The following is a 288,358-nucleotide window of genomic DNA, read 5'->3' as shown; positions in this document are numbered from 1 at the left end:
TGGAGGCCATGGTAGTTGTGGTCCATTAGTCCTTTGGACTAATCTTTCCCTCGTGTCTATAGTTTTCTTCATTCTTCCCTGCTCCCGAAGGGGTGAGACTGGTGAAGTATCTTAGATGGCAGCTCACAAGCTTTCAAGACCCCAGATGCTACTCACCGAAGTAGAATATAGAACATTTTCTTTATAAATTACGTTATGCTAATTGAGCTAGATATTCCTCAAGATGACGGTCCCCAGAGCCCCAGCCCAGTAATTCAATTCCTCAGGGAATTTGGATGTGTGTATGGAGCTTCCGTGACCTTGCCTTATACAAGTTGTGCTGGCTTCCCCAACTAAGAACTTTATAGTTTTATTTTTAACATTTAGGCTTTTGATCCATTTTGAGTTAGTTTTTGTTTATGGTGTGAGGTCAGGGTCCTGTTTCATTTTTCTGCATATGGACAAAACGCAGTTTTTTTTGTATGTTGAGCTTCTATCCTGTGGTCTTGCTGAACTCACGTATTAACTATAACAGCTTCTTTTTGTAGATACCTTCTGTCTTAGTGATCTAGTGTGCTATAACAGAAAAACTACAAGCGGATGCCTTTGACAAATAGAAATTTATTTTTCTCACCATTTAGGGGGCTAGAAGTCCAAATTCAGGGCAGTGGCTCTAGGGGAAGGCTTTTTCTGTCAGCTCTGGGGGAGGGTTCTTGTCTCTTCAGTTTCTGATTCCTGGTTCCTTGAAGATCTCTATGTGGCTTGGCATCAATCTTCCCCAATCTTTCCTTCCTAGGTTGCTTGTTTAATCTCCTTTATATCTCAAAAGAGATTAACTCAAGACACACCCTATACTAATCCTGGCTTCACATAACAAAGACAACCCATTCTCAAATGAGATTATGACCACAGGCGTAGAGGTTGGGATTTACAACACATATTTTGGGGAGATACAATTCAATCAGTAACACCCTGGGATTTTCTAAATAGACAATCATGTCATCTGCAAATAGGGAGAGTTGTACTTACTCCTTTCCATTTTGTATACTTTTCATTTCTTTTTTCTTGCCTATTGCAGTGGCTAGAAATTCCAGTACTGTGTTGAATAATGGTGTAGTGGACATTCTTGCTTTGTCCTGGTATTAGGAAGATAAGGGGGACACTATTAAGTATTATGTTTATTTTAGGTTTTTATAATAGATGTACTTTATCAACTAGCTGAGAATCTTTAACATGAATAGGTGTTGTATTTTGTCAAATGCTTTTTCTGAATAAAGTGGTATGACCATATGATTTTTCTTCTTTATTTTATTTTGATGGATTGCATTGATTAATTTTCTAAGGCTGAACCAGTCTTGGATACCTAGAATAAATCCCATGTGATTGTGGTGTACAATTCTTTTTATAAGGTGCTTGTCTTAGTCATCTAGTGCTGCCATAACAGAAATACCACAAGTGGATGGCTTTAACAAAGAGAAATTTATTCTCTCACAGTCTAGTAGGTTACAAGCTCAAATTCACGGTGTCAGCTACAAGGGAAGGCTTTCTCTCTTTGTCTGCTCTAGAGGAAAATTTTTGTCCTCAATCTTCCCCTGGTTGAGGAGTTTCTCAGATGCAGGGACCATGTGTCCAAAGGACATGCTCTGCTCCTGGTGCTGCTTTCTGGGTGGCATGAGGTCCCCAGCTCTCTACTTGCTTCCTTTTCCTTTTACCTCTTGAGAGAGAAAAGGTGGTGCAGGCCATAGTCCAGGGAAACTCCCTTTACCTTGGATCAGGGTGGTAACCTGAGTAAGGGCGATGTTACAATCCCACCCTAATCCTCTCAACATAAAATTATAATCACAAATGAAGGAAAACCACACATGGCCCAACCAAATTGAGACATACATTTTTGGGGGGACATAATTCAATCCATGACATTCCACCCTTTGGCCCCCCAAAAATCACATTCTTGCAACATGGGATACATATTCATCCTATCATATCATAGTAAAATTCTTAACCCAAGTCCAAAATCCAAAAATTCCTCTTCTTTCTGTGAAATCTAGAATACAAGTTATCTGCTTCCAATGGTACAATGGTAGAACAGGCACAAGCTAGAAATTTTCATTACAAATGGGAGAAACTGAAGGGAAAGAAGACATAACAGGAACCAAGCAAGTCACCAGAACACATTCCATTAGCCCTCAAAGCTTTGAAAATAATCCTCTGTTCTCTAAGACAATTTACACAATAACTGCTCTTCAGCCTCTAAGTATTGGCCGCACTCTCCAAATACTGAGTGAAGGCCCCTCGGCCCTGGGGCTCAGCTCCGCCTTCCAGGCCCATTGGGACAGCAACTCTACTTCCTTGGCTTTAGGTGCACAGTTCTCCTAGTCCATTTGTGTCGCAGCCCAACCCTTAGAAACACCAGAGGCCATGGCTGCACCCTTTGAAACCCCTGATGTCATGGCCATACCTTTTGAGACTTAGGCAGCTCAGCTTCTTGTGTTCCTCGTCTCCTCAGCTTCTGTTTCCTGGCCTCTCAACTCCTTGGGCCTCACACCTGCATCTGCTCTGCTGGGGCGAGTGTTCCAAAGTTCTGTGGATCCACCGATAAGTGCCCAGAGGCACCCCACTCCACCAGGAAGGCTCCTGCACACAGGCACTCAGGTCTCTCGCTCCGTGGGTCAGCTCCAGCGCCATCTCGCCCTGGTCTCCTGCTGCTGTTGGTTCTCTGCTGCTGCCACTTCTCTGCTGTGCTGGTCCTCTGCCACTATCCCAACACAGTTTCAAAACCACTTTCACATTTTTTAGAGCAGCACCCCACTCTCTCGGTACCAAATCCTGTCTTAGTCATCTAGTGCTGCCATAACAGAAATACTACAAGTGGATGGCTTTAACAAAGAGAAATTTATTTTTTCATAGTCCAGTATGTTATAAGTCCAAATTCAGGGCATCAGATCCAGGGGAAGGCTCTCTCTCTGCCAGCTCTGGAAGAAGGTCCTTGTCCTCAATCTTTCCTTAGTCAAGGAGATTCTCAGGCACAGGGTCTCGGGTCCAAAGAACACACTTTCCTCCTGGTGCTGCTTTCTTGGTGGTATGAGGACCCCAAGTCTCTGCTCGCTTCCCTTTCCTTTTATCTCTTGAGAGATAAAAGTGGTACAGGCCCCACCCCAGGGAAACTCCCTTTACCTTGAATCAGGGGGTGACCTGAGTAAGGGTGGTGTTACAATCCCACCCTAATCCTCTCAACATAAAATTACCATCACAAAATGGAGGACAACCACACAATGCTAGGAATCATGGCCTAACCAAGCTGATACACAGATTTTGGGGGGACATAATTCAATCCATGACAGTGCTGGATTCAGTTTCTTCTTATTTTGGGGGGGCGGATATTTTTGCATCTAAGTTCTTGACAGATATTGGTGTGCAGTTTTCTATTCTGGAACTGTCTTTTTTGGGTTTTGGTATCGAGATAATACAGACCTTATAAAAATGAGCTGGGAAGTATTCCTTTTTCTTGTATTTTTTGGAAAAGGTATAAAATTGATGTTAATTCTTTAAATCTCTGGAAAAATTCACCAAAGAAATAATCTAGGCCTGAAAATTTCGTTTTGGGAAGCTTTTAAATCACAAATTCTTTTTTTTTTTTTTTTTTTAATGGTTATGTGGATATTCAGAGTAGTTTTTATCTTGACTGAGTTTTGAGAGTCTATGGATTTTGAGGAATTGTTCCATTTCTTCTAAGTTGGCAACTTTATGAGCATAAAGTTGTTCATAATATTCCTTTATTGTCTTTTTAATGGCTGTAGGGTCACTATGAGTCTGAATCGACAGTGGTGGGTTTGGTTTTTGGCTTTGGTGCAATCTGTAGTTACACCTTCTATTTAGTTTCTATTATTCATAACTTATATCTTCTTTCCATTTATTTGTGTGGTCTTACTAGAAGTTTATTAATTTTATTATTTTTTTAAAGAACCAATCTTTTTGTTGATTTTCTCTATTATTTTCCTGTTTTCAGGTTTATTGATTTCTGCTCTTATATTTCCTTCTGTTTCATTGAGTTTATTCTACTCTCCTTTTTCTAGACTTCTGGGGTAGGAAGTTAGATTATTGATTTGGAATCTCTCCTTGTATTTTATGTAAGAATTTGGGGCTATAAATTTCCCTCTAAACACTGCTTTATCTGTATTGCACATACCTTGATTTTTTTTTAGTATTAATTCAGTTCTATGTATTTTTTAATTTCCTTTGAAACTTTCTTTTTGACCCATAGATTATTTCAAAATCAGTTGATTATTTTCCACATATTTAGAGGTTTTACTTTTGTCTTTCTATTGTTGATTCAAGCATGATCCCATTATGGTTAAATCATGTACTCTGTATGATTTCAATTCTTTCAAGTTTGTAGAGGTTTATTTTGTGGCTCAGGACATGGTCTATCTTTGTGAATGCTCAATGGGTACTTAAAAGAATATACATTCCACTGTTGTTGAGTGGAGTGTCCTGTTTATGTCATTAGGGACTGGCAATTAATTGTTGGCAGGGTTCCCAATAGACCCCCCTTGCTGTTGGTGTCAGGCTCACCTGATATTGTTAGAAGGACTCCCTTTTGATCCAGGAGACAAATGAGCCTTCCTGGGCTGCCTTCTGTTGCTAAGTTGGGGGTCAAGAAAGGCCAGCTCTGAGTCACCTTCTTCTGTCGGATGGGGAGATACAAGAAGTTTTGCTGCTGTGCTGTTCTCCAGTCTTAGAGGCCCAAACCAGTTGACCTTCTTAATACTTTTCAGAGTTCTCCTACAGTTGCATCTTGCATCGTTCCCAGGTCTCACAGTTGTGCTTAGGGAGAGGAGCAGGAAAAAATGGCTGTACACCGTCTTGTCCAGATTGAAAGTCAATACATATTTTTTAAAGTATACTCTAAATGTGTTTCTTTTACTTTATTACCATTTTTACTAATATTTGTTGACCAGAATGTCAATGTGTGACTCAAAAATATGAGTTTTCCTGAGAGAAATTATGCTGGATTGTCCAGTAGTGAGAGGGGATGGAAGAAAGTGCTAGGAATAAAGTGATATAGACCTCAAAGGTGAAGAAGATTTGGAAGCCTTCCCCCAGAACAAAAGAGGCAAGAGTTTTGCAGGTTTGGCAGTAGCAGATACCAGGGGTCTTCTACCCCACAGTAGAGGACCTCGGAGGAGACCAAGTGCTGTGCAATAACACCCAGGAAGCTGGAACTAAGTTCTGAGGTTCCCAAATAAGCAGAGATGTTCATCCTTAAGGAAATAGCTAAAGTATTGCCCCTTTTCAATGGACCCTGTAAGTTTGGAAATGGGTATATTAGTGAGGACTAGAAGGACTGAAAAATAGGCTGCCTTCATCTATAACCACAAGGACATGTGGACAGGGTGTTCATTGCATCATTCCCTGTGAGAGTACAAAAATGGAAACAACCTCCATGTCTACTGAGACAGGCATGAATAAATTATATATACATGCAGCAGTTAAACATGAATGACCTCATTTACCCTCTATTAATGAGTTAAAAAAAAAGGAAAGTTGTAGAAAAACATAAACTCTATGACCCCCTTCACATAAATTTTAAAAACATGTGAGATTAAACCAGAGGTTGTTTGTATAGTAAATATATAAAAACATAAGTAGGTTGGCCTCATTCCAACTCGATGATAGTGGTCTCCTCTAAGGAGAGAAGAAAAATAGCACAAGGAGGGATTGGGCTTCAACTGCAAGACTTTAATTGTTACAGAAAAATGACACAAAGCAAATACAGCAATATTTAATATTTTTAACATTATTCAGTGTGGGTGTTGGCTACATGTGTGCTTATAATTACTTTCCATAATTTTCTGGCTATTTAAAATATTTCTCAGCCAAAAACTTTTTTTTTAAGAAAAAGCAAATTGTACAGTAATATGGTTAGTGTCCCATTTATATAAAAATAAATAAAGGTAATAAAGAGTGGTTCCTATGAATATAACAGACCGAGTAAGAACTTTGATTCATTCCCATGATCTCAGGGTTGATGAATAGTGAGGAGCCCTGATGATGACAGATTGAATTGTCAACCAGCATGGAAGGATAGAGAATCTGAAGCATATTAAATTTAGGGACGTGTTTGCTACGCTAGTTTTGGGGAATAAAATTCATACTCATTACATGGTTTTTGTTTATCATTTTTATGGGGCATTTCAATCAGTGGGAGGGAGGATGAGTTAGCTACTTGGACAAATTGCCTTGCTACCTGTAGTCCTGGATTTAGGGGTTTTAGTTTCAAGCAAGAAAAACGAAGTCGGAGTGATTCATGCAGAAAAGAAATTTAATAAAGGATTTGGGGTAGTTCATAGAATCATAAGGGGGCCTGAAAAAAAAACAGGTTTGAAGCTAAAAAGCCATGAGCAATGCTTAAATCAAACTGTAGAAATAGTCCCAATGAGAAGTCCAGTGTTTCCAGTGCCAACACAGACACCACAGTTTGTACCATTGAACAGTTAAGCGCCAGACCCTGGAGGCTGCTGAGACTGTGTCCCCTGCTGCCACCACCTCTGACACAAATGTTTCTGTGCTGTTTTGGCATTATCATGATTAATTTGTAATTCAAAATGGGAGGGGTAGATAGGGAGTTAGTATGCTTGGCCAAACCTAGGTCATATGCCCACTTCCTAGCTGCAAGCAAGAATCTTCTGTGTAGGAAGAAAGCTTTATTTCATCAGGTGAAGGAATTTCCCAAACTCAGTCATTAGTGGACAATTATCTATCACAATAATGCCTTACTCTGGAATATGGAATTTGGGAACATACCACGTACTTTACCCCTATTCACTGCACCCACTGAATTTAACTTGTTAGAAGAGGCAATGTGTCTTTTTTCTCTAGCTTCTTCCATGAATTTCTCCTTTTCTTTGGTTTTCTGCAGTTTCTCTATAACATGTCCATTGTCTTGTTTGAGATTGGGCTTCTTCAATCTATAAATGGAAATCATTCATCGGTTGTGTAAAATCTCTTAAAATTTTTGCCTCTACCCTTGCTATCTTTTCTCCACTTACTGGACACCCATTAGAAATATGTAACACTTTCTCACTCTGTATTACGCCTCTTACTGTCTCTTCTGTAGTTTCCCTCTTCTTGTGTCTCCATGCTGCATGCTGGGTAATTTTTTCTGACCTGTATTCGATTTGATAATTCTATCTCCAGCTGTATAATCTGCTAGTAAAAAAAAAAATCTTTTTTTTTTTGAGTTATCCTTAAGCAATTTTGTTGAAGTAAATTTACACACAATCCAACGCACCCATTTTAAGTGTATGTTTTGACGAGATTTGACAAATGCATACACCGATTGTTACTAATATCAAAATCAAGAAATAGACTTTTTCATCACCTCAAATTTTTCCCTCATGTCCCTTCTCAGTCAACCCCCACCACTCCAAGAGAACATTTACCTGTTTTATGTCACTATTAAATTTGCCTTCTCCAAAATTTTCGTACATACAAAGTGTTGGCAAAAATATTAAAAATATATATATACAACAACTAAAATTCTGCAGTATTTCTGATGAAAAAGCAATGTGGCAAATCCACTTTGGAAAACAGTTTGGTAGTGTCTTATGAAGATAAACGTACACATGCTGTATAATCCAGCAATTCCATTCCTAGATCTTTTTCCCAAGAGAGATGAAAACATATGGTCACACAAAGACTTGATATATGAATATTCATAGCTTTATTTATAATTCTTCCCCAAATCTGAAATAACCCAATTGTCCAATAACAGGAGAATGACAAATTGTGATATATATATTCAATGGAATATTGCTTATCAAGAGAAAGTTTGTTGTTGTTGGGTGCCATCAAGTTGGTTCCCACTCATAGCAACGCTGTGCACAACAGAATGAAATATTGCCTGGTCCTGCGCCATCCTCACAATTGTTGTTATGCTTCAGCCCATTGTTGTAGCAACTGTGTCCATTCACCTTGTTGAGGGTCTTCCTCCTTTTCCCTGACCCTCTACTTTACAGAGCATGATATCCTTCTCCAGGGATTGATCCCTCCTGATAACATGTCTAAAGTATGTGAAAGGTAGTCTTGCTATCCTTGCTTTCAAGGAGCATCTGGCTGCTTCTTGCAAGACAGATTTGTTCGTTCTTCTGGCAGTCCATGGTATATTCAATATTCTTCACTAACACCATAATTCAAAGGGGCCAACTCTTCTTCGGTCTTACTCATTTCCCAGCTTTCACATGCGTCTGAGGCAGTTGAAAACACCATGGCTTGAGTAAGGCGCACTTAGTCCTTAGAATGACATCTTTGTTTTTTAACACTTTAAAGAGATCTTTTGCAGACAATTTGCCCACTGCAATGCATCTTTTGATTTCTTGACTGCTGCTTCTATGGGTGTTGATTTTGGATTCAAGTAACATGAAATTCTTGACAACCTCAGTCTTTTCTCTATTGATCATGATGTTGCTTATCGGTCCAGTTGTGAGGATTTTTCTTTTCTTTATGTTGAGGTGTAATCCATACTGCAGACTGTAGTCTTTGATCTTCATCAGTAGGTGCTTCAAGTCCTCTTCATTTTCAACAAGCAAGGTTACATCATCTGCATAACGCGGGTTGTTAATCAGACTTCCTCCAGTCCTGATGATCCGTTCTTCTTCATATAGTCCAGTTTCTCGATTATTTGATCTGATTATATGATAAGCATATAGATTGAATAAGTATGGGGAAAGGATTCAGCCCTGACACACACCTTTCTTGACTTTAAACCACACAGTATCCCCAATACATAGCTACATCAATGAATCTCAAAAAAAACATTGCACTGAATGAAAGAAGCCAGACCCAAAAAAATACATTTTGATTAGGACTGCATTGAATCTATGGATCTATTTGGTGAGAACTGGCGTCAAAGTACTGAGTCTTCTACTCCATAAACATAGTCTATCTTTCTGATTTTTAGCTTTTCTGTGATTTATCCTAGGAATATTTTGTTGTTTTCATTGTATAGATCTTGCACAAATTTTAAAAACACACTCGTATGTATCTCATCGTTTTTGATGCTACAGTCAATGATACCTTATTTCGTTTTCAATTACTTCTAGCAACCATATTGTAGTACAATTGATTTTTGTACATTAACCTTCGGTTTTGTGACTTTGCTAAATTTACTTATTAGTTTTTTTTTAACTTAGTAGCTATTATTTAGATTCCTAAAAATTTAGGATTTTCTACATATTTAATCATGTAATCTGTGAATAGACAGTTGTGCTTGTTCATTTTTAAGCTGTATGGCTTTTGTCTTATTTTCTAGCCTTACTGCCCTGGCTAGGACCTCCAGTATAATGTTTAATAGAAACAGTGATGGGAGACATCCTTGCTTTTTCCCAGGAGGGGGAGAGCATTTAGTCTTTCACCAATAAGTATGATATTTGTGCTAGGTTGTTTCATGATACCCTTTATCAGGTTGAAGGGATTCTCTTCAATAGCTAATTTGCTGAGAGTTTTGATAGTGAATGTTGTTGTCATTGTTGTTATGTGTCATTGAGTTGATTCCACCTTGAATAAGCATTGAATTTTGTCCAGAATATTTTGGCTTATATGGAAAGTACAGTCATCCCTCAGTATCCACAGGGGATTGGTTCTAGGAACCCCTGGGAATACCAAAACTCTCAGACATTCAGTACCTCATATAAAATGGCATAGTATTTGCATATAATCTATGCTCATCCTCCTATATACTTTAAATCATCTCTAGGTTACTTATAATACCTAAAACAATATATTTTCTTTTTTTCACTTAACATTGTAGCACCAGCATTTTTGCATGGCATAAAGAATTCTTCAAGATTACCTTTTTTAACACCTATCGGAAACCCTGGTGGCGTAGTGGTTAAGTTCTACAGCTGCTAACCAAAAGGTTGGCAGTTCGAATCCACCAGGCACTCCTTGGAAACTCTATGGGACAGTTCTACTCTGTCTATAGGGTCACTATGAGTCAGAATTGACTTGACAGCAGTAGGGTATTCAATATTCTATTATTGAAAGATACTGTATTTTAATTGGAGCCGTGGTGGCACAGTGGTTAAGAGCTATGTCTACTAACCAAAAGGTCAGCAGTTTGAATCCACCAGCTGCTCCTTGGAAACAGTATGAGGCAGTTCTACTCTGTCCTGTAGGGTCACTATGAGTTGGAATCAACTCAACAGCACCTAACAACAATAACATATTTTAATCACACTATATACTTTTATAACAGCGTATGGACACTTTTTTTTTTTTTTTTTTACATTTTTCTGATACTTGATGTGTCTTGGTGTGGCAATTAGATTCTATTTTTCAGTTACTCAGCAAATATTTAATGACTATCTGCTCCTTGTTCCTTTCTTGTTTCTTAATTTTTTTTTCCTTCTTTGCTTCTTTTATTCATCTACCAAATATTGTCGAGTACTGTGATAGGCAATATAATATAAAGATTAAGAGTAATGGTCTCTGGGGCCAGACTGCATGGGTTCAAAATCTAGCTCTGCCACGTACTAGCTGAGTTACTTTAAACAAGCTACTTAACCTCTCACGTATAAGATTTCTCAGTTATGAGATATAGATTATAGTTGTACTTACTTCCTATGTTGTTGTGAGCATTAAATAGGATACAATTAACTTTATCAACACACTTTCAACAGTACCTAGCACATTTTAAGCATAGGCATACCTTAGAGATATTGTGGGTTTAGTTCCAGACCACTGAAATAAAGTGAGTCACACAAATTTTTTGGTTTCCCATACATATAAAAGTTATGTTTATACTCAACTGCAGTCTATTAAGTGTACAATAGCATTATGTCTAAAAAAACAATGTACATACTTTAATTAAAAAAAACTTTATTGCTAAAAAGTGCTAACTATCATCTGAGCCTTCAGCGAGTCTTAATCTTTTTGCTAGTGGAGAGTCTTGGCCTCCATGTTGATGGCTGCTGACTGGTCAGGGCGGTGGTGGCTGAAGGCTGGGGTGGCTGTGGCAATTTCTTGAAATAAGACAACGGTGAAGAGTCATCAATTGACTCTCCCTTTCACAAAAGATTTCTCTGTATCGTGATGCTGTTTGATAGCCTTTAACCCACAAAAAAAAAAAAAATTTTTTTTTTTTTTGAAACCCACAGTAGAATTTCTTTCAAATTGGAATCAATCCTATCAAACCCTGCTGCTGCTTTATCAACTAACTTTATGTACTATTCTAAATCCTTTGTTGTCATTTCAACAATGTCCACAGCATCTTCACCAGGAGTAGATTCCATCTCAAGGAACCACTTTCTCTGCTCATCCGTAGGAAGCAGCTGCTTGTCCATTAAAGTTTTATCACGAGATTGCAGCAATTCAGTCACCTCTTCAGGCTCCACTTCTAGTTCAGGTTCCCTTGCTGTTTCTACCAGATCTGCAGTTACTTCCTCTGCTGAAGTCTTGGATCCCTAAAAGTTATCCATGAGGATTGGAATCAACTTCTTCCAAACTCCTGTTAATGTTGATATTTAGACCTCCTCCCATGAATCACACACGCTCTTAATGGCATCTAGGACGATAAAACCATTTCTAGAAGGTTTTCAATTCACTTTGCCCAGATCCGTCAGAGGAATCACTACCTATGACAGCTATAGCCTTACAAAATGTATTTCTTAAATAATAAGACTTGAAAGTCAAAATGACTCTTTGATCCATAGACTGCAGAAAGGATGTTGTGTTAGCAGGTATGAAAACAACATTAATCTCCTTGTACATCTCCATCAGAGCTCCTGGGTGACCAGGTACATTATCCATGAACAGTAATATTTTGAAAGGAATCTTTTTTTCTGAGCAGTAGGTCTCAACAGTGGCTTTAAAATATTCAGGAAACCATGTTGTAAACAGGCGTGCTGTCATCCAGGTTTGTTATTCCTTTTGTAGAGCACAGGCAGAGTAGACTTAGCATAATTCTTCAGGGCCTACGATTTTGGGGGGATGGTAAATGAACATTGACTTCAACTCAAAGTCACCAGCTGCATTAATTAGCCCCTAACAAGAGAGTCAGCCTGTCCGTTGAAGCTTTGAAACCAGGCACTGACTTCTACTCTGTAGCTATGAAAGTCCTAGGCGGCATTGAAAGTCTGTTGTTTGGTGTAGCCACCTTCATCCATTACCTTTGCTAGATTTTATGGATACCTTTCTGCAGCTTCTACGTCAGCACTTCCTGCTTCTCCTTGCACTTTTATGTTATGGAGATGGCTTCTTTCCTTAAGTCTCCTGAACCAACCTCTGCTAGCTTCAAACTTTTCTTCGGCAGCCTCATCACCTCTCTCAGCCTTCATAGAATTGAAGAGAGTTAGTGCCTTGCTCTGGATTAGGCTTTGGCTTAAGGGAATGTTGTGGCTGATTTGGTCTTCAATCCAGATCACTAAAACTTTTTCCATATAAGCAATAAGGCTGTTTTGCTTTCTTATCGTTTGTGTGTTCACTGGAGTAGCACTTTTAATTTCCTTCAAGAAGTTTTCCTTTGTGTTCACAACTTGGCTAACTGGCACAAGAGGCGTAGCTTTCTGCCTTTCTTGGTTTTCCATGCGCTTTCCTCACTAAGCTAAATTGTTTCTAGCTTTTGATTTTTTTTTTTTTTTTTAAAGCTAGAGATGAAGGGTGGCTCCTCCTTTCACTTCAACACTTAGAGGTCATTGTAGGGTTATTAACTGGCCTAATTTCAATACTGCCGTGTGTCAGAGAATAGGGAGACCTGAGGAGAGGGAGAGAGATGGAGGAGCAGCCGGTCAGTGCAGCAGTCAGAACAAATACAACATTTATCGATTAAGTTCACTGCCTTATATGGGCACCATTTGTGGCACCCCAAACAATTACAATAATAACATCAAAAGATCACTCACAGATCACTGTAACAGATATAACAATAATGAAAAAGTCTGAAATATTGTGGAAATTACCAAAATATGACACATACACACAAAGTGAGCATTTGCTGTTGGATAGCGCTGATAGACTTGCTCGATGCAAGGTTGCCATAAACCTTCAGTTTGTAAAACACGGAGCATCTACAAAGTGCAATAAAATGAGGTATGCCTGTGTCATGTCAGTGTATATGCGTGTGTAGAGTCATGCAAGACAGTAACGTCAGATAGCAAAATAAAATGCCTTACGTTTCCACAAGCATGTTAGCAGTTGATTTGGAAGAGTTGACTGCATTTTGGATAGAGAGCGTACCTGGTCAATATTTCCATATGCTGATACTTGGTATGGAGGCATAGGAGAGACTTCAGCAAAGGAAGGCTTGTCTTTCACAGTAGAACTGAACTGCTGATAGAATGCCAGTTCGTTTCAGGGATTATTCTTATTATTCTCTTCTACTGCAGATGTCTGATTACCAAGCAAAATACCAAATTAAAACAAACAAACAAACAAACACTGCCATCAGGTTGATGCAACTTATGGGGACCAATACCAAATACATTAGGAATAAAACAAGCCACAGTTTTGTCAAGTGAAGTACGAAGCCTTTCCCTGCCAATGAAAAAGAACTGAAGACTTAAATTGTGAATAGAAGAGAGCTGTCAGGAGTTTGAGAATAAATTTAAGTTGGAGAGAAGATATCTTTTAGAATGAGAAATAGCAGTGTAATGATTGAATTACAACTTACTCAGTTAGATCATCTAAGTACAATGTTGAGGCAACAGTGTATGTTTTTAACTCTTTTTTTCTAATGATAAGAACTATACTTAAAAAAATTTTTTTTTTTTTTTTATACTTAAGACAACCTTTATTCAAGCTTTGGAACTGCTAAACTAATAGTCAATTTACCTAGCAGAAACAATTTGACTAAATGTTTGTCTTTGTACTGAAGAAAATGTATCAGTGGATTGGAAAGCTTCCTTGAAGTTACTTGCCCATCTTTGTTCTCTCTGCATATGATGTCCCTCTCAGAAGTTAATTGGTAGTAGCCTACTCTTAAATAAATGCCTGGTAATGAGAGGTGTAAAGATTTTGATAGTAAGCTCGTGATATGCTGTCTCTTTAACATTACTTTGTCATTCGATTAGCGCTGATGGTGATTTCATTTATTTTTCTTCACCTTTTCATTGGAAAGTCAAGAAGTCTGTAAATCCAGATTAACGATGACAGCAGTAAACTATACCTATTCATAAACCCATTTGTTTGAGTATATTCTGACAGGTAGAATGTATTATACATCTAAGTCTTACTGTATGTATTTCTCTTTTTTCCCAACTTATAACAATCATAAAATAGGATGCATTAAGGGACACACTTGTTGAACAATGTTTTTGTGGTTTTGTTTATTTTGTAGACTCATTTCCAATTTAGTTATACTGCCAGCTTTGCCGTGATTTGTGGGATAATTTGTTTTGGTCAGAATATATGTTTCTGCCTGCAATAAGCAACATTATGATTAAATGGGGAAAATATTGATGTTGTCAAGGATTTCATTTTACTTGAAGCCACAGCCAATGCCCATGGAAGCAAAAGCCAAGAAATCAAACAATGTATTGCACTGGGCAAATCTGCTGCAAAAGGCCTCTTTAAAGAGCTGAAAAGGAAACATGTCACTTTGAGGACTAAGGTGCACCTGACCCAAGCCATGGTATTTTCAGTTGCCTCATAATGCATGTGAAAGTTGGACAACGTATAATGAAGACCAAAGAAGAATTGATGCCTTTGGATTATGGTGTTGGTGAAGAATATTAAATATGCAATGGATTGCTAGAATAATGAACATGTCTGTCTTGAAAGCAGTACAGCCAGAGTGTTCCTTGGAAGCAAAGATGGCAAGACTTCATCTCACATACTTTGGACCTGTTATCAGGAGGACTAAGTCCCTGGAGAAGGACATTATGTTTGGTAAGGTAGAGGGTCAGCAAAAAAGAGGAAGACCCTTGATGAGATGGATTGGCACAGTGGCTGCAACAATGGGCTCAAACATAGCAGTGATTGTGAGCGTAGTGCAGGACCAGGCAGTGTTTTATTCTGGTGTGCACAGGGTCGCCATGAGTTGGAACTGAATCGATGGCACCTAACAACAGCAACTACAATCTGCATAAAAATGCACTGATTAACGTGGGCTGATACATTTCAAAATTAAAATCCTGTGTTCTTTGTGAGTATTTAATACACTAAAGTAAATTTTAACAGAATCGCTGCTTGGGACAGACTTGTGAGACTTATAAGTAGATAAATTTCTTTGAAGGCAGCGCTTAGTCAAGGTAAATGCGTGTCAATTTTGAAGCTTTGTCAGCAAAGGATTCTGTGTCGATTTGATGTCTCGCTTAACCTCAGGCAGCAAAAAGAAAAAGGTTTGCCCAGTGGTTTGTAGCCAGGGCAATTTTGTCCCCAGGGGACATTTGACAGTGACTAGAGATATTTTTAATTGTCACAACTAGTGGGTGGGTGATACTGGCCTCTAGTGTGTAGAGACCAGGGATGCTGCTTAACATTCTACAATGCACGGGACAGCCCCACAAAATGTCAGTAGGACCAAGGTTGGGAAACCCTGGTCTAGCCTGACGAATTCCCTTCAGATTCCTTTTAAGTGTGGACATCTATATCCCTCCAGATATTAGCCTTTGTCAGAGCTACCAAAGTAGCTTCTCAGCTACTTAATTAATGAGTGGATACCTCTCTGGCTTGATCTAAATTAGTAAGAGTCCTGAGAAATTAGGTGGCTGAGTTGACCTCACCTGCATCTTCACAAGTAAGCACACGCACACACACAGGCAGGCACACATGCAGGGACACATACACACACTGCCTACCTCAACATAGAGGCTGTCTCTCTCACGTACATCTGGCAGCCCTAAAGTTGCGATAATTATTCTGACTTACTGGCAGCACTCCCTGCCATGTTGGTCCATTGTGACTTTTTAACGAGCCCAGTGAGAGGAGCCAAGGGAACAGGGAAAGTTAAATGGCACCGCTGCGAGTGGTCACTTGCTTTCCAAGTTAGTTGTGATTTTTGCCAAGCCTAAGCTCTTGTGTGCCCTGGCTTTGAACACCATTTTCAATGTGGTTCCTGCGGAGACGAGTGGGTGTGTGTTTCTTTTCAAGAGGTCTGCTTTTCCCGGACTGCCATTCCCAATGGCTTGTAGGACAGAGAAAATGCTACTGAGCTATAGCGGTTCAGTTGTTCTTCCTGACACGATTCTACAGGCTGTGGAGACACAACTTCTCTGATATGAGTAGGGTGTGTGTGAATATCTTCCTTTGAAAGGCACCGAGGGAATAGGTGAGGTTTCACATTCTGGATGCTCAAGAGCGACATTTCGAGAGGAAAGGAAGAGATATCACATGGCTGGCCTCTACTCACTTCAACACCTTAATTTCTGTTCCTGGATGTCAATCACTCAACATATAATTACCCAGTATTTACAGCATGCTAAGCATTCGTGTGGAACTGTTAACAGAAGGGGAAAACTATTATTCTCTGAAATCTTCAAAAGGTTTGTGGGATAGACGAAGTGAACTTATATGAGAGCAAACTCAAGGCAGGATGGGATTCGTAGCAAAGTAAAATAACAATGTAAATAAATGGTAAGAGGATCCCCAGTGGTACAATGGTAAAGCACTTGGCTGTTAACCAGAAAGTTGGCAGTTTGAACGCACCCAGCTGCTCTGTAGGAGGAAAGACCTGGCAATCTGCTTTCATAAAGATTACAGCCTAGAAAACCTTATGGGGCAGTTCTGCTCTGCCACATGGGGTCACTAGGAGTTGGAGTTGACTTCATGATGCCCAGTAAAAACAACATAGATGGTAAAGGTCACAAAAGAGACAGCAATACACGTACACTCACCTTCCCTCCCCTCTCCCATGCTCGAAGTAGGCGTAACATCAGTCATGCACTCTTCCCTGCCGAGCCCCAACAGGGTCTCAGAAATCTTGTCATTGCAGCATTGCAGGCAACCATAGCAATCAATGGGCAATGGTACCTGAAATGAACTTTCTGTACCATCTTTAGACCAAGGACCCTGAGAAGAAGTCACAGTGGTTTGGAGAAAACAGACAAAAGGATGGACAGGATTTTGATAATGTGGAGGATATTTCAGGTCTGGCAGTGACATAGTGAAAATCACAGTGATAGGAAAGTATAGGACTATTTGGAGAAGGCTTCAAAAATACATGAGCAGGAATCTGAGGTTGTATTAAAATAAGCAGGACAGTCAGAGAAGCTTCTGGGTTTGGGGAGAAAGGAAAGAAAGTAGTTTTAAAATTACCTCCATCTCCTTTCTTATTCCCTGCATTCTAGAATTTTCACTCCATTTCATCTTCTCACTTTTTCGCCGCCTTGTGGATTGAATCGTGTCCCTCAAAAATAGGTATTGCAGTCCTGGACCCTGTTTGGAAACAGGGGTTTTCTTTTCACATGTTAATGAGATCACACCAGAGTAGGGTGGCTCTTAAACATAACCATTTCTGAGTTATAAAAAGAGCAGAATAGACACAGAGACCCAAATACAGGATTGAAGATAGTCTCTGTTTGAGGATCTGTCTACAAGTAAAGGAATGTCAAGAATTACTGGCAGTCACCAAAAACTAGGAGATAGGCCCACAGAAGAAATCAACATGGCTGAGACCCTGATGTGGACTTCTACCCTACAGAACTGAGAGAAAGTACATCTGTTCTTTAAAGCCATCCCTTGTGGTATTTCTGTTACACAGCACTAGGCAGCTAAGACACACCTCTCTCACCTTTCCTTTTCTCCGTTTCTCTGACCTTCTCTTTTTGACATTGCCCATGGCTATTGGAAACAGGAGTATAAGAATAAAGACAGAGTTCTCCCCTTGTGTTCCTCAAGGAATTTGATCCCCTCGTGTTTTGTAATTTATTACCAACTTCAGCATTCTGCAAATAAATTTTTTTATTCGCTTTGTTGTCATTGTTGTTAGGTGCTGCTGAGTCAGTTCTGACTCATAGCAACCCTATGCACCACAGAAAGAAACACTGCCCAGTCCTGCGCCATGTTCACAATCGTTGTTATGCTTGAGCCCATTGTTGCAGCCACTGTGTCAGTCCATCTCATTGAGGGTCTTCCTCTTTTTTTATTTGCATGGGTGATTTCAAATCTCAGGTTATTGGTAATACTTATAACGATGATAAATATTCATAGCTAACATTTAGTGGGTGCACTTGAAACGCTGGACATATGTGAATAACTTCATTTCATCTTGAGAACTACTCTTTGAGAATAGATGCTATTATCATCCCCTTGTGCAAAAGAGACTTAGGCTCCTATTTCCAATAGTCTGAGAGATGGGCAATGTCAGAAAGAGGGGGACAGAAAAATAGGAGGAAAGGAAAGGTGAAGCATGTGAAGAAGCGAGAAGATGAAGTGGAGTGGAAATTCCAGGATATACTGAATATGAAAGAAGAGCTGCAGGTACATAATTCTAAAACTACCTTCTTAGATACATAACTTCCCCAAGATTGTCCCAGCTCTGAAGCCCATACTCTTAACAATGATGCTATTCTTCGTGATAGAGAAAAGTAGTAAGAATAAATGATTCATTGGGATGAGAAATACCGATGTGTTTAAAGAGCAGTGAGGGATTAAAGTGTGCATGTGAGAGAGAGAAGAGAAGGAGAAAGTGAAAGAACGAGTCTGTGTATGTGAGCGTGTGTGTTTTCTTGTTCACATTCTCCTCAGAGTTCTGAGGGAAACCAAGCGCTAAGTCTGCTGGAAGGAAACACGTAGGTGTCCCAGTGTGGATCAGTGCGGAGAAGACTTAATTGACAGGAGATGAGCCAACATCTAGGCTTGTTTAGCTGCAGAGCCTACTATTTGTCTGGGTACATCATTGATTCTGAGTAAGTCTTTTTTCCAGACGTGATCCACTTGGCATGAGTACCTGGTCATCCATCCTTTCTCTTCCAGAGGCTTTGAATAATGTTACTTGTCTGCTTCTGCACCATAGTTGTGGCTCATTAAATACCTCCTGCAAGAGACACACACAAGCCTTTGTTTCCCTCTGTGCAAGAATGAACATGCAGAAAAAAGTAAAGTTGTTAGGCACCTTCCCCAGCGATTGTGGAGTGGTGAATAGATCTCGGTCATATAGCTTTGCTTTAGTCGCCACTAAAGCACACACTGCCACGGTGTGAGTCGGTCTGTGAGCCCTTCTGATGTTGGCATGTCAGCCACTCATTCTGTTCAGAGGGTCTGCTCTGTAAATAGGACAGGAACATTACCAAAGCTAATGACACATAAGAAAGAAAATGTCCACATATCAAGCTGGAATTAGAAGTCAAGGTATAAGAGGAGAGAGGCGTCTAATTAAATAATGCCGGTTACTTTTTGCCATCAAGGTCAGAGTTTAATTCAAGTGCCTTTGTTGCGACAATACTGGGTCAAGAGCCTTTTCTTACTGGAGTCCGAGGGAATACATTCCTTCCTGCCCAGCTCCAGCCGGATTTCATTTGGAAGCCACGCCCATTGCTTTAATTAGGGGAAAAAATTGCATGTTGTAAATTCATAGCGTGTCACTCTTCATTTTGGTGCAATCCATCACACTCTGAGCACATGTGTGGTAGCTCTTTTTAATAAAGGATTTTGCAGAGCACCTGCTGCGGCTAAAACACTTTATCATCTTTGCTAGCTCCAGGAGTTCTAGCATTATGTCATATTTGACTCCAAAAAATATTATCATAAGCCCTGGAATTAGAAACTCAACAATGGAGCTTGCTGATTTCAATTGCCCATGAAGCTATCATATTTTGAGGAATAAAACTTGGTAAGCTTTTATTTTAATCAAAAGCTATAAGAGGACCAGGTTTGCTTGTCTGAAACGAATAATTTCCACATTTCTGGATGCTATCAGATAACGGCTCTCTTATCCATGATTTAATTATAAAACTAGAAATACTCGAAGAATATCAAATGATATCCCAACACTTCCTTTTAATGATAACTTTATGTTTCATCAACTTGGAGCTTAAAGAATGGAAATGAAGAGGATTCAAGAGCCAATTTTAAAAACATTTCATAAGCTGTATGTAGCCCCTGGGAAGATCAAGGGCTTACTCTGTCCCAAGCACCATCCTCATATAACCAGCTCATTGAACAGTCTTAAGCTATCGGGATATAAATAAGAAAAAAAAAATTTTCCTAATAATAATCCTCAAAGAAGATATGCCAAACCTTCTCTCCTCCTTCCTGGCTGAGCAGTGGTCCCCTTAATTTCTCAGTCCCATTCCATAAGCTTCAGGCGCCTCTATTTATTCCAGTGGTCTCTTTTGGATCCATAATGAGATTCAATTCTGTTTGCTTTTAAATGTCAGCCTTATCTTTTTTCCCCTTTGCCCCATTGGTGTTCAGTCCTGAATCTCACCAACATTAAGAGAGTGACTCTCCTGTCCCCAACCTGGGAGGCACGTGGGGGAGTAGTTCTGTCACTCACAAGCTTTAGAAGTGACTCTCCTAGAGCACTGTCTCTGGGCCTCAGGGAGAGAGAGCATCTCTCAGTACACCGCCCCCCTCCAACCCCAGGGAGAAATAGTGACAATAGCTCTGCCTGCTCTCCTTCTCTCATTAACACAGTGGCAAGGCCAAAGGTGGGAGGTGGGCTAGTTCTTCTGCAATGGCACCTTTCAGTAAGCCTTGCAAGGAGATGGCTGTCCCCTTCATCCTGACTTTATTATGTAGTTCCTGAGTGGTACAAACTGTTAACATGCTCAGCTGCTAACCAAAACGTTGGAGGTTCGAATTCACCTGGAGGCTCCTCAGAAGAAAGGCCTGATGATCTACTTTTGAAAAATCGGCCATCGAAAACCCTATGGAGCACAGTTCTACTCTGACACACATGGGGTCTCCATGAGTCACAGTTGACTTGACGTTATTGGGTAGTTCCAGATTCTGTCCTCAGCTGTGAGCCTTGGCCACAATACTAGGACAACAAGGATGGCCTTCTGGGTACTGAGCATCACCTAGTTCTTTATGTATGCTCTTCTCACCAAATTTATAATAACTCTGTGAAGTAAGTTTGTTATCCCATTTTTATAGATGTAGTAGTTGAGACCATTCATCGTAAAAAAAAAAAAAAAAACATTTTGAGATCTGTCCTGAACTACAACATCGAGAGTGATAGGATAATATCCATATGCCTACTAGGAAGGCCAGTTGATACTACTATTATTCAAATTTTCACACCAACCACTAAGGCCAAAGATGAAGAGACTGAAAATTTTTTACCAACTTCTGCAGTCTGAAATTGATCCAACACGCAATCAGGATGATTGGAATGCAAAAGTTGGAAACCAAGAAGAAGAATCAGTAGCTGGAAAATATGGCCTTGGTGATAGAAACAATGCTGGAGATCGCGTGATTGAATTTTGTAAAACCAATGACTTCTTCATTGCAAATACCTTTTTTCACCAACATAAATGGTGCCTGAACACATGGGCCTCACCAGGTGGAATACACAGGAATCAAATCGACTACACCTGTGGAAAGAAACAATGGAAAAGTTCAATATCAGAACAAGGCCAGGGGCCGACTGCAGATCAGACCATCAGTTACTCACAGGCAAGTTCAAGTTGAAACTGAAGAAAATTAGAACAAGTTGACAAGAGCCAAAGTACGACATTGAGTATATGCCACCTGAATTTAGAGACCATCTGAAGAATAGATTTGACGTGTTGAACACTAATGACCGAAGACCAGAAGAGTTGTAGAATGACATCAAGGACACCATCCATGAAGAAAGCAAAAGGTCATTGAAAAGACAGGAGAGAAAAAAAAAAAAAGACCTAAATGGATGTCAAAAGAGACTCTGAAACTAGCTCTCGAACATCAAGTAGCTAAAACAAAAGGAAAAAATGATGAAGTAAAAGAGCTACACAGAGGATTTCAAAGGGTGGCTCGAGAAGATAAAGTATTATGATGACATATGCAAAGACCTGGACATAGAAGACCAAAAGGGAAGAACATGCTCAGTGTTTCTCAAGCTGAAAGAACTAAAGAAAAAATTCAACCCTAGAGTTGCAATACTGAAGGATTCTATGGGGAAATATTAAATGATACAGGAAGCATTAGAAGACCATGGAAGGAATACATAGAGTCACTCTGCCAAAAAGGATTGGTTGACATTCAACCATTTCAGAGGTAACATATGACCAGGAACTGATGGTACTGAAGGAGGAAGTCCAAGCTGCACTGAAGGCATTGGTGAAAAAGAAGGCTCCAGGAACTGACGAACTAACAATTGAGATGTTTCAACAAACAGATGCAGTACTGGAAGTGCTCACTCGTCTATGCCAAGAAATTTAGAAGACAGCTACCTGGCCAACTGACTGGAGGAGATCCATATTCATGCCTATTCCCAAGAAAGGTGAGCCAACAGAATGTGGAAATTATGGAACAATATCATTAATATCACATGCCAGCAAAGTTTTGCTGAAGATCATTCAAAAGCGGCTGCAGCAGTATATGGAAAGGGAACTGACAGAAGTTCAATCCTGATTTAGAAGAGGACGTGGAACCAGGGATATCATTGCTGATGTCAGATGGATCCTGGTTGAAAGCAGAGAATACCAGAAGAATGTTTACCTGTGTTTTATTGACTATGCTAAGGCATCCAACTGTGTGGATCATAACAAATTATGGAAAACATTGCAAAGAATGGGAATTCCAGAACCCCTTATTGTGCTTGTGAGGAATCTGTGCATGGAACAACAGGCAGTTGTCTGGACAGAACAAGGGGATACTGCGTGGTTTAAAGTCAGGGAAGGTGTGCCTGAGGGTTGTATTCTTTAACCATACCTATTTAATCTGTATGCTGAGCAAATAATACTAGAAGCTGGACTACATGAAGAAGAACGGGACATCAGGATTGGAGGAGGACTCATTAACAACCTGCGTTATGCAGAGATGACACAACCTTGCTTGCTGAAAGTGAAGAGGACTTGAAGCACTTACTAATGAAGATCAAAGACCACAGCCTTTACTACGGATTGCACCTCAACATGAAGAAAACAAAAATCTTCACAACTGGACCAATGAACAACATCATGATAAACAGAGAAAAGACTGAAGTTGTCAAGGGTTTCATTTTACTTGGATCCACAATCAACAGCCATGGAAGCAGCAGTCAAGAAATCAAAAGACGCATTGCATTGGGTGAATCTGCTGCAAAGGACCTCTTTAAAGTGTTGAAGAGCAAAGATGTCACCTTGAAGACTAAGGTGCACCTGTCCCAAGCCATGGTATTTTCAATCACATAATACGCATGTGAAAGCTGGACAACGAATAAGGAAGACCAAAGAAGAATTGATGCCGTTGAATTGCGGTGTTGGTGAAGACTATGGAATATACCATGGACTGCCAAAAGAACGAACAAATCTGTCTCAGAAGAAGTCCAACCAGTATGCTCCTTAAAATCAAGGATGGCAAGACTATATCTCACATACTTTGGGTATGTTATCAGGAGGGCTCAGTCTCTGGTGACGGTCAGCGAAAAAGAGGAAGACCTTCAGTAATTTTGAAAGATCACTCTGGCTGCTCCTTGGACAATGTTTTGAAAGGGACAAGAGAGGGAAGAAGTGAGAAAGTCCTTCCTCCAGGAATTTATTGATCAATTTAGCTTTTTTTTATTACTGATCAAAAATTATGAAATTTTTAACAAATAAAAAATGTATTTATTTGTTACTGTGTAACAATTACCACATGCTTAGTGACTTAAAACAACATCCATTTATGATCTCACAGTTGCCCTGGGCAGGGGTGGATTAACCAGTAAGCAAGGTATGCAGGGGATTACTTGTGTTTACTTACAGTTGTGCACCACAGAGTAGTAAATAAACACAAGTAAACCTGTGTGTGCCTTGCTTATTGGGTAATCCATCCCTGTATGAGGGTCAGGAATCCACCATAACTTAGCTGGGTCAACTGCTCAGGGTTTCACAAAGCTTCAATCAATGTGTCGGCCAAGCTGCATTATTTTCTGGAGGTCAGGGTCGGCATCCCAGCTCACGTGGTTGTTGGCAGAGTTCAGTTCCTTGCATTTATAGGACTGAGATCCCTCTTTACTGAATAGGTGTCACTCACTGTCCACACTTCCTTGCTCTGTGACCCTCTCACAACATAGCGGTTTGCTTCTTCAAAGCCAGCAGGAGAATCAGTCTGTTCAAGAAGGGAGACAGTCCCTCTTTTTGTTTATTTATTTATTGTGCTTTAAGTGAAAGTTTACAAATCAGGTCAGTCTCTCATACAAAAACTTATACACATTTTGCTTTGCACCCCCAGCTGCTCACCTCTTAATGAGACAGCACATTCCTCCGCTCCAGCCTGTATTCCCTGTGTCCATTCAACCAGCTCCTGTCCTCCTCTTCCTTCTCATCTCACCACACCTGCCCACATAGCCTCATGTGTCTACTTGAACCAAGAAGCTCACTTCTCACCAGTTTCATTTTCTATTTTACAGACCAGTCCAATCCCTGTCTGTAGAGTTGGCTTCGAGAATGCTTCCAATCTTGGGCTAACAAAGGGTCCGGGGGCCATGACCATAAGGGTCCCTCCAGTCTCCAGTCCATTCCATTAAGCCTTGTCTTTTTACAAGAATTTGAGATCTGCATCCCATGGTTCTCCCGTTTCATCAGGGATTCTCTGTTGTGTTCCCTGTCAGGACAGTGATCAGTGGTAGCCAGGCACCATCTAGTCCTTCCGGTTTCAGGCTGATGGAATCTCTGGTTTGTGTGGCCCTTTCTGTCTCTTGGGCTCATCTTTGGTGTTCTTCATTTTCCTTTGTTCCTGGTAGATTGAGACCAATTGATGCATCTTAGATGTCCCCTTGCTAGGATTTAAGACCCCAGACGCCTCTCCGCAAAGTGGGATGCAGGTCATTTTCTTAATACATTTTGTTATGCCAGTTGACCTAGATGTCCCTTGAAATGATGGTCCCCAGACCCCTGTCCCTGCTACTCTGGCCTTCGAAGTGTTTGGCTGAATTCAGGAAACTTCTTAGCTTTAGGTTTAGTCCAGTTGTACTGAACTCCCCTGTGTGGTGTGTTGCCCTTCCCTTCACCTAAAATAATTTTTTGTCTACATGTATCTAGTTAATGAATACCCCTCTCACACCCTTATAACCATCAAAGAATATTTTCTTTTGTGTTTAAACTGTACTGTTCTTATAATAGTGGTCTCATACTATATTAGTCCTTTTGCAACTAACTAATTTCACTCAGCATAATGTCCAGATTCCTCCACGTTATGAGATGTTTTACAGATTCATCATTCTTAATCATTGTATAGTATTCGACTGTGTGAATATACCATCATTTATCCATTCTTCCATTGTTGGGCACCTTGGTTCCTTCCATCTTTTTGCTTTTGTAAACAGTGCTGCAATGAACATGTGTGTGCATATATCTGTTTGTGTGAAGGCTTATATTTCTTTAGGGTGTATTCCAAAGAGTAGAATTGCTGGGTCATATGGTACTCCTTGGAAACTTTTTAAGGAAGCCCCAAACCGATTTTCAAAGTGGTTGTACCATTTGACATTCCCACCAGCAGCGAATAAGTGTTACAGTCTCTCCAAAACCTCTCCAACATTTATTATTTTGTGTTTTTTGGATTAAAGCCAGCATTGTTGGAATGAGATGTAATCTCATTGTAATTTTGATTTGCTTTTCTCTAATGGCTAATAATTGTGAGCATTTCCTATGTATCTGTTAGCAGCCTGAATGTCTTCTTTGGTAAAGTGTCTGTTCATATCCTTTGCCCATTTTTTAATTGGGTTATTTGTCTTTTTGTTGTTCAGTTTTTGCAGTATCATATAGATTTTAGAGATCAGACACTGATCGGAAATGTCATAGCTAAAAACTTTTTCCCAGTCTGTAGGTAATCTTTTTACTCTGTTGGTGAAGTCTTTGGATGAGCATAGGTGTTTGACTTTTAAGAGCTCACAGTTATCTAATTTCTCTTCTGGTGTTTGTACAATGTTAGTAATGCTTTGTATACTGTTTATGCCATGTATTAGGGCTCCTAGCATTGTCCCTATTTTTTTATTCCACGATCTTTATCTTTTAGATTTTATATCTAGGTCTTTGATCCATTTGGAGTTGGTTTTTGTGCGTAGTGTGAGGTATGGGTCTTGTTTCATTTTTTTGCAGAAGGATATCCAGTTATGCCAGCACCATTTGCTAAAGAGACTGTCTTTTCCCCCATTTAACAGACTTTGGGCCTTTGTCAAATATCAGCTGCTCATATGTGGATGGATTTATGTCTGGATTCTCAATTCTGTTCCGTCGGTCTATGTATCTGTTGTTGTACCAGTACCAGGCTGTTTTCACTACTGTGGCGGAATAATATGTTCTAAAATCAGGTTGTGTGAGGCCTCCCACTTTGTTCTTCTTTTTCAATAATGCTTTACTTATCTGGGAACTCTTTCCATTCCATATGAAGTTGGTGATTTGTTTCTCCATCTCATTAAAAAGTGCCATTGGTGTTTGGATTGGGACTGCATTGTATCTATAGATTGCTTTGGGTAGAATAGACATTTTTACAATGTTGAGTCTTCCTATACATAAGCAAGGTATGTATTTCCACTTACGTAGATCTCTTTTGGTTTCTTGCAGTAGTTTTCTTTTTATAGGTCGTTTACCTCTCTGATTAGATTCATTACTAAGTATTTTCTCTCCTTGGAGGCTATTGTAAATGGCATTGATTTGGTGATTTCCTCTTCAACATTCTCTTTGCTGGTGTAGGGGAATCCAACTGACTTATCTGTGTTCCTCTTGAATCCTGATACTCTACTAAACTCTTCTATTAGTTTCAGTAGTTTTCTTGAGGATTCTTCAGGTTTTCCTGCATATAAGATCATGTCATCTGCAAACGGACATATCTTTACTTCTTCTTTGCCAATTTGGTTGCCTTTTATTTCTTTATCTAGCCTAATATCTCTGGCTAGGACCTCCAGCACAATGTTGAATAACAGTGGTGATAAAGGGCATCCTTGTCTGGTTTCCATTATCAAGGGGAATGCTTTCAGTCTCTCTCCATTTTGGATGATGTTGGCTGTTGGCTTTGTATAAATGCCCTTTATTATGTTGAGGAATTTTCCTTTCTATTCCTATTTTGCTGAGTTTTTATCATGAATGGGTGTTGGACTTTGCCAAATGTCTTTTCTGCATCAACTGATAAGAGCATGTGTTTCTTGTCTTTTGTTTTATTTATGTGATGGATTACATTGATTGTTTTTCTAATGTTGAACTGTCTGTGCATACCTGGTGTGAATCTCACTTGGTTGTGGTGAATTTTCTTTTTTTGATATGTTGTTGAATTCTACTGGCTAGAATTTTCTTGAGGATATTTGCCTCTATGTTCATGAGGGATATCGGTTTGTAATTTTTTTTTTTTTTTTTTTGTGGTGTCTTTACCTGGTTTTGGTATCAGGATTATGCTGGCTTCATGGAATGAGCTTGGGAGTATTCCATCCTTTTCTATGCTCTGAAATACCTTTAGTAGTAGAGGTGTTAACTCTTCTCTGAAAGTATGGTAGAATTCTTCAGTGAAGCCATCAGGCTCAGGGCTTTTTGTTGTTGTTGTTGTTGGGAGTTTTTTAATTACCTTTCTAATCTCTTCTTTTGTTATGGGTCTATTTAGTTGTTCTACCTCTGTTTGTGGTAGTTTAGGTAGGTAGTGTGTTTCTAGAAATTTTTTCATTTCCTCTAGGTTTTCAAATTTGTTAGAGTACAATTTTTCATAGTAATCTGATATGATTCTTCTAATTTCAGTTGGGTCTGTTGTGATATCACCCATCTCATTTCTTATTCGGGTTATTTGTTTCCTTTCCCGTTTTTTTTTTTTTTTTTTTTCTGTTAGTCTGGCCAATGGTTTATCAATTTTGTTAACCTTTTCAAAGAATCAGATTTTGGTCTTGTTAATACTTTCAATTGTTTTTCTGTTCTCTGTTGTGTTGTTGTTGTTAGGTGCCGTCGAGTCGGTTCCAACTCATAGTGACCCTATGCACAACAGAATGAAACACTGCCTGGTCCTGAGCCATTCTTACAATCGTCATTATGCTTGAGCTCATTGTTGCAGCCACTGTGTTAATCCACCTCGTTGAGGGTCTTCCTCTTTTCCGCTGACCCTGTACTCTGCCAAGCATGAGGTCCTTCTCCAGGGACTGATCCCTCCTGACAACACGTCCAAAATTTGTAAGACACAGTCTCGCCATCCTTGCTTCTAAGGAGCATTCTGGCTGTACTTCTTCTAAGACAGATTTGTTCATTCTTTTGGCAGTCCATGGTATGTTCAGTATTTTTCACCAACACCGCAATTCAAAGGCGTCAATTCTTCTTCGATCTTCCTTATTCATTGTCTACTTTCACATGCATATGATGTGATTGAAAATACTATGGCTTGGGTCAGGTACACCTTAGTCTTCAAGGGGACATCTTTGCTTTTCAACACTTTAAAGAGGTCCTTTGCAGCAGATTCACCCAGTGCAATGCGTCTTTTGATTTCTTGACTGCTGCTTCCATGGCTATTGATTGTGGATCCAAGTAAAATGAAATCCTTGACAACTTCGATCTTTTCTCCATTTACCATGATGTTGTTTATTGGTCCAGTTGTGAGGATTTTTGTTTTCTTTATGTTGAGGTGTAATCCCTATTGAAGGCTGTGGTCTTTGATCTTCATTAGTAAGTGCTTCAAGTCCTCTTCACTTTCAGCAAGCAAGGTTGTGTCATCTGCATGACGCAGGTTGTTAGTGAGTCTTCCTCCAATCCTGATGCCCCATTCTTCTTCATATAGTCCAGCTTCTCTATTATTTGCTCAGTATACAGATTAAATAGGTATGGTGAAAGAATACAACCCTGACGCATGCCTTTCCTGAATTTAAACCAATCAGTATCCCCTTTTTCTGTCTGGACAACTGCCTCTTGATCTATGGAAAGTTTCCTCATGAGCGCAATTAAGTGTTCTAGAATTCCCATTCTTTGCAATGTTATCCATAATTTGTTATGATCCACACAGTCGAATACCTTTGCATAGTCAATAAAACACAGGTAAACATCCTTCTGGTATTCTCTGCTTTCAGCCAGGATCCATCTGACATCAGCAATGATATCCCTGGTTCCACTTCCTCTTCTGAAACCAGCCTGAATTTCTGGCAGTTCCCTGTTGATATACTGCTGCAGCCGCTTTTGAATGATCTTCAGCAAAATTTTGTTTGCGTGTGATATTAATGATATTGTTCTATAATTTCCACATTCAGTTGGCTCACCTTTCTTGGGAATAGGCATAAATGTGGATCTCTTCCAGTCAGTTGGCCAGGAAGCTGTCTTCCATATTTTATTTAATTCTGCTCTAATTTTTATTATTTTTTTTCTTCTGGTGCCTGAGGGTTTCTTATGTTGCTTTCTTTCTATTTGTTCAAGTTGTAGGGATAATTCTTGTGATTTTGGTCCTTTCTTCTTTTTGGATATGTGCATTTATTGGCATAAATTGACCTCTGAGCACTGCTTTAGCTGTGTCCCAAGGGTTCTGATAGAGAATGTTTCCATTGTCATTGGATTCTATGAATATCTTTATTCTGTCCTTAATTTCTTCTATAATCCATTCGTTTTTGATCAAAGTGTTGTTCAGTTTCCATGTGTTTTATTTCTTTTCCCTGTTTTTTCTGTTATTGATTTCTAGTTTTATGGCTTTATGGTCAGAGAAGATGCTTTGTAATATTTTGATGGTTTGGATTCTGTTAAGGCTTGCTTTATGGCCTAATATGTGGTCTATTCTACAGAATGTTCTCTGTGCACTGGAAAAGAAAGTATGCTTGGCTGCTGTTGGACGGAGTGTTCTGTATATGTCTATGAGGTCAAGTTGGTTGATTGTGGCATATAGCTCTTCTGTGCCTTTACTGAAGTTCTTTCTGGATGTTCTATCCTTTACTGAAAGTGGTGCGTTGAAGTCTTCTAGTATTATTGTGGGGCTGTCTATCTCGCTTTTCAATGCTGTTAGAGTTTGTGTTATGTATCTTGAAGCCTTGTTACTGGGTGCATAAATATTTAATGTAGTAATTTCCTCCTGGCATATTGTCCCTTTAATCTTTATATAGTGTCCTTCCTCATCCTTTGTGGTAGATTTACGTTTCAAGTCTGTTTTGTCAGAAGCCTGTATTGCTCCTCTTGCTCTTTTTTGATTGTTGTTTGCTTGATATATTTTTTTCCGTCCTTTGAGTTTTAGTTTGTCTGTGTCTTTAAGTCTACGGTGTGTCTCTTGTAGGCAGCATATAGACAGATCATTTATTTTTAATCCATTCTGCCACTCTCTGTCTCTTTATTGGTGCATTTAGTCCATTTACATTCAGTGTGATTATGGATAGGTATGAGTTTAGTGCTGTCATTTTGATGTATTTTTTTGTCTGTTGTTGACAGTTTCTTTTTTCCCCTTAATTTTTTGTGATGAGTAGTTTTTCTTTGTAAATTGTATGTTCCTCTGTTTCATTATTGATTTTGTTTTTGCTGAGTCTTTGTTTTTCTTCTTTTTTATTTTGATGCGTAGGATTTTTGGTCTCCTTTGTGGTTTATTATTTACCCCTATTTTTCTAAGTTTAAACCTAACTTTTATGTCCTTATATCACCTTCATTTGCTCTCCATATGAAAGATCTATGACTGTTTAGTTCCTCTTTATTGATTTAAAGTTGCCATTTTACATAATGACATTGCTGTTTCCCTGTTTTGAGTGTTTTTTATCTTGGTTTATTTATGTGACTTCCCTATCTGGGTTGATATGTGGTTGCTCTGTCCTATGTTCTAGTGTTCGGTTGATATCTGGTATAATTGATTTTCCAACCAGAGAATTCCCTTTAGTATTTCTTGTCATTTTGGTTTAGTTTTTGCAAATTCCCTAAACTTCCATTTATCTGGAAATGTCCTAATTTCCCTTTCATATTTGAGAGACAGTTTTGTTGGATATATGATTGTTGGCTGGCAGTGTTCTGCCTTCAGTCTTTATATATGTCATCCCAGTGCCTTCTTGCCTGTCTGGTTTCTGCCAAGAAGTCCAAGCTTATTCTTATTGACTCTCCTTTTCAGGTGACTTTTCATTTATCCCTGGCCACTCTTAAAATTTTCTCTTTATCTTTGGTTTTGGCAAGTTTGATTATAATATGTCTTGGTGACTTTCTTTTGGGATCTACCTTGTATGGGGTTCAATGAGCATTTTGGATAGATGTCTTCTCATCTTTCATTATGTCAGAGAAGTTTTCTGCCAACAAATCTTCAACAATTTTCTATGTATATTTTCTGTTTTTTCCTTCCCTGTTCTGCTACTCCAGTCACTCATAGGTTATTTCTCTTGATAGAGTCCCACATGATTCTTTATTTTTTTTAATTCTTTTATCTGACTATATTGTTGTCAAGTGTTTTATCTTCAATCTTGTTAATTCTGACTTCCAGTTCCTCAATTCTGCTCTGCTGACTTTCTACAGAGTTGTCTAATTCTCTAATTTTATTGTTAATATTCCAGATTTCTGATTGCTGTCTCTCTATGGATTCTTGCAGCCTATTAAATTTTTCAAAATGTTCTTGAATAGCCTTCTTAATTTCCTCAACTGCTTTATCTGTGTGCTCCTTGGCTTGTTCTGCATTTTGCCTGATCTCCTTCCTGATGTCTTGAAGAGTTCTGTATATTAATCTTTTGTATTTTACCTCTGGTAATTCCAGGAATACAGCTTCATCCAGAAGATTCCTTGAATCTTTTTTGGGGAGTTTGTTACAGCAATCATGGTCTGCCTCTATGTGATTTGATATCGACTGTTGCCTCCGAGCTGTCTATAAGTTATTGTATTCATTTATTTTATGTTTGCTCACTGTGTCCTAGCTTCTTGCTTTGTTTTGTTTTGATATACCCAAATAGGCTACTAGAGTGCACTAACACTGCACAACTGAAACAGTTATAGTCAGACCTCAAGGACATTCACCCTTGCAAAAAAATAGCCAGATCCTATCTGCTATACTGGGGTCACCTGTGTCTATGCAGGGGTGAAAGGCATTCAGAGTCTGTGGACCACCTGTGCCCCTACAGAAGCTGCTTCTGCTCTAAGTTTCCAGATTAGGGGAGCTGGCAGATTGTTTTTCCCCGTTTGTTAATTTGTTTCTTCTCCAATGGCAGGAGAATGGCCTGAGAAGCACACCAGGACCTATCTCAGGCCCAGAGAAATCAACTGTCCCTGAAGCCAGCTGGGGCAGAGGGAGGAGGGATCAGATAGACGGGAGAGTTCTTTCAAAAGGAGGAATTTTTAGATTCATGCTGTAAATTAGACAAAATCACTTATCTTGTGCAGAAAGCACTGTTTTATCTCAGATTCCAGAGGTATGCACAGATTCTGTGAACTAGCTCGGCCCCGCCACAGTCACGCCAGAGGATTGGGGCTGTGCTGCCTCACTCGCCTTCTTTCACTGAAGCAGCCATGTCCCAAATGCCACCACCAGCCCTGCCATGGTTGCATGTGGGGCTAGAGCTGAGGCTGTCCCACAGAGTCAGGTCCAGCAACTCCTCGCTGCTTCTGCACCATCTCCTCCCACCTCCGTCACTCAGTCCAATTTCTAAACTTTCACTTTGATGTCCATGGCTCATCATATATATAATTGATTCACCTTTTGGGCGGGTCTTTGTTGTAAAATGGACCACTGGAAGCGTCTGACTACTCCACCATCTTGGCCCCACCTCTGACAGCCCCCCTCCTAAGGGCTTTCACCTGATTAAGTCAGACCCACCCAAGATAATCTCCATTTTGATTAGCTCAAAATCAACTGAATGGGGACCCTTGATTACACCTATAAAGTCCCATCGTTGCCATGTAACATACCCTAACCACAGTAGTGCTATCCCATGACATTCATAGATCCTGCCTACATTCGAGGGGAGAGGGTTATACAGGACCTGTACACCAAGGGGCAGGGGTCTTGGCAGCCATCTTAGAATTCTGTCTACCACAATTTCTTGGGCTTTCCCAGCTCACACAGCCTCCCAGGGTTCCCTTGACACTTACTATCCATACTCCAAGGAAAAGGGGGATAAGAAATAGGAAGTTGTTGCCACCAAGAACCAGTTTCATCATGTGGGTCATAAGCAGCCACAGTCTATCATTTTTTGGCATCTCTGCAGCTCTGAGGGCCTAATTTAGGCTACCCAGATTCACAAGAGATTGGTCAGTTAGCCAGAATGGCATCATTATTGTTTGGCCTAAAATACAGCAGCTAGGCAGACCAGAACAGTCATGTTTGCAGAAAGTGTGTAAAGAGAGTTAGGGGTCAGAGAAAGGAGGGTCAATAGGCTTAAGTCCCTTAACTGCTCCTAGCCTCAGTTTTCTCATCTTCAAAATGGCGATCTTTTTAATCACCCTCATGGCATTATTTGTTAAATGTAAATGAGACAATAAATATGTCAAATCTTGGCACCTGATAAGCTTGCAACAACTGGTAGCTGCTATTCTCCTCCTTATCCTCCTCACCAGGCATGGTTGAAGCCAGATAAACATTTGTTGCTGTAACACAGTTGAAGGTAGGCAGCTTGGGAAACTGTCCAGATTTTGTCCCAGGTGGGGCTCCAGACCTGAAGCAAACAAGCTCACCAGTGTGTCACTAAGCCACTCTGGGACATCATTTTCCAAGTCTGTTAAGCTGAGATAACCTGTTCCTCCACCTTCCCTCCCTGAGGAAGTTCGTGGCAGCAATTCAAGCCTCTTAGAAGAAATGTGCCACAGGATAATAATATAGTGATAAATACCTGCATCCATGTCTCTTTTCTTCCCAGAGCACAAAGGTATTCTTGCAGCTCCGGGTAACATGTCTTGGTAACAGAACCTTCCTGCACCATCTATCATCCCATTACTTCATAGCTGGGATTTGATAATTCACTCACTTGGACTCTGCTACAAACCGGCTCATACCGCTGAGCCGCAAGTAATCAATTACTGCTCCATCTTCCTGCTGTCACACCTGGATGTTGGAATGAGCACAGTTTCCCTGCCCTGCACCTCTGAAATCTCAGGAGTATTCTTGGAATCTTGAAGGCTCAATATTTGCCAAATATTTTCTAACACATAGTTTCACACATTTTCAACCAAATAGGATACATCTTTGGATGTTCTTTTATAATTGATTTGTAAGGATTTACTCTAAACACAGATGCAACTCATTTGAAACCACACTTCATGAGTTGGGGACTTCATACCACCAAGAAAGCAGTTTGGGGTGAGAATATTATGTTGTCTCAGATTCATTCTATGTCACTTGTCAATATTCAGGTTTGCAGTAATGTTGACATGGCCGGTGAAGAAAAAGGGGAATATATTTTCATTTATGTGTTTCAGAACTGAAGACATTAAAGAAGGATGAATTGTTTCTTGCAAATAAACTCATTACTAATTGGTAGATTAGAATCTCTGTAATATGAAGTTCATAAAATCAAATTACTCGCTAGAATTATGCAGAAGAGATAGCCCAAAAGAGCGCAGAGAATAATATTGACAAGAGAGCCCTGTTACTAAATCACACAGCCAAAGGATATTTACCCAGGCCAGAGGCTGGCAAAATAAGCTTCAGCCCATTGCCTGTTTTTGTAAAAAAGTTTCACTACAACATAGTCATACTCATTTGAGAGCTTCCAAAGCCTAAAACATTTACTATTTAGCCCTTTAGCAAACAACGTTTCTGGCCATTTGTCATAGATTGAATTGTGTCCCCCCAAAATCTGTGTCAACTTGGTTAGGCCTTGATTCCCAGTATTGTGTGGTTGTCCTCCATTTTGTGATTGTAATTTTCTGTTGAGAGGTTTAGGATGGGATTGTAACACCCTTACTAAGGTCACGTCTCTGATCCAATGTAAAGGGAGTTTCCTTGGGGTATGGCCTACACTACCTTTCTCTTTTTTAACTATTTATTTTTATTGTACTTTAGATGAGGGTTTACAGAACAAACTAGTTTCTCAACAGTTAGTACACACATTGTTCTGTGACATTGGTTAACAACCCCGTGACATGTCAACACTCCATCCTCAACCCTGGGTTCCCTATTACCAGCTTTCCTGTTCCCTCCTGCTTTCCAGTCCCTGCCCCAGGGCTGGTGTGCCCCTTTAGTCTTATTTTGTTCCATGGATATGCTCAACCTTTGGCTGAAGAGTGAACCTCAGGAGTGACCTATTACTGAGCTGAAGGGGTGTCCAGGGGCTATACTGTCAGGGTTTCTCCAGTCTCTATCTATCCGGCCAGCAAGCCTGCTCTTTCTTTTTGAGTTATAGCTTTGTCTACATTTTTCTCCAGCTCTGTTTAGGACCTGCTATTGTGATCCTTATCAGAGCAGTCAGTGGTGGTAGCCGGGCACCATCTAGCTGTACTGGACTCAGTATCACAGTGGAGGCTATGACAGATGTTGTCCATTAGTCCCTCGGACTGATCTCTCCCTTGTATCTTTAGTTTTGTTCATTCTTCCTTGCTCCTGACAGGGTGAGACCCGTGGAGTATCCTAGATGGCCACTCACAGGCTTTTAAGACCCCAGACGCTACTCACCACAGTAGAATGTAGAACATAGTCTTTATAAACTATGTTATGCCACTTGAGCTAGATGTTCCCCAAGACTATGGTCCCCACAGCCCTCAGCCCAGCAGTTCAGTCCCTCAGGGAGTTTGGATGTGTATATGGAGGTGCCATGACCTTGCCTTGTACAGGTTGTGCTGGTTTCCCCAGTATTGTGTACTGTCTTACCCTTCACCGAAGTTTCCACTTATCTATTGTATGTTAAGACTGCACTACCTTTTACCTTACAAGATATGAAAGGAAAGGGAAGCAAGCAGAGAGTTGGGGACTTCATACCACCAAGAAAACAGTGCTGGGAGCAGAGAACATCCTTTGGACCCAGGGTCCCTGTGTGTGGAGAAGCTCCTAGCCCAGGGGAAGATGGATGAGAAGGACCTTCCTCCATAGCTAAAAGAGAGAGAAAGCCTTCACCTGGAACTGATGCCCTGAATTTGAACTTTTAGCCTACTTTACTGTGAAGAAACAAAATTTCTCTTTGTTAAAGCCATCCACTTGTGGTATTTCTGTTATAGCAGCACTAGATAACTAAGACACCACTGATCTAGAATATTAGTTATTAAACTACCTTTTAAAGACAATTACATATAAAATTATAAAATTGGGTGGCATAGTAGTTAAGAGCTACAGCTGCTAACCAAAAGGTCAGCAGTTCTGTCTACTAGCTACAACTTGGAAACCCTATGGGTCAGTTCTGCTCCGCTCTATAGGGTCACTATGAGTCAAAATCAACTCAACAGCATCTGTTTTTTGTTTGTTTGTTTGTTTTGTATCTATTGTAAGTCACAACAGAATAAATTAAGATAGAAAGTGTACCAAAGGGGGACAGGTGCATCTAACAACCAAAAACCCAAAACCAAACCCACTGCCGCCAAGTTGACTCCAACTCATAGCAACCCCGTAGGACGTAGTAGAACTGCCCTGGAGGGTTTCCAAAGCTGTAAATCTTCATGGAAGCGCGCTGCACCATCTTTCTCCTGGAGCACCTGGTGGCTCGAAACCATCAGCCTTTCGGTTAGCAGCTGAGTGGTTAAACACTGAGCCACCAAGTTTCCTTCATCAAACAACAGAGCCCTAAAATACATGAAGCAAAATCTGACAAAACTGAAGGGCGAAATAGACAATCCAACAAGAACAGTTGTAGACTTCAGTGCCCTCCTTTCAATAATGGATAGAACAACTAGAAAGAGGACACACAAGAAAACAGAAGACACGAACAACACTATGAACCAACTAACCTAACTGACATCTATAGAACACTCCACCCAACAGCAGCATAGTACGCATCCCCCAAGGTTGGTTCAACATATGAAAATTAATCAATGCACTACACACCCTGTTAATAGAATGAAGAACAAAAATACCATGATCATCTCAGTAGACATAGAAAAAGCATTTGACAAACTCCCAATGTCTGTTTATAACAAAAACACTCAACAAACTAGAAGGGAACTTTCTCAAGCTGATAAAACAAAACAAAACAAAATCATAGCTTTCGATTTGATTCCATCTCATTGCGACCCTATACAACACAGTAGAATTGCCAGAGAGAGTTTCCAAGGAGCACCTGGTGGATTCAAGCAGCCAACATTTTGGTTAGCAGCCGTAACACTTAACCACTAGGCCACCAGGGTTTCCAAGCTGATAAAAGGCAGTTACGAAAAAAAAAAAAAAAAAACCCACAGATGATAGACTAAATGATGAAAGATCAAAAGCTTTCCCCCTATGATCAGCAGTAAGACAAGGATGTCTAATTTAGCCGCTTGTGTTCAACATTGTAGTGGAGGTCCTAGCCAGGGAAATTATGCAAAAAAATTTACAAAGGCATCCAGATTGGAAAGGATGAAGTAAAACAGCCTGTATTTGCAGGTAACATGATCTTGAATACAGAAAAGCCTAAGGAATCCATAAAAAAACTATTAGAGCTGACAAGTTCAGCATGGTTGCAGGATATAAGATCAGCATTCAGAAAAAAATTGTTTTTCTGTATATAAGCAGTGAGCAACCTGAAAATGAAATTAAGAAAACAATTCCATTTACAATAGTATCAAAAAGAATAAAATACTTAGGAATAAGTTTAACAGAAGAAGAGCAAAACTTGTATATTGAAAACTACAAAACATCATAGAAAAAAATTAAGAAGTCTTAAATACATACCCTGTGTTCATGGATTAGACAACTTTATTTCGCTAAGATGGCAATGCTCCCCAAATTGATTTACTGAATGCAATCCCTATCAAAATTCCAGTAGCCTTTTTTTTTTTGGTGGAAATTTATGAACTTATCCTAAAATTCATGTGGAATTTCAAAGGGCCTCAAATAGCCAAAACAATCTTGAAAAGGAAGGACAAAGTAGGAGGACTTACAATTTCTGATTTTAAAATTTACTACAAAGCTACAGTAATCAAAGTGTAGTACCTACAGAAGGAGGAACACATAGACCAATGGGACTGAATTGAAAGACCAGAAAAAAAAAAAAAACTCATACATTTATGATAAATTGATTTTCACCAAAGGTGCCAAGACAACCCAATGGAGGAAAGAGAAGCCTTTTCAAAAAATAGTGCTGACTCAACAGGATATCCACAATCGAAAAGAATGGAGTTGAACCCCAGATACGACCCCAAAGATATCAGGTCCTATTCTCTGGATGTTAATTTATTTGGAAAAGAGGTGTTTTGCTGATGTGATTAAATTAGGATGTAAACAACTCCCAAAATGGAAGAAAATATTTGTGAGTCATATAACAGATAAGGGTCTAAGATCCAAAATATGTAAAGAACTGTTAAATCTCAACTCTCCAATTAAAAAATGGGCAAAGAATTTGAATAGAGTTTTCTCCAAAGAAGATATACAGATGGCCAATACACGTATGAAAAGAGGCTCAGCATCATTAGTCATTAGATAATTGTGAATAAAGCCATGATGAGATACAACTTCATATCCACAAGGGTGGCTATAATGATAATAAAAACAAAACAAAAAAGAGAAAACAATGAGAATGTCATACATAAGTTGGAATCATCAAAATTAAAAGTTTTTGTGCTATAAAAAAATTATGTTTAAAGGAAGAAAAAACTACAGAGTGGGAGAAATACTTGCTAACCACATATCTGATAAAGGGCTCATATCTAGACTGTATAAAGAACTCTCAAAATTTAACATTAAAAAAAGGCGATATAATTAGAAAATGGGCAAATGACATGCACAGACATTTCACCAGAGAGTTTATAGGGATGACAAATAAGCACAAGAAAACATAATCAACATCACTAGCTGTTAAAAAAAAAAAAATCAAACCCATTGCCAAGGATTAGGGATGATGGGCAGGGTAGGGGATAGGTGTGACTATAAAATGGGTGTCTTTGTTACCTAGTGCTGTCATAACAAAAATAGCACAAATGGGTGACTTTGCAGAAGATAAATGTATTGTCTCACAGTTTGGGAGGCTACATCAGGACATCGACTTAAGAGGAAGGTTGTTCCTTGTTGGCATTCCTTGGCTTGTGGACAGTTTCTCACATGTTCTCTTCCCCTTGTGTGTGTTTCTATCTTGCTCTTTTTATAAGACACCACTGAGAAGAGATAGTTTAGGACCCACCCTATGGTATGCCCTCATTAACATAACAAAAGAAACCCCCTTTTTTCAACAGGTTCAGGAATTAGGACATCAACATAACTTTTGGGGAGACAATCCTTAATGATAGATAACAGGAAGTGATCCTAGTGGTTATGAAATAGTCCTATATCTTGATTGCTGTGGTGGTTACATGTGATTAAATGACATGACATGGAACTGAACACACACTTTGAACCAATGTCAAATTCCTGGTTTTGATATTGTACTATAATTATGTAAATTGTAACCAGTGAGCCCTCTGGGTAAAATATACAAGGGGTCTCCCCGTACTATCTTTGAAACTTCCTGTGAAACTGTAATTATTTCCAAATAAAAAGTTTTTTAAAAATCCCAGGGGAAACCACTCATTTTATTAACAACTCTCACAATTATTCAAAGAATCAGGCTGTCTGAGAGTCATTGCCTACCCTTCAAATCATCTCAGCTTCTAAAGGACAAATCAACTACCTATCTCCTTCAGTATCTCGGGGCTGTCTGGCCAAACAATTTCCTGATATGATTAGAAGATGAAGACTGCAGGACAGTTTACGTTGATGTGCTGTAGTATCTTAAACTCCCATTAGATGAGCACAGGATTGTTCTGAATGACTGAATCAATGTACATGTTGAATATATTTGATTTATAAAGCCATCTCTAGCAATTGATCTGTATGACACCACAGACAATCCGAAGATCAGAAGAAGAAAACAAAAAGGTAGAGGAAAAAGGGAACTTTTTTTGTTTCCTGGCCTTTCTTAATTTTAACTGTGAACCAATGGGTAGATGTTCCTTTACACGTTCATTGAAAGACTGAAAACAAGGCTCAAACATTGCCTATGATCAACTGTTTAACTCTGTCATTAGACACTTTTACCAACAAAGACTTTACTTTGATTCAATAAATCAACATGAATTAGGATACTCCATGGGATGCCATAAAACAGAGCTTGGTTTTATACTTTTCCCTTTTTCGGTCTACCTTTTATTCCAAACACAGTTGTTAGGACTGATATTGCTCATGATAACACAATACTATCTTTCTGACAGGGAGACTCTTTCAGGTGGCAACTTAGAAGCAAAATTCTTTTTTTTTTTAGAGACAGTTTCTCACATCGTCTCTTCCCCTGTGTGTGTGAAATGAGAATAGTTTTTAGAAATGCATGTGGATTCCAGTCTCCACTGGAGATCAAATGGAAGATAGACCTAGATCTTGTCATTGTTTCTCTGGACCATTGCATGGAGCAGTGGCCCAGCTCCCAGGGATACCTTTGTCTGACCCGAAAAAACCTTGGACCAACCAAGGAAATCCAGGGTCTGGCAGTCAGATCAGAAGGCAGGCAATCATCTCTCGCATAGCCACAAAGCAGGAAGCAATTATTCCCCAGGCCCTCCTGAACCCTCCTTCCTAGGCATGAAAAACAACCTCCCTTTATCTGATAGCATCTTATTGACTCCTGTTTTCTGCTGAGACTGCATCTTGGCAATCGGAACCATGTCCCATTAAACTCCAAGGCACATACATCCTCATTTTAGCAGTCTTGCTGACTGTACTTCACATAATGTGTCATTGCTAAAATCAATTAGTGTCTTGTCAAATTTTTACTTAAGTAATTCTCATTTAAATCTACCTACTTTCTAAGAACTTGAGTTCCCAATTCTGGACAGTCTTATATAATTACAGAATTTATTACAGCATTAGGCCCCAAATCTTTTGACTCCCTCTATCACCACCCTAAAAGGAGCCCAGGTGATGCAGTGGTTAAGTGCTCAGCTGCTAACTGGAAGGTGGGCAGTCTGAACCCACCACTGCTCCTCAGGAGAAAGATGTGGCAGTCTGCTTCTGTAAAGATTACAGCCTTGGAAACCCTACAAGTCAGTTCTACTCTGTCCTATAGGGTTGCTGTGAGTTGAAATCAACTTGAGGGCAATGGGTTTGCTTTTTTGTTGTTCTTAATCGCCACCCTGATGTGACTTCATTTTTACAGAGCTATCTCTGGGGTTTTTTGCTCAAGCTTTAAGACCTTAAGAATGACTTGCGGTTCCTAACGTTGTTGTTTCCTAACACATACTCTCAAATTGCAAACCTCTGAGAGAGACAAGATAGGAACATGATAAGAGGTTTGAATTCCAGCTCCATTTTCTTCTGGAAAATGAAACTTTCCTAAAGTTGTAAAGATTAGGTGAAATACTAAGTCGTGCCTCACACATAACGGGTACTCGGCAAATGTTAGTTTCCTTTCTGTCTCTAATTCTGCATAGTGAAGCCAAAGGTGTCTCTGGTTCACATTAAAACCTCAAAGATGTTTTGTTTTGTTTTTCCAGAGAGGAAAGTAAGAGATGAATTCTGTTGTCTACACAAATATCTTTCCAAATGTTGTGACACATGAACTCTCTGGGTTGGCGAGACTTGCGTTTGAGAGATCAAGTTGAAAGAGGGAAGATCTTGGAGAGTTTGGACAGTCAAAGTGTCATTTCTAGCTATCTGGGTGGTTCTCCCTCTTCTAGGATAATACCTCCGTTTAAGTTAAAATGACCAGATAAGCCAAAGGAGTACACAAAGGGAGCAAAGTTGGAGAGTAAATATACTAGCGAACCTGTCTCAAACTCAAAATTGAGTCAGGTATAATGAAGATAGTTAAAACCACGTATACTCGTCTCTACAGCTAACATATTATACATGAAATCTCCCACTTTTTCCTATCCATATTCTTTAACAAAATGGGATTGTAGTAGATAGTTTCAATAATAATACCATTTTTAATGGCTGTATAATAATCTACCATTCGGAAATAACGTACTTAGCCACCACCACCCTTTTGAATAACTTTCATTTTGAAATAGTTGACTCACAAGTTGTAAAAATAGTACAGAGAGTTCAAAAGTATCTTTTACCCAGATCTCCCCAATGATTATATCTTACATGACCATAGTACATTGTCAAGGTCAGAACACTCATCTTGGTTCAGTGACGGTGAGGATTCAGGGCGCCTGGATCTCTCATACGTTGTTGGTGGAATATAGAATGGCAGCTCTGGGAAAGTTTGGAAACTTTTCTCACAAATTTAAATATATGTTGTATGTATTTATCATGCAAACCAGTAATAATACTCCTGGATATTTATCCCAGAGAAATGAAAACTTATTTTCACACATGTACTCTTTTAAGTTTGTTTTTCACCAAATTTGGAAAGGTTTTAGTCATTTTTTCAAATATTTTTTAAACTTCATATTCTTATTTCTCTCTTTGGGGGAATCCAACGACATAATGTGAGTTTGTTATGGTCTCTGATGCTTAGTTCAGTTCACTGCAAGGTGATCCAACTGAATGCGGAAATTATTTAATAGTATCATTAATATCAGATGCAAGCAAATTTTCTGAAGATCATTCAAAAGCAGCTGCAGCAGTATATCGAAAGGGATCTGCCAGAAATTCAGGCTGGATTCAGGAGGGGACTTGGAACTAGGGTTATATTGTTGCTGATGTCAGATGGATCCTGGCTGAAACCAGAGAATGCCAGAAGGATGTTTACCTGTGTTTTATTGACTACGCGGAGGCATTCAACTGTGCGGATCGTAACAAATTATGGATAACGTTGCAAAGAATGGGAATTCCAGAACACTTAACTGAGCTTGCAAGGAACCTATACATAGATCAAGAGATGGTTGTTTGGACAGAACAAAGGGATACTGCGTGGTTTAAAGTCAGGAAAGGTGTTCATCATGGTTGTATCCTTTCACCATACCTATGCAGTCTGTATGCTGAACAAATAATCCGAGAAGCTGGACTATATGAAAAAGAACAGGGCATCAGGATTGGAGAAGACTCATTAACAACCTACATTATGCAGATGACACAACCTTGCTTGCTGAAAGGGAAGAGGGCCTAAAGCACTTACTGATAAAGATCAAAGACCAAAGCCTTCAGTATGGATTCCACCTCAACATAAAGAAAACAAAAATCCTCACAACTGGACCAATAAGCAACATCATGATAAACAGAAAAAAGATTGAAGTTGTCAAGGATTTCATTTTACTTGGACCCACAATCAACAGCCGTGGAAGCAGCAGTCAAGAAATCAAAAGACGCATTGCATTGGGCAAATCTGCTGCAAGAGAGCTCTTTGAAGTGTTGAAAAGTAAAGATGTCACCTTGAAGACTAAGTTGCACCTGACCCAAGCCATGGTAGTTTCAGTTGTATCATACAAATGTGAAAGCTGAACAATGAAAAAGGAAGACCGAAGAAGAATTGACACCTTTGAATTATGGTGTTGGCAATGAATATTGAATATACCATGGACTGCCAAAAGAAAGAACAAATATATCTTGGGAGAAGTACAGCCAGAATGCTCCTTAGAAGCAAGGATGGCGAGACTATGTCTTACGTACTGTGGACATGTTGTCAGGAGGGATCAGTCCCTGGAGAAGGACATCATGCTTGGTAGAGTACAGGGTCATCAGAGAAGAGGAAGACTCTCAATGAGATGGATTGACACAGTGACTGCAACGATGAACTCAAGCATAACAATGATTGTGAGCATGGTGCAGGACTGAGCATTGTTTCATTCTGTAGTACTTAGGGTGGCTATGAGTCAGGACCCACTTGATGGCACCTAACAACAACATTTTTTCTGTATTGTTCAGATTGGATAATTTCTATTAATCTATCTTCAAGTTCACTGATTCTTTCCTATCTCATCTCAATTTTGATATTAAAATGATCCAGTGAGGTGTTTGTAACTTTTTTTATTTCAGCTTTTGTATTCTTCCGTTCTGAAATTCCAATTTAGTTCTTCCTTATATAGCCTATTTCTTTGCCAAGATACTCTGTTTTTTATGTTTCAAAACTGTTTTTATGACAGCTGCTTTAAAATCCTTGTCCAAGAATTCCAACATGTGTGTCGTCTCAGTGTTAGCATCTGTTAATCGTCTTTTTTTCATGTGAGTTGAAATTTTCCTGTTTGTTAGTATGATGTGTAATTTTGGATTGTATTCTGGGAGATTTTGATTATTATGTTACCAGAGTCTGATTCCTATTGAAAACTTTCTATTTTAGCAGCTTGTCAATGTGTTTAGGTTCAAAATGCACATCGTGGGTTGTGGTTCAAATGTCAATTTCATTTATAAGCCTCTGCAGTGTTATTCTGGTCTCCCCCACTTGTGTGTTACCTTGATGACAGGACTCCACCCACAGTCTCCTCAGAGATGGTTGGGGAGGGACAGAGGCATGCCTCATGGATAGAGTGGGGGCAGAAGACAGGATTTTACCCACTGACTCAGCTGGGTGGGGGTGTCACCTTGTCACTGCAAAGAGGATGGAGTCGCATTCTGCCCAAAGCCTTCCTCCCTACTGGGGTAGTAGTGGTGGGGTTGGAAATCAGAATTCTACACAGAAGCTCTCTAGGGGAGGGGCATGACTCTACTGGAGGAGATGTCGGAAGTCAGAGTTCTGACCACGTTCTGTGAAGGGGAGGTTATGGTTGGGCGCCCTCAAGTTATTCCAACTCACAGCAACCCCATGTGACAGCATAGAATTGCCTCACAGTGTTTTCTTGGCTGTAATCTTTACAGAATCACATTGCCAGGTCTTTCTCCCATGGTGCCCCTATGTAGAATTGAACTGCCAACTTTTCAGTTAGAAGCCAAGCACTTAACCATTGTGTCTCCAGGGTTCCTTGTATGAAAGAGTGCTCCCTAATTACTGTACAGAGTATGGATGACAGGGCTCTGCCCATGGGATACACTGAGGAGAGGCACACCTCCTCCTTATTATGGGAGGATGGTAGAAGTTGGCATTTCTGCCCACAGGCTCCACAGGGGAGGGACACAGCCTTGGTATTCTGGGGGAGGGAGATGGAAGACAAGAATCGGCCCAAGATTCTGCTGCTGCAGTGGCATTAGAGTGGGGGATGGGGGTAGATTTTTTCCATGATGTTCATCTCAAGACTAGACAGGTATTGTTAAAGGTTTCTGTACTATTTCATTGCCATTTCCCTTGTCCTTCAGGCTAGGGAAAGCATTTTTTTCTTGGACTGTTTTTTTTTTTTTTTTTGGCAGGGGGCGGTTTGCCTATACCTGGTGACACAGTGGTTAAGTTCTGGGCTGTTAACTGAAAGGTTGAGAGGTTGGTGGTTTGAACCCATCCAGCAGTTCTGCAGAAGAAAGTTTTGGCAATCTGCTCCCATAAAGATTACAGCCTCGGAAACCCTATGGGGCAGTTCTCCTCTGTCACTTGGGGTCACTATGAGTCAAAATTGACTAGGTGACACCTAACAACAACAACAATAACGTCGGCATTTCTAAGTTATAGGTTTTTCTAGCTCATAGGCTAGGCTACATAAGAGACAACAACAAAGAGCTAGGACCTCACCATTGGGTTGTTCTTGAGTCTCAAGGTCCTTAGCTGGTCTGCCTTTTCTCCACTGTTAGAGTTCTCTGCTAGGTGAACTATGTGTTTTTTCCAAGTTGTGTGTGTGTGTGTGTGTGTGTGTGTGTGTGATTAGTAGAATGCATAAAATAGACAGCATCTTGCCCAGGACCAGAAGTCTAGGCAATCCTCTTTTAATGGTTATGTAGTATTTCTGATACTATGATTCTTAATTACTTAAGATAAATTCCTACAAGTAGAAATCTTGAGTCAGGAGGTATTATACTGCTAAGGCTCTTGGTATGCGATATGTACAGCATAACATGCCACTCTTGCAACCCTTTAATATTATCTCTCTTTTGAATATTGGCCGAACTGATTAATGAAAGAATGTTCAACCTCACTACTCATCGAAAACTGTAAATTTTTTTGTATTTCTTCTTTTGTAAATTATTAATATCCTTTTTGCTTTTCTTTGAAGGTGTTCATTTTTTTTAATTCTTATGGTGGTAAAATAAATATAACAAAACACTTGTCAATTTTCATCATTTTTAAGTGTACGGTTCAGTGACATTAATTACATTCACTGTGTTGTACAGCCATCATTAATATCGATTTCCAAATGTTTTCATCTCTTTAAACAGAAACTCAGTACCCCTTAAGCAATAACTTTCCAATTCCTCACCAGCCCCTGGTAACCACTAATAAACTTGTGTCTTTATGCATGTGCCTGATATTTCATATAAGTGAGATCACATAATAATTGTGCTTTTGTGTCTGACTGGCACAGTGGTTAAGAGCTCGGCTGCTAACCACAAAAGGTCAGCAGTTCGAATCCACCAGCCACTCCCTGGAAACCCCATAGGGAAGTTCTACTCTGTCCTATAGGGTCACTATGAGTCGGAATCGACTCAACAGTGACTGGTTTGGCTATTGTGAATAGTGCTGCAGTGAACGTTGGTGTACAAGTATCTGTTTGAGTATCTGCCTTCAAGTCTTTTGGGTACATAACTAGGAGGGGAATTGCTGAGTCATATGTTAAATCTGTGTTTAAGTTTTTGAGGAACCGTCAAACTGTTTTCTACAGTGGCTGCACCATTTTACAGTCCCACCAGCAACGGATGTTGTTGTTGTTGCTGTTGTTGGGTGCTGTTGAGTCGGTTCCAACATAGTGACCCTGTGTACCACAGAACGAAACATTCCCAGTCCTGCACCGTGCTCACAACTGTCGTTAAGCTTGAGCCCATTGTTGCAGCCACTGTGTCAGTCCAACTCGTTGAGGGTCTTCCTCTTTTTCTTTGACCCTGTACTTTACCGAGCATGATGTCTTTCTCCAGGGACTCATCTTCCTGACATGTCCAAAGTGTGTAAGACATAGTCTCACCATCCTTGCTTCTAAGGACTGTTCTGGTTGTACTTCTTCCAAGACAGATTCGTTTCATTCTTTTGGCAGTCCACGGTGTATTCAATACTCTTCACCTGTCAGTTTGTCTTACTGTGGGGGCTTGTGTGTTGCTGTGATGCTGGAAGTTACGCCAACAGAATTAAGATACCAGCAGGACCGCCTGTGGCAGATGGTTTTCAGCTGAGCTTGCAGAATAAGACAGGCTAGGAAGACCTGGCAATCTACTTCTGAAGAGATTAGCCAGTGAAAACCTTAGGAATAGCAGCAGAACACTGTCTGCCAGAAAATGAGCCCCCCAGGTTGGAAGGCACTCAAAAGACGACTGGAGAAGAGCTGCTTCCTCAAAGTAGAGTCAATCTTAATGACATGGAGGAAGTCAAGCTTTCAGGACCTTCATTTGCTGATGTGGCACGACTCAAAATGAGAAGAAACAGCTGCAAACATCCATTAATAATTGGAACATGGAATGTAAGAAGTATGAATCTAGGAAAATTGGGAAGCATCAAAAATGAAATGGGACACATAAACATCCATATCCTAGGCATTAGTGTGCTCAAATGGACTGGTACCGGCCATTTCGAATTGGACAATCATATGGTCTACTATGCCAGAAATGACACCTTGAAGAGGAATGGCATTGCATTCATCATCCAAAAGAACATTTCAAGATCTATTCTGAAGTACGACACTGTCAGTGATAGGATGATACCCATACACCTGCAAGGAAGACCAGTTAATATGACTATTGCTTAAATTTACACACCAACCACTAATGCCAAAGATGAAGAAATTGAAGATTTTTACCAACTTCAGCAGTCCGAAAATTGATCAGCAACAGATGAGGATTCCAATTTCTCCACATCCTCGACAGCAACTGTTGATTTTTATTTTTTTAATCATATAGTGGGTGTGAAATGATATCTCATTGTGGTTTCGGTTTGCATTTCTCTAGTGACTGAAGGAGGCCCCTGGGTAACTCAAAGGGTTTGGTCTAGGCTACTAACCTAAAGGTTGGTGGTTCGAACCCACCCAGCATTACTGCAGAAGAAAGTACTGGAAATCTGCTTCTGTAAAGATTACAGCCAAGAAAATCCTATGGAGCAGTTCTACTCTATAACACATAGGGTTGCCATGAGTTGGAATCAATTTGATAGTAGCAAGTTTGATTTCGTTTAACGACTAATGACATTGAGCATCATATGCTAATGTCACGTGCTTGCTGGCCATTTGTATTTCTTTGGTGAAATGTCTATTCAAGTCCTTTGCTCAATATTTGATTGGGTTGTTTGTCTTTGTTAATTGTAGGAGTTCTTTATATATATATATATATATATTAAATATTAAACCCTTACCAGGTACATGGTTCCCAAGGTTTTTCTCCCCACTTTTTGCATTTGAGATTTCAGGAAGGAACAGACACAGCTCTCTTTAAACCCAGGAAGATGAGTGGAGTAAGAAAGAGGGAAGGCCTTCTAGAATAGTCTTTTGTCTAATCAAAAATGAAACAAGAGCCCTCCAAAAGCACCACTCCAATCCCTTTCTACTTCACTCTCTCTGGCCTCAGCCCAAATGCCTACGTCACCCAATCAGAGCTCTCTGCACTGATTGTCTGCAGGCAAAGTTCCTTTCCCGTGGGAATATCAGACGCAGCATCTTTAAATATACCCTCCTCCATTCCCACTCTCAGTTCACGCTCTAGTGGTGAATCAGGAAAGACAGTGACTCAAATAGCACATGGCACCATCAGATACCAATTTTTCTGTCTCTGACAGCTCCAAGAGTTGTCACTAACTTTTGCTCAAGCTGAGACCTAGTGGTTTTACTCCAGTTTCTTTACGATGGCATTAAGAATCAGTTTCAGTCCTCTATCAGATATATAGCACTTACAAATATTTAAATATTCCAAGTATTGTCCTGATTCTTCTTTCAACCCGTGCCCCACTGAGCTGACTTTAGCATTCCATTCTATTGGTTTGTGTGTGTGAGCGTGAGCGAATGAGAAACTATGGGTTCTTTTTTATGTTTTCTTTTCAGTTACTGCAATGGTACAATAGCAAGGACATGATTTTATTTTCTATGATGTCTGCGAATGCTCCATAAAACACCGAATGTCACAATTGAAACACGTAACAAAGCAATGGTGAAGATGAAATTCAAAAAGAGGGCAGGGAAGTTCAGAGACTAAAACTGAGCTACCGAGGGTAGGATTTCAGATTGGGAAGTAGGGGCTCAAAGTTCATTTGCTCGCTTCCATTCCTCGATCATTAATTACAGTGATTCAATTAATAATTCTGTGTCCTGAACTATTTTGATAACTCCTCATTAAGAGAATCAAGGCTGCTAGTTAAGGGGTGGGTGAGAGGCCTTCTCCACAGAGAGCAAAGGGGTAAATGAACAATGAGAAACATGCTTCATTGTATGTTCCTAGCATGCAAGTGGCCTCTGAATATTGAGAGCACCAAATAGTACTGGGAGAGGCTGGCATGTGAGCTTAGAGATCGTGGCTCTGTTTCGTGCCAAAAATCAATATTACCAAGATCTGCCCAAAGTGCTTCAGTAACTGTTCATCAATTATTCACTGGGCTCTTTTGTTCAAAGTTTCTGTTTACAAGATTACTTTATAACTTGAAATGATTGTTTCCTCTCACGTGGCTGTGGGATGGGCGTGGATTTTTGTACAAGATGCACTTGAAGAACCGTGTCTGTGTGTGTGTGTCGTATCTATCATCTCAGGGTTTCAGATTCAAATCAGGATACCTGTGTACTATCTTTCTTTCTGGAGGTGCTCAGACTCTGACCAGATAGGTATTGTTAGGCCCAAGGCATTTAAGTGTACATGAAGAAAGCACAAGTGTTTTCAGCATTCTGCCCAACTGAAAGACCAGGTCTGTGGGAAGCCATGCTTTCTTGAGTTGTTTTCTGTGCTGGTCCTGCTTTACTTTCTCAAAGTTCTAAGTAACTTGGAAACAAGGAGAAAATGTTCGAAGGTCTTTTCTTATCTGTTCCCAAATTTCTGTCACTGCATCCACTTAAATTTAAGCCACAGTTTGGAGGTGGAGGGCTGTTTAGTTCTTTCTGTCTAAGGTGACCTCCTGGATTATAAATTACTCCTGTACAAGAGGCACCAATTTATCAAAAGCTTATTATTTGCTAATGACCATGCTGTGTTTTATGACAGAAAATTATTGTAAAACCCCTTATGAGGTGTGTAGCCCCATTTTCCCCATTTTATAGATTAAAAAACTCAAAATTTATAGAGGTTAAAAGCTTTGGAAAGCAAGTAGCAGGTCTAAGATTCAAAGTCAGGTTTGTTTGCTTCCAGCCCCTGCCAATATCTTACAGTGCGCTAATAAACTGACGAGAAGTATCATGTTTTTCCCATTGTGTAGAATGGGTCATCAAACATTTTCTGTAAAGGGCAAAAGAGTACACCTATTTATCACTTATTGGCTGACTCATTAACTGACATTTTGCATTTATGACAATAGTAAAAAAAATCTACTACCCAAATATTTTGTGCATTAACAAGATGGTGGATATGGCGGCAACAGCTGTAGAGTGTTACCTCCCTCGAGAAGGGTCTCTGGCAGTCTCTGAGAAGCTGGACCATGCTGCTCTTCACCCTCTGCTCCCTCCTGCTGGCAGGGACGCCATGGCCAACTACGGCACAGGCCAGCCTCCTCCAGGGGCATGTCCTATTGTTGCAGGGCAAGGCGTCCCAGCTTGGACCAAGTCCTGCCTAGGTTCTTGCCTTCTACTGACCAAGAATCACCAGAAGAGGCTCAGAGGTTCCACATGAACAAAGGTTTGTGAGATGGAGAGGGGCTTCTGCCTACGCTAGCCTCCAATCTCTCCCCGGAGGTTTTCCTGGAGTTTATAAGGGATTTTAGGTGAGAAAGATCTTATGTTTTATTCATCGCTTTTGGGGGGAAAAGGTGGAGCATTCTGGGAAATGGCGGGGTTAAAGAAATTAGGTATGTGCACATCTGGAATTCAGGGTGGAGTCAGTTTGGACAATGTCACATCACGACTGCGCAGTCTCAGTGGCCAGTTGATAGGACTGTAAGGTTGAACTTGTTTTCACTGCATGTTCCCTGGGGATCAGCTAATTCTGTTCACCTTTGGGAAACAGCTTGTAAGGAAGATATGTAGAACTCCACAGGTCAGGGTCCAGGATGTGGGTTATCTTTTGATACCACTCCCTATGGTGGAGGCCTGAAAAACAACATACAAGAGAGATACGCAAAACTTTGAGTCTCCCGGGCTGCATGTGTGGGTTATCTTGTGACATCACCCCTGGGATAGAGTCCCAGGTCAACTGGCCAGTTATTCCGGCCTTGAGGCTGTCCAGCCTTCTGTCCCTGCCTCGCTCTAGGAAGACTCACAGGCGGCACTGAGCAAATTGACTCCTGTTCTGTGTTCCCAACAACTTTTTGGCCTGAGGCCCTGCAGCTCAAATTGCTGTGGACTGGGGAAGGAGGAAAGAAAGAGGTATCGGAGAGGGTGTTTGGAAGAAATCCATGTGAGTTTAATGACATCCCAAAGTGGGCTGAACTGGGCCTGGAGCCTCCGACGTGGTGGGGCCGGATGCTCGGGCTAAGCTCCCAGCACCATTGCAGGAAGCCCTGAGCCTCAGTGGCTTGTTAGGCCTGGAGGGCAGTACAGGCTCTGAGATCATGAACACAGGGCTTGCAGGGGTGGGAGTGGAGCCCTGGAAGCAGCTCTGTGAGGGAAGCTCTGACCCAGCTCAGGAGGAAGGTAAAGTGGTTAAGCCATGGGCCCTCCAGTCATGCAGCTGGCCTTATCCAGCCTTTTCTTTGCTAAGCCTCCTTCTCTGCAGAGAGAATTCGTAAATGGACTTGTCACAGTGATGAGTACATCAGTAAATCTTAGCTGTTTGTATTCTGTAAATTAAAAAAATTGGCCAAATGGATGGTCTGAAAACAAAAAAATCCTCCATTTTCACAGAACGCCAATTTTTGCATAACAACCTGGTATTTGGAACCTAACCCTGTCAGTAAGTGAGGAGTGGGTGTAAATATTTTTGGCTTTATGCACCGTGCAGTCTCGGTCACAACTACTCAACTTTGCTGTCTTCATCCAAAAGTAGCCACAGATGATAAATAAACCCATGAGCATTCTCTGTTCCAATAAAGTTTTAATTGTAAAAACAGGCAGGCTGGATTCGAGGTTTGGCTGCGATTTTCCAATCACTAATGTAGAAGAATCCGTATATTTTAGGTACAACTCTTACTAATGTTTTAAGTATTTCGGAGAGACTGTATGGTTAAGTTGGTCATCAGATTCATCCTTGGTTACTGGGTCCCTAAAAGCCCTTCACAAAGAATTCGTACAGAGCATCTGCCAATCTTGGAAAATCTCTATATGAAATAGGTATCTTGATGAGATTATTTTCGTTGTTGCTTTCAAGAGTCCACTTATAACCTTGTACACCAACAAGTCCTTTCAAAATAATTCTATATTATGGGCAAATATTGAAAAGAGGGAAGTTGGCCAAACAGTGATGGTGGTAAATAGGGAGTACATACGCTTATCTAGGGGCTGCTATCTGCTTTCCTTACAGTAGCGTTGATGTGGAAGAATATGGGCTCAGTGTTACCGATCTTATTCCAGAAACCTTGGAATCCAGATATAACATGTGACAGGTGCATCTGTCCTTGTTCGGCCTCTGACCAAAGATTACATGGAGAAGGGTTGATGTACACAGTGGTGTATGTAACCTCACTGGCTGCTTATCATCCGATCCAGCAACTGAGCAGTTGGTCCTATTTTCAGCAGAGGAAGTGGTGAGAGAAAAGGATAAGCTCAAAGCTTCAGGGTCATAGCTCAAGCACTGCATACAAGATCCAAAAGTTGCCAGCAGTGTCCTAAAAGAAAGCCTTATTTCATGCAGTAACAGCTGATATTGCTGAAAACCAAACCCAGAGTCTTATCATGAGAATGACTGAATTACACCAATTGAATTCCCAACCTCGAATTATCAACAGATGGATCTTGGAGAATGACAGTGGATTATCATAAACTTAATTGCAGCTGCTGTTCCAGATGTGGTTTCAATGCTTGAACAAATTAACACATCCTCTGGTACTTGGTGTACAGCTATTGATCTGGCCAGTGCCTTTTTCTCAATTCTAGTTTTAAAAGAACACAAAAAGCACTTTGCCTTCAGCTGACAAGGCCAGCAATACACCTTCATTGTCCTACCTCAGAGGTATATCAGTTTTCCAGCCCTGAGTCCGAATCTACTCAACAGCAGAGCGTTTTTTTTTTTTTTTGGGGGGGGTCATAATTTAATCTGCAGGGACTTTGATCACTTTTCCCTTACAGAAGACATCACACTGGTCTATTACATTCATGATATTATGCTGATTGGACCTAGTAAGGAAGAAGTATCAATGACTTTAGACTTGTTGATAAGACACTTGTGTGCTAGGGGGCAGGAAATTAATCCAAGAAAATTCAGGCACCCTCTACCTCAGGGAAATTTCTAGAGGTCCAGTACGGTGGGGAATGTTGAGATATTCCTTCTAAAGTAAAGGATAAATTGTTACATGCCCCTCTTACAACAGAAAAGGAGGCACAACACCGAATAGGCCTTTTTGGATTTTGGAGCAATATATCCCTCATTTGGGTATGTTATTCTGGCCTGTTCATCAAGTGACTCAAAAAGCTACTAGTTTCGAATGTGGTCCAGTGCAAGAGAGGGCTCTGCAACAGCTTCAGACTGCAGTGCAAGCTTTTGGCTTGGTATTGGGTTCAGTCTCTACTAAGGCCCAGCACCAAGCCAAAAGCTGTTTCTCAAAAGGAGAGTACTTATCTGCAGAGGATGGCAGGGCTTTGCTCCAAAATCCTGAGTCTACACTGTGGTTTACCAATAGGGGTCTGCCAAGTCTCCAAACAGCGTCTCTACCTGCCACTGACATTTTAAGAACCATTGGGTCAGCTGGATCATGAGCCCAAAGCAGCAGAGCAGGTTGCACCACTTTATCTAGCGAAAGTAGGACCAACCAACCAACTTCCCTATGCTTCTCGTTCTGATAAAATTGTAGAAAAGTATCAAATATAAAAGCACTCAGGGCCTTGTGCCTCGCAAATATTTGATCCACTGGTGGTGATGTTTTATGTATTTCTATTGCCACCTCACGCCGTGGATTAGCAGTGCCCTCTTTACTGCTGGAGGCAGAGTCATCAGGTAGCATGGTGACTTAGTAGCCCACGGTTAAGCTGAGGTGCCCACCATGAACTGGGTGTCATCTGACCCACAAAGTCATGAAGTCAGACATACACAGCAGCTATCCATTATTAAATGGAAGTGGTGTATACAAGGTCAGGCTTAAGTACAACCTGAAGGCACAAGTTAGTTACATGAGGAAGTGGCCCAAATGCCCATGGCCCCTACTCCTGTTACATTACCATCCTTCTCCCAGTCTGCACCTATGCCCTCGTGGGGAGTTCCTTAATGATCAGTTGACTGAGGAAGAGAAAACTCATGCCAGGCTTACAGATGGTTTTGTTCAATATGCAGGCACCACTTGAAGTGGGCAACAGCTGCACTGTAGCCTCTTTCTGGTACCTCCCTGAAGCACAGCGGTGAAGGGAAATCAATCCAATGGTCCAGCCTCTACCACTACATGAGCCGTTTCCTTGATATAAATCTCTCTCAATATATATATTTATATGGTTTACTGGTTTTGCTTCTCTAGAGAACTCAGCCTAACACAGGGAGGAATGCTTCCACCTGGAGACACAACACTGATTCCACTGAACTGGAAGTTCAGAATGCCACCCAGCCACTTTGGGCTCCTTATGCCTCTGGATCAATAGGCAAAGAAGGGAATTACTGTATTGGCTGGTGTGGCTGATCCTGGTTACCATGGAGAAATCAGATTGATATTACGTAACAGGTAGAGAAGCATATGTCTGGAATACAGGAGATTCCTTAGGATGGCTCTTAGTACTATCATGCCCTGCGATTAGTCAATGGAAAACTACAGCAACCCAATTCTGACATGACTACTAATAGCTCAAACCCTTCAGGAATGAAGGTTTGGGTCACCCTGCCAGGCAAAGAACCCTGACCAGCTGTTTGCTGAGAAGAAAGAGAATACAGAAGGGGTGGTGGAAGAAGGTGATTCTAAATACCAGCTACAACTACATGACCAATTGCAGAAATGAGGACTGTAATTGTTTTTACTATTTTTTCCTTGTTTTGTTATATGTTTACATGTGTGTGTATACATACATATATAGCAAATAACTTTATTTTCTTCCCCTCCTTATTCCATTACTTATTATAAAATACAAAATGTAAATAGGGCTGATGCATTTCCGGTTGTATGCATGTTAAGTTATATCCTATTAGGTGCAAGTATGACTTTATAATTGTCTTTATTTAGAGATTATGTATGGTTTAAGGAGATGTATATAGGTTCCAAGTTGACAAGGGGTGAACTGTGACGGTTAATGTTATGTGTCAACTTGACTAGGCCATGATTCTCAGTGGTTTGGCAGATACTATGTAATTATCCTCCATTTTGTGATCTGTTGTGAGCAGCCAGTCAGTTGAAAGATGAGTTTCTTTGGGGGTGTGGCCTGCACCCAATATATATGGATGTTTTGGCAAAGCTCACCCTCTCAAGGTCCTGCATCCAACTCGTCATTCTCTGCCCTCTAGTTCTTGGGATGTGAGCCAGCAGACTGTCGTCTGACTTGCCAATTTTGTGTCCCTCAGCCCCTGCAACCATGTGAGTCAGGAGAGGCCTCCATCCTGATGCTTGACCCACAGGTTTGAGACTTGCCAGCTGCCACAACTGTGTGAAATAAATCTCTCTCTCTCTAAATATACATATATGTACACATCACTGGTTTTGCTCCTCTAGGGAACCCAGCCTAATGGTATTTTTCATTCATTCACTAGCACATTATAAGTTAGTGGCAAGAAGTACAGGTGATGGATGGAAAGAAATATATTCCTGATAACCCAGTAGGTCAAATACTAGCCAGATTCAAGGCTAGCTCAGCTCCCTAATACCTAGAATACAGAATAAACAAAAAAAAAAATTTTTTTTTTTTAATAGTGCATGTTATTTTAAAAGCACTAAAAGTCAAATCATCAACCTACAATTTCCTGTTTTATCATGACCGCTCATGGTATAATTTACAATGATAACCAGCTATGTGAGTTTGAGCAAGTTTAATTTTACTAAGTCCTAAATTCCTATCTATACAATGGGGACATCAATAAAGACCTCCCAGGTTGAGTAGAAAAACGGATTTATGTGTATAATGATAGAGAATTTCCACCAGCAACACACGAATGTCTTGGTGGTTTGTTAAGTGTCTGTTCAATTTAACATATAAACAGACGCTTACTTTTCCAAGGGCAGGGGGTGAAAAGGTGTTTATGCCTTGGAGCAGCACCCTATAGCAACCCTATAAGACAGAAGAACTACCAATAGGGTTTCCAAAACTGTAGTCTTTACAGGAGCCCAGTGTCAGGTCTTTTCTCCTGAGAAGCAGCTGGTGGGTTTGCACTGCTGACCTTATGGTTAGCAGCCAAGTGCTTAACCACTGTGTCACCAGGGCTCCTTTCTGGACCTATGGAGGAGTATAAACATCTATGAGGTTGCTGGTTCCCTTAGAGAGACCTAGGCTGAGTCCACAGTCCCGGGTGGGCAGCTATATGTTTTTAGATATAAGAATGGAAGGTTTTGAAGTGTTGAGACCACATGTGCCACAGTCAGCAGACCTAACGCTGACAAGAGCTATATGCTCACGGCTCCCTTGGTGTCTTTGTTTCAAATTCTGTAAAATTACAGGAAAGTGTCCTACCTACTTCCCTACAGGAAAAGAATAGGAATGATAACATTAAAACGCTTCTGAAAGACGGCCCCATTTCAGGGCTAACTTTTGAACTAGGTAAAAAAGTACACTTTGATGCAATAATGGATGAAATGGCAGCTTAGAGGCCTGCCATTTTCCCAAATGGACCATTTATTCCCTGGAAGTAGTTTACTTCCTGGAATTGTACCTCAAGGTGAAGTGTGACACTTTTACTCGATCTTATTTGGAAGAACAAGATCAGATGTATAGACTAAAAAGCTAAGACATTGTTTCATGTACCATAAAATCTGTTTTTTAACACTCTCTTCTTAAAATGTAATGTCTGATACAAAAGGCAGTTCGAATCCACCATCTGCTTCTTGGAAACCATATGGGGCAGTTTTACTCTGTCCCACAGGGTCACTATGAGTCAGGCTCGAGAGCAACAGATTTGGTTTGTTGTTGTTTTGGCATGTTTCAATTTCTCCTTAATGGGTATGAGTTTCGGAGAAGAAACAAAGCAGCTGAGTAAATACAGGGGCCAGCTTTGCCATAGAGTTCACAATCTCAAAGTTCAATGTGGGTCACAAAATGAGTGAATTTTCATATACATTTAAAATTTGCAATTCTGGGATGTTGACACAAAGTCTTAAGGTATAAAATAATCACAAAACTTAGACGCCATCAGCAGAAAGATTGTTTTACTTATTAGTAAGACAGTAACAATACTGGTAAGCAGCTAATCCATCAAATTCAAACACAAAATTTAGCAAAGAGATGGGCTCCTCCTGCAAGACCAAACTCAAACAGATGTAACCGTTACTGTTGTGAACAACATTGTCGCATGATTGGCATTCCCCATAATTGCGACAGGACAGGGACAATTGAGTGCAGAGAGTATGTTTTGGGCATTTCTTTTATACATAAAATCCACCCCAGACTATTACCGTAGTGTATGTTCTAAGAGCATTATGCATTTCAGTCTGGGCCAGTAGCTTTTCATCTGTAATACGTTTCTGCAGACAGCACCTAGGCTATGTGGAGACACGGCTGGGCCAATATCATTACACCAAGAAAAAAAAGGGACTCAGATTTTATTTACCTTAAAGAAGTGAGATGACTAGCGAATAAGTAAGGGAAGAGCTTAGTTAAGAAGAAATCATTTATGTCCTGAAAACTCCAGCATTTAAAGTCTCCATCTAAAATATTTTATAATTATCAGTGGCATAAACTGGGTCTAAGAAAACACCCTTGATCTAAACATAGACTGTTTTATATTTTAAATAATTGACCTATATGACTATTCATAAACCATAAAAATCCCAAGAGGTTTTATTCCCTCTGAAATATGTCAGGATAGGGCTTTGGTTATAAAATATCGGAACTAATACGCTTCCTTCATTCTCAGTAAGATAGTCCTGCTGAAGTTAAAATGTTCCCATTGTATTTCTGCTACCCTAACAATGAAATGTAAAATAAAGTTTAAATTATCAAAATCAATATTACAATTGCACACACAGTAACCCAATAAGTCCTTCTATGCTTTGAGATTTATAACATCTTCACTGGTTAATTGGAGTTCATTAATCCATAACTACAAACATATTTTGCTAACATCTTTCCTCATTTAGACCCCCTCAAACTACTTGAATACCGTGGCTAAAGGAAAAGTTTAGACGAGGAACAGAATGAGAGGACCTGTCAAACATATGTCCACCACATTCCTTTGAAATGGCAGCAAGAAATTAAAGACCAAACATCTTGATGGTAATTCATTTTTTAAGTCTCCAGTTTGTTCCTTCCCCTTTTCTTAGAGGGGCATGTTGCTTTGGAATCCACATAAGACGTCAGTTGGGTGGCAGCCTGTGGTTATAATTCAGCATCAGGAAACTGCGACGCAGAACGTGCTGGAACAGTTACGAATGCCACTTCTCACAGCACGCACTTGCAAATGCGACGTTGCTGAAACCCAAGACAATTTCTTGAGACGTGGCCAGGAGGATAATCCAAGCAAGAAAGCCCTGCATCCCAGCTGCCCTCCAGAGATGAAATGCTCCTTGCTCTTTGCTACCGTGTTACCTAAAACAAATTGAATAAGTGAGCATTCATTACTTCACACCAGCAAGGGTAACATTTCCTCCTAGTAAACAAAAAAAACCCAACACTGCCATTGAGTCAATTCTGACTCATGGAGACCCTCTGTGAGAGTAGAACTGTGCTCGTAAGGTTTACAACGGCTGGGTTTTGGGAAGTAGAGTCGCTGGGTGGTATAAGCAGATATAGCACTCAGCTAACTGAAAAGTTGGTGGTTGGAGTTCACTGAGAGGCACCTCAGAAGAGAGGCCTGCAAATCACCTGGTTTTCTTGCTACTATAGGGTCCCTGTGAGTCAGAAGCAAGTCGACCGCAACAGGTTTGGTTTAGGGCCCATACATCCCTGAGTCATTTGTGTATAGTACAGGTTTGGTTTAGGGCCCATACATCCCTGAGTCATTTGTGTATAGTACAGGTTTGGTTTAGGGCCCATACATTCCTGAGTCATTTGTGTATAGTGATAGTTTGCACGTTACCTGTAACCAACCTCACCAAACCAAGTATTCAGATCAAATTCATCTTTACATTTCTTCATCTTTATATTTCTTGCTTTTAGGTTGCAAAAAAGACAAGCACAAAGGCTTCTATATCATGGTGTTCTATGCCCTAGCTTTGTATTTTGTGGGTTATAAAAATCCCATCAGATTAGATATACTCATCAGCCATCTAGTTAATTCATGCAAACTGACTGAGCATGCTCTGTTAATGTCATTACAAATTTTTCCCATAAATGCTGATTAAAATCTGGGTAAGTTGCCTTTGCTACTTTTTCAGTGTGGTTAACTTTCCTTTTAATATAGGTTATTTTATAAAACTGCGGTATTTTCTGGTAACACACAACCCTCATGAAGCTTTTTTGCTTTTTAACATCCAAGTCCGCTATTTTTTGCCTAAGAAAATAGAACAGCTTCTTCTATATTTTGATTTTTGCATGTTAGTTCACCAGCTCAGTTAGAAAAAAACATTAAAATGTCTATACCATGAAAATATTTCAAAATATATAATTTGATAGCATAATACTTGAGATTATGGCTCATGTTTAGACCCAGTCCTATGTTTATTCAAACCTGAGCTTTGCTATTAACTGACATATGACTTTTATGTATGGATTCAACAACATAATTGCTATTCTGCTTTTACTGGGTATATGACAGTAAGCAAAACAAAGAACCTGTCTTCATGGAGCTACATTCTAGAGCAAGGTGTGGCAAACTTGTTCTGTAGAGGGACAGATAATAAACTTTTTTTAGCTTTGCGGGCCATACGGTCTCTGTTGGAACTATTCAACTCCACCGTTTCAGTATGAAAGCAGCCACAGACCATGTGTAACCAAACTGGTATGGCCGTGTTCCGATAAAACTTTATTTCGGGACACTGAAATTTGAATTTCATATAGTTTTCATGTATCAAGGAAAATTATTCTCCTTTTTTTTTCCACCCATTTAAAAATCTAAAACCCATTCTTAGCTCACAGGTCATACAAAAACAGGCCACAGGTAGGATGTGGCCCTCATGCCTTAGTTTGCTGACCTCTGTTCTAGAGGAAATAGCTGGACAAACAAACACTATGTCAGAAGGTGATACGTGCTGTGAGAAAAGTGAAGCAGTGTAATGAAGAACAAAAATAACTGGAATAAACAAAGAAAAATCCACTTCCATTGAGTTGATTCTTACTTATAGCAACCCTAGAGAACAGAGCAGAACTTGCCCGTGGGTTTCCAAGGCTCTAAGTCTCTATGGAAACAGACTGCCACATCTTTTCTTCTGCAGAGGAGCTGATGGAGTCAAACTGCAGGCCTTTTGGTTGGCAGTCGAGTGCTTTAGCCACTGCTCCATCAGGGTTCCTCAATACTGGAGTAGGGAGGTTGTTATATTGTTGTTACTTGCCCTCAAGTTGGTTTCAACTCATGGCAACCTTATGTCCCGCTCCATCTTCGTTATTTGAGGAGAGAACTGAAGGAAGTGAGGGAGCCCTGACTGGCGGAAGAACTTTGCAGGCAGAAGGAAAGGTGGAATGCAAGGAGTCTGGCCTTTCTCTGAGTAAGGGGCAGAGATGAGGAAGGCCTGGCCAGACTTCAAGTTAGAGGGATCACTTTGGATACAGTGATGAAAGGTAAAGCCAGCAGGGCCTGCTGACAAAGAGGATGAAGGATGTGAGAGAACTCCTTGGTCTTTGGCTTGAACAACTGAACCAATGATGGAGCTGGCTGTTTTCTGAGATGGGGATGGTTTTCTCTCTTTGCTTTACCTTCATCATCTGCAAAACAGAAGCTAATAGTACCTGCGCCTTCATCTGTAGTGAAGAGTGAGTGAAATATATGAATTGAAGTGCATGACCCGGCACCTCTCATGTGGTATGCACTCAGGAAACACTGGTTATTCTCACGTTGGCCCTTTCTGGATTGTGCATCTATATAACACCCTAGAAGTACAGTAAAACCTACAAAAAGCTGGAACCTGTGCAAGGTGGAAACCTGTCAGAGAAGAGAAACTCAAATATTTTCCACTAAAATGAGCAATAGAAAAGTGGTTAGACTGCACCCTGTTAGAGGCAGAAAATTGCAAGACCCGTAAAAACAACGCAGTCCTGTTGAGTTCTGGCTCTCACAGGTTTCACTGCATAAAGTATTTACAGCTAAGTATCAATCTTTTTTTTTTTTTTGGTATCAATCTACATTGTACGATGTAATTTCCAAAACCACTTTGTTTGGAGTGGCTCATTTTGGAGTGTCTCTATACTGAATGCTGGACATTAAGATATTTTCAGATCTGTTTTCCTTTAGAATTGTTATACTTGTTGTATATGAAAGGTTCATTGCTATTTTGATTTTTTAAGAATACAAAGTTGCTAACATACCAATAATAGCTCTACTCCCATGCAACAAGATACCCTGAATATTTCAAGCTCTGGTTACCAGGTAAGAGAAGACAAAACTTCAGGGTGGAGGGGCCATCTCAGCTATACCCTGAAAGATGGCTGTGATTTTATAAGGGGAAGTAGAGGAATAAGGCAATGGGGTGTGGAAGCACATGACTTATTTGGCGATTGCACTGAAGGCCCATCCCATGATGTCTGTGCTCTTTATTTTACATCACTTACTAAAGGACCAGGATGCTATATATTCGGTTTTAATTTACCCACAGACTTTCATGGTGCTTTGGGACATGGAAGAAGTAAGGTGGTCTGGGGTAACAGAGAGGGAGGGGACAGCAACCTCAAGAGCAGAGGATGATGCCCTGGGGCAGGTGACAGTGGGGATAAAGGCTGCAGCCCCCACTGACTGGGAGAAGGAATATCTCTCTGGAAATCTGTTGAACTTTTGTGGGAGATTTGTTAAAGTGCTATGATGTTGTTGATTGTTGCCATGGAGTCAGCTCTGACTCACGGTGACCCCGTGTACAACAAAACAAAATGCTGCCTGGTCCTCCACCATCCTCCAGCATGATCACTGGCATGCTTGAGTCCATTGTTACCTTCTAACCTAAGGGGCTCATCTCCCAGCACTGTATCAGACAATATTCTGTTGTGATTTATAGGGTTTTCATTGGATAATTTTCAGAAGTAGATCACCAGGTCATTCTTCCTAATCTAAGTCTGGAAACTTCACTGAAATCTGCCTACCACGAGTGACCCTGCTGGTATTTGAAATACTGGTGGCACAGCTTCCAACATCATAGCAATAAGCAAGGCACCACAGTATGACTGACAGATGGGTAGTGCTAACTACTGATGACACTGTGAGCAAAAAAGGATGGAGATGATCTCTAGCCGTTGCCTAAGAGCCAAAGAGAAAGGTATCAATTAGAGAGCCATTTGAGAAACACAGTCACCAGAACTTGGTCATCTTAGAGGGTGAGAGAGAGGAAGAGAAAGCCTGTTGTTCAAAGTCTTAACTCCTTCCTGTAGTTTTCTCTGATATGAAATACTGCAAATGTTTAGACATTTAATAGAACCTTGACGAAAAGAAACATCATAAAGTAAGAGAATCCAGTAGGAAGCTTGCAAAGAGATACTGAGAAAGAAATATTTTTCTCTAAAAGAGTTTCTTGATCTCAGCACAACTGACATGTGGGGCTGTCCTGTGCATCGCAGGATGTTTAGAAGCACTCCTGGCCTCTACCCACTAAAAAAACACTAGTTGGCAATAATACCCTCTCAGATGTGATGGCCGAACTTATCTCCAGACACTGTCCCCTGGGAGAAAAATTGCCTCTGGTTGAGACCACTGCTCTAAAACTAGAGCTCTTCACCCTAGGTAGAGGCTTAAAAAATAATAAGAACATTAAAAAAATCTAAAACTAAACTGGTTAAGATTTAATGGGATTTACCTTTATATTACTCTCAAAGCTCCGACAAATGCTTGGCTTTGGTGCTAAAATGACATTGTGCACTTGTTAGGAGTCCTCATACTAATGACTCCAAGTAGCAAAGAACTATTTAGCACAGAGAATGCAGCAAAACTCAGAATTAAGGCAACTTGAGGCAGGACAAGAGTTATATTTTCCTATCTTCATCTAAGGCTATTAATATCTCAAGCTGACTGCTAACTCTTTTCATATTTGCATTTAAATGGAAAATAAAATTCAGACATCGGCAGCTTACTGCGGACAACCTTCCTTTTTTAGCCTTTCTGTGTTTTGCTGTGCGTGAACTAGGAAACCCTGGTGGCGTAGTGGTTAAGTGCTATGGCTGCTAACCAAAGGGTCGGCAGTTCGAATCTGCCAGGCACTCCTTGGAAACTCTATGGGGCAACTCTACTCCGTCCTATAGGGTCGCTATGAGTTGGAATCGACTTGAAGGCACTGGGTTGGGTGCATGAACTGTTTAAGGAAAAATGAAACTGCTTTGTTAGATAGTTAACACCCCCTCGAGTGAGGCAACTGGGTTCTCTATATAGGACCACTGCCTCACCTGTGGTGGCAGGTCAGTGCTGATTTTAAGGAAAAAATAGAGCGCCCATGGACACCAAGCTCTTCACGGAAGCTACTCACAGCTCCACAAGTGAATTGCTCTATGTGCCAAAGATCCATAAAAAGACATAAAATGGATTATGCAGTTCGAGTCACAATGACTTGGGTTAATAAAGGAAACAAAGTTTTATGACTTTGAGATTATTCTCAAGTGGCAGATCACTAAAAAACAAACAAAAAAGCAGCCCAAGTATCATCATGGCTTAGGAACTGTATTGTTTCTACAACTTCTTGAAGTGCTAAATGAAATGTCACTACTGTCGAGGATTTGGCTAGAGCACACTTATATTCCCAGCACACAGAGCCAAAATACCCCTCAAGGTTTGCTTCCTGCAGATGCCCCAACCGCACATAAACAGAGAGCTGTTGTACCAAGAGAGCCACTTAGACACACTGTTCTCCAGAACACAGTTGGCTTGTTGCTCATGAGTTTGTTTCATGTTTATATGTAAAAATCAATATAAATATGATAAAAAAAATCAATAAATATAATCTTCCAAAATGTTCTTTTTTAGTCTACAAGAAATATGGTGGAAGAAAAAAAAATTTTTTTAATCACTGATACATGTAAGACCCTAGCTCACTGGCAGCTCTATGATTTTTATTTACTATGATTTTTATTTACTATGATTTTTATTTAAGAAGGACTTAAGGAAAAATAGGTGAAAGAGGCTTAGGGAGGGATGGAGTGAGATCATAAAAGTATTTTTAGGCAGAGTTAGCTTAGCAAGTACACGGGGTTTACTGAGACTTGAAGTTTATTGGGAATGGCTTACCAAGGGAGCTGGCAGAAATGATGGAAATGCTAACCTCCCTTTTCACCACCAAGCCATTCCATGAAATTCTACTGCCCTGGATATAAAAGCATATACCAAGTCATTTATCCTACTCATCTCAATTATATCACTAGGACAAGTTAGTTGGTAATCAAAATTAAGTTTGAAAATGAGTCTTGATTTTGAGATTGTGATTTTAGCTAGCTAATTAAGGAACTGATCAAGTAACTAATTACTGATCAAGTAACTAATAACATAGTATTGACAATTTCGGGTATGATAATGTTAATTTTCATTTAATTTTATTTTAAATTATAAAATCTTGTTATAATAGCTCATGCATATGCTTAGGAAGAGAACTAGCCTGCTTTTGAAGATGAATGAGATTGCTAAGTGTTCAGTAATCCAAGATTTTTATAAAGGAGAAAATGTAGGCAAGAAGCTATTCACTCTGTATTGTATTTCCTAAGGATCCAAAGCACAGAGAGCAACCAAAGAGTCAATCCGTTTCAGTGTGTCCAATTCTAATAATCCCAGAATGACTTCTGTCATACTAATTTTTATTCAAGAAATAGTTACAGAGGCATTCGGGTGCCACTGGGACTGCCAGGTAAGAAAAAAATAGGCACAAACCCTGACCTCATAGCTCTCCTACTGGACAGAAAGCTCTAGTGTTAAGCAAATAGGTATACCAACCCGTGTAAAACGGAACTACAGTAATTGCTCAGAGGTGCAGGACTCATGACGCCAGTCAGGGGACAATTCCCTGCAGAAATGATGATTAACTAGAAAAGAAGGGAGGGACGCACTTTCCATGCAGTGTGAACAGCAAAGACACTGTGGCAAGAAGAACAAGAGAAGGCTGTGGTGGTTGGTGCAGAGAGAGTGGAGAGGAGGTGGCTAGCCAGGTGACACAGGCCAGACTGTGGAGGGGCTAGTGGACCAAGAGTGGGAAGCCATTGAAAGATTTCTGGGAGAACTAGCTCGGAAAGTTTGCATTTCACAAGGGTTATTGTACCCATAGTGTGGAGAACAGACTAGAAACTAGAAGGGAGCAGGAGCCCAGGGGAGACATGATAGCACATGATAGCCGGCTGGACAAGGTTTTATGTATGGTGACACAGAGTCATCTAAAGACTTGGGACGCAGATCCCAAGGATGAAGTAATAGTTGGACATGAGGAGATGAGGAAGAAGCTAGGTTTCTTAGCTTGAAAGAGTAGACAGAACTGGAAGAAGGATCATTTGAGGAGGAGACTGTTGGCTTAAAAGATTTGAATTAGAGTCTTCCACCATTCGCCATTAAATTTCCTTTAAGGCAGTAGATATTTCTACTTTAGTATATCATCTGTATGTGGATTCTTGCCTTGGTGGTGTTCTGCTACACTGCCTGTCAGCCCTTAAACCTGAACTCTAAATCGGGCTCATGAAGGAACTGAAATGAATTTAGTGGTCCTGCTGAAAATAACGAGTTCACCCACCAAATCACTAATCTATAAAATCTGACACAAAGGGTGACTCTGGGAAATGAGCTTTGCGAAAAGGGTGGCACTACTCCTGTCAAAAGCCTCGAGAAAGCCAGGTTTATCAATGTGAAATAATGTTGTTTTCTCAGTGGCAGGGTTAAATCAAGGCGGGAAACCCCACAGTTAACACTGTGCTGAAGTTATAAATGACAGCTGTGTTTTTGTCTATACTTGCCTTTGTTGTTTTGACTTTATTGCCACTGCTACAGGACCAACCTGAGTAATCAGGCAGCACTTTACAGTCCTCTCCTTCCAAACAGGGATCCATGTGACACCACCATTTCTGGATCACGATGGAAGCTGGAAAAGGAAGGCCAGATGATATGTATGACACTTTTCTTCCTCCAAATGCAGACAAAATAAAGCTCGAAATGGACTGTTGTTAGGTGCCATTGAGTCAATTTTGACTACAGTGACCCATGTGACAGAGTACTACTGCCCCATAGAGTTTTCTTGGCTGTAATCTTTATGGAAGCAGATCGCCAGGTCTTTCTCCAGCAGAGCTTCAGGGTGAGTTCAAACCGCCAGCCTTTTGGTTAGCAGCCAAGCGCTTACCTGTCGCGCCACCAGAGCTCCTTCGACATGGGTTAGTACGCTGAATTCAAAGATTACTGATCACGTTTGTTTGACCCTAAGTACACAGGGTTGCTATGAGTCGGAGCTGACTCGAGGGCACCTAACAATAACAAGTAAATGTAAATAACCCACTGAGCATTATACTGTACAAAATAAAACATCTGTTCTTTGCAGTTGGCTATCCTAGTTTAACATAGATAGTGAGAGATCTGAAGCTTGGGTGTAGGGCTTTCTGCGTCTGAATCTAGCTGTGCTACTTTGATTTCTAACTGATGTTGGACTAGTTATTTAACTTCTCAAACCTCAGTTTCTTCATCTGTAAAATGGGAACAAAAACAGAACCTTTTTCCTGAAATGTCTTAGAGATAAAGCTAATCCTTTGTGGGAAACTCTTCTTACTTAGGCCTGTCACTGTGTTCTCAGAAAATATTATTATGGTCGTCACCTTTGGGCACAGGCTACAATGGTGGGCATTAATACTGCAGATTTGTGAAGTCTAATGCGGTTTGCCACCAAAAGCAAAGACTGAAAGCAATAAAAATGGCCTTCACGCATGAAGCTTGGAAACCCCTGGGTGGGACAAATGTTAATGCGCTGGGCATTTTGATGCACTGCAACAAAAAGGCTGGAGGTTCGAGCCCACCCAGAGATGCCTCAGAAGAAAGGCCTGGCAATCTACTTCTGAAAAATCAGTCATTGAAAACCCTATGGAGCAACTGATTACATGGAGCTCATCTCTTCACGCCCTTCCGGTAAGTGCTGAGTGACCAAATAAAGTCAATCTCTAGAAGCCAACTGACAGTGAGTGGGGCTGGCAGTCCCTCACATTCCTACATTCCAGACTGATTAGCTCACCTGTGGAATTCACCTTCTCCTTACCTGTTTCCACAACAGTCTGCCAGCAAAATGATTTCTGTTTTAAGCCCACGAAGCACAAGCTAGTACCCTGGGTTTAGACCCAGGCTGAGAAGTAGAGGGAAACTCCATCAGCTTTGGTTGGCTATTCACACAGAGTCAGAGGGCAAAAAGGCTGTGATTGACTTTAAGGGTGAGCCCAGCCAACGGGCTGGTACAGGACACAGTTTAGGGTGAAGGGGCATGAACCCTGTTTTTCTAATTGAAGCAGCAACTCAGCTTCAAGCAAAGCTGTAGAAATTCTGATACCCACTGCCAAAGTCAATTCCGACTTACAGCGACTGAAGTCGAACTGTCCCATAGGGTTGCCAAGGCTATAATCTTTACGGAAGATGACAAGATCACCTTTTTGAGGGCTAGATATCCTGCTAATTGCCTTCACTGGTTTTTTTTTTTTAATTGAAATTTTACTATAACAGCAAAAACGGTTATTTCCCTGCATTTTATAGAGATGAGATCTTGAGGTATTAAGCGACTTGTCCAAGGCCATGGAGTCTGAAAGCAGTCATGTCAGCGTTTGGATGGAGGCAGTCAAACACTAGAGCTCACCAAACCCGTTGCTGTGAGTAGATTCCAACTCATAGTTGACTCATAGCGACCCTACAGGACAGAGCAGAACTGCCCCATAGGGTTTCCAAGGAGCACCTGGTGGATTCGAACTGCCGAACTTTTGGTTAGCAGCCGTAGCTCTTAATCGCTACACTACCAGGGTTTCCGGCTAGAGCCCACAGCTTACCTTAAATACACCCCGGCCCTCACACCATGGATCTCTAGCAGAAACAACTCCTTATACAGAGGCTGCAACAAAAGTAAGTAACTTAACACTAAGGCACTGCATTTAAAGCCAGGGACGGATTATCCAGTAATCAAGGTATGCACGGGCTTAACTGTGTTTCCTTACTCGACTATATAAGGTAGCTTGCTTACTCTAAGTCAGTGCATACCAGGCTTACTGGTTAACCTGCCCCTGTTCAAACTCTTCCCAGTTGAGCAAACGCTATGTGGCAGGATGAGGGCACAGGCTGATTTTATTATTGGCTGAAGTGACCAGACACGGTGTCCTCCATACACATGGCCACCGCTCCCAATTCTGGGGTAATCTATGCAATAATTCCGCCAAAACCAATAGCACCTAAGTAAGGTAGATTCATGATCTGGGAGAACCATTTGCTGTTTAAATCAGGAGGTGCCAGCCCTGAGGAAGAAATATAGCGAAATGGGTTATCTGTCGGAGTCTGTCACTAAAGTTGACTGGATGGACGCACTGGGTCAAAGCCTGAGAATGTTATATTCTTTTCTGCACCAAACATCTTAACAATCTCACCTTAAAACTTTATGAAGCTTTGTTACTTTCTCACTTTCCAAAGCACTTTTACCTACCGTTCTTCTTTAGACTGTCCCAACAACTTTGAAAAGCAAAAGGAGTAGGCAGATGGTTCCAGAAATAAAAACAAGAGCTACCTACAACATTAAGCAGCATGAGGAGGAGGTATTAGAATCGAGATTTTCTTCCTCTCTGTTACGCAGTCTTTGTACTATATCACATTTTAAAATAACATTTTAGGTTAATAAGTGCTACCGAGAGTCTCACCACAGTATTAGTAATCAAGTCAGAATTTCTGAATATTTGGGGTTGGTCCCGAGCGGGCATAAAAATAAATAAGAGATGATTTGGTTCCAAACCCTCAATTTAAAGTCCCATCTGCAGGACTTGAAAAGTTATATAAATGTTGACAGAGTTTAGTTATATTTACAGAGTTACACTGAAATTAAAAATTTTTTATCTCAAACTGTCCCTTAAACAAACTTACTCAGCACTGGGAAATGAAGACCTCGCAATATTTGAAAAATGGAAGACGCAAAAGAAGTCTTGAGAGGTAGCTGTCCAAGCGCAGGCAGGAGTGGCACTGGGTGATGAATGACCTGGCTGAAGTGAGAGGTCAGGGAAGCCGGGACGCTCAGCTGAGGAGAGATCTGGGAAGCAAGCCCTAGGGACCAATGCAAGATTAGACTTGATTGTCTAAGCAGAAGGGAGCCATGGAAGGTTTCTGAGGAAAGCAGTACAGTGAGGCAGAGAAACCTGAGTGCTGGCACAGTAGTTTCGCAGGGAAAGATGCAAGAATTTGGGCCAGAGAAGAGGCTAAAAGAGAAGGCTGGTTGATGTGTGAGTGAGATGAGAAACTAGAAGTAAATTCACTGCTGAGGAAATGGAATGAATCAGATTGCCTCAACTCTACAGCAGAGAAATGTCAGCACTTCTTACTAGACGCATGGGCAAGGAAGATGAGGCCAACAACTGGATAGGAAGCTCGAGGAGGGGAAAAAATTTTAAGAAATTATTTGCCTAGGATTTTGTTTAAAGATTTAAATACACAGAAAAGCAGCAGCACCAAAGAACAAAAACAAAAAACCAAACCAGTTGCCACTGAGTCAACTCCAACTCAAGGCGACACCCACGTGTGTCAGAGTAGAACTGGACTCCACAGGGTTTTCAATAGCTGATTTTTCAGAGGTAGACTGTCAGGCCTTTCTTCCAAGGTGCATCTGGGGGACTGGAATCTCCAACGTTTCAGTTGGCAGCCAAGCACATTAGCTGTCTGCACCACCCAGGGACTCCTATATAAGAGCAGACTCTCATTAAATTATTTCTTTACCAGTTTTCCTTCACTTAAGCAGAAAATATGGTGTGATTCCTTGAAAGACAGATTTGAAAATGCTCCCTTAAAATAGCAAGCTGCCCCAGGATTTAAAATATTTCTATTTGCAAAATAAAATCACATCCATATCTTTCAGAATAATGCGCTGGGTTAGGTGCCCCTATAAGTAGATCCCCATGCATCTGTCAGTTTGTCCTACTGTGGTGGCTTGTGTGTTGTGTGATACTTGAAGCTATGCTAACGGTATTTCAAATATCAGTAGGGTCACCCATGGTGAACAGGTTTCAGTGGAGCTTCCAGACTAAGACAGACTTGGAAGAAAGACCTGGCAGTCTACTTCTGAAAATTTAGGCCAGTGAAAACCTTAGGAACAACAGCAGAACATTGTTTGGTATAGTGCTGGAAGATGAGCCCCTCAATCAGAAGGCACACAAAATAGGACTTGGAAAGAGCTGCCTCCTCAAAGTTACTGAAGCTGTTTGCCGTCCAGTCAATTCCAACTCTTAGCAACTCTACAGGACAGAGTAAAACTGCCCCACAGGGTTTCCAAAGAGTGGCTAGTGGATTCAAACTGCTGACTTTTGGTAAGCAGCCGAGCTCTTAAACACTGCTACCAGGGCTCCCCTCCAAGTAGAGTCAACCTTAACGACATGGATGGAGCAAAGCTTTCAGGGTCTTCATTTGCTGAGGTGGCACGGCTCAAAGTGAGAAGAGCTGCAAACATCTATATTAATAATCAGAATGTGGAGAGTATGAATCTAGGAAAGCTGGAGTGGCCAAAAATGAAATGGACCCCATAAAGATTGACAGCCTAGGCATTAGTGAGCTGAAATGGACAGGTACTGGCCATTTCCAATTGGACAATTATATGGTCTGCTGTGCCTGGAATGACCAATTGAAGAGGAATGGTGTCGCGTTCATCATCGAAAAGAATATTTCAAGATCTATCCTCATCTATCCAGAAGTACAATGCTATCTGTGATAGGATAATATCCATACGCCTACAAGGACAACCAGTTAATATGACTATTATTCAAATTTACCCACCTACCACTATTGCCAAAGATGAAGAAATTGAAGACTCTTGCCAACTTCCACAGTCTGAAATTTATCAAACATGCAATCAAGATGCACTGATAATTCCTGGTGGTTGGAATGCAACAGCTGGAAATAAAGAAGGATCGGTAGTTGGAGAATATGGCCTTCATGATAGAAATGACGTTGGAGATTGTATGATTGAATTTTGCAAGACCAACAATTTCTTCATTGCAAATAACTTTTTCCAACAACATAAATGGTGACTATACAAGTGAACCTCACCAGATGGAATACACAGGAATCAAATTGACTCCATCTGTGGAAAGAGACAATGGAAAGGCTCAGTTATCATCAGTCAGAACAAGACCAGAGGCCAACAGAGGAACAGACCGTCAACTGCCCATATGCAAGTTCAGGCTGAAGCTGAAGAAAAGAAGAGCAAGTTCAGGAGAACCAAAATACAATCTTAAGTATATCCCACCTGAATTTAGAAGCCATCTCAAGAACAGATTTGACACATTAATAACCGAAGACAAAACGAGCTGTGAAATGACAGCAAGGGCATTAGACATGAAGAAAGCAAAAGATCACCAAAAGGACAGGAAAGAAAGAAAAGACCAAAAGGGATGTCAGAAGAGACTTGGAAACTTGCTCTTGAACGTAGAGCAGATAAAACAAAGGGAAGAAATGATGAACAGAAGATTTCAAAGGGCATCTCAAGGAGACAAAGTATTATAATGACCTGTGCAAAGAGCTGGAGACAGAAAACCAAAAGGGAAGAACACGCTCGGCATTTCTCAAGCTGAAAGAACTGAAGAAAAAATTCAAGCCTCGAGTTGCAATAGCAAAGGCTTCTACGGAGAAAATGTTAAATGATACAGGAAGCATCAAAAGAAGATGGAAGGAATACACAGAGTCATTATACCAAAAAGAATTAGTTAATATTCAACCATTTCAAGACGAAGCATATGATCAAGAGCCGAAGGTACTGAAGGAGGGAGTCCAAGCTGCTCTGAAGGCACCGGCAAAAAACAAGGTTCCAGGAATTCACAAAATACCAACTGAGATGTTTCAACAAGCAGATATAGTGCTGTAAGTGCTCATTCAACTATGTCAAGAAATATGGAAGATGGCTTCCTGGTTAACCAACTGGAAGAGATCTATATTTGTGCCCATTCCAAAGAAAGGTGATACAACAGGATGTGGAAATTATCAAACAATATCGTTAATATCACACCCAAGTAAAACTTTGCTGAAGATCATTCAAAAGCGGTTGTAGCAGTACATGGGCAGGCAACTGCCAGAAGTTCAAGCTGGATTCAGAAGAGGATGTGGTTTAAAACCAGGAAGGGTGTGCCTCAGGGTTGGATCCTCTCACCATACTTATTCAATCTGTATGCCAAGCATATAATCCGAAAAGCTGGACTATATAAAGAAGAATGTGACACAAGTTTGCTTGCAGAAAGTGAAGAGAACATGAAGCACTTACTGATGAAAATCAAAGACTAACAGCCTTCAATATGGATTGACTGCATTTCAACATAAAGAAAACGAAAATCCTCACAACCAGACCAATAAGCAGCTTCATGACAAACAGAGAAAAGGTTGAAGTTGTCAAGGATTTCATTTTAGTTGGCTCCACAATCAACACCCATGGAAGCAGCAGTCAAGAAAGGACACATTGCATTCAGCAAACCTGCTGCCAAAGACCTCTTTCAAGTGCTAAAAAGCAAAGACGTCACTTTGAGGACTAAGGTGTGCTGACCCAAGCCATATTTTCAATCGCCTCATAAGCATGCAAAAGCTGGAGAATGAAAAGGAAGACCAAAGAAGAATTAACATCTTTGAATTAAGGTGTTAGCGAGAATATTGAAGATACCCTGGACTGCCAGAAAAATGAACAAATCTCTCTTGGAAGAAGTCCAGCCACAATGCTCCTTCAAAGCAAGGATGGCAAAACTTCATCTCATATACTTCAGACATGTGTTCAAGAGGGATCAGTCCCCGGAGAAGGACATGGTGCTTGGTAAAAATAGAGGGTCAGGGAAAAAGAGGAAGACCCTCAAAGAGGTGGATTGACACAGTGGCTACAACAATGGGCTCAAATATAACAACTACTGTGAGGATGGCACAGGACTGGGCAGTGTTTCCTTCTGTTGTACCTGCGGTCGCTATGAATCAGAACTGAATTGGTGGTTCCTAACAACAATATAAGTAGATCCTTGAAAGATTTAATAGCAAATGTTCTTGCAGAAAATGAGCTGAGACAAAGGACCCAGAAGTAGGATTCTATTAAAGTAACTTGAGAAAATCTGCCCACTTAACTGAAACTTGTCTCCACAGGAAAATAAGTTTGTAGGAGGCATATATTTTTTTCTTGTTACAAAATAGCATAATACACTTTAAATGAGAAAGTGTCTTGTCACTTCTATTTTTAAGATAAAATTCTTATTCTTTAAAAAGCTCCAAGCCTTTCTGGCTTATGAAAACACATAATATCCCTATCTTCAAGCTGCCAACCTGTAAGGAATAAAAAAAAAAAAGAAAAAAAGACACTGAAGCCCTGGTTTTATGGGAGCAACTAAGTACATTCTACAATGTTGTCTTCTAGGTGAGATTTTAACATGACTAATTGGCTATTCTGCTTCTGGCTCACGTTCCTTTTTCTCAATTGTATAACATCGATTAGGTTTTATTTTTTTTTATGTCTTTCCCAAATAAGTACTGCTAGGTTAAATAAAACATGGTACGTATTTATATAGCTATTTAGATAAGTCCACCTTAAAATGAGACTATCAAAAAACTGGTTCACTTCTCCAGAGTTGGTCTCCCATATGTTGACTTAGTTTATTTAGTCGTACTTACAGAGTTAAGGTTTTTCTAAAAAGTGTATTTTTACACTGAAAGTATGGACAGGAAGATTAAGGAAGCTGTTCTGTGGTCTAGGTCTGTCTTCTCAGCTCAGCGTGGTCTTGCACAAGCATGTCCACATAGAGTGGGTGCATCTATGGAAGGGTTTCTCAACTTTGACATTATTGACATTTGGGGACTTGCTCAAATGCCAAATAATTAAGTCTTTATCACAGATCCTAAGAAACCCTGGTGGTGCAACAGTTAAGCGCTCGGGTGCTAACTGAAAGGTTGACAGTTCAAACCCACGCAGAAGCTTCATGGGAGAAGACCTAGCAACCTCCTCCCGTAAAGATTACAGCCTAGAAAACCCTATGGGGCGGTTCTACTGTGTCATATGAGGCTGCTATGAGTCAAAAATTGACTGATGGCACCTAACAACCACTAATCCTATCATAAAAAATCATAAAAAAAAAAAGTAATTCAGTCAGTCACTGAGAATGTTTTCTTTGTCATAAATACAACTTTTTTTTTTTAGTCTTTGTTGTGGGGAAGTGTCCTGATCATTATAGGATGTTTACCAATATCCCTGGCCTTGACCTACTAGGTACTAGAAGCATCTCCCCCCTCAGTGTGACAACCAAAAATATCTCCAGACATGGCCAAGTGTCCTCCAAATTGCCCTTGGTTGAGAAATATTAGCCTATGGTTATAGAAATTTACTCAGCTCAAAATGAGAGAATTAAGTTCCTACTCCCCAGAAAGGAAGTTTGAAACCTTTTTAAACCTTTTTAATAACAGAAAGTTAGGTGGACTGACTAGTGGGATAAGTCCACATGGATCCTAAGAGACCCAAGGGGAGATAAAGAAAGGAAATGCCTATTCTAAAGGCACACAAAAGAGTGAGGGATTTTCTTCAACAAGGAGCTCCAGTAAAACTCAACTTTGTCACTGGTGTGTCATAGCTACAAGGGAGAGGAGGGAAGGATAGGATAATAATTAGACTGAGGTAGACAAACTCTGATAAACGAAGGCCTCCACAGGAGAAGAGATGGGGTCAAGAATTGCGCCCGTGAGAAGCCAGGGGCATGTGTTTACCAGGTTAGAGAAGGTGAGGAAGGGCAAACTTGAGGACTGGAAGTAGTCAGGTCTAGCTCGGAAATGGTGGAAGACGAGAGAGGATGAAGTCAACAGAACCCTTAATGCTAGAGGCCTTAGATTCAGTTAAATTTTAGGACTTAATTCCTGCCTTCTGGGAATTTACATTCTAAGTAAGTGGGTGAAACAGAATATGCTAATAAAAAAGGATATGCAGTATTATGATAAAAGTTCATCTAAAGCATCCTAGGAATTTTAGGATCTCTGAATTCAACAGGTCACCTTATCAGCACAGATTTCCGTGGCGTGTGTGTGCGCACATGCGTGCACGAACGAGTGCGCTCATGCGTGGAACTGCCCAGGCAGAAAGCAGGAAGGAACACATGGAATAGAGGTGGCATGGTGGTTTACCATGGATTAGGATTATTTTCACAAACCAAAACTTTGTTCCGGTGTGATGAACTACCACAGCCTCTCATTAGAGTAGGAACTTTAAGACTTAATTCTGGTCTCCTTCCCTCCCACTAGGATGGTTCTCTCTCCCTTTTGCCTTGCAGTTCTGTGCTGCTGAAGTGATTGCAACTCCTAGTGACCTAATGTGACAGAGCAGAGCTGCCCCATAGTGTTTTCTTGGCTGTAATCTTCACAGAAGCAAATCACCCGGTCTTTCTCCTGCCGAGCTGCTGGGTGGGCTCAAACCACCAGCCTTTCAGTTAGCAGCCAAGAGCTTAACTGTTGTGCCACCAAGGCTCCTCCCCATAATGCTTTCTGAGTAAAAGTCATCCTTGCCTGTTTTAACATTGTCCAATGCAATTTTTCTTCCACACCAGACACAAAGGTGCTAAATTAAAATGTGATGAATGAACATATTGTCCTCCCATCTTCCGAAGAGCTTTTGTAAAGTAATCCTTGCTGTCACTTACGTGACTGCCACGGACAAAAACTACTTCTTTTTTTTGGTGGCATGGATATTTAAAGAAAGGCCCTGTGCTCCTCACATAGTCCATAAAGCCATGAAAGTTGTTGGCATTACAAACAGTAACTCTCATCCTTAACTAAGCAAATTCTGACATCTCAGAAAAGTAGAAGAAATTCAGGCATTGTCCAAAAAAAAGCTTTAAGAAGTAACTGCCACCTATTCCTAAACTTCTGTGTTATTAATCTTTTTTACACCCAATGTTTAGAAAGCATTCACTTTGACAAAATAAATTAAGCTTCATTGTACTACACATTTATCTCATTTTATCATAAATCCACGGCCTGCTATCTGTTGAGCTGTATTTTGATAAACGCATAGAATAGAGTTCCCATCACAAAAACAGCCCCGTATACACCACCAGACAACTTAAAGAAAAAGAACGAGAACACCTAACAGCTAAGCAGTTATCTGTTTTAGGACCCAAGTAACCATACCAAACCAACCAATCAAAAAAACCAAACCCACTGCTGTTGAGTGAACTCCAACTCATGGCGATGCCACACGGTTTCCAAGGCTGTAAATACCAACTAAAATAGGCTGCCACGGGGACACTGGTGGCTTCCACTGCCAACCTTTCAGTTAGCAGTCAATTGCTTTAACCACTGTGCCACCAGGGCTCCTTCAAGTAACCATAGGCTCACTGAAATAATTCTCTATTCCTACTCCCAAGCTCTAAAAGAATACCAAAGATATATTTCAATAATTCAGGGGGTTTTCATGAGTTAACTATAACAAAAGTTTTGTTGGGAGAAGAAAAAGAAAAACAGGGAATTTTTCTCTTTGTTTGACTAATAAAAGCCATGGTTTTATGGAAAAGCAATAAAAACACTAGATAAGTATCTGTGGTGTGGATTAACCAAATGCATAAGGATATTCCAATGTCTATGTCAACATTAATTAGTGCTCCGCTCCAACATCTTTTACCTTTGTTTTAATTTAAATGTAAATTCAAGTGAATTTTACATGTTAGATCCTCTCTATTCTTATTGACAAATAAGATAAGAAGAACGTATCAGGAGAGGGGCTAGATCTTCCCACATGCCAATTAACAGCATGATACCACATAATTATTACAGGATAAAGACTAAGCAAGTAAACCTAATAATCCCTAATGGAAACATATTCGGGTGAGGTACAGACGTTCAGGAGAATATGAAAACAGACTCTCATCCCATCTAAAGCCTAAACTACAACTTGCTATACCTCCTCAGTGACTTTGACTTAATAGACACTTTTTTTTAATTTAGTACTGACTGTTTGCCAGGCAATGCTAATTGGAGAGGACAAAAAGATGAAGCCATAATCACAACCTCATCTTTGGATGGGTGGTTTTCTCTGGTCACAACTGGTACAAAAAAAATCAAATATTTATATAAAACTTACCCTGCACTGTCTAATATTGAAGCTTCTACCCAAATGTGCCCATTTAAATGTTAATTGCAAAAAATTAAAAATTCACTTCCTCAGTCTCATCAGACACTTTTCAAGGACTCAATAAAATAGTTATACCTGGTTATTGGATAGTTTTATGGATTGAATTGTGTCCTCCAAAAAAGTGTGTTGTAAATCCTAACCTCTATAACTGCAGAAAATTAAAACAAGTTCATGAGAGCCAAAGTACAACCTTGAGTATATCCCACCTGAATTTAGAGATCATCTCAAGAATAGATTTGATGCACTGAACACTAACCACTGAAGGCCAGACCAGTTGTGGGATGATATCAAGAAGGACATCATACATAAAGAAAGCAAAAGGTCATTAAAAAGACAGGAGAGAAAGAAAAGACCAAAATGGATGTCAGAAGAGACTCTGAAACTGAAAGAACTGAAGAAAAAATTCAAGCCTCGAGTTGCAATAGTGAAGGATTCTATGGGGAAAATATTAAACGATACAGGAAGCTTCAAAAGAAGATGGAAGGAATACACAGAGTCATTATACCAAAAAGAATTAGTCGATATTCAACCATTTCAAGAGGTGGCATATGATCAGGAACTGATGGTACTGAAGGAAGAAGTCTAAGCTGTTCTGAAGGCATTGGCAAAAAACAAGGCTCCAGGAATTGACAGAATATCAATTGAGATGTTTCAACAAACAGATGCAGTGACAGAGGCGCTCACTCGTCTATGCCAAGAAATATGGATGGAAGAGATCCATATTTATGCCTAGTCCCAAGAAAGGTGATCCAACTGAATGCGGAAGTTATAGAACAATATCATTAATATCACACGCAAGTGAAATTTTGCTGAAGGTCATTCAAAAATGGCTGCAGCACATCAGAAAGTAAGGACGAATGGGGAAAGACAGATGCCACATGGAGATCTCCAAAGAACACCTAGAACTGTAGAGAAGCTGAGATAAGGATTGTCCCCCCAGAACTAGCAGTCTAGAAAGCTTCCCCCTAGAGTGAGTGGCTTGAATTTGAACCTTGAGCCTCCTGAACAGTGAGAAAATAAACTTCTGTTCTTTCAGGCCTCTCGCCTGTGGCATTTGTTACGGCAGCATTGGCAAACCAAGCCAGCTACAATACTAAGCAGTGCAGCACATAGAGATTACGTCCATCATCACAGAACGTTCTATTGCATAGTGCTGCATAGACTCTGTTCAGATGCCAAAGTGTTGGTCCCTCACTTACTGATCCTATAACATTAGGGAAGCAGGTGAGTCTGTTTTATTTGCCATAAACACAAATTAAATGTCCATCAAAAGAAGACTAAACAAATCATGATATATTCATGCAACAGAATACCACGAAACAGTTAAAACACTGAGTTACATCTGTGTGTACTGGCACGCAAAGATCTCCACAACCTGACATTGATAGGAATAAAACAAGATGGATGAAGAAATGTCCGGCATGTTACCATTTATGTAAAATACATATTCATGTATGAATTCTATCATGTATTTTCTGAAGACACATCTCTAAATATACAAACATAGAGCAAAATGTATAAACAGATAAATGTAGTGACCCCCTAGGGTGGTGGCCAAAAGGTATTTTGTCATTTATGAAATTTAAAACAAGCCAGTTTAGCATAAGATATTACTATTTTCTTAACAAAGACAAAGATGCTGATAGCAATCACTATCCCATCAGTACCTTCCAGATACCAATAAAAGTGCTTTGAGTATTCAAAAACACTATTTAAATATAAGACTTTTTATATCCAAGGACTCTAGACTTGATAGAGTATAAAAATAGTATGTTATGATTCATAAATTCCTTTAGAAAAAATTTCAAACCTACAGAGGCAAACATACACAGTTGTTACCTTTTGAGACCAAACTCCAATTAGTGATGAGTCCGCTCTCCACTGTACTAAAATTCACTTACGTGCCTTTGTCCCCCAATCATGTACTTAGCCTTGGCTATAGCAGTCTAATTCTGAATAATCAGCCACTGAAAATTCTACAGAGCACAGTTCTGCTCTGATACACATAGGGTTGCCATGAGTCAGAATCAATTCAAAGGCAAATGGTTTCCTTTTGGCTTTTTTTATGGACCAGGAAATTGGGAGGGAGATGTGAACAGGAGAGACCTAGTCCCTGCCCTCAACATGCTGATAGTCTACAGAGAAAGGAACACATTCTACAAGTTTATACAACAAAATGGGATAAATGTCATTCACTGGAAGTTTGGGGAGATACAGATTTGAAAAAAGAGTGGGAAGTAGACAAATTGTGCGCTGAGAGGAGGTAGACAATGATTCTGGCAAAGAAACAGAAATGTAAAGCCCGGAGATGAAAGAGAATGGGAAGCCTCCAGTTTGACTGGCTACAGTAACAGAAAAGGGGAGAAATGAGATGGCGCAGGATCATGTAGGGCTGTGTCAGCCATGGTACGGAATTCGGATTTTATCTTAAAGGAAGCCACAGAGGTGTGGTTTTATGTATGGGAGTGCCATGATCAGTTCTGTTTTTATAAAGGACTCATTCTGGCTACAGGGTGGAGACTGGAAGAACAGGAGTGATAAATGTGGCAAGATGTTGGCCCCCAGACTGTGGAAGTAGCAGCTGGGATAGAGAAAAGTGGACTGATTTGAGAGAGGGGAAAGAAAGAATGGGCATGATTTGATCTTCTTTCAACTGACGGAGAAGGTAAATATACTAAACGGTCTCATCTGGGTTAAGGGTTAGGAACTTAGCAAAATTCTCTTAAATCCCTTTTTTTTTATGCTAAAGATCTTCATCTCTTTTTATAGGTCCACAATTTTATCTACAATTCCCAAATTCAAAAAACACTCAAAAATGGAAAGGTTGATGGCAGCAACCCCAACTTGAGTTAACATGAGGTTCTTCATTTTGCCTTATCTCATTCTACATGAATATTCATATATTCCACTGCAGAAATATTAATATCTGTGATTACGGATGCTGCCAGCGAACGCACTAGGTTTCTTACATAATAGACCATGTAATGCACTATATTACCCTTCTAAAACAGCTTAAGTTGGCTACGCATTTGGCCCCTCTGGTTTCGGATAAGAAATCGTGACCTGGAAATTTCCACTTTGGTTTTCCTGCTTTCAAAGGCAGCTGAGATCTTGCTGATACATACCGCTGTTGACCACACAGTGTGCACGTGTGCGTGGTAAGGGAGATGGGGTGTAGGACAGTCAGCTATTACTGTTGACTGTGCATAAGATCTGGAGTTCAGAATGTCTGCGTTTTAACTGCTGACCTTTGCATGCATTAGACACATGGAAATGTTCATTTTCAGAAAGGTTTTGCCGAGGTAGAGAAACCGCTAAAGGGCTAACCCTGTGCATCTGTCCCTCTGGGGACTGACACTTAATTCTAACAAGTATCTGCTGGAAGAAGCCAGGGGCAGCAAAAGGAATCAATCCCATGCCTTCACCTACAACCACCTGCCTTCATTCATTTAAACCACTGGCCCAGTGCTCCGCTAGGGGCTTTGGAGATTACCAGTGAATGACATAGAATCCCAAACCATTCTCAGGGAAGCTGTTCTACAGAGGAAGCTTTATAAGCATTTGGTAAAACAATAAACTAAAAAAAAAAAATACATGAGTGTTACATTAATGAATCTGTATATTTGGATGTTAACATATAAAATGTAAAATATAAGTGTTAACAAAAAATGTTAATTACATACCATTAAGAAATGAGAAAACTGGGCTGCTTTTTTTTTTTTTTTTGAGTACAGGGTTTGAGAGAGGGGATATGAGAGCACCTGGGGAAGCCACTCCTTTGGTAGGTGTATTGGAAGAGACAGGTGGATGAAGAATTTAATCACATCTTCCAATTGTCCTGTACTGTATCTTCTCACTGGCATCTCTCATTAAAGACTGACCATATTCATCAAGAAATTTTTGGAATTGAATTTATATCCATTTTTGGACTGACACTGACCTGGAAGTTAACCTTAGAGTCTTTGGGTTGCAAAAACAATAAAGTAGGGAGGTTCTTGGTAGTTTTAGGTCCTTTTGAATGCTGAAGAAAGTGGCCAGAAAGGTCTTACCTTCAACACAAGAAGGCTGTGCCCGAGTTGTGCCAGCAACCTGCCCCGGGAAGCAGGAACACTTGACCGTTTGGGACCGCTCTTCAATGCGGTTTTTGTTGCAGCACCTGTGCACGGCCACCACCTCACAGGTCCCTTGCTTGATCTGGTGGTGGCCTAGAAGGTAACGAGAAGGGAAAACAGACCCAACGCTGTTAGGAGGATATGACACCACCAAGAACATGGGCAATGCTATCATTACATTTTCCAACTTCCTGAGCTGTGCGTATCATCTTGTAACTTTTTACTTTGATATACTTTCAAATGTTTATAAAGGTCGCATTCAGAATAGTGCAAAAAACTCCTGTAAACCTGTGGTGGGCGAAATATCGGTTCCATCAACTTCACCCTCCTGGTATCACATCCATGATCATGTTGTATCACTTGGTACTGACCTGCACTAACCTAGCGAGAATTTTTTTGAAGATTATTAGGAATTTGCAGAAGCAAGAGTGAGCTTATCTAGCAATAGGTGGAATGATTCCCATGGCTGGACCTGAGTGAGTAATCCCACCTTCTGAATCTGTCATTCTACTCAAATGTCAGTTCTAGGAAGGGAGCATATCTGACTGGTTACACATTGTTACAGATCGAATTGTGGCCCCCCAGAAGATACACTGAAGTCCTAACCCCTGTCTGTACCTGTAAATCTGACCCTGTTTGGAAATATGGATTTTCTTTTGCTATGTTAATGAGATGTCATATGACAATTGGGGTGGGTTCTAAATCTAACCCCTTTGGAATGGCGTCTTATAAGAGAACACAACAGACACGCAGAGAAATACACACAGAGAGAAGACATATGACAATTTGTCAACAAACCAGGGCTACTGACAAGGAAGGACTCTCCCCTAGAGCTGATGCCCTGATTTGGACTTCCAGCCTCCAACACCGTGAGACAATAAATTTCTGTTCTTTAAAGCCACCCACTTTGTGGTGTGTTTGTTACAGTAGCGCTACGTAACTAAGACACATGACAACTATGGTAGCCAGCCTCTAAGACAGTCCCCTCCTACATTATACCAAGGTTACTCTGCATGTCCAACAGCATATGGCAGAAGTGAGGGTGTGTCACTTCTGAGATTTTTTTTATCTTGGGTGCTGCTCTCACTCCCTCGCAAATCACTGACTTTGGGGAAATCTTGCATGAGTAGCCTTGTGGTGAAGAAGGGAAGTCTCCTCCAACAGCCATATAAGTGACCTTGTAAGCAGACTCCTTATGCAGTCCCCTCCCATAGTGAGCCAGTGTTAGTCTGTGTGACAGTAGCAATACGGAGGCAGAAGGGATAGTACGTCACTTCCAAGATTACATCATAAAAGACAGTGATGCCTGTTCTCTTCCTCTCTCTCTGTTATCACTCACTGTGGGGAAAACCGTGTCAAGAGGAGCCCTGTGCAGAGGCCCGCAGGGTAAGGAACTAAAATAAAGTCTCCTGCTATCAGCCACATGAGTTGAATATGGAAACAGGTCCTCCAGCCCCAGTGAAATCTTCACAGACTACAGGCCCAGCCAAAAGCTTAACAGCAATCACTTGAGAGACCCTGAAACAGAACTACCCAGCTAAGCCACTTCCAGGTTCTTGACTCTCAGAACTTTATGAGAGAACATATGTTTATTGTTTTAAGTATCCAAGTTTTGGGATAATTTATTATGCAATTATAATATATAACTAATACACCAACTCTGGCTATTCCAGGCTGGAGAGATTACCTTGGCTCTGATAGAAATAATGTAAATAAGATTGTAGAGGCAATGTTTAGACATTATTAATGAAAGACAACATTTTTTGAATGCCCTCAAGCACCCTTGTGATTTTCAGATACGCCATTTACATATAAATCGTTATGTGAATTGTAAGCAATCTCATCTACTCGTTAAAACAGGTTTCTCCAAAGATTCCCACTGGTTAAGGCTTTGCCTGGTTTCTGTCACATGTGCTTCAAAGTAACAAAAGTAGCTTAAAAATATTCCGCAATTCAGACTTTTTATCAACGCAGACAGGCCTTCCTCAAAATCTCTATTATTCTGAATTTTACTCTTGCCCTTTCCCGTTATACTATCTTAAGTGCTGGAGGAAGCAAAATTCAACTACTGGAGGGAACAAACACTACGGCAAAGCTTTATTTGTAAAACACATAAAGGCAGACCCTGTGCCCAGAGAATCAAACTATCAGCGAGAGCATCTTCAATCTACTCCGAAGAAAGCATAAATATGAAAGTGATTAAAACCAAAAACCTAATTAAATCTTCACAACCAGTGTTGATTTCCCATAGGAAGTTGTATACAATTGTAAAAAAATAAAATGAAAAATAAAAAGTAATTACAATGTCAGTAAAGTAGCATGAGACTTCGGCACAGAGTCAGCAGAAAAGTGAGGCTTGGGAAGTGTTAACGGTGATCCTTGCTCTAGGTTTCTAATCACAAATAAGCACCTTCAGGTCAAATATTTCCCAACAGCTAATGACTAGCCGTGTAGAGGGCCAGGATGAATTCGTACACAGTCATCAATCAGTGACTGCCCTTCCTGTTGGCCATCAGGCCTTAATGAGATTATCAAATGACCCTGGAAAGTCCCTAATGGAGGCAGCTCTAAACCTGATTTTTTAAAAATGAGAGAAACATGCTTTAGTAACTTCTTGGAATGCTCAAGAAGTGATTCGGACGTTCGATAATTTCACAGTTTGCTTAGAACAGTGTTGCTAATTATATAATTTAGATAATTATGTGTCATGGATTGAATAATGCCTCCCAAAAATTTATGTCCACTCGGAACCTCAGGAGGTGACCTCATTTGGAGATAGGGTCTTTGCAGATGTAATTAATTTAGGATCTCAAGATGAAATCATCCTGGAATTATGGTGGGTCTTATATCCAATGACTGGTATCCCTTATAAGAAGAGGAGACACACACAGAGAGGGAGAGCCGCAGAGGAAAGAAGGCTATGTGAAGACAGAGACAGATGGGAGTGATGCACCTACAAGCCAAGGAAAGCCTGCACCACCAGAAGCTAGGAGAGAGGCATGGGATGGAATCTCCCACAAAAACTCCAGAAGGAACCAGCCCTGCCAATACCTTGATTTCAGACTTCTGGCCTCCAGAACTTTGAGAGAATGAATGTCTGTTGTTTTAAGTCACCAAGTTTGTAGCAGTTTGTTAGGGCAGTGCTAGGAAATGAATACACAACCCACAAACACAAGTACCTTCCCCCCCCCCCCCACTATTCCAGCAAGGACCTAGTTCATATTGCCTCTGAATATTCAATTTTCCTGGTCCAGGATTTTCTTTATTAATTTACCTACTACTGTGCTTCACGATTTTAAGATACATAGTTTTTCATCTTTTAAACAAATCAGGAGTTCTCCCAACTGGTAGCATTTACAATTATAAACAGCATTGCTTTACTAAACCAAAAACCAAACCAAACCCACTGCTGTCAAGTCGATTCCAACTCATGGTGACCTTTTACAATAGCGTGCAACTGCCCCCATTGGATTTCCAAGGAGTGGCTTGGTGGATCTGAACTGGCAACAAAAGAGTTGTATCGCTCACAATTCCACAGTGGATTTAATGCCAGGCTGCAGGCACTGTCCTGATTCCTTGCAAATATTAACCGTGTATAATCTTATAAAAATGCTATGGGATAAGTACTACTTTTATTTTACATGTGACAACACGTACAAAGATACCTAACCTGCCCAAAGCTGCACCACTAGAAATTGGAAAAGGTGGGATTCAAACCTAGGCAGTATAGATGCTTGCATAGGATATAGGGGAAGGTTCCCTTCTTGCTTTACTAGCTAAATATTTACCAGCCAAAATGGTGTCTCTACCACAGCAAGCCACCGGACACAGCTCAGTTTCCCACCGCAAACATCTCTTCTACCCGATGACACTGTCTGTAGAATTCCCATAGAGGCTGTCTTTCAGGAAATGTGTACCCTGGTGACACTGGATCTTTGAATAAGGGTATGCCTCATTTCTTTGTCATCTACAGCTCTGTGCACTGAGGAGATAAGTACCAGAAAGTCACTGACTATGCTTGCCTGAGCAGCCCATGTTGTAACAACATACAACAAGGTATGATGTATGATATTGCTGGATGGAAGAAAACAAAAGCTGATTACAAATAAGAAGCTAGTGGCTTTCATGGTAAACTTCCTTGTTCATTATGCCTGGTATCAAAGAGTGGCCACTTCAAATGACTTCACTTAAAACAGATGAATTTTCCCTCTTAAACAGCAGGAGAGTATTTTGGTTGGGTTCCATCTAGAAAAATGAAGCGAAACATATGTATGTAACATGAGGCCCATGCAATGAGCGAGAGGTTGTAGCTGCAAATTCTAATCCAAACCACTTGAGAGTTTAGATTCCATGGTATGAACTGGAGTACATGAAACTGAGGAAAGTAGAAGCAGGGCTGCTCTCTGGTAGGAAACTGGCCAAAGAGAAAATAAGCCACTCTCCTCTTTGTGCTATTAATCCTTGTCAGTTGCTGGGTCATTTCCATTCCAGTTGTGCCTGGGTTGGTAGGTGGGTGGGTATTTATTTCTATTTATTTAACCAACACTTGGGTATACCATACTATTTACCAGACACTGTTCCCTGTGTTTTACACCTGGGGAAACTTAAAACTGTTACTTGATTCCTTCCCATGCTTCTGAAATTGTGATCGAGTTGGATATTTTCTTTTTTTTAAAAGGAAGACTTAAAAATACCGGCATATAAGGTCCCTGGGCGATGCAAACAGTTTGCACTCAGCTGGTAACCAAAAGGTTGGCAGTTCAAATCCACCCAGAAGCACCATGGAAGAAACAAGCATGGCAATCTGCTTCCGTAAAGGTTACAGCCAAGCAACTCTATGGGACAGGTAGACTGTAACACGTGGGGTTTCCCAAGTCACTAAAACTACCACCACCACCAAGTACATCAAAAATATTGACACAGCCGTAAGATGCAGGGTGCCTAGTTTCCCACCCACCAGAAAAGATAATGTAGACACCATTATGCATTATGGTAATCCTTACTACAAAACCGACTGCTTTGGGGTTGCTTTAGAGGATGGTCTAACTGTGTCTAGACAGTAAACTGCTTAAATGCAGATCATTCTTTCCTTATTCAATACACTTTTGAGAAAATTTGCAAATAATGGGAAAAAGACCCATTTGTCCCAGTGGAGGCCGAGTCTTTCCACCATAAAAGGGATAACATATAAAACCCCATCTGCAATTGAAGTTATACAGTTAAAACTACTTGAAAGCTGATAGAGAGAAGGTATCTGATTAGGGTGACCTTCTTCATGCTATTATTTCCCTTGGATCCTTTTCCTTTTGTTCAAATCCTTTCTCCCTTTCCTCCTCCTACCCAGCACTAGAAAACACACCCTCAAAGGGATGCCTCACATCTCAGTGATCTTCTTAGAAGGCATTTATTTGATTCTAGTGTGGTTTTCTCTATGGCATTCTCTGTCTCTCTCTCTCTGTGGGAGCAGAGCAGAAGAAAGTGAAGGCTGGATTCACGATTTTATGATATGAAAGCAGGAAGAGGCCATGGCTAGTCACTGCCTTTGGCAAACATGCCCAGTATGTCCTGTGGTTTCCTTAGAATTCTCAAGTTTCCTCCCTTAAACGAAGCCTGGTTTGACTTTTAGTCAAAAAGGGAGATGTCACAGGATAGAAGTTAAGACTTGTAACCATGAGATCATCAGTTGGACAAACGTGGTGATTTCATCGTGGAAGACAAGTATTTACTGAGGCCCTTATACGTGCCAGGCTCTCTGCTGGGTGTTGAGGACATAGCAATAAAGAGACACTTTTTCTCCAGTCTCAGAAAGTAGAGAAACCAAGTGGAAATATTCGCCATTTCTCCTAAGATGTAATATAGAAAAAGCACTGGACTTGCCATTAAAACTGTTAAGCTGGGATGCCAGCTTCCAGACTTGGGTAGTTCAATTAAGCCTCTCAATCTCATTGTTCTTGAATATAAGTACTGAATTAGCTACTTCACATGATGGTTATGAGGTTTATATTCAAGTGCCTAATGAACATGGTGAGCTACTTGAAACACAGTGGGTGCTGAATAAATAACTTATTTGTTGACATATTTATTCAATAAATATGTATGGGACATCTACCCTGTGCCAGGCATTGAACAGGCCAAAAAAAAAAAAAAATCATTTTCCTTGTAGATCTTCTGTTTCAAGAATAAAAGAAAGAAAGAAAAGAAAAGGACAGAAGATACAATTTCAAATAGGGAAGCTCTAAGAAAGTAGGATTTGAGTTAAAAATTGAGGTAGGTGAGGAAACAAGTCACACAGAAATCTGAGGGAAGGAAGTGAGTGTGAGTGGAGCTGTGAGAGAAGGAAGATGAGGAGGAGGCCATACCAGAGATAAGGGAGGGCAAATCAGCAGGTAACGCAGGGCTTCAGAGGTCACTGTGAGAACTTGGGCTTGTATTCAAACTGGGCTGAGAAGCCACAGGAATTTTGATCCTAGAATGACCCAAACTGACATTAATTTTAAAAGGATGTGCTGTAATCAGAATAGAATAAAGAGGGGCAAGAATGGAACCAGGACACCGAGTCTGTCCCAATAACCCAGGGAGAGACAATAGTGGCCTGGAGCATGTGGTGGCAGTGAAGCGGGGAGAAGAGGTTAAATTTTGGATATAGTGATTAGGTACATGTGATAGTATTTGTTGATAGATTGAACGTGAGAAGTGAGAAGAGAGGAGTCAAAAATTTCTGTTTGGAACAACCAGAAGAAAGAAATCCCTTTACACAAATCCAGGATAGCCAGGAGTTTGGTTATCTAAGTGATTTATGCAGCAGGTGTTCAGGAGAAAGGTTTGGTTTGAAGATGGACACTGCTCATCACTGGCATGTGCCATGGTATTTAAAGCTACAGGACTGGATAAAATCCCCAAGGGAATAATTATAGCTACAGGATTTAAAAAAAAAAAAAGAAAGATCACTTCAATGTTAAGGGGTTGGAGAGGTAAGAAGGAATGGCCAGTGGCTTAAAAAAAGCAGGAGTGAAGGTGTGATGTTCCAAGCAAACAAAGGTATCAAATAGAAGGGAGTAATCAAGTTTAAATGTTGCTACAAAGTCAAGTAAGATGAGTACCTTCAGATATTGCAAGAAGGTCATTTGTGGCCTCAATAAGAAAAGTATCTGTAGAGCAATGGAGGTTAATCTTGACTGGAATGGGTATGAGAGAGTGTGGAAAGTGAGAAATTAGAGACAATAATTACAGCAACTTTTCAAAAAAATTTTGTTGTGAAGATAAGGAATGAAGTGGAAATGTAACTGGAAGCATATACCGTCATTAGCAATTTATTTTTAAGATGTGAAATGTTACAGCACGTTTGTATGCTAATAGGAAAAAATTGTAGAGTGGAAGCAATTGCTACAGATGTCTTTGAGTAGGTGGGAGAAAATGGGAATCTGAGCACAAGTGGAGAGGCAGGCTTTTGATAGAGGCACAGACAATTTATTTATAATTCTCCCAATTTTCTGCATATTATCCTTGCAGAGGATGATCAATATGGGGGCAATGAGGTTCTTACTATGTGAGAAGTCACAAAATCATCAAAATAAAAAAAATGTCTTGTCACACACAAAGCCAGTCCCCACACAATATTAGGAACTGTCCTGTCAATCAGTCTTTCAGTTATTGTCCAGAACATTCTACAGTCCAGATAACTCAGAAGATGCAGAATTTCATTAAGTCAATGAAAGTGACGTTGGAAAGATGCTTGAATACCACTTAAAGACACTGACTGTGCATACAGCAGAGTGGAGTCAACAGCTGAAGAGGAGGAAAGTTAACGGGATCGGCAAACAGCTAAAGAGGGGCCCTTGGGAAAATTGTTGAAGCTCTTGGAATATTTCTGTGCATATTTGTGATCATGTGGTAAAAGGCAGTTACAAAATGAAGGACAGTATATTATGCCATTGTCTAATTTTTCCCTGAAAACTTATGTGGCAAAATCCAGTCTAAAAATTATAACCCAGATATATCTTCCTTTTCCCCATAAAAGCTGGGTTAATTAATAATATAAAATTTTAAATATTAACTTGAGACACCATGTACCTTTTAGTGGACCAACTCTTCCTGTATTTCATAAGAATTTCCTCAAACTGTCACTTATTTATTATAACTTCACGGACTGAAAAGGTAAAATGCTTTTCATTAAGGAGTATCACTCCAGAAACATGACTGTGCAAAACACATCTTTTGGGGTTACTCGTGTTTCTTAAACAGTCTATATGCATGGAAGAGACCCATATTTATGCCTATTCCCAAGAAAGGCGATCCAACCGAATGTGGAAATTATAGAACATCACACACAAGCAAAATTTTGCTGAAGATCATTCAAAAACGGCTGCAGCAGTATATTGACAGGGAACTGCCAGAAATTCAGGCCAGTTTCAGAAGAGGACGTGGAACCAGGGATATCACTGCTGATGTCAGATGGATCCTGTCTGAAAGCAGAGAATACCAGAAGGATGTTTACCTGTGTTTTATTGACTATGCAAAGGCATTCGACTGTGTGGATCATAACAAATTATGGGTAACATTGCAAAGAATGGGAATTTCAGAACACTTAATTGTGCTCATGAGGAACTTTTACATAGATCAAGAGGCAGTTGTTCGGACAGAACAAGGAGATACTGATTGGTTTAAAGTCAGGAAATCTGGATTATATGAAGAAGAATGGGGCATCAGGATTGGAGGAAGACTCATTGACAACCTGTGTTATGCAGATGACACAACCTTGCTTGCTGAAAGTGAAGAGGTCTTGAAGCACTTACTAATGAAGATCAAAGATCAAAGACCACAGCCTTCAGTATGGATTACACCTCAACATAAAGAAAACAAAAATCCTCACAACTGGACCAAAAAGCAACATCATAATAAATGGAGAAAAGATCCAGCTTGTCAAGGATTTCATTTTACTTGGATCCACAATCAACAAACATGGAAGCAGCAGTCAAGAAATCAAAAGATGCATCGCACTGGGTAAATCTGCTGCAAAGATGTCACCTTGAAGACTAAGGTGCGCCTGACCCAAGCCATGGTATTTTCAATCGCCTCATATGCATGTGAAAGCTGGACAATGAATAAGGAAGACCGAAGAAGAATTGACGCCTTTGAATTGTGGTGCTGGCGAAGAATGTTGAATATACCATGGACTGCCAAAAGAACCAACAAATCTATCTTAGAAGAAGTACATCTAGAATGCTCCTTAGAAACAAGGATGGAGAGACTGCGTCTTACATACTTTGGACATGTTGTCAGGAGGGATCAGTCCCTGGAGAAGGACATCATGCTTGACAGACTACAGGGTCAGCGGAAAAGAGGAAGACCCTCAACGAGGTGGATTGACACAGTGGCTGCAACAATGGGCTCAAGCACAACAATTGTAAAGATGGCTCAGGACCGGGCAGTGTTTTGTTTTGTCATGCATAGGGTCGCTATGAGTCGGAACTGACTCGACGGCACCTAACAACGACATGCATGTGCATACAATACTTTGGCTTAAGTCCAACTCTTTGTAGAAAATTAAAAACAAAAAACCAAACCCACTGCTGTCTTACTGATTCCAACTAAGAGTGACCCTGTAGGACTGAGTAGAACTGCCCCACAGGGTTTCCATGGCTGTAACCTTTACAGAAGCAGACTGCCACATCTTTCTCCTGCAGAGTGGCTAGTGAGTTCCAACTGCTGACCTATCAATTAGCAGCTGAGTGCTTAAACACTGTGCCACCCAGGCTCCTTTTATAAAGCATTGGGAAACACAAATTATAAGACATGATCTTTGTCCTCAACTGCTGGTAGTTGGGAACCGGTCTTCCTTAGTTTATATCAACATAGATTATTTTATTACCGAATTGTATTGAAGAATGTTCCTGTCCTTAGGAAACATATTTTGTGATTTGCCATTTACTTTTCAAACAATTCAGAAAAAACAAAATCTAGATAGGCAGATATATATTTAGATTGATGTCTCCAATATGGTAGAAGGTTAACAGGTGGTTAGCCTAATGCAGGGTATACAGAAATATATTATACATTTCTTCCAACCTTTCTTTAGATTTGAAAAGTTCCCAAATAAAAAGTTGGGGAGTGGGGTAGTTAACATTATAAGAAAGAACTAGAAGACATTACAGGCTCCTCTGGTCAAATAGCTACTGTCATGTATATACTGCTGTCACATCTTTGCCTCGGTTTCCATTAACTACAAAATAATAAACCTTCAGAGGTCTGATTTAAGCGTTCAATGGCAATACAGTAAAATGCTGAGAATGGTTCCTGTCACATAGTAAGTGCTCAAATATTATTGGAAGTAACAACTAGTAGTAAAAATATGATCATAGCTATTAATACCCCCCATTACTATCATTACAATCTGACTTTTTAAACAACTACTCAACTGGGAAGATCTGTAAATAAATGCAATGAGAACTTGACACACTTAGGTTTTGTTGTTGTTGTTTGTTGTTAATTATCTTCAGAATAAAGAAAAAGCCAATAACTTCTAGGAATAATAATTTTTATTGCAACGGCCCCTTGCCCAACTGATAATTCATTGAATTTGAAATTTGAGACAGTCAAAAAACCTTAATTTTTTCTTACTTGGAGTATGAATACCAACTCTTCCTCAACAAGTATTCATCTAATTCCTCCTTAAACCCTAAGTTTTCCAATTAGAAGCCAGCCTGTCCCAAATCCTGGGCATCTCTAATGGTGTGAAGCATGACGCCATCCCTGGCGCATTTGACTGCACTGGGTTCTCCAGTTCTTGTTTTTCTGACACCAGGTTTCACTATTTCCTAATATTTACAAAGGTTTCAAACAACAGGGCCACTGGGGGACAGGAAATCAAATGAAGTGCCTCCCTATGCTGAGGCCAGAAGGCTTCCCTCCTCAGTCAGACTGAGTACCTTTCTTCTATTCTCAGAACATAATTGCAGAGGCATAGAAGAGATGGCATAAATCTCTCTACTGGGAGGCAACTGACGAGGCAGGAAATTGACATCACACTTCACTGGTCCCGCCCCCCCAGTCCCAGTCACCCCACCCCTTTTCCCACACTCCTGTAGATGCAGGGGACACCTAAGTGTAAGATTCGTCAAAAGAAAAACAAACAAAAAAATAGAATTGCCTGTGTTCAATTTCAAAGAACCTGTTACAAAGACGATAGACATTAAACCTAGAGTAAAAAGAGAAAAATAAACAAAAGGACTTGTTTTACTTGTTCCAAGTCCCTTTCAGTTTCTGTATTTGTGATTTCAACACTTCCCGCATAGCTGGATAAATTTTGTATTTGTTCTTCTACAAAATTTATATGCAGAATAATCTCAATAGAAAAAAATAAATCTATGTACCTTTTTTTTTATAATGTAGAAATTGGTGATAAGTTTCTATTTGTACATGTAAAATATAAAAATATATATACATATTTAACATTTTAAAATATATTTATATTCTAGGAAATTTTGTTCTATTTTACTTCTAAGTAAAATAATTTCCAGCAGTAAACTGTGTATTTTTTAATCATAGTCAGTAATATTTTATGTGATATTTAAAATTAGTCAAACATATTTTTACTGGCATGTTAAAAAAGCATGTTATACATGTCATTATCTATGCCCACAGTTAAAATATCAGAATGCTACCTGGACATGGCAACAGGGACCTCTCCTTAACAGTACTTAGCAGAGCCAGTCCTCAAGGGATTAAAAAAAAAATGTATTTCAGTTAAAGACGATGGAATAAACACCTATGTTTATCTCTTCTTCTTCCTAAGATCCCACTCAAACTACAGTGAAGGAATACAAAAGGTCCAAGCTCACAAGAGCAAAGAACATAAATGGAGGCATCAGCATTTGAGAGGCATTTAATGGATTTCTGGAGGATGGAAGGCAGGTGGATTAGGAGTGACTGGTCCAGACAGGCAGAAGTGCGCACCAAGGGGAAAAGATTGGTTCACTTCCAAGGACCTCAGCTAGGCTGGAGACTTTGAGGCATGGGCTTGAAAGCAGGAGAATTGGTTGACCATCAGTACACTCTAAAAATAAAGTCCACTAGTCACCAAGTCTTGTCCAGGGTCAGAGATTCCAATCTTCCAAGGAGGTACAACTTTTGGGGCAAGTCTCCAACGTGAAAGAGACCAAAATAAACAACCAGAAAAAGTAAAACTAGAGGAAAGAGAACTAATGAAAGGAACAGAAGAAGGCCTATGAGTAGTAATAGTAGTAAGAGTACTACAAAGGAGAAGATTAAGCACTTATTATACAGCTAGTATTCTAAGTGATGATACATAGATAATACATCTATGTATACCTAATTACATATATAATATATACATAATATTTATATGCACATACATATTTGTAGGCATTGCTAATTTCTCATAATTTTTTTCCATAATGCTAAGGTTTTTATTAGTAAAACAAATTTTATTTCTTTCATGTGTTGCATTTTTTTCAGATTTACTTAAACAGCCACAAACCCACATGCACACACAACTCCTTACAAGAACATTGGTGAATAACGCTTGCTAAAAGCTCCAAGACAAGTATAAAAATCCCACTGAGTGTTATTCAAATAATAACTAACAATCTTTTGTCCAATTCTTTCCTGAGCACCATTTCTTAAGTTATAAGATCCATGAGAGCAAAGACTAACTCTCTGATTCAGGGCTGGATCCTCGTAGTTCTTTTAGAACTAATAACTCTTTCTCTAAACGACTTTTTCAGTTAACCAGACAACTACTGCTCCCAATCAGGTATCTAAGAAGAGAGTGTCTACTAAATCAAAAAGCCTTTGTTAACATCAGCTCAGTCATTCTCACAAAAGGTACACAGTACCTCTTATACAGGGAAGAATCCCCCATAAGAACAAATAAACAAAGATTGTGGAATGGAAAAAGCTTAATTAAAAAAAATTTTTTTATTGTGCTTTACGTGAAAGTTTACAGCTCAAGTTAATTTGTCATACAAAAATTTATACACATATTGTTATGTGACATCAGTTACAATTCCTATGATGTGACAGCACACTCCCCCTTTCCACCCCAAGTTTCTTGTGTTCATTCAATCAGTTCCTGTCCCTTTCTGCCTTCTCATTCCACCTCCAGAGAGGAGTCACCCATTCGGTCTAGTGTATCTGCCTGGTGGAAGATTAAATGTTAAAGATGAAGGAGTGTATTGTAAGGCCTAAAACTTTATTTGCTGCTCTGACATGTTTGAGCCTCACAGAGTCTCAAAGGATTACCTGAGTTCCCTTGCTCTGGCCAGATATGTCCCCCATTCAGGGTGAAAGACTGCCTACCCAGCTAGCTCCTTTATCAGACACACAGTTGGACTTCATCTGGTTCTAAACCTAATGGGTTTCATTTCCCTGATATCCTGCAGAATTACTCAAACAAGCCAATCACATTCTCCTATGGTGCTGGGACACACCGACCTCTTGTTAGTACTACAAAGCTTGCCTCCCAACCACTAGGGAGTGGTTTACTATATTCCTAAGTGAAACCCCAGTGTGGTTCTGCATGGTATGTGGTATCCTCCTCCACCAGACTGTGGGTATATGTGACTAATAAACTGCTATCAACCTCAAATATATATATTTGTGTGTATACATATATATTTATACAGTATGGGAAACCCTGTTGGCGTAGTGGTTAAGTGCTATGGCTGCTAACCAAAGGGTTGGCAGTTTGAATCCACCAGGCGCTCCTTGGAAACTCTATGGGACAGTTCTACTCTGTCCTACAGGGTCGCTATGAGTTGGAATCGACTCGACAGCACTGGGTTTGGCTTTGGTTTTTATATGCACTATGAGTTTTTGTTTTTTTTTTTTTGTAAGGAAACCCTTTCTAATCGAAACATATAACTAACAGGCATTAGGAAGGACAATTACATATTTGACTATGTGAAAAGGAATTTTCTATGTGGCAAATACATAAAAATAAGAAAAATCTAAACACAGGAAGGGGTTCCACTTACACTTAGGATGTAGAAAGCTGCAAGAGAAAGTCACTCCGCCCTAACAAGAAAAAGATAATCTACAAAACTATAGCTTTTTTTGAGCCCTTAAGAGAGTCAAAGAAGCATTCAGGTGAACTAAATTCCAAATGATTACAAGCCCCTCTGAAGACTGTAAGAAGCCCAAAGCATTTGACCTTTGTCAGAACAAAGGAATAGGTAAAGGTGGCTGCCATAAAGTGAGTAACAAGAAAGCAACTGAAACTTTAGCCATTTCTTAAAGGCTAAATGTGATCTGGGAGTCCCAGACACAATGAGAATCCTACTTACTCTTTTCCAACATCCTCCATTGAGTGCTCATGAGAAAGATTGGAGGCAGGGCAGAAGAATAGAGAGAGACTCCCTTGGTGGGGGCAGGCATGCAGTTGGTGATCAGCTGCCATTAGGGAACAGGCACAGAATGCACATTCTGGAAGTTTCTTGCATGCTATGCAAAAGTCATCTGCACCCCCAGGCAAAGGTCAGTGACTACTATCAGAGGGTAGAAAACCTGACTCTCCCTGCCCATACTGACACCAGGCAAAATCCACCTGGCACTAAAAACAAAAGAACCTACTCATCCCCAGGATCCTGCAATGTTAACAAGCAGAGGTCTGCTGCCATTGGGGGAGGGGGTGAGGGGTGTAGTCATATTCCCCACCCCCATCCATCCACAGACACAAGGGACAATCCAGTTGTCACAGAGGGTGAAGTAGGAGAATCAGAAGCACTGATAAAGTCCCACCCCTGAAGTTCCAGTGTATAGAGGCAGCCTAAGGCTGATGCTGGAGTCAAAGAACCAAGAAATACCCTTTCCCCGAACTCAAGCCTTGCAATGAGTAATAAGCAACTCCAGTCTACCACTGGGAAGAGTACTAGAGCAAAGAGGGGACCACCTCCAGGACACAGGTATACAGGGTCTGCTCTAAGCTGAGGGTGAAGTAGGAACATTGAAAAAAAATGCTCTGGTCATCCAGGTCCCACACTAAAAACAAAATAGGAACAGTCCACTGCTGAAGGAATGCAAAACCTGTATAGGGCACTGAGGGTAATGATGGCAACAACATTAGCTCATCTAAACCGACTCAACTAGAAGAGATGGGCCTATTTCTGGTTATAAATACAATTTACCTCAGTCTCTGTCCTACATACACTGGGTGGCATTCAATAAAAAATTACAAGACACACACAAGAAAACAAGAAAAAATCACCCAGAAGACAATGGAGCAATATCTTTAAATACTGAAAGAAAGAGAAAGTCCTGTCAGCTCAGAATTTTATATTTCAAAAATGAAAGTGAAATATCACCAGAAAACTAAAGCAGAATTCAAAAAATTATTCAAAGAAAGTAGGAAAGGAAAAACAGAGGGACAAAAGAGAGAAAGAAGCTCTAAGTAGAAGGCAAAATGCACAAAAAATTATTCAAGTGGCCATATTAATAGTAGATTAAATATCTTTCAAAACAAAATGCATTCCCATAGACAAAGATGGCCACTTCATAATAATGAAAGGGGTGATTTAACAGAAAGACATAGCATTCATAAAGTGTATACAATACAGCTTAAAAGTACATGAAGCAAAAGTGATGGGATTAAAGGGAGAAGAGGCAATTCTACATAGTTCGCGTCTTCTCTCAGCAACTGATAAAATAACGACAAAATCAGCGAAGACACAGATCAGAATAAATTATCAACTAACTTGACATAATTAATATTTATTGAATACTATACCCAACAAGAGCAGAATATATATTTAGAGGCATATAGGGAAAGTCTACCAGAATAAACCATATTGTGGACCACATAAGAAGTCTCAATAAATTTAAAATGATTGAAATATAAAGAGAATCTATCTGAATACAAGGAAATTAAACTAGAAACCAATAATAAGAAGAAAACCAAAAAACACCAAATATTTGGAATTAACATTTAAATAATCATCAGGTCAAAGAAGAAATCACAGAAATTAGGATGTATTTTGAACTAAATGATAATGAAAATGAAGATAAAATAAAAACTTTTTCAGATGAAAAAAGCTAAAGGAAATTACTGCCAGCAGATCAGCATAACAAGGGATATTAAAGGAATTTCTTCAGATGGAAGGAAAATGACACTAGCTAGGAATTTGATCTACACAAGGAAGTGAAGAGTACTGGAAACAGGTGAAACGTTGGAACATATGACAAAATTTTTTCTTATTTTTAATCTCAAAGTTATAATTGTCTAAAGAAAAAATGACAGCTTTTTAAGGGTTCAAAACAACACAGAAGATAAGAGGAATGAAATGGAAGCACGCTGTTATAAGGCCCTTACATTACATGTAAAGTGGTATATTTGAAGGCAGACTGTGATAGATTAAATATGGTAGAGTTGGAAACCCTGGAGGCGTAGCGGTTAAGAGTTCAGCTGCTAACCAAAAGGTTAGCAGTTTGAATTCACCAGTCGCTCCTTGGAAACTCTATGGGGCAGTTCTACTCTGACCTATAGGGTCGCTATGAGTTGGAATCCTCTCAATGGCAACGGGTTTGGTTTTGGTTTTTATGGTAAAGTCTAGAGCAGCACCGTCCAAGAGAACCATCTGTAATGTGAAAATGTATATCTACACTGTCCAATATGGTAACCACTACCCACATATGGATACTGAGCACTTGAAATGTGGATTGTGCACCTAAGGATATGAATTTTTAATTGAATTGAACTGAATTAATTAAAAACTTAAATAACCACATATGGCTAGTCTTCACCATATTGGATAGTCCGATCCAAGAACAACTGCTAAAAACAAATGTAAATTTTTTAAATGAAGTAAAACAAAGAGCTATAGATAAAAGTAATAATGGAGAAAAATATGGAATCATACAAAATACTCAATTAGTTCAAAAGAAGACTGGAAAAGATAAAAAATAGAAATAACATATGAAGGAAGAAAACAAATAATAGTTTGATAGATTTCAACTCAATCATATTGATAATTATATTAAACCAGAAACCAGTAATAATAAGAAAAACCAGGAAAAAAACACCAAATCTTTGGAAATTAACATACTTTTAAACAATCATCAGGTCAAAGAAGAAATCACAGAGAACATATTTTACCTATAAATCATCTAATATACCAATTCAAAGACAGATTGTCAGAATGGATAAAAAACAAAACCCAACTATATGCTGTATACAAGAAACACACTATAAATATGAAGATATAGATTGGTTAAAAGTAAAAGAACTATATATATACACACACACACACATATATGGCATCCAAACACAAATCAAGTGAAAACTGAAGTGGCTATATTAATATCAGATACAGTAAACCAGAAAAAAGTATTATCAAAGGCAAAAAGGGAGCTTCATAACCATAAAGAGGTCAATACAGACCAAGATGACATAAAAATCCTAAATGTGTACACATCTTAATACCAGAATTTCAAAACACACAAAACAAAAACTCATTGAACTGAAGTAGAAAGACAAATACACGATTACATGTGGAGACTTAAAACTACTCAGTAATTAACCAAACAAGTAAACAAATAATCAGCAACTGATTGATATTTATGGAACAACTCTACCCAACAACATCAGAATACGCTTTTTTTTTTCTTTTTCTTTTTTTAGTACAAAAGGAACTTTCACTAAGATAGATCACAGTCTGTTGTTGGTGGGTGCTGTTGAGTCGATCCCAACTCACAGTGGCCCCATGTGACAGAGTAGAACTTCCCCATGAGTTTGCTTTTATCTTTATGAAAACAGAGCCATATCTTTCTCCTGCAGAGGCAACTGAATGGGTTTGAATTGCCAAACTTTCGGTTAGCGGCTGAGTGCTTAACTGCTGTACCATCAAGGCTCACTAGATCATATTCTAGGGCATAGAAAAACCTAAAAGGACTGAAATCATACAAAGCATCTTCTCTGACCACAAAAGAATTAAACTAAAAAGAAGTAACAGAAATATCTGGAAAACATCCACCATTAGAAATAAAGCAACACGATTAAAAAAAAAAAAAAAAACAAACCTGTGAATCAAGGAAGAAATCACAAGATAATCAGAAAATAGTTTGAATAAAATGAAAATGAAACATGACATAATAAAGTCTGTAGGACACTGGGAGGGGGAAATTTATATCATTAAATGCTTGTTTTCAGAAAGAAGAAAAGGTGTCACATCAAAAGGTTAAGCTTTCACATAAAGAAACTATAAGAAGAGGAAATTAAACCAGAAGCAAGCAAAAGGAATAAAACATCAATGGAAGAGAAATAAATTTTAAAAATAGAGAATAACTGAAACAAAAATAAGCTCTTTGAAAAGACCAACAAAATAGATAAATCTCACCAGACGAATCAAGAACAAAAGAGAAGAAGCAGAGCCAACATGGTGCCCTAGACAGACACATCATGCTGTCTCCCTGCAGCAAAGACCCGAAAAACTAGGTAAAACAGATACAAACTCCAATCTTGGAACCCTAAGCATCAAATGAAGGAATAAATATATCAAATACTGAATGGAAGAAGAAACTGAAGGAAAACAGAAAACAAAGAGAGGTATGGAGTAGAGGTCCCCTGTCAACTAGCAAGGCACAGCATCGTCATCTTGGAGCACAGCCATCAATGACCCCGGACAGGGAGTATGGGAAGGCAAGGAGCTCCCAACAGGTGACAGAGCACCTGGTAACCAGGGAAAAATGCTTTCCCATCCCTCATAATTCTGCCCCATACACCACCTCCTCCTTTGTTTTCCCTTTCCTCTTTTTCTCCCTCCCACCTAGCCTGTACCTCACTTCTACCCCTTCCCGCTGGGCCATGCCAAACCACACTGCCTAAAGAAGTACCAGCCTAGGTTCGCCCCACACTACCTGCTGGCTCCAGCCATGCCTTTTTTTCTTTTTTTCCAATCTCCTCTTTTTTTTCTCCCTCCCATCTAGCCCATATCTCACCTCTACCCCTTTCTTCCGGGGTAAGCCATGCCTCCTTGGCTAGAAAGACACTAGCCTACCGCCAGCCCGGGTCCACTCCGCTCCCCCTCCCCTCAACTGGTCAGTGCCTGCTGCGGCATTTTCTTTTCTTTCTCTTTCTTCCTTTACTTTCTCTCTTCCACCTGGCTCTGAAACTCACCTCCACCCATTCCCACTGAGCTATACTGTGCCACCTTGGCTAGAGATACATAAGCCCACCACCAGCCCAGGTCTGGCCTGCTCCTGTCATGACCTTTTTTTTTTTTTCTTTTTTTCCTTTCTTCCTTTTTTTTCTTCTTCCAACCTAGCCTCGTATACTACCTCTACCCCTTCCCTCCAGGCCTGCCATAAGTAGAGAACTACCAGCCCACGCAAGCCTGTATCACCCCACACCCCCACCTGCAAGCTCCCACCATACCACTTTTACTTTATTTATTTTTCCCTTTCCTGGTTTTCTTTATCCCTCCCCCCCTCCACCTAGCCCTGTACCCCATTACTACTCATTGCCACCAGCCCATGGTGTGCGACCTTGACTAGAGAGAGATGGGCCCAGTACCACAATGGGTGCACCATACCTTTTTTCTTTTTTCCCCCTTTCTACCTTTTCTTTAGCCTCCCACCTAGCACTGTACACCACCTCCACAGCTTCCTGTCGAGCCTCACTGTATCACCATGGGTAGAGAGCTACCAGCTCGCTGCCACCCCTGGTACCACTTACCCATCCCTACTGTGCCATTTTTTATTTTATTTACTTATTTTTCTTTCCCTCACACCTAGCCCCATAAGCCACCTCCCTACCTCCCCCCCAAGCCACACTGCACCATCACAACTAGACAGCCACTGGCCTACTGCTTTCTACTACCCACCTACCCTGTACATCATGTCTCCCCAATTCCAACCAGCTGCTTGGTCTGCCCTTCCCCCTTATATTTTTTTCTATCTCTTTTACTTTCTTTCTTCCCCCACCTAGCCCTGTACCCCACCACCCTTTCCACCAGCCCTCGCTGTTCCGCCATGGCTAAAGCATTTCTGGCTCAGGCAAGCCACCACATCAAGCCCGTACTGCCCCTCCACACCCGCCACTCAGTCAGCTGCTGAACAGAGACAAGCTTGTATCACCCCGTCTGATACCCCTGCCTATCTGGTGAGAGGCTGTGAACACTCCCATACCCAATGCACCAACGTCAGGAGGCCAAGAGCACTTGCTTGATCTGCCCTCAGCCACCTCGCCAAAATAGCGTACCCCAAAGCAGGCTCACCCTGTCTGCTGCTGCCCTGCCCACCTGGGCAAGGTGGTGAGAACTATCATGACCACAGACAAGAAAGCAGCAAAGCACACATGGCCTGCCCACCCTGACATATAAAAACAAAACAAAAAAACAGGAGAAAGCAAGCATACAATCAATAAAGGAAGAAAATAATACCTTAATGTCTTAGAGACAGCCAAACCAAACAAATCAAACCCACTGCCACTGAGTCAGTTTTGACTCATAGCAACCCTGCAGAACAGAGCAGAACTGCCCCATAGGGTTTCCAAGGAGTGGATGGTAGATTCAAACTGCTGACCTTTTGGATAGCAGCCAAACTTTTAACCACTGTGACACCAGGGCTCCTTGGAGACGGAAGACAATATCAAAACATATTTTTAAAAAAGCAGCACGAGATGGCTTCAGCAAGTGACCAAAATAATCAGGTGGCCGTCCAGTAGAAAAAAAGGCAGTGTAACTACATGACACGGAATTCAACTTTAAGACTAATATTTAGGGCTCTCCAAGAGATTAGGAAAGAGATCAAGGAAAACACAGACAAAACCAAGGAAAAAATAAACAAAATCACGGAAGACACACACACACAAAAACAACCAAAACATAGCCAAACTCAATGAAAACCCAGACAAAGCAAGAAAATAATACAAGGACAAAATGACAAAATAAATAATTAGAAGTCATATAAAAACAGCAACTAGAAATTCAAATAATAAACAACAAAATTTGAGAAATGGACAACTCAATAGAATGTTTTAACAGAGAATTTGAAACAATGGAAGACAGAATCAGCCATACTGAAGACAAATCCATGGATGCCACTTTGAGGAAAAATCAGAGAAAGGAATGAAGAAAACCTAAAAATTATGTTGAACACAATCAAGAGTAAAAATTTATGTATGATCACAGCTCCATAACGGGGAGCAAATGGAAAACAGACAATATAGTTGAAGATTTGCTGGCAGAATACTTTTGAAGTATCATGAAAGACAAAAAGCTGACCATCTGAGAAGCTCAATGAATCCAATGTAGGATAGACCCCAAAAGAAAAGTTATCAATACATATTATAATCATATTTGCCAACACCAAAGACAAAGAATACTGAGAGGTGCTCAAGAAAAGCAAAAACTCACTTACAAACAGGAAACAATAAGACTAAACTCTGATTACTCAGCAGAAACTACGCAGGCAAAAAGGCAATGGGATGAAACACATAAAACCTTAAAAGAAAAAAATGCTAGCCAAAGAAAACATATCCTGCAAAACTCTCTCTCAAATATGACAGCAAAATTAGCACATTTCTAGATTAACAGAAATCACAGGAATTTGTAAAAACCAAATCAAACTTACAAGAAATATTAAAAGGATTCCTTCGGTTAGGAACCAACAACATCAGACAACAACTGGTGTCTAGGACACGGGACAGCATTAACCAGATACCAATGTAGGTAAAGAGCTCTCAATAATGAAACAAAGCTAAAAGACTTAAAACAGGGAAACAGAGATGTCAATCTATAAATAACAACATCAAAACAATAAAAGAAGGAATAAATGATGTAGGTATAGAACTTTCAAATGGAGAAGAAATCAAGATGACATCAAGTAATTAAAGACTAGTTCAAACTTAGTAAGATAAGTTTGCTGCTTCTTCCCAAGTCAAACATACACTTATCATACAATCCAGCAATCCAATCTCTAGGTATTTACCCAAGAGAAACAGAAACACAATTCCACATAAAAACCCATAAAGAATGTTCTTAGCAACGTATTTCCTAATAGTCAAAAATTGGAAACATCCCAAATGCCCATCACCTGGTGAATAAATCAGCAAACTGCAGTATAGCCATACAATGAAATACCGCTCAGCAATAAAAATGAGTGAATTACTAATCTTCAGAACAGGGATAAGGAGCCCTTGTGGCTCAATGGTTAAACGCTCAGCTGCTAACTGAAAGGTTGGCAGTTCGAATCCACCAGCAGCTCCGTGGGAGAAAAGATCTGGCAATTTGTTCCCATAAAGATTACAGCCTTGGAAACCCTATAGGGCAGTCCTACTCTATCATACAGGGTTGCTTTGAGTTAGAATGGACTCAACAGCACACAACAACAGCAACACAACAGGGCTGAGTCTTAACTTCATCACGTTAAGTGAAGGAAGCCAGACAAAAGACTATAGGTATACTGTATGATTCCATTTACATGACAATCTAGGAACAGTAAAATTATAGGGAGAGAAATCAGATCAGTGGTTGCTGGAAGCTAGGTTTTTGGGCACAGGGAGGATTGCAAAGGTAACTGAGAAAGCATCTGGGGTGAAGAAAATTTTCTGTATCTTGATTATGATGATGGTGCTACATACATTCACCAAAATTCATCAAATTTTACACTTAAGAGGAGTGATTTTATTGTATATAAATTATGGCTCAGTACACCTGAGTTTTTAAAAGATGCAGGCTGAGAGGAAAGTCCGTAACTGATCCTCAAACCCCAGTAACTATTTCCCCCAAAACAAAGGCAGACAGTCTGAGACTCAGACAAGCACAGACGAAGGGGCGTCATCCAGCTTGGGAGCCTCAACATTATGACCAACCAAATGGGGAGAAAGGAGAGGTCTTTCTACAGCCTCCCAAGAGTGAAACTAGAGATAAAAGAAAAAGATACCTGTAAACACTGAGGATTTTTCTTCTCAAAGAAAATGGAAAGGAGAAAGTAACACAAACAAGTGGATGACTCTGTCTGTTTCGGAGCTCCCCACCATAGTTTTTTGTGATGCTCCGGGTGACTCCAGTTCTTTTAAGAGGGTGTCAAACTTTAAAAAAAGGGTTCAGGAGAAAGAAACCAAAGACTTAAAGAAGAAACTATAGGACAAGCAGTCTATATGAATAATGGCTTCATCTACTCTGAGACCAGAAGAACTAGATGGTGCCTGGCTACCACTATCAACTGTTTTATTCAGTCACAATAGAGGGACTCTGATAGGAGAAAAGTGTGGGACGGAATCTCAAATTCTCAAAAAATAAAACAAAAAACAGGCCTACTGGACTAGTTGAGACATGAGGACTCCCTGAGACTACTGTCCTGAGACACTCTTCGAAACTTCAACTGAACGAAACCCGAGGTCACCTTGTAGCTAAATAACAAACTAGCTCAAAAAAATATCACCCATAAGTAAAGTGCTCCTTTAAGAAAATCACTTATATGAGACCAAACAGTCAACGGTTATCTTAAAACAAAGATAAGAATGTAAGGGGTCAGGAAACTAGAATAATGGAAATGGAACAACTAGAACAGAAATAATGAGAATGTTCATGTACTGGGAAAAATGCAACCAATGTCGCTGAACAACTTGTGTACAAATTGTTGAATGCAAACCTAAACTGCTGTGTAAACCTTCACTGAAAACACAATAAAAGATTAAAAATTTTTTAAAAAAAGAGTTCACAATATAAAATGAAATTTTAAAAATAAGTATCACATACACACAAAGAGATGAGAAAAAAATATAATGAAATAATAAAAATTATTATCATGAAATAACAGAATTATGGAGGCTTAATTTTCTTCTTTTGATTTTATAGATTTACCTGATTTTTTATATGACCCTGTTTACGCCTGCAATAAAAATTTTGTTTTTTAAATGAAAAAAGTCAAAACACGGGTGACAAACTCAGAAAAAAACTGCAACCCAACAGATAGAGCTATGATCTTTAATATGTAAAGAGTTCTAAAAATCAATGAGAAAAAATCAATTGAATATGCGAAGTCACGAATACAGAGCTGAATATGAAATATAGATGGCTTATAACTTACAGTGAAAAGATGCTCAACCTCACTGATAATAAACGCAAATTAAAACAACTCACACTGGCAATAAAATAGCTTCATGACTCCAAGTATTAGGTTGCAGGGGGAAGCACAACCTTTGTGTAAATTGTGGAATAATTATAATGACGTGTAGGACGCTTTTAGAAATATGCATCAAAATTTTAAATGTGCAAATCTCACTCAGTAATTCCACTTCTAGGAATTTATACTACAGACATATTTGTAACATGTACACAAAGATCATGTACAAGGCTGTTCAAAGCAGTACTCTTTCACAATACAAAAAAAAAAGGAAATAACCTAAATGTCTATCAATAGAGGACTGGTTAAGTCAACTATGGTAAATCCACACAATGCAAGAGGGAGCTCTGCTGGTACAGTGGTTAAGGACTTACCTGACAACTCAAAGGTCAGCAATTAAACCCACCAACCACTCTGCAGGAGAAAGATGTGGCAGTCAGCTTCTGTAAAGATTACAGCCTTGAAACATCCATGGGGCAGTTCTACTCTGTCCTACAGGGTCACTATGAGTTGGAATCAACTCGATAGCAGTGGGTTCAGTTTTTCTGTTTAACCATTTGACTTCGACTAATAAGGATCTGTGCCTTGGTTTTGCTACTATGTAAAATGGTAATAATACTTGTCTGGCTCATCTCAGAAGGTAACTGTGAGAAAATACGGATGCCTGTGAGTGATCTATAAACTTTACGTGGACATGCATAAACTGCATACAAGTTAGGTATTGATGTTAATCGTGATTTTTTTTTTTTTAAATACAGTTCAAAATTTTGTGACTCAGGACCTATAATCAGTAGGTCTGAGGAAATTTTTAATTTAGAAGGAAAAGGTAGAGAAATAAAGGCTAAGAAAATTGCTATAAAATGTATTAGTGGAAGAAACCCTTCATCTCGTATTGCCTCTAAAGGTCAAAGTAGAAAAATAAAAAGGGTCAAGAAAAATATACAAAAGCTCGTGCAGAAAGTTATTTCTGTTCTAAATAACAATTTAGTCCTGTGTAACATTTTTGAGGTCCTTAGAAACCAAGCTATAAAGCCTTGCGTGAAGTTCCACAGAAAGCTCATAATTAAAGAAGAGTCAGTTGGGGCCAAGGTAATCGAAAGAGAAATATGTCCCCTCCATGCTGAGTGAATTTTAAGCAGGTGTTTGCAGATATCAATAAAGCTAATGTTAAGGGAAATAGAAAAACAACGAGACCTCAGAGTATTCACCAGAGACTGAAATTGCAACAAACCAACCCCCTACACTCACTATTAAAAGCTCATTAACTCCCAGCTGTTCACCCATTAGGCGAAGAAGAAGAAAACCCGATGCCCTCACTGTCACATATTTATAGCAGAGGTTTTCATCTCATAAAAGGGAGAGAGGGGAAAGATAAGGAGAAGATAACAATCATGATTATATCACCAGGCTGTGGAGAAAGCTGTACTAAATATAATAAACCTCTCAGGCAATAAAGTCAGATGAATGTCCGAAGTCCGCCGTGTAGGGAGCTGAGGAGAGAAGGGAAGAGGGTGACTCATCCTCCAGCCACTGACAAACGGGAGCCCAATGACTCACCTCACCAGGTCACAACTTGTCTACACTAGAAGCAGCAACACTTGCAAATACTGTACAATAATATTCACCAAACAAATCGCTGGTGGACAGTCAATGACTACACCATTAAGAAAAAAGAGAGAGGACACAAATCAGATTTAAAGCTATCTGTACAAACTACTGTCTTCCCTAAAGGGTGGCAATGAAATAGAGCTGCTTGTTGTGTGATAAACCTTCTAGATCGGTGCTTAAAAATTGGCAACTCGGAGACTTGATTTCAGCCCACAGATGCTTCATTTGGATCAGGGCTCCTAGGAAATTTTTACCAATTATCAATATTTAAAAATCAAGAGATGGAACTCAATGTTCTATCTCTAGCTCATCTGGCAAAATGGGAAGACTGAAGTGCTAAGCCCACATTTGCATGTTCCAGTAAGAGACAAGACCGGTCCCCTGTAAGTATCTGGTTTCTGACCGTTGTTACAGCCCCACAAGGGGTAACATTCAAAAATAAAACAAAATACAGCTTTCCCTACACAAATCTGCAAGTGTGGTTTGTAAGAGATGCCTACTCTTTCCCATCTCTTTTTCACAGCACCATCTCTAAGGCCCCACCCTTACCTTCTGGCCAAATTCCTTAACACCCTTCTCCCTCACCACCCCAGCCACACCAGCCTCCTTGCTGCTCCTCAACCGTGCCAGGCACCTTTTGCCTCAGGACGTCTGCACTCAGTATCACAAGGACTGGCTTTTTACCTTCCTCAATTCTTTGCTCAAACATTCCCTTCTCAGGGAGGCCATGCTTGATTACCTATTGAAATATGGATCTCTGACCCCTGCTTTATTTTTCTCCATACAGCTTGTAACCCCTGATACACTATGTTTTATTTGCTGATTTATTCCCCCTCCCCACCCCCCCACACAATGTTAGCTTCAAGAGGGCAAAGACTTTTCTATTTTGTTCACTGCTGTCTCAGTTGCCTAGAATGGTGCCTGGTACATAGGGGGCATCAAAGAAATACCCATTGGATAAATTAACTTTGTTTCTCATCAGGAAACAAAAGAAAAGAATACAACACGCACATATTAGGGAAACCATCGTGACCTCACACCTCTAAAATGAAAATACAATTCAGCAGCAGCAGACCTACCTATAAGAAATACTAAAAGATATTCTTCAGACTGAAGGGAAATGATAGAAGAGGCAAACTTGGAATTTTCTTAATGAAGGAAGCGAAACAGAAACTGTAAATATTGGGTAAATATATTTTCCTCCTCTTAAGTTCTTTAAAATATGTGTGATTGTTGAAAGCAAAGGGACCTATATGGTTGTAAGCATTCTACATTTAACTTCCAATGTCAAAACATTAACTCTAAAGTAGACTATGGAAGATTTGGTATGTATATGTTAAGCCTGAGAACAAACACTAAAAAAAAAATACAAAGATATAGTAGTCAAAAAGCCAACAGATATAACTGACTATTAAAAACTATTCAAATACCTCCAAAGAAGGCAGGCAAGGGAAACAAAGGAAGAAAAAACAGAAAGAATGAAGACAAAGCAAATTATAAAATGGTAAGACTTAAATGCAAATAGATCAGTAATTACATTAAGTGTAAACAGTCTAAACACAATAATTAAAAGACAGAGATTATTAGATTGGATAAAATGAGAATACTTATAACTTAACCGAATAAGTATACAGGGAAAGCAGCATGCTGAGTACAGTTAAGTGAATTGTGTTGTACAGTAAATTCTCAGGTGGAAGGCCAATCTCACATCTATCTGGAGACGGGAATCTCCCAAATTAACAGGGCAAGTAACCTCAAATCAGACATGAATGCAGAGGCATCAGAGCCAGAGAACAGTGTTACAATGGCAAAATGGCTGCGACCACTGGAGCAGCAAACATGGGTGTCTTAGTCATCTAGTGCTGCTATAACAGAAATATCACAAATGGATGGCCTTAACAAAGGGAAATTTATTTTCTCACAGTCTGACAGGCTACAAGTCCAAATTCAGGGCATCAGCTCCAGAGGAAGGTTTTGTCTCTCTGTTGGCTCTGGGAGAAGATCCTTGTCATCAGTCTTCCTCTGGTCAAAGAACTTCTCTACGCAGGGACCCCAGGTCCAAGGGATGGCTGTTCTCTTGGCACTGATGGTATGAGGCCTGCCATGTCTCTCTGCTTGCTTCTCTCCTTTGAGACTGAGGCAGTTCGGCTTTCTGTGTTCCTTTTCTCTTCAGCTTCTGCTTCCTGGTTCCTTGGCCTCTCAGGCCCCTGGGCTTCTCTGCCAGTGTCTGTCTTGCTGGGGGCAAGTGTTCCAAGCTCTGTAGCTCCACTGATAAGTGCCTGGTGACACCCCACTCCACCAGTAAACTTTGGCTGGAAGGCACTCAGCTCTCTTGCTCCATGGGTCAGCAAGCCTAGCTCCACCAGTAAGTGCCCTGAGGCACCCCACTCCACCAGGAAGCCTCCTGCACAAAGGCACTCAGCTCTCCCGCTCCGTGGGTCGGTTTCAGGGCTGTCTTGTGCTGGTCTTCTGATTCTGCCACTGCTGATTCTCTGCTGCTGCTTCTCGTTGTCTGCACTGTCTCCCGTGTAACAGCTTTTCTTGTTTCCTTCTGAGTCCTCTATCCAGTCATAGTTTCAAAACTGCTTCCACATTTTAAGTATCTGTTACAGCAGCCCCCCACTCCCAGTGCCAAACGTCTTAGGCTGGGTTTTCTAAAGAAGCAAAACCAGTAAAGCGTATAAATACATAGAGAGAGAGAGAGATTTATATCAAGGAAATGCCTCACATGGTTATAGAGGCTGGAACGTCCCAAGTCCGTGGGAATTAACCACTATGCAGCCAGACTCTTCAGTGGAGGAAAAGATATCTGTTTTCTGGTTGAGAACATTAGCTATGTTTACATATATGAACTCACCCCACTGATAGTCATTTTCTCCCTCAGAGTCAAGGATAGTTTTGGAAAGAAACAGCATTAAAATTTCAAACTTGGCTATACATATGCTGATTTCATGGTCTGGAATACTGCCTGAGTACCAGAATTTTTCAAAGTTTCCCTAACATGAAGCAAAGTTTGCAGACCTCTGCAGTAGACAACAGAATGAAGGACTTTTTCTACTACTGGAATAACATTCTCTATCTCACATTCAAAATATCATGCACTCCTACCCCAAAGATAATCCCCCCAAAGCTTTCAGAGTTTCAGAACTGATTGATTTATGCTGTCTCTTGCCGTGATTTTGGTTGATGAAAATCTTCTGGGTTCCTAAATTGGTCTAAAGTTGCCCACGTCATTTTGTAATTATTGTTCATCATGCAGCAATAATTTTCATCTGAGATGTTTTCAAATTAACTAGATTAAAAGAATGCCACTTACTACATAGTGTGTTCTGAAGACAGAAACGACTTTGTCTCCATTTCTAATGAAACTCAGGCCTTTCATCTTAAATTCAAGCAGGGTCTCAAGCACTAAAATGAAATGAGTTTGATACTTTCAAATTTCTATTAAATTGATGGCCATTGACACACAGGTAGCAAGCCTCCTCATTCTCTTCATTATTCTTCTACAGCTGCACTACTGCTTCCATGAGATCAAGGGGTGATATTGTCTCTTAATGCTGGGATTACATTTTCCCTATATTTCTGCTTTTATTATTCTTGACTTCGCAAAGCATCTCAACTTTGGCAGGCAAATACAGGCAGTAATTGCTCTCTGGTTTCAGAGAAGCAGAATCCGACTTACCGAAATCCCACACAGGGAGACAGATCTTTGAATGAGATCATCAGATTTAATTCAGGAAAAGAACATGGTCCACCGGCATGACCCCAACATTTATTAAACAGAAAAGGAGGATGGAATATGGTGTTTAAATTCCACCAAGCAGACTGCACAATTAAGGGACTATACTGCCAATAACTCCACTCAGACGTCCACTGCTCTACTGAAAACGCCCTCTTTTAATTGCTTGCTTGTAATTCGTTTCAGGGTTTGGTTTTGCAGCAAAATGTTTCAGGTAAGCAACCCTATTTGGTGGTTCGCAGCTTGGCAGCCCCATTCAGAATCCAATTGTCACTCATGCAATAATTAATCATAAAGCTAAATGGCAAAAATGGTTTTTAATTTTGAGCTTATATTTGAGCAAGAACCAAAAAATCAAATCCACTGCCATCGAGTCGATTCCGACTCATAGCGACCCTACAGGACAGAGTAGAGCTGCCCCATAGAGTTTCCAAGGAGCGCCTGGCGGATTCAAACTGTAAACCTCTTGGTTAACAGCCATAGCACTTAACCACTACGCCACCAGGGTTTCCATTTGAGCAAGAGAGCACTAAAAATGTTTAGCCTAAACCAACACTCCATCCTGTAACAAATGAACTTCATGGAAGGTAACAATTATGATGTTTTGTGAAAGAAATGAGTGGGATTTTCAGCCGGGTTTTCTAAAAAAGGAGCTGCCATTTCTTTTTGCTGTGCTTGAGTTATGGGTTTTAAAAATTGCATCACGCATAGGAGTTTAATTCACTCCGTAACAATGAATCAAATGCAGGCACATGAAGAGGTATTCCAAATCCGATAAAGTGAAATTCAGAAAATGCCGTTGCTTTACCTGCCAGTCTACATAATAACTCAGGATGTAGGCTTACCGTGTTTAATGATGTAATCAAAAATGTGTCAAGACACTGGAATTGTGAAGCTGCTCCACTTATCCCCTGGTCCCTGATAACTCATTTCAAAGTGGGCAGGTGGTTAGAATCAATGGGACATAAACACCTTTTACTCCCCAAGGAGTTGCTAGGATCCTGACCTGGGCAACCCCTTATTTTTCCAAATTTCTCTCTTTGGAATATAAGGTGTTCTTGAAAATTCAAGTATCTTTTACCAGGCTCCGGTAAAAGATTTATTTTTATGAGGATTCATCTTGCCATTGATGAGCACGTGGAATACATGTATAAGGAGGCACTGTCCATGAACACTAGCTAAGGAAAGATAACACCACTTTTATTTGTGTCATTGCTTTTCACTCGATCTACACCTCCCAGAGAACTAATAACACAGGAAGTTTGCTTTCTATCCCGGCTGTTTTCTTCTCTCTACATGTAATTTTTCAAGTACTATCACCCATCTGTCAGTTTGTCGTACTACGGTGACTTGCGTGTTGCTATTATGCTGGAAGTTATGCCACTGGCATTTCAAATACCAGCCTGATAACCCACAGTGGTCAGGTTTTAGTAGAGCTTCCAGGGACAGACTAGGAAGAAAGGCCTGGCAATCAAATGCAGGCACATTAGACAATGAAAACCCTATGGATCCCAACAGAATATTATCTGATACAGTGCTGGAAGATAAGGTCCCTAGGCTGGAAGGCATTCAAAATACCATGGCCACAACAATGGACTTGAGCAGACCAACCACTGTGAGGATGGCACAGGAGTGGGGTGGACCCAATGTAATCACAAGGGTTCTTGTAAGAGGGAAGCAAAAGGATCAGTCACGGAGAATGTGATGTGACAACAGATGCAGAGGGAGAAAAGATGACGTGCTGTGAGGCCATGAGCCACGGAATGCAGGTAGCCTCTAGCAACTTAAACAGTCAAGGAAATGGATTCTTCTCCAGTGTCTCCTGAAGAAGCCAGCCCTGCCTATACCTTGATTTTGGGATTTCTCACCTCCAGAACTATATGATAAAAATTCATGTTTTTTTGAATCACTAAGTTTGTGGCAAGTTGTTAGAGCAGCAATAGGAAACTATGATGGTTAAGGTTGTGTGTCAACTTGGCTGGGCCATGATTCTCAGTGGTTTGGCAGTTACGTAGTGATGTAGTTTGGCAGTTATGTAATGATGCAGTCATCCTCCATGTGGTGATGGGATCAGCCAATCAGCTGTAAGGGGAGGTTCCTCAGGGATGTGCCCTGCATCCAGTACATGTATGGACGTTCTAGCAACGCTTGCTTGCTTGCTCTGGATCTGCGTCAGGCCTGTCATCATCTGGGCTTCAGTTCTTGAGACCTGAGCCAGCAGCATGCCATCTTACCTGCTGATCTTGAATTCGTCAGCCTGTGAGCCTGCCAATCTTGGGTTCATCTGCCCCTGTAGCTCTTAGAGGCAGGACAAGCCGCCAGCTTGATGCCTGACCCACAGATTTGGGACTTGCCAGCCTCTACAACCATGGAAGCCATTTCCTTGAGATAAATCTCTCCATACATACGCTTCACTTGTTTTACTTCTCTAGAGAACCCAGCCTAAGATAGAAACTAATGCAGATAGCAATGCTTTCTAAACACCTGTGAGTAAAATGACACTGATTATACAGCCCATTTTCTTATTGGCACCCTAGCCTTGTGTCACTTGCAGATTCACACTTTGCACACCAGATGGGAAGATGGAGCGGATCTTTAGCAGCCCCTCAACTTTACTTATGAAAAAACTGAGACACCATGTAGAGGGGTAACCTGCCCAAACTCACAAGGTGTGAGTTCTCTGCCTCCCAGTTCCCACTCACCTTTCCGACAGGTTTGCTCATTTGCTTCTCAGCTCTCCAGGGCCTGGCACCAGAATGGGGAGGCTGCTTTTGAAGAATTTCATTAAGACTCGTCTGAAAGCTTGTCAAAAACTTAAAGGGAGAAAGAAGAGCAAGTTCTTCTGCCAGGTGCATATTCCACATATTTAATGAGAATCTAAAAATGTGAAGTAACGAGTTGGAATCGTCATTAAGGAGACACAGACTCGAAAATGAGGCTAAGGGCAAAGCTATGAGCTCAAAATGATGGGACATCAGCCGTGTCACCAAAGCTGTGGGTGTAAGGCAAGCATCCAGGGGGAAGAGAGTAGGCACCACCCCTATGACAGTGACAAAGCAGATCAGGCTTTTAAGTGTTGGATAGCCAGCAGCTGCCTGGTAAGAAAGAGCCCGCCATTAACTGGCACGACCTACTCCTTCAAGATCCCAGCGTTTCACAGCAGACTTTTTCTGGATTTAAGTTCCAGGAACAGTCACCCACCACACTAGGGTCATTTAAAAACAAAACAAAAAAAAACAGTTGTCGTCGAGTCAATTCCCACTCCGGGTGACCCCACGCCATAAGTCACAGTACAACTGCACTCCACAGGGTCTCCAACAGCTGTGACGTTCCAGAAGCAGATGACCAGGACTTTCTTCTGAGGCGCACCTCTGGGTGGATTTGAAACACCAACCTTTTGGTTAGTGGCCTGCATGACCCAGGGACTCATTAGTTTTATTTTTACAGAGCTAGGAGCTTTAATAAATGTTGTCTTTCTGTGCTGTCACTGTCATACAGATTGCCAACTGAAACTCACACCCATGTCCTCATTGTCTGAAATTTTCAGAGGAATTACTGTCTTGCTGATGGATCCTTATCTTACCCTGCCTTTGCCTAACTGACCATCATCTTGCAGGTATAAAGTGGGTCTGGAATTCCTGTAAATAGTGCCGCAGGCTTAGCAGGGAACACCCAGATCCAGCCTGGGAGCCACACAAAGCCCTTTTCTGAGGATGGCTATTCAGTGGCTTATGTGAAAAGCTGGAATTAAGATGCTTCTTAGCTCTTGAATCCTCCTCAATCACAACAAATTGTGGCGCTGCTTTTCTCCCTGCAAATATCTGCTGACCACACATGAATGTGGCCCAGAAAGTCACTTTTTTACCTACCACGTATCTATCAAGTCAACTCAACTGGGCAAAGTCTTATTGCCATAACCTAGATCAAAGGTTGGCCACTTTTTTCTTAAAGACCGAATTATTTTAGGCTTTGTGGGCCAAATAACAAAATCAAGGCTATTGTGTAGGTGCCTAAATAACCATTTAAAATGCAACCATTCTAAAACATAAAGACCATTTTTTGCTCATGGACCATACCAAAAACAGGCAGTGGGCCAGATATGGCATGAGGACTGTAATTTGCCAAACCCTGACCTAAATAATGAAGAGTCTATTTGCAGATGGGAGCCCTGGCGGCTCAGTGGTTAAGGGCTTGGCTGCTAACCGAAAGATGGGCAGTTTTAATCCACCAGCTGCTCCTTAGAAACCCTGTGAGGCAGCTCTACTCTGGCCTGTAGGGTCACTATGAGACAGAACTGACTCAACAGCAACGGGTTTGGTTATTTTTTTTTGGGGGGGGGGTAGTTATGCACAGATGGCAAGAGAAATCCATAATGTGATATTTGAACGAGTAGTCCCCTCATCATTCAAATCCCTTCCACAAAATTCCACGTCGTTCCCCACTCCCACCCCCCGCCCCAGAATCTAGAACTCTATAGTGCAGTATAAGATATAAAAAGCTCACTGGTATCCTCAGTTTGTTTTTTACAGGTAAATGAAATTTAAGGAATATTGATACATGTCTATGTTCACCAGGTTTTTTCAAAAAAACAGCATGGAGATTCCATTATATTTTTACTCTAGTGCAAAATGATAATGGTGGTATTAAGCGAGAGAGAGAACGATTGTAATTGCTATCACGAGTTCCCTAACTTTCATATGCAGGTTTGCCTTCTCTAATTGACATTTTATAAATGGTATCTGCTGCAAAGTGTTCCATTTTCATTCATACCAATCTGTTGGCATTACACATGAACTGGAAGAAAATATGGAGCCTTCTGCTTCAAGTATCCTAATTTACATACTAAATCAGAAACTCCAAATGAATCTTTGTCATGTTTAGGGCCCTGTACGTTGGCCCAGAAATAAAAGGCAGTATGTTGATTTTGTGTGTGTGTGTGTGTGTGTATATGTGTGTGTGTGTATCAAAAAGGCTAATTCTAAAAGAAGATATCAGCTAATAATTCCACGTGAGTTTAGAACCACACAAAATCAAGTGTGGTGGGAAGTGCTTTGGTGTGATAAGCGCTGCTTTGTTTAAGTTGAAAATTGTTCTTCATTTTCTTCATTCTCTGATAGCAGTCAAGCAGCAGATGGCCTGAAGTTATCATAAATATGTAAGCGCTGGAAGTTCTCTGCATTGACGAGCAGCCCAAACACAACAGTGTTGAACAACAGAGCACAGAGAGAACCGTCTGACACGTCAAGAAGGTGGATTCTGCTCCCGTCCAGCAAGACTGCTGAGCACACAGGAACATGGGAGACATTGCCTAACTTTCCCACGCAGCATTAACGCATATACGGCAACCTATTTTTTTAAAGATGACAAGGCACGAAAGATGGTTTTTTCTTTCAATTCAGTGAACACATTTTCACCATATACAATTTGAATTGGAACTTCCAGTGCTCTTCTCCTCTGCAAAGTTGCTGTCAAAATCTAAGCTCGTGATCAGGATGAAGAGCAGCGCCATGCAAGGGAGAACTCTAACGGGGTTATTTGCTTTAGCTGAAGTATAACTCCCATCCTTCTCTAGGTGCTGTGAGGTTTTTCCTTGCACCCCTCTAACTAACTGAGTCCCTGAAATGCCATCCAAAAAGGTCTTTATTGAAAATTCCCTTCATCTCTGAATTGCAAAAGGGAGCTCATTTTATGTCTACTGCAGCCACAGTCATAGTATTTTGCAGTTTATCAGGCTTCAATAAACAAATACATGTGAGATCCATCATCTATTTGCTAATGCCTACTATGTTCTATGCTAAATAACTAGAAAACCAGCGATGAATGATTTAGAGAGAACAGTCCTCTCCCTGTGGTTCTGCAGAACTGGTTTAAAACTGCTGCCTGCTTGCACTCACTCCTCCAAATGAGAGAAGGAGGAATTGATTAGATTGGCAAAATGATAGAGGCTGACATCCACTGCTCCGTATTTCTGTCCTGGGCATGGCTGATTTATTCACAATCACTCTGTTGATGGGGCCGTCCTGCATTCTACGGGTATAATGAAGGCCATAATTCGCCATGATGGTTCTTGTAGATGGCTGGGTGACTGTTCTCCATGTGCAAGCCCCAAGGAGTAGACTCAGAGTTGGGATGGAAGTATCAATAAGTCCGGACTGCAGGTCTGAGTCTCATTCTCAAATCCAGTTTTACTGGAGGCAAAGCTGATGTTTAGATTCCTCTCTGACTCCTGTGTTTGTTTCTTAGTAACTGGGAAGAAAGATGTATGATTCATCACCTCCCTTTATTCCCCCAAATTGAGATTCCTGCCTTCAAAAACCCAGAGCCTTCAAGGATCTTTATTTCTCATTTTTTTTTCCAAAAGTTATTTATATTAACCATGGATGGAAAATAAGGTCTAGCCCACTGCTCCAAGAAGTACCACTAATTTGATACAGCCCTTTAAGGAAGTCACCAATCTAAATTTTAAAAGCATTGAAGAACATGCTCTCTAGGAAAATTATTACAGAATAGGCTATTACTTGCATATAATATGCTACATAACTAAGAAAATAACTCAAAACCAAACAAAAATTACATACATGGTATCTTCAGTTTGGAAGATTTGAAGACACCCGACAACATTTTGAACACTGTATAGAAGCAATATGGCAATGATCTGGGCAGTATTTTATTTTATAGTCTATGTCCTGCTGCTTTTACTGAAGTCTATGACTGGGTTATGACATGGTATTTTCTCTCTAAGTAAGAAGAAAAATAGTTTTCTTCAAATTCACCAGTGGGTACAAGACACTTCTCTACTAGACTCCACATATTGTTTTAAAAATGGTTGAAATCAATGAACAAGAAACATGTTTTAATTCAAATGACATTTCCAAGAAAGTACAAATAAGCCCTAACCACTTAGCTTTTAAACCACATATTATTATATACTCTGTTGTTAGGCTTTTCATAACAAAAAGTAAGTTTTTACCATAACTATTTTATAACCAAGACCTGGCCAAAAGTACACAAGACGCCAACGATGTCACCAATATTCATTCAACAGATATTTGCGGAGTGTCAACATGTACCAGAGACTATTCTACCAAAACCAGTCGCGATCGAGGCGATTCCGACTCGTGGTGACCCCATGGGTTTCAGAGTAGAACTGGGCTCCGCAGGGCTTTCAATGGCTGATCTTTCAGAAGCAGATTCCCAAGCCTTTCTTCTGAGGTACCTGAGTGGATTGGAATGCCAACCTTTTGGTTGGCAGCTGAGGGCATTAACCGTTTGTACCACACCCTTGGACTCCGGAAGCTCTTCTAGGATTTGGGAACAGGAGCGTGGACAAACCTGAGTCTCTGCACTCAAAAAATGCTGGCGTACTCACTCTCTAGTTGTTCAGTTCTGCAGAATTTTGTCCCTCATTTGCTACAGCTGAGCTGATCCACAGGCTGGCCTACGAACCAAGACCTTTAGCCCTGCGTTTACCAGAAAAAAAAAGTAAGTTGGATTTATCTTATTCTAGGCCTTTCCTTATGCTAGATTGGAACTGGTGCCTACCAGGAGACAAAGGCTTTTAGCAATGAACTATTTAGTAATAGCTCATGATGTCTGTCTCTCTCTGGGAGAAGAGTGAGGCCTTGATAAGGCAGACGCAAGCTGATACTATGACATAGCAGAAACAGTGAACAAGCAGAAGCAATGATGGAGAGCAGTAATTCCCAACTCTGGGCCAGAATGCCCTCAGGTAGGCATTTTGGAAGCATATGGGGCATTTCAGGTTGTCATAGAATTGGGCGGGACAGCGACGCTCAGTACCTTGCAATGCTCCTGAAGTCCTGCACAGAGAAGAACTGTCCTGAGTCTGCCTAATTTTTTAATGCCCTGCAGGACACTCATGTAAGTGAAAACTCATTTGTAATTATCAGCGCTTAAAGCCTAACTCCAGTTTGCGTACAAAGTATGTTTATGTGGTTTTAAAGCACCAGTACCTATTAGAGGTTGGAGTGCAATTACCGCGTACATCAAGGGAGGACTGTTTTGCTTTGTTCAGAGCTTCACCCAGAGATGCTCGCCATTGCAGGAAAACAGGTCACCTACACGATATAGCTCAGTAGTGAGTGCACCGATCCAACAACCTCTGCCAATCTCCATGTGAAGCTCAAGCATCAGCAGAAATTCTACATGTAGTTGAAAGTATCCCATAACATCACTATGTCCTCTAGCGAGCACTTACACATTTAAATACTGATTATTTCATTAGTACTTCTGTTTGTTTGTTTCTCCTTAATAATAGAGTAGGACATTAATTGGAGTTTGGTTTTTTTTTTTAAGTTATGTGTATTAAAAAAAAAAAAAAAACCAAACCCGTGGCTATTGAGTCGATTCTGACTCATAGCAGCCCTACAGGACAGAGTAGAACTGTCTCACAGAGTTCCCAAGGAGCACCTGGTGGATTCGAACTGCCAACCTTTTGGTTAGCACCCATAGTGCTTAAACACTACACCACCAGAGTTTGCACAATTATGTATATAAGTAGGTTAAATTAACTGTGAATTTTCACTTAGGATAGTAAAGAAATCACCATAGAATATTTATTAGGAAAAGGGGGTTGGGTCTGATGGGGTTGAAAATCGCTGAGACAGAAAAGAACAGATGTCGGAAACCAGTCAGAATAGAGGAGAAACATCTGGGAGAAGCAGAGTTATCACGAGAGAACCATTCACATACACAAACAGGCCCCTAAAAATGGTCTTACTAGCTTCCACTGAATCACCCTAGTCCAGAGTCCTCAGCCCCCCCACAGGGGCCAGGCAGTTGGACACCCACCTCTAGCCCTTCGTCTCCTCCTCCCTCTATCTATCTTAAAATGCAGCATTACTAAGATCTTCGTGTAATTCAAGCCAGGACCAGTTGTCGTCGAGTTGATTCCAACTCATGGCAACCCCATGTGTGTCAGAGTGGAACTCTGCCCCATAGGGTTTTTAATGGCCGATTTTTCAGAAGTAGATCACCAAGCCTCTCTTCTGAGGTGGACTCAAACCTACAACCTTTCAGTTAGCAGCACGTTAACCATTTGCACCAGACAGGGTCTCCTATGCAATTCAAAAGCTTTCCAAAATCCCAAGTTGCCTTCAAGATTAAGTTCAAACACTCTTATCTCTTCACAATCTAAAGCCCACCTGCCTTCCCAAAATAACTTACTGCCTACCCAAACCCTTTGAATGAGCCATAGTCTCATTCATATAGGGTATACCCAAAAAAACCCAATGCTGTCGAGTCGATTCCAACTCATAGCAACCCTATATAAGCAGTCCCAAATCAAATCTCCGCCCCTAGACCTACTTGATTTCCTTATAACAAGGCCCAATCTCAACTCTAACCTTTACATTTCCCTTATTGTTCCATTCAAATCCCATGTAAACAAGCCTTAAGTGATCATTTCTTCCTCTTAAAACCTCGAAGGAACAGTCATGCCTGGTGCAATAGTCAGAATAATTTAAGTTATGCTTCTCACTTATGTCAAATGACCACTGCAGATCAACATGATTCTACTCCATGTCATATTCATTCCAGGACATAGGCTGAGGGAATGCTTTTTACTTGGAACGGTGTTGTTCAACATGACAGAGAGAGAAGACATGAGGAAATCCCCACCAACTCTTAAACTTTTGCTCAAGAGGGACACGTCAGATTTCCACTCAGACTTCATTGACCAATGCAGGCCACGTGACCAAGCCTAATGTAAATGAGGCAGGGTGGGGTGGGACAAATTTTTAATAATTACAAAATCTATAACAATTGCAAGGAGCCCTGGTGGCACAGTGGTTAAGTGCTCAGCTGTTAACTGGAAAGATTGGTGGTTCGAACCCACCAGCTGCTCCGTGGAAGAAAGGTGTGGCAGTCTGCTTCTGTAAGGATTGCAGTCTTGGAAACCCTATGGGAAAGATCTACTCTGTCCTGAAGGGTTGCTATCAGTCAGAATATTGACTCAACGGGACACAACAACAATATAACAAATGGACCAATTTGCAGAGTTAGTGATCCCTTCCCAGGAATACCCTCACACCTAAAGCTACCGCAAATTTCATGATGGAAGAGACCAGAGACCAAGTTCTATACTTGTCTACATGGTTAGCAACAAGACATGATAGCACTGGTTGTGCAATGGTTAAGTACTCCACTTCTAACCAAAAGGTCAGCGGTTCAAATCTAGCAGTTGCTCCATGGGAGAAATGACATGACGATCTTGAAAGCCTTGATCTTACAGCCTTGAAAACCCTATGGAGCAGTTCTACTCAGTCCTATAGGGTCACTGTGAGTTGGACTAGACTCGACTGCACACAACAACACTCTGATATGACAGTAGCAATGGATTTAAAATTTTTAAACTGCAAGTCCAAACACTGAAAGCAGACTTGATCAGTATGGATCAGAACAAATAATGTCTCTTTTGAACTGCCATTTTTAAAATTTAGTTTCCTAACGCAATGATGAGCTCCCTAGGCTGGAAGGCACTCGAAACACACAGTGGCCACCACCACAATGGATTCCCGGATACCAAGGACTGTGAAGATGGTGCAGGACCAGGCAATGTTTTATTCTGTTGTACACAGGGTCACAATGAGTCAGAGCCAACTCAATGGCAACTATCAACAGCAACGCAAAGAAATTCCAGTAGAATAAAATAATTTGGACAAGAGTTTGAAGTTCATTGTAAAAAAAAAAAAAAAAAAAAGGGAGTTTGAAATTTTCTGCCTAGCAGTATAATTTGTGACCATTATGAGGATGCATTTCTGCAGTTTTGAATTTGCAAATCTGAAATTGGGAGATACAAAATATTATCGAAGCCTCGGTTATAGACAGAATTGTGTCCCTTCCCCCAAACTATGTATTGGAATGCTAACCCCATACCTGTGGAAGGGGATAGGGCTTTCTGTGTTATGTTAATGGGGCTATATTAGGGTAGGACATGCCCTGAATCTAATCACATCTTTTTTTTTTAAGATAAATTGCATTTAATATAATTTTATTTAGGTACAATTAGAAGTAGAGGAACATTTTACTTTTTTTTTTTCCAAAAAGTTTGCTCTAAAAATAGGTTTCATATGTAATGATGCAAACATCAGACAAGGACAACTTAACTGGTTGAAGCTGAATCTGAGTTGCTATCCGCTCCAAGATAAACGAAATTCTGCCATGCTTCAGCTGGAAATGGTCAAATGTTGAATTCTATATGAAAGGGAAATTTTAATTTTCATTCCTGTGGGACAACATACGGTATTTCTTTACTACACGTATTTAAAAGAAAAAAAAAAAAAACCATTGCCGTTGAGTCAATTCCCACTCATAGCGACCGTATGAGACAGAGTAGAACTGCCCCACAGAGTTTCCAATGAGCGCCTGGGGATTTGAACTGAAGACCTTTTGTTTAGCAGCCAAGCTCCTAACCACTATTACAGAATACTGCCCTCTTAGATTTATTTTTTTAGATTTATTACGTTAGAATTTAAAATCAGACTGGATATCTAAGAAGCATCTCAAGTGTGTACAAACTGCGCTTTTCATCTGCCCCCAAAACGTGCTTTACCAGCAGCCTCCCTCCTGCCTGTCTTATGATTGCCAACATCCAGGTCAAAAACATGGGAGGCTTCCTTGACACCCTGCTTTACCTCACATCGCACATCAGCAAATCCCGTTGGCCTTTTCTTCAAACTAGATCTAGAATCTAACCACTTCCACCCTGGTTCAAGTCACCATCGTCTCGTGCCTGGATTGCTGCAAAAGCTTCTTAACTTTCTGCCTTGCCTCCCTTCAGTCAGTTCTCCACACTATTGGTCAGAGGGATCCTTTTAAAAATTTAAGTCAGATTGTATCCCTTCTCTGTCCAAACCTTTTAGTGGCTCCTGCCTCATGCAGAGTCAAAGCCAAAATGCTTCAAGGACCTACAAGGCTGTCTATGAACTGCCCCATCTCTGACCTCACTTCCTTCTCCTCTCTTCTTAGCTCCCTCTGCTGGAACAGGAGGCCTTCTTACTGTCCCTTAAAGATACCTGTTCTGCTCTGGGGCTCCCTCTGCCTGGAGTGCTCTCCCCCACATATCCCTCTAGCTCACTCCTTTACCTCCTTCAGGTTTTTGCTCAGATGTCACCTGTCTTAGTTATCTAGTGCTGCTTTAAGAGAAATATCACAGGTGGATGGATTTAACAAAGACAAATTTACCCTCTCTCAGTCTAGTAGGCTACAAGTCCAAATTCACGGTGTCAGCTCCAGGGGAAGGCTTTGCCTCTCTGTTGGCTCTGGGAGAAGATGCTGGAGCTTCTCGGTGCAGGTACCCTGGGTCCTGTTCCAAGCACTGCTTTCTTGCTGGTCTGAGGTCCTCCTGTCTCTCTGCTCACTTTTCTATTTTATATCTCAAAAGGGATTGGCTAACCTAATCTTGTAGACTGAATTTCATCAACATAACTGCCTCTAATCCCATCTCATTAGCATCACAGAGATAGGATTTACAACACACAGAAAAATCACCTCCAGATGGCAAAATGATGGACAATCACATAACACTGGGAATCATGGCCTAGCCAATTTGACAGATATTTTGGGGGACACAATTCAATCCATAACACCACCTCAGTGAAGCCTTCCCTACTATAATGAAAACTGACACACTTACAAAAAAATACTTTCACGTGTTTCTTAGGTGCTCGCTGCGTAGATCACCACCGGTCTGTCAGTTTGCCACACTGTGGTAGCTTGTGTGTTGCCATGATGCTGGAAGCTATGCCACTGGTATTTCAGGGTCACCCATAATGGACAGGTTTCAGGAGAACTTCCATACTAACACAGACTAGGATCTAATCGATTTTGAGTTATAAAAATAACAGATGAGACACAGAAGTGAGCATAAACAGGAAAGGATGGATGCCATGTGTAGATAGCGAAGGAATCCCAAAATGCTGGAAGAGACAAAGATCTCTCCCCAGAGGTGACAGAGAGAGAGAGAGAACCTTCCCCTAGAGCTGGTGCCTTGAATTTGGACATATAGCCACTTGAACTGTGACAAAATAAATTTCTCTTCATTTAAGCCACCCACCGGTGTTTTTGTTACAGCAGCACTACCAAACTAAGACAGCCTCACTTTATGTACACAACTAGAAACACTGAAAACCCTCTAGAATTATAAAATATGTGAAGAAATGCGTTTCAAAGTTGGTGAGCCAAGATGTTTCTGCTGTACCACGTGATGGCTCCAATTTGGCTGGTGTACAAATAGCCATGGACTTAGTTAATATTGTGGAAACCTGTTCTGTAAATAATTTTACTCACTATTGTGCTGCTGTTTTAACAGTCAATACTTACAAGTGAAAATCATTTTAAAATTTGGTAATAACGCCATCCATCCATTCACTGATGCTGAAAAACATGGCTGAAAATCAATGCCTTTAGAACCACTGCCAAAATGTACCACGCTGTTAATTTAGGTGCAAACTCGGAGCTATGAGAGATCACGCTGAGGAAATAACCACACCATCAAAGCAACTATACAATATGAGGAGTGTGGATTTACGAACCATGAAGATAATCCCCTGCCTTTTTTTTTCCCCCAGGAAAAACAACTTCTGAATGATATGTGCTGTGAATGAGGTGAGTTCTCCAGGAACTTTCCCGTGCAATCAACGCCACTGCCACCGTGGGTTTTAAACCTCGCTACAGAGCCCTGGTGCTGCAGTGGTTAAGCGTTTTGCTGCTAACAAAAGCTTGGCAGTTCAAATCCACCAGCCGCTCCTTGGAAACCCTGTGGAGCAGTTCTACTCTGTTCTATAGGGTTGCTATGAGTCGGAATCAACTCGATAGCAACAGGTTTGGCTTTATTTTTTTTTTGACAGAGAGTGAAGCCATGAAGGGTACATTCCCAATAATTACACTGTATTCAGGTGTTTCATCCATACGTAGCTTTTTATTCAAAAGAAAAATGGGAAAATATTGACATGTTTAAGCCACGGTAAGTATCTAACAGCTGTCTGTCTTCTGTTTAAAGACACTGCTGTCAAACCTATCACTTAAAAAGGTATTTGCGAGCTTCTCCAGTAACTCTGGGCCGGAAACTGCCTGTAGGAAACCTCTGCTGGCATTAATTCTGCAGTCTGCTGAGCCTCATGTTAACAAAATAAGAATGCATTATACTCACTTCTACATGGCAGGTGTGGACAGCTCGGAGAGGCTGCATCGATGTCTCTGTAAATTATCCAGTGAAAACAAATACTGACTTGTTTTACTGTGATCCAAACACAAAATAGGGGAAAAATATTACTGAGTGGAGAAAATTCAGCAAACATTTCCATGCCTACCATGGGCAAAGAAATCTGCCAGATTTAAGCTGAAAACTCTCACCAAATAAGCTACCGGATAATCTATCAAATAAACTGCTCTGTTGTGAACTCTGATTTAAGCAGTGATTAAGTGCTCAGCTGTTAACCAAAAGGTCGGTGGTTCGAACCCACCAGCTGCTCCATGGGACAATGATGTGGCAGTCTGCTGCATTAAAGATTTACAGTCTAGGAAACCTTATGGGGCAGTTCTACTCTGTCCTATAGGGTCATTTTGAGTTCCAATTGACTTGACGGCAGTGGGGTTGGATTTTTTTTGTTTCATGTGTCCTGCACGTAACAATGTGAGCACAATTTACTGGGCATTCATGGTCAAGAAAATCTTCCTAACTACTGTCATTTACCCAAACTTACCTGTTCACGGGGAATTTAGCTGGAATTCTTATAATATTATTCATTCCTTTGTGTTTTAATGTTTTGCTAATATGGAATTGGAGCCCTGGTAGAACAGTGATTCACAGTTCGGCTGCTAACCAAAAGGTTGGCAGTTCGAATCCACCAGCCGCTCCTTAGAAACCCTATGGGGCAGTTCTACTCTGTCCTGTAGGGTCACTGTGAGTCGGAATTGACTTGACGGCAACAGGTTTTTTGTTTTTCGTTGTTGTTGTTTACTCTAGTCTACGGGGAAGGAGTGGTCCAGTGGCAGAATTCTTGCATTCTATTAGGAGACCCGGGTTTCATTCCTGGTCAATGCACCTCAACGCAGCTTCCACCCATTTGACAGTGGAGGTTTTTGAGTTTTTTTTATGATGCTGAACAGGTTTCAGATCTTCCCAACTAAGACAGACTAGGAAGAAAGACCTGGCAACTGACTTCTGAAAATCAGCCAATAGGAACCCATGGATCGCAACAGTCCAGTCCACAACCAATCACGGGGATGGTACTGGACCGGGCAGTGTTCATTCCACTGTGCCTGGGGTCACCATGAATCAGGGGCCAACTCAACAGCGGCTAACAACAACAGCAACCCTACTCTACGATCATTTGTTTTGCTAGATCCTCTAGCAAGGAAAGTCAGCCTTACAATGTTCCAAATAAACTCGGCTGGGTTTACAAGCTTGGCTTTGGCCTTTCCCAAACGAACTGGAGCAGGCATTTCCTCATCGCAACACCCCAGGATTTATAAAACATGTATGTCGACTCTTCATAGGAGTATTAAGATTTTGAGGTTTCATCATATTTTACCATGGTCTTTTCACAATGCCTCCCTCTCCGAGGCATTCATACCCCCAGGTCCTTGGGCCCTGAGGCTCCATGCACAGGATCTGAGGAGGGCATGAACATGCATGGGGAAATTACATATTTATTCCACTAACCTCTAACCAAAATTTAGCATTTCCTTCAGTTATAAAAAACCAAAATTTAGCATTTCCTTCAGTTATAAATATAGGCAATGAAATACAATATGTTAGCAGTACCTGTAACTTAGTCACCAAAAGAAATCAAAGATATTTCCATCTCACATTCCAATAGCCGCACATCTGTTGAAACATCACTTATGCTCACCACTACTTCAAGGTTATGGTAGTTACTTGACCTGCCTGTGGGTCCTACTATAGGGTCGCTATGAGTTGGAATCTACTCGACAGCAACAGGTTTGGTTTGTTTGGTTTATAGATCCTACTTAATGTGTTAATAAAGAAGTGCAAACATTACTCTATGGCACACTTATTTTTTTTACATATGACAGATGCATTTCAGTATAATTGGTTTCCTTTGTTATACTACTGATTTTATTTTATGAATTAAAAACATTATTATGAGAAGGGTCCATTGGCTTTATCATCCTGCCAAAGGGGTCTATGGCTTAAAAAAGAACCCCTGGAGTGTGGTGCAGTGATCATGCCCAAGAAGGCTATGTGATTTCTCTAAGTCATTCCAATAACGATAACGGCAACAGCAATACAGATCAATTCTGAACACTGACAATATTGTCCCTGTTGTTGCAGTAACAAATCACCACAAACTTAGTGGATAAAAACAGCATAAATTAATTTTCATATTTAGAGGTCAGAAGTCCAAAATGGGTCTTGCTGGGCTAAAACCAAGGTGTCAGCAGGGCTGTGGTCCTCTCTGGAAATGCTAGAAGAGAATCCATTTCTTGCCATTTCTAGCTTCTCAGGGCTGCCCTCATTCCTTGGTCCACGGCCCCTGTTATGGACTGAACTGTGTCCCCAAAAATATATGTTGTAAATCCTGGCCCCTGGACTTGTGAATTTACAACCTAAGGGGGGTAAGAAGGAATCAGAAGAAATACACTGATAAGTATATGACTACCAGACAGGGAGGAACCCTGAAGGTGCTCCAAGCTGGAGGGCAACATCTGGAGAGGCTGTTCATAAGGGAAGAAATCAATTTAAGTGGAATCTTAGAAGAGTCAAAGAGCCCTGACCACAGCCTGGGAGGAAGAAGAGAGCTTTGAAGGTGCTGGAGAACTGTTAGGCATAAAGCACACTGGCTGGACCTCACGGCACAGTCCAGGGACGACTTTCATCTGGGCCGAAGAGAGGAAGCATGATAAGCAGGAAAGAATGCTGGACTTGGAATCAAAAGTCCTAATTTGAAGGCCAGCTCTGCCAGGACCTGTGTAACTGTGGACACTTGACTTTGAAAATAAAAAGGTTTCCTAAAATTAAGTCCAATAGGAATGAACAGCTGATAGTCTTTTCTGCTTATTTAAATAACACGTAATTAACTTGGCTGGAAGAACTATCTTCCTTAATTCTTGGGTGACCCTGAATAAGATTTTCCTTTAGTTGATGTATATGCTTAGCATCCTAGCAATGATAAACAAATGCTCTCATGCCTAGAGTTTAAAAAAATGAAATATTTCATGTCTACAGTTAAAAAAATAAAACGATCACCATTTCTCCATCCACTGCTTTATAAAACATAAAAGAGAAACATGAGGCCAGCATTAAATGCACTCCCGACCACTTCAACCTATATGACTTCAGGTAAATGGACATCGTTAAGCTTCAGTCACTTTGTCGTAAAATGGTGATAAAGATGTGAAACTAATTAAAGTATCTAACACTCAGTTAGATAGGTGGGGACACGTATCCTAGACTCCTCATGCTCCATTACCCAGAGTTAACACTCACTCTGGCTTCTGTCCCCACCCCTCAAGAGCCCCTCTCTAGGGCAGGAGGGATGACTTGTGGGATTGGGTGATATGATTTTTTTTTTTTATGTTTTTTATTGCACATTAGGTGAAAGTATACAGAGTAAATTAGTCTGCCATTCCATAGTTTGTACATTAAGTGTTGCATGACATTGATTTCATTCCCCACAATGTGCCAGCACTTGCCTCATTTTCATCCCAAGTTCTCCATTTTCTTTGGCCCTGAATTGCTACCCTTCCTGACTTCTCATCTTTGCTTTTGGGCAAATGCTGCCCTTTTGATATAGTATAACTGATTGTTCTAAGGAGGACATTCCTCTTGGGTGTTACTATTTATGGGCCTGAATATGGTTTAGCTAAAGGGTGGTCTCTGGCAATGGCTTCAGTTCTAGTTCTGAAGGGTATCTTAGGGCCATAGTCTCAAGGGTTCTTCCAGTCTATGTCAGACCAGTAAGTCTGGTCTCCTTCGTGAATTTGACTTTTTGTTCTGCAGTTTTTCTCCCACTCTGTCCAGGACCCTCTGTTGTGATCCCAGTCAGAGCAATCGGTAGTGGTAGCTGGGCACCATCTAGTTCTTCTGGTCCTGGGGTCCTGTAAGCTGTGGTTGGTGTGGTCCATTAGTCCTTTAGACTAACTGCTCCTTTGAGCCTTTGGATTACCTAGTTCTCTTTTGTTCCAGATGATAAGAGAACAATAGTTGTATCTTAGACGGCCACTCGCAAGCTTTGAAGACCCCAGACGCTACTCACCGAAGTAGGACATAGAACTTTGCTTTTTATGAACTATGTTGTACCAATTCACACAGATGTCCCCCAAGTCTATGGTCCTCCGCCTCTGAGCCTAGGAACCTCATGCCGTGAGTGTTTGGTTATATCTAAGAAGTTGCCCTGACTGTGGCCCTTGTGTGGTCTACTGTCTTTATTAATATATAAGCAGCTCTTACAGCTCAGTATGTAGAAATATCCACCACCAAACCTATATCTGCAGGTGGGTGTGCCCCCTTATACCATCCAACACCTCTTGGCGTATCTATCTACCTATGTATCCATTTGCAAATTATTGTTTGTTAATACAGATTAGTGATTTTAAGGGAGAAAGGACTGGACATTCTCAGGCTGCCTACAGCAGTGACAGGTCCCTGACCACATGCAACGGAGCAGATCAGAATGTTAACCTCTGCTCAAGCAGGCCCACTGTTGCAGCCACTGTGTCAATCCATCTTGTTAAGTGTCTTCCTCTTTTTCCCTAACCCTCTACTTTACCAAGCATGATGTCCTTCTCCAGGGACTGGTCCCTCCTGATAACATGCCCAAAGTATGTAAGATGAAGTCTCACCATCCTTGCTTCTAATGAGCATTCTGGCTGTCCTTCTCTCAAGACAGATGTGTTCGTTCTTCTGGCAGTCCATGATATGTATATTCAATATTCTTTACCAACACCATAATTAAAGGCATCAATTCCTCAGTCTTCCTTATTCATTGTCCAGCTTTCACACGCATGTGAAGGGACTGAAAACACCATCGCTTGTGTCAGGCACGTATTAGTCCTTAAAGTGACATCTTTGCTTTTTAATACTTTGAAGAGACCTTTTGCAGCAGATTTGCCTAATGCAATGCGTCGTTTGATTTACTGACTGCTGCTTCTATGGGCATTGATTGTGAATCCAAGTAAAATGAAATCCTTGATATCATCAATTTTTTCTCCATTTATCGTGATGTTGCTTATTGGTCCAGTAAGGAGGATTTTTGTTTTCTTCATATTGAAGCATAATCCATACTGAAGGCTGTATCTTTGATCGTCATCAGTAAATGTTTCAAGTCCTCTTCACTTTTAGCAAGCAAGGTTGTGTCACCTGCATATTGCAGGTTGCTTGTAAATGATTCTTCCTCCAATTCTGATGCCATGTTCTTCTTTATATAGTCCAGCAACTCAGATTATTTGCTTCCTTATATAGTCCAGCATCTCAGATAATTTACAGATTGAATAGGTATGGTGAAAGGATACAACCCTGACGCACACCTTTCTTAACTTTAAACCATGCAGTATGCCCTTGTTCTGCTCAAATGACTGCTTCTTAGTCTAAGTACAGGTTCCTCATCAGCATAACGAAGTGTTCTGGAATTCCTATTCTTCACAATGTTATCCATAATTTGTTATGATCCACACAGTCGAATGCCTTTGCATACTCAATGAAACACAGGTAAACATCTTTCTGGCATTCTCTGCTTTCAGCCACGATCCATCTGACATCAGCAATGATATCCCTTGTTCCACGTCCTCTTCTGAATCTGGCTTGAATTTCTGGCAGTTGTCTATCGATGTAGTGCTGCAACCACTTTTGAGCGATCTTCAGCAAAATGGTACTTGTGTGTGACATTAATGATATTGTTCGATAATTTTCACATTTTGCTGAACCACCTTTCTTTGGAATGGGCACAAATACGGATCTCTTCCAGTCAGTTGGCCAGGTACCTGTCTTCCAAATTGCTTGGCATAGACAAATGAGAACCTCCAGCACTGCATTCGTTTGTCAAGACATCTCAGTTGGTATTATGACGTTATGCTGAGCCAAATTTGCCAATCACAAAAGGATAAATATGGTATGACCTCACTTTTACAAAGACAGGAAAAGAAAAATGAACACAGACCAAAGTTTATTATGGTTACCAGTGGTGGGAGGGAGGGGGGAGAGGAGGGTTAACGGTGATAGAAAAATTACATAGATTAAGGATAGGGTTGCACAGCCGATTATTGTAATTGTTGTCAATAAATTGCACACCTGTAAAAATATGAACTGGCAAAAGTTTTCTGATATATATATTTACAATAAAGATTAAAAAAAAAAAAAAGAATAGCTGCTGAGGCTGCCTACGTACAACCAAACACCTCATGGGATTTTGTCCCATGGTTTGGAGGTTTAGGGTCATAGGTTTCATCAGACATTCCCGTTAACCAGCCTGATAATGTGTTCAGTGCTTCTGTTCCACCTCCTAGTTCATTGTGTAGTGCCTGGGGCCTTAAAAGCTTGCAAGCAGCCACCCAAGGCCCAGCAACTGGTCTCTACCTGGAGCAACAGAGGATGGAGAGTCAAGAACAGGAGAAGGATATGGAATGTGTGGCTAACTGCCTCCAGGAACAACTGCCTCCTTTGCCAGGACACCAGAAGAACTGGATGGTGCCCAGCTACCATTGCTGAACATTTTGATCAAAGATTCTACAGAAGAATCCTGATCAAAAGAGGGAAAATGTAGATGAGAATTTCAAATTCTCACAGACTCGAGACTTTCTGGAGCTGTGGGAGGTGGATGAACCCCTAAAACTACTGCCTTGAGATAATCTTTAAACCTTAAACCAAAAATATCCCCTGAAGTCTTCTTAGAACAAAACAACAGTTTAGCTTAAAAAATGTCTACCTTAAGCATTATGCTCTTTCATCGACTGTATATGTGGGATCAAAGTGGTAACAGCAACTCAAAAATTAGACAGGAACCTTAGCAGACAGTGAATTTATGTTAATGTGGGAGGAACAAGTCAAAAAAGGAGGGTGAGAATAGTTGCACAACTCAAAGAATGGAATCAATGTCACTAAATAGTGCACATAGAAACTGTTGAATTGGTGTATATTTTGCTATGTATATTCTATTTTGCTATGTATATTCTCAATGACAACAAAATAATTAAAAAAAAAAAAAGAAAAGTATGAGCAAGTCCACTTTGTCAGAGACCCAAAACTACATTTTCTAATCTTGTTAATATCAACAGTAAAGCTCAAATTTCAATTCTCTATTTGTATGTCTCTCATGTTAATTTATCAGTTGGTTCTAAATTCAGACTTGAAAAGGAATAGTTTTTTGTGTCCGGACAACCCAAATAATAGGTACAGAATGCTAATTGCTATCACTATCATCATCATCGTCATCTTGCTCATCCTTCTACCTGATCCACCATATATTCGAATACCTTCTTAACACCCATATCTTCAGCATCTAATCAGTTCTTAGGTCCTAGCTTGGCACAAAGAGTTTGCACTCAGCTACTAAACTAAAGGTTGGCAGTTTGAACTTACCAAGTGGCACCATGGAAGAAAGGCCTGGCAATCTACTTCCATAAAGATTACAACCAAGAAAGCCCTACGGGACAGTTCAGCTCTGTAACACACGGGCTTGACATAAGTTGGAAACAACTTGATGGCAATGGGTTTGGCTTCTGGTTTTTTGGCTTTTGTTTTTGGTAATCAGTTCTTACCACCTCCACTGTTACTAACCTCTTCCAAGCCACCATCATTTCTTGCCAGGATCATTCCAGTAGCCTCCCAGCTGGCCTCCCTGCCTCTGCTCTTCCCTCCTACGTATCAATACAACAACCAGTCTGATTTTTTAAAAATATAAATCAGATAACATCGTCCCCCTGCTCATTGTTGTTCAGTGCTATTGGTTCTGACTTATAATGACCCCATGTTACAGAGGAGAACTGCCCCATAGGGTTTCCTAGTCTGTAATCTTTACAGGAGCAGACTGCTAAGTTTTTCCTCCCATGGAGACACTGGGTGGGTTTGAACTGCCAACCTTTTGGTTACCAGCCAAGTACTTACCCATTGCACCGCTAGGACTCCTCTTCAAGGCCCTTTGATATCTGGCATTTCACGCAGGGTAAAGGTTTAAGTCTTCATAATGGCCTATGAAGCCCAATACTATCTACCCTATCACCTGGGGTGGGGAGTGAGGTAGTCAGTCCCTCCACCACCATCTCTCTAGATTCCTTTTCCGTCCTCCTTCATGGCCTTTGCACCTGCTGTGCCCCCCACCTGGAACGCTTTGACCCCGATTATCCTCAGGTCTTTATCCAAATAATCAATGCTGTCAAGTCAATTCTGACTCACAGGACAGAGTAGAACTGCCCCATACGGTTTCCAAGGAGCAGCTGCACCTCCCTTAATAAGTAAGGCCTTCCTTGTGACCCTGTTTAAAATACCTACCCCCACACCAACCTGCTCCCCAATCCCCTTGACGCCCGTTATTGTTCTCCTTAGAACTCATCATCATTGTATGTTTATGAGTTTTTCATTTGTTCATTGTCTGTCTCTACTCATTAGCATGAAAGCTCCTTGAGGACAATAATTTTGTTTGCCTGGAACGAAAACAGCATCTGACACACAGCATCCAAATATTTGTTGGAAGAATGTATGAATGAATGAGGTAGAAGCACAAAAGAGAAACAAACACATTTCACTCTTCCCAGCTGGCTTCTAGAAGGAATGATAAACAGGAAATATTGTGAATAAGTAAACTCCAAAAATTTCTTTTTTAAAATTTTTATTGCGCTTTAAGTGAAAGTTTACAAATCAAGTCAGTCTCTCACACAAAAACCCATATACACCTTGCTACACACTCCCAATTACTCTCCCCCTAATGAGACAGCCCGCTCTCTCCCTCCACTTTCTCTTTTCATGTCCATTTTGCCAGCTTCTAACCCCCTCCACCCTCTCATCTCCCCTCCAGGCAGGAGATGCCAACATAGTCTCAAGTGTCCACCTGGTCCAAGAAGCTCACTCCTCACTAGCATCCCTCTCCAACCCATTGTCCAGTCCAATCCATGTCTAAAGAGTTGGCTCCGGGAATGGTTCCCGTCCTGGGCCAACGGAAGGTCCGGAGGCCATTAAACTCCAAATCTTTTAATTTGCAATTTCTCCATCTGAGGTACACTAGACAGGTTAGCTGCTCAAGTGGAACAGATAAAGAAAATTCACTTCGTGAGAAATTTCACTACAAAGCCCAGATGCTGTGAGCCTGGCTTGCAGAGATACAAGGTTGCAAGGCTTGCAGGTGACATAATTAGGTCACTGGGGGCAAGAACACTTAGAAATGATGAAGATATCTATACGACACCTCGAGCGCGTCTCCTTGTGGTTCAGGAGCTGCGCCTTCCCTCTTGCTTTCTACAGATCAAAGCCGGACTCTCAGCCATTCGGCTGTGTCTTCACTTTAGCACGTTACCTTGTATGGCAGCCATTTTATTTGTCTTCTCCATGTGTCTCTCTTTAGAACTGTGATTCTTTAAACATACCTATAAAATCGCTCTTTATTTTGCATGAGAAGAGCTGCAGGCAAATTAGTGCATTTTCTAATAATATGTGATGTTATTACCAAGAAACTCGCTCCAGCAAGGTCTGTGGGCTTCATTTTTCAAATCTCATTACAGAAAAGAAAGAAGAAAGTGTCCTAGCCCCTTCTCTCCCCATCAGTCCCCTTATTTCATCTGGCGGGTGGCACGAGAACTGAACTATCGATTTGTTTTGGAGGAGCGTCCCATCACAGGACGACCAAGGTTTCATCTGTGGTCTCTTACCCCAGGATTAATCCTTGATTCCTCCAAACACGAGGATTTGCCAAATGCAGCTTTATTTCCAGTGTGACCCCATGTGAGAGGAGACTGAAGGCATAAAATTAAGAGGGAGCAAGACCTGTTTCCTCCACTGTCTGTTTGTCATACTGTAGTGGCTTGTGTTTTGCTAGGATGCTGGAAGCTTTTTCAGGGGTATTTCAAATACCAGCAGAGTCACCCATGGTGAACAGGTTTCAACAGAGCTTCCAGACTAAGACAGACTAGGACGATAGGCCTGGTGATATACTTCCTGAAATTAGCCAATGAAAACCCCCCGGATCACGAGAGAACATCGTCCAATATAATACTGTAAGATGAGCCCCCTGGTTGGAAGTCACTCAAAATACACAATGGCTGCAACAGTGGACTTGAGCATACCAATTTTTGTGAAGATGGTGCTAGACCAGCAACTTTTAGTTCTATAGTGCATGGGGTCTCCATGAGTCCGACGAACTTGGTGACAACTTACAAGAATATCTGTTTGACCATGAAGTAATTATTTTTTTTTTTTCTAGTGGTCCCTGTAAATGATATTTATCAAACAGTTTTATGCACTGCTAAGTACGAAGGATCCTGCCTGTAGAAAAATTTGACTTTTAGGACTTATTGACTCTAACGTTCATTAATTGTATGCTTGGTCACATTACTTTACGTCTGAAATTTATGCTTATAAAAGCATTACCACTGTAAGTTGGAAACTATGAAACAGCCATTCATTTAATAAATATTTATTGTGCCTTAGTGCCTCTAGGCATTGAGGATACAGATAGAACTAAATATAAAAATTCCTGTCCTCACGGAGCTTACATTCTAGTAGTCCTTCAAAAGAGAAGTTATTTCCAAAGCAAGAATTATTACTAACATTGAACAACTCTGTGTAGTAGAAAGGACACTCAGATTAAAGTCCGAGAGCAGGGTTCAAGTCTTGACTCTACCAACTGATAGCTGTGCATCCTTGAGAAAGTTCCTTAACTTCCCAGATCTTTAGTTCTCATATTCATACCTACACACACACACACACACACACACACACACACACACACAATGTACAAAGCTGTCATGTGTATTTTGCTGTCATGTGTATTATGGATGCCATCGAGTTGATTCTGATTCATAATGACGCCATTTGACAGAGAAGAACTGCTCCCATAGGGTTTTCTAGGCTATAATCTTTATGGAAGCAGATTGCCAGGTCTTTCTCCCATGGAACCACTGGGTGGGTTCAATCCACCAACCTTTCTATTAGCATCCAAGCACTTAACCGTTGAGCCACCAGGGGTCCTTCTGTGTGCATTATACTCAAACCCAAAACCATTATACTAAAACAAAAGGATGCAGTAAATCAAAGGAAGTATCTAGCAAACTGTCATATAGAAAGTGTTCAATAATTCTTAAACACAGTGATATGACTGGTATGATTCTCTGACGCAGGGGCTGGTATTATGGCTGCAGGCCAAATTCAACTGGCCATCTGTTTTGGTAAATAAAGAGTTACTGGATCACAACCATGCCCACTTGTTACATGCTGTCAATGGCTGCTTTTGTGCTACAGTGACTTAGCTGAGTAGTTGTGACAGAGTCCATATGGAATGCAAAGCTTAATATTTTTACTATCTGACCCTTTAAAGAAAAAGTTTGCCAGCTCCTGTTCTGATCTCTTGCTATTTTAAATGAGGTCAAAGAACAGTATCATCAGCTTCACCTGGCAGCCCATCAGAAACGCACAATCTGAAGTTCCACTCCTGAATCAGAACACACATTTATTTATCGTGATAAGTATCTATACAGCCATGTTGCCATTTCAACATTTTTAACACACACAATTCAGTAACATTAATTACATTCATCACACGCAACCATCACCACTATCCATTTCCAAATTTTTCATCACCCTTAACAGAAGCTTAGTGCTCCCTAAGCACTGAGTCCCTTTTTTCCCCTCCCTTCCATCCCCAGTAGCCACTAATAAACTTCGGTCTCTCCACACTTGCCTATTCTAGATATTTCATATAATATTTGTCCTTTTGCGACTGACGTATTTTACTCAGCATAACGTTTCCAAAGTTCATCTATGTCGTAGCATGTATCAGGACTTTCTCTTCAAGGTTGAATAACATTCCACTGTATGCATGTGCCACATTTTGTTTATCCATTCGCCTGTTGACGGACATTTAGGTTGTTTCTACCTTTTGGTTATTGTGAACACTGCTGCAGTGAACACTGTTATACATGTATCTGTGTTCCTGCTTTCAATTCTTTTAGGTAAATACCTAGGAGTGGAATTGCTGATTATATGGTGATTCTGTTTTTAATTTTTTGAGGAACTTCCATTTAACAATATCCCCAGGTGTGATTCGTATAACACAGAAGTCTAAGAAGCACCACCATAGAGTATACCTACAATGACGTAAGCTTTACTCTGATAAGGTAAATTCTAGCTTTCACTACCCTACCACTCCAGCCAAGAGCTGAATTCAGAATGAGGATTTTCAAACTTAGTGAACATCAGAATCACACACAGAGCTTATTAAAATATAAACTCTTCAAATGTACCTCCAGTGATTTCAATTCAACAATTTTGGGTTAAGGTCAAAAAACCTTTTGTAAACAAGTACCCCTGAAGAGCCTCCATGCATCTATCAGTTTGTTGTACTGTGGTGACTTGCATGCTGCTGTGATACTAGAAGCACTGCCATCAGTTATGTCAAATATCCACATGGTCGCCCTTAGTAGATAGGTTTCAGCGGAGGTTCCAGATTAAGACAGACTAGGAAGAACTGGGCAGTCTACTTCTTTAAAAATAATGGACCAATGAAAAAAACACTATGAATAGCAGTGGAACACTGTCTGATACAGTACCAGAAGATGAGCTCCTTAGGGTGGAAGGTGCTCAAAATATGACTGGGGAAGAACTGCCTCTTCAAATAGAGTCAACCTTAATGACATAGATGGAGTCAAGCTTTTGGGATCTTCATTTGCTGATGTGCCATGACTCAAAATGAGAAGAAACAGCTGCAAACATTCATTAATAATCAGAATATGGAATGTACAAAGTATAAAACTAGGAACATTGAAAGTTGTCAAAAATGAAATGGAACACAGAAAGATCAATATCCGAGGCGTTAGTGTGCTGAAATGGACTGGTATTGGCCATTTTGAATCAGACAATCACATGGTCTACTATGCAAGGAATGACAACTTGAAAAGGAATGGCGACACATTCACCATCAAAAAGAACATGTCAAGATCTATCCTGTACCACAACAGTGTCAGCGATAGGATAATATCTATACACCTATAAGAAAGACCAGTTAATACAGACATTATTCAAATTTACACACCAACCACTAATGCCAAAGCGGATGAAATTGAAGATTTTCACCAACTTCTGCAGTCTGAAATTGATCAAACATGCAATCAAGATGCATTGACAATTACTGGTGATTGGAATGTGAATGCTGGAAACAAGAAGGGTTGGTAGTTGCAAAATATGGCCTTCAGAAATGACAGTGGGGATCATATGATAAAACTTGGCAAGACTTCTTCACTGCAAGTACCTTTTTCAACAACATAAACTGTGACTATAGGGTCTCTATGAGTTGGAATCGAATCGATGGCAATGGGTTTGTTTTGGTTTATACACCTGGACCTCACCAGATGGAAAACACAGGAATCAAATCACTACATCTGTGGAAAGAGGCAATTTAAAAGCTCAATATCATCAGTCAGAAGAAGGCCAGGGGCCATTGTGGAGCAGACCATGAATTGCTCGTATGCCAGTTCAAGTTCAGGCAGAAAATTAGAGCAAGTCCACAAGAGCCAAAATATAACTTTGAGTACATCCCACCTCAATTTAGAGGCCATCTCAAGCACAGATTTGACACATTGAACACTAATGACCAAAGACCAGACGAGTTGTGGGAAGACATCAAGGACAGCATATGTGACGAAAGCAAATGGTCATTAAAAAGACAGAAACGAAAGAAAAGATCAAAATGGATGTCAGAAGAGACTCTGAAACTTGCTCTTGAACGTAGAGTAGCTAAAGCAAACGGAAGAAATTATGAAGTAAAAGAGCTGAACAGAAGATTTCAAAGGGCAGCTCGAGAAGACAAAGAAAATATTCTAACAAAATCTGCAAAGACCTGGAGTTAGAAAATCAAAAAGGAAGAACACCCTCGGCATTTCTCAAACTGAAAGAACTGAAGAAAAAATTCAAGCCTCAAGTTGTGATACTGAAGGATTCTATGGGCAAAATATTGAATGATGTAGAAAGCATCAAAAGTCGATGGAAGAAATACTGACAGTCACTGTACCAAAAAGAATTGGTCAACGTTCAACCATTTCAGGAGGTAGCATATGATCAAGAACCGATGGTACTGAAGGAAGAAGTCTAAGCTGCACCAAAGGCATTGGCAAAAACAAGACTCCAGGAATTAACAGAATACCAACTGAGAAGTTTCAACAGATGGCTGCAGCCCTGGAAATGCTCACACATCTATGCCAAGAAATTTGGAAGACAGCTACCTGGCCAACAGACTGGAAGAGATCCATATTTGTGCTCATTTCAAAGAAAGGTGATTCAGTGGAATGCACAAATTATGGAACAATATCATTAATATTACCCACAAGTAAAATTTTGTTGAAGATTATTCAAAAGCCAGTGCAGCAGTACATTGACAGGGAACTGCCAGAAATTCAAGCTGGATTCAGAAGAGAACATGGAATGAGGGATATCACTGCTGATATCAGGTGGATCTTGGGTGAAGGCAGAAAATACCAGAAAGATGTTTACCTGCGTTTCATTGAGTATGCAAAGGCATTCGACTGTGTGAATCATAGCAAATTAAGGATAACACTGTGAAGAATGGGAATTCCTGAGCACTTAATTGTCCTCATGCAGGATCTGTATATAGACCAAGAGGCAGTAGTTGGAACAGAGCAAGGGGATACTTCATGGTTTAAAATCAAGAAAGGTGTGCCTCATGGTTGTATCCTTTCACCATACTTACTCAATCTGCATGCTGAGCAAATAATCTGAGAAGCTGGACTATATAAAGAAGAATGTAGAATCAGGACTCACTAACAACCAATAATACGCAGATGACAGCCTTGCTTGCTGAAAGTGAAGAGGACTTGAAGCACTTACTGATGAAGATCAAAGACTACAGTCTTCCATATGGATTATACCTCAACATGAAACAAAAATCCTCACAACTGGACCAATATGCAACCTTATGATAAATGGAGAAAAGACTGACGTTAAGGATTTCATTTTACTTGGATCCAAAATCAGCACCCATGGAAGCAGAAGTCAGGAAACCGAATGACACACTACATTGGGCAAATCTGCTGCAAAAGACCTCTTTCAAGTGTTAAAAAGCAAAGATGTCACTGTGAGGACTAATGTGCACCTGACCTAAGCCATGATGTTTTCAATCGCCTCAAATGCATGCAAAAGCTGGACAATGAATAAGGAAGATCAGAGAAGAAGTGATGCCTTTGAATCACGGTGTTGGTGAAGAATATTGAATATACCATGGACTATCAGAAGAACAAATCCATCTGTCTCGGAAGAAGCACAGCCAGAAAGCTCATTAGAAGCAAAGATGGTGAGACTTCGTCTCACATACCTTGCACATTGCACATGTTATCAGGAGGAACAAGTCTCTGGAGAAGGACATCATGCTTGGTAAGGTAGAGGGACAGCAAATTAGAGGAAGACCCTCGGCAAAACGGATTGACACAGTGGCTGCAACAATGGGCTCAAACATAACAAAGATTGTGAGGATGGCACAGGACCAGGCAGTGTTTCAGTCTGTTGCACTTGGGGTCGCTACGAGTCAGAACCAACTCGATGGTACCTAACGAAAACAACCTCAGAAGAGATTCAGACACAAGTGACCTTTGGGTATCACTTTAGAAACATTATTGTAAAAGAATATTTTTTTACATCCTGCAGAACTGGGGCAAAAGTCAAGAAGCATTATTTATGTTTATCATTATTAATTTTTTTCTTTTGGATACTTAAAATACCACCAGCAGATCTGTCCACAATAGTTTATTGTAATCAGTGCTTTCATGGTTATATATGAGTGAAAAATGCTGTAACTCAGAGCGATAAAAAATGTCTTACCACAATTATCGTTTTCAGCGACAAGAAAGCATTTTTTGTTTTGATGGCCTTATTCAAGAAACTTTTACTGAACCCTAAATGTTTGTGAGGCATCATTCAAGGTAGAGCAAGGATCAAAAAAAATTTTTTTTTAAATCCTTGTCGAGTACAAAATTGAGTGATCTAAACAAAATTCGCTCTTTCTATACACATTTGTTGAGGACCTGCTATTTGCCAAACATTGTTCTAGGTCAGACGTCACAGCCATTTCCTATAAAAGGCCAGTGAATAGTTTTTTTGAGCCACATATAGTCCCTGTTGCATATTCTTGCTTGTTCTTTCTTTTTTTTTTCTTCTTTTTGACTCTTTGAAAATGTAAAAAAAAAAAAAAAAACAACTTAGTCCTTGAGTATACAAAATCAGGCCTTGGGCTGGATTTGGCCCATGAGTCACAGTTGGTCAATCCCAGGTCTAAGCGATGGGAACACAGCAATGAGTAGAACAGTCAAAAGTCCCTGCCCTCGGGGAGATTACATTCCAGCAGACAGACCCATATAAATAAACAAATAAATAAATACACTAAAATGTAGATAGCAACTATGGAAAAAAATAATACAAGGATAAGGAATGACAGGAGAGAAGTGCTTCTTTATTGAGGGGAGCCAAGGTAGGTGCCATTTAAGCAGGGACCATAACGAAGTGGGAAAATGAGCACTCCAGTATGGCAAGACATGCTCAAGTTTAACTGTCATCGTGGGCAATAACATTAACACCATTTGAGAACTTTGGAAACAATGTCCAGAAAGAAAGAAAAAGAGACAGAGAGAGAGGGAGGGAGGAAGAAAGTAAGCAAGAAAAACAGAAATCCATCATGAAATGGCTGCAGGCCACCAAATATGAATCATTAAAGCAGGTGGTGAAAGTTCTACTATACGACGTAAATGCCAATGCCTCAAACAGTTCCCAGAAATATCAGCACCAACTCAAGCTTCATTTGTACCCAGATGCGATTCACAGCGTTTTCATGTTGAGAAATGTTCCCTTGTCTCTTAAGAAATTATTCTAATTCCTCCTTTCCCTGACCTTTGGTCCCCAGCTCTGCTTTCCAACCTCTCCATAGACCAATAGAGGAGTTAGCTTTGAATCAGTTGATCCTTACTACAGATATTTGTTTCAAAGGAGGTGCTGGGTCTTTGCAGGTGCCAGGAGAGGGGGACATCTAAAAAGAGCAACTCCAAAAGCTGGCGAAAACTTCCAGAGGTTGGACAGGCTACTAAGTACAGTAGTTGCACACAGGCACTGGGCTGGGCTGGGGAACGGAAGAGACCCTTGTTGGACCCACCATGAAAACGAACCAGGGGCCACAGATAAGCCATTGCTGTCAAGTGGATTCCAACTCATAGTGACTCTACAGGACAGAGTACAGCTGTCCCAAAGGGTTTCCAAGGCTGTAATCTTTACAGGAGCAGACTGTCACATCTTTCTCCTGCAGAGCAGCTGGTGGGTTCAAACTGCTGACCTTTTGATTAGCAGTCAAGTGCTTAACCATTGTGTGGCCACAAACTTAGAATACACGCAGAAAGCTTTATGGAGAAGCACAGTTTTCTTAGACTCTCTTGTAACCTCCCTGGCTTTTGGGATGGTGGGGGCAGAGAGACTGTGATAGGATACTGTCTTTGTTCCAGTAAGCCTCTTTTGGCTCTTATTTGGAGACTAAAGACTCAGGAAAAGGTGAAGATGGCAAAACAGAAGGACCCACCCTGGTGAATGCATCAGTAAACTTTCCCTGGCTAGAAATACAAGTCTTGCCACGTACTGGCTTTAGAAAAGCCATTTTTAAGGTTAGGTCAATAGTCTCTTGAGGCAATACTCAAGAGGTACAACACATATTCTTTTAAAAAACAAATGAATAAAAACTCTTAAAATCTGTCTCCTCCAACACATAGAGCCAGAAGCTGAGAAGCTGGCTGATGGCCTTAGGAGGCGTTAACACAGGCCCTATTATGACAATGGAGAAGGGAAATAAAGGCCTATTCCTTCCCCATCTGGAAAGATCACAGGGCCATGGATGGTAGGCCCTTTCATGATTCGTCCCTGGGTGCCACCTGGGCTTATTGCCCTGACTGTGGCCAGACTGATCCACAATGGCCACTCTTGCTTCTGCAGCCCTTATGTCCTAAAAAGCTCAACTCAGTGGCCTTCCTTCCTAACCCAGGACTTGTCTTGCCTCACATTTCCCCACCTCTGCTATCAAGACAGTCACACTGTCATCAGGGCAAAAATCCAGTTCCACTCAAAGGCTTCCCTCCTTCCTTTAAAAGTCTAAGTAGAAGGTGATCTTAGAGAAGAAAACAAACACATGTGCACAAAAAATCTTTTAATTTGCATTAAGCCTCTGTCACTCTACAATTGTCTGGCATCGGTTCTTGCCTTTCTTTCCTGACAGCACAAGGCCACCAGCCCCAGAGCTAAATCACAAGGCGTGACTATCACCCTACACAATTCATGCACTGTCACCTCCAATTGATTTATGAGGGTTTTGAGAGAGACAGAGCTTCTCAAAGGCCACCAGTTCCAAATTAGTGGCACTGAGCACAGTAACGTATGAAATCACTTAGTCATTAAACCCACATCATTTTCCCAGGTGTACACCATGTTCTAGAAACATTCACCACTGTTGTGGGCAGTTCCTGCTTTGAACTTGTCCTCCAAAGGTTAAGTAAATTACATGCAGAATTCATTCATCAAACATTTTTAAGTCTTTGTGTTAAAAACTAATGCTAGAAATGGCTCTAGAAAAGACAAAAAATACCATTACTACTAATAGCAACCACTTTTATAGCACTTATTATGCCTGCTTTATATACAGTGACAGATTTAATACTCTTAGCTATACTAAAAGATGGACGATATTATTACCCTCATGTTATAGTTGAGGAAACTGAGTCACAGAGAGACTAAGTAACCTTAGTTTTCACAGATATTAAGTGGTAGAGCCAGGATTTGAACACAGAATCTAGAGGATACCACCAAGCTCTACCACCTGTGGAAATCTAGGGTCTCCTCTACATTTAAGTGGAACACACAAAATTCACCTGTTCAGGATTTTCTGGGACCCTACCCTACGTATGGTCCTAATGCCACATATCACAGTCTCCGCTCTCCGCTCTGACTCATGCATCGCCAAATAAAAAAAGGTCTCTGCTCTTATTTTTTCCATCCTTTAGCTATAAGATTTAACTGAAGTTTCCTGTGACCTTCCTGTACCTTCTCCCCTAGGAAGCTGGTATTTTAATCAGTAAGGTTGAAGCTTTCAGCAACCTTTTCATTCTAACGTTCAGCCTTTCCATCGACCATGGTTGGTCAACCTACCACGGCAGCAGTGGTACCATGAACTTGGATTCATGGTAAAAATGGACAGACATATTTAATTGCATTACTTGCCCCATCACTCTCCTTCAACTTTCCATGTGCCCTTTTAATCTTTCGCACATCCAGTGCCAGTGGCTCTGGCAATAATTTCTATGGCCATCCCCAAGGGAAACAAAGCTTGCACTGAAGCACTCCCCACCTGAAGACCAAAGCTCTTTGTCTCTCTGACGCTTTCTCAGGCATGACTATCTTGGGGTGGGAACACACAAAGCTCATGGTGCATGGTATGTGGCAGAATGTCTTCTTCCCAACAAAAATCAACTTGATTCATTGGAATGGTTTGTCAGGGAGCACGCCAGCTTAAAAAAAAAAAAAAAAAAATATATATATATATATATATATATATATATATATATGGAGGAAAATAAAAACACTCTTCTCAAAATCCTACCTTAAATAAATGTATTTCCTATCCTATCCAGGGAAACAGCAATAAAAACTCCTGTTGAGAGCAATGATAGTTTCACCATTATATATCTTTCTTCAGCTCTTCTGGTCGGAGCATTTCTAGCTTAAAAATCTGTATTAACTTCTCAGACCTCCTAAATTCTTTTTGACCAATGTGCTGATAGCTGCCATCAAGGTGGCCACGACCTCCATGGCGGCCCCACGCACAACAAAACAAAAAGCTGCCTGGTCCCCATGATTGGTTGTTGACTGGATCATTGTGATCCACAGGGTTTTCACTGGCTGATGTTTCGAAGTAGATGATCAGGCCTTTTTTCCTAGTCTGTCTTGGTCTGAAGCCTGTTCCGCACCACAGTAACATGCAAGCCTCCACTGGCAGAGCTGTGGTAGCGTGCAAGAGGTGTACTGACTGGGAATTAAACATGGAAGGTGAGATTCTACCACTGAACCAATAGATTGATCTAAAAGGTGGTAACGACTTGAGGCAGATTAAACATGGCACAAATTCTTTGACACTCCTCTGCTGGAGAGGTAGGGTCTGTGTCCCCTCCCTCTGAATGTGAACAGGCTCTATGACTGCTTTGATTAACAGAGTATGGCAGAAGTGACAATGTGTCTGTTTCCAGACCTGGGCCTCAAACAACAGGCAGCTTCCACTCCTTTGCTCTTTGCCATCTTTATATCTTCTTTGGTGAGGTGCCTATTTAGCTCTTTAGCCAATTTTTTTTTTTTAATTTGGTTGTTTATTTTCTTCTTGTTGAGTTTTAAGAGTTCTTTGTCTATTTCTGATAAGAATCCTTTTTCAGATACGTAATTTCAAATATTTTCTCCCAGTCTGTGGCTTGTCTTTTCACTCTAACACAGTCCTTCACAGAGCAGAAATTTTTAACTTTAATGAAGTCCAACTTACCAATTTTTGTTTTTCCTTTCATGAATCATGCTTTTGGTGCTTAATCTAAAAACTCATGTCAAATGCAAGGTCACCTAGATTTTCTCCTATGTTATCTTCTAGAACATTTATAGCTTTGTGTATCATATTTAAGGCTATAAATCCATTTTAAGTTAATTTTTGTAAAAGGCATGAGGTCTGTGTCTAGATTCATTTTTGTGCATGTGGGTGTCTAGTTGTTCCAGCACCATTTGTTGAAAAGATTATCCCTTTCTTGAATTGCCTTTTCTTCTCTGTCAAACTCCTTATCTCTTGGAACAATGCTTGTTCTTGAGCTCTGAGCTGCCATGTAAGATATTCAATCACCCTGCTGGAGGGATCATGTGGAGAGGCCCTGAGACAACACAGACAGGCAGAGGGACACTGCAAAGCCCAGACTTCCAGCCATCCCTGCCAAAGTGCCAGAAACTACTGTGAAGCCACCATGGACCCTTCAGATTAGCCCAGATGCCCACTGAATACCACCAGACAACCCCAGTCTATGTAGAGAACCATCACCAAGGCAAGTGTGCCTGAATTCCATACCTACAATCATGTGCTATAAAATAATGTTGGTTTAAGCCACTAAGTTTTAAAGTATTTTTCTTGGTTAGCAATAAAGAACCAGAAGACTAGTTCTTCCACAAATTCCCACTTTCATTCATGTTGTATCGCTTGCCTCCATCACTCCCAAAAGATCCGCTATTGATCAGTTCATTCAAGGACAACAGCCCTCAACAGTTGCATCCAATTCCATGCCCTGCTCATTCCTCAGTCTTACAAAGGGTTTTTGTTTTACTGGCTGTCATTTACCACTGGGTTTCAAAAATGCCTCTCTCACCATGCAACAACCATAACCAATACTCTCCCCTTCAAAGTCCATCGGACCTGCCAAGGGCTCTTAACCTGTCGAATGCATGCAATTAATTTATACTAAATCCCTAAGAATTGACTTTGTACAACTGGGACAGTGTACAAAATAAGAAATTGGGGGAATCTAGGTATGATATTCTTTGTCACTCATTCATCTTTTTCATTCATTCCACAATGCCTATTGAACATCCAAGCTACATCAATCGCTGTTCTTGGACCCCGTTACGCAGTGGTGAATAAAGCATAGCCCCTGCCTTCATGGAATATACGTTTTAGTGAGGCAATAAGTAAGCAAATTAAAAATTAACATGATACACTTAAGTTATGTTAAGTACTATGAGGGATAGAGCAAGTTGACCAGATAGAAAGTGGGCAGGAAACGACTTATTTCAGCTAGGAAAAACCTCCCAAAGAAAATGAACATTATATATATGTACACACACACATACATATATGTATACATGTGAGTATATGTGTTTATACACATATGTATGATATTTGTAGACACACACACCGTCTACATGCTGTTGTTGTTGTTGTTGTTGTTGTTAGGTGCCATCAAGTCAATCTCAACACACAGCGACCCCATGTGACAGAGCAGAACTGCCCCATTGGGTTTTCTAGGCTGTAATCTTTATGGGTGCGGATCACCAGGTCCTTCTCCTGAGGAGCTGCTGGGTGGGTCTGAACTACCAACCTTTCAGTTAGCAGCCAAGCGCTTAAGTGTTGCACCACCAAGGGTACTTACTTTTATATAATATACATATATATATAAAATCAGTTGCTGTCGAGTCAATTTCAACTCATGGACCATCATTTCCCATTTGTTTCACAGTAGAACTGTGATCCATAGGGTTTTCAAGGGTGTGAGCTTTCAAAAACAGATCACCAGGCCTTTTGTCTAAGGTGACTTTGGGTGAGTTCGAACAGCCAACCTTTCCATTAGTACTCAGGTGCTTAATCATTTGCACCACCCAAGGACTCCACGGTGTGGATAGGTAGGTAGGTAGGCACATAGGTAGGTAGGTAGGTCGGTGGGTAGAAGAGTAGGTGGGTGGGTAGGTAGGTAGACAGGTAGGTAGGTAGGTAGACAGGTAGGTAGACAGACATACACATGGACAGATAGACACACACACAGACACACAGATGGACAGACAGACAGGGGCTAGATCATGCAGGCCTTGTTTATCATACAGAGGAATTTAGACATTTTTTCTTAAGTGCATCAAGAAGCCACCAAAGGATAGTAAGCAGGAGAGTGACATGCTCTGACGTGCATTTTTAAAAGACCATCCAGCCCGCTGTGTAAAGTACTGTAGGTGCAAAGGAGCGCAAGCGGAGAGACCACTCACGTGCTGACAGGAGCGAGAACACAAGCACACGCCCACCACACAACACATGCACTGTCCTGCGGCTTTCTGAACTGTTACCTGGTGGCAGCAGCTCTTTGTGCAAGTATCATCCTTTCAAGTTTACAGCTGTGTAAACTCTCCCAGCCATGGTTTGCATGAGGTGATGACATCTGGTAGCCATCAGGATTGGAAATCAGGCTAGATGATTTCAAAGCTCACTGAGACGGTAATGGTAGGTGGGAAAGGTGGAAAGATGGCAGGTCTCAGGAGCTAAACAACCCAGAGGGGAGAGAAACCAGGCTGGGATGGTGGCAACAGAAATAGAGGGAAACATTCAAGTGAGAAAAGTGAGGTCAAATCCATGGGACAGGGGTGAGCACCAGGACAGCTTCTTTAAAACACCATTTCCTGGGCTCCCACCTAGACACTCTGCTTCACTATGTCTAGGTCAGAGCCAGGAGTGTACAATTTAAGGCTCCGCAAGCAAATGTGATGCCAGCAGCCACTGACCACTCTTTGAGAAGATCTGGTTGAGGCCTTAGCACCTGATAGATGGGAAGGTGAAAAGAAATGAGGAGTCGGTGCTGACTTAAGAGCCTCAAGGCTGAGTGAGGCCGATGCAGAAGTCGGGTGATCAGGAGGAGCTGGTTCGGACGGAGGTGCTGCTTCACCAGTGGCGTATCTAGGGTATTGGACTGGCCACGGGTACGTGGCATCACTGAGCTGTTTCTGTTAACCTGATACTGCCCAATGTCCTTCCTCAAACACAGTAATGCATTAATTAAAAGACTAGCGAGCTTGACTTGTATTTCTGAGCTGATACTATGGTAAAGTTATCTAAAAGAGGGGTGTCAGATGTTTGGACGGGGCGCAACTTCAGTGCTTGTCATAGGCGCCATCCTCCGTAGATACACCACTGGCTGTATCAGGTTACTAGAAACTGCTCAATGGTGGCACATACCCAGGGCCGGTGCAATACCTGCCACACCTGCCATACCCTGGTTACGCCTGTAAGTTTCATGCTAGGTAATGCATCTGAAGAGGAATGACTAATGAGATTACTGAGGTAAAGCTGATGTACTCATCCCCACGACTCCCTGGCTCTCCGTGGATTCGGACCTAGCATGTAGTTGTCATAATTGGCTATCACTGAGTTGGCCCTCAACCCATGGTGATCTCATGCAGGAGAAAACGAAATGCTGCCTGGTCCTGCAGCATCTCCATGACTGGCTGCAGACAGAAACACTGTGATCCATCAGCTTCTCACTGGCTGATGTTTGGAAGTAGATTACCAGCCCTTTCTTTCTACTGTTTACTCTGGAAGCTCCGCTGAAACCTGTTCAGCATTATAACGACACGCAAGCCTCCACGTGGAAGGCAAAAACTCTTCCACTGAGCCACCACTGCCCTCGTCAGACCTAAGATTCGAGCCAAGCCAGTTGCCATCCTGGTGACCCCATGTGTGTCAGTGTAGAACTATGTTCCATAGGGTTTTCAGTTACTGATTTTTGGAAGTAGGTTACCAGGCCTTTCTTCCAAGGTGCCTCTGGGTGGGTTTGAAACATCAACCCTTTGGTTGATAGCCAAGCGATTAACAATTTGTGCCACCTACAGACTTTCAGACCCAGGATAGGGGGTGTAATCTGCCAGGCCTCCCAAAACTCCAAATCAGATTTGAGTTGAACTGGCCAAGCTTCAGTCAATACACACTGGTGCTCAATTTCTTTTCAGATTTACTAACAATGAATTCTTATTCACTGAAATTCACTGACAAAGTTCCCAAACACCACCCTCACCTTTGCATTGTTACCTACTGAAAAGCAAGCAAACCAGGGAGATTGAGACCCTGGGCTCTTGTAAACCCTGCCAGGGGAAAAAGAAACCTCTCTCATCTCATATTCGAGACCTGACTAGATAATTCTTTTAGATCTAAAAACCCTGTGTGTTTCCCAATAGTGTTCTGAAATAATTCCTCCTTCATAAACTCTTCTCCCTTCTCAGAAAAACCGAAGGTTCTTAAATGAGACATGAAGGTTCAACTGTGACTCACTTGAATCTTTTGCAAGAACATGGTAATAATGTAGGAAGCAATGTGATTTCTGAATAAGTAAATTATACTTTAATTTACTATGTCAAATAGACAAAGTTGGAATGTCACAATGTTTATATACCTATTAAGCTTAATTATTATTATTATCTCCTACAGAGTTCTTTTTTCCAAAAGAAAAGACCAAAATAGATGTCACAAGAAACTCTGAAACTTGCTCGTGAATGTAGAGTTAGCTAAAGTGAACAGAAGAATTGATGAAATAAAAGCAGAATAGAAGATTTCAAAGGGCAGCTCGAGAAGACAAAGTAAAATATTATAATGAAATGTACAAAGATCTGGAGTTAGAAAACAAAAACGGAAGAACAAGCTCAGTATTTGTCAAGGTGAAAGAACTGAAAAGTCAAGCCTCGTGTTACAATGCTAAAGGAATCTATGGGCAAGATATTGAATAACATGGGAAACATCAAAAGAAGATGGGAGAGGCGGGGCCAAGATGGTAGACTAGGTAGACGCTACCTCGGATGCCTCTTGCAACAAAGACTCGGAAAAACAAGTGACTCAATCACGTACATAACAATCTACGAACCCTGAACAACAAACACAGATTTAGAGACGGAAAACGAACAAATACGGGAAAGCAGCAATTGTTTTCAGAGCCTGGAGCCAGCATCCCAGTCAGGTAACCTTTGGCGCCCAATTTAGGGCAGAGCCCAGGGGAGCTGACGGCGCAAACAAGGGGCCCAGCCCTACTCCCCTGAACTCACCCCGGGAGGGGGCCCAGCCGGTTCTCGGAGGCGGCACGGCGGCGCAGCCGGCAGTACGAGAAGTCCCCGGGAGGCAGCGACTGATTTTGGAGCCGGGAGTAAAGCGTCCTAGCAGGGGAACCTTGACGCTAGGATTTGGACTGGCAGCGGAGGATCTGACCATGGCTTCAGCGGGCCAGACCCCTGGGGGCAATCTCCACACAGCCAGGACACATAGGCAACACGCCCCAAGGGAATCTCAGATATAATAGTCATTCCAAGCAAGACAAGCAACTCTGGCTATATTCTGAGGTGCTACTCTCCTATCTCTCTGATCCCTCCCCCACCCTCCCCAGGCAGCTTCATTAACATTGGAATTGCCTGAGCCAGAGGGAGAATGGCTCCGGATCCGTGGCGGCTTTGCTTCCCCCCCGCCTTTTTTTTTTCTTTTGGTCTTTTCCTAACCCACTCTTTTGGCCTGAGAGAAGGAGCAACAACAAAAAAAAAAAACCCAGGGACCAAAAATCCACCCCTAATTGGACTAAAAACACAGAACCAGCTACAGCCAAGCATATATGATCCAAATCTCAGACTTTGATCCTTACAGGGAACAAGGTGGCGGTTATAATCCAAAGGCAATTCTGAAAGGGATCTGACTGCATTTTTTTTTAGCGGATTTTCTGGAAAAACTAGTTTCCCAGTGATGGCTCAGAGACAGCAGTCCATATCAAACCACATAAAGAAGCAGATCATGACAGCTTCTACAACCCCCCAAACAAAAGAATCAAAATCTTTCCCAAATGAAGATACAATCCTGGAATTATCAGATACAGAATATAAAAAACTAATTTACAGAATGCTTAAAGACATCAGAAACGAAATAAGGCAAACTGCAGAAAAAGCCAAGGAACACACTGATAAAACTGTTGAAGAACTCAAAAAGATTATTCAAGAACACAGTGGAAAAATTAATAAGTTGCAAGAATCCATAGAGAGACAGCATGTAGAAATCCAAAAGATTAACAATAAAATTACAGAATTAGACAACGCAATAGGAAGTCAGAGGAGCAGACTCGAGCAATTAGAATGCAGACTGGGACATCTGGAGGACCAGGGAATCAACACCAACATAGCTGAAAAAAAATCAGATAAAAGAATTAAAAAAAATGAAGAAACCCTAAGAATCATGTGGGACTCTATCAAGAAGGATAACTTGCGTGTGATTGGAGTCCCAGAACAGGGAGGAGGGACAGAAAACACAGAGAAAATAGTTGAAGAACTCCTGACACAAAACTTCCCTGACATCATGAAAGACGAAAGGATATCTATCCAAGATGCTCATCGAACCCCATTTAAGATTGATCCAAAAAGAAAAACACCAAGACACATTATCATCAAACTCGCCAAAACCAAAATAAAGAGAAAATTTTAAAAGCAGCCAGGGAGAAAAGAAAGGTTTCCTTCAAGGGAGAATCAATAAGAATAAGTTCAGACTACTCAGCAGAAACCATGCAGGCAAGAAGGGAATGGGACGACATATACAGAGCACTGAAGGAGAAAAACTGCCAGCCAAGGATCATATATCCAGCAAAACTCTCTCTGAAATATGAAGGTGAAATTAAGATATTTACAGATAAACACAAGTTTAGAGAATTTGCAAAAACCAAACCAAAGCTACGAGAAATACTAAAGGAAATTTTTTGGTCAGAAAACCAATAATATCAGATACCAGCACAACACAAGGTCACAAAACAGAACATCTTGATATCAACTCAAATAGGGAAATCACAAAAACAAATAAAGATTAATTAAAAAAATATATATAACAGGGAATCACGGAAGTCAATATGTAAAAGATCACAATAATCAAAAAGAGGGACTAAATACAGGAGGCATAGAACTGCCATATGAAGAGTGATACAAGGCGAAATAGAAGGATACAAGTTAGGTTTTTACTTAGAAAAATAGGGGTAAACAATAAGGTAACCACAAAGAGGTATAACAACTCCATAACTCAAGATAAAAGCCAAGAAAAACGTTAACGACTCAACAAACATAAAGTCAAACACTACGAAAATGAGGATCTCACAATTTACTACGAAAAACGTCTCAGCACAAAAAAGTATGTGGAAAAATGAAATTGTCAACAACACACATAAAAAGGCATCAAAATGACAACACTAAACACTTATTTATCTATAATTACGCTGAATGTAAATGGACTAAATGCACCAATAAAGAGACAGAGAGTCACGGACTGGATAAAGAAACACGATCCGTCTATACGCTGCCTACAAGAGACACACCTTAGACTTAGAGACACAAACAAACTAAAACTCAAAGGATGGGAAAAAAATATATCAAGCAAACAATAAGCAAAAAAGAAGAGGAGTAGCAATATTAATTTCTGACAAAATAGACTTTAGACTTAAATCCACCACAAAGGATAAAGAAGGACACTACATAATGATAAAAGGGACAACTGATCAGGAAGACATAACCATATTAAATATTTATGCACCCAATGACAGGGCTGCAAGATACATAAATCAAATTTTAACAGAATTGAAAAGTGAGATAGACACCTCCACAATTATAGTAGGAGACTTCAACACACCACTTTCGGAGAAGGACAGGACATCCAGTAAGAAGCTCAATAGAGACACGGAAGATCTAATTACAACAATCAACCAACTTGACCTCATTGACTTATACAGAACTCTCCACCCAACTGCTGCAAAGTATACTTTTTTTTCTAGCGCACATGGAACATTCTCTAGAATAGACCACATATTAGGTCATAAAACAAACCTTTGCAGAGTCCAAAACATCGAAATATTACAAAGCATCTTCTCAGACCACAAGGCAATAAAACTAGAAATCAATAACAGAAAAGCTAGGGAAAAGAAATCAAATACTTGGAAACTGAACAATACCCTCCTGAAAAAAGACTGGGCTATAGAAGACATCAAGGAGGGAATAAGGAAATTCATAGAATGCAACGAGAATGAAAATACTTCCTATCAAAACCTCTGGGACACACCAAAAGCAGTGCTCAGAGGCCAATTTATATCGATAAATGCACACATACAAAAAGAAGAAAGAGCCAAAAGCAGAGAACTGTCCCTACAACTTGAACAAATAGAAAGTGAGCAACAAAAGAATCCATCAGGCACCAGAAGAAAACAAATAATAAAAATTAGAGCTGAACTAAATGAATTAGAGAACAGAAAAACAATTGAAAGAATTAACAAAGCCAAAAGCTGGTTCTTTGAAAAAATTAACAAAATTGATAAATCATTGGCCAGACTGACTAAAGAAATACAGGAAAGGAAACAAATAACCTGAATAAGAAACGAGAAGGACCACATCACAAGAGAACCAAATGAAATTAAAAGAATCATATCAGATTATTACAAAAAATTGTACTCTAACAAATTTGAAAACCTAGAAGAAATGGATGAATTCCTGGAAAAACACTACCTAAACTAACACATTCAGAAGTAGAACAACTAAATAGACCCATAACAAAAAAAGAGATTGAAACGGTAGTCAAAAAACTCCCAACAAAAAAAAGCCCTGGCCCGGACGGCTTCACTGCAGAGTTCTACCAAACTTTCAGAGAAGAGTTAACACCACTACTACTGAAGGTATTTCAAAGCATAGAAAATGACGGAATACTACCCAACTCATTCTACGAAGCCACCATCTCCCTGATACCAAAACCAGGTAAAGACATTACAAAAAAAGAAAATTACAGACCTATATCCCTCATGAACATAGATGCAAAAATCCTCAACAAAATTCTAGCCAATAGAATTCAACAACATATCAAAAAAAAAATTCACCACGATCAAGTGGGATTTATACCAGGTATGTAAGGCTGGTTTAATGTCAGAAAAACCATTAATGTAATCCATCACACAAATAAAACAAAAGACAAAAACCACATGATCTTATCAATTGATGCAGAAAAGGCATTTGACAAAGTCCAACACCCATTTACGAACTCTCACCAAAATAGGAATTGAAGGAAAAGTCCTCAACATAATAAAGGGCATCTAAAATTTTTTATGCAAAGCCAACAGCCATTATCACTCTAAATGGAGAGAACCTGAAAGCATTTCCCTTGAGAATGGGAACCAGACAAGGATGCCCTTTATCACCGCTCTTATTCAACATCGTGCTAGAAGTCCTAGCAGGGGAATTAGGCTAGACAAAGAAATAAAAGACATCCGGATTGGCAAGGAGGAAGTAAAATTATCTCTATTTGCAGATGACATGATCTTATACACAGAAAACCCTAAGGAATCCTCCAGAAAACTACTGAAACTAATAGAAGAGTTTGGAAGAGTCTCAGGTTATAAAATAAACATACAAAAATCACTTGGATTCCTCTATATCAACAAAAAGAACATCGAAGAGGAAATAACCAAATCAATACCATTCACAGTAGCCCCCAAGAAGATAAAATACTTAGGAATAAATCTTACCAAGGATGTAAAAGACCTATACAAAGAAAACTACAAAGCTCTACTACAAGAAATTCAAAAGGATATACTTAAGTGGAAAAACATACCTTGCTCATGGATAGGAAGACTTAACATAGTAAAAATGTCTATTCTACCAAAAGCCATCTATACATATAACGCACTTCCGATCCAAATTCCAATGTCATTTTTTAAGGTGATAGAGAAACAAATCACCAATTTCAATATGGAAGGGAAAGAAGCCTCGGATAAGCAAAGCATTACTGAAAAAGAAGAACAAAGGGGGAGGCCTCACTCTACCTGATTTCAGAACCTATTATACAGCCACAATAGTCAAAACAGCCTGGTACTGGTACAACAACAGGCACATAGACCAATGGAACAGAATTGAGAACCCAGATATAAATCCATCCACGTATGAGCAGCTGATATTTGACAAAGGACCAGTGTCAGTTAATTGGGGAAAAGATAGTCTTTTTAACAAATGGTGCTAGCATAACTGGATATCCATTTGCAAAAAAATGAAACAGGACCCATACCTCACACCATGCACAAAAACGAACTCCAAGTGGATCAAAGACCTAAACATAAAGACTGAAACGATAAAGATCATGGAAGAAAAAATAGGGACAACCCTAGGAGCCCTAATACAAGGCATAAACAGAATTACAAAACATTACCAAAAATGACGAAAAGAAACGCGATAACTGGGAGCTCCTAAAAATCAAACACCTATGCTCATCTAAAGACTTCACCAAAAGAGTAAAAAGACCACCTACAGACTGGGAAAGAATTTTCAGCTATGACATCTCAGACCAGCGCCTGATCTCTAAAATCTACATGATTCTGTCAAAACTCAACCACAAAAAGACAAACAACCCAATCAAGAAGTGGGCAAAGAATATGAACACACACTTCACTAAAGAAGATATTCAGGCAGCTAACAGATACATGAGAAAATGCTCTCAATCATTAGCCATTAGAGAAATGCAAATTAAAACTACGATGAGATTCCATCTCACTCCAACAAGGCTGGCATTAATCCAAAAAACACAAAATAATAAATGTTGGAGAGGCTGCGGAGAGACTGGAACTCTTATACACTGCTGGTGGGAATGTAAAATGGTACAACCACTTCGGAAATCTATCTGGCGTTATCTTAAACAGTTAGAAATAGAACTACCATACAACCCAGAAATCCCACTCCTCGGAATATACCCTAGAGAAACAAGAGCCTTCACACAAACAGATATATGCACACCCATGTTTATTGCAGCTCTGTTTACAATAGCAAAAAGCTGGAAGCAACCATGATGTCCGTCAACGGATGAATGGATAAATAAATTGTGCTATATTCACACAACGGAATACTACGCATCGATAAAGAACAGTGACGAATCTCTGAAACATTTCATAACATGGAGGAACCTGGAAGGCATTATGCTGAGCGAAATGAGTCAGAGGCAAAAGGACAAATATTGTATAAGACCACTATTATAAGATCTTGAGAAATAGAAAAAACGGAGAAGAACACATACTTTTGTGGTTACGAGGGAGGGAGGGAGGGAGGGAGGGAGGGAGAGGGCTTTTTATTGATTAATTAGTAGATAAGAACTGCTTTAGGTGAAGGGAAGGACAACACTCAATACATGGAAGGTCAGCTCAACTGGACTGGACCAAAAGCAAAGAAGTTTCCGGGATAAAATGAATGCTTCAAAGGTCAGCGGAGCAAGGGCGGGGGTTTGGGGACCATGGTTTAAGGGGACTTCTAAGTCAATTGGCAAAATAATTCTATTATGAAAACATTCTGCATCCTACTTTGAAATGTGGCGTCTGGGGTCTTAAATGCTAACAAGCGGCCATCTAAGATGCATCAATTGGTCTCAACCCACCTGGAGCAAAGGAGAATGAAGAACACCAAGGTCACACGACAACTAAGAGCCCAAGAGACAGAAAGGGCCACATGAACCAGAGACCTACATCATCCTGAGACCAGAAGAACTAGTTGGTGCCCGGCCACAATCAATCACTGCCCTGACAGGGAGCACAACAGAGAACTCCTGAGGGAGCACGAGATCAGTGGGATGCAGACCCCAAATTCTCATAAAAAGACCAGACTTAATGGTCTGACTGAGACTAGAGGAATCCCGGCGGCCATGCTCCCCAGACCTTCTGTCGGCACAGGACAGGAACCATCCCCGAAGACAACTCATCAGACATGAAAGGGACTGGTCAGCGGGTGGGAGAGAGATGCTGATGAAGAGTGAGCTAATTATATCAGGTGGATACTTGAGAGTGTGTTGGCAACTCCTGTCTGGAGGGGGGATGGGAGGATAGAGACAGTGGGAAGCTGGCAAAATTGTCACGAAAGGAGAGACTGGAAGGGCTGACTCATTAGGGAGAGAGCAAGTGGGAGTACGGAGTAAGACGTATGTAAATTTATATGTGACAGACTGACTTGATTTGTAAACGTTCACTTGAAGCTCAATAAAAGTTAATAAAAAATAAAAAAGAAGAAGATGGAAGGAATACACAGTCACTGTATCAAAAAGAACTGGTTGACATTCAACCGTTTCAGGAGATAGCAAGTGATCAAGAACCAACGGTACTGAAGGAAGAAGTCCAAGCTGCAGTGAAGGCACTGGTGAGAAACAAGGCTGCGGGAATTGATGGAATACCAATTGAGATGTTTCAACAAATGGATGCAGCACTGGAAGCACTCACTTGTCTATGCCAAGAAATTGGGAAGACAGCTACCTAGACAACTGCCTGGAAGAGATCCATGCCACCCACATGCAAGAGATCCATATTTGTGCCCATTCCAAAGAAAGGTCATTCAACAAAATGCAGAAATTATCAAACAATATCATTAATATCACACACAAGTCAGTTTTTGCCGAAGATCATTCAAAAGAGGTTGCAGCAGTACATTGACACAGAACTGCCAGAAATTCAGGCTAGATTTGGAAGAGAATGTGGAACAAGGGACATCGTTGCTGATGTCTGATGGTTTGTGACTGAAAAGCAGAGAATACCAGAAATATGTTTACCTGTGTTTTACTATGTGAAGGCATTCCACTGTGTGGATCATAACAAATTATGGATAACACTGCAAAGAATGGGAATTCCAGAACACTTAATTGTCCTCGTGCGGAATCTGTACATAGACCAAGAGGCAGTCATTCGAACAGAACAAGGGGATTGTGCATGGTTTAAATTCAGGGAAGGTGTGCCTCAGAGTTGTATCCCTTCACCAGACTTATTCAATCTGTATGCTGAGCAAATAATACAAGAAGGTGGACTATACGGCATCAGGATTTGAGGAAGACCCATTAACAACCTTCAATATGCAGGTGACACAATCTTGCTTGCTAAAAACGAAGAGGACTTGAAGCGCTTTCTGATGAAGATCAAAAACTACAGCTTTCCGTATGGATTTCATCTCCACATAAAGAAAACAAAAATCCTCCTAACTGGACCAATAAGCAACATCACAATAAACAGAGAAAAGATTGAAGTTGTCAAGAATTTCATTTTACTTGGATCCACAATCAGCACACATGGAAGCAGCAGTCAAGAAATCAAACAACGTATTGCATTGGGCAAATGTGCTGCAAAAGACCTCTTTCAAATGTCAAAAAGCAAAGATGTCACCCTGAGAACTAACTAAGGTGCACCTGACTGAAGCCATGGTGTTTTCAATCACCTGATATGCATGTGAAAACTGGACAATGAATAAGGAAAACCGAAGAAGAACTGATGCCTTTGAATTATGGTGTTGGCAAAGAATGTTGAATATACCATGGACTGGTAAAAGAATGAACAAATTTGTCTTGAAAGCAATACAGCCAGAATGCTCCTTAGAAGGGAAGATGGTGAAATGTCATCTCATGTACTTTGGACATGTTATCAGGAGGGGGCCAGGCCCTGGAGAAGGACATCACGCTTGGTAGAGTAGAGGGTCAGCAAAAAAGAGGAAGATCCTCAATGAGGTGGATTGGCACAGTGGCTGCAACAATGGGCTCAAACACAGCAACAATACTGAGGATAGCACAGAACTGGGCAGCGTTTAGTTCTTTTGTACATAGGGTCACTGTGAGTCATAACTGACTAGACAGCACCTAACAATAGCAACAACCACAGAGTCAAGGAAAAAAAGAACTTTTCCCCCATTGGCATTCTAGATATAAATCTTCAAGTGTTAACAGATATGAGTCAGTGGTGGAAAAGTGTGACTACGTAATATCAATCTTCTTTTCATTACTTTCAAGTTTATTTTAAGTAATACTTTAAATGCAAAGTTTATTGTCTATTATTAATTTTCCCTGATATGCCCACCTTTTCTCCACTCTGCCTACTGCAATAGATTTGTTCTCATACCCCAGGTAAGCCCCATCTCTTCTTGGGGAGGAGGGAGAAGGCAGGGAGGGGGCAGAACATGCCCTCTGCCTTCTTCAGATCACTGCCTTTGCTAATTCCTATCATACTTCTAATTTATACGGCACAATTAGCACCCCTCTACATTTTATGCCAGTCTCTTACCATCTGTTTTCTATGACATGGCCTTTTATTAATTATTCATTTCAATGCAATAAATATTTATTGAATGTCTACCATAAGCAAAGACGGTGGCTAAGGACATGGAAAAATGCCCAGGTCTGAGGCATTCTTGATGCCCAGCATACTACCTGCATGACTTTGCACTAGCTGCTCAACCATTGTGTCTCAGTTTCCAAATAGAGATAATAGTAGGACCTACCTCAAAGGCTTTTTACATAAATTAATACTTTCTCAAATTTTAGAAGTCATTTGTTGATTTAACATAGATTTATTGAGCACATGTTATGTGTTGGGCACCATTTAGAGGATACAACTGTGAAAACAATGAAGTGCTTTTAATGAGAGAATAATAAACGACTTAAAAATTAAAATATATTATGAAGTTAGATAACTACAAGTTGCATGAAACATTATAAAGCAGGATAAGTAGAAAGAGAGTGATGTGGCCAGGACAAAGGACAGCTGCAGAGATGACGTTTAAGTGAAGTCCTCCATGAAAGGCATAGTGAACATGAAAGAGGGCTCTAGGTAAAGAGAACAACAAGCCTGATGTAAGAATGTTCTTTGAAGAACGGCAAGGAGGCCAATGTGGCCGAAACAACGGTAGCAAGGAGAGTGACAGGAGATGAAGTCAGGGATGTGAGCTAGGTTCCAGGTCAGACAGGGCTTGGAGCCATAGAAAAGACTATGGGCATTATTCAAAGGGTTATGGGACTTCATTAGAGGGTGAGGAGCAGGGGAGTGACATGATCTGCTATGTTAAGGATACACAAGTAAAGATGTCACTTTGATGACTAAGGTATGCCTGACCCAAGTCATGGTCTTTTCAATTGCCTCATGTGCTTCTGAAATCTGGACAATGAAAAAGGAAAAGAGAAGAACAATTGATACATTTGAAGTGTGGTGTCGGTGAAGACTATTGAATATTCTGTGGATGGCCAGAAGAATGAACAAATCAATGTTAGAAGAAGTACAACCAGAATGCTCCTTAGAAGCGAGGATGTGATACTTCATCTTGCTAACTTTGGACACGTCATCAGAAAAGACCAATCACTAGAAAAGAACATTCTTTTTGGTAAAGTAGAAGGTCACAAAAACAAGGGAAACCCTCAGTAAGATGGACTGACACAATGGCCACAATGGACCCAAACAGACCAACAATCAAGATGGCACAGGACAAGGCAATGTTTTATTCCACTATATATAACGTCATCATCAGTCAGAGCCAACGTGACAGCAACTAACAACACTTCTCAGAAGTATTCTTAAGAAATAGAACTACCATACGATCCAGCAATCCCACTCCCTGGAATATATCCTAGAGACATAAGAGCCTTTACACGAACAGATATATGCACATCCGTGTTTACTGCAGCACTATTTACAACAGCAAAAACATGGAAGCAACCAAGGTGCCCATCAACGGATGAATGGATGAACTATGGTATATTCACACAATGGAATACTACGCATCGATAAAGAACAGCGAGGAATCCGTGAAACATTTCATAACATGGAGGAACCTGGAAGGCATTATGCTGAGTGAAATTAGTCAGTTGCAAAAGGACAAATATTGTATAAGGCCACTATTATAAGAACTTGAGAAATAGTTTAAACTGAGAAGAAAACATTCTTTTGTGGTTACAAGAAGGGGGAGGGAGGGAGGGAGGGAGGGTGGGGGGTATTCACTAATTAGATAGTAGATAAGAACTACTTTAGGTGAAAGGAAAGACAACACGCAGTACAGGGGAGGTCAGCACAATTGGACTAAACCAAAAGCAAAGAAGTTTCCTGAATAAACTGAATGCTTCGAAGGCCTGTATAGCAGGGGCAGGGGTCTGGGGCGATGGTTTCAGGGGACATCTAAGTCAATTGGCATAACAAAATCTATTAACAAAACATTCTGCATCTCACTTTGAAGAGTGGCGTCTGGGGTCTTAAACGCTAGCAAGCAGCCATGTAAGATGCATCAATTGGTCTCAACCCACCTGGATCAAAGGAGAACGAAGAACACCAAGGACACAAGGCGATTATGAGCCCAAGAGACAGAAAGGGACACATGAACCAGTGACTACATCATCCTGAGACCAGAAGAACTAGATGGTGCCTGGCTACAACCGACGACTGCCCTGACAGGGAATACAACAGAGAACCCCTGAGGGAGCAGGAGAGCAGTGGGATGCAGACCCCAAATTCTCATAAGACCAGACTTAATGGTCTGACTGAGACTGGAAGGACCCCGGTGGTCATGGCCCCCAGGCCTTCTGTTGCCCCAGGACAGGAACCGCTCCCGAAGCCAGTTCTTCAGACATGGATTGGACTGGACAATGGGTTGGAGAGGGATGCTGGTGAGGAGTGAGCTTCTTGGATCAGGTGGACACTTGAGACTATACTGGCATCTACTGCCTGGAGGGGAGATGAGAGGGCAGAGGGGGTTAGAAGCTGGTGAAAAGGACATGAAAAGAGAGACTGGAGGGAGACAGCAGGCTGCCTCATTAGGGGAAGAGTAATTGGGAGTGTGTAGCAAGGTGTATATGGGTTTTTGTGTGAGAGGCTGACTTGATTTGTAAACTTCCACTTAAGCACAATAAAAATCATTTAAAAAAAAAAAAGTATTCTTTTGAGTTTTGTAAGCTCCTTGTGGGCAAGTATCAAGTCTTATGATCTCTGAAACCCCAGAGGATTAGCATGAGTAACGTGCCAAATAAATGATCAGAGTCTTACTGACTGACTGAACAATCTCTACCTCGCATTTAACTCAGTTAACAAATTTTACCAAGTATCTTCTAATATGTTCTTCTCTCTGTTTTTGTGGGTTTTTTCTTTCTTTTTCTTACCAACTGTCAAACAAACTTGAACCACAAATCCACCGTCACAGAAGTCTACTTTCCAACAACCTCAAGCTTTTGAAACACAGCCTTGAAAAATCAGGACAAGAAAGAGCCCACTGCGGTCTCCAAGAATCAAATATAACTTCCCAACACAAAGCCTCTATATTTTACTAGTAACTATCTGGATACACACCAGTTGACTTATAGACAACACACAATTCTGACACCCTTGGTCCTAAACCCACACCAAAATAAAAATCGTAATAGGGGCTAGTGGAGTTCTTAAGGGCCAGAACATTGACAACAATAACAACAGATCACTGTATGAAAGCTAACAATAAGAAACGGAAAACCTAACACACAACAGAACCATGGTGGGTGCTACAGCAATACCCCAAAACAGACTGTGATGCAGTCAACAGTCTAAGACACTCTAGACTGATTTCTGCACAAAATGGTTAAGTCAGTAAAAAGCTGGCATATGATAGAAAGAGTTTGATTTACTCTTATACTTTGTACATAATGGGAAGAAAATTTATTTATAGAATAAAGCCTAATAAATTGCTAACATGGAACACATCATACCCCTGAAAGTTAGATTTTCATTTGATTGCACAATTGTCACAAGTACGTACATTCATGCCCATGTGTCTGTCAGTTTGTTGTACTGTGGGGGCCTGGATGTTGCTGTGATGCTGGAAGCTATGCCACCAGTATTCAGATACCAGCAGGGTCACCCATGGAGTACAGGTTTCAGCTGAGCTTCCGGACTAAGACAGGCTAGGAAGAAGGACCCAGCAGTCCATTTCTGAAAAGCATTAGCCAGTGAAAACCTTATGAATAGCAGTGGAACATTGTCTGATATAGTGCTGGCAGATGAGCCCCCCACGTTGGAAGGCACTCAAAAGATGACTGGGGAAGAGCTGCCTCCTCAAACTAGAGTCAACCTTAATGACATGGATGGAGTAAAGTTTTCGGGGCCTTCATTTGCTGATGTGGCATGACTCAAAATGAAAAGAAACAGCTGCAAACATCCATTAATAATCAGAACCTGGAATGTAAGAAGTATGAATCTAGGACAATTGGAAATCGTCAAAAATGAAATGGAACACATAGACATCGATATCCTAGGCATTAGTGAGCTGAAATGGACTGGTATTGGCCATTTTGAATTGGACAGTCACATAGTCTACTATGCCGGGAATAACAACTCGAAGAGGAATGGTGTTGAATTCATCATCAAAAACAACGTTTCAAGATCTATCCTGAAGTATAACGCTGTCAGTGAAAGGATAATATCCAGAGACCTACAAGGAAGACCAGTTAATACGCCTATTATTCACATTTATGCACCAACCACTAGGGCCAAAGATGAAGAAATAGAAGACTTTTATCAGCTGCTGCAGTCTGAAACTGATCGAACATGCAATCAAGATGGATTGATAATTACTGGCAATTGGAATGCAAAAGTTGCAAACAAAGAAGAAGGATCAGTAGTTGGAAAATACAGCCTTGGTGACAGAAACAATACCGGAGATCGAATGATAGAATTTTGCAAAGCCAAGAACTTCGTTGCAAATACCTTCTTTCACCAACATAAACAGCGACTATACACATGGACCTCACCAGATGGAACACACGGAAAACAAACTGACTACATCTGTGGAAAGAGATGATGGAAAAACTCAGTATCATCAGTCAGAACAAGGCCAGTGGCCGACTGTGGAACCGATCAATTGCTCATATGCAAGTTCAAGCTGAAACTGAAGAAAATCAGAGGAAGTCCACGAGAACCAAAATATGACTTTGACTATATCCCCCCGAAATTTAGAGATCATCTGAAGAATAGGTTTGATGCATTGAACACTAGTGACACAAGACCAGACGAGTTATCAAGGACACCATCCAAGAAGAAAGCAAGAGGTCACTGAAAAGACAGGAAAGAAAGAAAAGACCAAGATGGATGTCAGAGTAGACTCTGAAACTTCCTCTTGAATGTCGAGCAGATAAAGCAAAAGGAAGAATTAATGAAGTAAAAGAATTAACAGAAGATTTCAAAAGACGTCTCAAGAAGACAAAGTAAAGTATTATAATGACATGTGCAAAGAGCTGGAGATGGAAAACCAAAAGGGAAGAACACGCTCGGTGTTTCTCAAGCTGAAAGAACTGAAAAAAAAATTCAAGCCTCGAGCTGCAGTAGCGAAGGATTCTATGGGGAAAATATTAAACAATGCAGAAAGCATCCAAAGAAGATGGAAGGAATACACAGAGTCATACCAAAAAGAATTAGTCGACATTCAACCATTTCAAGAGGTGGCATATGATCAGGAACCGATGGTACTGAAGGAAGCAGTCCAAGCTGCTCTGAAGGCATCCGTGAAAAATAAGGCTCCAGGAATTGATGGAATATCAACTGAGATGTTTCAACAAACGGATGCAGCGCTGAAGGTGCTCACTCGTCTATGCCAAGAAATATGGAAGACAGCTTCCTGGCCAACTGACTGGAAAAGATCCACATTTATGCCTATTCCCAAGAAAGATGATCCAACCGAATGTGGAAATTATAGAACAGTATCATTAACATCACACACAAGCAAAATTCTGCTGAAGATCATTCAAAAACAGCTGTAGCAGTAAATCAACAGGGAACTGCCAGAAATTCAGGCCAGTTTCAGAAGAGGATGGGGAACCAGGAATATCATTGCTGATGTCAGATGGATCCTGGCTGAAAGCAGAGAATACCAGAAGGATGTTTACCTGTGTTTTATTGACTACACAAAGGCATTCGATTGTGTGGATCATAACAAATTATGGATAACACTGCGAAGAATGGGAATTCCAGAACACTAAATTGTGCTCATGAGGAACCTTTACAAAGATCAAGAGGCAGTTGTTCGGACAGAACAAGGGGATACTGATTGGTTTAAAGTCAGGAAAGGTGTGCGTCAGGGTTGTATTCTTTCACCATACCTATTCAATCTGTATGCTGAGCAAATAATAGAGAAGCTGGACTATATGAAGAAGAACGGGGCATCAGGATTGAAGGAAGACTCATTAGCAACCTATGTTATGCAGATGACACAACCTGGCTTGCTGAAAGTGAAGAGGACTTGACGCACTTACTAATGAAGATCAAAGACCACAGTCTTCAGTATGCATTGCACCTCAACATAAAGAAAACAAAAATCCTCACAACTGGACCAATGAGCAATATCATGATAAACAGAGAAAAGACTGAAGTTGTTAAGGATTTCATTTTACTTGGATCCACAATCAACAGCCATGGAAGCAGCAGTCAAGAAATCAAAAGACGCGTTGCATTGGGTAAATCTGCTGCAAAGGACCTCTTTAAAGTGTTGAAGAGCAAAGATGTCACCTTGAAGACTAAGGTGTGCCTGACCCAAGCCATGGTATCTTCAATCGTATCATATGCATGTGAAAGCTGAACGATGAATAAGGAAGACTGAAGAAGTGACACCTTTGAGTTGTGGTGTTGGCGAAGAATATTGAACATACCATGGACTGCCAAAAGAATGAACAAATCTGTCCCGGAAGAAGTACAACCAGAATGCTCCTTAGAGGCAAGGATGGTGAGACTGTGCCTTACATACTTTGGACATGTTGTCAGGAGGGATCAGTCCCTGGAGAAGGACATCATGCTTGGCAGAGTACAGGGTCAGCGGAAAAGAGGAAGACCCTCAACGATGTGGATTGACACAGTGGCTGCAACGATGAGCTCAAGCATAACAACAATTGTAAGGATGGCTCAGGACCGGGCAGTGTTTCATTCTGTTGTGCATAAGGTCGCTATGAGTCGGAACGGACTCGACAGCACCTAACAACAACAACAACGTGTACATTCAAACCTCCTGTGTAACAGGGAAAGTTGAAGACCACTTAAATGTTCCTCAAGAGAAAAGAAGTTAACTCACTACAGCACATACATACTATGGAGTAATAAACAGCAGCCGAAAAAGGCTGAAATCAGTAAACACAGACTGACATAGAATGATTCCCAAGATAAACTGATAAAAAAAAAAAATAGGGAAAAATAAGTTACAGAATAATATCTAGAATAGATGTCATTTATGTTGAGAGAGAGAAAAATTTCTACATGTACATTTAAAAAAAAAAAAACCCAAACCAGGTGCTGTTGAATCGATTCCAACTGGTGGCGACCCCATGCGTGTCAAAGAACTGTGCTCACAGGGTTCTCAATGGCTATGACCTTCGGGAAGCAGATCACCAGGCCTTTCTTCTCAGGAGATTGTGGGTGAATTCAAACTCCCAAGCTTTTGATTAGTAGCTGAGCGCTGAACTGTTTATGCCACCCAAAGACTCCTTATAATATATACATATAAAAAAATATACATGTATGTAAATTAATCAAAAAAGGCTGAATGGACAGACACTGACTGATACATGCCTACCCAACATCCCTTTGCCCTATCTACCTTACTATTCAAACATGATCTTTTTCCAAAGCGGCCCTGTAACCCTGTCCTGACCAATGAATATAAGCAGATTTCACTGGGCGTGGCTTCCAGAAGAGCCATTACTCTCTTGATAAAAACGGCCAGCCTCGGCTGCCAGGCACCTGTTTCCTTTTGCCCTTTCCTGTTTTTTCTACCTAGAATATGGACATAATGTCTAGAACCGGAGCAGTCACCTTGCTACCTGGAGAACAAAAGTCACCAGCTAAAAATGGTGAGGCAGAAAGTGAGAAGTCTGAATCCTTGAACAGTTGTACCAGCCCTGGACTACCCACCCCCAGGCTCCTTGTTATGAGAAAAAGATACACTCAGGCTTGCTTAAGCCACTTAGTCAATTACATGTGGACAAAGGCATGCCTAACAGATCACACAGGAGAAAACCGGGCAGGGGTAGGGGTGGGAGAGCAGGGTTGGGAGGTCTAAGGTAGCTTTATCTGGTTGTTCGTTTTTTTTTTAATGTTTTACTATATGAGTGTTGAATTATTTGTCTCATATTTTAATGAAAAACTAGAGGGTCATTCTGAGAGTCCATGTCTACAACAGCACAAAAGAATAAAATAGCACCATACTTGTCTTACAAAACATCACTTCCCATAGAATAAGATGTTCGCAATCACCTCTAACTTGTCTATTCCCTCTTAGTAAAGACTCCCAGAATCTTACAGAAACTCCACTTGACCTCTATTTTCAACCCATTAGGCAGCCTCACAGGGTAACAGACTTTACAACTTCAGTAGGCACCATGTGAGCAGTAACGTTTACGTGATCTTTAACCCCATAAGCCTGGTGCTGAGACAGGAACCTCGAGTTGGAAAACAGAGATTACAGGTTCCATTTTCACTCCAGCACTCATCATTACTGGGTAAGCCACTCAACCCAAGTCCTAATTTCTGCATTTATATGGACGGAGTTGTTGTGGAAGCACTATATGGAGGGGAAGGATATGAGCTTGGGAGGGAAACAGGCACAATTCTAACCTTAGCTCCATCACTTGCTGGCTGTGTGACCTTGGGTGAGTCACTAGACAGGTCTGAGCCTCAGTGCAATGTGAGAGGACACTGCACAGACCTCCAGGATGGGTGAGGATGTCATATGGGCGAATGCATGGGGAAGAGGCTGGGGCCCGGTGCCTGGTAATGATACCATAGTAATACAGTATGGTACAACAATACTATAATAACACTATGATAAAATCATCATATAAGTCACATTCTTCTTGAATCAAATTCCCTTAAGCCTTCTTGCTATCATTATGTTTTCAATATGTGACAATCAGACTCCCTTTCACAATGGCAATCAGTGAGTTCTTCCAACTCATGCCAACTGTCAAAATGTCGCCACATAGTTGTTTCTGAAAGTACAAAGGTATACTCATTGCACAAACGTTAAATAAGCCTACATGTACAAAGGACAAAGACCCTCTTAATAAAGGAAGGTTACGGCCAGTTGATCTGCCAAGCACACTAAGTGTGCACAGGGCATTGCAAATGTGGAAAAACAACGGCGGTACCCTAAGGTATGGAGCTAATTTGAAAAGAGGGTAAACAGGAAATAACGTTAGACGTTAGCTAATGAGGACCCAGGGATGGCAACTTTTCATCACCCAGATAATGCTCTTTGTGGTCATCAACATGATTTCAAATCACTGAAATTAAAATTGACTTTTATAAACTATGATCACTTTACTAATTTATCCATTGCCTAAAATAAATAATATAGAAAAACATCCTGAAAGGTAAATATATATTCATGTATGTGTGAGCGTACGTGTGTAGCTAAATGTTATTAATTATCCTTGATTTCTGCAGCTCCTGAGATGAAGACCACTCAAACACAGCACTTAGTTTTAGCACTAAATAGCTTTGAAAGGCAGCATTATTAAAAAAAAATGGAGGGGGTGGTAAGAAACAGTATTAGCTGAAGAAATACAATATATTTAAGCTGATTCTAGTCAAGAGAATCACTAGGGCAAGCCAATTTATCTCCATCTCATTCCATCATCCAGTAATTTAAACCTGATTTCTGATTCTTCATCTGCTTATCAAACACCAAACACCAGCACAAGACGCTGTCTCCAACCAGAGTCATCCCATTTTTCTTCCCTTCAGTGGACTGTCAGAACCCACTCACTTTGTCAGTTGGGATGACATTATCTCCGTCTCCCCAGGCAGGCTGCTCGTCATCACTTTAAGTCACCGATCTATGCATAAGAAACAAGACTCGCTCATGTGCACGAAATGCTTCTTGGAAATGCTTGGCATCCTGTATAGATGCATGGTCCCCTCAAGTCTCACTGTTTTAAAGGATATTAAGGTAGGATGGTGTTTATCAGCTTTCATCACTGCCTTTATGCAATTATTAATGTTAGAATGAAGATTAATAACTCTATCAACCCAGCATACCTGCCATTTTAACCAAAACCTAGGTTTCATGTTGCTGTGATTCTGTACGGGTTTCAGTGGAGCTTCCAGACTAAGACAGACTAGAAAGAAAGGCCCGGCAATCTACTTCTCTAAATCAAAAATTGTGAAAAACCCATGGATCACAACAGTCCAATTCCGTTGTGCATGGGTTTGCCAGGAGTCAGAAGGTGACTTCACAGCAGCTCTCAACAACATCAATGTTATTCCCTGGTAGTAACTACTTTGGAAGATAAATTATCCTTTTATTTATTAATTGAATTTTCCTTTTCATCCAAATTGCATATAAAAACATTTCACTGACTACCATAAACTAGACACCATTCTAAGTGGTGTGTGTGTGATAGTGTGAGTGTGGTTGTGTTTGAACATATACACATCCACACACATGAAAATGGAATCCTCACAGCAACCACACAGGTATGTACAACTGCTGTCCCCACTGAACTGCGGAAACCGGTGTTCAGAGAGGCTGAGTAACCTGTCTGAGGTCACACAGCTAGTCTGGGCAGAACCAGGTCTTGATCTCAGATTCCAGACCCCAAGCTCTTAACCACTATGCTGTAAAGTAGCAAAAACACTTGAAATTTGAAATAAAATCTTCTACTTATTTTTGTCTTCATTCTGGAATATATGAGTCAAAGCTCCCAAACTCAACTGCTTATACTACAGGGTCAAAGGAGTTGACATAAATGAGGGAAGCAGGCCTGTCACACAGAGACTGAAGAGTACGCCATCTGCGGGGAGCAGACAGCAGTCAGCTGCAGAAATAAAATCTCAGTGTTGCCTGAAATCTAGATTTTTATGTTCAATCCTGTGATTTTCAAACAAAGCAACCAGCTTAAGGAACAACTTCTTAAACATAAACGGAGCCTAACAAAACATGTCTATGGACCTAAATTACTTGTGGCCCATCACTTCGAGACCTTTGCTTCAAACAATACCTTCATCAAGATTTTGGTAGGAAAAAGGGTATTAAATCACTGACAATAAATAATTGGTAATATTCACATTTCACTGCAAATATCTATTGGTAAAAAAAGTATATATAAATATGTATGGATATAGGTGTATATGTGGGTATTAAAAAAAAAAAAAACATTGCCGTTCAGTCAATTCCAACTCACAGTGGCCGTATAGGACAGAGGAGAACTGCCCTATAGGGTTTTCAAGGCTGTAATCTTTCCAGCAGGAAACGCTGGTGGCGTAGTGGTTAGGTGCTACGGCTGCTAATCAAAAGGTCGGCAGTTCAAGTACACCAGGCGCTCCTTGGAAACTCTATGGGGCAGTTCTACTCTGTTGTATAGGGTTGCTATGAGTCGGAATCGACTCAACGGCAGTGGGTTTTTTGGGTAATCTTTCCAGCAGCAGACTGCCACATTTTTCTCCCATGGAGTGGCTTGTGTTTTCAAACCACTGACCTTTCGGTTAGCAGCTGAGCACTTAACCACTGTGCCATCAGGGTTCGTGTGTATGTGTGTGTGTGTGTGTGTGAGAGAGAGAGAGAGAGAGATAAATTATATTTTAAAAAACTCCAACTCCGTCCCTCCTCCCAAGACACTTATCTCAACCTGTTTCTTAATTCATGCCTTTACACTGCAAAGTCTTCCTCTGGTCAGGTAGAAAATGACCTTGTGGATTCTATTTATTATTTAACAGAACTCGGTCTCAAAATCCCTGTCATAATCCATAATAAAATATAGAGAACAAAGTTAATCGGCCGTAAATGTACAGTAGTTAGCATTCACCACAAAACACTAATAATATAGCCAGAATGCCATTTCTCTTCCTGGCCTTCTGACCAAGTTGGTTAATGGACTGCGACTCGGGAAATAACAGAGATAATTTAGGCAGAGCACTTCCCAGCCATGTGGCAACCTTGAACGGAATTGCCCCGGGGCAGTTAAAGCGGCAGCAAGGCCGAGGCCCTTTGGCCAGGAGGGCTCACCCATCGCGTGGACCTTCATATGGCCGGCAAAGGGACAGCCTAGTTTTCAACTGCCAGTGGTAATATTCACCTTGTATGCATTCCTAGCGTCAGGTTCCTTAGGAGAATACTACAAAACAAAAACTGCCTGCCTGGTATGTACGTAGGACGCTTGAATCCTGTGGTTTTGAAGAATTCTCTAAAAAACAGTTCAATTCTACAAGAACGTATTTAACACTTAGGTCCCTGACCCAACAAATAATACATCACAGATGCTAATGACTGAATTGCGGCTCTTAAAACTGATCAAGTGAAGCATAAAGATTATTTTCCAAAATATTTGCCTTTAAATTCCTTGCTCTCAGAGAAGAAATCTGAGGCACAAATCCTAGGACTGTAAAGTGGAACACACATGTGGTTATTAGCCACCTGTTACTGTTTTGTGACATTAAGTGTGCACCTGTGACCTAGTAATCCCTCCTGTGGGTACAAAAAAAAACAAAAGAAACAAACCAAATCTGCTGCCTTCAAATTGATTACAACCTATAGCAACCCCACAGAACAGAGGAGAATTGCCCCATAGGGTTTCCAAGGCTGTAATCTTTACGGGAGCAGGCTGCCACATCTTTCTCCCTCGGTGTGCTATTGGGTTCGAACCACCAACCTTCCAGATGGCAGCTGAGTGCTTTAACCACTGCACCACCAGGGCTCCCTGCTGTGGGCGTATCCCAGGGAAATTTCTGAACAGGTCCATAAAGGACGTTCATCACAGCATTTTTCTTGTTTTTTGTTTTTGTTTTGCCTCCGGGAGCAGGAGGAACCTAAGCACCCACTACTGAGGAAACAGAGAGGCTACCTGTGGTGGATGTTCACCAAGGAATATTCCAGAACAACTGGAACCGTGATGCATTCTTCACTGACAAGGAACTAACTTGGGAAAATGTTTCTCACTTTTATCCTGAAAGGCTGAGATGACAGGGCCTAGGAAAATTCACTATAGAAGAAAAAACATCCTATTACATTCAACAGTCACTTATTCATTAAGTGGAAAAAAAAAAATCTTATTAAGCCAGACATCTTGTGAAACAAAAGTAAGATACCTAAACTGAGACACTTCAGAAAATCTCGCCTTGGAAGGGAAACCAAAATCAACCAAACACACTACTGTCAAGTCAGTTCCGGCTCATGGTGGCCCCGTGTGCATCAGAGTAGAACTGCACTCTGTACCCTTGAAAAGGCTGGTTTTTTGAAAAGAGATCGCCAGGCCTTTCTTTCGAGACACCTCTGGGTGGATTCAAACTAACAAACTTTTGGTAGCAGCCCAGCACTTAACCATCTGCACCACCCAGACAGACACAAATCACTCTCCTGCTCAATGATAAAGGCCACAGATATGTACAATCCAGGGCAACGAAGGCACAGGCATTACCTTTCACACTTGCTACGAAGGACAGTGAGCCAACCTCCCCTCAGTCCATCTCTACCCCGTCAGAAGAGAACCACACCCACTTGTTCCTCTCTCTAAAAATGGGGAGGGAAGGGCATTAGGATTCAGGAGAAAATCAACCCACCTGTGACTTATCATCTGATTCCCACTTCTGGAAATACAGATCAATAAAACAAATGTGAGTAATGGATGCTCAATCTACTGGACAACTTGCAGGGGCAGGTAGGGGGCACAGGGCTGCAACAAACACTTCCCTAACGTAACCCAAATTGGGCACACTCCACCTCCAAGTCTCAGTGGTATTACAAAGTTATGCCATCAGTTCCACATCTGCTGGCTGCTGACCAACTCTTCCTCTTCTCCATTTTCCCAGCTGCCCCACAGCTAAGCTTAGCTTCGTTGACACCTGAGTTCCTGGCAGAGCAGCTTCCTACCCAACCATCACATGATCTCCCTGAGGGGATGCCACACGATGCCTCCGCCACCAGCCAACTCTTACCAAGTCAAAGTACTTGCTAAGAGCAATGAGGCTAAGAAGTAGCTGCAAACACTCACAGCAATTCTTAGACTTTTTTATGCCGTGGACCCCTCTGGTAGACTGGTAAAGCCTATGAACGCCTTCTTAGATCGATATTGTAAATGCATAGGAATACGACGCAGAACAATTCCGCTGAAATACTCTAAGTTAAGAACTCTACCAATTGTAAATGTCATTCATGGACGGTGTGCGGGGGGGGGGTTGTTGTGAGCTGCTATTGAGTCAGCCCCTAACTCATGGCATCCCCATGCACAGTGAAATTTGACAGCTACAATCCATATAGGGTATTCAGTGGCTGACTTTTGGAAGCAGATCTCCAGGCCTTTCTACCAAGTCTTAGTCTGGAAACTCTTTTGAAACCTGCTCAACATCATGGCCACATGCAAGCCTCCACTGACAGACAGGTGGTGGCTGTGCGTGAGGTGTGCTGGCCTGGAATCAAATCCGTGTCTCCTGCGTGAAAGGTGAGAATTCCAGCACTGAACCACCACCGCCCCCACAGACATGTTGTCGTTAGGAAAAAAAATAGGCATTTAGCAGCACGTGGATCCAGGGACGGATTAGTCAGTAAACAAGGTGCACACAGGCTTATTTGTGCTTGCTTACTAATCTGTAGTACACAATTTCATGTGACACTGTAGTGCAATCTCACGTGAAATTGTGTACTACAGGTTGGTAAGGAAACACAAGTAAACCCGCACGTACCTGGTTTACCGTAACCCTGTGAGTACCTGGTTTACCATAATCCCATGAGTACCTGGTTTACTGTAAACCCATGAGAACCCAGCTTACCATAAACCCGTGAGTACCTGACTTACCGTCAACCTCTGAGTACCTGGATTACTGTAAATCCACACTTACCTGGTTTACTGGTTAATCAGGCCATGTGGGTCATGTGTCAGTCCTCACAGGATGTTTCTTTTTAGTCTCATTAACCTGCTTACTAACACAGTTCTGAGGGTTTCCAGGCTAGCACATATTATAGGATATTCATAGAGGGAAATTCTGACCCTACACCTTAAGGACCCAATGACATAATGACACAGTGGTTAAGTGCTCAGCTAACTGAAGGTTGCCAGTTCAAACCCACCCAGCAACTCCACAGAAGAAAGACCTGACGATCTGCTCCCATAAAGTTTACAACCTACAAAACTCTATGGCGCGGTTGTATACTGTCACAGAGGGTCACTGTGAGTCAAAATCAACTCGACAGCACCCAACACCACCACCACCTTAAGGGGGGCCTGAGCCACAAATACATTTCTAATGGCAATGGACCCCACGCCATCCACCGTCCAAGCCACATCCCGAGCCGTCAGCAGCACAGACTGAGCCAGGTAAGGATATTGTCAGTGGCCTGGGGACCACGCTGGACTTGAACTATCTGAGCAAAGTGACATCTCCATGCTACTAAAACTGTCACTAATCACAACTGCTGATCAGTTTGTCACATCGTGGCCTCATGAAACCTCAAAGCTTGGAAGAACCTTAACAAAAGATCATTTAGCTAGAGGTTCCCCAGCTAAAATAAGAATTCATTTTACTAGTAAGAATTAAATTCACAGTATATGCCCAGTCACAGAATGACTGCATTTTTGTACCCTTTGATTACGAAAATACATAACAACAAATACTAGTAAGAAGCCAAATGCCCTTTTAAGTAAATTTGTATTCTCTCCACAACATCCCAACAACACATGGTTGGAAATGAAATATACACAGGCGAGGACCATTTTTTTTTTTAAATAATTGTTATTGAGCTTTAAGTGAACGTTTACAAATCAAGTCTGTCTGTCACGTATAAGCTTATATACACCTTACTCCATACTCCTACTTACTCTCCCCCTAATGAGTCAGCCCTTTCGGTCTCTCCTTTCGTAACAATTTTGCCAGTTTCTAACCCTCTCTACCCTCCCATCTCCCCTGCAGACAGGAGATGCCAACACAGTCTTCAAGTGCCCACCTGGTACAAGTAGCTCACTCTTCATCAACATCCCTCTCCAACCCATTGTTCAGTCCCTTCCATATCTGATGAGTTGTCTTCAGGAATGGTTCCTGTCCTGGGCCAACAGAAGGTTTGGGGACCATGACCACCGGGATTCCTCTAGTCTCAGTCAGACCATTAAGTCCGGTCTTTTTATGAGAATTTGGGGTCTGCATCCCACTGATCTCCTGCTCCCTCAGGGGTTCTCTGTTGTGCTCCCTGTCAGGGCAGTCATCAGTTGTGGCCGGACACCATCTAGTTCTTCTGGTCTCAGGATGATGTAAGTCTCTGGTTCATGTGGCCCTTTCTGTCTCTTGGGCTCATAGTTGTCGTGTGACCTTGGTGTTCTTCATTCTCCTTTGATCCAGGTGGGTTGAGACCAATTGATGCATCTTAGATGGCCGCTTGTTAGCATTTAAGACCCCAGACGCCACATTTCAAAGTAGGATGCAGAATGTTTTCATAATAGTATTATTTTGCCAAATGGCGAGGACCATTTTATCTGATCTAGTCAATGCTTCGTACAAAGATGAAGCTGAGAGTCCCTGAGTCTTCCCCATCCCTAGTGGTCCAAGATCTACACGTTGTGAATCTAAAAATTCATCTCACTTCTGTGTTTTACACCTGTACAAACTGAGCCTGAGAGATCACGCAATCTGTTATGGTAATTTGTCACGGTCTATGCAACTAGTTATTGCCCAAGTCTAGAGGAAAAGCTGGTCTCCTGTTTCCAGGTTAGCGTTCTTTTCGTTGTTCAGGCTGCACAGATGTGGTCTGTTTTAAAATATTCTTCTCTGAAAAGCTATATCATTTAAACTACTGCATACCTTTATTTTAACTCACTAATTTAGGCTAATGAGTGCAGGAGTACCAGTCTGACTTGATAAAATGCCTAAGTTATTTTAAAATAAATCTTTGATTTTACAATTTTCAAGTACCCGCAGAGGCTTCAGCTAGGTAACAGGCAGAGAATTTATAATCAGCAATGTTTATTACCGACTAAAACTGCATTAAGTGTACGATATACAAAAACCAACTCCAAATGCCTAAAACTACAACACATTTAGAAGACAAACTGTGATCTTGGGTTAGGGGCAAAGATTTCTTAGATGAGACACCAAAAGCACAACACTGAAAAGAATAATTCGATAAACTATACTTCATCAAAAAAAAAAAAAAAAAGCCCAATCTTTGAAAGACCCTGTTAAGAGAATAAAAATACAAACTGGGACAAAATACTGGCAAATCATATATCTAATAAAGAGCTTGTATCCAGAATATATAAAGAACACCGAAAACTAGATTTTTAAAAAATGAGCAGATATGAACAGGCATCTCACCAAGATGATATACAAAAAATGGCAAATAAGCAAATGAAAAGATGCTCAACGTCATTAATCATGAAGGAAATGTAAAGTCAAATCACAAACACCACTATGTGCCTATTGCCAGAAAAGAAACTGCCGTCGAATCTGTTCCGACTCATGACGACTCCACGTGTTTGAGAGCAGCACTGTTCCACAGAGTTTTCAAGACCGTGACCTTTTGGAAACAGATCACCAGGCCTTGTTTCTAAGGTGCCTCTGGGTAGCTTCAAACCGCCAACCTTTTGGTTAGTAGCCAAGCACTTAGCCATGTGCGCCACGTAGGGACCCATACTAAAATGAAAAAGGCTGGCCAGACAGAGTGATGTTGAGAATATAGAGGACATGAGTGCTTCTGCACTGCTGATGGCATGTCAGTTGATAGAACCCTTTGGAAGACAGTTTTTTAACCAGCCATTCCATTCCTGGGTAGGCATCCAAGAGAAATGAGAGCATATAAACAGTAGCAGGAAATGTTCATAGCAGCTTTATTTGTAGTAACCCATTGCTGTCAAGTCAATTCCAACTCACAGTGACCCCACTGGGTTTCCAACGCTGTAATCTCTGAAGAAGCAGACTGCCACATCTTTCTCCCGCAAAGTGGCTGGTGGTTTCAAACCACCAACCTTTCAGTTAGCAGCCGATTGTTTTAACCACTACACTACCAGGGCTCCTTCTATTTGTACCAGCCAAAAAAAACCAAACCCACTGCCATTGAGTCAATTCCAACTCACGTGACCCTACTGGACAGAGTAGAGCTGCCCCATGGGGTTTCCAAGGCTGTAAATCTTTATGGAAGCAGGCTGCCACATCTTTCTTCTGCAGGGCAGCTGGTGAGTTCAAACCACTGACATTTCTGTTAGCAGCTGAACGCTTAACCACTGCACCACCAGGGCTCCTTGTGATAGTCCAACGTTGGGAAAAAAAATCCAAATGTCCATCAACAGGTGACTATATAAACAAATTGTGGCATATCGATACAATAGATAACTATTCACCAATAGAAAGAAATGAACTATCGGTACAAACAACCACACTGATGAATCATAAAATAATTACGCCGAATGAAAGAAACCAAACTAAAAAGAGCACATATTGTATGAGCTCATTTAGTTAAAATTGTAGAAAATGCAAACACAGTGATCAGTGGTTGCTTGGGAATGGTGGGGTGGGGCAAGAAGAATGGGTTACAAAGGGGCACAAGCAAATTTGGGGGGGCAATGAATATGTTCCTTATTTCATTGTAGGAATGGTTTCACAGGTACTCACATATGTCAAATACCAAACTGTACGGTTTATCTCTGTGCACTGTTACATGTCAATTACACCTCAATACAGTGATTAAAAAACAACAAAAATAAATGCATTAAGTGCCAGACACGATACCAACTCCTTTAGTGAGCTGTCTCATTTAAACCTCACAAAAACACCTTGAGACAGGGGATTTTGTTATAACCGAGGCTAAGGGAGGTCAGGTTACATAGCTAGGACTTCATGGAGCAAAGGTGCCAGCATTTTTATTTCATGTTAAATAGATGTTTCCAAAGCACCTGCCGATGTTTGAGGATAACTTAGATAGCTTCAAATATATTCACACTGTCTGCTCAGCAAATCTCTTTTCATAGACAGCATATAGGCAAATGCCAGCCCCATCATTTCATGATCATCACAAATTCTAACATGCATAGGGTTCAAATGAAGGTAACACAGAGAAGGAACCCCGTTCTGATGTGCTTACATACCCGAGAGCTGAAAGTCAGGCTCATCAGAGAATAAATTCAAGATCAGCAACACACAGGGTAAAAGAAAACACTTTCCTGTTCCCACTTGGAGAGATCAAGCAATGTGTTTTTTCAAGAGAATATACAACATACACATATGGCAACAAAAATGTTGATCCAGTCATCCTGTAGACTTTTTAAAATTTCTAGGTGTCCTAAAAGCACACTTCCTGGTAAAGTAATAAATGTTGGTTGTTGCTCTCTCTCTTTACACGAGAGCATTATTTCCCATCAGATATACGGGATCACTAGGCGTTAGAATCAACTTGATAGCAATGGGTTTTATGATTGGCCCAGGCAACACATTTACTACCACCAGTTAGAATTCACTGCCCTCCACTGAGCGACCCGTCCTTCGAAGCCGGTAAGACGAGTGCAGAGCACTTACAGGGTGGGAGGGAAAGAAGACAGGGACATGCTCACCCTTCCAACTCAGATCCAACCAGGCTTTAAAAGTGCCTCTTGAAAGAAATGCCTTCTGCCCTCTTGAAAATGCTTTCCAAATAACGAAGTCAGTAACTGTATTCGAGTTGGGGGATGAAGACCCACACATTGAGTTTGTAGTTCTTCCTCACTACCAAGTTCAAGTTGTTCTAGTCCCGCTCATCCCTGGGTTGCTGCTAATTGCTTCCAGCCCTTTAGGAGGCAGCTACCCCAAGACAGTGAGAAGCCACAGAAGAGTCACCTGCTGCTCACGACACTGTGGACATTCGTTTACCGTGCAAAAATTGTTTCATGCCTGTCTTTTTTATTTGTTTCCTTGAAACAAGATATCTTATTTTTTTTTTTTTTCTGGCTCCTGAATTGCATTATCTTATACACAACAGGGAAGAAACAGAAAAACAGAGCACAGTGGGAGATGCCCACCACCTACAGGTCCCAATAGATAGATGGATGGATAGATGGGTCGGTGGATGGGTGGATGGATGGATGGGTGGGTGGGTAGATGGGTGGGTGACTAGCTAACCGCCATTGAGTGGACTCCAACTCATGGTGACTTAATGTACAACAGAACAAAACATTGCCCTGTCCTGCATCATCCTCACAATTGCCAGCATGTTCAAGTCCATCATCGTGGCTTCTGTGCTAATCCATATCACCAAAGGTCTCCCTTGCCCTTGATGGCCTCCTGCTTCACCAAACATGATGTCTTTCTGCAGCAACTAATCCCTCCTGATGACGTGCCCAAAGCAAGTGAGTCGGACAATGTTCTGTCGTGACCCACGAGATTTTCATTGACTAATTTTTGGAACTAGATTGCCAGGCCTTTCTTCCTAGTCTATGTTACTGTGGAAACTCCATCAAAACCTGTCCACCACGGATGACCACACTGATATCTGAAATAGCAGCGGCATAGCTTCCAGCATCAAGGCAACACACATGCCACGACAATATGACAAACTGACAGGCGGGTGGTGATCAAGCCCTCCTGGCCCTGTTTAAATTGGCTATAGTTCTTATTTCAGACATTCCTCAAAACATAAGCATTGGAGGCACGTGGCATTAGGGTTAAAATGTGTTTAACTATTGATTGCGAGAAGACTACGTGCAATATGCAATCAATCTTTTTTAATGGGTTTTAAAACATCCCTTCTGTAATATTATTTCCAGCATGCTATTCTGAGACCACCATATGGACTCAAACATTTACAGCATCCCAGCAACCCCTAGGAAAATGCAAAGCCTCTCATTGTTCTTCCTGCCCCATCTCCACCCCTCCTGCTTCTTTTTACCAGTGACTTTACTGTCCTTCTATGGAAATAAAGACTCTGATTTCCTTGTTTAGCGCTGACATCCAGATGAAATATTGACCCGGAGCTTTTTAAACCCCAAATTGTAGTCTTTGTTTAGATGAGTTTAAGTACGTGGCTTGAAAGAAGAAAGAGGAACTTTCTCTCAAGGGTAAGGAGAATCTTTCTGTTAACTACCCAGAGAACTCTTCAAAGGGCGTTGCCTGCTCTGCCTCAATGACTCAAAAGGGGAGGGAAGAAAGGCCTGCTCTGCAACGTGGGATTGCTCACAAGCTCACCTTACCCCCGTCAGTGAAACAGCCCTTCCTTCCCACGAAAACGGACGTGAAGCACAATCATTTGTCAGGTATTTCACAAAGCTGACCTTGCCAGCGGCACTGGGACTTGAACTTGTAGCCGAGGAGATGAGAAGGTGCTGAATGTTAACACCTCATATAATCGGTTCCATTCCTTCTTATTACATGCTGAAATTATGATGAGCCCATCAAGATGGCACCAGAGGAAAATAATGTAGGGTACAAGTGAGGTCAATGGAATCCCGCACACAAGAGGTTTTTAGCATCAGGGAACGGCCTTGCCGGTGCAAAATGAGTAAGTATTCTCGCAGTGCTTTGGGAGAGGTAGAGATGGAGGTCACCCTGATAGGGGGAAATATACCTCTTCTCATCTTGACCGCGGCACAGTGAAGACTGAAATGGACATTCATCACTCTTGGGTTCAAACCGAAGCTTCACAAGAGCGAGAGTCAAACTGCAGTTTTATTTTTCGGTTTTCTTCTTCTGAATCAGTGGTGCCCAACTTTGGCTGCAGGTGTGAATAATCGCCCATCTGGATGCTAAATCACACACCTTGCCAGAGTCCAATGCGACATCCCTATGGGGGAGGAGAAGGGGGCTCTGTGTTTTTATGTAAAAGCTCCCCAGAGAGAGAATCAAGAAAGCTTCATAATACGGAGGCCTTTTGCAATCACTACCAAAACACAGGCTTCTAAGGCTACTCCACCATCCTTTCTTTTTCTCGCTCATGAAGCACAGCATCTTCCTGGGGAGCGGCCTACACATGGATCGATCTGCACAATTAGTGAAGTGACTGTTCACTGGGGTGGGTGGGGCAGGAGGGACAAAGACAGGGAAATCGTGGAAGGAACCATACTAAACTGTTATCATCAGATTTCACTCCAGGGTAAATGCCCACTGTTGTTGTTAGCCGTTGTCCACTCAGCCCCTGACTCACGGTGACCTTGTGTTACACAGAGCAGAACTGTGTTTCGTTGGGTTTTCTTGGCTGTAATCTTTATGGAAGCAGATTGCCAGGCCTTTCTCCCACAGAACCGCTGGTGAGTTTAGGCCACCAAACTTTTGGTTCAAACTTTCACCTAGGCTCTTCAATGCCCATTACTGGCCAAGTAAACTTTGAAACCCTGGTGGCGCAGTGGTTAAGTGCTACTGCTGCTAACCAAAAGGTTAGCAGTTCAAATCCACCAGGCACGCCTTGGAAACTCTATGCGGCAGTTCTACCCTGGACAGACTAGAACTGCCCCATAGGGTTTCCAAGGAGTGGCTGGTGGATTCGAACTGCTGACTTTCTGGTTAGCAGCCATAGCTCTTAACCACTGCGCCATCAGGGCTCCAAATAAAACATAAAAGGAACTAAATAGAATAAAGGGAGATAGAACATTGTACCCTACGGCTGACGCGTGAAGTTACTAATAACTCATAATGGCAATCTTTAGGAAAGCAACATAAGACCTGATACATTAGCTCCTGCTGTTTAATTTAATACAGCAGCCTCCAGCCATGTGTGGCTACTGAGAACCTGAAATGTGTCTAGGGCCGCATGTTAAAATGATAATATTTTGGATTTACTGGATCAAGTTAAATATATTATTAAAATAAATTTCACCCATTTCTTTTGTTTTTCCTAATGTGGCTACTAACCAAAAAAAAAAAAAATGTGGCTACTACAACATTTAAAATTACCTGCAGTTCACGTTGTATTTCTACTGAATTAAACTGAAGAGCCTGGTTCTTGCTCTCTAGGTCTTCTAAGCCTTGCATGCCCTCTAGTGTCAGAAATTAAGAACTACAGGAAAACCATTTTCCTCTTCCTTGGGAACAAAGTTGGCCCCAGTCAACCAGCAAAGATATTTGTCTAAAAAGTTTACATGCTGATCTGAACTGAAGCATCTGATGAAAGTTATGCCCTTTACCATCTGTGTGTAGAGTCCAGAAAAGCAGATCATTCATCTAAAATATCCACCTGCTAAGTAAAACTCAATTGAGTCTGCAAAACAGAGACAGCAGCAGACACGTGCTGCCTCATCGCTGAGAGTTTCCACAAACCCCACACAAACTCCTGTGGCAGAAGTTATGTTCCCCATGCAACTCTCATCTTTGAAAGAAACAAAAGGTTTCTTACGAAAAATGAGGGCTAAAAAGGGTCAATCAAGTCAAAATACCTGCAGGGTTCCTACAAAATTCCAACCATTATAGGTTCCTACAAAATTCCAGCCATTATAGGGGACAGAAACACAGGCACAATTTACGATGCAGCAGCTACCCCTCAAAGAATTAACCAAAAGTTAAAAACAACAAAAGGCATCAACACACACAATCACAACACACATATTTTACATTATTATTTACAGTGGAGAAAACTGAAAACCTAAAATTCCATAAATTTAAGCAGTACCAAATCTCTATAAAATGGAATACATGCAAAAGGAGAAGGCAGGTCACCATAAAGACTATCGTCTATTGAGCATTCACAAAGCAAACAGTTCTCGTAGTTACCAGACATTAACTAACTCCTTGTTACAACCCTATAAGGACTGCTTTCACTGTCTTTCATTGCACCCCTTTTACAGAAGAAGAGATTGAGAATCAAAAAGGTTTCATAATTTGCCCAAATTACATGGCCAAAAAAGTGGCAGAACTTGGATCTGAACCCAAGCCACCTGACTCCAAGGTCCATTTTCTCAGCTGCTTCGCCGCACCACCTTGCCCGTGGATGGCCATGAAGTGAGCAAAGCTGATTCCCAGATGCTGTGCATAGTGCAACCCCATTCACCCATTCAATCCCGAGTGTACTGATGTCTGCCATTGATTCTGAAATGCACTGAAAAAATAAGACGTATCGATAAACGGATGGACAGATAGACATATGATAAGGAAACATACAAAAATAATGAGTACAGACAATGTATATAAATTCTTTCTCACTATAAAATTGTTTCGCCTTTTCATTTTGAAATTTTTCATAGTAAAACTTTGGCAAAAAACATATTTTTATTTAAGAAAAAAAAGTCTAAAAAGATACTCAAAATTAACAACGGTATACCAACTGTCCAAGAGTGAACAAAGCATCTTTTTCTATCCATCATCCTATAACATCAGAAAAAAAAAAAAAAAAAACACTCAAGCCCATTGCCTCTGAGTCAGTTCTGACTCATAACAACCCTACACAACAGAGTAGAACTGCCCCAAAGGGTTTTCAAGGAGTGGCTGGTGGATTCAAACTGCCGACCTTTTGGTTAGCAGACAAGCTCTTAGCTGCTGTGCCACCAGGGCTCCAGAAAAACAAAAGGTATATAAAATATTTTCTATTAATTGAACCTGTTTAAAAAAAAAAAAAGGCTAGAGAAGTCATGAAGATGATTACAATACATACTATGTAACAAAAAAGAAAAAAAAATTCTGTCCTAAGGAAGCAAGAATTCAAAAAAGAAGTAAAACTTAAGTATACCGAAGGATGAAGAATACAGGCAGAGTTTATGGGAGAAATTAGAGATGACTGCCCCATTGATAGCAGAAACTTACACTCCAGGGATTTGTTTAAAGGCAGAGATAGTGCAAACAGATTCTGTGTTTATTTAACACAGCACTTGACTGTGATACCCTAAATAATCATTAGAAAGGTCCTTTCAGATGCATCAGTTTAATCAGACTCAGGAAAATTCCACCAACGGACACGAGCCAGTACAGCTCTGACAGCCAGAATTAGGTCACAATTAAACAATCACCAAATTAATGTGTACCTTTTCTGAAGTGAACAAAGAGTAACTGAGGAAACTGAATTAGAAGGATTTTTTTTTTCAGTTCCAATTAAGTGTTAAGTTTTCTGTAGCCTCAACTTTTCCACCTCATTTTACCTTCCTTGTAACGCTATTGAGATCCTAGGTTAAAAAATTATAACTACATCCAAAAAAAAAAAACAAACTCATTGCCATCGAGTCCATTCCAACTCCTAGTGACCCTACAGGGCAGTGTACGACTGCCCCATACGGTTTCCAAGGAGCGGCTGGTAGATTCAAACAGCCAACCTTTTGGTTAGCAGCTGAAGCTCTTAACCACTGTGCCACCAGGGCTCCAAAAACCACATAGATATATACAAAAGTAAAGAATGCCTGTCTAGAAAGCTTAATTAGAACCAACATTAAGGCAGTCGTTATTAAATTTTGAGGACATCAGAATTATATCTAACAGTAGAATATATTATTGTTTAAATATGTGCTGCATGAGTGTATATACTGTGTTGTTGTGTGTCATCGAGTCAATTTTTGACTCATAGTGACCCCATGTGCCAGAGTAGAACTGCCCCACATGGTTTTGTAGTTATAATATTTACAGGAACAGATCACCAGGTCTTTCTCCCACAGAGCTGCTGGGTGGGTTCAAACCGCCAGCCTTTCAGTTAGCAGCTAAGCACTTAACTGCTGTGCCACCAGGGCTTCTTGTACGTATATTACACTTGAATGAAAAGTTCATATACTCACACACGTGCATGCACACACACACACACACACACACACTTCCACGTCTACCAGTTCAGTCCCTGCAGGTACATTTACCTCCTTCACCTCTGCAGTCAGGTTTGGCCAGGTGACTTGTTCTGGACAAAGAAATAAGAAGTAGAACTGACATGACTGTTTTGAGCAGATTGAGGACTTAATGTGTTTTGAGCACAATGAGGACACCATTGCTCTTTTCTCTCTGCCACATGACCAGGGTGTCCTAGACATGTTGGTTACCGTGGGTCCTAAAATAATGAGGACATGCAGCAGAGCCACTGGGACCACTGTGAAAATGAGTGTCAACAAGAACCTTTATATTTTTGTCGTTAGCTGTCACCGAGTCAGTCCCCTACTCATGGCGGCCCCATGCACAGTTAAACAAAACACTGCCTGATTCTGCACTGTCCCCACGATCGGTTACAGATCTGATTGCTGTGATCCACAGGGTTTTCACTGGCTGATTTTTGGAAGTAGATTTCCAGGCCTTTCTTCCTAGTCCATCTGAAGTATGGAGGCTCTGCCGAAACTCGTTTAGCATCATAGCAACAAGAAAACCTCCACCAGCCAATGGGCAGTGGCTGCTCACGAGGTGTCTTGGCCAGGAAGAGAACCCAAGTCTCCCACATGGAAGGTACGAATTCTCCTACGGAACCACCACTGACCGCTCTGTAGTTCTAAATCATTCATATTTTTGAATCATTTGTTACTGCAGCATAACTTAGTAAAAACTGACTGATACAGGATAACTGCTGAAAGTACAGGTACGTGGGCTCTACACACCTGAGATTCTGATTCAACATCTTTATTATGGGGTCTGAATACCAGTTTATTTTAATGTGATCTGATGCATACTACTACATGAGGGGGTACCTAATGTTAGAAGACAATTCTCCCTGGGTCTTTTGTGCTTCTGCACATCTTGTGAGCAGAGGCACCAACTGGTATTTTGTTTCAGACTATCTTTTTAAGGATGTATGTAAGAGAACAAGCTTGGAAGATAGAGTGTTTCCCTTCACAGTAGAAAGGAGGTTTTGCTTGCAGCTCATCATAAAACATTCAGGTTCTCCAAGCTTGCAATTCCTCAGCTGTGACACCAGCCCACTGCATCCATCTGGACCATTCCATGTCACCCCAGTGGGACTTAAGGAGAGAAGAAGAACCAAAGCAAACGTTAAACTCATGCTGTATAATGTGCGTGAGTATTAACATCCATTGTCTCTGGCCCAGGAGTCTTATGTCTTCTGCCAGCATCTATAAAACTGTGATAGGTTAACCTGTTAGCTTACAAACAGAGTAAAATCTCAGACCCTTCACAGTTCTTAATAGCTACCTGACTCTCAGTCAGTGAGATGGCCCCTGTATACCAGATCCAGCTTAAGGCGTCAGCAACACCCCACTCATGACCTTTGTTAGAAATGCCTTCTTTCCTTCTTTCTTAAGGTTGAGCTGAAACCTTCATCTTCATAAAGCAAGTGATGCTCCTGGTTGAAATCAGCTTTTTAAAATGATGAAAAACAAGCCTTTTCCTCTTGTAAATAATAAACCTTCAGACCTTTCAGGTACAAATCACGTCTCTCTACACATGCCCATCACTCTCAATCATTCCTTGAATGTCAAAGTTTCCAGACTATCATGTAGATACCTTTAAATACGAAAATAGCTACAATTTATTATTTACTAGGTGTAATTCCTTTACCTACTTTTTCTTATTTAGTTACCCCATTAATTCCTGAAGATAGGCACGTGTATCATTTCATTTGTACAGGTAATGAAGTGGGTTCAGAGAGGTCACATGACCTGGACAAGGTCACACAGCCAGGACACGGCAAAACCAGGATTATATTTGACTCCACACCCTCAAAGCTCGATACCCCCTGCTCTCTCATTTGCAGGCATACTCCAGTTTTTCAGGACCCTCATGAAGATGTCACTATACCTGGACAGAATACATTAAAGAGTACCCAACCGCCACAGCCTTTGGTGGAGTTGAAACACCACCAAACAGGGTCCCTTTTAAAGCTCTCTAGTGAGAGGGAACAACTAAAATATATTTGTAAATTAGTAGTACCCAAGTTCCCAACTGTCTCAGCTCCATAAGAAAAGCAGCTATGATTCTCTCTTTAAAGGCTCATATTTAAGCTTTTTGAAGGGTCCAAATATTCCTGGGGTAAATCCCAAAGATGTAGGGTGCTGTATGTCCAAACCTCATGTCTACACTGGTGAAACTTTCACAAAGATTCCTGCATGATTAATTCCACCTGACTCCGGGTTCTTAAATTGCCATCGAGCCAGCTTCTTCACACTGCTATATGTCTGCTGCCCTCTTGTGGGAGAAACAATGCAGCTTCCAGACAAAAGGGGAAAAAAAGGATCAAAAGAACAAATTGCTAGTTGACAAAATAATAGAGTTAAACTCTGGCTTCCTGTTAGAAGGTTCTAATCTACCAATTGGCCTCTTCCCTTGTTCTACAGCTTGAGGCTTCAAAAGTCCTCTACGTGGTCTCTGCTGTATCATTATATCAAGTAGAATCTAACGAACAACAAAGGTAGTGTTTGTGTCTTATATTTCTTTTAAATACCGTATATTTTACGCAAATATTGTGCACCTTCTAAGTCTGTTTGTCCACCACGCCCTCTCCCTCTCCCTGCAAGGTATTTTCCTAAGTGCACTATGCTAATTTTTTTTCAGAAACATGAAAAAAAAAAAATTGGAATAGCAGCACTTCTGGAAATACCTCATGGTGGGAGGGATCGATTAGCAAACAATTATAAAAGGCACGTGTTATTTGTGTAAAAATATGGTAATACCTCTCAACTCTGATTCTTGTGGAAGTTTCTCAATGCCATTTACCTTAAAGAAAGATTTCCACAACCCATCCTGTGATCAGTATTGTTGTTAGCTGCCACCAAGTCAGCTTCAGCTCACGGAGGCCTTATGTGTAACAGAACGAAATGTTACCCAGTCCTGTGCCAACTTCACGATTATTGGTATATCTGAGTTCATTGTTGTGACTATTGGGTAGTGCCTTCCAACTTAGGGGGCTCGTCTTCTAGCACTACCTCAGACAATATTCTCTTCTGATCCATAAGGCTTTCATTGGCCAATTTTTGGAAACAGATCACCAAGCCTTTCTTCCTAGCATGTCTTAGTCTGAAAACCCTGCTGAAACCTGGCCACCATTGGTGACCTTGCTCATATTTAAAATACCGGTGGCATAGATTCCAACATAATAGCAGCATGCAAGCCACCACACTACAACAAACTGACAGACCGGAGGAGGCCTGTGATTGTTACGTGTTTTTATTTTGTTTTGTTTTACAACAACAGAACTAAAATCAAATCTTCAATCCACACCTACCACCCCATCTCCCACTGTCTTCCCTTCAAGCTCTATCTTAGCGGGGTTGGTGAAGACAGGGTTGTGAGATCTCTCCTTGTATATATACAACAATCAAAAAGCCACAGACTTCTCACAGGTTTCCTCTATCTAGGGGTTCCTAGCACCACAGTTCTTTCAGTTCACCAGCACTAACCACAAAGCCCTTGGGACAGTGTCAGAAGCCTGCCTGGACACTAACACACAGGCTCCTGCAGTTAATTCTGCAACTTACGCCCCCTGTAGGCAGTGGTACACTATTCAAGTGTTTTCACTTGCATCTCTTTCTGCACAAAGAATGCTCATGAAAACATGACTAGGGTGTCTCAGCATCTCATTGCCCAGCCCCCAACTTGTCTGACCCCTGACTTTTCCATCAGCTGAGAGCTACACGGGGAAGAAAGCTCACATGGTCACTGCAGGGCTCATGGACCTTCCTGTCCTCCCGGTTATTAGAGGAGATTTTCGGCCCATGCCCAACCCCACCACACACACGCACACACACGCACCCAGCCTGCTGGAATACGCCACTTCACTGACACGGCAGTGAGTGGGAGGAGGAGGAGAAGGAAGGACAAGGGAAAGGATGGTAAAAATGGCTGCTGTTGGTTCTGGGCCAGGTGCTGATCTGACCCTGAAGTCTTAGGCCCGGTTCCACCCAGGTTTCCCAGGACGTCAGTGGCCTCTGAATTGGACTGGCTGTCAGGCGAGACGGAAGTGAATCAAGAGACTATCCAGCAGCTGACTGGCTGCATCGTGGAGTATCAGCACAAGGGCCAGGCAAATGAGCACGTCCAATACCAGCCTGTGTTACACAGAAGCCCCATCTGTTTGGCTACCACTGCAGGTGCCAGCCCAAGCAGCACTCCAGGATCAATGGAATAATCTTCCAGTCGGTTACCGTCAGGAGTAATTGAATGTGACCCACCTCCTACGACCACAGACAGGATGATTGCCAACTGGGCTGCTTAAAACATGAATGAAACCTCTGTGCCTCCTTTAAAAATGGGAAGAAAGCTACTAAGTCAATGTTATTTTCCATGTACATATTTAATAACTTAGCAGACCCGTCAGTGTTGACCCAGGGTGTCCTCTTTCCTGAATTGGGAATATGTCTGGGTAGCAAACACATCGTGGGCACCTTCGAGCCAACCATTTTAGTTTGAACCTAAAAACCAAACTGTGTATGTAGGTGCTGGGAAGTTCGCAGGAACTGAGGAGACTCACTCTCAACTGGGGCCTTGTCAAATGGACACGTAACTGTGTGCCCCTCCTGCCAGTTCGCAGTCGTGGAGCCTCGGACTGCCGTGCTCAGGCTGCTGTGAGATAGAAGCATACCTTTCCATGAAAAAAAAGAAAACTGTGTCCAGAGTCCTCCACTGACACAGAGCTTTCACAAATCGATGAGCAAATGATCAATGAAACCAAGAGAAAATAGTTCAAAGAAAAACAAATACCAGTAGTCCATCAACATATTAACATAGTCTTTACGCAATAAGAGGCGCAAGCCAAAAGAACTGGACAGCAGCTTCCACCGGCAAACTTTTTTTTAAATGTGCTTTAAGTAAAAGTTTACAAATCAAGTCTGTCTCTCACACAAAAACTTACACATGCCTTGCTATGTATTCCTAGCTGCTCTCCCCCTAATGAGACAGCACACTCCTCCTCTCCACCTTGTATTCCCATGTCTATTCAGCCAGCTTCTGTCCCCCTCGGACTTCTCATCTCTCCTCCAGGCAGGAGCTGCCCACATCGTCTCACGTGTCTACTTGAGCCAAGATGCTCACTCCTCACCACTATCATTTTCTGTCTTATAGTCCAGTCCAATTCCTGCCTTAAGAGTTGGCTTCAGGAATGGTTCCAGTCTTGGGCTAACAGAGGGTCCGGGGACCACGAGCTCCGGGGTCCCTCTAGTCTCAGTCGGACCATTAAGTCTAGTCTTTTTACGAGAATTTCAGGTCTGCATCCCACTGTTCTCCTGCTCCCTCAGGGACTCTCTGTTGTGTTCCCAGCTAGCCCGTCGGCAAACATTTTTAAACTTGGTTAGAAAAATCAGCTGCTGTTGAGTAAGTGCCAACTCGTGACGACCCCATGCGTGTCAGGGTAGAACTATGCTCCACAGGGTCTCCAATGACTGATTCTTTAGAAATAGATGGCCAGGCCTTTCTTCTGAGGTGCCTCTGGGCAGGCACAACCCTCCAATCTTTCAGTTAGCAACCCAACACGTTAACTATTTGTACCACACAGGGACTTCCTTAAAATTGACAGTACCCAAAATTGACAAATGGATGAAAAATGGGCATTTTCACACTATTACTATTGGTAGAAGGAGCCCCTGGTGGTACAGTAGTTAAAGCACTTGGCTGCTAACTGAAAGGTGGGCAGTTCGAACCCATCGAATCCACAGGAAAAATACGTGGCAGTCTGCTTCCATAAAGATCACTGCCTTGGAAACCCTATAGGGCAGTTGTATTCTGTCCTATAGGGTCACAATGAGTCTGAATCGGCTCAGTGGAGACAGGTTGAGGAGCCTAGGTGGCACAAGTGGTTCGCAATCAGCTGCTAATCTAAAAATTTGTGGTTCAAACCTACTCAGAGGCTCTGCAGAAAAAGGCCTGGCAAACTGCTTCCATAAAGGTTATAGCCTAGAAAATCCTATAGCGTAGTTCCTACTCTGTTTAACACACAGGGTCGCCATGAGTCAGAGGTCAACTCAACAGCAGCTAACAACAACAATATTTCAGCGGGGTCCCTGAGTGGCACAAACAGTTAAGCACTCAACTACTAGCCAAAAGTTTCGCAGTTCAAACTCACCCAGGGGCATCTCAGAGGACAGGCCTGGCAACCTGCTTCTGAAAGGTCACGCACAGCCTTGAGAAATTTATGGAGCACAGTTCTACTCACATGGGGTCGCCCTGAGTCAGAAATGATTCAAGGCAACTAACAGCAACAATGTATTTCAGGCATCAGGGAACACAGCTTAGGAGGCCTACAGGGGAAAAACATCTCACAGTAGGATTCCAAGGCCCTCACTTCAAACACTCTACCGCAGAAGGCCAAAAAGGCCGATCGTGGAGGTCCTTGCTGTCAGGCAAGAGCACTTTTGTGATAAAGAGCCCTTATGGCGCAGTGGGTAAAGCACTCGGCTGCTAACCAAAAGGTCGGTGGTTCGAACCCACCAGCGACTCCATGGGAGAAAAGACCTGGCAACCTGTTCCCATAAAGGTTACAGCCTAGGAAACCCTATGCGACAGTTCTACTCTGTCCTATACGATTGCTACAAGTCAGAATTGACTAGACAGCATACAACAAGATTTGTGAATATCGTTCTCCAGGTGGCATGCAGCCTGCATTAGAGAACAGGGCCCCCTATAGGCAGGAAACAGTACTGAGATGTTTGGTGGCTATTAAAATACGGACAAGGACTAAAATCCAAAAAAAAAGGAAAGCACGCAGCCAAAGAGAAACCAGAAACCAGAGGGCTTGCGCAAAGAATCCAAATAAAGTCATCTAGAAATTCTAATAATTTAATCACATTAAGATGATTTGCCCTGACCTCTCACCATCCATGTAGCTGTCGAGTCTCTGCTTTATGGAAGATGTGGTCCTCATTTCTTATGTATGAAATTCTAGTCTTAAATTACATTTATCTCTCCAGTTGTATATTTTCCAGACTCAAAGGGTTAAGCTATGAAATGAGGAGTGCCACACAGGTAAAAACGGAAGGTCTGGTCACATCGTAGGTTTCCTTCAATTTTTAATCACTTTTCAACACAGTCCCTCCAGCCTAGTTCTTTGGGGTCTAGAAATCTGCTGTTGATAGCCCATCGCTCTGAAACTCTTTGCCTGTTTACTAGCCTGAATCTTAACCTCCACCCGAGGAAAGAGATGTGTATTAAACAGCTAAGACTAATGACTTCAGACTCTCTCTTGGCGGACGAACTCACCAGGAGATACACAGCACAATAACCAACTAGCTGTGAGCACTTCGCAGCAGCCAAAGGATATTGATTTTATGCTGATTTGTTAAATGTCAATCATTATTTTTCTCGTCTTCATCAAAATGTCGCTTGGGGAGGGAAAATTGAGTTGTGAGAGATTTAAAATGTTATCTTGAGCCTAAAATTATGCCTAACCTTAAAATATCAAAGTAATGGAGTAGAAAACACCACATACTATATATCTGAGGTTAAGGAGAGCTACACAAGCCTCTTTGGAGAGAAAATTTATAATTTTGACATGTACATGGCTCGGGGTTCAAGTCCACTCTTTCACCGAGGAGTCAAAGCATTTCTGGCACCGCCACACCTCAGATTACAGCAGCAGAGATGGTAAATTAATTGCTTGGCAGGGAGTCCAGTGACAAATATGAATTAGTCAGGAAAACACAATTCACTGGGGAGTCTTCAAGCTTGTGTCACTTTAAATGTAGATGTAACAAGGAAAGGAGGCGTGAAACACACACACAGACCGTGAGCTAACAATGGTTATCTTTCTTTAGAAAAAAGCAACTTATCGGATCTGCCTCTAAAGCTTTAGGCATACTCCATTTTAGGGCCCACGCAAAAGTTACCACTGCTTTTTCTTAGTTCTTTCCTTCCTTCTTCCCATACTGTCTTCTTTGCTTTCATTCTCTAGTTCTCTCTTCCTTTCTTTTAAATCGTTCAGCATCTTTTCTCCACACATTTCAAAAGGGTCTTAAATAACCTGGAAGTTCCCTTCACCATAGCCCTGTAAGTATTAAGCTTACCAATAAATATGTCCTACCTCCAAAGGAAGATACAAGAGTATATATACAAATAAAGTGTTGCTGGCTTTCCAGGATTCTTTGAGAAAAAGCATCACAAAAATAGGAGTGTACCCAGGAAAAGGCAAAAACAAAAAGCCTGGAGATCTTCAAAAGGTGTTCAGAGCAACCTTCTTTAAGCACCAATCCCTTAAACTGTCTCACTCTGCTGTTTTTCATCATGGCCTCTGGTTATTTACACACCGTCAAAAGCTCTTGTCAATTACCTGTGTCTAAAACGTGGACTCTGATCATTGAAAGGGTTGTATTAATAGATCTCAGCACCACTGAATGAGCTGAAAGGGCTTACCTGCGTGTCCCCGGAGGTGCTGGCTCGAGGCGGACAGCAGCTTGCAGCACACCATCAACACGTAGGCCAGGAAGAGCCCATGTGACAGCCACACTGACTTAGCACAGACTCTCATCCTGGGGAGAAAGCAGGACAGGTCAGTGAGGGCGCAGGGAGACCAGGCTCCTGCAGATGTGGCCCTGGGAAGGGGCAGAAAGCAGGGGAGAGGCTCGCCAGGGACTGCTTCTCCCCCAACAAAACTGAGGGCCAATCAAACCTTATTTGCACTGTGCATTAACTCAATTTTCAATAAACACCTTTTATAATTAAGAGTTTTCCAAGTTAGCACCATGCCTCTGTGAGAAGTCTATTTATGAATCCCCAAGGTGTGTTCAAGTTGCCCTCATAGGCCTGAGGCTTGTATTCTATTTTATATAATGATATTAAAAAGCTACACACTTCGAGCTGGAGTTAAATAAAATATGTATGGCTGCTGCATCTGAAAGGAGCTATGGAAATGTTATAACGCAGGCCCCAGAGCTTCCTCCTGGTTTCTTGGACTGTATATAAAGACCTTCCGGTCTGGAAAACTGGGCTCAGATTTTATGAAACAAATCTCAAAGTTCAGTGAGGCATTATGGGGAAGTACAGGTGAATATGGAGTCCGCAAGTAGTGCAAACAGATAATGCATTCGGCTGTTAACCAAGAAGTTGGAGATTCGAGTCAACGCAGCAGTGCCTTGGAAGAAAGGCCTAGAGATCGCCATTGAAAGCCCTATGGAGCACAGCTCCACTCTGACACACATGGAGTCGCCGTGAGTCAGAGCTGACGTGAGGACTGGTTTGGATGCTGTTTTTGTTACAGGTGAGTATAAAATAAATGTAACTTCACAGGGACGAACGGCACTAAAGCACTGCGCCAAGGAGAAACTCCATTTACAAACTTGGTTTTGTGGCCTATTTAAAACCAAAACCAGAAAACCTGCATCTTCTCCCTAATTTTCCGTATTTTTTGGCATTATAGGTAAATTCTATAACACTTGATTAACTTTTTCTTGTTTGCTCTTTTATTTTTAATTAACTTTTTCAACCAAAAACCAGGGCACTTGGGATCTCACTTATACGAAATAAGTGAATATATACAACCAAAGCTTATTAGTGATGACCAGGGGTGAGAGGGAGGGGGGAAAAAGGGAATTTCTGCTTAGGGGGTATTAAGTTCACGTTCACGGCAGTGGAATGATCTGGAGAAGGGTAAGACTGCTGGCACAACGTGAAGAACGTAATCAGTGTCACTGAACTGTGTATGCAGAAATTACTGCGGTGGAGTACGCCTTCTTACATATATTCTCAATAAAAAAAAAAAAATTAAACTCAGAGCACTTGGCATTTGAAACTCCCGTGATATTTAAGTTCTGCCTGGCACAGGCCTCATGGTATCAATGGCCACACTGGTTCAAAAGAGACCTCTTTTATATGTATATAAAATGTATAAACCCTCCTGGGAAGGCCACAAAGACACAGTATAAGGGGTTGGATTCTTGTTTGGGTAGCAATGGAGGTTTTGATCCTGAGGAAGTCTTCTAAGGAAACACCTCTAGCAGCCCATGGCTGCCAGCAGACCCCGCACCACCTCTATTAGAAAACCAATTACTCGCTTATGGAAAGCGCATTGCACCCCCAGGGGACCCAGGCACCCACATCACACCCCAGGTGCACACCCTGTCACCAGCCCTCTTTCTCGGCCTCTCACAATTTAGTCCAACAGATTTTGTTGAAAAGGTGTCATACTGTTCATTGATTTGAGACACATTCTGCCTTTCAGCAGAAGCCCTGGTGGTACAGTGGGTAAAGCGCTTGACTACTAACCGAATGGTTGGCGGTTCGAACCCACTAGCCACTCCACGGGAGGAAGATGTGGCAGTCCACTTCTGTAAAGATTACAGCCTTGGAAACCCTATGAGGCAATACTACTCTGTCCTATAAGGTCGCTATAGTCAGAATCGACTCGATGGCACACAGCAACAACTGCCTTTGCAGCAGCCAGGCCAAGACAAGGTTTTACCATCATCTTTAAAGGACTCGCTGTTCAAAGTAACACAAAGTGTTGATTTCTTTCGGCTGTTCACCTCAGGAGTTCTCAGCCTTCTAAACTGAGCCAGAAACTGCAGGTCTCTCTGCTTTGGAAGGAACTGTATGTATTTTAATTTCTCAGACTAAGCTTTCTATCTCCCCCACCTCAGCACACTCACATCCAGGAAATAGGAACCCTAAAAGCAGTCCAAACAACGACAAAGAAAATAGTACGTGGGCCTTACGTCAGTTTGAGGTGCTACTGTTTAATTTTATAATCAATTTTTCCCCTCTAATTTTTAGGAAAAGCACCAAACCAAACACCAGTTGCCATCAAGTCAATTCTTACTCCTGGTGACCTCATCTATGTCAGATTAGAGCTGTGCTCCCTAGGGTTTTCAAAGGCTGAGTTTTCGGAAGTAGACTGCCAGGTCTTTCTTCCAAGGTGTCTCTAGGTGGACTCGAATCTCCAACCTTTCAGTTAGTAGCTGAGCTTATTAACGGTGTGCACCACAAAATCCTGTTTTCTAAAAAAAAAAAAATGTTTTAAAATTTCAGTTACTAACCTTACTCTCAGTTATCAATCTATCTGATTGCTACAAAGGCTTACCATGCCTCTTACCCAAGAGTCAAAATCTCCAATGCCTACCAAGTGATTGAGTAGCCTGGCTACACTAAAGCACTGGCAAGTGGTGGAGACCATGGCGACCTGCCCAGGGGCAGCTGCGACCACTCAGCCAAATACTGTCCTGCAGAAATGAGAGCCAGGGATGCCAAGAATGATGGTTTTTCTAAAGGAGCTGAATTATGATAAGCAGTCTGTACATTTTATATGTTGGCAACTAATTTAATTTGCTTTAAAAACACAGTACAGACCAAACAAAACACATCCGCAAACTGGATTAGGTGCTCTGGCTTCTAGTTTGTAGCTATTAGTGCCCCTGAAAGGGAAAATTTCAATGCTATTTCAATTTCTATTGCTGCATAACCAATTGCCACAAATTTAGCAGCTTAAAACCACACATACATAATCTCACAGTTTCTGTAAGTCAGGGGTCTGGCACATTCTAGCTGGGTCCTCTGCTCCGGGAGTCACAAGGCTGAGACCTCATCTGCAAGTTGAGCTTGGGAAAGACCTGCTCCCACGTTCCCTCAGGATGCTGGCAATGTTCAGTTCCTTACTGCTGTAAGAGGGAGGTCCCTGCTTTCTTGCTAACTCTTGACCAGCTCCTACAGGCTGCTACCAGGTCTCTGCCATGTGGTCTCTCTACAGGCCCTCTCATGGTTCAGATCTCTTCCTCCAGGAAGGGCTCGTCCCTTCTAAGGGTTCAACTATTTATATCAGGTCCACCAAGGACAGTCTCCCTTTTGATTAACTCAAATTCAACTGATTTGGGGCCTTAATTATATCTGCAAAATCTCTTCGTATCTATCACATAATCATAACCTAATCATGAGGTGAACACCATCTTATTCACAATTCTGCCCACACTCAAAAGGAAGGAATTATACAGGGCTTTAAAAAAAAAAAAACATTTTTTTTTTTTTTATAACAGGGAGTGGAAATCTTGGGAGCCATTTTAGAATTCTGCCTACCACAAATGGGCAAATGATCCATTCACAAAAGTTTATTCACATATTTGGTTCACAAAGGTCCAACTGGATACTCAATCCGCATATTTATGTTTATAAAAACCAATCTCCATCGAGTTGACGCCAATTCATGGAGATCCCCTGTGTGTCAGAGTCTAACTGTACCCCACAGGGTTTTCAGTGGCTCATTATTCAGAAGTAGATTGCCGTGCCTGTCTTCTGAGGTGCTTCTGAGTAGGCTCGAACCTCCACACTTTCAGTTAGCAGCTGAATGCCTTAACCCTTTGTAACACCGAGACTTCAGGAATTTATGTCGTCACTGTTGTTAGGTACCCTCGAGTCAATTCCAACTCAGAGTGGCCCTACAGGACAGAGAAGAACTGCCCCATAGGGTTTCCTAGGCTGAAATCTTTAGGGAGTCAATTACCAGGTCTTTTCTCCCACAGAGCGGCTGGTGGATTCAAACCACTGACCTTTTGGTTAACAGCCAAGTGCTTAACCATTGTGCAACCAGGGCTCCTCCAACTGTTCACAGATGCTGGTTAATCTCGAGATTTACATCAGCACACTCTCCCTTGTTGCACTATTTCTTCAGCTCTTGTTGCTCAAGTTTTCAGAGAGACCTGAGCGCCAAGATCTCCCTGTTCAATCCATGTGTCCACAGTCTGCTCTTTCAGATGTAAACAACAGTTCTGAGAACCTCCAGTATAGGTTGCTCCCTTTCCTTATTGAAACCAACTGACTCAACCAGGTTCTAAAATCCATCTTCTTGCTTTTAATTAAATTTCAAGATGCCCAGGTCTTCTACTGGCTTAACTCTTCTACTCTACTGAATATCCTTAACGAACACTGTCTAATGCTTGGTGGATTGACTCCCCTCCAACCACAATGGCCCACACAATTTTCAGTCTCCTAAATCAGAACCTGCCCTTCAGGTGAGCTACAATCCTTCCACCTAACCTACGAATGAAATTCAGTTTCTGTTTACCAGTTCCCTGTATCACCCAAACTTGTTAGATGGGTGGAAACCCTGGTGGTGTAGTGGTTAAGTGCTACAGCTGCTAACCAAGAGGTTGGCGGTTCAAATCCGCCAGGCGCTCCTTGGAAACTCTATGGGGCAGTTTTACTCTGTCCTATAGGGTCGCTATGAGTTGGAATCAACTCGACAGCACTGGGTTTGGGTTAGATGGGTATCACCAAATTTGGAGAGCATGTTGGGGATGGTCTGTGTCACAACGATTGGGTTCCCTAAGAAGCAGACTCTGCCATCGAGATTGACAAGCAAGAGGTTTATTAGGGAGTGTTCTTGGGATCATCAACTGTGGGAGGGGAGGGCAAGAAGGAAAAGGAAAGGGGGGTAGAAGAGGCAATGGGGTGAGTGAGGGAAAGGAAAACGGCAAGGCAGAGGGAAGAGCAGAGCTGGAAAACAGTCTCATAAAAGGCATCAGACAATACTATGGAGGGTTCCAAAGCTGGATGACCCTTCTGAGTGGTCCCGAGTTGGGATGAGCGGCCAGGCCTTTATACTTCCATGCTTATCAGTCATTGGATGTGAGCTGCCCCTAGAAAGAGCAGTCATCTTGGGCAAGTTGGCTCTCTGAATTGCGGGCACTCCTGACAGCTGAAGGAATAAAACTTTCATCCCTGAATGAGAATACTGGGAGCGCATCACAGCATCCACTACTGTCCACCTTAAATTAGAGACTCCATGCCATGTTTATAATTTATTCTCTGGGCTGTGAGAGGGAAGGGAAGACCCATCCTCTGAGGTATAAGAAGACCATGCCATGTTTGTTAAAATGTCCTAGGAAGAGGTTTCAAATATGAACCCTATGCCAGTCTGGACCTGATTTGCCCTCAGATTCTTGTTCCCCATTCCCCCGCTCTGTTCTGTGTCACAAGGGGCAGGAGGTGACCCCTGCAGGCTGCATTTCCTAGGCTCCTGTGGTCAGCTGCCCCCTAGCTAGGTTTGGCCAATGGGAGGGACTGGCTAAAGACTAGCAGAGTGGGAAGGAGGGACAGGCCAAGGTACTTCTCCCCAGCCTTCTCTGTCTCGGGCAGGATCTATGGAGTGGCCATTTCTCCTCCATGACTCCAGTTCCTGCCAGGAGCGGCTGCTGTGGTTCCAGTCCCACCTGGTCCCTAGGCTATGGCAAACTACACTTCCTTTCTCTCACCATCCCAGATGGTGGTGGCTGCCTGCTGTTCCTCAGCCCTAGGTGGCCTCTGTACCTTCTGCTGGCTTCTCGGACTCTCCTATCACATATGTAACCAGCCCCCTGAATTCAGTTCCCTCTGTTTCAAACTGTCAGAATGGTTTCTGCTTTCCTGGATGGATCACAACAAACCTTAAATCGAAGTCTCAGGGGCGATAATCCCTGAGCCACCTTCTTACAAGGACAATCCTACATATCAGGTTCCTGGGTGAGGGGCAACAAGTTCGCAGACCCTGGAGCAAGGATTTACTTAACAGCTATGATTCCCTAGAGAAACGCCTGGGGGTGGGGGCACGTAGGGAGGCAGGGCAGTTATTCAGCAATAACGCTTTATTTCCTTCAATAATCCAGACCCCCAGTAATAGGATTTCTTACCTACTACATCTTCTATAAGGAGCTTTGGTGGCACAAATGGCTAAGCGCTCAGCTGCTAACTGAAAGGTTGGCGGTTTGAACCCACCCAGTGGTTCTGCATGAAAAAGACCTGGCAATCTGCTTCCATAGATGTTGTTGTTAGGTGCCGTCGAATAGGTTCCAACTCATAGCAACCCTATGTACCCTAGGGTCCTCCATAAAGAGGGCCTGTTTGCCATGGGTGACCCTGCTGGCATCTGAATACCGCTGGCATAGCTTCCAGCACCACAGCAACACGCAATCCCCCACAGTACAACAAACAGACAGACGTGTGGGGGGTCCATAAAGATCACAGCCAAGAAAACCCTACAGGGCAGTTCTAGTTTGTTACACGGGGTCACTACGATTCAGAATTGACTCAACGGCACCCGACAACAACATCTTCTGTGATACTTCAACTTCGATTTCTTCTGTACTGAACATTTTTGTACAAAAGTTAAACAAAATTGATTCAACTTAAAAACCTTGCCTTTAGGCCGTGGAAAGCTCCACTGACACATCCAAACTCCCTGAGGGACCGAATTGCTGGGCTGAGGGCTGTGGGGATCACGGTCCCAGGGAATAACTAGCTCATTTGGCATAACATAGTTTATAAAGAAAATGTTCTACATTCTACTTTGGTGAGTAGCGTCTGGGGTTTTAAAAGCCTGTGAGTAGCCATCTAGGATACTCCATTGGTCTCACCCCCTCAGGAGCAAGGGAGAATGAAGAAAACTAAAGATACAAGGGAAAGATTAGTCCAAAGGACTAAAAGACCACATCTACCACAGCCTCCACCAGACTGAGTCCAATACAACTAGATGGTGCCTGGCTACCACCGACTGCTCTGACAGGGATCACAATAGAGGGTCCCAGACAGAGCTGGAGAAAAATGTAGAACAAAATTCTAACCCACCAAAAAACACCAGACTTACTGGTCTGATAGAGACTGGAAAAACCCTGAGTATGGCCCCTGGATACCCTTTTGGCTCAATGAAGTCACTACCGAGGTTCACCCTTCAGCCAAAAATTAGACAGACCCATAAAACAAAACAAGACTAAAGTGGCCCACGAGCCGGGGGCAGGGACTGGAGGGCAGGAGACAAGACGAAAGATGGTAAAAGGGAACCCAAGGTCAAGAAGGGAGAGTGTTGTCATGCCATGGGGTTGTTAACCAATGTCATAGAACAGTGTGTGTACTGTTTAATGAGAAACTAATTTGTTCTGTAGACCTTCATCTAAAGTACAATAAAAAAAAATTTTTTTAAATCTTGCCTTCTCCCTCACGTTTTCCACTAGTGAGCAGCCAAAGCACTACTTTGCAAACAAATAATTTCAAAGATAGAAGCTAAAATTAAAAAACTTATGATCCCCAAATTCCAAAAAAAAAAAAAATCTATTTAAAAGAAGGTTTTTATAAAGGATCATCAACTCTAGAATATTCAGTTTAGCAAAATTATTTGTATTTTGTAAAGATATCGTATCTCTAAGTGTGCGTTAAAATCATCTTACCTTGGGGACTTCAGCAGATTTGGTTCCAGTCAAACACAATTATTCCAGGATATATTTCTGACTTACTCCAAACTCCCATTTGTAACCAGGACCGAACATTTCTGTGCTTCCAAAAAATTAGTTTGGAAGACCTATTTTAACAGCAAAGAAAGAGAGGCAGCAGTTAGCATTTTTAATGTTGAAATGAAACAGATCTGCAGTAGCAAAATAATGGTTTTACAACAACACCTGCCGTTTCAGGCAAGCGGTAGATAGCCAAACACATTCACATTAAACACGTCCTGAGAAAAAATGATACAGAATTCTGCACTCATTAACCCGCCCCATATTAGTTAACAAGGTGTAGCTGTGCAGTGGCAGAAGTTCTCTCAGCAGCAAGGACATTCAAAATTTTGATTCCGACTCATAGCGACCCCATGTGTTGCACTGTAGAACTGCACTCCATAAGGCTTTCATAGCTGTGATCTTTCAGACGCAGATCACCAGGCCTTTCTTCCAAGGCACCTCTGGGTGGGTTCAAACCACCAACCCTTCAGTTAATCAGCCAAGTACTTAACCATGTGCACAACCCAGGCACTCCTCAAAAATTGATCCAAACCAAACCAAACCCAGTACTGTCGAGTCAATTCTGACTTATAGCGACCCTATAGGACAGAGTAGAACTGCCCCACAGAGTTTCCAAGGAGCAGCTGGTGGATTTGAACTGCCAACCCTTTGGTTAGCAGCCGTAGCACTTAACCACTACACCACCAGCGTTTTCCAAAAATTGGTAGAGGGCCCCAAACCACTGAACGTGCATAAATTCACTCTCCCACTTATAATCAGGAATGAAAAAAAGGAAATTGGAGATGATTCATTCCCAGGAAGTTAAGCGACTTGTCCAAGCTCACAGAACAGCGGCAGAGCCAGTGTGAATCCCTGAAATCCTAGCCTTGAGTGGTATAAACCTGAAGATGATGGTACACAACCTGCAAGGTTGCTTTGTGGAAAATGTTAATGGCAAGCAGAACAGAAAAGTCTTTCCAACACAATACACCAAAATACCAAACCAGTCGCTGTAAAGTCAGTTCCAACTCATGCTGACCCCATGTGCGTCAGAGCAGAACTGTGCTTCACAGGGTTTTCAATGGCTGATTTTTCGGAAGTAGATTGCCAGGTCTTTCTTTCGAGGCATCTCTGGGTGGACTCGAATCTCCCTCCTTTCAGTTAGCAGCTGAGCACTGAACCATTTCTGCCCCTCAGGGACTTCTAATATAACACACGGTGCCAAAATATTAAAAAAAAAAAAAAAAAAAAACACTTGTTAATACTGTAGTTGGCATTGAATACTGTCCCTCAATGCACAGACCTCAAAGGACTTTTCTACTCAGGAGATCCATCAACGAGACAGATTGATAGAGTGGCTGCAACAATGGGCTCAAGCATAACAATGACTGTGAGGACGGCACAGGACCAGGCAGTGTTTCGTTCTGTTGTACAAAGTGTCGCTATGGGTCGGAACCGACTCGATGGCACCTAACAATGACGACACTTAGTGAAAACATTTTTAAAAGAAGGACTCAAGTACTCCCAAACCAAAGAAATCTTAAGAAAACTAGAAAGCAAAACTACATTATCTTAAATGTTGCTAAGTTAAATAAATGCTGTACTTTAAAAAAATACTGTACTTCCCTCCCGTGGTGGCAACCAGAAAGAAAAAATGACCTGCATTTAAAAACTTCAGGTTCCAAATATGATGCAAAAACAACCCTGGAAAGGCAGCCTAATTACTTTAGAATCCTCTTAAAGCCATTACAAATCCACCACCAAGCACTACGGAGATTTTTCTCTTTTTTTGGATGCCCCTGAAGGTCATCACACAAGTTTGCCCAGAGAACGCGTGGGGTGACGGACTGGATGACCCACCCCTTTGGGGATTCAGGAAAGAACATTCAGGAGTGACTGGCACCACAAGAGGGAAATGGTTTTGAATAACTTTGTAAATATAAGTGGCTTGAAAAAAATGACTTGAAAATGTTCATCTCCCAGATCCTCCAACTTTATTAAGTATGTTTGTCCTGACGTCCACCCAAGGGCACAACATGACCTTCTGCTACTGGAAAGAAATCCACAGTATAATTTATCAGAACCTATCATAACGAACACCCTGCATATCGGAAACCAGAATGACCTTTCCTGGCTAATATTTATCTTGTTTTCTTCACACAAAAGGAACCACCAGGGATTCTTTTCTCAATTCATTAAAAAAAAAATGGATCCGTCAGTAAAAAGAAATGCAATCTAATAGTCTGTGTGCGAGACAAGGAAAGCAGGAGTTTAATTTGAGGCTGAGTAGTAACTCATTCAGTCACATTCTCCCAGAGTGCACCTTAGGCGCTGGCTTATAAAAGGATTAACTCTTTCTTGTCACTTCTAAACTCCAGCCTGCTCATGGCTATAAATAATTTGTGCATAGCATCAAAAATGTTTCCTGGCAGTCATTTCATTTCTCTCTGTTGTTTCCCAACTATAAAAACAGTCCTCCTTTCTATGAGTCTGCTTCAAGTTATTTGTTTCTAAAGAGTCTCGATGTTTTCAATGATGAAGACACATTGCCTGCATCTAAACTAAAAAATCCTTTTTAAAAAATGGATTTAAAGAATTAAGTAAAACATCTTAGCATTTGGATGCAGGGCTATATTTCTTTTTTTGTCTTTCTCCTGATGTGTTGGTACTACAGGAGACAGTTATTCTTTTACCACAAAAGAGCAGAATGCCTGATTACATTTCCTGCTACGAAGAAACTCTGAGGCTCCCAGGCAGAGGAGACCATTCTTCAGATGTTTAATTTATACCCATGTTACACAAGAACGAATGCTGCCTACCCCTGATTTCTCATCAAGAGAGAGCAGTGATGCTCTTTTCTTTGCTCTTGATCTGCCTGCCTTCCTGACTAGTGGGGTGAATTCCCTAAGAGAATCAAGTCTTTCAGAATATAGGTTTTTTTTAAGTATTAATATTTTATTGTGGTTTGGGGGAAATTTACAGTGCAAATTAGTTTCTCATTCGAAAATGTACACACAAGTTGTTTTGTGACATTGGTTGCAATCCAGAAAATAGTTATTTACTTGGTGTAGATAAGCCCTCCCCCCCCCCAATTTTGCCCCATTTACCATCTTTGTCCTTCCAGAAAATCTGAAATGTTGGATATTACCATTCCTTTTAAAATCAGAAGACATCATGATTTTAAACCTAGACCTACGGTAATCGTGTGGGAAAAAAAAATCAAACGGCCCCAACTTTGAGGGGCATTCTGCAATGCAATGGCTCTGCACTCTTAAAAAGGGTCAAGGTCACCAGAGTCAAGGTCACCATGACAAAGGGAGTCTGAGGAATTGTTCCAAATGAAGGAGAGAGACATGGCAACTAAACGCAACTGTGAGCCTGGATCAGAAAAACGACACAAACAGACACACAGTCGTTCTCAAAATGAACTGAACACACACACACACACACACACACGTAGCTATTAAGGACTTTACTAGAACGATTTACAAAATCTGAATCTAGACTCCATAAAAAAAAAATAGTGTATTATAGTGTTGAATCAATGGGAAATTTCTTCAGTTCCATAATCATACTTAAGTTTTGAAGAGAATGACTCTGTTATTAAAAAATACAGCCTGAAATATTTAGGAGTGAAAAGGCAAATGTCTCCAACTTACTTTCATATGGTTGAAGGAAAAAAAAAATAGAAGACAGAAAGAGAGAGAGGAGGTAAATGATGAGTCAATGAGTAGATAAATGAATGAAAGAAACACAAATGGGGTAAAATGTAAGCAGTGGGTGAATCAGGGTAAAGGGTATACTGGAGTCCTTTGTACTCTCCTTTCAACCTTTCAGAAAGTTGGAAATTGTGTCATAATAAAATATTGAAGATTCACTTATAGGGCTTAAATACTAAAGTGATTTAGAATTTAAGTGACTTGCCAAAGACCACTGAACTAGTAAGTAGCCAAGGCCAAGATTCAAATCCAGGCTCTCTGGGCACCAAGGTACTTACTGCTTCAATCCTTGTAAAAAATATTTCTAAAGGAGCCCTCATTACACAATGGTTAGCAATCAGCTGCTAACCAAGAGGTCACCAGTTCAAACCCGCCAGCCACTCCCTCAGAGAAAAGATGTGACGGTCTGCTTCAGAGAAAAGACTGCGGCCTAGAAAACCTGATGGGGCAATTCTGCTGTCACACGGAGTTACTATGAGTCGGGACAGACTCAACTGCAACGGGTAAAAGAGTATTTGTTTCTTTTCATGTTTTAGTAAATAGGCTGACGATAAATCCATCTTTCTTCAGGGATTCAAGACATTGGGCATGGTTATGGATTGAATTGTGTCCCCCAAAAAGATAAGCTGAAGTTCTAACTCCTGGTCTGTGAATGGGACATCATCTGGAAACAGTCTTCGCAGATGTGACAAGTTAGTTACCATGAGATCATACTGGAGTCGGGTGGGTCGTAATCAAATCTTACCAAAGAGAAAGAGACACAGAGGCAAGATGGCCATGTGACGATGAAGGCAGAGATTGGAGTGACAAAGAACACCACCAAGGAAAGCCAGGAGTCACCACAAGCTGGGAGAGACACGTGTTAACAGATTCTCCCTCAGAGCCCTGAGAAGAAATCAGCCCAGCAGCTTCCTGATCTTGGACTCAACCTCCAGCACTTGTAAGACAATAAATTTTTGTTCTTATAAGACATCTCGTTTATGGTACTTGTTATGGCAGCTCTACTATGGTCATCAACGTGAAGATAAAAATTCACTCTCTGCCTGAATCTGTGTAGACAAGTGGACTGGATTTGTTAGTAGACCCTGGGATCGAGCCACGAGTGTTTTCTATTAATCCTTAAATAAACTCGGCTTCATCTCTGAAAAGTTGGTGGGAAACAGTGACTGGTTTGCTGTAGGTTTATTAAAGGCTAACGTCATCTTCCAAATTAGGGCCAAACATGCAAGAATTATAAAGACCTTGAGAGCTTAAGCTTCCATTTTTCAAAACAGAAGGAAAACAATCGCACTTTACATCAGAACTCTTCTAAAACGTTTCAGCGAAAATGTTACCAGGGCCAGGACATAACACATGAAATTAAACTACTTTCGCTGATCTCCATGAAGGAATTCAGAATCCAACCAAAACACACAAAAATGGATTTTTGTCTCTGCATCCACTTGGACTCATTTCCTGACAAACTCAGAAGCATTTTTGCCACAATACAACAGGGCGGATTCTGGCCAAACACCAAACAGTGAGCACCACTCACTAAGATCGCTTCCCTTTCCCGCCTGCCCACTCCTGGGTGGTTTCCAGGCGCCATCTTGCATCACCTCAGAGTGCGGCCATTTGGATAATGAGCTATTTCCAGACTCACCATCAGCTCATCTCTGACCTCCCTGGGCTGGGATCTACTGGGATGGCCAGGTGGCTTCTGTGATCAGTCCCCTGGGTACCAAGGCACAAGAAGTCATTCTTTCAGCTAATGATGTAAGAGCTTAAACACTGATGAAGAGTTTAAACACTGTGGCCCATCATTTATCCACACTAATTTCCACTCAAGACGAATAAGAGAAGCAGGAAATGTTTCATACATTAGCAACCCAGGTTTAAGGAGGAAAAGTGGGTTTTATGAGGGAGAGGGGATGAGAAGACAGTCTCACTCCGTGGGTCTTGTCTGATAACCAATGGAAATTTTGAAACAGAACTTGGCTACATAAAATAACTCATCATTCCTCCAGACAGAAATGAGGAAAGATGTCTCCATTTCCAATTGGTTTATAAAACGCAAGCACATTGAATGGTCTTCTAGAAATTTTTAAGCAGTTTTCCACAAAAGTGTACAAAACCATGTAAACCTCTCTCCTGACAAATTTACTCTGAAACAAGATAGGTATTAATAAGCTTCTTATATTTTAAGAGTGTGTTAATTAAAGCCAATGCAATGAGCCGATGAAAGTAAACGTATTTAATAGGCTGCTGATGCTGACGTGAGTTTATTTCATGCACCGATGTACAGCTGATACCCCCACTGAACTGTCATTCATAATTATCATGCGATGCGTAGAACTACTTAGTAATTTAGAACACGTTCACAGTCGTGTGTTGAAGCAGGCAGGTTTTTCCGCCAACGAGTGGTATACACACATCATAAATGGCTTTTTTATTGCTTACTTAAAAACATCTATGATGAATTTACTGCTGAACCATTTTACCACATGCTAAAGCATGTTGCAAATGAGCCATTAAAGATGATAACTGTCTCTATTAAATATTAAAGAATTTTATAAATGGCATTTTAATTTCAAGTGTTACCAATACCACCTCATCTAAATGAGCTGGTAGAGTTCTTTAAAAAGACTCTTTCTTTGAGTTGGAGATTTAAACAACTTAAATGGACATGCTATGTTTTCGTAAGGTCTGCTCTCTGTCATTTTCAGAACTGAGAAATTCCTTGAAACCACAGAGCATCCTTATTGAAGTGCAGGGACACATTCCTTTTCAAGGGACAGATGAGCAAACAGTACATTTTGTTAATGAACAAAAACTCTAGCCTTCAAGTGACCATGAAAAGTACGAAAGCAATCATCACTACATGGTCATGGTTAATTGAGAGCTGCTAAACGTAAAACTGAGAAAAAGACCCAGCGAGCAGCATAATACGAAACGCACTCACCAGACTCAATGGACTCCCTGCACGGCTCTACAGCTTGTTGTCCAAGAGAAAATGCCCAGGTCTGGGGCTGAACAAATGGGAACGGGAATGGCAATTTAGCCATAAATCTCTGAAGGCCCAATTATCCTGACTGCCAAGGGTTACGTTTTTTTTTTTTAATTGGAAATTTTCCTCTCGTTTCTCATTTTTCAAATAATCAAAACAGGGTGTCCAAGGGTTTTATTAAAAATGACTTCAACATTAATACTCTGGAGGCTGCCTACACATTGCCAAAAACTTGAACTTTTACCTCAAAAGTTTTTACTTGATTATGATTGAATTTCTACACATTGTTGTTAAGTGCCATCTAGTCAATCTGGACTCATAGTGACCCCATGTGACAGAGTAGAACCGCCCCATAGGGTTTCCCAGGCTGTAATCTTCATGGAAGCAGAGTGCCAGGACGTTCTCCTGCTGAGCAGCTGGTGGATTCGAACCATCAACCTCTTGGTTAGCAGCTGAGCAGTTAACCACTGCACTATCTTAACTTCTGTATAAAGACTACCCATAGAAGGTGAGGGAAGTTGTGCTTTAATTATCATTGTGAGTGGGGATCTTACAAGGGAAGTGTGGACCTCTTCTACCCCAACCTCCCGCATAGTATCCTGCACGTCACGGGCACGCAATATGTTTTGCTAAATAAATGAAGAAATTGAAGCCTCTACTTTCACTCGCAAAGGCACAGTCATTTAGCCTCTACGGACCCCAAATCCCTCACCTGTAAACTAACAGAGTTCAACTAGCCGATCTCGAAGGTGCCATCCAGTGATAACAACGACAGGACATCTCAGGAAAAATAGCATGATTCAGCTACTGATGACATGGACATGTACATGCAGGAAATTCAGCCACAGCAGGATTACAGCGCAGGACAACGCCCGTCCCAGGCAGGACTGGGCTTTTTAAAAGATTCATCTAAACCTTTACTAGATTTTCAACCTTAAAACCGCCTTTCGTTTGACAACAGTGCCCTCTTTTGGACAAAAAAGGAAGTTTTTTGACAGTAGGACAATTTTAACTGATTTATAACACATGTTGTGGAGCCCTGGTGGCGCAGTGAGTAAAGAGCTATGGTGCTAACCAAAAAAAAAAGGGTCAGCAATTTGAATCTACCAGCCACTCCTTGGAAAACCTGTGGGGCAGTTCTACTCTGTCTTATAGGGCCGCTGTGAGTCAGAATTCACTCGATGGCAATGGGTTTTTGTTATTATACATGTTTTCTCGTGAAACTTTCTCTCACATACTTGGGACATGTTATGAGGAGGGACCAGTCCTGGAGAAGGACATCCTGCTTGATAAAGTAAAGGGTCCGAAAAAAAGAGGAAGACCCTCAAAGAGACAGATTGACACAGTGGCTGCAACAATGGACTCAAACACAGCAAGGACTGTGAGGCTGGCACAGGACCGGGCAGTATTTCGTTGTGTTGTACAAAGGGTTGCTATGAGTCAGAGGCGACTCAACAGCACCTAACAACAACATTTATAATAATTATACACCCTAATTTTTAATAAAGCCGTATTTGTAAACATAATGCCAACTCTTCTTAAATAAGCTTAAGACACTACATAGATTAAATAACAATATCACACTAAATGGTATTACCCAAAAAAAAAGTTAAATAAAGAGACACAGCTTCTAAGTAAAATGGCAATTATTTACGTGGAATATTGCATATAATAAATGCAAGCTTAACGGCGATTCAGTATTTGTTGGCTCTCCTCGCTATTCTCTAACTGAAGTCCACGCTACAATCTATCAACACTCACAAGGTTATTACTGAAAGATACTCAAAACAATTGGCCTGTGTGTGCTAAAATCATTCCCAAAGTATTGTCCTGCTGGGGGACAGCAAGAATAAAACCAATCTCTGACTATTCAGAATTAAAAATCTAGTTGGAAAAGTTAAGACGAACACACATGGAGCAACCAAGCAAGCAGGTCATTAAATGATAATTTTCTGTGTCCTTTTGAATAGCGAAAATAAAAACTTTAACAGTGTGGAGAAGAGTAAGAGCAATGAAGACTGCTGTAGTCCAGGAAAACCTCCTGGAGGAGGTAACAGTACAGAGCAGTCAAGGAAAGATTTAAAGATGGCAAAAGCAGCAGCAAAGGTGTTTTTTCGTTGTTGCTCTGCTTTGGTTTTTGTTTTTTTGAGGGGTTGTTTGTTTGTTTTGAGGGAAAGGTATATAGAGTTAGAAATGAAGATATGTGTGAGTTGGGTTGTTCTGTTTTGATTTGATTTGGTGGGGGAGGTAGTTGTTGTTGGGTGCCATCAAGCTGATCCCGATACACAGCAACCCCACGTAACAGAGTAGGAGTGCCCCATAGGGTTTTCCTGGCTATAATCTTTAGGTAAGCAGATCACCAGGTCTTTATCCTGTGGAGCCGCTGGGTGGGTTCAAACTGCCAACCTTTCGGTTAGCAACTGAGCACTTACATTGTGCCACCAGGGCTCATTTTGGGACACACAGACAAGCCACTGAAAGAAACCACAGAGCCATGTGGAGAAAGTGGGAGGGGAGGTAAGGCGGGTAAGGGTGGCAGGCTACAAGGGAACTTGGAAGTCATACAGAGGAGCTGAACAGTCTTCCATGTCCTGTCTCGGGACCCAATGGGTCACCTGCATGACTCATTCAACAAGGATTTCTGGATCAGTTCTTCTGTACCAGGCCCTGTGCTGGGGGCTGGGCACAGGGATGGACAAGGTCTTGGCTGCCCTGGTGCTTGTATTCCAACGTGGGGAGACATACAGACAGGAAACCAAGCATGAATACGATCATTGTGGGACAGAGATAAGTGCTGCAGAGAAAAGAAGACACAGCAGTGTGCTGGGAAGTCCTGTGCATTTGAGATGATACTGAATGATGTAAGGATCCAACCATGGGAACTTCCAGGGAAGTGTATCCCAAGCAGAGAAACAGCCCACCACAGCACCTGATGCAAAATTCAGCTCGATATGTTCGGGAGCAGAAAGGCAGCTGGGGCTGAAGAGGAGTGAGCAAAGCAAAGAGAAGTAGGAAGGGCTGTCAGAGAGTCCTAGGGGCAGATCACTGTATGCGACAGGGATTTTATTCCAAATGTGAAGAGAGAATTTTAAGCAGGAGAGAAACAGGATATAGTCCTGGGTGGCACAAACATTTATGTGCTCAACTACTAGTCAAAAGGTTGGCGATTCAAACTGACCCAGAGGCATCTTAGAAGAACGGCCTGGTGATCTGTTTCTGAAAGGTCACAGCCTTGAAAACCCTACGGAGCCATTCTACTCTGCACACATGGGGTCACCAGGAGTCAGAATGCAGTCAACAGCCACTAACCACCAGCTGCTTGATGGAGGGTATACTCAAGGGACAGCAGTGGGAACTGAGAGACTACCACAGAGGTCCAGGCAAGAGATGGTGACAGCTCGGGGCAGGATGGTGGTATCAGAGATGAAGAAAGATTGGTGTTCTTAGCACACAACAGGTTCTGTGAATGAGTGAGTGCGCGTTTGGATAAGTGAGTGTGTGAGCAAATGCTCATCACCCCTTTTGCAATCTCCCACAATTCCTTTTATTCATTCTGTCTAGAACTGGTATCTGTCTTACAGATAACCACACCCACGCCCACTGCCATCAAGTCAATTTGAACTCATAGCACCCCCAGAGGGTTTCCAAGGCTGTAAATCTCTACGGAAGCAGACTGCCATATCTTTCTCTTGCAGGGCTGCTAGTGGTTTTGAACCACTGACCTTTTGGTTAGCAGTTCAGCACTTTAACCACTGCACCAGCAGGGCTCCTTATCTTGCAGGTAAGTACAACAAAAACACTAACTGTGGTAGGTTAAATATGTTCCCCCAAAGTTCCAGTCCACATGGAACCTCAGACGGTGACCTGATTCTGAAATAGGGTCTTTGGACATTTAATTAGTTAAGGATCTTAAGATGAAATCCTCCTGGCTTTAGTGTGGCCCCTAAGTCTAACGACTGATGTCCTTTTAAGAATGAGAAAGGACACAGAGAGACACGCAGAGAAGACGGCCACAAGAAGATGGAGCCAGACGTTGGAGGGATGCCGCCACAGCCAAGGAGCCACAGGAAGCAGGAGGAGGCAAGGAAGGATCCTCTTCTAGAGCCTTTGGAGAGAACATGGCCCTGACGACACCCTGAAGTCAGATTTCTGGTCTCCAGAACTATGAGAGAAGAAATTCTTGTTGTTTTAAGTCTCTGAGTCTGTGGTAGTTAATGTTATGGTAGCCCTTGAAATACACTGACCTATCCATGTCCTCGCGAGAAGAAAAACCAGCAAAATTCTTCAGTAACTGCTTGTTCGGCACAGGTCAAGGTCTTACTATCAAAGCACAAGAGAAAGGAACACAGTCAGCTGTCGGGAGAGTAAAGCACCAATGACCGGGGGTCTCCTGGAGCTCTCGGAAGCCTCTTTAAGATGGTGTCCGCTCAAATACCCTGCTGGGTGCCTCAGACACTCCATGTTGGGGAAAACTAAGGAACTAACCACAAGGTTTAAGTCTCGGTCTTGTGCTGGGAATACCAGTTTCTATTTCATAGACATTCTGCATCATGTAACTGATTGTTTTTTCTCTTCGCCTTGGTTGCTAGGGAGCTCAGAGGCAAATTTACAGTCTACCTTTTTCAGTAAGTGAACAGGCCCTTTCAACACACATTTTATATACTAACCTTACGGTCAGCATTATATTCTTCTTCCTATCCTTATTTCCCCTTTATCTCTCATGTCACTCAAGATTTGTGAAAGCTTTATCTGACTTGAACAGGCCAGATACAAACAGAGGAATGCACAAAACACCCAAAGCTTGGATAGTTTCCAAGGCTCAGCTGGTCCTAACTGGCTCTTCGTCGACTCTCCTTTCCTCTCCCCATTCCACTTGCCTTCCCCAAAACCCAAAATTTCTTCAATTTTTTGACACAGTTACCACAGGGGAAAATACTATCTCCAAATACATAACACGATGAAACATACCGACTAGACTACACAACCTAGTAGGTAACAGGCAAGCAACCACGTCAGGATTCACTGATCAACTTCCTGGTAGGCAGCAAGGCTGTGAGGGATGGGACGAAGGACTGGTAGGGTTGGATTTAAGGTAAATAAGAATGTGAGGAACACGAAATAGGGTGGTCAGCAGTCGTGGGATCTGGAGGAAGACAAGGTGAAAAGCAGACAGGACGGAAAAAGCCCTGAGGACGCAGGCTTTACAGCCTCAACAAAGATCAGGTCTGTGATTCACTGCCAATGGCTTCATCTCAAAGTAAGATCACTATGGCAGGTATGTGACGCGGGCACGCAGAAAAATGTCCATGTGCCCTAGAAAACACTGAAAAGCCATGTCTGCTTGTTTTGCATCTTGTTACAGTCGAGAGGGAGACTCAAAGAATCTGTTATCACTATAATAATATGGAGTCCCTCGGTGGTGGAGGCAGTTAAGCGCCTGGCTACTAAGCAAAAGGTGGTGATAATTTGTTGTTGTGTGCCCTGAATTTGATGCCTACTCATAGCGACCCTACAGGACAGAGTAGAACTACCCCATAGGGCTTCCTAGTCTGTGATCTTTATGGGAATAGATCACCAAGGTCTTTTCTCCCGAGGAGCACCTGGTGGGTTCAAACCACCAACCTTTCGGTTAGCCACTGAATGCTTAAATGCTGCACCACCGGGGCTCCTTTTCTTGGAAGACTGGGGAGTGTAGAACTGGACAAAGCCTGGGAAACCCTGACAGACAGCTGGAGGCAGTGAGTGGTCTGCCAAAATTGCTGGAAGACTGAAGTTTGGGCAATACATAAAGTCCAGCTCAGAACACCTCACGGTTCAAGGATGGAGTTGTTAAACAGATCAAGTCCTTCTGGCAACCAGCCATAATGAAGGCAGGAACACATCACAGCAATGTCAACCACCTGTCTACCCTTTCTAATGTAAACTTTATGAAATACACGTCAAGCATTTCCAATGAAAATGTGGCATCTGAATTGACGTGTACTCTGAGTGTCAATTACACAAGGGATTTTGAAGACTTAGAACAACAAAACAACAAACTACCACGTTCATATTTTTTATATCAGTTGCATGTTGAAAAAATAATATTTTGGAGACAGTGGGTGAAACAAAGTAGATTATGAAAATCAAAAACAAAACTGCAGTCACCTGGCTATAACTCAAAATTGTTATTTTTGGAAAAAGCTCTCGGCATTCGTAGCAGTTGTCTTAAGGCCCTCGTACGTGTTGACGTCATTAACTCAGATAAAGGCCTATGAGGCCATCCCTCTCGCTTGGAAACAAAAAATGAAATAGCTCACATTTACAATGCATTACAACCAGAACCTGAGTTCTAAGAAACTTCTATGTCGAATTCGCATTTTCACACACAAATTCACTAGTCACAGCTTCATTCAGGCATCAGAGAAACATTCTGGTAGCAAGCATGCCTCGGTAAGAGAATTTTAGGTCATGATCCCATATTTCCAACACATAGGAAGCGACACTACACACTTGAAGAGACTTCCTCTAAAGCAGAGAAAGCCACAAGGCTGGAGAAAAATGACCTTTCTTTCTAGTCATGAGTTTATTCTTTCAAGGTAATAAATGCACTTTTTTTTTTTGACTAATCACCCCCAAAGGGAAGAAATTGTGTGGAAAAACTAAGATCACCATAATCTGTTGTATAACATAAAAATTAACACTTGAAATGCACATTATCTTTGCAATTTATAGGGCATTTAACCTTTAAAATAAGTCACCTGAAAACCTATCAATTACAGTCATTGCTATCTTGGTTTAACTGGGGCCAGAGGAATTACAGCTAATGAGATCCCAATTTTTTTTTTCTTTCTTCTAGTTCTTTATAGCCTTCCTGCCACAGGACCTTTGCACGTGCTATTCCTTCTGTCCAGCCACATTCTTCCCTCCTTTTCCACTTAGTTGATTCTTACTTACCCTTCTTAGTTTAATCGTCACCTCCTTAGGGAAGCCCTCTCTAAGTAAAATCTCTGAATCTTAGTCTTTTTTTCCTTGGTACTCTTCATAATTACATTTTTATACTCACATGAGTCTTCCCTACAAGACTTTAAACTCTATAAGGGCAACAATCAGATTTCTTTGCTCACTGTTACATCTCCAGTCATTAATACTTAGCACAATGACTGGTATATAGCAAGCATTCAACAAATATCTGTTGAATCAATGAACTTAACCAGAATATCCAATCTCCTCTCCCTAACGAATTTAGTTTTGTAAATCACAGTTTACACCTAGTGCAAAATTTCTAACCGTAGGTACTTTTTGAGGTGCTGCCCAAACTCATAACTACGGCTTTTGCTGAGAACATCCCAGCCCCCACCAGACCCCATAGGTGGGAGCATGGCCGTAGGGGTTTGCTGCGTTGCTCAGCCAGCCACCCACAGCTAATTCACGCCAAGCCTAGCGAGATTTCCTCTTCCTGGAATTTAGAATTGAGACTGAGGGCTAGTCATTCTGGAATAAGCTGTTGAGGGAGGGAGATACAAAATCTGGGAGCTGCAGAGGGCCATCTTCCTCCCATCACACACACAGGGAATAAAGAAGGTCCGTCTGCAGAAACAAAAGATGGAAACAGATGCACAAAGAGCAGAAACAAGACACAAGAGCATGACCAGGCCCTGAAGGGTCTTCTGTTTTGGTTCTAGCCCTTCCCTGGCTTGGCTGCATTCCTTCCCTTGTATTCCACAAGGACGCCTATAATTTTTGAGAAAAAAAAAAAAACGATCCTCATTTTTGCTTGGCCTAACTTCACTGAGTTTTTAATTGAATCCAAATAGAATGATCTCATTTTACAGGTAGAGAAAAGGAGCCCTCAAAAATGACTTTCCCAAAGTTACAAAGCTAATTTCGTGGTAGAGCTGGGTCTCATATCCAAGCCATCTGACACACAAGCAGCTGTATGCACTGTCCAATATGGTAGCTGCTGGCCACATGCCTCTCTTTAGATTTAAATTAATGAATATTATGTAAAATTTAAAACAGAGCTCATCAGTTGCGCTAGCCACATTTCAAGTGCTCAATAGCTCCAGGTGGGTAGTGGCCGTCATATTGGACAATGCGGTTACAGAACCATCCTACCACTGCAGAAAGTTCTACTGGACAGTGATGGACCCTTCACAGGTTAGTCCTCTTCAGATGTCAAATCCGAAACCGACCGCCAAAGCCGACAGCAGCCTGCGTGCCAACCACAGTTGGCTTGGATTGGAAAGTAGCTGGTCTTGCCATCTGACGCTTGAGTTCTCGTCCTCGCTGCTTTGCATCCTTTCAGCGGGCAAAGCATTGGGCCCCTCTGAGCCTCAAGTTCTTCATCTGTAAAATGGATTTTAAAGTAACTAGTTGGAATCATCACCGCTGTGCGTTTCCAAATTTTTCCATCACCCTTAACAGAAGCTCAGTGATGGTTAACACATGATGAAAGTAATTAATGTCACTGAATTGTACATGTAACAAAATGTCAAAATGGCAAATTTGGTTATATATGCACACACCACAATAAAAATATATACATATTTTTCTAAAAGAGAGAAACATTTCCAATAATATTAAAAAAAACAAAAACTAGCTGGTATTTTTACCACAATTAATATAGATAGACAAACAAAAAACTACCTGGGTCACCGTAAAGTTGAAATGAGGCAAGGTACTGAGAAAGACTAAAAGGTACTGCAAAAGCTGGAAAATGAGTAAGAAGAACGAAAAAGAATTGATTCATTTGAATTATGGTGTTGGCGAAGAATACTGAATATACCATGGTCTACCCAGAAGTCTATCTTGGAAGAAGTACTGCCAGAGCGCTCCTTGGAAGTGAGGATGGTGAGACTTTGTCTCATGTACTTTGAACATGCTATCTGGAAGGATGAGCCCCTGAAGAACAAGCCCCTGGACATCATGCTTGGTAAAGTAGAAGGTCAGCGAGAAAAACGAAGACCTTTGATGAGATGAACTGACCCAGTGGTTGCAACAATGGTCCGAAACATAGCAACGATGGTGAGGATGACGCAGGACAGGACAGCTCTTCATTCTGTTGTACACAGGGTCACTATGAGTTGGAACCGACTTGACGGCACCTAACAACAACCTAACAACTGAGTGAGGCTCTGTATTCTGCAGCTGTACAGATATGAGTTGTATCATCAATAGCAACAGCAGCTAAGGACCACTCTGGAGCCTCAAAAATGCCAGGCTCCACTGAGGGCTCTCCACACGTTAGCTCAGATAACCCTCACCACATTGCTTTGAGGAGGGTGCTATCATTATCCCCACTTCACAGAGGAAGAAATTTGGACACAGTGGGTGATGTGACTTGCCCAAGGCGAGCAACCAAATACATGCATGTGTGTATATATATATATGCACATTTACTTATCTGAACTCAGGTTCCAGCATCTGTCTTCTGAGCCATGGGACTATATACACTGCCTTCCTCCTGGCCTCAAAGTGGGTGCTCCAGGGTCAATGCATTCACACCCTCTCTCTTTGACCCCAACCACCACTTTTTTCAGCCAACGCCTGGATCGTTCCTTTTTCTATGCACACTCTAGTTATAACCTTGTCTTTGGGCTTTCTGTTCTAATATGTTCCTGTGTGTGTACACATGTATGTGTGTGTACATGTGTGTTTTTTTCCTCGTGTGTCTGTGTATATGTGTGGAGTCCCTGGGTGGTGCGAACAGTTAAGCACTCTACTACTAGCTGAAAGGTTGGCAGTGCAAACTCACCCAGAGGAGCCTCGGAAGACAGGCCTGGCCATCTGCTTCCGAAAGGTCACAGCCCAGGAAACCCTATGGAGCAATCTACTCTGCACACATGGAGCAACCATGAGTCAGAAATGACTCAAGGGCAACTAACAATGACACATATGTAGACTCACACACACGCACAAGTATATATGTGCATGTGTGTATACATATATGCATATTTACTTATCGCATGTGGATATGAGAACCAACAGGAACCTTACTGGCCATGAAAACACTTGAATTTGATGTGAAAACAAAAAGCAAGCTTGTTCATTCTACAACAATACTCTACTGTGCAAAGTAGGCATCAGCAAGCAGATCCTGCTTGAGAAAACCTGACACACCAAGTTAGCAAAATCACTTTCCAAGGTATTTTCAATCTAATAAGTAATTTCAGACATCATTGGTTCTCCCAATCAATGTCCATTTCTATAACAGATGAAAGGAACAACAACAACAAAAAAAGGCAGAAACGGGCATCCTGAGCAATAATGTCCCGCTCTCGTCGTTAACATGTATTTCACCTGGACGGACGGCAGGCACAGGGCTAGGTGAAGCTCTGACTCACATTTCCTGAGCACCTCCTGGGAGTCAGAGCTGGGGCCAAGGTCACCCACCCCGCCAACAAACAAGAGCTTCAGCACGGGCTCTACAAGCAACCGTCCATTCTCAGAACGGGATTCTGAATCTGAGGCCTTTGGACAGAATTCAGGGGTCCGTGATCTTGGGCGAGAAAAAAAAATTCCATCTTTATTCTCACCAACCTCTGTGTGAAATCCATCATGTCCTTCCATCATAAATGTAGGCAACAAACCACAATGGTTTGTGGTTTGGTCATAAATAGATATTGTGGGTACTTCCAAATCACATTACAGTTGTCGCAGACACCTCAAAGTATGTGTCCATCACAACCCGATAATTAGGTAGCTAATGGGCCTGCCTCTAGACCATGTTATTTATTTAATGCATTAAATTAATGTCTTAAATTTACTAATGCATTAAATTAATGAATGTTATGCCATTCACTAATAAAGAAGCACACCAGCGTTTTCATGTTTTGATCATGACATTCCAGTATGTTTGGTTTATTCCTCTGAAATCCTACGGATGGTGTTTTATGTGTTTTAAAAGATTATTCTGATCCCTGATGGCCATTCCAAGATAAACTAGTTTAAAACACAACCCAGTAGTTTAAAACACACGGCTAATGTGGAATGTCAGCTCTTTTCTTCTATAGTAGGTTTCCCCGCATTGAATTGATAACTAAATAAAACAACTTACTGTACTTGATTGTTAGCTATAAAAAATTTTAAAATAAAAATAAAAGGTTTTTCTGTGACAGGACTCACTGGCTTTACCAAACCACCCAAGAGATCCATGGCACAAAAAGGGTTAAAAAGTCCCCACTCTAAGAGTTGGCAAAACCACATTGTCTTAGTCACCTAGTGCTGCTATAACAGAAACACCACAAGTAGATGGCTTTAACAAAGAGAAATTTCTTCTTTCACAGTCAAGTAGGCTACAAGCCCAAATTCAGGGCGTCTCTCTGTGGGCTCTGGAGGAAGGTCTTGTGATGCATCAGTCTTCCCGTGGTCCGGGAGCATCTCAGAGCAGGAACCTCTGCTCCACTGGACACGCTCTGCTCCCAGCACTGCTTTCTTGGTGGTATGAGGTCCCCAACTCTCTACTTGCTTCCCTTTCCTTTTATCTCTTGAGAGATAAAAGGCAGTGCAGGCCACGCCCCAGGGAAACTTCCTTTACGCTGGATCAGGGAGGTGACCTGAGTAAGGGTGGTGTTACATTCCCACCCTAATCCTCTTAACATGAAATTACAATCACAAAATGGAGGACAGCCCCAGATGGCCTGACCAAGTTGATACACACATTTTGAGGGGGGACATAATTCAATCCACGACATGCATCTTAGACGTGCAACATCACATCGCCTTCTCCCTCGTTGCCCCTCCCTCCCCAGGCACGCTGAACCTATCACCCCTCGATTCTGCCAGGACTGACACAGGACATTTGAAAGCAAACTGAGAGATGACGCAATGGCTTCTCTGTAAGACATAAACCAGTCACAAAAGCACCAGAGAACAGTTGCAGACTAATTTTTGGAAGATTAAAAAAAAAAAAAAAAAGCCAATTTGCCCTGTATAGAAAGTATCATCATTTCAAGTGGTTCTCACAACCTGTAATGTATTCCAACTTGCAAGTGAAGAAATGGCCTCATTATCCCCATAAAGGTCCTTCAGAAAGTCCATTTCAGAGCAAGCACCTCTGAAAGTTAGCCCGCAACCTAAAAACCAGGGCTATAAATACGCATGGCGTGGGAAAGCAGTATGAAGCTGGATTCGATGATTGTGGCTTCGAGAAGGAAACGAGGAGAGCTGGAGGCCAGCTGATTGCTCGGTGAACATCTCTAAGGAAAGGGGGATAAAGTTCCTAAGATCTTTAGGATAACAGGCGTCAGAAATACAAGGACAAAGGGACCCTAGGTCAACCTGAAAGAGACGAAAGACATAAGCAGGCAAACACGAGTAAAACCAAACAAGTAAGATCCAGTCAGTTTTAACTCACGGTGGCCTCATGTGTTCCGGAATAGAACTGCTCTGTAGGGTTTTCTTGGCTGTAATCTTTACAGGCACAGGTTGCCAGGCCTTTCTTAGATTCAACCCACCAATCTCTTGATTAGTAGCCGAGCACAAACCATTTGTGCCACCCAGGGACTTTAAACATTAATAAAGGGGTTCATAAAAGGTTTTCCTGATTTATATCGCAAGTGTCCGTGCAGGCTATGATAAAAGCTGGGCTTTGGATTGGTTCATTCTAGTTTGAACCTCTGCTGAGAATCTGCACTTCCAAGTTCCCAGGAAGTTATACATAAGAATCACCTAGGGATCTTGTTAAAATGTAGATTCTGATTCAGTATACCTGAGGAGGAAATGCAAATTCTCAGCCCTGCAGAAAAAACAAGCAACAATCAAGAGAAACTGTTAATATGGATGTGGTCTTAGGGTAGGTTCTCCCCAAAGCAGAGCCAGAAACAAGGACTGAGGACAGGGTACATGATCAAGGTTGGCAGTGACAGTCGGATTCCAGCACGGCCTCCCCCAAGAAGCACAGAGACCAGCTCCTAGAATCTTCCACTGAAGGACAAGAAGTAAGTGCATTTATCCATCAGCTCCTCACCCCCACTGGCTGAACCTGCCGTCAGGGACATTCACTACCCCAGTGCTCCCAGACTGCCTTTCCTTGTACATCATATGTCAGAGAAAGCCCTGGGAGGAAGGGGGAAAGATGCTTGGTGAATGCTGGGGACAGACTTGAGAGACATGAGATGCACCGGAACCTGCTCAGAGGTGTCCTTGGAAGCTCTGGCTGAATTCCTTGTGGGGGGGGGGGGTGCTGAAGGGACGCACTGGCAGAGTACCAAAGGGGTCGCCACCCATGGCTAATGTGGAATGTCAGCTCTTTTCTTCTACAGTAGGTTTCCCCACACTGAATTTTGAAATCCATTCATTCAGCAAATATTTTATGTGCTAAGGCACCCTGGTGGCACAGTAGTTAAGCACTCAGCTGCTAACTGAAAGTTCAAACCTACTGGCTGCTCTGTAGGAGATGTGGCAGTCTGCTTCCGTAAAGATTTACAGCCTTGGAAACCCTATACCAAAAATCCATTGCCATCAAGTTGACTCTGACTCATGGCGACCCTATAGGACAGAGCAGAACTGCCCCATAGAGTTTCCAAGAGGCGCCTGGTGGATTCCAGCTGCTGACCTTTTGGCTAGCAGCCTTAGCCACCAAGGTTTCCTGGAAACCCTATGGGGCAGTTCAACTCTCCTATAGGGTCACTATGAGTTAGAATCAACTCGACGGCAATGGATACCTATGCACTAGGCACTGTCCCCAGGTACGGGGGTTACAGTAATGAACAGGACAGGTAAGGTCCCTGCCCTCATACACCTAATAGCAGTGGACAAACATGAAAAGTTAGTATTTCAGATAATAAAAGAACTAAGTGACAAGGAGATCAGAGAGGGGAGAGGCTAATTTAGTGAGAGTTGTCCGTTTGTGTCACTGGGGTGGCTTGCGTGTTGCCATGATTCTGGAAGCTATGCCACTGTTATTTCAAATACCAGCAGGGTCACCCACTGGGGACAGGCTTCAGCAGTTTTCAGACTGACAGACTAGAAAGAAAGGTCTGGTAATCTACTTCAGAAAATCAGCCAGTGAAACCCCTATGGGTCATAACAGAATACTGTCTGGTGCAGTACTGGGAGACGAGCCCCCTAGGTTGGAAGGCACTCAAAGTATACGGTGGCCGCAACAATGGACTCAAGCATAACGGCAATCGTCGGGAGGATAACGCAGCACCAGGCAACAATTCGTTCTCTTGTACATGGGGTTGCCATGAGGAAGAGATGACAACTAACGACAGTCAGAGATTGTGGTTCTGAAAAGGTGTCTTTTGATTTGAAGCCTGAATGAAGACAATGAACCAGCTCTGGGGCTCATTGAGGAAGAGCAATGAAGCAGAAGGAACACCATGTCCAACATCCCAGAGGTATGAAGACGGTGGATCACAAGTCAGAGCAATCTCCCATTGGGCTGGGGGCAGGGGACACCTCACAGGTCAGGCAGTGAACATACTGTGGACATTTGCTTTCAGATGGTAGTGAGCTCTGTACAAGACACAGAATCCTCTTTTCAGGCAGGCTTCCAATGAAGCCTAGGTATTCTGTTTTCTTTTTTTCTTTCCTTGCCACTTGTCATCCACTGATCACTGCACTTGGAGTTTCACAGTGCTAACAGGGCCCAATACAAAGTGCAAATCCCAAACCACCTGCCACCCCAGGGCATTTGGGGGAGGGGAAAAACAAAGATGAACAATAGAGTAATTTCACACTTAAGAAGGAAGAGACAGTAAGCAGTAAGTGGGAATACGTTCCATGTACACGGCAGGAGAGATGGGAACACAGCCATGAGGAGTGAAATAATGTTCTGTGTACACAGCAGGACAGGTGGGAACACACCCATGAGGAGTGAAATAATGTTCGGTGTACATAGCAGGACAGGTGGGAATACCCACAAATGAAATGGAATAACATTCCGTGTACACAGCAGGGCAGATGCGAAAGCAGGGTACAGACTAGATACTAAGGGGAAGAAGTGTTTTTCCTCAAAATGGCAAAGCTGGCTCTTCATCTCTGTTCTTTCTCCCATCCTAGGTGATGATACATTGATCAGAGCAATAGAAAGTCAGGTATTGATTTCACATGTCCCTCCCTGGGCATTAGAACTGAAGGTCTTGCCAGCTGACTGCTCTTTAATTTCAATTATCTGGGGCCTTTTAACCTTGAGGGACTCAGTATGCAAATCATAATAGCTGCTATTAGAAGGCTTTTATTTAGCATTAACCATGTGCCAAATAATACGTGGAAAACTTGTTATATACGTTAACTCATTCCAGTCTTACAACAGCCTTCAGGGGTAGACACCTTTTAGGGGAAATTCAGACACAGGGAGGTTAATAATTTGCCCGGGGTCACAGAGCTGGTAAGTGGGGAAGCTGGGATTCAAAGCTGTGAGGGTCAGACCCCAGAAACCTACTCTTACCCACCAGCTTTAAGTCAGGGTTAACTACAGAGCTGACTTTCCACAGCGGTGGTGCTTTGAACTGGGGTACACCCATCATGAAACGGTCTCAATAAAGTGATTTTAGCCAAGAGGGAGGGGGAAACAAAGGTAAGGGAGAGAAGATTTAGAGAAACTGATCTTCCACTAACACCCAAAGAGGCCAAAGACATGAATGCTCGTTGTCTGAATAGAAGGTGAAGGGAGAGATATGCACCAACTTTCATTCTCAGTACAATAGCTTTCTACCCAGCTGGTCCTTTAAAGTCATCTTCTGTGGAGAATACTTCCATCCTCCAATGAAAAATCTTCCAAATTCTGATACAAGTTGTCAGGAAGGCAAAACGCTGGAATAAGCTGAGCCCTGCAGAAAACGTGAAAACTACAAAAGGGCTATTTTTGTTATGCTTGGGGCAAGGAGAACGACAATACAACACAGGTCTTTGGCTTGGAGAGGATAGTGTGATGCTAATTGGTGACAGAAAGTGGAATTACTCAACTTCTAGTCTGTGCCTGTGTTCCTTCAAGAAGGATGAGACACTTTCCTTAAAGGTGGGAGGGGACACCAGTTACAGGGAATTGAAGTCCAAAATAGGCACGGCAATTGTCAGAGTGCCTGCCCACTCTAAATGAGTCCAAGGCTCCTGGCCCCGATGAATTAAACCCCAGGCTACTGATGGGAGGAGGGTGAGGTAGCCAGACCATTGTTGGCAAACTCTGAAGAATCTCAGGGAATAGGAGATAGTCCAGGAAATGACAATGAAAGTTCTTCCAATTTTAAATCAGTAAGCAACCTGCCAATTCGCATTATTAACATGGGAGGGTGAGAACTCAAAGCAACAATGATCACTTGGAACCATATGGATTTACTAAGAATATTTCATACTAGCCAATGCTCATTTCCCTTCTTAATATTTACCAAAGCTAGTGATCAAGAGGCAGCTATGTTCACAAAATCTGTAATTCATCAAGACATTTTGGCTGTTTTTCATAAAACTCCAATGTAAAAAAAAACAAAGAAATATACACTAGACATAATGCAAATAAGTAGACTAAATAACTCACAAAATTTCCCTCTCAAAGTGTTGATTAACCACGTCTATGTCAATTTAAAGTGTGGTCTCTAGTGGTAAGCCACTGGGCTCTATCCTGAGCCTTGCCCCGTGCATCATCTTATCAATAACTTGGATGCTGATACTGCCATCATTCCGTTCAAATTTGGGGATGACCTGAAGCTAGGAAGGAAAACAATCATTCTGAAATATCAGAAGCGAAAATGAAAGAAATTCCAATGAGGCAACCCCTCTATTGGAAGTTAACAAAATGAAATTCTCTAGTGGTAAATGCAAAATATTAAGCCTGGGTCTAGAAACATAAGTGGACAAGTATAGGTGGAAGAAAGACGCACACACTACATTCCATAGTACATGAAGAAAGGCTGGTCATAATGTCTTCACTGAGTTCAAAATGAGTAAGAAAACATGGCTGCCAAGAATGCTACTCTGATCTTACGCTTCATTAACAGAAGTACACTACCTAAAACTAGGAAAGGGATTGTTTGGCTATACTCTAAATCAATTGGACCAGAATGCAAGTATGCTTCCAGTTCAGTTTAAGAAAGACACCAACAAACAGAGGTTCATTCAGCATTTGTTGTCAGGATGGCAAAAGAACTCTAAACTGGTGGTGTCCAACAGCACTTTCTGCAATGATGAAATGTCCTTCATCTGCTCTCTCCAAGGCACTATCTACAAGCCACGTCCGGCTATTGAGCCCTTGAAATGTGGCTAGTGCAGCTGAGAACTAAATTTTTCATTCACTTAATTCTAATTATTTTAAATTTATATAGCCACTGTGGTTCACGGCTACCATATTAGAACGTGAAGCTCTAGAGAAAGCCGTATGTCCAGCTGTGGAAGGACCTAGGAGGACAGCAAACCTGAAAAAGAGATGCAGGAGGACAAAATTACAATTGTCTTTATTTACTATCTGAAGTGTTTTCTTGTGGAAGAGGGATTCAAAATACCAGAGCCTACTGGGCAGAACTAGGATTTGGAGAGAAATTAGAATAAGATAAATTTCACAGCCATGCAGGAATAACTGTTTAACAAATACTACAATGTCAGTTCTGTGAGGGAAGGGAGTGCTTGTAGTCACACTCACCACCCACACCTAGCACGGTGCCTGGAACAGAGTAAAAAAAAAAAAACCCATTGCCATCAAGTTGATTCTGACTCATAGCAACCCCGTAGGACAGAGTAGAACTGCCCCACAGGGTTTCCAAGGAGCAGCTGGTAGATTCAAACTGCCGACCTTTTGGTTCACAGCCAAGCTCTTTAACTATTGCTCCACCAGGGCCCCAGAACAGATCAGGCCCTCAGTAAATACGACTAGATGAATGAATGCAAGAACGGAAGGAAGGAAGGTGTCTTAGTCATCTAGTGCTGCTGCAACAGAAATACCACAAGTGGATGGCTTTAACAAAGAGCAATTTATTCTCTCACAGTCTAGCAGGCTACAAGTCCAAATTCAGGGCTTCAGCTCCAGGGGAAGTCTCTCTCTGTCGGCTCTGGAGGAAGATCCATGTCATTAATCTTCCCTTGGTCTCGGAGCTTCTCTGCACAGGAACCTCGGGTCCAAAGGACGCACTTAGCTCCCACTGCTGCTTCCTTGGTGGTGTGAGGTCCCCATGTTTCTCTGCTCGCTTCTCTCAAAAGAGGCTGGCTTAAGACACTCTGTAATCTTGTAGACCTCATCAATACAACTGTGGCTAATCCATCTCATTACATCATAGTGACAGGCTTTACAACACATAGGGAAATCACATCGGATGATAAAATGGTAGACAGTCATACAATACTGGGAATCATGACCCAGCCAAGTTGACAGATACTTGGGGGGAAACAATTCAGTCCATGACAGAAGGAAACGAGGAAGGGGAGAGGGGGAAAGGAGAGGAGGAGCTATCTAAATGGAATACAAATGTCTCAAAAAATAATGAATTCCCCTAATCTGAAAAAATTCCACAAGAACTAGTTGATCACTCACTAAGAATACCGTGGGAAAATGAGGCATCCACCAAAAGACAGATGGGCCAGATAACCTTTAAGGTCCTTCCTGAGCTAAAAGCCTGGCCTCTAAAATCATATGGGGCTGGGTTCAAATTCTGAAACTACTTGTGTGGTTGTGTTAATTATTTATTGCTGTGTAAGCACCACAACAGATTATTACAAACTCAGTGACTTCAAGCAACACACGTTTATGATCTCACGGTTTCTGTGGGTCAGAAGTCCAGGCATGGCTTTTAAGTGCATCCTCTGCTCGGGGTCTCACAAAGCTGCAATCGAGGTACCTGCTGGGGGCTGGGTTTTCATCTGGAGGCTCGCCTGGGGAAAGGCCTGCTTCCGAACTCACATGGTTATTGGCAACCTTCAGCCCTTCATCTTTGTCGGCTGTAGTAGTACCAAGAGCTTCAGGAATTTTTGCTGGCTGGAAGCCAGAGGCTCCCCTCAGCTCCTAGAGGCCTCCTGCAGCCGGCTCCCAAAATGCCCACTTGCTCCATCAAGCCATCATGCAGCTTGTCAACACTGTATCTTCTCACAAGGCAGAGTCTTACGTAACGTATCATAATCACAAAAGTGATATCCCATCACTTCTGTCATGGTCAGAAGCAAGTCACAGGTTCCACCTCCACTCAAAGGGAGGGGGTTATACAAGGGCGTGAACACCAGGAGGTGGGGGGCACGGGGGCCACTGGAATGTCTATCTGCAACAGTGACATTTGGGAAGTCACTTAGCACACTTCAGCTTCTCACCCATAATAATGGGCACAGTGGAACCGTTACAGGCACATTTAACAAGCAAACTCTCTTTAGAAAGTAACCAGAGTCAGGTTTGTCCACAACAGCATTTAAGCCTCACTAGGACAAACCTAGTCAGGTACATTTTAGGTTAAAGAAGTTTAAGATGAAAAGAGAAAGGAGTCAACCCTTTAAGCCAGAGAAATATTTAAGAATACTCAACCCATCACCCGCTCTGTAGAACATGGATGGTTATAAACAGAATTCATTCAACATTCATTTATTCAACAAACGTGAATGCCCAGGCTTCTACATGTAGATACTCTTCCATTCTTTCCTATGAACTAGCTCAGGGAATCTGACTTTAGGGGTAAGAATTCATACACAGGATTGTACACACACACACAAAAAGAAATTTATAGGATTTTTCAGAGGGCAATTCTAACTATACATGATTTTTCTTTTACCTACTTAATGCAGAACCAAATCCCTGAGTGGGATCAGACTCTACTGTCCCCACCTTATAGCTCTGTCCTAAGAAAACACTTTGAAAAGCTGAGACAAGGCTTGCTTCTTAAGTGTTTAATTAAACATCACCTCTTAAAACCTCCTATTAAATTACTTATATACTTACTAAGCACATAAAAAAGGATTTTGATGAGAGATTTGGCTTGAAATATTTGCCCACTTTAATTCTGGAGTTCCCAAAAGGGGGTCAAACACCTCATCTTTCACTTCCTTCACTTTCACTATTTACATTCCAATAACTACAGCTCCCAACAGTGAAGGGTGATGTTCACATTCTGAGCAGCTCGCTGGGAAAAGCAGACACTGCTGATGCTGGAGAGGAGAGCAATTATGCCAGCCGATCGATAAAATGAACTGGAAAATTAATCCCCCATAATCCATTTTTTTTCCCTATAGAAGACTGCATTTGGAGATTTCTTAACTGCTTTCCCCCATGTCTCTATCATCTTCTCATGAGACAAAGCCAAACACCAGACACTAAGAAAGTGCTGTACAATGACAGCGAAATGCTCATTTCCAAAAGACTGACATTCCCTATGCATCTTGATTGAGACAGTAAAGGGAAAGAGGTCATTAACAAAGACGCTAGGTGTCAGGCACTGCGCTCATAAAGGTGCTCCTGCTAGCTCATCTAAACCTCATATCCCCCTAATCAGAAACCAGCTGCCATCATGTCAACTCCAACTCATGACAACCCCATGTGTGTCACAGTAGAAATGTGCTCAATAGGGTTTTCAGCTGTTGATTTTTTTTTGAAGGATAGGCAAGCCTGGTTTCTGAGGTGCCTCTGGGTAGACCTGAGCTCCAACCTTTTGGTTAGTAGCTAAGCGCATTAACTAATTGCACTACCCAGGGTATTATCAACTCTGTGTTACAGATGGAGGCTCAAAAGCTGTGAGAGGTTACATGGTTTACTCAAAGCCACATACCAACACACACTCACACTCCAAACCAAAGAAGAGCTGAAAGCTAGATCCTCAGAGGGGAATCTACTAATACAGAGCACGTCTCAGGCATAGCAAAATCTTCAAAACCAGTCCTTGTTGGACAAATATTTAAAAGCCTTCTACGTGCTGGAAACCCTGGTGGTGCAGTGGTTAAGAGCTCAGTGGCTAACCAAAAGGTTGGCAGTTCAAATCCACCAGACGGTCCTTGGAAATTCTATGGGGCGGTTTTACTTTAGTACAGGGTCACTATAAGTCTTAGCCAACTCGACAGCAATGGGTTTGTTTTTTAGGGTTCTACGTGCTGGCAGGGCTTCCAACCAGTTTGTTCCAGTTCAAACCCCTGCTGAAAATTTGCGTTTCTAACAAGTTCCCTACAAAAATTGGCATTTCTAGTAAGCTCTCAGGAAGTTATACCTAAGAATCACCTGGAGGTATTTTTAAAATGTAGATTCTGATTCAGTATATCCGGGGTGGAAGGCAAATTCTCAGCAGGATTTGAACTGGAGAAAGAATCTGGTTCGAAGCCCTCTGTGCTGGCTACCACCAGCCACTGCAAGGCTTATAAACCAACTAGAGAACCGATAAATGAGAAGAAGCAAAGATACAAGTCCACCTGTAATCAGGGAACACGATGGGAAGGCTGTTTAATTTATCTCGGTCACCAGAAACAGCCAGGTCCTCTTTGGCTTTCCAAGTAAAAACGCAGCACAGAAAAACAAAACATCACAAACCCCTCTAGACACTGGGATGTGAACCTTGGCAGGTGGAGCTGCCTGGGCCCAAAGCACTTAGTGAGAGTAATGCATTTCTCGCCCAGGCAGAGGGTAGGTGCTGGATCAGCACAAGCGCTGTGAAATCTTCTCAATTCTCTACCCCCGCCCCCCAGGGCATCAGTCCCCTCTGTGAGCCCTCTCAGATCAATGTTCACCCACCATGTCCAAGTGAATCACTGATCCTTCCACTTCATTTGCCGGGGCCAGGCTCCCTGAGCCTTTATCCATTTTTCACTGACACCATTCCCCATTCGCTGGGAGAAATCGGTGTACAACGCTCCCTTCCCAAGACAGTAAACAGGTTAGTAGCCAGTTTTCCTGCCTGCTGGGGCCTTTCCATCATTAGACATCAGGAGAGACCTGAGCCAAAACCTCTCGGCCACTTTCACCAGTCCCATCAAACCTGGGGCTCTTCATCTGCTTGTAGAATACTACATCAAAAGAAAGCAGGGAGGAAACCGCCATGATTAAAAGACCAATGCAACTCAAGGACACACCAAAATGTTAGATGCTTGACTTCGCTATCAGCCACTAATTAAATTCAAAACAGTAGATTAATGTAAAATGGGATGAGTGACGCTATATTGGGGCTTTTGTTTTGTTTCCTGCAAAATGAATACCTCTGGTCCCCATTCCACCATGTTTTTGAAGTTTTTTCAGACCAAATGAGCAGGCAGGCCCAATCCAAACCAAGCCCACTGCCATCAAGTGGATCCTGACTCAGAGAAACCCTACAGGACAGAGAAGAGCTGCCCATAGGGTTTCCAAGGCTGTAAATCTTCAGGGCAGCAGACTGTCACATCCTTCTCCCCAGCAGGCAGGCAGCATGCCGTTAATCAACCTTCTTCAGCTTTGTGTGCCGCTGCGTCCAAAGAGAATTAATAACGAGTTTAACGGGACACCTGGAGGACCGAGCTGCTGCTGGCTCCGGGACACACGCTCCCAGGTTCCTGGCTGTTCTTTTAAACCCCAGAAGAGCAAGCTCACTTTTCCTTCTGTTGTGGCCTGAGAATCGAAAAGATCTTAAGAATACTCTTTCTGGGGCTTCAGAAACACTCGAGAGTCACCAATCAAAGGAAGAGACTCTGAGTTTGGTGATTGTCTTCCACGTGGGTCTTAAACCACTTGTGGACTTCTCTCCTTGGAGGTCTGAGGTGTTTGCCCAGATTCCTGAATTCCCGAATGCAGGGTGGCTGCTGGGAGAGGTGTGATTAAAGGCCCAGGAGGGGATTCTTGCCCCCAAATATTTCTCCAGCCAGGTTACATTATTAGATCATATTATTTTATTAGATCTGCTTCTTGGAGGTTATTAAGGAATTGTCCCTCTTATAGGAATTAACAATGGGCTCAAGTATGCCAACAATTGTGAGGATGATGCAGGATCGGGCAGTACTATGTTCCATTATACACAAAGTCACCACAAATCGGAGCCAAATCAAGGGCAACTGGTAACAACCACACAGGAATTAATGTGTGAAGACTTTCAGCTGCTCATTCATGTATTCATGTAACTAGCCCTAATAATATTCACTTTGAAGCGACAACACCAAAATAAATAATAAAATCAATGGCTGCTTGTATGTAGCGAGAACCTCCTGTGTGCCAAGCACTGTGCTATGTGCTTTACAAGCATTTCCATCTAATTCTCACCTGATAATTTCTCCCTTCTACAGATGAGGACACCAAAAGGGTCTCTGTTACTCACTCAAGGTTTCCCAAATAGTTGGAATTTTAATTCAGGCGACTGATTCTAGACTTCGATATATTAAAGGTCACCCAGTTCTGCCTCCCATTCACACCTGGTGGCCAGGTCATTACAAAGTCAGGCTGGCCATCAGGGAAGCTGAAACAGAAAGGAAGGAAGGCAGGCAGCACCATCATGGAAAGACTGGCCACACTGGGCTTGAAGGGGCACAAGAAGAGTGGAAGAGAGGTGCCGGAGGGGTAGGGTAAGGCTGACAAAAAAAAAAAAGCTTGTTTTATTTAGCATAATGTTTGGCTTCAAATTGCACCTCAAACTATGAACTGCTGGCATTGAATTTAGGATTTGTCTATGGAGAAATTGTTACCAATCTGATAAACATTTGAAAGACATACATTCTCAATTAGAGAAAGACAGTGGCAGACAAAGAAATTCAAGCTTTGAAACTTAGTAGCTGTGTAATCCTAGCAAGACACTACATCACTCAGTTCTTCAACTTCCTCGTCTGTTGTTGTCATTGTCAGCTGCCATCCAGTCGATTCCAACTCACGGCGACCCCAAGTGTGCAGAGTAGAACTCCTCCATAGAGATTTCAAAGCTGTAACCTTTCAGAAGCAGATTGCCAGCCCTGACTCCCAACGTGCTTCTGGGTAGAGGAACTGCCAAACTTTTGGCTAGCAGTCTAGTGCTTAAACATTTGCACCACCCAGGGACTCCTTTCCTTATCTGTAAAACGGGAATAACAATCGTACTCACCCCACCTAAAGGGTTAATGTATCTAAAGTACTCAGACTGGTGCTTGTCACAGCCCTGATGATGCAGTGGTTAAGAGCTCAGCTGCTAACCAAAAGGTCGGCAGTTCGAATCCACCAGCCACTCCTTGGAAACCCCGTGGGGCAGTTCTACTCTGTCCTATAGGGTCACTATGAGTCAGAATTGACTCAACGGCATCGGGTATTAAAATAACCAAGCCACTGCCGTTGAGTCAATTCTAACTCATAGCGACCCCATATGGTTTCCAAGGCTGTAAATCTCTATGGAAGCAGACGGCCATATCTTTCTCCCAGGGAGCCACTGACAGTTTCAAACCACCGGCCTTTCAGTTAGTAGTTGAGCGCTTGAACCACTGCATCACAAGGGCTCCATATGTAAGTGATAACTATGTTTTATTTTATCATTATTTAACAATGCTAGCAATAACTAGCCTTGGATCAAACACTCAGTCTTAAAAAACACAAAGATATGCAACAGAAACAAGTGATAACATCTGCCAAAAGCATGTATGAGAATGTTTGTAGCTTTATGCACAGTAGCCAAAACATAGAAACAACCCAAATGTTCATCAACACTGGAACGGATAAGGTACGGTCTAGTCATACAGTGGAATACTACACAGCAAGGAAAAAGAACTACCGCCACACACGCAACGTCAGGCATAATGTTGCTCGAGGACATAATGTTAAGCAAAAACTCAGACATAAAAGAATCCACACTGCATGTTTCCATTTATGAAGCTGTAGAAGAGGAAAAACTAAACTCTGCTGGTGGCGGTAGACTACTAGTTACCTGAGAGGGATGAGTACTGACTAGAGAAGAGGGTACGGGAAACCCTTCTGGGTACTGGAAATTCTGCATCCGATCTGAGTAGTGGTTTCATGAATAAGTTAAAACAAAAAAAACAGCTGCCATCAATTCGATCCCAACTCATGGAGATTCACTGTGTCAGAGTAGAACTGTGCTCCACAGGTTTTCAACGGCTGGTTTTCCAGAAGCAGATCACCAGGCCTTTCTTCCAAGCTGCCTCTGGGTGAACTTGAACCTCCAACCTTTTCGATAGCAGCCAACCACGCTGTTTGCATCACCCAGGGTCTCCCTTATGTGAAAATTCACTGAATTCCAATGGTTACATTTTGGGCACTTTAAGTTGAACCTCAATTTTCAAAAATTAACAGAAGGTACTCAGCATAATACATGATACAATTTTACATGCAAAGTTAAATCTTTTTCCATTTTAATAATTAATAGTTTTAAAAGCTATTTAAGAAGTGATATATTTAACCTACATTTAATAACATCAGACTCATTATTTCAGATAATATTGTTTAATATGAGACCAAACATGAGTTTACTTAAATAAGTGTTCAGTAAGTAATGCGATAAAACCAGGAGGGCCACGTACAAACGGTTCGAGTTTGGAAATCACTAGGCTATGGGCGCGCACAACCCTTAGCTATGGCAGGTGCGCAAACAGGCCTTTACAACATTATGTTGTGTTAGGTGTCATCACCTGGATTTTCAACTCACAGCGACCCCATGTGACAGAGTAGAACTATCCCATAGGGTTTTTTCTAGGCTGTAATCTTTATGGGAGCAGATCACCAGGTCTTTCTCCCGTGGAGTCGTTGGGTAGGTCTGATCCGACGACCTTTCTGGTTTGCAGCCGAGCGCTTAACCATTGCACCACCAGGGCTTCCTACTACAGTACCGGGGTAGACAAACTACACCAGGGGCCCAAATCCAGCCTGCTGCCTGTTTTCATACAGCCTATAAGCTAAGAAAGGTTTTTTTTTTTTATAAACTTAGAAACGTTTTGGTTTTTTTTTTACATTTTTAAATGGTTAGAAAGTCAAAAGGACAGTATTTCTTGACATAGGAAAATTATATGAAATTCATATTTCAGTGTTCATAAATAAAGCTTTATTGGAACACGGCGATGCTCATTCATTTATGTGTTGTCTCTGGCTGCTTTCCCACTACAATAGCAGAGTTGGGTAGTTGTGACAGAGACAGTGTGGCCCACAAAGCCTAAAATATTTACTGTCTGGCCATTTACAGAAAGAAGCTTGCCAACCCCTGCTGTAATAGATAACTTGTGTCTTTGCCACTGATGCTGTACCCTCTGGTCCTCTCGCAGTTCTAGTCCTTTCTCACTGAGACTGTTCTCAAATGTCCGCTGTGATTAACTCCATGGAGACTGAGGCTCCAAGTTCTGACTTACAAAGCCCATGATATGTGGCTGAGCTCTGAGTTCTCCACATGTTATGGACTGAACTGTGTCCTCCAAAAACAGGTATGTTGACGTTCTAGCCCTTATACCTATGAAAGTGATGCTGTTTGGAAATAAGGTCTTTGAAGATGTTCTCAGCTAAGTTAGCATGAGGTCACATGAGGGTCAGCTGTGCCCTAATCCTATGTGGGAGCCCAGTGGTGCAGCGGTTAAAAGCTCAGCTGCTAACCAAAAGGCCAGCAGTTGGAATCTACCAGCTACTCCTTGGAAACCCTACGGGGAAGTTCTACTCTGTCCTCTCGGGTCGCTGTGAGTCGGAAGCGACTCGACGGCAATGGGTTTGGTTTTTTCATCCTGTATGACTGGCGTTCTTACAGACGAGGAGATACACAGTGGCAGGGAGACAGAGGAAGGACACCCTCAGATGCTGCAACTACACGCCAAGAAACACCTGCAGCTACCAGATCTAGGTAAGGGCCATGAACCAGTTTCTCTCTCAGAGCAGCTTGAAGGAATCCACACAGCCAGCACCCTGAGCTCAGGCTCCAGATCCGCGAGAATACATTTCTGTTGTTACAGCCACCCGGTTTGAGGTATGTTGTTATGGCAGCCATGGTAAACTGGGACAAGCAGCACGGTCTGACACGATGGTGACCAAAGAACTGTCCCAAGACCCTTGCTACAAAAGACAATACAATCACAAACTATGCCAAACAAACATTACGAGTTAATTTCTTGTATTATGATGTAAAATCACAATTATTTTTCTGGAATTCTTACTGTGTCCTCAGATTGTGGTTGTTCTTGTTAGCTGCCGTTGAGTTGGCCCCTGACTCCTGGTGATCCCATATACAACGGGATCAAACTTGTGATCCACTGAGTTTTCACTGGCAAATTTTTGGAAGTAGGTCACCAGGCCTTTCTTTCACCTAGTCTGTCCTAGTCTGGAAGCTCTGCTGAAACCTGTTCAGCATCACAGCCACACACAAGCTCCCACTGAAAGATGAGTGGTAGCTATGAACCTGGTCTCCTGCATGAAGGTAAGAACTTCTCCACGGAACCACCAATGCCTCCTGCCCTGAAATTAGTTCTTGCTTAAAAACCAACCAACTATAAAGTTCCCTTCCATATTTTCAACCATTAATGTATCTTTAAAGAACGAACACTTTGGGCAGTTGCTGGAAATGTACACATGGAGTATAACTGGAATGCTAACTGGCTGGTAAGAAAGCTAAACTAACAAAATGGCGATGGAAGAATTTTCCCACCTCTGAATTTCTGGTAACAAATCATGTAGGGTTCCTCCACAGGAGAAAATCTCTTTCCTCCTACATCCATTGTAGCTCAAAATCCCTTACTAGGCTTAAAATGCACTGAATATGAAATCCATATGAGAATTCAGAATCATACCCAGCCCACTGCCTTGTGTGAAACAGGAACTCAAGAAAGACATGGAGGAAGAAATTTATAAAACAAATTACTATCTCTATCCCATAAATATTAAACTGACCAAGATAGGCTGAATTTACCTGCTCATCTCCTTAGATTTCCAGTGACTATCTGCAGAAACAATAACTGTTTTTGACAGACAAGTTCAAAACCCACCAGGGTGAATGTGTACTTTTGAAAATAGGGTAAATACCTTGCAATTCTGAGAAATTCTTTCTTGTGGAATGTTGTTTAAGAAAAGGTGTGAGGTTCCTACTGGCTCCATCCAATGTTAATCGTTTATGAAATACTGTGGTTCAGAGCTCAGCAACTGAAGTCATTTCAGGCAGTAAATATACATTTCCTGTCAAAACACATCAAACGGAGAAGACTTCAATTTGTTTGAGAATGAGATGTAACTAACTTCAATATAAGGAATTTGGAAAAGCCTCTGGTAGCTTTTAACAGCCTTGACAGTTTTCTTTACTTCTTGCGCCCAAACCACTGAGTATTTCCATTTGACTTTCTCTAGAAATGACTTTCAGGGTCTATACAGTATTCAGGCCTCCAACTCCAAGTCTGTTGAGTAGTTTGCCTTCTCATCATTCAGGTCTTAGAGAACTCAAACCAAACCCAGTGCCGTCAAGTCGATTCCGACTCATAGTGACCCTGTAGGACAGAGTAGAACTGCCCTGTATAGAGAACTAAAGCTATGCCTAAATGTAACTTGAAAAAAGCATTCTGGATTTACAGATTATAAACCCCTCCATTGCAATGAGGATCCTAACCTCGTTGTCACTGCATTCCGCCCGTGCCATCTCATCCCACTGCACACAACAAAGACCTAGAAAATAAAGCCTTCAGCACTAAATGCTTTGTGCTCTCACAAAATGTTAAGTCCAGAGGGAGGCAGGCCAAGCATGGTCCTTTGGCTCCACCAAGTCATCAGGGCCCCAGGTTGCTTCCATCTCTCTGCTCTACTTTTCACCCTCAAGGTCACTTCATAGTTCAAAATGGCTGTTGGAGATGTATTATATATCACACTTCAAGCTTTGGGAAGGAGAAAGATCAAGAAGGGGCTCCATTCTTAATTTTAAGTTAGCTCCCCAGAGATAACCACTTGACACTTCTACATACATTTCACATGAGAAGCCCAGGTACCAGAGAGGCTGTAACACAGGCCTGATGCAGTACAGCACGTGCCTGGCTAGAAATCAGGGTTCCATTACTAGCAAAGAAGGAAGGATGGATATTATACAGGTAATTAGCATCTCTTCCACAAGCCTATATATATATATATATATATATATATATGCTATAGTATAGATGGATCATGAATGATTATTAAATAAATGAAGAAATGTTGATTCTCCAACATACTCCCTTTCATCACCTCAAGGAACCACCTCTCAGAAGATTCCACTCCACATCCTGGAAGGCAACATTCAGAGGTGTGTTTCTTCTCAGACTGGACACGGGGATGTCAGTGTTTCATTCAGTCTTCCACGTTAACACCATAGATTTCAGATGTAAACAGTACCTCAACTACACTTATTGTCTGACTTTGGTGTTCTGTGGTTTGAGTTTTCAGGGTTTTGCTTTCCATGAAATTTAATTATAAAGCCATGGGTATTTCAATCTCATCCAAGCCCAAGGGTAGAATCAGAACCCACCACCCCAGTGTGTCAATGCAGAAAAGGCTGAAAGCAGAGAAAAAAATAGGCTCCAACGAGAACAGAGGAGCTCTGAGTTCACCGCTTCCGAGTTTTTATTCCGAGGCCCAGCCTTGAGAAAAATGACTACAAGTTGGCAGAAGGCAATGTGGTTTCTGACAGACCTTCAAGAATTAAAATAATGTACATTTATACACGGAGCTGTGGTTTTCACAGTGTTTTCACATAGTCATCTCAACCGGAACCAAACAAATCCGTCGCCGCCTAGCAGACCTCAACTCATGGTGACTATGTGTGTGTCCGAACACAACTGTGCTCCGTAGTGCTTTCAGGGGTTGATTTTTCTGGGGCAGATCATCAGGCCTTTCTTCTGAGGTGCCTCTGGATGGACTCAAACCTCCGACTGAGAACATTAACTCTTTATACCACCCAGGCACTCCAACTGGAAACTTCCATCAAAACGTTATAGGGTACAGCCAAGAAAACCCAATGGGGCAGTTCTACGCTGGGACACATGGGGTCACATGAGTCAGAAGCAACTCGATGGCAACAGGTCTGTTTTTTTTTGGTACGTATGTGTATATATATATATATGTATATATTCCATATTCATATGATACCTATCATACTGTATATATCATTTTGTTACCTGTCTTTTTTTACTTAAAAGCATATGAAAATTTTTCCATGCCATTAAAAAGCCTTCAACATAATTTTTAATCGCATCAGAATAGTCCAACCATTACTTTTAGAAACAATCCCTTATCATTGGACACTTAGGTTGTTTCCATTTTTTCTGTGTTGTAACAATGCTTTCTTCTGACGAACATTCTTCAAATTTAAAAAATAGTAGTTATTTTATTCTACTTCCAGAAGTAATACGTGCTCATTGTATAAAAGTCAATCACCAGAGAAATTCAGAATCAGAAAAAGAAAGTTCTTGGTAATCTTACAACTCAAAGATAACAACTATTACAATTAGATTTTTTTTCCTGCATATAATTGTTGATATATTTTTATTTTTACCAAAACAGGATTATTCTAACAAACTGGCACACAAAATAAAGGATATTGCCCGTGAGTACAGCACTCCATTAAAAAACCATGCATATGGGACCAAAAGGTCAACAATTACTCTAAAGCGAAGACGAGAAGATAAGGGGGCAGGAAAACTAGAGTAATGAAAATGGAACCAGAAAGCAATTAAAGAGCATGTTGGCACACTGTGAAAAATGTAACTAATGTCACTGAACAATCTGTGTAGAAAATGTCAAATGGAAACCTAATTTGCTATGTAAACTTTCACTGAAAAAAATAAAATTACTTAAAATGAAAAAAATAATAAAACATATGAAGCATTTCAAAAAAACCTTTATGTGACACCAGATGACTGTTGCTCTGAGTAGGTAAGGGACTTAACGTACTCCAGGGATCGTGGCTTGAAGGAGACAAAGGCATTGAACGTAGATTTCCCTTCTTGTTAGTTGCCATCAAGTTGGCTCCGACTCATGGTGATCCCGAGTACAACAGAACAATACGATGCCTGTTCCTATGCCACCTTCATGATCACTGGATTGCTCGCGGTCATTGTTGCAGCCACTGTGCATTCTGAATGCCTTCCCTGGTGGCGCAGTGGTTAAGAGCTCGGCTGCTAACCAAAAGGTTGGCAGTTCAAATCCACCAGCTGTTCCTTGGAAAACCTATGGGGCAGTTATATTCTATCCTACAGGGTCGCTATGAGTCGCAATCAACTTGAAGACAACAGGATGGTTTTGGTTTCCATCCTAGATGGCTCATTTTCCAAGCACTATATTGGACAACATTCTGCTGTGATCTGTAGTTTTCACTGACTAATTTTCAGAAGTACATCGCCAAGCTTTCTTCCTAGTCTGTCTTAGTCTGCAAGCTGAGCTGAAATCTGGTCACCATAGGTCACCTTGCTGGTATTTGCAATACTGGTGGCATAGATTCCACCATCAAAGCAACATGCAAGCCACCACAGTACAACAAACTGAAAAGACAGGTGGTGTGCTCTTCTCTTAAAAGGTAACAATTGAGACTTAAAGAATAAGAAGGAGCCATCCAAGTAAAGAAAAGTGGGGAAAAAAAAGAGGAAGCACATTCCTAGAAAAGGGAGTATCAAGTACAAAGCCACTGAAGAAGGGATGAGCTTGATGAATTCTGGGAAACCAGAGATGGCCAGTACGGTTGTAGTAGAGTAAGCAAGGGGGGAGGAAATAAATGACATTGGTGACAAAATCAGGGCATTGGCAACTGTCAGCTCTCAAGCCTACCTGTAATACAACTTCTATTTTTCCTACACCCAGATTTTCAACATAGAAATCTTCTGTCTCTACCATCCCCAATCAATCTACCTCTAAAACTGTCTTTAAGGGGAAAAAAGCTATTCTTTTAACGGCAAGATATGCTTAATTTTAAAATAGATAAAAATTCCAGAATTTTAAAACTCCATTTGCTTTAAAACCAGGTTTTCCACAAGCTTTCTTTAACCAGTGTTTTCAAATTAGAACTCAATTTGTACATTTTTTAAAAGATGTACATATAAATATGTTGTTGTTGTGTGTCTATTTCAACTTATTGCAACCCTATATGACAGAGTAGAAATGCTCCACAGGGTTTGCCAGGCTGTAATCTTTACGGACCAGGCACTGTTTCATCCGGTTGTGCCTGGGCTCAGGTCACCAAAAGTTGGAACCGACTCAATGGTACCTAACAACAACAAACAACAATCTACAGGAGCAGATTGCCACGGAGCTGCTGGGTGGATTCACACCACCGACCTTCCGGTTAGCAGAGGAGCACTAAATCACTGCACCACCAGGGATCCTTACATATAAATATACAGGGCCCTGGTGGCGCAGTAGTTAAGTGTTCAGCTGCTAACCAAAAGGTCAGCAGTTAGACTTCACCAGCCATTCCCTGGAAACCCTATGGGGCAGTTCTAATCTGTTACAGGGTCATATGAGTGAGAATCGACTCCACGGCAACAGATTTGGGCTTATTATTATTACTATCTCTCACACACCAAGAATGAACCTTCAAAATATCTCTTTGCCAGAATGGAATTCCAAAGCTGTACCATAATATTTGAAGTCCCTTGGGTTTGGGGTGGTGTACATGTTAACATGCTTGGCTGCTAACCAAAAAGTTAAAGGTCTGAGTCTAACAAAGGTGCCTCAGAAGAAAGGCCTGATCTACTTCCAAAGAAATCGGCCGCTGGAATCCCTATGAGCACAGTTCTACTCTGACACACGGGGAATCACCATGAGTTGAAGGTGACTCAAGGACAACTCATCACCATCGTCTTGACACGCAGCAGGACCTTAGTTTCCCTGGTTCCTTTGGCCTTTAACTTCAGTGGTGCACTGTTTCAACCAGTTTAGAGGGAAAAAATTTTTTTAATATCATGGCATCCATCAAACAGCATTTTCAAGGGCGAGAAAACTGCAGCGCCCAAGGGGCTGTCTGAGGTGCTTAAGGTTAATGGCCGTATTTACATAGCCATCAATTCGCTCCACAAAGAACTACCTCAGTAGGACTGCAGCTCCCACCAGGCAGCCCCAGCCTCCAAGAGCAGAGCAAAGGAGAAAAGAGGCTCCAAAGGAGGGAGGGAAAATGCCTGAAACATCTTAATGATGCTGTCTTGTTTTCATTAGTATAGTCATCTATTTTTAGTTCACGAGTCCTGGGCATCTTATGTACAAAACAGACTACACCCCCATCTCTTCATGAGTCACTTTCTACAACATTTTGGGGCTGTCATAAAATAACAGTCTGCTTCACTTATAATTATAATTAGACCTGAGTAAGGAAGACGGAAAAGGAATTGACGCCTTTGAAGTATGGTGTTGGCGAAGAATATCGAATACACCTTGGGCTGCCAGAAGAATGAACAAATCTGTCTTGGAAGAAGTACAACCGGAATGCCCCTTAGAAGCAAGGATGGCGAGACTACTTCTTATATACTTTGGACATGTTGTTAGGAGGGACCAGGCCATGGAGAAAGACATCATGCTTGGTAAAGTAGAGGGTCAGTGAAAGAGAAGAATACTCTCAACAAGATGGACTGACATCGCGGCTGCAACAATGGGCTCAAACTTAGCAATGATTGTGAGGATGGCGCAGGACCCAGCAGTGTTTCAATTACATACGGTCGCTAGGAGTCAGAACCAACTGGAGAGCCCCTAACAACAACAACAGACCTACACTGTCTATATAGTAACCACTACACACACACATTGGAGTCCCTGGGTACTGCAAACAGTTAAGTGCTTGGCTACTAACAGGAAGATTGGTCATCAAACTCATCCACAGGAAGAAAGTCTTGGCAATCTACTTCCAAAAGGTCACAGGCTTGAAAATCCTGTGGAGCCCAGTTCTACTCTGAAACACGTGGGGCTGCCATGAGTGGAAATCATCTGAACGCCATAAAAAAAAAAAAAAAAAAAAAATTTTTTGAGCATCATACACATGGCTATTTAAATTGTAAGATAATTTAATTAAAATTTATATTTTTAAATCAGTTCCTTAGTTACCAAACCCGTTGCCATCAAGTCAATTCCAACTCACAGTGACCCTATACGACAGAGTAGAACTGCTCCGTAGGGGTTCAGAGAGTGGCTGGTGGATTCGAACTGCCAACCTTTTGGTTAGCAGCCAAGCTCTTAGCCCCTGAGCCACCAGTGTTCCTCCTTGGTCACAGCAGCCACATTTCAAGGGCTCAGTAGTCACACTGGCTTAGTGGCTGCCAGAGTGGACAGCACTGGCTATAGAACACCATCATCACAAAAGATTCTACCAGACACTGCTGTCTTACAAGATTGTTTACCTGTAATTCCCAGGGCCTGGCCTGTTCAGGAGCTTATTTACCTTAATTCCAAGGGAATAGATGATTAAAAAGACTTTCTACACATTCTCGACATTCTCAAGGAATCAGATCATCTAAAATACATTGTCCAACCTTGCAAATTCCCCTCCTACCCCAGAAAAACACTGACACGTGGGAACAAAGACACGCGCAATTATGAGAGGGCTTTAAACAGTAAGCACTGCATTTCCATGTCGATTACGACTTTGTACAGGAATGATCCCATAAGACTGTCTGGAAAAAAAGGGAAACAATCTGAGTGCCAACTGCAGAGGAACAGTTAGTAAAACGTACATTCAAAGCAGAATACTATATGCCTGCTAAAGAATTAGAACTATGTACGTATCAAGATGGATAGATCTTGAAGACGATGTGAAATGAAAAATACAAGCCGCAGAAACAGATGTGCAGGATGATAACTAAGCAAGAGAACTCACACACAATGCTGCATATTTGTTAAATCTACACATGTGTATATTAAATATTTTAAGTACATGCAAAAGGATATCAGCTAAACGTTTAATAGTATCTGGGGAGAGAGGGATAGAAAGGGGTTAGAATGATAGCTTGAAGTGATTTTCACTTTTTACCTTACTCTAATTTTACTTTTCCTTTTTCTTTTTACAACTTGCTTCACACAGTTACTTGATCCTGTATTATGACTGGCAGCATCACTGTCCATATGACACAGGGCTAGCTGCTGTAATTAACACTGACCAGCCATTCCCAATCCGCTAAGAACACCATCACACCTACCATGGTCTACAGTAAATCAAACAGCACAGTCTTTTAAAGTGGGTAGTTTTTCTTAAGAAGAAAGAAAGAAAAAAAATTAGGTCAGTTGTGTTATTTGGATGCGTCTGCTGTTTAGCCTTCCACATAAACTAGTGCGGTCCCCTAGTCTGCTTCTAACTTGGAAGTCTCATCTTCTAACTGTCAGGCATTGAGTACTGAGGGGGACAAAGGGCAAAATGGCAGGCAGCAAGGGAGGAGAACTGTAGCATCTTGACAGTTGGGTAGAAAAGACCAAAGTAAAAGCCTGCTGAAGGGACAACAATGACAGATGGGTCCCAAGAAAATGTTGGTGCAAACCGAGTCATACGCGACACACACCAGCCTGCAAGAGAGGACCACGGTTCCGCAAACTGGCTATGTAATTAAAACACAGCTCTGGGGACACAGAGGTGAAATGACTCTGACCTGGCCCATCAATTCTTCTTGGTAGTTGCCAATTCTAACCTTCCTACCAATACCCATACTTCTCCATTACTCAGACTATCTCTCAAAAATCTTAAAAGCTCCATTTTTTTTTTAAATATATAAGAATTTAAAAAAAAAAACCAAGCTTTTGACATCTGTTCCTTTTCTTGTTCAGAAGGGAGGCTTCAGTTTGCAAACTTGTAATTTTTCTTAATAGAGCAAGACAAAATGAAACCCACTCAAAGCTTTTCATGTAAGAAAACATAGAAGATAATTTATTCCTCCAAGTGGCCAGAGAAAGCAACAAGCCAGGCATCTGTGCAAAAACCTCCCATACTCCCTCAAGCCCTATAACTCTATCTACAACTCCATCTTCTGGTCCTGACTGAGTCTTCAATTATTCCCAGAACGGATGAAATCTTAAAGCCACATCAGCCTTTAACATCTGCTCAGTTTTAACTCTACAAGAACAAAAACGAAGCGTCTGTATGTCACCTGCCAATAGGATTACAGTTTAAGTCGTAGACAAAAGAATATGGAAACGGAAGCCACTTTTTTCCCAGGTCAATGTCGACATAAACCAGATGACAGAAGTGGGCAATATGCTGGTTGCGTGCTACATAAAGCAAAACTGCCTTGTTATTTATACAACTAGATCATTCTTATTTTAAAAGTCCTCGACGTCAGAAAACACATCTTATGCTCTAAAAGAAACTTGTTCTTGCTGTTTTGTTAGCTGCAACCCCGTGCACAACAGAATGAAACACTGCCCAGTCCTGCATCATTTCCAGGACTGGGGGAGGATCGAACCATTACGATCCACAGAGTATTCACTGGCTGATTTTCAGAAGTAGGTCACCAGGCCTTTCTTCCTAGTTTGTCTCAGTCTGGACGCTCTGCTGAAACTTGTTCAGCATCATATCCACAGACAAGCCTCCACTGATAGGCAGGCAATGGCTGCAGACGAGGTACACTGATTGGGAATCGAACCCAAGTCTCCAGCATGAGAGGTGAGAATTCTACCACTGAACCACCACCATCTCCCAAAAGAAACTTCGGGACATTATAAAAATCTCTTTCTCACACATAAAACTGATCCAACTAACAGCTGATTTGTACTTTTGGTTGACTAATTTAAATCAATCTTCAGAATTACAGTATTTACACATGCTTATCCATGTATTATAAAATGAAAAACTCCCAACCTAATCAAAACGCTCTCGTTTTACGAAGATCTCCATGGTAAAATTTTAAATCTCTGAAAAGCAAATTGTCCAAAAGAGTGCTGTGCAAGCTGTGGTCCAAGGCTCTATCCCAGACTTACTGAATGAGAAACTCTGCGGGTAAGGTCTCAGAAGCTGTGTTTTAACAAGCCTGCTAGGTGGTTTTTATGCACTGGTTTAAACAAAAAATATTAAGAATGACAATAATAGTGGGATTTAGGGGCAAGGATACCAAACAAGATTGATAACATGAAACAGAAGGGAAAAAAATTCTAACAAAATTTTAAATTTGCAGGGGACCAGAAACAACAAAAAACTTCAATCAACATAAACCCTATATTCATCTCTCCTCCTTACCTACATCTAAATAAATAAGGGCAATGATATTCAGACAGAGATGCAGTCAAATGTTTGAAAGTTCATGTCTGTTGATGCTCTGGTTCAGAAATATTTGCACATTAAACCGGAATCTGAGTCTACACTTGAGATGCCAAGTCTTTTATAAATGTGAAAAGAGTAAATTCTGCATCAAAATGTCTTGAAGAAACAGTTTTCTAGGAATCTTGCCAGTCCTCTTCTTCAGGGTGACCTTATCTTTCAGGCTAGAGGACTATTTCCTTTTTCTGATGAATACTTCCACAGGATGGTTAGTGTATTTTGTTCGTGTGTTTATCAGGACGAGCTGGCTTGTGACTTTTCCCCTGTCAGCAAGAATGCTAGAGCTTGCTGCCATCGTTGTAAAAAGGCTAACCGATATACTAGAGACCAGTATCAATGGCAGAGCTGATGTTTTGGTCTCTGTTCCCCTTCTCATCCATGAAGGTGGAATTCACATGCACTAGACATTGCCATTTTCCTTTTAAATAACAAAGAAACCTTGCAAATGAACCACACCAATTTGACTCAGGTTACCAGGAGGACCTCGTCAGCTACAGGCTTATCTCTGGGCCTTCAAAATCCAATTAGAACACCCCGTCAAACTTCCATTTGTGCAAACGTTAATTTGCAGAGTATTTTAACATCTTCGCATCTTGCTTCTGCTCATCACGTCCAGCAGAGCTGCTTCCGCTGTGTAATCACAATAATGAATAAACATGGGTGCTTATAAAGGACTCGGGCGCCACCAAACTGATCAATTGTTAATTCTATAAAGCGGCTGAACGTGCCTTCCTTTGCGATAACTCCATCAAGCTGTGTTTTGGGTGGGAAGGATGCCCGCGTCCCCTGCCCACTGCTCCTGTAAAGAAGAAAATGCAATCATCGCTCACATCCCGCCTAGGGCTTATCTTGATCTTGATTATTTCCTTGCACAAGCCCAACACCTCCCCCCCTCACACGTATACCCCCCACCGAGAAGCAAAAATCATCCTGGCATTTAAAAAACCATGAGCTGCACGATCATTAACTGCCAGCGAATCTGAGGCAGAACTAACTTGAACAGCCAAAACAGCCACAGCCGCTTATTATTTTTGATAAAATACCAATTTCACGACGAGCGTTTGACCCACAGGGACACCAAATCTCAATCCAATTCTTTCATGAGGCAGAATGAAGGCTTTCAGAGCTCCTCCTTGTGAAAAAAAACTCGTTTGTTACTTATCTCTTGTTCCCGACCGTGCCTGGGCCACAGGCATGAGGAGCTTGGTCAACTTTTCTTGAACTGAAAGCATGAATGATTTAGGAAGAGCTCTGGCTTCAGACCACACTGCCTGGGTTCCAATCGCGGCTCTGCCACAAGCCACCTGCGTGGCTTATTCCTTGGGTGTCTCACTTTCCTCAAGCACAAAAGGGAGATAACTGTGTCTATCTTGTAGGACATGGGGGGAGGATTAGATGAAACAGTGCGAAAAAATGCTTAGGACACTACCCAGAGACATTTTCACTCCACAAATGACAGCTACATGCTCGGCTACCATACCGGTGCCTCCTCAGAAGAAAGGCCTGATGATTGACTTCTCCAAGATCACAGCCATGGAAAACCCTGTGGAGCACAGCTTCACTCTGATACACACGGGGTCACCATGGGTTGGAAGGGACTCAACAGCAACTGGCTGGTTTTTTGTTGTTACTACTACAATTGTTTGAAAACTCAATGGGGCAAATATTTAGCAAACATCTCCTAATTTAAAAATGACATGTACTCAGAGCAAACTCTCACGTAAGACACTATTATCTAAGGTCCGAATCCACTTATATGTGTCCTTACTCCCTAACCCACCTTCTTGTTGGTACTACTCAGCCACATGGGGATGTTTCAACGTTAACCAGTGAGTTTCCCGACTCTCCTCAGCTGTGCACCAGTCCCTAGGCTAGGAGGTGGATGGAAACGCAGGACACAAGGAGGATGAGATTGGTACCAAGGGACAGACTCACACGCATCCTCCAGCTTGCTTAATGGAGCTCCGTGCTCCTGAGCAGACCCGAAGGTCTGCAAGGAGCAGGACAGAGTGTGAAGACGATGTGAGTTGTATTCTGGGAGGACCGGGCCCATGGTAACCAATTTTATGGCTCTTTTGATTTGCGCCTGTGGATGTGGATGCGTGTGTGTTGAGAAGGAATTAATCCAAAAATATAGATGAAGAAAGCTGTGTGTCTCCAATGTGAAGCCAGGTTGCATAATCAGTTCTGAAAGCACAGGAAAGGTAACAGATGTTTACATTACAATCTGGCTGCTTCTGGAAGAACTGCCAAATGATTTAAATAGTAAGGAAGATTACAGCCCTGGTTTGTTGCCCTCACCTATACATGCAGAGGGGAATTCACCCCGATAATTTTTCCTTTGGGTGGCTTTAATTAAACACTCAATAGCGCAAAGTATTTATGGCTTACAAGATACTTAAAACAGTCTTACAAATTGGACATAATAAAAAGGTAGAACATAATACTGACATTATGAAACCTACTGTTCTAGGTAAACAAGAATGCCTTAAGAAAAAAACCCAAATCCCTTTTCACTTTGCATGTTTTATGTCTAATATTAGAATTAATTTTTAAATGGAATAACAAAGAAGCCAAACCCATCACCATCCAATGGATTCCAACTCACAGTGACCCTACAGTACAGGGTAGAACTGCCCCAAAGGGTTTCCGAGGCTGTAATCTTTAGGAAGAAGACTGCCACATCCTTCTCCCAAAGAGCAGCTAGTGGGTTCCAAGCGCCGACCTTTCAGTTATCAGCCAAGCCCTCAGCCGCTTCGCCACCAGCTCACTGCGTGGATATCAATGAACCACGTGGCTATAAACTGACCAGTGTGTGTCAGCCTCCTCCCCTAGCCCTGAGCTCACCAAAGGCCCTCCACACTCCATCGCCGGCGAAACAAAGCAAGACACAGGTTAGATGATGCACGATCCCATTCATCTAAAATGATTAGGTATAAATGTCTACAAAGCAGCCCTGGTGGCACAATGGTTACGCGTTTGGCTGCTAACCCAAAGTTTGGTGGTTTGAACCTACCCAGTGGCTCTGCAGGAAAAAGACCTGGCGATCTGCTCCCATAAAGGTTACAGCTTAGGAAACTCTGTGGGGCAGATCTACTCTGTCACATGGGGTCACCGTGAGTTAAAAATGGACTCAATGGCACCAAAAAACAACAAATGTCTGTATGTGAATAAAACAGGAGGAGGCAATTGGAAATATGGTTACCAAGCTATGAAAAGGATTTGTTTCTACGTGGTGGAACTGGACGGGGATTTCACTTTCCTTCTTCTATTATTCCACTGTATTTGCATTTTCCATCCCAAGCATACATTGCAGCCCTAGTGGCGCAGTGGTTGAGAGCTTGGCTGCTAACCAAAGGGTCAGTAGTTTGAATCCACCAGCCGCTCCTTGGAAACCCTATACGGGCAGTTCTACTCTGTCCTATAAGGTGGCTATGAGTTAGAATTGACTCGACAGCAATGGGTTTGTTGTTTTTGTTTTTTCAAAAGCATATATATATATATATATACACACATATAATCTTCATAACACCCATGGAAGCAGCAGTCAAGAAATCATTGCATTGGGCAAATCTGCTGCAAAAGAGCTCTTTAAAATGTTAAAAAAAAAGATGTCACTTTGAGGACTAAACTGCACCTGACCCAAGCCATGGTATTTTCAATCCCCTCATATGCATGTGAAAGCTGGACAATAAATAAGGAACACCGAAGAGGAACTGATGCCCTTGAATTATGGTGTTGGCAAAGAATACTGAATATACCATGGACTTCCAGAAGAACCAAGAGATCTGTCCTGGAAGAAAACCAAACTAAATCCCTTGCCATCGAGTCAACTCTGACTCATGCAACCCTATAGAAGAGAGGAGAACTGCCCCATAGGATTTCCAAGGAGAGTCTAGTGGATTCAAACTGCCAACCTTTTGGTTAGCAGCAGTAGTTCTTAACTACTGTGCCACCAGGGTTTCCATCTTGGAAGACGTACAGCCAAAATGTTCATTAGAAGCCAGGATGGTATTGAAAAACCATTGGCAAGACTGACTAAAGAAATACAGGGAAGGAAACAAATAACCCCAATAAGAAATAAGATGGGCCATATCACAACAGACCCAACTGAAATTAAAAGAATCATATCAGATTATCACGAAAAATTGTACTCTAACAAATTTGCAAACCTAGAAGAAATGGATGAATTCCTACAAAAACACTACCTACCTAAACTAACACAATCAAGTAGAACAACTAAACAGACCCATAACAAAAAAAGAGATTGAAAAGGTAATGAAAAAACTCCCAACAAAAAAAAAAAAGCCCTGGACCAGACGGCTTCACCGCAGAGTTCTACCAAACTTTCAAAGAAGAGTTAACAGCACTACTACTAAAGGTATTTCAAAGCATAGAAAATGATGGAATACCACCTAACTCATTCTATGAAGCCAGGATGGCAAGACTTCGTCTCACATACTTTGGACATGTTATCAGGAGGGATCATTCCCTGGAGAAGGACATCATGCTTGCTAAAAAGTAGAGGGTCAGTGAAAAAGAGAAAGACCCTTAATGAGATGGACTGACACAGTGGCTGCAACAATGGCCTCAAACTTAACAACGATTGTGAGGATGGCACAGGACCAGGCAGTGTTTCATTCTGTTGTACGCAGGGTCGATGTGAGTCACAACCGACTCAACGGCACCTAACAACAACAATTGTTATAAATTAAAAAAAAAAAAAAAAAAGCTTCGAAACAGCAGCCTAGGGTGATGAAAAGAATCTTGGCATATGTGGTAGGAGACCTAGCTTCTCTGCCAGAAATAAACAGCTGGGCGAACATTAGTTAATGAAGTCACTTCACTACTCTGGCCCTAAAAGGTAGCACTATTATTGATGGAAGCTACCGTCGATTCCAACTCCTGGCGACCTCATGTATTACAGGGCAGAACTGCTCTGTAGGGTTTTCTTGGCTGTAATCTCAATGGAAGTAGATTGCCAGGCCTTTTATCCATGGCACTGCTGGCTGGGTTGAGCTGCCAACCTTTCGGTTAGGAGTTGGGCACAAACCACTTGTGCCACCCAGGGACCATAAAAAGTAGCACTGGCCCAGGATTTCTCAGCCTTGACACAACTGGCATTCTGGGTGATAACTCTTTGTTGTGGGGCTGTCCTGTGCACTGTCAGATGTTTAGCAGCATCCCTGGCCTCCACCCACTAGATGCCAGTAGCACCCCCTAGTTGTAACAACCAAAGTGTCTCCCAACACTGCTAAAAGTCCCATGTTGGTATGTGTGTGGCTGCGCAGAGGGGGGGTCCCCTGTTTGAGAACCACTGCACTAGATGGTCTCTAAGATTCTTCCCGGCTGGAAACATTCTTTGATTATTTTTAGAATTCTTATCTAAAATCTGAGGTTTCAGGCCCAGATATCCACAAAGAGGTAACTGTGGTTTACCAAGGATCCATCAAGATTCTCGTGATTCATTAGGCAAAGGATGATATGAAATGAATGAAATAAAGCCATGAACTGTCAGAGAAAACGCTAGGACACATGTAGAGCTGTGAAACTCAGACTCCAAGCAGACAGAGTGGTCATTAAAAAAAACATATAACAACTCTGGCTTTTGACAGTCTCACCTTTAGTTAAGACAACTGAAATGCTGTATCAAAGTCCAACTGCTTTCTAATGTGGAATGAACTTACAGTACTAACAAAGCCAACATATGGCGTTTTGTGTGCATCGTCGCTTTTATTTAAAAAAAAAAAAAAAAAGCCTAGCGTTTTCTTCTTTCCTTCATAAATACACAGATATCTTCCTATTTTTCTAAAAAGGACATCTTACTCTTCTGTACGAACAATACTATAAACAATCACATAAAAGGCAACAAATTATCCTCGACTTTATTACTGTTCGATATACAGCATCTTCTTTGCTATTTTATCAACAAGAACTTCTTAATATCTGACAGCACCATGCTCCTGACTTGAAATTATTTATGCTCATGCTAATGACCAGCTATTATAAGATTCTGACATCTTCTCAATCAAAAAAGGGCGACTAAAAAAGATTCGATGTGGTTTTAGATTCATGAAATCAGTTAATTTATTCAAAATGTTTCATTAACATCCACACCCTATGCCTGGCATATAGTAAGTGGTCAATAAACGTAGAATATCACTATTCATGACTATGTCAGAAAACAAGCTTTTACTCCAAATTATCCATATGGTTTTTATAGCAACTAAATAGCAAAGAGTAGTCCCAGTTCTCTTTCACAAGAAAACCTTACACCATCATCTAACTGCCTAACCATCATTTCAACATTCATGTCTTTTCATGTTTTCTGATGGGTCCAGATTGAGTCTCCCTATCCAATCCTTTTCCACCACCAGCTTCCCTTTAAAGTTCTTCTTTATAATTAAGGGTATTTCAGCAGCTACTAGGAAGTTACCCAAGCTAGCTGGTATATACAGTTGTCAAACTCGAGCTGGGTTCAACTAGCGTAAGGTTCTAACAGGCTGAGCTTTGGTAGTGAAAGAAGTCAACATGGTCCTCCTGGCAGAGAGCTTGAGATGAGGGTCCCTCCACCACCACCATCACCATATCACCGCAGCCATTCCTTGTGTACCTTTATTGGAAAGGGCACTGGGCTAGGAGTTAGGACCCCAGGAATCCAATCCCAGTCCTCCCTCTTGTGCCATAATGGACCCCGGCAAAATGACAGCTCCTACCTTTAATCTTCTAGAAATATGAACTCTAAGATACTTTCCAGATTTAAAATTCTACCGCCTTTGAGACTTGCCTTCGACTAGTGTTATGGATTGAACTGTGTCCCCAAAAAGGCTGTGTAATGATTTGGCTAGGCCATGATTCCCAGTACTGTGTGATTATCCACCATTTTGTCATCTGATGTGATTTTCCTGTGTTGTAAATCTGGTTTGGCTTTTTTTTTTTTTTTTTGGTGTATGATGTTAATGAGATGGGATTAGTAGCAGTTATGTTAATGAGGCAGGACTCAATCTATAAGATTAGATTGTGTCTTAAGCCCACCTCTTTTGAAACATAAAAGAGAGAAGCAAGCAGAGAGACATGGGGACCTCATATCACCAAGAAACAAGAGCCAGGAGTACAGCACGTCCTTTGGACCCAGGGTCCCTGCAGTGAGAATCTCCTCGACCAGGGAAGATTGATGCAAGAACATTTCCCCAGAGCTGGCATAGAGAGAAAGCCTACCCCTGGAGCTGGCACCCTGAATTTGGACTTGTAGCCTACTGAACTGTAAGAGAATAAATTTATCTTTGTTAAAGCCATCCACTTGTGGTATTTCTATTATAGCAGCACTGGATAACCAACTGACCGCCAGATTCTGCAATTCCATTTGTTATTGTCATTAGGTGCCGTCGAGTCCGTTCTGACTTACAGCAACCATATAGGAGGGAGTAGAACCGCCTCATAGGGTTTCCAAGGAGTGGCTGGTGGATTCGAACTGGCCACTCAGCAGCCAAGCTCTTAGCCACTGCACCACCTGGGCTACAGTAATTACATTTATGTTAAAAAAAAAAAAAAAGAGCCCTTTAACTGGCTTTATAGAAGAAATGGATTTAACTTGAATGAGGATTGTAAAACAGGAAGAAATGCTTTTTTTTCAACAAATACCAAATGGACGGAAAGCCATAGTAAATTTTATCTTCTAAGAAATGAGTTGCCGAAGAACTGAGTGGGCTATTACAACTCCATACCATGGCTGAAGACTGTGCAGGTTTCTGACCTGGGCATTTCTAACATTTTCAAAACAAATGATCAAGAGGTGATTACTGTAGCCAAGGGTACTTCACCAATCGCTTTGTCACCTTTGCCCTATTGCCTGTCCCCCACCCTCAATCGTGAATCTTCTTAACAGATGAGGGTAAATTACAATAGATGGCCTGCCAGTCATCTATGATTGGCTTCAGGCCTCAAAGTCATCTTGCTAATCTCGAAAGGTCTACAGTCCATATCTAAGAAAATACACACACAGGCACACTCAAACAAATCGGTGCATCACCTAGATGTTCCATCTATCACAGGGATCAAAAAAATGAAAGACTAGTCCATTTACCATGAAGTCTCTACATATTCATAAAGAAATAGAGCCAGAGTGCACAGTGCAAAGCTCCCAAAAGAAGAAAGCAAAAAGGGGAAAATGTACTTATGCAAATTCTAAAGAGATCTAGAAAACTGCAATCTGGGAATTTTATTATTAAGCTAAGCTGCTTAGTAGAGAAAGCCCCAAAACTCCCCACCCGGGCAGCTAATGGAGAGCTAGGAAGAACCAAGAAGACTTCCCCTGTTTTCTCATTCATCACAGGTAATATAGAATCCCTTCCCTGGTATGACAATGTGACTTTTGTCAATGCATGTCCAGATCAGATTGAGGCTTGGTGCTGATGATGTCATACCCATGGGTTAATCCCTCGTGAATGCAGTTTTAATAACATAAGCATCAATACATCATTTATATATCAAAGTATTATAGCAAGTGTTACAAGAAATGAGCATGCAGATAAAAGCAGCTATTAGGGAAAGGTTATGTGCCACTGAAAAGGAGGTGGGGGAACCAAGCAAAGAATCTTTTTTTTTTTTTTTCATTTTTTTTACTAAATGGAACTAGGTCATCAAACAATACACATGTCTAAAAGAGCAGAAAATGAACACTGAAATCCAAGTGATCTAGTGCATTCTATACTAGAAATGTGAGAAAGGTCGCCCCCAGAGAAAATTACTCAATAATCAAGAAAAAGTGTTCCTAGCTAGGTTTCCTTTTGCATGTGAGAAAGTGCTAAAGGCATTCACAAATAAGCAAATTGGCAGCGGCTGCTTTTCTGAGTAAGGCAACTTTAACAGGGAAGATTTCCGGAGTCCGATGGGACTTAAAACCTTATAACAAATGTTAACGTGTCAAAGGGTAGTTAAGATGGCACTGGAGGAAGACAGCAGAGTCACGCAAAGCTGAACAATGAGACAGAAGAACTTAAGAAGCCTCGAAATACTGCTTCCAGCTATGAGAATATTGATTAAGAAATGTCCACACATATGAAGAAAGTTTTTTGCAGAAAAGAGCGATGCCAACGCACACCATCAGTCTGGGAGAACTTAAGTCACCATTAGTCATAATGATTCTGAAAACTGCTCTCACACCGCCTTATTAAAACCTGTAGTTCCAATCCAAAGGACGTGCTGGGCTTGCACAATGATTGATGACTACAAACTTAACAGAAAGGCTTGTCACTGTAAATCCCACAGCGGGCTGTTGAAGAATTCTTCAAGTCATGCATCTGTTCTCAAATGACTGAGTCGAAAACACTAATTCTAGTGCAAAGTGGATGTTCCTAAATTACTGCAGCCTTCTTTTTTAATCCAGGCCTTGCCTGAACTGGGCTTAGACACACAAATTTTCCCCAATTTGTCCCCTCTCAGCAAATCATCTAAAAAAAAAAAAAATTCCCCAACTTGTCCCCTCTCAGCAAATCATCTGGAGGGGGCCAAACTGGGATTCTGTAATCAGAAAGCTAAGCCATCAGTGTGAGCAAGTTTGGGTGTCCGACTCTGCAGGTGGGGGTTTTGGGTGGTTGTGGACAACCCCTGAGCCCACGGTATTTGAGAAATAAGCAGACTAAGGCTCTCCACCAGCTCATCCGCACAGACCTGCTGGCCTGTCACATCGTATCAATCTTGCTCATTTTAGAGAGAGGACCACTGAAAAGTTAAAGGGGAAAAAAGCGCAGGAATACGGACGCTTCAAAAGGGTGGGGGAAGGGCATTAATAGGTTTCAGCGCGTCTATGAGCCTTCGCACACATGTGTACATCAACTCCAGAGTTTCAAATATATATTTATATTCCGAGGGAGTTGATTCATAGCCTAGCTAAGGTTCGCTGCTGGGTCCATGGGCCCTCAAACGTTAAATGATAATTGATCCAGGAGGCAAAGCACATTAGCTGCACCGTCTAGCACGTAACTGCCTCCCTAGGTGCGGAATATCAGGCTATCCACTCCCATCCTTTCTCCCCAAGGATGAGCTCCTTGTTTAGGGTTAAAGATGCCCTCCCATCCAGGAGCAGCTTGGCAAGGCAAATGAGGCAAGAAATGGGAAAAACAGGGACGAGATGTAGCGACGCCAGCCTGGAGAACAAATCCAGGATGCCTAACGCGGGGAGATGCAAGTGTCAGACCCGCTCGAGTTCTCCCGTCGCGCGAGAAGCTTGAGCTCCCAGCTGGGAGACGCATGCCGGGAGCAAGCGGCGCCCTTTCAGGAAGAGCTCCGCAACCGAGACTACAGGGTCTCTGGCTCCAGGGGTAAGGGAAGGCGGAGGCTGGCCTACGCCTATACGGATCTGGGCTCAGAACCAAGCAATGAAGCCCCATTGCCGGAGCTCATGGTGAGTTCGGCCCCCAATTCCACTCTGAATAAATTCATCAAGCGGCACCTCCTGGACCTACGGAGCACCCCCGGGGTCTCTGAAACGCAGGCACGAACCCCGAAGCTGGCAACAGCTGCTGCACCTCCTTAGCCACACATCACTTCTGGGTGCATACCGACCACGAAATTGGCGGTCACCCCCGCACCCCGGAGATCTAGGAGGAGGGAACTGCCCCGAGCTAGATGTTTAGCAGCTGCTACCCAGGAGACAGTGTCCGAGAGTTGGCTCCGAAGCAGCCACAAGTCTTCCCTCCTCTTTCTCTTCCCTTCCCCTACTTACTGGACTGCAGCTAGTAGCCAAGTCCGACCGCCGCGCTGGAGTCCGAGGACGCTCACTGCGCCGCCTCTCCGCGGGCGCCTCGGGAACGGCCCATCGTCTTGGCAGGGTCGCCAAAAGAAAGTTCCTCCGAAGACGAGTCCGAAGCTGCCGCGGGAGAAGCCGAGGCTGCGGAGGCGCCGGTTGTGGCCGGGGTCTCCGAGTGCTCCGACCGCCGTAGCACCCCCCGGGCCCGTGCCCCCCCGCCCCGCGTCCGTGCGCCCCCCGGGCCCCTGCGCCCCCCGCGTCCGTGCGCCCCCCCCCGCGTCCGTGCGCCCCCCCCCGCGTCCGTGCGCCCCCCCCCGCGTCCGTGCGCCCCCCCCCGCGTCCGTGCGCCCCCCCCCGCGTCCGTGCGCCCCCCCCCGCGTCCGTGCGCCCGCCGGGCCCCTGCGCCCCCCGCGTCCGTGCGCCCCCCGCGTCCGTGCGCCCCGTCCAGCGCCGCTCGCAGCGAGGAGTGGGGAGCAGACCCGGGCCGAGCGCGCCGGCAGGAGGGGCCGGGCCACCGCGGGGCGCTGCGATTGGCCGGCCCGCCGCTGCCCCTGCCCCCGCCCGGCCGGCGGTCCACGTGGGCCAGGCCTCCCCGCACCGCGCACCCCTGTGCGGCCGGCGCGCTCCCATCCCTCGGCTCCTGACGCCTCTCCCGAGCGCCTCGCTGTGGCCACCTCTCCGCAGGTGCTGGGAAAAGGTATTTCTTCTAAATACCTGAGAACCGCGTTGAGAGGAAATTAGGGTTCCTCTCCCAATCAAAAACAATCCCTAGGCATTGTGTCTGCATCCGAGGACCCAAAACAGTTTGCAAACAGGCTTCTTTAGCGCCTGGCGTGTAGCAATGCATAACTAATCGGGCTTCTTGTGTAACTTGCTTGCATGGCAGAGAAAGAAAATCCGAACGCTTGTCAATACCTAAATACATTTCTTGTTTGTGAAATCATAAAAATACAGTTAAGGCTAAACCCACCTCCGACTCCACCCCCTCACCAAATTCTCCTCCGTTCTCCTCTCCAAGTGAAGTTACACTAATAATCAGTGACATTTAAATAGTGGGTTCATTTTACATGGATTACTTCATTTTACATCCATTTTACGGTTGAAGAAACTGAGGCACTGAGGTTAAATATCTTAACTGAAGATTACACAGTCAGTGGTAAAGCTTATATTTGAACCCAGGAAGTCTGGTTGTAGAATCCATGCGCTTTGGTATTCAAAGCATGGTCCAGCAGAGGCATCCCCTGAAAAATGCAGACTCTCAGGCCCCACCCTGGAATCAGAATCTTCATTTTAACAAGATCTTCAGGTGGCTGGTATGTGCATAAAGCTTGAGTAGCATCGCTCTGTACCAGGTATGCTGTTCACTGCCATCGGTTTGGCTTATAATCTTCTGGTCCTTTTACTCTGCCCATAAAAGTATGCATCTTTCTGCTCCAGTTGCGCTAGAAGTGTGTTTTGCCCATCTCCAGGCCTACTGCTTGAACTAATGTATGGCAAACCTGCCCCTGACATCTGGCCTCTGTTCTACACACACACGCACACACACGCACACCATGCCATAATATATATATGTATATAATCCTTTAACATTTCAATTCTTTGTTCTTTTATTATCAAAATTGGGGCACTGGAGGCAAAGACCGTAGTGTTGTCAACCTGTCACCAGTCTAAGAAGAAATTATGAGGTTCCCTGAAAGACAAGGAAAACCTGAAATGAGAGGTCGGGGGGATCCCAGAGCTCCCTTTTGACACCATTCATTCATTTACTCCATGAAGTTGAGGACTACCTCTGTGCCAGATATTGTGACAGGTGCTGGTGTACACAGGTGTAAACAACACAGTGAAAACCCCTGCTTCAGCAGAGCTTACCTCTAGTGAGCGGAGGCAGGGTATTACATAATAAAGAGTGTGGTAGAAGGTGGAAAGTGTTACAAACAAATAAAATGAAGAAAGGGAGACGGGGGCTTGGGAGGTTGTGATTTTAAATATAAGTGGTCAGGGTAGTTCTGATGGAGAAGGTAACATTTGAACAAAGACTTGGAAGAAGGGAGGGAGCAAGTCATTTAGGAGAATTTCACATTCATTCATTTACCAAATATGTACTGATTCTATACTATGTGCCAAGCATGGTTGTGGCATGGGTCTGTGTGCTTACCCAAACCCTGCTTTTTTTCATATTCCTGGACTGGATATGACAAGGTTTTCCTGGACTGGAGTTTTCTTGTCCTGGTGTAAAACAAAACAAACAAAAATAAATAAGTAGATCAGCCGCCTATGTTGTCTAAGGTAAAAATATTAGTTGAAGCCTGTGAAATTGCCATTTAGTAGGTCAAAAATGATCAAATGTAAGCAATTTCACGTGGTTCATTCTAATACTATATTCTCCCATCCTGAATGTTCACATTTCTAAAGTAAGGTGGTAGAGTTAAATGACTCCAACTGCAAATTTCCATTGACCTGATATCTTTTGTGCAGTAGCAGAAAGCCAAAATGATCTCTTGAATTGAAATTTACTAACCAAATCAGCACCAAAAAAGGCAAGTTATTCCATGAACAACTGCCTCCTTTGCCATGAGACCAGAAGAACTGGATGGTGCCCAGCTACCCTTATAGACCATTCTGATCAAAGATTCTATAGCAGAATCCTGATCAAAAGGGGGAAATATGGAACAGAATTTCAAATTCTGATAGAATCCAGACTTTCTGGAGCCATTGAGGCTAGATAACCCCTCCCCAAACTATTACCCTGAGGTAATTTTTAAACCTTAAACAGAAACTATCCCCTGAAGTCATCTTTAAACCATAGTTTAGCTTGATTAGTAAAGAATGTCTGCCTTGAGCACTGTGCTCTCTTAAAGAATTATCTATATGGGATCAAAATGACAACAGCAACTTGAAACGTTAGGTGAGAAACTTAGGGGGCAGTGAGTTTATGTTAATGGTGGTGGAATAATTTGGAAAAGGATAGCAAGAATAGTTGCACAGCTTGAAGAATATAATCAATGCAACTGAATTGTACATGTAGAAATTGAATTGGTGTATGCTTGCCTGTGTATATTTTCACCAAAAAATTTTTTTCTATTAAAAAAACACCAGTTATGTTAAAAAAAAAAAAATTCATGTGAGTCGGGATCATTCAATTATTTCTTCATTCAACTATTTATCAAATGCCTTCTGTGTGCCAGGCTGTGGATATAGTGGTGAACAAAGCTCTTATGTGATTATCATGTATTCTTATGGGGAGAGTTAGACAATAAACAAATCAACAAATATATGAGCAAGATAATTTCAGAGTGGATAAATGCTTTAAAGAAAATTTTAGAAGTCTAGAGGATTAAAAAAAAAAAATAGAGATGGGTTTACTTTAGATTGGCTGCCGAGAGAAGGTCCCTATGAGGTGGTGAGATTTGAGCTGGAACCTAAATGACAAAAAGCCGTCCAAGCCAAAAAAATACACCACACAGGGCTAACAATTCCTTTTGTTAAAAAAAAAAAAAAAAAATTCTGCCATCCATTCCACAACACCCTCCGTTTCCCTTTTTGCCACCAATTTTACATCCGTTGAGGTTGTATGAAATCAATCAATTTCTGTTTCATAAAAATGGGGCCAAATCATTTATTTCCTTACGTAAGAACCTATGAAGGTCGTGCCAAGAGGGCTTTGTACACACACGCACACACACACACTCTCTCTCTCTCACAAAACGCCCCTGGACGTGGCTTCGTATTCGCAGATATTGACCCCACATGATTGTGTTTCTTTTCCTCATTTGTAGAATGTCTAGAACACTACTGGGCATGTCCTGGAACTTAATCAATACACTGATGGCTGACCATGCCTGCGAGGAACATTCCAGCTTCCTAGGTCTACTTACAAAATCCTTTTATTATCAAGTGAAGCTTCACTTCTAAAATTTTCTCATATACTTTGTAATTTTTACTTAGGAGGCTAAGAAGAATAATGTCGTTGTTGTTGTTGTTACTGTTATCTGCCCTCAAGTCGGCTTCCGACTCATGGCAACCCCATGCACAATGGAATAAAATACTGCCCAGTCCTGCATCATCCCCATGGTTGGCTGCAGATTTGAACCTTTGTGATTCATAGGGTTTTCACTGGCTTATTTTTGAAACCAGATCACCAGTCCTTTCTTCCTTGTCTGTCTTAATCTGAGAGTTTCACTGAAAACTGTTCAGCATCGTAGCAACACACAAGCCTCCATTGACAGACGGCTGGTAGCTGTGCATGAGGTACATTGACCAGGAATCGAACCCAGGTCTTCTTCATGGAAGGCAAGAATTCTACCACTGAGCCACTACTGCCCCCACAAGAATAATAACACTAATTGGGGGCTTGTGTGTGGCTCACTATGCTAACTAAGTGCTTCACGTGGATTATCATCCACAAAAACCTACAACGTAAATTCCCTTATTATATTCTCCATTGTACACACGAGAAAACTGAGGTTCCGAAGAGGTTCAGTAACATGCCCACGATCACAACCACTATTAAATGGTAGACCTACACCTTGAGCCATCTTTTTGCCTATGAAGCCTGTGCTAGCTTGGGCAAGTGGAAACAAAGGAAGAACCACTGAGAGAGAGCAAAAAGCATTTGTCTAGTTCTTTGCATTTGTCTTTGAAATTTTCAAAGCACTGTTTTCTAACTTTTTATTTACCCCAACCTTCTAGCTTTCAAGTTCACTTTTCTTGCCGAATATTTGCTTTGCTTTCTCTTACCACAAACTGGGAACTGTGAGGCTTTGATAAATGAGAAAACTGATGTATATTTTTTTGTTTTCAGCCTGTCTGTTCTTCAGTGTCCTCTGAGGAAATGTGAGTTGAGCTTCTTAGAGCTCAGCCTACTTTGACATATATCCGTATCTCATACATTGACAGCTCCCAAACACAAAGCAGTCCCTTCCCCTCTCTCAAATAGTAGAGAACATCACACCCCCTGCCTGACCAAACACTGTGCAGTCCCAGCTCTCGTCCTCTTTACAGATACTAATAGATCCTCCGGCCAGAGAGGGAACATCTAAAAATGGCTTCAGCTGGTCTTTGTGAATCACTTTCTATTCTCGGGGCTTCCCCACAGTCCTGGTCAGGGAGAAAGCCTAGGGAACTTGCAATGGTGAAAAGATGGAAGACCTCTCTCTCACTGGATCCCAGGTTCCCCAGCTTTGCCCAGGAAGTGGGCAGCCATTTTAGTGGTTAAATGACTTCCTGCCTGGAACGGCTTGGTCAGGCTTGTTTTAGACTTCTGGAACTCAGACAAGGTATCTGGCCATTCACTTTGGAAAGCTCAGGTAGGTTTTGCTATCTGACTCTTTGCTGACCACAGCTGCTTCAATAATTTACACCCTGGAAAGGAACAGCACTTCAAGGCAAATTAGCATGAGATGGATTTATGAAACCACAGTGGTAGGGCATTTTAGAAATCACACAAGAGCTGTTGCGTGGAGCAATCCAAGCTAGGTTCCAAGCAGGACCAGTCTGAAGTAGAAGCAACAAAGAAATAATGCTCCTTTGAGTGCCCTCACCTCTTTTTCCCACCACCCCCAACATCTCCCAAGGTTGTCACACAGCCCTCAGATACACCCAAGACTGTGGTTGTCATGCATTCATTAATTTATTCTTGGATTGATTCTTCTATTAATCCGTTTAACAAATTTGTGTGTGCTAGACTTTATCCTGGTGGCGAGTGGTTAAGACCTCAGCTACTAACCAAAAGATCTGCAGTTCAAATCTACCAGCTACTCTTGGAAACCCTATGGGGCAGTTCTGCTCTGTCCTATACAGCCACTATGAGTCAGAATCAACTTGAAGGCAATGAGTTTGACTTTTGACCCAAAACCAAACCCATTGCCTTCAAGTTGATTCTGACTCATAACCAACCTATAGGACAGAGTGGAACTGAACCATGGGCTTTCCAAGGCTATCTCTTTACAAAAGCAGACTGCCACATCTTTCTCCCACGGAGCTGCTGGTGAGTTCAAACAACCAACCTTTCATTTAGCTGGTGAGCACTTTAACCATTGCACCACCAAGGCTCACAGACTTTGTACTAGACACTTGATATGCAATTGTGAAAAAGACATTCGTATTTCCTGACCTGCAAGATCTTACAAAATTCTACCACTATAACCTGGATGACATCCTATATTCAGTTCATAACTTCTTCCTCCAACAAACTGAATGCCTGCTATGCACCAGGTTCTCCGCTAGGGCCCATTGGAGAACAAGATGAACACAGGCCCAGCCCTCATAGGGCTGCCAGTCTAGCAGGGGAGAGAGATAGCAAATGAGCAATTACTGTTTTTCTAACCCCTCTGCTCATCAACATTGACTTGATCTCTGTACCTTTGCACAGACTCTAGCAGATTGCCTGATCACATCTGCTAATGATACCCAGGTGTAAAAATACTAGCGTGAGCCCTAGTCTGTGATAACTCAAGATACTAATAGTACCTCAAACCTGTGAGTTTATGCATATTGTTATATATTATGCATATATATTGCTTAAGTTAAAAGACTATTCCAATTTTTTAAAACAATAAGTAAATAACCATTTAGACTCTTGGGGCTACTCATTAAAGTCACGGAGGGAATAAGACTACCAAGTGAAGGAACACAACTAGAAAATAACTGTTATAGTTCCTGTCTTAGTCACTCAGTGCTGCTATAATAGAAATACCACAAGTGGATAGCTTTAACAAACAGAAATTTATTTTCTCACTGTTTAGGAGGCTAGAAGTTCAAATCCAGGGGGCCGGCTCTAGGGGAAGGCTTTCTCTTTCTGTCAGCTCTGGGGGAAGGTCCTTGCGTCTTCAGAGCTTCTGCTCCTAGTGACCTTCAAGTGACTTGGCAGCTCTCTTCCCCATCTCTCCTTCTTTCGCTTGCTTATTTAATCTCCTTTATATGTCAAAAGAGATTGACTCAAGAGGCACCCTACACTAATCCGGACTCATTAACATAACAAAGACAACCCATCCCCAAGTGGGATTATAACCATAAGCATAGAGATTAGGGTTTCCGACACATATTTCGGAGGGGACACAATTCAATCCATAACAGTCCCCATCAATTGGGTACACACTGTGTACAAGTTTCTGCATTTTACAGGCTCTTTTTTTTTTTTTTTTTTATCAGCGACATAGAGATTGAGGCAGGATTTGTGGAGATAACAGCAATCACGCTTCAAGCTGCCATAAACTGGGAGGGACGTTGAATATTTTGAGTTGGCAATTTTCCTACTGCTGTGGATCAAATTGTGTCCCCTGCCACCAAATATGTGTTAAATTCCTAACCGTGCTTGGAAACAGGGGTTTTCTTTGTTATGTCAGTAAGGTCATACCAGAGTAGGGTGTGTCCTAAACATAATCACTCCTAAGTGGTCTTCTATTAAAAAAGAAGAGCAGACCCAGAGACACATAGAAGGTTAAGGCAGATGATATGTAAGGACCCGTCTACCAGCAAAGAACAGCAAGGATTGCCAGCAGTGACCAAAAACTAGGAGAGACTCACAGAAGGAATTGACAAGGCCATACCGGATTTGGACTTTTAGCCCCCAGACCTGTGAGAAAGTAAATTTCCATACTTTAAAGCCACCTACTTGTGGTATTTTTGGTTACAGCAGCACTAGAAGACTAAGACACCTGCCATGCTCGGGCTGTGTCACCCTCAAGGTTGCCCAATCTGAAATATTCAAGGGAATCTCCCTTTCACGTTTGAATCTCTGAACAAACCATCCAAATTAGCACAAGCCAATAGGTCCAGGCCAACAAGAGAGATGGGGCTTGGAGACTATCAGGGAATGGGTGTCAGGTTGAACATGGCAGCACTTCCTCCCCAGTCTTGATGAATAAGATTCTAGATTGAGTTGATTTTGCCCCTGGTGATTTCAGCATATTCTAACATTCCGGAAAGATTTTTAACAACAATAAAAAAAAAAAAAAAGATATAATTCATCGTGTCAGCACTTTATTTCATAAGGTATTAGTACACACTGACAAAAATTTTAAAGAACAAATACATGTGCTGAGGTGATTTTTTTTTTAGTTCTCACTTGTACTTCCTTTTACTCCATGACCCTTCTTTCCATCCCTGCCCCCAACAAATCTGAGCAGCTCACAGCCCTAGGGGAAAATATACCAAAGCAAAACTCCGAGAACAAAGAGACAAAGCCTTGGCTTATGAGTTTCAAAATAGGCTGCTGAAACCCATGCCAGAGATAATAGTTTTGAAAGGGTTTTTGAGCCGCAGAAGCCAGGTTTTTGAATATGAAAAAGCCAGAGCCTACCCTGAACAATAGATTAGGAAAAATAACCTCCTCTCTAGCTTTCAGAGGGTCCATGGACTAGGGGGAAGAGAGGACAGTTGAAAAAGAAAAAAGTAAGATGGGGTGAGCGTTACCTAGAGAGATCACCGTAAACAGCTTCCCCCCTACCCTTCTGGGGTCAGCACAGTCCCTGTTTGTGAGAAGACAACAAAGGTTTGATCTAGGATGCAGACGCACGGGGTTTCCCAACCTTGGAGCTACTAACATTTTGGACCAGATAATTCTTTGTTGTGGGGAGCTATCCTGTGCATTGTAGGCTGTTTAGCAGTATCCCTGGCCTCTATCCACTAGATGCCAGTTAATAACTCCCTCCCAGTTGTGACAACCAAAACTGTCTCCAGACATTGCCAGATGTCCACTGGGGAGGCGATGTAATATCACACACATACATATACATCTTTCCTTTAAAAGGTTATGTGTTCTTTATACAGAGAACTTCAGAATACAAAAAATCAACCCTCAAATGAAAAATCACCCATATTCCACCCACTCAGGAACAATTATTGTTAATGTATTAGGATATCTACTCCCAATATTTCTTATGTGTATGTATTTTATTTCCATAAAACCAAAAATTGGGGCCATATGGTTAGTACCGTCTTATAACCTGTAATTTTAACCTGCGATTCATGTCATGAATCTTTATTAAGATAGAGTATTCGTTAATATAGCCATAACATAATTTAATTAGTCAATCCCTGATTGTTGAACATTTAGGTTACTGCTAATATTTTACCATCATTGGTAATGCTATGATGAACATCTTCAAATATTCCTTTAATTATTCTCTTAGGATAAACTCTTAAGGAATATCCTTAACAGAAAAACTAACTGATGTTTTGGGGTTCCTATTTTTTTATATATATTTGCTATCACAGGAGTCCAAGTCATAGGTTGCTGACATAACATACGTCTGCTCTTTCTCTAGTGCTTTCTACTTTTACAGTCCTTTCCACTTTGCCAAGCATGCACAGTAGCTAGCGATTGTCCCATTTTACTGATGACGAAACTGGTATTCATGGAAGTTAAGTGGCTTGCATATGTCAACATAATTATTTAGCAACAGAGGATTAAAACCCATCTCACCTGAGTCCTGGACCTTCTGCCATCAGTGCTCACCTTGGTAGCATGCATACTGCCAAAACTGAGAAGATGCAGAGAAGATTAGCATGGTCCCTGCGCACCAATGACATGGAAAGGTGCCATAATTGGGAGGCTGGATAATCCTTGGCTCTGAGTTCTAGTCTCTGAGCATAAGCTTGTTTTAGATTCCAGAGGTCTCAAAACATAATCAAGGCTATGGGACCTCAAATGGGTGAATCTACTGCTTCCCAAGCAAAATTTCACAACGAATATCTAGTCTCCAAATGCTGACTTGGAGGGTTAATATTTAAAATACTAATTCCAGCATCTGCTTCTTTCTCTTCCCTGAAGTCAGATTTAAGTTGGTACAGTCTATTTTCTCTCCCAGTTACAGTCTAACACAGATTTATTACCAATTAATTTCTTATTGAGGAAACACAAGCTCATCTTAAGTATTTTCCATAATGACATCTAAGTGTTTTATATTGCTTTAAGTCCGAACCATTCGAACAGAGGGCACATCCAGTGTTCATTACCCTTAATGTTTGCATTCTTTTTCATGTTTTGATTCACATTAAAAAATAAAATAAAATGCTACCCGCTGCTTAGCCTTTTTTTTTTTTTTTTAGTTTAATGAGATTAAATAAATTCTGGGGGGAAAAAAGAGTACAGCTTAATAATGTTTTAAGTGGTTTGCAGAAACATGCCTCCTACCATGGGCACGATTTCAAACCAAAGCCAAATTCTGCAGAGCTATTGAGGGCTAATGAATGCCTTAATAATACGTGGAGGAAAAATGCGATGAGTTGATTAGATACAGAAATACCCTAGCCTCCTGAAATACAGTTAGGAACACAGCTCCATTGTGCTTAGAGACAGAACTCATAAGGAAGCATTATCCTAACATCCCGGTGATCCATTTCGCTGTCTGTCAGTAAGAAGTGATCTTCTCTGCAGCCTGTGTTGTGGTAACTGACACTCACTGATTTGAGAGTCAGACTTCCAAGCTCCAAATAAACCTTGAACCAATTTCTTTCCATTCTAATAATACCTAGAAGAGGAGGGCATTTTAGAACATCATATAACTTTTTCTATTCCCTAGAACCCAGTGGGTCAGTGGATGGCAATCCTTTCTCCAGCTAATGAAAATTCTTCTAAGGGAATGCCCCCTTTTTTTTTTCAATGAACTACTCACAGATTCATCTAGAAATTTTTCTTTTTCTTTCCCTGATTGCCTAACTAATTTTCGGAATAAGTCTCTCTCGCTCTTTCTCTCTCTCTCTCTCTCTTTCTGTGTGTGCATGTCAAAATTGCTACCTACCAAGCAGACTTCCTTTCTAGCAGCTGGACAGCCCATTGTGTAAATGTACATTACGTAAACCTCCACAGTGTTTCTTAGGTCTGGCAAATTGTAAGACAGTTGTTACTTGATCCTCAGAGTCCTGGGCAATGCAATATGTTAGATATGACACTGCTTGGGTGAAGAAGGCATATATCAAATAGCAAGGGCCCCCTGAACACATATAAAATACTATTAGGGAGCTCTCCAAGAATGTGGAGAAGAAATAGGTGGGAAAAAATAAGCAGAGGAGCATTATGAAGGAATAAAATGCTAACATGTGAAAACATGGACGAAACCTTGAAAACATTATGCTAAAAGAAATGAACCAGCCATGAAAGACTATCCGTTGTATAATTCTATTTATAGGCAGTGTCCAGGCTTGGTAAGCCTTTAGAGACAGAAAGTAGATTAGGAAGATTAGAAGAGGGAATGAGTGGCGACTGCTTATGTGACAAGACTTTCTTTCGAGGATGATGAAAATGTTCTAAAATTAAGTTGTGGTGATGGCTGCCCAACTCTGGTGAGTATACGAAAAACCATGGACCCGCGTGCTTTAAATGCATGAATTATATGGCATGTGAATTATATTTCAATAAAGCTATTTTTTAAAAAATAGACAAACAGAGATAGAAAGAAGGAATCAGAAGAAAAGAGCCAGAGACCAAGAAGAGCAGGGGCTTCGGTCACTAAGAGAAGGTTTCATCCTCATTGGTCTAAACTGCCTGCTGAGGTTTCCAGGGACTTTGGTGTGACTAAGTAGAAGTAAAAACACAGCAACCAACCAGCAGCTCAACTCAGCCAGCTAGACTCACCAAACACTGCCCAAGCACCTACTATGGGCCAGCCACCTAAAAAAATAAAAGGATCACTGCCCTTTTGGAGTCACAAGCTTTTAACTAGAAAATATTTTTTAAAAGAAAAGAAGGGAGTACAAATGTGAAGAGTGAGCTTCTTTGAATGGTGGAACTAGGAGTAATTATTTTTCTCTTTTCTAATCGGAATCGACTGGAGACAGCAGAGGGTAGTGGTCTAGAATGTAGCGACTTTTATAGCATAAACAGAGAGACATAATTTTTTTAAAGGAAGAAGTATTAGAGTAAGCCATAATAAGGGCTCTCCTGAAGCTATGGAAGCACAGCAGAGGGGAAGGAGTTTGGCCTGAGGCTATCCTTTGATATGAGCCCCAAGGGAAGGGAATCTTGGGCTTGGAACTGTCTGAGGACATTCCTCTCCATTCTTCATTGCTGATTTGAAGGACATGACAAGGGCTGAACAGTCCAGAGCTTGGAGCCTGCTAGAGTAGGCTTCAAGACTCATCCTCTCCCATCCCTACCCTGAGCCTAGCTCAGGAGAACCTAGAGGCTATTATGCTTCGGACCTGGGAAAGAAGAGCTGCACTCAGGAAATGCCATCTGCCCCTGAGCTTTCTTTATGGCCTCCACCCAACGTTAAAAAAAAAAAAAAAAAAACCGAACCCGTTGCCAACGAGTTGATTCCAACTCAAAGTGACCCCATAGGACAGAGTAGAACACCACCCACCATTAGGACCTGCCTTTTGTTTGAAGAGGGGTAGGAAGGCTATTAAACAAATGACAGTCTTTAGGAAGGAATTAGTTTCTGGATTTGAGCCAGTTGGTGCCATTTCAGACTCCTCTATTGTTGCCAAGAAGCATGGTCTGTTGAGACAATTGCTGTCTTTTTCCACTGAAGTAAATATGAAGAGCTTTGCTATTAATGCACGCACAGTGTGTAGCAACAGGTAGATAAGAGCCTCTGTCTGCTCGGCTTTCTGCAGGAGAGATGTTTGCCTTTTAAAAGCTGATGCATAAAAATGCATAGAGTTCATTTATTGGTCCCAGTTCTGTTCATTGCCACAATTACGAGTCCTTTGCCCTTTGCCATTCTTGCAGTTATTCTAGCCTTCTCTGGGGGAATGAAAGAAGATGGCAAAAGCCACGCTGGCTCACACCCCTGGTCCATCCATCCTTGAGCTCCCCTGTGTACAACAGGGGAAAGGATGCCAACTATGATCAGAGAATTTGGGCTTTGGAGTCAGATATCTGGGTTTGAATCCTGGCTCAATTGCTTCATCAGCTAATTGGCCTTGGGAAAGCTTCCAGGTCTCTTTTTCCTCCTCGATAGTATTAGTACTGCCCTCATAAGGCAATTATGAGGACTGTTTGCAATAAGATACACACAAGTACATGGCACCATAGGTATTGAACAAATTGGAGGTCGCTCTCACTGCTTCTTTTAATGGGAGTCCCTCTATAGCAGCATCCTCTAGGCTAGAAGCTGAAAGATATTAACTATGAGTTCTATTATTTTTCTTCTTTGATTTATTTCACTAACAAGCATATATATATCCTACATGTGTTATATATAAATATGTATATATAGTGTACTTTATTAGAACTGTCTTGGTTGCAAGTGACAGAAATTCAGTTTGACTCGATTGGCATCCCCCCACCCCCCAAAAATTAGGGAATATTTATTGATCCACATATATGAAAAATAATGAATAGTTTAATTTCAGCATAGTTATCTCCTGATTACCTAAATAATACCATCAGGAATTTGTCTCTCTTCATGTTTTAATCTTTGCTTTTCTCTGTGCGGTTAAATGAATGAACATACATAAAGCACTCAGAACAGTGTCCAGCTCATAATAAAAACCCAAAAACTCATTCCTGTCAAGTCTATTCTCATAGCAACCATATAGGACAGAGTAGAACTGCCCCATAGGGTTTCCAAGGAGCAGCTGGTAGATTAGAAACCTTTTGGTTACCAGCCGAGCTCTTAACCACTGTGCCACCAGTGCTCCAACTTATAATAGGCACCACGTAAATATTTGCCTCTGTTATTTCATTTAATTCTTCCCACCCTTTATGAAGTATGTACTATTATTATCCTAGTTTTACAGATAAAAAGACTAAGGGACAGGGAAGTTAGATAGCTTCGTGATGGCAATGCTGGCCCAGGCAGTCTGATTCAAAGGTCTTTTCTTGACCACTTCTCCAAACTGCCTCCTCATTGTGCTAGAAAGGGAGGTTGGGTCCTAGCTGCAGAGGGACACAAAATGTAAACCTTGAAGGACAATGTTGTTGTTGTTGTTGTTGTTAGGTGCTGTCGAGTCGGTTCCGACTTACAACGACCCTATGCACAACAGAACGAAGCACTGCCCGGTCCTGAGCCATCCTTACAATTGTTGTTATGCTTGAGCTCATCATTGCAGCCACTGTGTCAATCCACATCGTTGAGGTTCTTCCTCTTTTCCGCTGACCCAGTACTCTGCCAAGCATGATGTCCTTCTCCAGGGACTCATCCCTCCTGACAACATGTCCAAAGTATGTAAGAGGCAGTCTCGCCATCCTTGCTTCTAAGGAGCATTCTGGTTGTACTTCTTCCAAGACAGATTTGTTCATTCTTTTGGCAGTCCACGGTATATTCAAAATTCTTCGCCAATACCATAATTCAAAGGTGTCAATTCTTCTTCGGTCTTCCTTATTCATTGTTCAGCTTTCACGTGCATATGATGCGATTGGAAATACCATGGCTTGGGTCAGGCACGCCTTAGTCTTCAAGGTGACATCTTTGCTCTTCAACACTTTAAAGAGGTCCTTTGCAGCAGATTTACCCAATGCAATACATCTTTTAATTTCTTGACTGCTGCTTCCATGGCTGTTGATTGTGGGACAATAGCTTCCAAAAAAAGCAAATGAGCAAGAAAGGTGGGGCCACCTGCCACCTGAAGGGGTACCATCCTCTAAAATCTGTTTTTTTGTTTTGTTTTTGAAATAAGTTCTTCTTTCTATGATTTATGCATACTACCCATTTACCCTACACAAAGGCCAGAGTTTTGCCCATTTAAAAATTCCAGAGAGAGTAAGCAGTTGAAACATGAGTCCTTGTATTTGTTATTCTTTGTTGACAGTCTCATCTCCACCCCCCATCTATTCTCTGCTCTTCTCTGTCTGCTCTTTGCCCTATGAGGCTGACCTATATGGACTGAACCTCCAGGCTTTCTTCCTCTCTGGCTTCTGGTTGGTTTGGCCAATGGCCTGTTGATTCAAGCCCAGAGGTGGTGATGGCTTCCCATGATTGCTAGTCTCCCAGCATCCCTAGTTGGTTCTCTTAACCCAAAGCAACATTCGCAAAGAGCCCTTTACTTCATTCTGTTCAAACTCTTTTAGTCGGCCATCTGCCTCCAGGTGTACATTATGTGGGCCCTAGGCACTGTCACCTTCGTGAGCCCCTTCCTCTGTAAAAAGCCAGTAAAACTTGTATTTTATGACTGCATTGGTATGTTGTTGTTGTTAGCTGCTATCAAGTTGGCCCCCAGCTCACAGTGACCCCATGCATGACAGAAAACAATGCTGCCCAGACCGTGTGATCCACGGGCTTTCATTGGCTGACTCTTGGAAGTAGATCACTGTATCTTTCTCCCTGCACTGATATAAAGATGAATATAATCCAGGCTAAATTATATTCAATTTTTTCATCTGATTTAAAAACAAATAAAAATATTTTCATGAGCTCCTAAAGGTATCACGGGCCATAGGTACTGCGCCTACCGTGCCTCATGGAGAAGCCGGCCCTGGTTGTTTTCCACAGAGACACCGACATCTCTTTCTGCAGTCTCTTTGCCCATCTCCCCGATGGACAGAAAATGGACAGAAGTTTCCCACACGGTGGGCTACTATCAAGTTAAAATCATGATCCTTGGGTCAGATTTCCCAAACAGCCTCTTTCCATTACAGTGAACTCAGTAGCCTGTCCCTAAGCAGATCCTATTTCCAAGTCACAGCTACGATGACAAGATAATAACTGAAAGAAAAAAAAAAAGGAGTATCTCGTGTTGAATTAATGCCTAATTCATTTACTACTCACCTCATTCCAGTGACTGAAGGCACACTCGTGCATTTCATTAATAATTCTCAATTCCCTCAATTTAAATACATCCTTCTATAGCTGTAAACAAGAGCATTCTCTTTACGTTGGCTTCTCGAAAATATCACATTGGAGTCTGTTGTGTTTTGTTGTTAAACGAGAACTGATATTACATATATATTTTTTTTTCTTTTTTTTTTTGGATGGTTAATACTGTCTTTAACTGGCAATTGGTTAACTCTCAATGGTATTGAAGGTTATGTTTAGGATTGTTTGTTCAGTTGGCTCTCAGTCTGTGTCCAACTCATAGACCCAGCAGAGAGAAAAGCAAACTCTGAAATTTTGCTGGGAAGCTGACAAAGGTAGACAGCAGAAGTGTTTTGAAGTCTAAAGCAAGCAGTTATTGATTTTCTGCTGGAGGTAAACATCTACTGCTCTACCCACCTGTGGCACCAATGCCACTTCAGACTCTTTCTTTGCCTCTCTGTTAAGCTTTAATTCTAATTTCGAGTGAATGACAAATTTAAATCTTGAAGTTTCTGAAGCTTTCTGCCCCCTCTTTCCAGTCAGTTCTCTGATGGACGGGAAGAGTGAGAAAGTTCTGTAAAGGACACAGGAAGCTGAGAATTTGCCCCTCAGCACCCTAAATACCAACCATAAAACTAATCAACCGTGGCAAGTGAATTGTCTAAGTTCATTCCAAATTATGTCTTGGTAAAGTTCATCTGTGTTTTCAATTATCATCCTGGAATCACAAATGTCGAACCTGGAGAACAGCTTCTCAGCTCTCTGAATCTTGTTCGTACCCTTCTCATACTAAGCCTTGCATCACCGTAGACGCGCAAGGCCCCAGTTAAATTGATACCTTAGGCCAATGGACAGAAGGCTTCTCCTAAAAGAAGGCCCCCCCCCGCCCCATTTCTGTAATTTTAAAGAATTAAACCTGAAAGAGTCTGAAAAAAAAATTGCCCTGATTCAATGAACTTGAATTTCTGACTTGTTGCCAAGGATAGTGTTTTTAAGTATCTCCTCCTTAAGTATTCATAACCCAGTTATAAATTCATATTTATTTTATATCCTTTTTTTTCTCCATCCTCTTATGACTACATAACTTTTACCCTGGCAAGTTTGTAAAGAATATTGAGGTTGATACTTGCTAGTCTTAGTAGGAATTAATCAAAACCCATCTGTTCCCTTCTCAGCTTGGACAATTTCATTACAACTAACCCAGGGATTAGAGAATCCTTACATCTTTTTTTTTCCTACACAGTTCAGTTGATTTAGAAACAATGATTAAAGCTTCTTAGTTTAAGGAAGATTGTTTCCAATCTTCCTTTCTTGCAAGGCAGAGCAAGATGAAAGCATCTTGATCCTGAAATATTTATATCTAAGTCTGGAAACCTGTATCAGAGGCATGATGAACGATTGCAACCAAAGACTTTTTATTTCAAAGACATGTTTCTTATCTCTACACTTGCACTTTCCTCACAAGCCCTAGAAAATAAGTGCTCAATATAGTCTTGCCCCCACCCTGCCCTAGGTAAATTTTGCACCGTTATTTCATTGTAAATCCAGCGTGGTGTAATAGAGAGACTTGAAGATGAAGATTACCTTTCTGACGCTGACTGTTTGTAGGGATAAATATCAGTTATACTTACGTGACCTCAGAATGACTGCTTTCAAATGAATGCAGAACACAAATTAGGGGGAATGAATTTAAGCCTCTCACAAGGGGATACCTTGATCTGGGATTCAAGATGTCTAAAGAATTAGAAGCGATTAAAGAGTAATTCTGGGTTTACCCAGCTTTGGACAGGTGCTGTCATTAAATATTCTTACTCTTTTTTCTTTTTTTAATAACTGCTTTCCATACTTTTTCCCTCTTACATTCTTTTAATTGACATAGAATGCTCAGATCTTAGGTGTACAGTTGGATGCTCTTTGACAAATGGGTAAACCCATGGATCCATCACCCCCATCAGTGTCTGGGACATTCCATGCTCTTTTAATTTCTTTTGGCAGTTTTCAAAAATGAGAATTATTACAGCCCTCTGCTACTAGGAACAAAACTCCCCTTTAAATTCCAAAAGGAATGAAATAAAAATGAAAGCCTGTGTGTTGGTCCCCCCACGGTGCCAAATGCTGTTTGAAACCAGTCCATGTGGAGGGCCTTTTAACAACATAACAAAAAGAGGAACTGATCTTGACCAGCAGGCGGAGGAGATGGCGTCATGGCCCAAACAGCAGATTAGAGACACAATGATTCCCTGGGACTGTACACTAAATCCTGGCAGCCGACGCAGCCTTTCATCTCCTGAAATGGAGAAATTGAAGGAAGCAAGGCCAGTTCTGGGTAGGGCTGTTAGATGAGTTTTTTTTCTTTTTTAAGTTTCTAACTGTTCTACATAGACATGAAAACTCCAGTTACAGCAGACCCAGAAATTGTCCTTCCGTCCTTGGCATTTCCTCCTCCTTCACTACTTCTCATGTAGCTGGAAACCAGTTATCTACACACATTTTCCAGCCCTCAAGACTGCACTTCAGGGATGCTTACTTATAGGGCTGGAATCCGCTGGATGAAAGGAGAATTATAAACACTCATCCTTAGAAGTTCTGAAGGGAATATACCATATAGACAGTCTAAGGAGTGTAAAATGCTCTTCATTTCATTCAATAATTGCTGTTTGGGGATCCTAAGTAAAGAAATAAAACATGAACTGACCCCACTACCACTACTGAATGTTCTGACCAGGGACAATAAATGGTCCTGGATAGAAAGGGGGAAAACGTAGAACAAAACTCAAATTCCAAAAAAAAAAAAAAAAAGGCCAGACTTACTGGACCGTAAGAGGCTGCAGAAATCCCCAAGGCTATGGCCCTGAGATACCCTTTTAAATTGAAACTCAAACCACTCCTAGAGGTCACCTATCAGCCAAAAGACAGTATGGCTCATAAAATAAATAATATCACCCGTGAGCACTGTGCTCATCTAAATGAGACCTAACTGCCAACATTTACTCTAGATCAAAGACGAGAAGGTAAGGGGGGGCAAGGAAGCTAGATTAATGAAAACAGAACAATCAGAACGGAAATAATGAGAACGCTGACACATTGTCCAAGTGTAACCAATGTCACTGAATAATATGTATAGACATTGCTGAATGAGAACCTCATCTGCTATGTAAATGTTCTCCAAAACCATAGTAAAATATTAAAAAAAAAAAAAAATGAACTGACTATAAAGTATAATCAAAGGAGTTGAATTATGGGAAGTTGTTTTAACTGGTTTGTTTTTAAAACTAGAAGCTCTGTACTGGAAAGTTTTATTGTCACCCTACTGTGGTACCATAGTGGCATTAAGGGACTCTGAAGTCAGACTATCTGGGATCAAACCCTGGTTCTATCACCTATTTGCTGTATGACTTTGTTAACGGCTTAACCTCTCTGTGTTTTCACTTCGATTTCTGCAAAATGAGCTGGTTTCTAGCTCAGGGCTTGGGAAACTCTCCAGGAAAGGGCCAGGCAGTAAATATTTTAGGCTTTGCAGGCCGTATGGCCTCTGTTGCAGCTGCTCAGTTCTGCCATTGTAGCAAAAAAGCAACCGTAGACAACCGGCCAATGAGTGGGAGTCGCTGTCTTCCAATAAAACTTTATTTATGGATGCTGAAATTTGAATTTCTTATTACTTTCACATGACATGAAACATTCTTCTTCCTTTGATTTCTTTTTTGACTGTTTAAAAATATAAACACCATTCTTAGCTCACGGGCTGTATGAAAACAGACAGCAGCTGTATTCGGCCTGTGAGCCACAGCTTGCCAACCCCTGACCTAGCTCATGGAGTATGAACACAGGTAAAGCTCTTAGACTAGTGCCTGGCACACAATGAGCACTACCTCTGCATTACTGTTCATTGACTATTATTTTCTAGTGAACATGATGAATGCTATACTCTCCAGGGATCTGGTATCAGTCCTATTTCCCAGAAAATCAACCTTAGGGGCTTCTAGTCTTGAGAAAAAGAGATGTGGAAGTTCTAAGGGAGAAAATGATCTTAGTGTCTTCCTCCAATATTTAAAAAAGATATAGCGAGCGCTCACTCTAGATATGGATCCAACATGCAGAGCGCACCGTCATATAGATCTCATCATTTGGGGAGTGATTTTTTAAAGCCACTGCTGTCCATTTTTGCACATTAAATCCCACAAAGAGATTTATTTACCACATTAAATCATTTCTTTGCTGCCTGGCTACATTTTTAACTATTAAAATATTCATCACACACGCTAAGAGCCTAATGCCAAGTGCTTTATGACCTTTTAAAGGATGGCTTCTTTAAAAAATCACCTTCGAATGTGGATGTCAGTTTCCAAGCAGGCTAAGGAAGAGTGGTCCTTTGTCAGATATCAAGGGATAAACAAGGGATTGTTGCCCCGGAAAACCCCGCCAGAGTTGAGCTGATTAAGCAGAATTATATATGTACAATATAAAGCCATGAGCTGGGGAGGTGGGATGCGAAGGAGTTTGGGGCGAAAATTTTTAGCTTCTCAGTAAGAGAAACATGCTCTTTGTCTACAGCAGTGGTCCTCAACAGGGGCAATTTTGGCCCCAAGGAGACATTTGGTAATATCTGTAGACGTTTTTGGAGTCCCTGGGTGGTACAAAAAGTTAACATGCTTGGCTGCTAACTGAAAAGTTAGCAGTTCCAGACCACCCAGAAGAGCTTTGGAAGAAAGGGCTGAAGATCTACTTCTGGAAAACCGGTTGCTGAAAGCCCCATAGAGCACAGTTCTACTATGACGCATGTGGGGTCATTGTGAATCAGAGTCTATAGCAACTGGTTTTGGTACTGGTAGATTTTTCTCTTGTCACCACTGGGTGGGGGGTTGCTATTGGCACTTACTTGCAGAAGCCAGGGATGCTGCTCAACGCCCTACAAGGCACACCGCAGCCACTCACAACAAAGAATTACCTGGCTCAAAACGGCTCACCCCTACAGCAACTACCTCAGCCAACTCCACCTCAAATCTGAGTTTATTTTGCTTTTCCTTTGAACTGGTTATTACAGGCATGTGGCAAACAAATAAAAATAAACACTAGAAAGCATCCCCGTGTTTCTATTAAGGACTACAATTCAATTTGTGCTCTCCATTCACCCAAGTCTTCAAAGACATCACGATGGAAAAATTGCAAGATTGGTGGTCATTTGAATTACACAAATTAATTCAATTACCTTGAAGAAAACTGGTACCAGATCACCAGACTGCTGAGCAACTGATGCTCATTTTGCAATTCAATTTACTAAAGAGGTAATGTGACAAAAGCTTAAAAGCCAGCCAGTCAGCTGCAGCTAGCACCAGGCCGTCCAAAGGAGTCTGTGCCTACTGTGTATCACTTTGGACCCAACTCTACCCCTTGCTCTTGACCAAAATAAATCTGCTCAATTTCCTTAAGTAAATAAGGACCTTTTAAACCAATGCGGGGTGAAAGAAGAGGTAAAAATGAACTTCCATCCTTTTGCAGAGAATCAAAATACTAAATAAGCAAAGGAGAACTGATAAAAAGCTTCCAGATCAACTCACGGAGTGCCAAAGTAATTCTGATTCATCTTGACATAACTTAAAATTATAAGTACATTAATTAACATGGTATATTTAACACAGTTTTAAGAATTTGTGATGTCTGTTTTGAAACTTTCGTTTTACAATAAAATTTTACTTAAATTAATCTGCATTTGTAGAGCACTTTACAATTCTATTTTAAAATCATCTGTATTTCTAGAGGGCTTTATAATTTTTATAATTTAAAAGTACATTCACATATATTATCTCACTGGAGCCCTTAAATAATTCTAAGAAGGGAAGGAAGGTAACATCATCCTCAATTTACGGATGAAAACATAGGTTTTAGTCCAACATGGAGGGCCCTTTGGCTTAACGGAAGACCCAACTAATGATATAAGTGTTTACAAAGTCATATTAGGAGGGAGTGTGGCATAGGTGACTATTTCAATTCTCCATTACTGTATAAACTACCCTAAAACTCAGTGGCTTAAAACAACAAACATTTTCTCCTATTTCACAATTCGGTAGGGCGGAAGTTAAGGTGGAGTTCACCTGAGCACTTCTTCTATCCCGTTTAGGATCAACTGGAGTCATAGAAGTCTTCTGTGGTATTCAGGCGGCAGCTGTTTTGGAGGGTCCAAGACAGCTTCCCTCACATGTCTGAAACCTTGGTGAGGCAGCTGGAAGATGGGGCTCAGCTGTCTTCATGTCAGCTCTTGGCCCTTCCGTTTGGTCTCTCCAAGAGGATAATCAAACTTCTTACATGGTGACTCAGGCTCCAAGAGTGAGTGTTCCAAGATACATGAAGTGGAAGTTACCAGTCTTTCAAGATCTGGGCCCAAACACTGGGGCAAGGGCACTTCTGCCATATTTGATTGGTCAAAGCAAAGAGCCCACACAGATTTAAGGGGCTTGGGGAAGGAATAGACCCCACCTCTTGATGGGAGGAATGTCAAAGAATGTGTGGTCATCTTCAATCTGCCGCAATGATCTTGAAAATCTCTTCCAACTTCAATGCTGAACAATGGCTAGAGGACTCTAACTCTGTGGCATTCAGAGACATTCTCCTCAAAGAAACTATATCAAGGAGGAAATCTACAAACCTGATAGGGCTGATGTAAGAAGAGCTCAACAGCACCTGTGTATTCACCTGTATTAGCTGTTGATTTACTGCTGTCTTTGAGTGATCTGGAGTTCCTGGGTGGTGCAAATGGTTAACCTGCTCGGCTACTAACCAAAAGATTGGAGGTTCTGGTCTACCCAGAAGAATGTCAGAAGACAGGCTTGGCGATCTACTTCCAAGAAACCAGCCACTGAAAACCCTATGGAGCACAGTTCTACTGTGACACCACATACAGGATTACCATGAGTTGTAGCCAACTCTGCAGCAACTGGCCTATTTGTTTTGTGTTGCTTGGGTTTGGTTTGGTTTGGTTTGGTTTGAGTGATCCCATTGATTCCCTTGGCTTCATCTACCATTTTTATACTAGTAGTATCTTTTCTCCCAAGTTCCAGGCACCTCCATTAGGATACCTCACAGGCAGCTCAAACTCATCATATCCAAAATGGAGCTATCCATCTCTCCTCCAAAACCTGCGTCTTCCCCAGGCTTCTTTATCTCAGCAAGCAATATAATCATCTACCCTGTTTTTGAAATCTGCATCCTAAATATCATCCTTGACCTCACCTTCACCCTCATTCTCCACATGAAATTGATAATCAAGGCCTGTGGATTCTACCTCCTAAATAAAATCCACCTAATTCACTCCATCCTCACTGTCATTACTCTAGTTTATGGATTTCTACATTCCTCTTCTAACCCATGGTGGACAGGTTTCAGGCTAGGAAGAAAGGCCTGATGACCTACTTCCAAAAATTAGCCAATAAAAACCTTGTGAAACACAACAGAACACTGTCCAACTTGCTTGCTCTAGCTACATCTTCAGAAGGGATCAGTCTCTAGAGGAGGACATCATATCTGGTGAAGTAAAGGGCCAGGAAGGGCAAAGGAGACCCTCAGTGAGATAGATTGGCACAATAGTTGCAACAATATACTCAAACATGCCAGTGATCATGAGAATGATGAGGACCAGGCATGTTTCATTCTGATGTTCATAAGGTTGACATGAGTTGAAGTCAACTCAATGACAGCTATCTCTCCCTCTCTCTACCTTCTTATTATTTCCTTTACCTCCTGTCTTGCTTCCCTACAATCCAGAGTAACCTTTCTAAAATCCAAATATGATTATGTCACTTCCCATTTTAGTTGGAAGGTGCACTATTGAAGATAAAACCCAAAGTTCTTAATATGATTTATAAATTTTATTCCTATGTGATTTGCTTTGAGGACACCAAATGCCCTTCTGCCCCAGCATATGCCCTCACCAACATTGCCTAAAAAAAAAAAAATTTTTTTTTTTTTTTTTTATACCAACATTGCCTAGCTAAGTAAAATGCCCATGTCATCCATTCCTTCCAGTTAAGGCACCCAACATCCCTGTTAATTATAGATGGCATCTAAGAAGAGTAGCCCCAATTAAAATCTTATAAGCCATTAACAACTCCATCATTCAGCAAAGCATCTCTGTGGCTATTAGAACTTTTGGGAATGGGACAAATAACTTCTCTCACAAGTAATCAATATTTTACAAAGAGATTCTGATAGTGTTGAATTAGTTTTGATGAAAAAAACATAAAGTTGCCTGAGTTACAGCCTGGAGTCATTTTTGATGCACAACTAAGACAATTTACTGATATATGTAAATTATTCAATCATCTATAGAGATTCTATATTGTAATAATGTTCTGTATGCCTTTTTTTTTTTTTGCATGACGAAGTGACTGATATCAGCCAAAAAGTAAAGGAGGTGTCCGGTGAATGGACAGTGTTGTTAGCCAATTAAGATGCAAAATTTTCAAATCATCTGGGGAATTGTCTAACCTTCTTTCATTTGATAAAATTAGCATAGCAAAATAATCAAATTCTCAAAAAAGAAAAAAAAGGAATCCAAGAGAACTCTTAAGTGCATGGGTCACATGAAGTTTGCAGTATCAACCTGGAAACGAGGGACCCATCAGGCAAGACTTAAGAATTGTTTCCATATACAGCTCTACTTCTCCATTGTATTAGTATTTATTACTATGTGAGGATTTGACTTTTAATAGAATTTTACCGTTTTTGACACTCAAATTCTCTGTCTCCTCCTTGTCAATCTTCCACTGATGCTTCGCTCCCCAAAACCCCAACCTTGATGCTTAGAAATAGAGCATTAACATGGGGCCAAAGCAAAGAGACCAAACCAGTTGTTGACTCTAATTCACGGTGACACCATGTGTGTTAGAGTAGACCTATGCTTCATTTGATTTTCAACGGCTGCTTTTTCAGAAGTAGATTGTCAAGCCTTTCTTCCAACACACCTCTCGGTGGACTTGAACCTCCAACCTTTCAATTAGCAGCAGAGTGCATTAATGATTTGCATGGACTCCTAGCATGGGGCCGCCACCATCCGAACATTCACGCCCTGACCCTCCCCTATGCCTGAGCTATTGGTTCTTTCTTTCTGCTGATGCTCCTTCCTGTATCTTCTACCCTACGCATTTTTTCCTTATATGTCTGCCACATTTTCCACGTCTTTTTTCCTAGCAGCCACTTAAACCTCTACATATTATCACTCAGCTTTTCAATATTCCCAAATTTCATTTACCTGCAAAAATCTGAATTCCCATAGTGATAATGGTTATTTAATATTTATTCACTATTTATAATTTCCCAGGCTTGTGTTGTCTTGAGATATCTCCTGCCATCCTCTCCACACCCCTATGATGTCTCAGCTGTATTCCTACCTGTTTTACAGAACAGGAAACAGAGGCTCAGAGAAGTCAAGTAACTTCTCACACAGCTAATCAAAGAGATTCTGAGAATGCTCAATCGGAAAATTAAATTTCCTGGGTCCAATCAGTCAGAATCGCCTTTTTACTCACTAGAATGTTTATGAATGTAATAATATGATATCTAGAATTTGTTTTAAAATAATCCAGGAGAGGTGGGGGAGGGAGGAGATGACACATGAGTCCTCCTGAATTGATGACTGTCGTGAGTGGGTGACAGGTTCGTGGGGGCTCATTGTACTTTTGGGTGTATTTGAAATGTACCATTATTTTTGTCTATATTTGCAGTGTACCATTCACTCTACCTTTGTGTGTATTTGAAATGTATCATTATAAGATTGTTATTTAAATAAATTAAAACTCGGCTTTTCCGTACAATTACAAACAGCTCAGATCTCCTGCTGATCAGAATAGCCACTCAATGTTTAGAGATAATTCTGAAACTGCGCCTTTGAAACTGTATAGGCTTATAAATACCTAAATATGGGACAAGCACTCCAGCTTTAAATACAAATGTCTCGTCATTGTCACACAAGTTTTTTTTTGTTTTCTAGACCTCTGTAATATGCATTGCATACTTAAGTTAGTGGGAGAAACAATTACGCAGGCACTGTGTCCAACCACCCGGTGTTATCTTTTAATTAACCTGTGTAGCCTTTTTTACTTAACCTAGTTTGAGAAGTGACAGCCACTTGGGCTGTGGAGATAATGTATGCCACCGCTCTTTTACTGGGTCTATTCAATCAAAAACAATATTTCCTGGCTCCAGGTCCAGCTCTCCAGAGCCGGTTATCCTTTCTATTTAATCACGGTCATTGTCATGAACATCAGTGTTGCAACTTGCCTCGCTAACCAGAGTAGTTAGAATTGTTTCAATGTATGAAACACAGACTGAACCGTTGTGTCGCCTTCTCTCAATGTTTCCGTGAAAAAGCTAGCTGCAATTCTGCGTTAAAACTCTTTCCTCAACTTATTACGTCCACTGTTATAAATATGTGGGGAAATCGGGTCCTTCCATATCCACTGAAGGGTTTGGAAAAATGTGCCATGTTTCTGGATGGAAATTTATTGACATGTAATCAAAGCTCTGGAGCCCTGGTGATGCAGTTGTTAAGCGTTTGGCTGCTAACCAAAAGGTTGGCAGTTCGAATCCACCAACCACTCCTTGGAAACCTTATGGGGCAGTTCTACTCTGTCCTATAGGGTCACTATGAGTCAGAATCGACTCAATGACAACACGTAATCAAAGCTCTAAAACATACCGGCTCTGGGATCCTGCATTGCAACATCTAGGAATTTACCCTAAGGAAGTGACTGGACTAATGTGCAGCGTGTATTCCAAGGATATTCAAGGTCATTTTTTTTTAATAATTTTTATTGTGCTTTAAGTGAAAGTTTACAAATCAAGTCTCTCACACAAAAACCCATACACAACTTGCTACATACAAGGTCATTGTTTTTTATAATATTAAGTAGTTAGAAAGAGCCTAACCGTCCAATAGAAAATTGGCTCAAAAAAATAAATCTGCAGACCCTAAAAAGAGGTGGGTGTAAATATTTTATGACCATATTGATGGTCATATAGAAGTAATCATTAAATTCCCCTAAGTGAAAGAGCAGATTATCCAGAAATATGCATACTATTGTTGTTAGTTGCTGTCAAGTCAATTCTGACTCATAATGACCCCATGTGTACAGAGCAGAACTGCTCCATTGGGTTTCCAACAGCTGTGATCTTTAGAAAGCAGATTGCCAGGGCTGTCTTCTAAGGTGCTTCTGGGTGGGTTCAAAATGCCAACCTTTTGGCTAGTAGCTGAGCACAGAAATATGCATAAAAACCAAAACCCGTTGCCACTGAGTCAATTCTGACTCATAGTGACCCTATAAGACATAGAACTGCGCCATATAGTTTCCAAGGGGCCCCTGGTGGATTCAAACTACTGACCTTTTGGTTAGCAGCCATACCTCTTAACCACTATGCCACCAGGGTTTCCCAGAATATGCATCGTGTGGAAAAAAAATACATATGTGTATATATTTAATGCCTACCATGAAAAAAGTGACATCTATATATGTATGTGTATGGTGTGTGTATGTAAAATTTGGGAGTATGTGTGGATGGGGGGAGTATGTGTAGGGGTCAACAGTATATGTCTGAATTGATAAATACTTCAATGATTTCTTTCAGGTAATTTTTATTTCCAATCTGTGTTTTCATGTTTTCCTACAATAAATGTGTGGTACCTATGTAAGAAAAAAAAGAAACAAAATAACAGACATAAAACCTTTCTGTCTAAATGTGTTTCAAGTGTTCAGATAAAAGGAAAGTGAAACAATCTATCTCGGTAACCTTTTGGGAGCATTGCTTCAATAAAGAAAAGCCTTTCAGTATTAATTATTGAGTACAAATGATGGAAAAGGTAATGGAGAAAGCAGCAGAGAGAAGAGGCAAGAGTCACCCTACAACTGGTAGTAATAACCCAACGTGAGGCTGGGAATTACGTGTGAGGTATGGTGGCGCAATGGTTAAGCACTCGGCTGCAAACCGAAAGGTCGGCAGTTTGAACCCACTCAGGGGCCCCCCAGGAGAAAAGACCTGGCGATCTACTTCCATGAAGATTCCAGCCTAGGAAAACCTATGGGGCAGCTCTATCCTGTCATATAGGGTTGCTATGAGATGGCACACAACAGCAACAACATGGCCCCCTAAACCAGTAGAATATTGTAGAATGTTTTTTCTTCCTTTTTTGCAGGGCACAGAACTTTCTGGAGCTCCTATGATGTACCAGGTATTCCTTGCTGATCCTTACAACAACACACCAAGGAAGATCTTCTTGAACTGGCCCAGGGAAGCTCAATGTCTTGCCCAAGGTCATATTACATGACCTCTAAGCTGAGGTGATGAATCCAGGTTTGCCCTTGACCACTATGTTTCAGGGGCTCTCAATTACCAAGAGAAGAGGCTCATGGAAGCTCCAAGACGGACACTGTCTGTCACGTTAGTGTCTGAGGCAGGTCTTTGGTCACGTCTGGGAAGAGTCCTCTGAAGAATGAGGTCAGGCTGAGTTATGCAGCCAAATGAGGGGACTTTTTGAAGAACCAGAAGTGAGCCTTTTGACTCTAAATTATTCAGCCTAGATATTTACAACGAGCAGTTTAGCTTCAGGCCGACATTAACTTCCGTTCCTATTACTATCAGATTAATTGCATTTTGTTGCTTTTTCTAAATACACTTCAGATGGGTTAGTCATTAAAGTAGACGTGGATCTGCAGCTGTACTGTTATCTGATACTCATCTACAAAATAAAGGAAAAGCCCAGGTTGTTTTTGTTTTGTTTGTATTATAAACGAATTATCAATAATAAGTAACTAGGATATTGCTTCTAAGTCGAAAAATGTCAAATGGAAAAATTCTTCAGATGACAAAAGAAATCCAGGCAAATGGACTAAAGATGATTGAATGAACATGGATAAATTTACATTTTAAATAATGGATCTACAGAATATATAGGAGGGGTCCTAGTGATATAACGGTTAAGCACTTAGCTGCTAACTCAGAGGCTGGCAGTTCAAACCCACCCAGCTGCTTCGCAGAAGAAAGACCTGCTCCTGTAAAGACTACAGCCTAGAAAACAGTATTGGAAAGGTCTACTCTGTCACATGGGGTAGCTATGACCTGGAATCGATTCAACGGCAACTAAAAACGAGAATACATAGGAAATATGGTTGCAAATGCTGTCATTTCAAGATTATACAAACCATTAAATACACAAATACTGTGTGTGAGAGAGTGTGTGTGTGCAAAGGTAAGTTGGACTTACAGGGGAGTTAGTATTATCTGGGAAAAATCAAATACTAAAATATAAAAGAGCCATATTTCCTACGTACTTCAGAGACTATGCACAGGCGTTCCTGACTTACACGGGGTGACTTTCTGATGACTCCATCATAAGTCGGTTCTCACATACAACCAATACCTCTTTTTTTTTTTTTTTTTTGGTTTTTCATTATTATTGCCTTTTATTATCAGTATTTCATAAATCCAATCTTTATTTGTCTTTGGGGGTTGATATGAGGATAATAACATCAGCGAATTACACGTTGCAACATTACATGTGGTACAGATTACTAATGATAAGATTAAAAAATGGTCTTAAGTACAGTTCGTCATAGCTTGATTACTTTGTAAGTTGGGGATTATATATATACATACATTTATATACATACATTTATATATACACATATAGAGTCACTATGAGTCAGAAATGACTCAATGGCAATGGTATATATATATATATACACACACACACGTAACATGTAAACACATACACATATATGTTCTTCATTTTTCTTATTCCCCATGATCTCCAGCCTTTGAATGCAGCTAATATCAAATACTGCTTCACAGCTGATCAATAAAACACAGTTTACATCAAACGACCAGAGCGTTGCCGATTTTTAAAAATCCCAGCCTCTCTTGTGGATTGCTGACTTCAAAGACATGCATTAAGATTATGAAGCCAGTAATGATTGATTTATTACATAACATTAAGAAATGTTTTCTTTGAAGCGCAAATTAAAAGGTCACAGATGCCCGGATTTTTCTCCAGGTTGAGAGTTTAAAATGCAGAATAGATAATATTGCTAGCAGTGAAGGACATGTGAAAGGGATTCGAAGTAAGTCTCCTTTCTGGGTAATATTTTAATGAAATGCTTAATATTCTGCAGTGGATTAATGAGGCAGTTCTCTATTTTCAAACAATGGGTGAACAATTAAGGCTCAATCCTGGGAACAAATTGATGTCGCTGTTATTTTGTGATGGTATTTAAAACGACCATTGCTGTAGCAATGAGGCACTATCTAACAGGATGGAAAATAACCATTTACACCAACCAATTTAGCAAAGATATTTGCGGGGGGGGAACTGTGGCAGCTGCTGTTCCTAGAAATAAAGATGATATTGTAGGATGAAAGCAATTTGAGCAGCTGAAACCTAAACATGCTTTCTGCCATGTTCAGAAGGCACCCAAAATACCCGCCAACTTGCTAAACACGTCCTATAAAGCCAGCAGGTTGTGCAGTCTCTCAACCTGGCTTCAAAGCACTCAGGAGAAAAGAGATGGGTACAGATCTTTAAAGAGGTCAGACCTGAGAATGAACGGAGTTAATCAGCCACATGAGTGCAAGAAAAACCATACATCAAGGGTGGGAAATTTTGTACACATATGAAGATGCACTGGGAGAAATTGATCTTTCAACCAAAGTCCAATCAGAGACTGCTCTAAACACCTGTGCATCCTAAATAATCAGGACCATAGTGTTCAGCTAACTTGTATAACAACGTAAAAAGAATAATAACTTTTCTCATACTTTTCCAATGTACCATCATGGAAAATGAGGGTGAAGTTTTGGTGTCATTCCACAGGTAGTCAGAGGGAAAGAGAAGACTATATTTTTCACGCCCCAAAGTCTTACAGAATTAGGGAATTTTTCTCAAACTTTTGTGAATTGTGTTTACTTCGGTATATTTTCTGAGGAAGAGTCTTTCTAATTCTAATTCTACTTCTCATGGCTCTAGCCTTTTTTTGCCTGGTTGCAAAGTTATTTGGCTTGCTATTTGAGAGACCTTCTATAATTTAGTCCCCTTCCCACAAAAAAGAAGTCTATATGGCCAAATTGATGGAATGAAATGATAAGTTTAAAGAATAATTCATTATACTATCAAGATCTTGGCATGCCAATTGCTGCAAAGACTATTTTGAGCTGTCAGTCCTAAGGCACATATTTTTTCATTGACTGACATGCCAAGTGCTTGATGGAATAATGGATTGTTCCCATTGACATCACCGTCCCACACAACCCCTCGCCTTTGAGCGGCATATTTCAGGGTGATGAATAACGTCACTGCTCTTTGCATGGTTTGTAAAGTTAAGAGGCTGAGGCCATGCTCAGGGGCTTGCTGAAGAACGGGATGGGGACTTTTTATAGGAGTCTAGGGAAGAATGGGGTGAGGATCAGGGATAAAGTCTGGGTCAGACATGACTGTGGTGCAACTTCACAGTTAAAAATATACGTATGATTCCACATTTCGACCTGATGGCTACAAAACAGCATCATCCAAGTAGTCTGTTTTCTTCTTAGGGGAAAGTTTTTTTTTTTTTTTTTTAACTTAGAAGTTATTTGCTGCTAGGCCCTTGGGTGGCACCAATGGTTTGCTGGGGGAGACTACCAAAAGGTTGGCAGTTTTTTTTTTTTTCTTTTTTTATGCCAATTGACTTAGATGTCCCCTGAAACCACGGTCCCCAGACCCCTGCCCCTGCTACGCTGGCCCTTGAAGCATTCAGTTTATTCAGGAAACTTCTTTGCTTTTGGTTTAGTCCAGTTGTACTGACCTCACCTGCATTGTGTGTTGTCTTTCCCACAACCATCAAAGAATATTTTCTTCTCTGTTTAAAGTATTTTTCAAGTTCTTATAATTTATAATTTATTTATTTATTTTATAATAGTGGTCTCATACAGTATTTGTCTTTTTGCAACTGACTAATTTCACTCAGCATAACGCCTTCCAGATTCCTCCATGTTATGAAATGTTTCACAGATTCCTCACTGTTCTTTATTGATGCGTAGTTTTCCATTGTGTGAATATACCATAATTTATTTATCCATTCATCCATTAATGGGCACCTTGGTTGTTTCCATTGTTTTGCTATTGTAAACAGTGCTGCAGTGAACATGGGTGCACATGTTTGATTTTTAGGAGCTCCCATTTGTCTAGTTTCTCTTCTGAATTGTTGGTAATGTTTCGTATATTGTTTATGCCATGTATTAGGGCTCCTAACGTTGTCCCTATTTTTTCTTCCATGATCTTTATCGTTTTAGATTTTATATTTAGGTCTTTGATACATTTTGAGTTCGTTTTTGTGTATGTTGTGAGCTACGGGTCTTGTTTCATTTTTTTTTGCAGATGGATATCCAGTTATGCCAGCACCATTTGCTAAAGAGACTGTCTTTTCCCCCACTTAACTGACTTTGGGCCTTTGTCAAATATTAGCTGCTTGTATATGGATGGATTTATGTCTGGATTCTCAATTCTATTCCACTGGTCTATGTATCTGTTGTTCTACCAGTACCAGGCTGTT

General features: G+C 41.4%; 1 protein-coding gene across 1 annotated transcript; it reads right to left on the bottom strand.

The window, feature by feature from the left end:
• Nucleotides 1-65,804: 65,804 nt before the first annotated feature.
• LOC100665792 (uncharacterized) lies at nucleotides 65,805-247,419 on the bottom strand. The gene is made up of 6 exons (XM_003410001.3): nucleotides 247,302-247,419; nucleotides 246,525-246,588; nucleotides 245,977-246,165; nucleotides 193,850-194,088; nucleotides 81,736-81,891; nucleotides 65,805-66,439 (listed from the first exon to the last, which is right to left on the bottom strand). Exons 1-6 carry the CDS (start codon nucleotides 247,417-247,419, stop codon nucleotides 66,237-66,239), a joined length of 969 nt encoding a protein of 322 aa, XP_003410049.2. The 3' UTR covers nucleotides 65,805-66,236.
• Nucleotides 247,420-288,358: the final 40,939 nt, after the last annotated feature.

The sequence above is a fragment of the Loxodonta africana genome, chromosome 22 (assembly GCF_030014295.1).
Source record: "Loxodonta africana isolate mLoxAfr1 chromosome 22, mLoxAfr1.hap2, whole genome shotgun sequence".
NCBI lineage: Eukaryota > Metazoa > Chordata > Mammalia > Proboscidea > Elephantidae > Loxodonta > Loxodonta africana.
Note: the sequence above shows the minus strand (reverse complement) of the source record. Positions and strands in the feature narration are given on the sequence as shown.

What these genes read in the sequence shown, in the direction of transcription:
- LOC100665792 (XM_003410001.3), bottom strand. Translation starts at nt 247,419, where the DNA reads ATGGGCCCGGTCCTCCCAGAATACAACTCACATCGTCTTCACACTCTG. An exon ending in CGGTCGGGAACAAGAGATAA is followed by an intron (nt 246,166 to 246,524) that starts GTAACAAACGAG and finishes TCTTCTTTACAG; the next exon opens with GAGCAGTGGGCAGGGGACGC. An exon ending in ACAGCCTTCTTGTGTTGAAG is followed by an intron (nt 66,440 to 81,735) that starts GTAAGACCTTTC and finishes TTCCTTTTCCAG; the next exon opens with CTTCCATCGTGATCCAGAAA.